General features: G+C 41.0%; 16 protein-coding genes and 15 long non-coding RNA genes across 68 annotated transcripts; 11 read left to right on the top strand and 20 right to left on the bottom strand.

The window, feature by feature from the left end:
* Positions 1 to 17,808: 17,808 nt before the first annotated feature.
* LOC101472075 (actin-binding LIM protein 1) lies at positions 17,809 to 38,501 on the bottom strand. Of its 10 annotated transcripts, none has more exons than XM_004562488.4 (21): positions 38,107 to 38,501; positions 31,081 to 31,224; positions 29,220 to 29,403; positions 29,018 to 29,127; positions 27,279 to 27,405; positions 27,016 to 27,109; positions 26,458 to 26,545; positions 26,230 to 26,288; positions 26,013 to 26,069; positions 25,445 to 25,522; positions 24,575 to 24,757; positions 23,261 to 23,290; positions 22,986 to 23,115; positions 22,773 to 22,862; positions 22,024 to 22,074; positions 21,638 to 21,696; positions 21,208 to 21,253; positions 21,049 to 21,113; positions 20,780 to 20,854; positions 19,781 to 19,861; positions 17,809 to 19,632 (listed from the first exon to the last, which is right to left on the bottom strand). In XM_004562488.4, the coding sequence occupies exons 1-21, from the start codon at positions 38,420 to 38,422 to the stop codon at positions 19,519 to 19,521; spliced, it is 2,181 nt and encodes a 726-aa protein (XP_004562545.2). In that variant the 5' UTR covers positions 38,423 to 38,501; the 3' UTR covers positions 17,809 to 19,518. The 10 variants fall into 10 exon arrangements, 9 of the variants coding, with proteins under 9 accessions (XP_004562545.2, XP_004562551.2, XP_004562547.2 ...); XM_004562494.4 differs by lacking the exon at positions 38,107 to 38,501 and adding an exon at positions 36,762 to 36,853; XM_004562490.4 differs by lacking the exon at positions 22,773 to 22,862.
* A 734-nt stretch (positions 38,502 to 39,235) lies between these two features.
* On the bottom strand, positions 39,236 to 47,663 carry LOC112429934 (lysosomal dipeptide transporter MFSD1). Its single transcript, XM_024801521.2, has 13 exons — positions 47,501 to 47,663; positions 46,946 to 47,046; positions 46,741 to 46,850; positions 46,602 to 46,657; positions 46,356 to 46,499; positions 46,100 to 46,258; positions 45,903 to 46,018; positions 44,618 to 44,718; positions 41,930 to 42,041; positions 41,704 to 41,841; positions 41,468 to 41,607; positions 41,264 to 41,375; positions 39,236 to 41,175 (listed from the first exon to the last, which is right to left on the bottom strand). Exons 1-13 carry the CDS (start codon positions 47,520 to 47,522, stop codon positions 41,038 to 41,040), a joined length of 1,449 nt encoding a protein of 482 aa, XP_024657289.2. The 5' UTR covers positions 47,523 to 47,663; the 3' UTR covers positions 39,236 to 41,037.
* Positions 47,664 to 65,028: 17,365 nt separating this feature from the next.
* Positions 65,029 to 67,251, top strand: LOC143419822 (uncharacterized). Of its 2 annotated transcripts, none has more exons than XR_013099842.1 (5): positions 65,029 to 65,239; positions 65,378 to 65,511; positions 65,726 to 65,828; positions 65,984 to 66,075; positions 67,151 to 67,251. It is a non-coding gene; the product is annotated as an uncharacterized LOC143419822 (long non-coding RNA). The 2 variants fall into 2 exon arrangements; XR_013099841.1 differs by having other exon boundaries at positions 65,695 to 65,847.
* LOC143419821 (uncharacterized) lies at positions 67,074 to 70,562 on the bottom strand. Of its 2 annotated transcripts, XM_076887387.1 has the most exons (3): positions 70,459 to 70,562; positions 69,198 to 69,242; positions 67,074 to 69,105 (listed from the first exon to the last, which is right to left on the bottom strand). In XM_076887387.1, the coding sequence occupies exons 2-3, from the start codon at positions 69,235 to 69,237 to the stop codon at positions 68,381 to 68,383; spliced, it is 765 nt and encodes a 254-aa protein (XP_076743502.1). In that variant the 5' UTR covers positions 69,238 to 69,242; positions 70,459 to 70,562; the 3' UTR covers positions 67,074 to 68,380. The 2 variants fall into 2 exon arrangements, with proteins under 2 accessions (XP_076743502.1, XP_076743503.1); XM_076887388.1 differs by lacking the exon at positions 70,459 to 70,562 and having other exon boundaries at positions 69,198 to 69,332.
* Positions 70,563 to 72,618: 2,056 nt separating this feature from the next.
* LOC112434270 (uncharacterized) lies at positions 72,619 to 73,598 on the bottom strand. The gene is made up of 3 exons (XR_003023972.2): positions 73,409 to 73,598; positions 73,195 to 73,325; positions 72,619 to 72,700 (listed from the first exon to the last, which is right to left on the bottom strand). It is a non-coding gene; the product is annotated as an uncharacterized LOC112434270 (long non-coding RNA).
* A 736-nt stretch (positions 73,599 to 74,334) lies between these two features.
* Positions 74,335 to 76,248, top strand: LOC143419820 (uncharacterized). 2 transcript variants are annotated; one of them, XR_013099839.1, is made up of 4 exons: positions 74,335 to 74,439; positions 74,615 to 74,748; positions 74,902 to 74,993; positions 76,161 to 76,248. It is a non-coding gene; the product is annotated as an uncharacterized LOC143419820 (long non-coding RNA). The 2 variants fall into 2 exon arrangements; XR_013099840.1 differs by having other exon boundaries at positions 74,615 to 74,767.
* Positions 76,084 to 79,621, bottom strand: LOC112433696 (uncharacterized). Of its 2 annotated transcripts, XM_076887385.1 has the most exons (3): positions 79,505 to 79,621; positions 78,247 to 78,291; positions 76,084 to 78,154 (listed from the first exon to the last, which is right to left on the bottom strand). In XM_076887385.1, the coding sequence occupies exons 2-3, from the start codon at positions 78,284 to 78,286 to the stop codon at positions 77,391 to 77,393; spliced, it is 804 nt and encodes a 267-aa protein (XP_076743500.1). In that variant the 5' UTR covers positions 78,287 to 78,291; positions 79,505 to 79,621; the 3' UTR covers positions 76,084 to 77,390. The 2 variants fall into 2 exon arrangements, with proteins under 2 accessions (XP_076743500.1, XP_076743501.1); XM_076887386.1 differs by lacking the exon at positions 79,505 to 79,621 and having other exon boundaries at positions 78,247 to 78,310.
* A 2,027-nt stretch (positions 79,622 to 81,648) lies between these two features.
* On the bottom strand, positions 81,649 to 82,635 carry LOC143419960 (uncharacterized). The gene is made up of 3 exons (XR_013099983.1): positions 82,439 to 82,635; positions 82,225 to 82,355; positions 81,649 to 81,730 (listed from the first exon to the last, which is right to left on the bottom strand). It is a non-coding gene; the product is annotated as an uncharacterized LOC143419960 (long non-coding RNA).
* Positions 82,636 to 83,371: 736 nt separating this feature from the next.
* LOC112433695 (uncharacterized) lies at positions 83,372 to 85,638 on the top strand. 2 transcript variants are annotated; one of them, XR_013099837.1, is made up of 4 exons: positions 83,372 to 83,465; positions 83,680 to 83,782; positions 83,936 to 84,027; positions 85,195 to 85,638. It is a non-coding gene; the product is annotated as an uncharacterized LOC112433695 (long non-coding RNA). The 2 variants fall into 2 exon arrangements; XR_013099838.1 differs by having other exon boundaries at positions 83,680 to 83,801.
* A 150-nt stretch (positions 85,639 to 85,788) lies between these two features.
* On the bottom strand, positions 85,789 to 88,605 carry LOC112433690 (uncharacterized). 2 transcript variants are annotated; one of them, XM_076887383.1, is made up of 3 exons: positions 88,501 to 88,605; positions 87,242 to 87,286; positions 85,789 to 87,149 (listed from the first exon to the last, which is right to left on the bottom strand). In XM_076887383.1, the coding sequence occupies exons 2-3, from the start codon at positions 87,279 to 87,281 to the stop codon at positions 86,425 to 86,427; spliced, it is 765 nt and encodes a 254-aa protein (XP_076743498.1). In that variant the 5' UTR covers positions 87,282 to 87,286; positions 88,501 to 88,605; the 3' UTR covers positions 85,789 to 86,424. The 2 variants fall into 2 exon arrangements, with proteins under 2 accessions (XP_076743498.1, XP_076743499.1); XM_076887384.1 differs by lacking the exon at positions 88,501 to 88,605 and having other exon boundaries at positions 87,242 to 87,376.
* A 2,046-nt stretch (positions 88,606 to 90,651) lies between these two features.
* LOC143419959 (uncharacterized) lies at positions 90,652 to 91,649 on the bottom strand. The gene is made up of 3 exons (XR_013099982.1): positions 91,442 to 91,649; positions 91,228 to 91,358; positions 90,652 to 90,733 (listed from the first exon to the last, which is right to left on the bottom strand). It is a non-coding gene; the product is annotated as an uncharacterized LOC143419959 (long non-coding RNA).
* A 710-nt stretch (positions 91,650 to 92,359) lies between these two features.
* On the top strand, positions 92,360 to 94,285 carry LOC143419819 (uncharacterized). 2 transcript variants are annotated; one of them, XR_013099835.1, is made up of 4 exons: positions 92,360 to 92,468; positions 92,683 to 92,785; positions 92,939 to 93,030; positions 94,198 to 94,285. It is a non-coding gene; the product is annotated as an uncharacterized LOC143419819 (long non-coding RNA). The 2 variants fall into 2 exon arrangements; XR_013099836.1 differs by having other exon boundaries at positions 92,683 to 92,804.
* LOC143419818 (uncharacterized) lies at positions 94,121 to 97,600 on the bottom strand. Of its 2 annotated transcripts, XM_076887380.1 has the most exons (3): positions 97,509 to 97,600; positions 96,251 to 96,295; positions 94,121 to 96,158 (listed from the first exon to the last, which is right to left on the bottom strand). In XM_076887380.1, exons 2-3 carry the CDS (start codon positions 96,288 to 96,290, stop codon positions 95,428 to 95,430), a joined length of 771 nt encoding a protein of 256 aa, XP_076743495.1. In that variant the 5' UTR covers positions 96,291 to 96,295; positions 97,509 to 97,600; the 3' UTR covers positions 94,121 to 95,427. The 2 variants fall into 2 exon arrangements, with proteins under 2 accessions (XP_076743495.1, XP_076743496.1); XM_076887381.1 differs by lacking the exon at positions 97,509 to 97,600 and having other exon boundaries at positions 96,251 to 96,314.
* Positions 97,601 to 100,741: 3,141 nt separating this feature from the next.
* On the top strand, positions 100,742 to 102,662 carry LOC143419817 (uncharacterized). 2 transcript variants are annotated; one of them, XR_013099833.1, is made up of 4 exons: positions 100,742 to 100,844; positions 101,059 to 101,161; positions 101,316 to 101,407; positions 102,575 to 102,662. It is a non-coding gene; the product is annotated as an uncharacterized LOC143419817 (long non-coding RNA). The 2 variants fall into 2 exon arrangements; XR_013099834.1 differs by having other exon boundaries at positions 101,059 to 101,180.
* Positions 102,498 to 106,031, bottom strand: LOC143419816 (uncharacterized). 2 transcript variants are annotated; one of them, XM_076887378.1, is made up of 3 exons: positions 105,920 to 106,031; positions 104,661 to 104,705; positions 102,498 to 104,568 (listed from the first exon to the last, which is right to left on the bottom strand). In XM_076887378.1, exons 2-3 carry the CDS (start codon positions 104,698 to 104,700, stop codon positions 103,805 to 103,807), a joined length of 804 nt encoding a protein of 267 aa, XP_076743493.1. In that variant the 5' UTR covers positions 104,701 to 104,705; positions 105,920 to 106,031; the 3' UTR covers positions 102,498 to 103,804. The 2 variants fall into 2 exon arrangements, with proteins under 2 accessions (XP_076743493.1, XP_076743494.1); XM_076887379.1 differs by lacking the exon at positions 105,920 to 106,031 and having other exon boundaries at positions 104,661 to 104,784.
* Positions 106,032 to 109,137: 3,106 nt separating this feature from the next.
* Positions 109,138 to 111,060, top strand: LOC143419815 (uncharacterized). 2 transcript variants are annotated; one of them, XR_013099831.1, is made up of 4 exons: positions 109,138 to 109,242; positions 109,426 to 109,559; positions 109,714 to 109,805; positions 110,973 to 111,060. It is a non-coding gene; the product is annotated as an uncharacterized LOC143419815 (long non-coding RNA). The 2 variants fall into 2 exon arrangements; XR_013099832.1 differs by having other exon boundaries at positions 109,426 to 109,578.
* Positions 110,896 to 114,382, bottom strand: LOC112433691 (uncharacterized). 2 transcript variants are annotated; one of them, XM_076887376.1, is made up of 3 exons: positions 114,282 to 114,382; positions 113,023 to 113,067; positions 110,896 to 112,930 (listed from the first exon to the last, which is right to left on the bottom strand). In XM_076887376.1, exons 2-3 carry the CDS (start codon positions 113,060 to 113,062, stop codon positions 112,203 to 112,205), a joined length of 768 nt encoding a protein of 255 aa, XP_076743491.1. In that variant the 5' UTR covers positions 113,063 to 113,067; positions 114,282 to 114,382; the 3' UTR covers positions 110,896 to 112,202. The 2 variants fall into 2 exon arrangements, with proteins under 2 accessions (XP_076743491.1, XP_076743492.1); XM_076887377.1 differs by lacking the exon at positions 114,282 to 114,382 and having other exon boundaries at positions 113,023 to 113,157.
* Positions 114,383 to 116,465: 2,083 nt separating this feature from the next.
* On the bottom strand, positions 116,466 to 118,036 carry LOC112431364 (uncharacterized). 2 transcript variants are annotated; one of them, XR_013099981.1, is made up of 4 exons: positions 117,847 to 118,036; positions 117,256 to 117,377; positions 117,042 to 117,172; positions 116,466 to 116,547 (listed from the first exon to the last, which is right to left on the bottom strand). It is a non-coding gene; the product is annotated as an uncharacterized LOC112431364 (long non-coding RNA). The 2 variants fall into 2 exon arrangements; XR_003022480.2 differs by lacking the exon at positions 117,847 to 118,036 and having other exon boundaries at positions 117,256 to 117,398.
* A 145-nt stretch (positions 118,037 to 118,181) lies between these two features.
* Positions 118,182 to 121,302, top strand: LOC143419814 (uncharacterized). Of its 3 annotated transcripts, none has more exons than XR_013099830.1 (4): positions 118,182 to 118,286; positions 118,501 to 118,603; positions 118,759 to 118,850; positions 120,018 to 121,302. It is a non-coding gene; the product is annotated as an uncharacterized LOC143419814 (long non-coding RNA). The 3 variants fall into 3 exon arrangements; XR_013099828.1 differs by having other exon boundaries at positions 118,470 to 118,603; XR_013099829.1 differs by having other exon boundaries at positions 118,470 to 118,622.
* A 66-nt stretch (positions 121,303 to 121,368) lies between these two features.
* On the bottom strand, positions 121,369 to 122,363 carry LOC143419995 (uncharacterized). The gene is made up of 3 exons (XM_076887859.1): positions 122,071 to 122,363; positions 121,468 to 121,978; positions 121,369 to 121,375 (listed from the first exon to the last, which is right to left on the bottom strand). Exons 1-3 carry the CDS (start codon positions 122,108 to 122,110, stop codon positions 121,369 to 121,371), a joined length of 558 nt encoding a protein of 185 aa, XP_076743974.1. The 5' UTR covers positions 122,111 to 122,363.
* Positions 122,364 to 125,504: 3,141 nt separating this feature from the next.
* LOC112433694 (uncharacterized) lies at positions 125,505 to 127,071 on the bottom strand. Of its 2 annotated transcripts, XR_013099980.1 has the most exons (4): positions 126,882 to 127,071; positions 126,295 to 126,416; positions 126,081 to 126,211; positions 125,505 to 125,586 (listed from the first exon to the last, which is right to left on the bottom strand). It is a non-coding gene; the product is annotated as an uncharacterized LOC112433694 (long non-coding RNA). The 2 variants fall into 2 exon arrangements; XR_003023644.2 differs by lacking the exon at positions 126,882 to 127,071 and having other exon boundaries at positions 126,295 to 126,484.
* Positions 127,072 to 127,216: 145 nt separating this feature from the next.
* On the top strand, positions 127,217 to 129,140 carry LOC143419813 (uncharacterized). Of its 2 annotated transcripts, none has more exons than XR_013099826.1 (4): positions 127,217 to 127,321; positions 127,505 to 127,638; positions 127,794 to 127,885; positions 129,053 to 129,140. It is a non-coding gene; the product is annotated as an uncharacterized LOC143419813 (long non-coding RNA). The 2 variants fall into 2 exon arrangements; XR_013099827.1 differs by having other exon boundaries at positions 127,505 to 127,657.
* On the bottom strand, positions 128,976 to 132,456 carry LOC112433697 (uncharacterized). 3 transcript variants are annotated; one of them, XM_076887373.1, is made up of 3 exons: positions 132,365 to 132,456; positions 131,106 to 131,150; positions 128,976 to 131,013 (listed from the first exon to the last, which is right to left on the bottom strand). In XM_076887373.1, exons 2-3 carry the CDS (start codon positions 131,143 to 131,145, stop codon positions 130,283 to 130,285), a joined length of 771 nt encoding a protein of 256 aa, XP_076743488.1. In that variant the 5' UTR covers positions 131,146 to 131,150; positions 132,365 to 132,456; the 3' UTR covers positions 128,976 to 130,282. The 3 variants fall into 3 exon arrangements, with proteins under 3 accessions (XP_076743488.1, XP_076743489.1, XP_076743490.1); XM_076887374.1 differs by lacking the exon at positions 132,365 to 132,456 and adding an exon at positions 131,251 to 131,331; XM_076887375.1 differs by lacking the exon at positions 132,365 to 132,456 and having other exon boundaries at positions 131,106 to 131,229.
* A 3,096-nt stretch (positions 132,457 to 135,552) lies between these two features.
* LOC143419811 (uncharacterized) lies at positions 135,553 to 137,842 on the top strand. 3 transcript variants are annotated; one of them, XR_013099824.1, is made up of 5 exons: positions 135,553 to 135,655; positions 135,870 to 135,972; positions 136,127 to 136,218; positions 137,386 to 137,619; positions 137,771 to 137,842. It is a non-coding gene; the product is annotated as an uncharacterized LOC143419811 (long non-coding RNA). The 3 variants fall into 3 exon arrangements; XR_013099822.1 differs by having other exon boundaries at positions 137,695 to 137,829; XR_013099823.1 differs by having other exon boundaries at positions 135,870 to 135,991; positions 137,695 to 137,829.
* A 137-nt stretch (positions 137,843 to 137,979) lies between these two features.
* Positions 137,980 to 140,811, bottom strand: LOC143419810 (uncharacterized). 2 transcript variants are annotated; one of them, XM_076887371.1, is made up of 3 exons: positions 140,707 to 140,811; positions 139,448 to 139,492; positions 137,980 to 139,355 (listed from the first exon to the last, which is right to left on the bottom strand). In XM_076887371.1, the coding sequence occupies exons 2-3, from the start codon at positions 139,485 to 139,487 to the stop codon at positions 138,616 to 138,618; spliced, it is 780 nt and encodes a 259-aa protein (XP_076743486.1). In that variant the 5' UTR covers positions 139,488 to 139,492; positions 140,707 to 140,811; the 3' UTR covers positions 137,980 to 138,615. The 2 variants fall into 2 exon arrangements, with proteins under 2 accessions (XP_076743486.1, XP_076743487.1); XM_076887372.1 differs by lacking the exon at positions 140,707 to 140,811 and having other exon boundaries at positions 139,448 to 139,946.
* A 4,148-nt stretch (positions 140,812 to 144,959) lies between these two features.
* On the bottom strand, positions 144,960 to 150,890 carry telo2 (TEL2, telomere maintenance 2, homolog (S. cerevisiae)). The gene is made up of 20 exons (XM_004562486.3): positions 150,179 to 150,890; positions 149,823 to 150,100; positions 149,652 to 149,720; positions 149,083 to 149,230; positions 148,875 to 148,977; positions 148,731 to 148,799; positions 148,472 to 148,613; positions 147,989 to 148,125; positions 147,790 to 147,875; positions 147,482 to 147,583; positions 147,275 to 147,363; positions 147,089 to 147,180; positions 146,867 to 146,983; positions 146,710 to 146,781; positions 146,446 to 146,616; positions 146,275 to 146,366; positions 146,095 to 146,194; positions 145,954 to 146,018; positions 145,739 to 145,854; positions 144,960 to 145,388 (listed from the first exon to the last, which is right to left on the bottom strand). Exons 1-20 carry the CDS (start codon positions 150,517 to 150,519, stop codon positions 145,267 to 145,269), a joined length of 2,511 nt encoding a protein of 836 aa, XP_004562543.2. The 5' UTR covers positions 150,520 to 150,890; the 3' UTR covers positions 144,960 to 145,266.
* A 996-nt stretch (positions 150,891 to 151,886) lies between these two features.
* On the bottom strand, positions 151,887 to 179,761 carry LOC101470842 (RAB11 family interacting protein 3 (class II)). Of its 4 annotated transcripts, none has more exons than XM_004562483.4 (14): positions 176,856 to 179,761; positions 170,791 to 170,884; positions 168,112 to 168,188; positions 164,671 to 164,843; positions 161,071 to 161,271; positions 159,080 to 159,217; positions 158,229 to 158,264; positions 157,993 to 158,086; positions 157,573 to 157,817; positions 157,091 to 157,172; positions 156,231 to 156,368; positions 155,916 to 156,071; positions 155,656 to 155,796; positions 151,887 to 155,580 (listed from the first exon to the last, which is right to left on the bottom strand). In XM_004562483.4, the coding sequence occupies exons 1-14, from the start codon at positions 178,449 to 178,451 to the stop codon at positions 155,467 to 155,469; spliced, it is 3,285 nt and encodes a 1,094-aa protein (XP_004562540.2). In that variant the 5' UTR covers positions 178,452 to 179,761; the 3' UTR covers positions 151,887 to 155,466. The 4 variants fall into 4 exon arrangements, with proteins under 4 accessions (XP_004562540.2, XP_004562542.1, XP_004562541.2 ...); XM_004562485.4 differs by having other exon boundaries at positions 178,859 to 179,754; XM_004562484.4 differs by lacking the exon at positions 159,080 to 159,217.
* An 885-nt stretch (positions 179,762 to 180,646) lies between these two features.
* On the bottom strand, positions 180,647 to 185,244 carry decr2 (2,4-dienoyl CoA reductase 2, peroxisomal). 2 transcript variants are annotated; one of them, XM_004562482.4, is made up of 10 exons: positions 185,040 to 185,244; positions 184,427 to 184,536; positions 184,273 to 184,341; positions 183,308 to 183,359; positions 183,088 to 183,223; positions 182,574 to 182,698; positions 182,290 to 182,383; positions 181,966 to 182,070; positions 181,066 to 181,327; positions 180,647 to 180,952 (listed from the first exon to the last, which is right to left on the bottom strand). In XM_004562482.4, exons 2-9 carry the CDS (start codon positions 184,525 to 184,527, stop codon positions 181,107 to 181,109), a joined length of 903 nt encoding a protein of 300 aa, XP_004562539.1. In that variant the 5' UTR covers positions 184,528 to 184,536; positions 185,040 to 185,244; the 3' UTR covers positions 180,647 to 180,952; positions 181,066 to 181,106. The 2 variants fall into 2 exon arrangements, with proteins under 2 accessions (XP_004562539.1, XP_004562538.1); XM_004562481.4 differs by having other exon boundaries at positions 181,139 to 181,327; positions 185,040 to 185,240.
* Positions 185,245 to 186,103: 859 nt separating this feature from the next.
* Positions 186,104 to 191,616, bottom strand: LOC101470050 (retinol dehydrogenase 13). Of its 3 annotated transcripts, none has more exons than XM_004562480.3 (7): positions 191,423 to 191,616; positions 189,849 to 189,967; positions 189,573 to 189,728; positions 189,395 to 189,499; positions 189,080 to 189,292; positions 188,850 to 188,951; positions 186,104 to 187,098 (listed from the first exon to the last, which is right to left on the bottom strand). In XM_004562480.3, the coding sequence occupies exons 1-7, from the start codon at positions 191,485 to 191,487 to the stop codon at positions 186,761 to 186,763; spliced, it is 1,098 nt and encodes a 365-aa protein (XP_004562537.3). In that variant the 5' UTR covers positions 191,488 to 191,616; the 3' UTR covers positions 186,104 to 186,760. The 3 variants fall into 3 exon arrangements, with proteins under 3 accessions (XP_004562537.3, XP_076743484.1, XP_076743483.1); XM_076887369.1 differs by having other exon boundaries at positions 189,849 to 190,065; positions 191,423 to 191,588; XM_076887368.1 differs by lacking the exon at positions 191,423 to 191,616 and adding an exon at positions 190,066 to 191,368.
* Positions 191,617 to 196,292: 4,676 nt separating this feature from the next.
* sbk1 (SH3 domain binding kinase 1) lies at positions 196,293 to 210,131 on the top strand. The gene is made up of 4 exons (XM_004562479.4): positions 196,293 to 197,013; positions 203,577 to 203,818; positions 204,524 to 204,726; positions 205,154 to 210,131. Exons 1-4 carry the CDS (start codon positions 196,976 to 196,978, stop codon positions 205,976 to 205,978), a joined length of 1,308 nt encoding a protein of 435 aa, XP_004562536.1. The 5' UTR covers positions 196,293 to 196,975; the 3' UTR covers positions 205,979 to 210,131.
* Positions 210,132 to 225,894: 15,763 nt separating this feature from the next.
* LOC143419808 (uncharacterized) lies at positions 225,895 to 227,842 on the top strand. Its single transcript, XR_013099821.1, has 3 exons — positions 225,895 to 226,041; positions 226,406 to 226,496; positions 227,091 to 227,842. It is a non-coding gene; the product is annotated as an uncharacterized LOC143419808 (long non-coding RNA).
* Positions 227,843 to 248,406: the final 20,564 nt, after the last annotated feature.

Raw genomic sequence — 248,406 nt, 5'->3', positions numbered from 1 at the left:
TTTTTTTATTATATACATTTTTTTAATAAGTGTGGCTTATATAGTGTAGTGGGCTGCACAGCAAGCGGTAATAATGCAACTTTCAGGCTGATGCTAATGCTACTTTATGGTGTTTTAAAACGTACATCATCATCAAGGAAAAAAAATCTAAAATCTACAGCACAAATGCAAGTTAAAGTCTGGCAGGTGTTCTTATTTTAAACATAGACGGCAATCTTAAGACTCCAGAGCACCATCTGTTGGTCTTGAATTTCAAATGGCCTGACTGGGATTTTTAGAAACGTATATATTAAAGGATATGTAGAGAGTGTGGAAAATGATGGACCTGGGTTGCGATCTGCTTGTGTTCCTCCTGGCTGCCATTTATTTAAGATGACTTAGTGCATTCTGAACAGGAGGACAGGCATGGGTTTGTTATTTGCACACAAAAGAAAGAATAGTAACTGTGCAGATATTTCTGCAGAGAAGAGAAAACCAAAGCACGAATGTCTGTCATCACCGTCAGGTTCTTTGAAGTGCACTTGAAAGCGAAGTGCAGCATGTTTTTCAGATTCCAGGCTGATGCTCCAGATTGGGAAAAACTGTGAACTCAGGGCACAAAATATGTGAGTTATTGCATCATGCTGTGTTTTGAGGCACGATTTTATGTTTTTTGTTGTTGTTTGTAACTTGGAGAAAGAAAGAAATTAGTGTTAGTTAATACAAACCAGTGCTTGTAAGAAGTGTTTGATTTCGATTATGCAGCTTGAGGTGGTGGGATTGTAACGCCAAGTGAGCACATATAGTGGGGTAATATAACAGCTAAGTCTGGGAGAAATTTAAAGCAAAAATATGTGTAATTATTCATTTAGGTCATTACAGTAAATGACTGAAATACATTTTTTAAATATGTTCTCCATTTTAAACTGAAACATGCTTCTGAGTAACTAGAAAACAAAAACAATATGCATCCCATGAGTCATAAAACCATGACATCATTTTATTTTGAAAATGAATCCAGTATTTAGTGAAGAATTTGAAATCCTGGGACTGTTATCCAGAAAGAGTAGTGTTACTGATCCACAAAGGTTGACATGAACATTGCTGACTACTTGACCATTTCATGTGTGTATGTAGCACCAAGTCATAACAACAGTTACTGCATTGCACTTTATATAAGGTAAAGACCCTACAATAATCCAGGAAAAAAAATCAGAAACCCCCAACAACCAGATGGCAATCTACAAGCAAGCACTTTGGTGACAGTGGGAAGGAAAAACTCCCTTTTAACAAGAAGAAACCACCGAAACAGGCTTAGGGAGGGGGGGAAGCTATCTCTCGCAAGTGGTTGGCGGTCAGTCTCTAAACACTAAATTTATAAGAAGGCAAGCAAAACAACCCACCAATAATGTTACTTTTTATCTTGTGTAGCAAGTACGTGACCCTCACGCACCCAAATTCTGAAGGATGCCCCCCATCTGATTATTTTAGTGATCTGGACACACTTTGCTTGTGTGTCCCATTTTTTTGCCTGCTTTTGATGTTCCTAACCCTCTAAAGGTACTCAAAGCTACTACTGCAATTAAAGGAAACTTTCTTTAATTATTTCCTCACTTCTTTATTTTCTGTCATATGAACAAAAGTACTGGGCTACCTACCGGTACACATTACACCTACAGAAACTGCTTTGTTGTGATGGTAATGCCAGAGAAGGTTTGGACCTCTGCAGTTACTGAGTCAGCAGTGTTGATGACTTTTACAGATTATGTGGCTCAGCATTCAGCGACCCAGCTGTGTCATTTTATGTGTCTTGCCACTTGGTCATTAAGTGACAAGCCTGACTTAATGACTAACTTGCTGAGGTTCCATTTTGATATAATACCACTTACAGCTGATCACTGAATATATAGGAGGGAAGACTTTTTACAAACTGGCTTTCTGTAACAGTTGCATCCTGTGCAAGGTTCAAATTCAGTGAACTCATTCTTTCACAAATGTTTGAAAACACAGCAGCGGACAAAAACACTGTTTCTGACAGTTTTTTCAACTCTTGGCACTGTATGATGTCACTTGGAGCGCATATTAATATGGTCATCTCAGGCATACAGATCTATTTGTGAGGACATCAGACAATCAGAAAAGAGTTATCTTAAAGGAGAGGGAAAAGAAAATTATTTTAAGGCGTGAATCATGAATAGCTACTCTAGAGGACTCCAAGAATAAAAATATAGAGTTGGAAAGAAGCATAATGGGTTCCTGGTCTTGGGTGAGGAGCCAGTCAAAGAGTGATTCAAAAACCCGTATGAGTGAAAAATCTAGGGAACAATTCACTTTCTCTGGGATAGGGTTACTGAAGCACCGCCCTGGAGCCAGGCCTTGGAAGGGTTCCCAAGGGGGATTGCCTAGTGGCCAGGCCTTAGGTTTTTGGGCACAGCCGGGCACTATTACCGTTAAGTTATTACCATTAGGTCATAGTACCTGGTACCAGGTACTAAAATAGTACCTGTTCGTGTTCCAAAGCGATCTGAGCTGGTACTAAAATGTGACGTCACGCCACCAATTAGCTGGTCAGTGGCATTAGTGAGTCATGAGAGCGTCTCCTTCACGAAAATCAAAACTGCCATTTTTAAAACCTGGCAATAAGCGAAAAAAAACAACACAGTGGTCCCCGAGTCTGACAAAAACCCAGAGAATGAGCAGGAGGTATATCGTCGCCTCAGCGCCCACCTTTGTTGTAGATAGCGTTCGTGTTGCATACTAATTAGGTCAAGGGACGCACAGTTGCATTACTATATTAGGTGGTACTTAATTGTAATGGAAAACCAGTTAATCTGATTTGATTTAATCTGAAGTAAGGTTTTATCAAGATCTTAAGGAGTTGCTAAAAAGTTGTTTGTTTAGCTTAATATAAAGAGATACAAATGCATTCTTTAGATCGACACAACTGAGATTTAAATGCCATTTCCAATGCTTTAAGGATTATTTATATCAAGCTGTAATACTATATATGGCTGTTTATAAATTGGGGCCCTTCTATACATGTTGAAGCTTTCATCTGCTTCAGAAAAGAAAGCAGTGTTAGCAGATACTTCATTTTTAACTACTGCACAGTGGAAACATTAGATTAGTATAAATGTGTGTCTCTGGAAGGTGACTGTCAAGCTATTCCTCTTTTATTCACAGTGTTTAAACAGCTAGTATTAAACGACCTAACACTAGCTTCTTGCTTGAAATGGAAAAAATATCTTCAATTTCAGGTAACATTTCAGAAACAACACTTTGCAAAAAAAATGCAAAAATCATTTTCTACATGCAGTTAAATTCCATGTCGTTGTGAAGTACAAATGATAATAGAGTGTCATTCAAAAGATTTTATGTTTAACAAAGACTTCACAATGTGCACTGTGAAGCAATGTCACGAGTTTGCATGTGCTCACTGTGCTTTCTTTAGTTCTCTCTGGTGCACTTCATCGTTCTCCCCACAGCTATTCTACAGGCCAAATTCAAAGCTCTGCAGGTTTTTGTTAGTTTGTAATCTTCAGCATCAAAAACACAGGCCCATGATGATTGATCAGAGTTTGTCATATCTCATCCGCGCACGATAAACTTCACCCAAAGGCACAACAGTTCTATAAATAACCACAGCAGCACAGGAAGTTGTGTGTGAAGTTGCAAAGAGACCCTGAAATATTTATTTATCTAATCAATCACAGCCATTTTACACAAATGAATTAAAACAGGCAGAATTTCAGTACTAATTTGAATAAGTCTAAAGAATAAAGTGAACCACATCTCAGTGCCAAACTCTCCATGTGTGCTAGTTCCAAAAGGTTCATTGGTCATGATTGTGTATTTCAGCCACTAAATAATATGGGTTAATAAGAAATACAAATTGCAGTGGAGTAGGGAAGCATTAAAAGAAGGTGGCACAGAAGCAAGGGTCTTACCTTTGCTTTGAGGGGGAAAAGTGTGACATATAAGTAGAAATAACTGAAACATACGGGTACATGGCTGCCCAGGCAACCCTGGTGTAGATGTTCTTGCTGGTGGAGTCAAGGGACAGCATGGAGAAAGGCAGTCTGTGCTTATAACAGAACTCTGCTGGGGTCTTCCCCAGCCTGAAGACCTTCAGGAAGGTCCACCTTGGAGGCGACCAGCACACATGATGTTGCTTTCCATGTAATGTTGCTAAATAAAAAAATAGAAAAAATTCAAACACTGAAAAGCTGAGTTGAGGGAGAGTAAATTTATATAAAAGGGTGTTCTAATGTAATTCAGATAACACATAACTATGGGGTTGTCAACTAATTACAGCCAGTGGGTCCGAATACAAGAAAATGAAATCACAGTTTATGTTTCAGAATCAGAATCAGAATACTTTATTGATCCCTGGGGGAAATTATTTTTTGTTACAGTGCTCCATTATAAACCAACATTAAGACAAGACAGACAATACACTAACTAAGAATAGTACAATATATACATATATATACATACATACATACATACATACATAAGTCACTCATAAATAAATAGCTGAAAAAGAAACATGTGTAGCTGTAGCAGCAAACAGTGTGTTAAGTGGATGCGTTGTACAGGGAGATGGCCACAGGCAGGAAAGATTTCCTGTGTCGTTCAGTGGTGCTTTTCGGTAATCTGAGTCTCTCACTGAACGAGCTCCTGTGACTGACCAGCATGTCATGGAGTGGGTGGGAGGTGTTATCCAACATTGTCTTTATCTTGGACAGCATCCGCCTCTCCGACACCACCTTGAGGGAGTCCAGCTCCATCCCCACAACACTGCTGGCCTTATGGATTAGTTTATTGAGTCTGTTGGCATCTGCGACCCTCAGCCTGCTCCCCCAGCATGCAACAGCATAGAACATGTTTACATGTTGCTTAGTAACTGCAGAGTAATTGTGACTGAATCTTTCTTTAGTCAAACAAATATTAAAAAACTGATAATGATGCTGGAAGGATGTCTGTCTCAAGTCTATTTAATATGTTGGACCGTCTAACCTCTGCAATCTTCAGCTCTCCAAACTTATCTTTCTGTAATTACATATACGAACGGTAAAGACTTTGGAGAGGCTGCAAAGTGAGCTGTGCTGGATTATCAGATAGGGTAACTGTGGGTAAACAGCAGCAAAACACACAGTAAAAGTAGAACTGATCTCAAAATTAAAAATGAATAGAAATTGACACTTTATCCTTCAAATGGTCCTGTAACTGACCTTGTATATGCTGGCACAATAGTTGAATAAATGGGGGTCACTGATGTCGTACATGAGACAAGCAACATCACAGGAGGCGTCTGACTTCTTCAAGAACTCTGTCTCCACGTCTACCTCATTAAACTGCAGAGACGAGAGTGCTGCTCAGGTCATAGTCAGGGTCAGATAGAGAGTCATTGCTTTCCTTCACTTCAGTTTTCTTGCATATTATCAGCATTGGTTTTTGTTTTAATCACCAAAACATCATAACATGCAAAAGACTCGGCTGTAAAAACACTAGAAATGATATGTCCTGACATTCCTTTCTTTAATTATTTGTTGCTCCTCTGTCAAAGTTTTCATCAATAAAATATGAACTTGTCTGCTATATCTTTTTTAAATGAATCTAATTAGCTAAATCTGACATTAAGAACTAAATATAATGTCTTTTAACAAGCCTATTTAATCTGATGAGCATAAGCATTTGACAAGGAAGTTATTGCTGAATGTAAATGTTGAGTAAAATGAAGTTGTTGTCAGTCTCCGTACAGGTAAACACTGCATTTGTGTTAGTGAAGTGTAAGAGATTCAGAAATTCAGACATCACCATACTTTGTCAAGTTTGGTTATTAATTATATCATAAACCTTAAAATCTGTGTGGGAAATACTGGTTCTTTATTGTATGACTCCAGAATTTGAATTCTAGACTAATTCGTTTTGTAAATCTGAGTTGCAAACAATGATTTTGAGCTTAATTGACTGAAACTGATGTTTGAATTTGAACTATAAACTTTTAGAAGATTTCATTATTCCTGCTTTAATGGTTAAAATAATGGTTAAATGGATTTCAAGGAAAACAAAACCCTAACAAGATTTTAAATAATCAGGCCCCATCTTATCTTAATGACCTTATAGTACCATATCACCTCATTAGAGCACTTCACTCTCGCACTGCAGGCTTACTTGTTGTGCCCAGAGTATTTAAAAGTAGAATGGAAGGCAGAGCCTTCAGTTTTCAGGCCCTTCTTCTATCGAACAAGCTTCCAGTTTGGATTTGGGAGACAGACACTATCTCTACTTTTAAGATTAGGCTTAAAACTTTCCTTTTTGCTAAAGCATATAGTTAGGGCTGGATCAAGTGACCCTGAATCCTCCTGTTAAAAGGGAGTTTTTCCTTCCCACTGTCGCCAAAGTGCTTGCTCATAGGGGGTCATATGATTGTTGGGTTTTTTCTCTGTATGTATTATTGTAGGGTCTACCTTACAATATAAAGCACCTTGAGGCGACTGTTGTTGTGATTTGGTGCTATAAAAATTAAATTGAATTGAGTTGAATTGAAAATAGTCGAGTGGTGAAAGAGAAGCAGATCTGAAGGCTGACCGTGTGGAAGACTGGCGCAGACGAGGCAAGTCTAGCGGTCGGCTGGAACACCAGCAGCGCAGGCGAGGCAGGTCTGGCGGATAACTGCGTGTCCAGTGGCAGTGACGGAGACAAAACAGGTCCTGAGGCTGGCCATGTGGAAGACCGTGGTAGTGCAGGTGAAGGCAAAGCAGGTCTGGTGGATGGCTGCAGCACCAGCAGCGCGGACAGGCAGGCCTGGCAGACAACTGCGTCCAGCAACGAAGGAAAAGCCGTTCTGGAGGCCGGCTGCACGTCCAACAGCGGCAGCCCAGGCGAAGTTCCTCAGGCAGCTTGGCAGGACCAGCTGGCATGAGGACCTCTAATGGAGCAGGCGGCTTGGAAGGCTCTCCTGAGCCTCCAAGTGGCGGCATGGGAGCCGTCGACGGCTGGACACAGAACTTCAGTGGTTCATAAGCATTACTTGCAAACCTGATTTTTTTTGTGTCTTGGAGCTTCCAGTTTATCTCCTCATTTATTGATTGCATTTCTTGCAGCTGTACATTTCTTGTAACTGAGCATCGTTTTTCTTATTTTCCGTCACCATCAGGAAAGCTAAGGCTGCCTATAGGAGGAGGATTGAAGATCACTTTGCTGACAACGACCCCAGAAAAATGTGGCAGGGGATCAATCACATTACCAACTACAGAAGCAATAACCAGGCGACGTCTAGGACTGATGCCTCGCTGGCTGAGGATCTAAACCGTTTCTTCGCCCACTTTGAGACGACCAGGCCCTCAGCTGTCACACCACTTCCACCCGCCCCCAGCACTGGCACACTAACACTCAGGGAGCATCAAGTGAGGTGTGTTCTAAGGTCAGTGAATCCCAGAAAGGCGGCAGGTCCTGATGGAATACATGAAAAGGTTCTCAGAGCATGTGCTGACGAACTGACCAGAGTCTTCACTAAAATCTTCAACCTTTCCTTGTCATCAAACACCGTCCCACCCTGCCTCAAAACCTCCACCATCATCCCCATCGCCAAGAAGTCAGCTGTGGTCAGCCCAAATGACTACAGGACTGTTGCACTTACGCCTGTAGTGATGAAGTGCTTTGAGAGACTGGTCTGTCAGCACATCAGGGCCGGTCTGCCTCCCACTCTGGACCCCCACCAATTTGCCTACAGGACAAATCGATCCACCGAGGACGCTATCACCATAGCGCTCCACACTGCGCTGAGTCACCTGGAGCACCGAGGAAGCTATGTGAGAATGCTCTTTCTGGACTTCAGCTCAGCATTCAATCATATCATCCCGGAGATCCTGGTCCAGAAACTGTCTCACCTGGGACTCTCCACCCCCATCTGCCTCTGGATCAAGGACTTCCTGACAAATAGACCACAGTCTGTCAGACTCGGCCCCCACCTGTCCAGCACCATCACACTCAGCACCGGGTCTCCACAAGGATGTGTTTTGAGTCCCCTCCTGTTTACGCTCTACACATCCGACTGCTCCCCTACCCATCTCTCAAACACCACCATAAAGTTCGCGGATGACACCACAGTGGTTGGACTCATCTCAAGGGGGGATGAGTCGGACTACAGAGGATGAGGTCAACAGACTGACTGAGTGGTGTTCAGTTAACAACCTCCAACTGAACACCACGAAAACTAAAGAACTTATCTTGGACTTCAGGAAGGGCAGAGCAGACCCAGCCCCACTTTACATTCACGGGAGCTGTGTGAAGAGGGTACACTCCATGAGGTTTCTGGGCGTGCAGATCCCTTATGACCTCTCCTGGACTGCAAATACCACGGCGGTGGTAAAAAAGGCCCAGCAACGTCTCCACTTTCTGAGAGTGCTCAGGAGGAACAACCTGGAGGAGAGGCTGCTGGTGACATTTTACAGAGCCACCATAGAGAGCATCCTAACGTACGGCATAACAACATGGTATGCAGGGTGCTCAGCTGCGGACAGGAAAGTACTGCAGAGGGTCATCAACACAGCCCAGAAGATCACTGGCTGCTCTCTGCCCAGCCTGGAGGTCATTGTAAACTCTCGGTACCTCAGCAGAGCTGGCAATATCATCAAGGACCACTCTCACCCCAGCAATCAACTGTTTGAACTATTACCGTCAGGCCGACGGTACACGTCACATAAAACCAGGACAAACAGATTCAGGGATAGCTTCTTTCCCAGAGCTATCACCGTAGTAAATAAGCACAAAAACAATTGAACCTGCTTAGCTATACCATACGTCACTGCCATTGTATTATGCTGCTATTCATACTGTCATTATATTAATGCTGCTATCCTGTATATATCTTACTTACTATTGTTTGAATACTTGCGATTGTTTTATTGTACTTTTTATATTTTACATTTATATTTATTATTGAATCTTGCACCAAGTGAGTGGCACTCCAATTTCGTTGTACTCTGTACAATGACAATAAAGGCTATTCTATTCTATTCTATTCTATTCTGTAGTCAAGTTTATAATAACTGCCATGCTTGACTAAAGATCATTCCCTAACTGTCATGTCCTGTTTGTTTGTGTTTATTTTAGGCTTCCATCTCTCTGCATGTGTCCTCTAGTTGAATTCTCTTCTCCTCTGTTTGTTTAATCCATTTCTTCACAACTTGTTCAGATTGATAAAACATGATCTGGGTTATTTGGCTGATCACCCCAGCTAGGAGAGCTGGCGCAAACTTTCTTTCTTTTGTGCTGTTTTCTCTGAGACATGTTGTAGACTTGTGAGTCTATGCTGAACATCTGGGTGATAAACTGAATAAACACTGTTGCCTTGAAACTTCTTGCCTATTTATGGCTATAGACAAAAGTCCATGCTCAGGCATGAATGAAAGAGTCCCATCATCTCCGTTAACTCCGGCAGACTAGCTTCACCAGAGAGATATAGCAGCATAGAAGTTTAAGATGCCTTTCTAATAGGAAACAAGTAAGAAGTATTTTTTTAAATTAGCAAAGCACTAAATATTTGAAGTCTTCATGACCCAAGTGATAACCCCGAATTCGGAAGCCCCGCTGACGGGACTCTGACTTACTAACGGGCTCTAAAAAGGCATAAAGAGTGATGTAAATAGCCTAATAACAAGTCTAACATTACATATGCAAACTGACATTTAAGAATACCACTGACAAAAGAATAATAAAGAATAAGAATTGTTGCAATTTCATTCAATCTTAAGTATTTTTTTAAAGAATATGTTCAATTGTTCATTCATTTAATTAGTTTTAATCATTATGCATCCAAATATGTATAAAATCAGTTCTCTTGGCAGAAAAAGGCAAAGATGAAAATGACGGTGGTCTAGAGAGCAATGGGAGAGAAGAATAAAATGCAGTTGGCACTGAAAGTGACTGAAAAGCCACAAGAAAAACAAAAAGCAACTGAAATCACACACCTGCAAGCTGAATTCTGGAGGCAAATACTGAAAAATGCAAATATTGAAACAGAAAATGAGAGGAGAGATTTAATGGAATTCCAGAGAGTATTGGAAGAGGTTGTGGTGGACCACTAGAGGGCTTCTCACACTGTGGCGCGATGTGTTCAGTTGATGTGAAGAGAGGAATAAAGCAGGAGTGAGAACTAAGAGCTCCGTGTCGTCTGTGTTTACCTCCATAAGGTGATATATAGAAGACAAAGACAGAAACTGAAATTACAAAGATGGAAGCTGGAAAAACAAAGATGGGAAATTAAATTGCTAAAACTTATCTTAAAAATGTAAAAGATGGACGCTCAGATTCCAAAGACTAAAAGTGAAAATGACAGCGACAGCGGCAGAGGAAACATTCATTTTTAAATGTAGGGTATTTTTGACTTAGCGATAAAAATGTGACATTTAATTATTATTATTATTATTATTATAAATGTTAAGTTAAACTCTTAGCATTCGTTAAACTTATGTAACTTACGTAGATGCAGGGTCCCGCTCCTTTTTAAACATAAAAGTTGTATATTAGTTTTCACACAGCTGAATATTAAATGCTGTACAAACATCAACCAGAAAACGTACAGGATGCTTGCTGAGTAACCATGTTGTGTTAGATGGTAGTAAACAAAATTTACTCCAATGGCCTCTTATATATTTTAGGTAACAAGGAGCAGACGGAGGAGTTTATTAAACTCCGCCGAGACAACGAAAACCTTTTCACTGGAGCCCAAAACTCAGCCACTGTGGCGTGGAGGTACAGCAACAGTGTGCAGTTTGTAATCTGTTATGCAGAAGAGTGCCGTGGCACGCCACATAACAAAGACTCACGAAAATGGAAGGAGATAACAGCCGCCATTGCAACTTATATCTGCAAAGATATGATCCCTTTTTACACTGTTGAGAAACGGGTTTCGTGCATTAGTAAAAATACTCGACTCCAAGTACACAATGCCCATCCGAAAACACACGAGTTGCCTCGTTTATATTACGAGTGTTGGGCCAAAGTAGAGGAGGAAGTCCACAACTTTGCATACTACGCTGCAACAATGGATATGTGGACAAGGCACACAATGCACCCCTATATGAGCAGGACGGTGCATTTCATTCGAGACTGGACACTCTTCAGCTGATGTTTACAGACAGGCTATTTTCCTGATGACCACACAGGAGAAATGATAGCCAGAGGCCTTGGGGAAGCTCTCGAGTCATGGGGACTGCGTGAGGATCATCTAGTGTGTGTCACAACGGATCATTACAAGTGAATGAGTACTTCAGATTTTTTATTTTCTAATTTAAATGTAAAAAAGTAATAGTGGTGATTATATAAACTATTTGCTGAACATACAAAAAATGTACTATAGTGTATTTGTGTGAAACTGTGCTGTTGCTGTTTTTGTAAACTGCCAATTTTGATTTCCTCTGCCTTTAGAATTGCATGTGTCCGACGTCAGGTGAATGTGGGAAGGCCACTGCTGCTACACTGCCCTGGTTTGCCCCTTATGGATGAGGAGTTAGGACGGCTTTCTACCAGGCCTCCAGTCCTAATTGCCTCCATCCAGGAGGACACTCAAATGCCCAGTTCGGCAGTTCCAAGAGCAGGTTCAAGAAGAGCAGGAAGATGAGGGTGAGGGCCAGCTGGAGCAAAGAAGCCAAAAGAGAAAGGAGGACAGGGGAGATGAATTGTTAGATTTGATTAGGGGGGGATATCAGATTGCAGAGGGAAATGGAGGAAAGAAGAGCAGGGGAAGCAAGAGAGAGAATGGACAGGTTTTCATTAGTGCAATTTTTTTGGATACTAAAAGTCTGATGCAGATGATTCCAGAGATGAGGTCTGTGAAAGACCTCAACCAAGAGAACTCTATAGGTTGAGTGAAACTAATAAACAACCTATTCTAGCTAGTATCGCTTCAGAAAGGTTTGCAGAAACAAGAGCAGTATAATACACCAAGCTGGGAGTACTTGCTCAACCTCGAGCACAACAAGGGAACAAGAACGTATTCACAAATTCAATTTGACAACTGAAAGTCAGCAGGGAACTGAACGGTTCCCCACCAGTGAAACAGCCAAGGTTCCTACAACCAGTGTTTCTGTAAACTGCTTTGAACCTGAACAGTCTCACACCCTAAATGGATCTGAAGAGAGTGAACAAAATGTTGTCCAAGGAGGTCTTCAAAGAAACGAAGAAGAAACTATTGCTACCAGAGTTAACACAAATCTTTCAGCTCTTCATTCCTTTTTGTTATAGCTCCAGTTGTGTATGTGTGTCATGGTTCTGGGTCACTTTGACCCAGCATTTTGAGTTTTGTGCCTTTTTGTATTATGCTCTAAGTTATATAATTTTATAAAAGTAGTTTAGGATTCTGTTAGTTCTGTTTTCACTTATCGGTTTCTCTGTTTAGTTCTTATCGGTTTAGGTTCCTCCCATGTTTGTTTCCCTCACTATGTTGTCTATGTCGTGTCTGCAGTGTGTCATTTCCCTTGTGTTTAAGTCTCCCTCGTCCTTTTTGTGTCTTAGTCATGTATTGTCTTCTTCCACTTCCCTCGTTACCCTTCTGTGTATTTAAGTCCTGTCTCCTTTTGTTCATTGTCTGTTTTCCGTGTCTTATGTTTCATGAGTTCATGTATTTTAAGTCCAGGTTTCTCGTTCACAATCAAATTCATGTTCGGGGTGTTTTCATATTTAATCTTAGTTTACCCCAGTTTAGGTTTTTGTTTAGTTCAGCCATTGCCCTTTTTTTGTATTTTTTCTACCAGCCCTTATTAAACAGCTCGCTTTCTGCTAAAACCAATTTCTGTTCCACGAGTCTACTTTTGAATCCACACCTCACCTCCACAGAGTCTGCATCCGCGGACCGTGACTCTGTGGGCCAAGGAGTAGTTTTTGTCACCAGACACATCCTTAATATCGGTCTTGCACCATTTACCTCATTTATTTCACCCACAAGTGAAGCAACTGAGGTTCCTACAACCAGTGTTTCTGCAAACAGATTTAAAAATGAACAGTCACCGACCTCAGTGGTTCAGCAAATTAAATGTGCAACCTGATCTGCATGTGTCACAGATGAGGTCAGTGGAATACCTCAACCAAGGCATTGGCATTAGCTGAGTGAAACACATTTGTTAGAGATAATTGACAGTCAAATGAACAGCCTTGAAACAACTGAGCTTTAATTAATCTGCACTCCATTATAATAGACACAACTGGGAGTGACAAAATGACAACACTTACCTGAGAGGATGGAATTGGTCTGCCATAAATCCACAGCGTTTCAATATAATTTCCAACCATAAATTCACATTTTTTCAAACGTAAATCGACAGCGTATCAATATATTTTCCCAGTCTATCATAAATCGATACATTTACAACTATAAATTCACGATATTTCAATAAAATTTTAGAGTGAACTAATCCAAAATTTTGAACTACAGCCCCACAGTATTTCAATATAATTTCCTCTAACATTATAAATCCATTGCATTTCAATGTAATTTAAAAATATATAACCACGACTTTCTAACTATAAATCTACAGCATGTTAATGTCTTGGTCAGCTATAAATCGACAGTATTGCAAAAACTTTCCCTATTAAATTATTAATAAAATGCCTTTAAAGCAGAAAAATCAAGGTAGAGAAGAAATGGTAAAAAAGTACAGGAAAGAGCTAAGATTGTGATTAACCTCCTAAGACCTGAACTCTTTCATTGCATGCACTTTTAATTTCTCTTTTCTATTTGGGCTGATTGGGACCTGATAAATGTAAAAACAAAGAATTACCTGAAATTTTTTTAACCTGATTTTTGGTTCTGAGAAAAATGAGATCCACATAAGAGGATATTAGTTTTAAATTTCGATAGAACAGTGGCAGTATAATGTCCTCGTAAGTGGATATCAGGCCCTTGTAGAGTAAAATTTAGTATTGTGGCCTAGACAACCCAAAATGTGATGTCCACATATGCCAGGTCCCCGGAGATTAACGACAAGTTTGCACCTTAAAGGATGTCACCCAATAACTCTCGAAAAAGCTGTTGATTTCAAATCAGTGCATTTTGCAGAATGTAAAATGCAATATCAAATCAAAGCCATGCTGAATTTAAGGTGAATTTAAAAAAGAAAAATGTTTACAGCAATATACAAGCTAAATTTATTGTGGGGAAAAACAAATTAGAAAGTCCCACTAGATGGAAAGGCTAGGGTTAGAGGCTTGGAAGAGGATGACAGAGTAAGAGAAAGAATAGGAGAAAGAACTGTGGCATCAGTGAAAAGTGTGACGGCTACCCTGGCAAAAAAAAAAGTAAAAATTGAAAATTATTTTAAATTAAAAAAACATACAAAGAATAAAATTGCAGGTTTCTATTTTGCTGCCAAAAGGTTAATGGAAAGTCCAAAGTCAACAGACAAAGGGCAATATTTCCTAATATATTTATTTCCTAAAAACATAATTTCCCAAAGGGTTTGAATGAACACCATCACAGAAAAAGTGGCCAAGATTCCTATGCTTCACGTATGGATGCTGTACAATACTACCACAAAAAGGTAGCCATCACACAAAGCATCGAGCCTTGTCCATCTTCTGTGGATGACCACATCTCCACTGGCATTGCTGGGCAATGGCAGAGAAACAAATTTTCATGAGAGGAAACTGCCGGTGGAGATCTTGCAAGTACAGAAAGGGGTATTCAACAGCAAGTAACCAAAAACTGGATCATGCTCAAGATCAGGGAAGATAAATTTGTAAATAGTCCTTCGCAGCTCAAAATTCAGCCAAATAAGTCTTGACGGATAAAATATGTCCGTAATAAAATATTCAGAGAATGACATTGCTTATTAAAATCACCAAATTTCTGTTCTTAAATATGCTGTAGTATGTAATAGTCTGAAAGGGTTCATGGAGAAACAATTTTTTTTAATTTAATGTTTAAGCCTATTGCTTAATACAAGTTTAAAAAAAAGTTTTAATCAAATGTTTCAATTATTGTTACACTAGGGTAAGTAAACTACAATACTGTGGAGTACCAAGTTGAAATATCACTTACGTCCCATCGTCTTAAGAGTGTCATTTGTATATATTCAAGTATTTTCTCACTCTTAATAATTACTTCACTTTTGATCATTTCCAGTTGTTATTTTTTTTTCCAGTTGTTATTTTTTTTCTGATCAAAGTTTCTTGCAAAATCTCAACTTTAGCTAAGTGTTTATTTATGTCTATGGATTAGCTAACGGACACGGCTTTTCCTGGCAGCTGACTTAGCTAGCTAGCTAAGGATGTTAATTACTAATTAGCTTGCAAACACACATTTAACTTAACCAAAATAAAATGCAATGGTGCCTCAGGTCCAATTTATTCCAGACCTAGATTAAAACAAGTAATCAAATTCAAGAAAAGATGGGTAGAACTGATTACGAAAAAGAAGGAGCCAAGTGCTGAGAACTGAAGAAACATACTATGTTCTACATGCTTAATGATGTGATGCAGGATGTTTGCCATGTTGAAATTCTAATCTCTGAGATGTCTTTTTATAAAATATCTCAAGGATTAAATATTTTACACTGACAGAAATGGAGGTTTCACTGGTCCACTTACAGCACACAACATAAAATTAGTTTTATATCCCTGCTGTATACCTTAAGCACAATTGTGAAAAAAACACGACAGCATCACATTACCTGGGTTACAGCATCTTGAGCATGTAACAAAACCCCTTTTCACAGTGTTGTATGAATGCTGGTCTTTGCAGATAAAGTATGTGGTGGATTATGTTATTTTCTTAGCTAATTTCTAATTGAAAGATAGCTTTATTAAGCTAGTTGGGCCCAGCATTGGTTGCTTTTTTTAATGGAACAGATTAAGAGTTAGCTTTAACGTCTTCGGTTAATGAAAAAGATTTTATGGTGTGATGTTGTGTCGCCAGCTTTTTGTTTCTGGTAGCACGCTTACACCATCATCTGGAGTTGCCGGCTTCAGCCATGTTCTCTTATTTACACTCCATTCTGAGCAACGCTATCAACAACAGTTAAGCTAATTTTAAAAAAGTGCTACTTCCTGTTAGTAGAGAGACAGTAAAAATAATGATCGCACCACAACAGGATTCAGGAACATTACAGAGCCCTCGTGATCTTATTATTCCTATTGTACTTTATTTTCATACGAAGGCAATTCCCATGCGACACATTCATTTCCCTTGATTAAATCCTTGATCCTTGTTAAAAAAATAAGTCTAGAAGTTTGATTTAAACTCAGATGGCTGTTTCCTGATTTTCTCTGCCTCCATCTTTGTTTTACCAAATTCATCCCAAATACAAATGATCAAATCTGCTAACCCCACCAGAGGAAAAAGCAATGTTTGATTTCTATTTAAATTTCATATAAAACGTTTTAAGGAAAGCCTAGTTTGGTTAGAAAAGCTGGCACCTATCACACTTTGTGTATTGTGCATTTTATATAGAATTTAATTAGATGAGTACTCAGTGTAGCTTGAATTGTAAAAATGTTTAAGGACCCTTTATATAAATAAAGTGTCTAATAGTAAAGTGCAAATAAAGCATGGCTTCTTGGTCAGATCTCCTTTGAAAAAGAGATACACAACCCCAGGTGTGCATGTGTGCACAGGTGTTCCAGTTAAGGAATTTTTATAGAAACATAAAGGATTTTGAAGGATCACTTTAAAAGGCTGCAAACCAATTTCAGGTTGCATCGGCAGTCGACTCTGTCCATAAAAAGCAAACAAACAAAAAAAAAACAACGACATGCTTTTAGTGCAGCTGCTTTTCAAAGTTGCAGGAAGATGGTAGTAAGAAAATGTTCCCATTTGGCCAAAAACAGCATTTTCAGTGCTCTTTGTGCTTACAGTTACACATTGAGGGCATTTTCACCAAATGTTCTTCTTTAGATTTTAAATCGCTCTTTTGGCTTTGTGGATGTTTCCTAATAAAAAAAAGACAGTTGCATTAAATGGTTAATCATCTGTATTCTTTGCATTTAAAATAGGCGTTTACAGTTTTCTTTTCAGTATTAGACCTGCTAGTTTTGCCCAAGTATAAAGTTCTCAAGAACAGTATGTGCAACTGTATAATTAGTCAAAGGAGCTTGCAAAGAAAAGCGTCTGGACTTCTTTGCAAGCTCCTTTGACTACGATGACCTGGATGACTGAGAACCTTCACAAACTGTATAATTACTTCCTGCAGATAATCAATCTGTCTCTTAGACCCCATTCCTACAAGACTGCTTAAAAACGTCTTACCATTAATTAATGCTTCTGTCTTGAATATGTGTATGCTGTCTTTATTAACGACCTCTGTACCACAGGCTTTTATTATGGCAGTAATTAAACTTTTATGTCAATTTTATGTCAAAAATTCTTAAGTAGTTGTAAAACAGTTAACCAATTATCTGCAGAGGAATGGTATATTTGAAGAGTTCAGTTAGGTTTCAGAACTCGTCACAGTACAGAAACAGAACTAGTGAGGGTTAGTAATATTACTTATGGCCTCTGACAGTGGACTCAGCGTTGTCAATGTGTCAAATGTGTATTCCTGTTTTATTTTGCTGTTTTTGGTTTTGTTGTCTCGTTAGTCAGATTCTGTTCAGCTGTGTTCCCTGATGTTTCCCATCTCCCCAATTAGTGTTTAAAAATTGTCTTCCTTTGGTTTTTGTAACATCGTCCATGCCGTATGTTTTCCCTAAAGAACATAAATAGAATTACATTGAAATTCAACTGAGTGGCACTCTGTTCTTTGTTTGCTTACTTGCTGTGGAAAAAAGCAAGCAGACTGTTCAGATTTAGTTTGAAAACTGAACTTATATTCATCGCAGGCTACTTGCTCATGGTGCATCAGTGACTTTATTTTGAGCTTGATTGTAACAGTTAACAAGTAGCCACAACAAAATCAATGGGATTTACATAAAGGATCCATTCAGGTCTGAGGAATTCCTGCAGCATGCCAGTACTTCTGTTATATCACTGGGTATGAAACAGAGTTAAATTCTATAGACATAATAGGAAAACATATCATCATCATATTCAGTTTCTTTCACCAGCAAACTTATGTTTTACTTATATACTCACCAGCAACTTTGTTAGGTACATTTGTTCTTCTGCTCGGTAACACAATCGTTTAACCAGCCAATCACAGCGCATCAACTCAGTGCATTTAGGCATGGTGTAGATCAGCGGTCCCCAACCCCCAGGCCGTGGACCGATAGTGGTCCATGAGTTGTTTGGTACGGGGCCATGAGACTTGAGGCTCGGGTGTGAAATTTATGGTTTTCGGGGTTTTTATCTTTATTTTTTTATCGTTAACTCTGTTTCCCTGGGTCTTTTCTCGTGTGTTATGAATAAATCTTCTTCTTTTTTGGTACTGGTACTGGTTTTATTTTGTTGTATTTATCCGCGACCACTTAAAGGCCGGTCCGTGAAAATATTGTCCAACATACGGTCTGGTTGGGGACCGCTGGTGAACATGACCTGCTGAAGTTCAAACTGAGCGACACTAACAAAGTGCCTGCTGAGTGTAGCATAAAATGTCTCAGAGCTGATCACTCAATATCTGGAAGGGAAGGCTTTTCACAAAATTACTTTCTGCAACAGTGGCATCCAATTACAGTACCACACTTAAATTCAGTGATCCTAGAGGCATGGTCCAATACTATTGTCCATATAGTGTTGCATACAGTTACTATGGTGGAGGCTCATGTTAAACAAGGCCATGGTTTCAAATGATCCAAGCGATAATATCTATGCGTCTGAAGTTCAGGCTTTAAACCGCTAAACACTGACAGTTTATTCTACCCTTGGCTCTGTATGATGTATTAATATTGTCATCTCAGGCACAGATCTGTTGTGAGGACATCTACGAACCAGAAGAAAGTTGTCATAAAGGAGAGGGAAAGGAAAATTATTTAAAACTGTGAATCATGAACAGCTGCTCTAGCAGATTCCAAGAATAAAAATATAGAGTTGTTTAATATAAGCAGGGAATCTAGAGGATACACGGCTGCCCGTGGAAACACAAATAAATAAGGTTAAGTTTTGAATATTATAATATTAATTATGCTATTATTCCTTACTCTAACCTATGAACAACTAAAAAAAAGTGATAAAGGTACAGTGTCCCAGGATAATTGTGAACTGTCCGGTTTTTAGGGAAACATTTCATATTTCTGTGCCAAATAAATTTAGTACAGAAAGTAAGGACATTTGTTTGGTTGATGCTTTGAACAATGCTTCTTGGCAACAAATCTTATGCGGCTGAAAAGCCGGTTTATTCTCCCTTAAATGGTGCTACATTTGTAAGAAAATGTATTTGTAGGTTGAGCAGTCTGTGGGTTGCGCCCATGAAAAAAATTGCCAAATCTTCTCTACCAGTTATTTTGCTATTGAATCTACAAATGCAATTGTTACAAAAAAATTAAAAAGACAAAAGAAGAAAAATCAACCAACCACAAATGTCCTTACTTTTTGTGCTATTTTTTTACATTGGAATAAACATACAGGTTCAAAGGAACTCGTGCATCGCATATTCACAGCATGTATTAGAAAAGATCGGCTTTCTTCTTCATGTCATTACGTTTCCAAAGTGGAAGTCTGTCAAATTCTTGAATATCCATTCCAAAGATCTGGAGGAATGATTCTGGGGACAGGTGACGCTGCAAAAAGAAAGCAGGATGAACTAAATGTTTCTGTGCATAAAGCCGCAGAGTAATTCTGTCTGATTATTTCTTAATATAAAGCTCAAACATTACATTTAAGTGAAACTTATAACTATTTTTTTAAAGAAAACCATTTAAGCCACACCTCAAGTCTTGTTCTGTCAACATCCCTGGGAAGCTTCACTCGTCCTCTGTTACTAACTGTGAGCATTTCATATGGATAGATCTTGACAAACAAATAAAAACCATTTGAGAACATTTCATTAATTAAATCTACACAACCTCATCAGGTCTTAAAATTTGGTAAATACAACTTAAGATGAAGAAAAATACATAACAAGTTACAGTTTCATTGTTTAACACAAACTAAGCCAAAGTTCAGAAGCAGTGTGTGAAAAATAACAAGTCCACCCTTACTGCTTCCATAGAAATTTAGTGGGTAAGTATTCGCTTGTTAATTGATCATCAACAAATGTGAGAACTTGTTGCATAAAAGCAGATGTTTTGGCAGCTTGCTGGTCTGAAGCATTCAAGTGTGTTAAATGTTTAAGTTCATGGCTGTACAATTAGAAAACATCTCAGGTTTGCAAAGTTGCATCTGAACAAATCACAAGACACCTGGAACAATGTATTGGGCAGATGAAACCAAAGTGGAGATGTCTGGCAATAATGCACTGGGCCATGTTTGGAGCATTTGTTATGGAGCACTTTATATAAAATCGAATGTGAGGCCATCTGTCCAACAACTAAAGCTTGGGCAAAACTGGGTCCATGCAGCAGGACAGTGATCCCAAGCAAAACCCAAATCACAACAGAAAAAGTCATACTTTATCATTACTTTAAGTTATGTTGCTAAACATGGTGTAATGTGTCATGTTGCTGTTCAGCTGAGGTTGTATTTACATATTTTCAGGACCTGCTATGGAACCAGACGCTATATCCTTCAGCCGTAAAAGGCCGATGTGGTATTGTCTTCACACCACCATGTGGGTGCTGTGGTGACCCAAGTTTGTGATTGCAATAACCCGAGAACAAACCAACTTACTTTTTTGGAATCACACCATAGGTGCATCTACTAAAACTCTCATGTGATATAAGTGTGTTAAAAGACAAATTATATAATAAAATAAAATATAATACTTGCATTTGGTTCCAACAAATTAGGCATAGACACTCCTCTCTCCATTTGTGTTAATGGGTACTGATGGTCATAGATGAGCTACAAAATGAAGCAAACACATGCAATTGGAAAATATCATGACCTGATTGAAGACTTGCTGATTATTTCCAGATAAATGCGAGTAAAGCTGAATATATGCATGATTAAAAAGCGGGTTATGTAGAAATATGAGTTAATAAAGATATATTCACACAATGAGTTAGGCCAGTTCTTCAAAAAAATATGCCACAAACCAAACAGGGAACCAGGACTGACTCGAATACCAACTCCATTCGGTTACTGTCACATACCCTGAAGTCTGAAAGAGAGAGAGTAAATCCCAACAAAGTGTAATTAATTTCATTTTAATGGTAGTTAAAATAGTAATTAACCACATCTGTCTACATGGATACCTCTGCATCTGTCGTCATGGTAGTGGGAGAAATCAGCTGGCCATGGCTTAGAAAACACATGAAAACAAAATTTTCACAATATTAATATAATAACCTTTTCTAAAGTGTTTATTTAGCGCCTACATATATCAAATAGAAAAGCATTAAAAATAAATAAACTGTATTTATATATATATATATATATATATATATATATATATATATATATATATATATATATATATATATATACATATGTATATGTGTGTGTGTGTGTGTGTGTGTACAAGATTAAATGTTTGTTTGTAGATGTGTCTCATTTAATTTGACTTTAAAACAAAGCTTAATCAAAGTGTGTATCTAATTAATTCAGCAATTAGACGAATGTCATGTACCAGGCTTATGCAAGCTTTCCAAAGTGAGATTTAAGCATTAGTAACGCGTGTCCTACCGGGCTGAGGCTGTTCCGACCGGGCAAAGAGGATGCTGGGGATGTCAAGGAATTTGGATCTGTGTGAAAGCAGACAGATAAGCTCATCACGAGACGATTTACACTTAGACTGGGATCTTTGCCCGAAATAGACCTACTGAGAAAAATTTACCTTCTCCGGTTCTTAGCGCAGCCATTTACTACTAACTATACTGCAAAACTGACTTTAAAATATCTTGTAGTGACTTGAGGTAAAGTTTTATCAAGATCTTAAGGTCTTGATAAAAAGTCGCTTCTTTAGCTTAACTTACAAAGATACAAATGCATACTTTTAAACAACACAACTGAAACTTAAATGTAATTTTGAGTGATTCAAGCATAACTTATACCAGGTTTAAATACTGTACCTTGCTGTTTATAAATCGGGGCCCTCCTGTACACGTTGAAGCTTTCGTCTGCTGTCAGAAAAGAATGCAGTATTAGCAGATGCTTCATTTTTTTCACTACTGCACAGTGGAAACATTAGATTAGTATGAATGTATGTCTCTGGAAGGTGGCTGTCAAACTATTCCACTTTTATTCTCAGTGTTTTAAACAGTTAGTATTAACACTAGCGTCTTGCTTGAAATTGAAAACATCAACCCTCAAAATCAGGAAGCATTTCAAGCAATGAAAAATGCAAAAATGGTTTCCTTAAGGCAGTTAGTTTGTAATCTACCACAACAAAAACACAGACCAGTGATGACTGATCAAAGCTCGGCAGATCTCGTTCGCACACGATAAACTTCACTCAAAGGCACAACGCTGCTATAAATAACCACAGCTGCACAGGAAGTTGTGTGTGAAGTTGTAAAGAGACTGAAATATTTATTTATCGAATCAATCAAAGCCATTTTAAAATAATTAAACCAGGCAGAATTTAAGTTCTGAATTTTGACCACTAGGTGGCACAGTGTTTCAAAGAATAAAGTGAACCATGCGTGCTAGTTCCAAATAGTTTGTTGGTATTATTTTTGTGTTTCAGACTTCATCCAAATGAAATCCAGTGCTGCGTTCACCATTAAATAATTTGGGTTAATAAGGAATACAAAATGCAATTTAACACACTAATAGAGGAGAAGACTTAAAGAGGGTGGCACAGAAGCAGGGGTCTTACCTTTGCTTTGAGAGGGAAAGGTGTGATATAAAAGAGAAGGAGGGGAAGTGCCAGTGTTGCCACAGAATAAAGAGGAAGAAAGCGGGAACCCTTTGGATTTCGGGAAGTGCAGACAGAAGGAGTTGTGGTGGTAAAACAGAGAACAGCTGAACATGGGATGCATTTCATATCTTTAAACAAGAGTGTTGGTATGCTTCTTTTGTGTTATCTCACCTGGTCGGTGGAAGTGTTGTGGTGATCTGGACGAAGTTGGAGTGTAGCTATGGCGATGATACATTGTATGAAGTCCGAAAGGCCCTTGGCTTTTAGATTTGGGTACACGTGTTCTTATTTCAAAACTCTCCTGAGAAGAGGAAAACAAAGCCAGCTGAAACTCCACGTGAAAATAAATCGATTTAAAGGGAAGACTGGCTCACACTGTATGATACCAGATTTCATGGTATTTCTGTGCGTCTGTTGTAAGTAAAGTTAATAAAAGTGTGTTTTACCTCTGTGGGTTCAGTTTTGATTTCTGGTGACTAAATCAGACAAAGAAAAGAAGCAAAATCAGCACATTCACTGAATCGCGTAGTTAATTCGAAGGTAACACAGCATATGGGTGATTCCATCCCAAATTAGAAAGTTTATATGTTTTCTCCATGTGTTTTATCTTCATTTGTCAGTCTTAGAGGCAATGCTTGACAATGAAAATCTAAAAAACTATAAAAAAAATCAAATCCTGAATCCCTTTTAAAACGACTCAGGATCTGTAATTTGGGACAGATACATCTCAAAATATCTGAGTATTGGTTTATTAAAATACGAATTTTTTCATTTTTAGACTAAGAATTTCATGTTAACAAGTAATTTGTGTTTTATTTTTGCATGACTATGAAATCTGAATGTTTAGAAATACTCACTAATTGTCTTTTGCAATGTCAAGGTTGTTTATTTTAACTAGTGCACACTCTCAAATATGGGACTTGACAGGGCTTCTTCAATTGTTTTCATATTTTAATTAGTCCGTATGAAGACATTTTTCGATGTATATGTCCCAACTACAGATTCTGGTTCATTGTGATGGCAAGTGAGACCAGTGAAAATTTGAGGCTTGTATCTTTAATAGCTTTCGAGAGATTCATGTTCAAACATTGACTCAGATTTCAATGTGAGATAAACACATGAAAGTGGATTGATGGACCATTTTAATGTAAAAATTTAAACTTGAAGCACTCTTGCTTCAAAGCACACTCTAAGGGACAATTCACAAAAATATACAAGCTTTTTCTTCTGGTCTGTGGCGCTATTTTTCCATCTCGACTGTTCTGATGTTAGCTGCCAAGTTTTGGCTTCTTTTGAATACAACTGAACTAAATGGCAAGAACCAAAAAACATGTTGGAAAACCTCAGCATCGGTGCTTCCACTGATCTAATTTTAAGCAGTTTAATGTAGGAACTCTGACTCCACCTACCAAACTAAAGGAAGCATGCAGTTACCTCACATTACAGCTAAGCTCAGAGAGACGTCATTACTGCTGCCACTGTCATGAGCATCCACCTCCCTGCACAGCATGCTTCCTTCAAGACAGTGAAACAGACTAAATAGATAAATAGCTCCACATTCCACAATAATGACATGCATATTTCATTTTAGGGTGATCTGTCCCTCTAAAGAATTGTTTTTACAATAGATGTTTTTATTTTCTTGGCCAAATACAACTAAACACAAGAATGAGGAAAAACAAGTAGTTGGTTAGACTCCTAAATAAAATAAACACACAAACATGTCACTCGACACAAGTTGGAGCGTTGGATGTAATTACCTCTGCAGGACTTTTTTGGACTCTTTGGCTGTGTTGTGTGTTTCCTTTCTCATCCAAAGTGGAGGGGTGGTCATTCACAGACTTATAAGATATCATATCAGGATACTCAATATCATATATAGCCTTGACTCTGGGAATTGCTGCTAAGTCTCTGTAATCAATGATCTCATTATCTACTTTGGCCTGGGAGCAGGACAGGGAGGAAAGGAGAGAAGAGGATGCACAAGGAGCAGACACAACAGATTAGGTCTTATGAAAGGTCAAAGGTGTCTTATTACATCATTTCAGGGAGGAATTAAACTTTAATCCCGCGATTTAGGCACATGAGGTGAGCGGATTCCATTAGTCTAGAATAAAATCCAATGTTTTTGTTTTAACATGCAAAATGATTTCCAGGCTTTTGTGCACAGCAGAGGTAGTTTTCTTATATTCTGAAGTGTTTTGGTGGGAGTAAAGTTTATTTCATTTCTGTGGGTGATAAAAAGCTGGGTGGAGGAAACGAATTACACCGAAAGCACCAGTTTTTGTGATCAAAGTCGGTCTGAATGCATTCGAACCCTGATTTTCTCAGTAAATTTATGGATGCATTGACATTCTTTATCATTCAGCCACAACTAAAATCACATTTTGCCTAACAAGCACCAAGAAACTAGTTCCAATCAGTCAAGGTACCACTTGTTGAATTATGTTACTGATTTTAATGTTCTATTTCCCTAAGTGTTCCTCCACATTTCACATCAATATGAATTTTTTTGCAAGGGGGAAACTCCGTCCGTGCGACTCCCCTGTATAAATAAAGGATAGGTCAAACACAGATCAACCCACGGTGAATCACACACCATAGACGCAAATGCTGGCCTGTGAACTTACACAGATGGTTCGACCTGGGCTGCCAGGAGTGCATGAGCCCGGCCTGGAACAGGAGCTTTCAGATGATGATCTAGTTTGCTGAGAATGGGAGAGAAAAAAATCAAGCAACAGAAAGAGCTACCTTGGAAACGGTACTCTTTTTTTGCTGTTGATTGTGGCCTTTCACATGGCTTTACATCCATGCACACACAAGCGTTATTTTCAGGAATGCAATCCATGGCACACTCAGTGTACAATAGAGGCACTTAACTAAGTAATGTGATTATTTAAGAGATTTCCAGCCAATTTCAATGTGGTTGATGGCAAAAAAAAGTGTGAAGGCGAGCATGCAACACTGCCAACAAAGTTCATTCAGAAGCAGTAGCTTATTAAAGGTCCTGCTAATCATTGTGCAATGTAAACAAATCTAATGTAGACTGTGAATCAGATGAAACAAGCTCTGATTTGACCAGCCAGGTGAGCAAAGTGTCTGTCATATTGAATTGTGAAACAAGCACGTGTGGTTAATCTCGAAGCACGAGATCGCAGCCTGCTCACTGCAAACCGCAGACCTGCTCGCAGTATTAACCTTCAGTTCATGTTGAGGGAAAAAGAAATCAAGACAGGGCGTTTTAGGTCTCCCGACCTGGGGAGGAATACATCTCGTAAAGAAATCACCTTTTACAGCTGCAGTAAGTCTTTGCTCTGTGAGTTTGTAAAATCACTTATATTTGTTTTAGAAAATGATAGTAAGAATCCTCAAACTGCCTCTAACATGTTTAACAATGAGTAAAAAAAACCCTTACCCTGTAGCTGTCCTCCATTCTGCTGGTTTCTCTGCAATCTGGGTGCCAAATTACTGATCCTGTGAAAGAAGAGACAATTGATTTTTGCAACTTTTACCAAAATGAGAAGACTTTTACCGTTTTTAACCAACAGGACCGTTCTTATGCATTCATCAATGACCAAAAATGCTTCTTGGTCTCGAATAGACAGGCCGTTTATTTAAAGAGAGGCTACGATCTCAAACTGACCTTGCACATACATTTCTTCTCCTTCTGTGAACATCCTGTCGCATTGGCTGCATCTTGCACAGCTGGGGTGATAATGTCTGTCCCCAGCCTAAGTCAGATAATGAGGAAGACAAAAGTGGCTCACAGACTGCGTATGTGCAGGAGCTGCATGAAATGAACAGCTGCAGAAATCACATTGCAGTTCACCAGGTTACGTCTGCCCAGCAGTGTAGTTGGACCGCTGACTAAATGAGGTGTTAACAGCCTAGAGTGTGGTCGTTAGAGTGGGAGGACACTTGTTAGGAGTGGGAAATGATAATAGCCATTAAATAGACAGATAACATTCAAAACAGGTGATTAGACCTTTTTAGGAACAGAAGAAGTGGCGGCACACGCGACGCTCCAGGGAAAGAAGTTGCATGAACACTCAGCAAAATTAAAGACAGGCAGCTACGGACTACAAAGAGGAATTTAACAGATTTAAATCTCTGAAGGGCTTCTGAGACTAATGTTTGTAATAAAATGTACTGCAACAGAAAAAGAAACAAAGACTCTTCGCTGAAAGCCGACCTCTCTTACCTCTAAGAGTTTTCCAGTTATAAACTTCTGACATGCTTCACATTTTACCCCAAACTGAATCTGGTAGTCTCTCTCACAGTAGGGAACTCCATCCCTGAAAGATGCACATGACATACTCTTACCCAGCAGTACATGTGGAACTTTTATATCATCATTTTAGCAGCATTCATCATATCATACTCAATTTAGAAATAAAAGATTAAGGAAGCGGAAGACAAAGCATATTGAATGAGTGAGTACATGAATGAGACATTTATATTTACTTGCTGATATATTCTCCGCTCAACGCTTTCCTGCAGGTTTTACACTTGAAGCAGCCTAGGTGCCACTGGCCTCCGAGGGCTAATAGAGCCTGTCCATTCTTGATGTCTCTCCCACAGCCAGTGCAGTCTGAAAACACAACATATATGTTTATACTCAGTGGTCACTTAGAAGGCAGCTGCTCAACTTATTAGACATGCTCAGCTGCTCATTAATGAAAATATCTAATCAGCCAATCACATGACATTTAGCCATGTAGACCTTGGTGAAGACACCCTGCTGAGGTTCAAACCAAGCATCACAGTGAGGAAAGGGTATTTCAGAAACTGTTGATCTGCTAGGATTTTACCACACAACCATCTCTGGGGTTTACAGAGAATGATCTGAATAAGAGAAAACATCCAGAGAGCAGCAGTTCTCTGGATGAAAAATGGCCTTGTTGATGCCAGAGGTCAAAGGGGAATGGCTGGACTGCTTGGCGCTTATAGGAAGGCAACTGTACCTAAAATAATAACTCATTCATTTATATTTGGTATGCTAAAAATAAATACAATGACAATGATGAAAAGTAAGAACAATACCAAAAAAACCAATGTTGGGTCAAAATCCAGAAACTATAAATGTGTGTTAAGATGAGCTTTAAAGAAATGTATTCCATAAACTAGGGGAGGCAACAGAGAATGCCCTGTCCCCTCTGAGCTTCCATTTTTGGGCACCTTAGTGCTGAGTAATGTTTAAACACCACAGGTTACATGAGTGTTGTTGCTGACCATGGCCATCCCTTCAAGACCTGACTCTACCCATCTTCTGACGGCTGCTTCCAGCAGGAAACACATCAGAGCTCTTATCATTTCCCCTGGTTTCTTGAACATGGACAGTAAGTTCACTGTAGTAAAATGACCACAGTCGCTGGCTCTCAATCCAATAGAGCACCTTTGGGATGGAACTGGAAATTCAGATCATGGCTGTGCAGTCTATAAATCTGCAGCAACTGTGTGATGCTCTCATGTCAATATGGACCAACATCTCTGAGGAAAGTTTCCAGCAGCTTGATGAATCTCTGCCATGAGAAAAGCACCTTTCCGCACACTCCTGCGGAGAGATCCTCTTAGTCCAGAGGCTTTGTGAGTCCAAATCCCCGATTTATCCCCCATTTATCTATAATCAGTACACAGATGAGGTCAAGCAGAGGTAAAGAGTTACGTTTTACTGTATCTCTTGCTTCATACTGGCAGGTTCACAATAGGATGACTGGATTCATGAAGGAAAGTCAACTTAAAGGGTTGTAAAGAAATCCACAACAGCTGCAGGCGGGTATTAGACTGGATTTAGTGACACTGTGTAGCCGTCATAGTGATAAGAAAGGTGACATTACCCAGACACAGAAAAGGCTTACAATTGATGATTGATTTCTTTCCCCCTCTTACATGCAGATTTCATGAATGATCCCAAATACTTTTGTTATCCAATTCGTTCTACACAAGCACAGGAGAGTCTGATGTGCTACCTGCAAAAAAGTGAAGACTTAAACTTCCTGTTTGCTAACAGATGTTGACCTTGAATGACTCTTGAAGACAGGATAGACTAAATACACAAGCAGCTGGCAGAAGACCCACAGCTGGCCAGTGTTCAATGTATAATCCACTGTCTTATTAAAACTACAAGGGATCAAAACCTTTGATATATTTTTTAAATATTTTGATATGAACACTGCTTAGAGAGTATGCAGGAATGCTCTTACTGCTGGAATAGCTGGTGGCGTTTGGAGACGGCGACACAGGTTCCATACAGCGCTGGCAGAGGCAGTCTCTTCCAATGAAGGTGACACAATTCCCAGCAGGAAAAGGCTGTCTGAGAATCAAAGTAAGAGACACACTTATACCACAGATTTGTAAGACATGTATGTAGAACTAAAACCTCCCAAACATATTTTTTAAGATTACTTGCAAATGGCGCAAACAAAGCAGGCTGGGTGGTAGGTCTTCCCCAACACCGTAACCACCTCTCCCTCCACAAATTCTCCACAGCTGTTGCAAGCTGTGCCATGACGTCGCTGGAAGTCCAGCGGGCAGAGGTAGTCCCCATTCCTCATGAAGAAGCCACTCTGAGCTAAATCACAGCCACACACTGCACAGAGACACATTCAGAGAAAGATCTGATCAATATTACAATGTTTTATATCAAGACTGTTACAAGTTAGTGATGTAAAAGCTAGTGATAACACCAAAGAGGATTATTACCAGCTCTATTTAGAGACTTTGCCTGACCCATTTATCTTTAAGTCATTGCAGACATCTTTTTCATCAAAACCCATCAAACCTTTGACCCCAAAGTGGCCACTTTAAGTTGGTCTAAAAAGTAATATTTCTTACTTTTCCCTTTGTCTTTGTGCATTTGTTTACTCTGTTGCCCTTTAGTTTAGTTTTCAGACCATAGCTAACGTAAAGTGTCACCTTCACTCTTGATGTTGTCACAGTAGGAAGTTAATAAAGCATCGGCTATTTCTGCTCCCTGACCCTCTGATTTTTAAGGCTTCCTGAAACATTTCTGTGGTTTTGTGCATTACACACAATGTAAACATTGTGCGTGTGTACTGATCAGCTTCGTGCCAGTTTACAGGCGATATATAGAGTTGTCTGTCTGCTTGTTATTAGTTATTTGATACTGCAGCATCCAACCTGTCCTGCTGCGCCTGCCACAACAGAATGCACACAATGCCAAGGACAGATTTGTGCTGCTCTATTCCTGTCCGCCTGCTACTCTCTAACAATGTAAACAAGTTCCAAATTATGCTATTTTGAATTCAACCATCTTTGAACATGTCCCTGCTTCCATGTTCAAAGCAGGAGATTTTTTTTAATCAATAGAAACTTTGTGCAAATTTCTTTAAATTTGCACAAAAATAATGACAGTCCTCCACAAAATATCAACAGCCCTAATTCACTGCATTTTAACAAGGATATTATATTTTACTGGCACCAAGTTGGCGAAAGCTTAACACTGTCCTTGGCCACATAAACAGCTGAAAAATAAATCACACATCTTATACAATCAAACGCTAAACACAACACATCTGATATGACACAAGATTTACTTTAACATAAATATTAACATTCATGTGAAACTACTGGGATAGCTGCTGACCAGAGTTACTACCTCTTTGGCTCACTGCAATATTTTTTCCTGACATTTGAATTTTTGTATGAGATATGTTTACGAAATGAGGTAGTGGTATGATTTTGCAAGCAACAGACTCAAAAAAGACTGACTGAAGAACAATAACAGTAACAGTGTGTGGTTACTTTACTTTAAAATGTCCTGTATTTTAACAGCAATGTGTTGCAGTGTAACACTGATAGACACATTTCTGACAGTCAGACATTGATTCATTCGCCCTGCTCTCTCCGTACTGCAAGCTTCTCTTCTCTGAAAGTCTCTTTGTTTCCCCTGCGCTGTAAACATCGTCACAATGACATGAAAGGACAACAACACTAGAAGCTTGTCAGAGCTTATTAGTGGGGACAATTGCTTGCAGAGGAAGCACTGCATGTTTTCCACGAAGCAGAGTAACACCACTGATTGGCCATTTGACAACCCAGGTGGTTCTCACAATAGACTGCTGAATTACTGGCCTGTTGTCCTCAGGAAAATTGCATCACTGTCTGGTTAGACAAAGCCAGACTGAAATGGAAATGACAATCAGGAACATTGTTATAAACAGATTCCTCTTTCAGCCTAAAACTCGAGTGCTGCGTTACCAGGACAGTAATACCAGTGCAGTGGTGTCCTTCCATCAACACTCACCTTTGCATGTAAAGCAGTTTATGTGGAAGTAGCTGCTCTGAACACGCAGCACCTCTCCTCTGCATGACTCCCCACACCTGAAGCAGCAGATGACCTTCTTCCCTGCTGGAGGGCAGGGGTGGCAGCTATCCTGGGTGTGTAGTACTACATGAACACAAGATATAAATAAATTAGTTAAGTATTGATCAGTCGATTAACTGCTATAGTTTTGCTGCTTTACACTGCTCTTTTTTGTCTATTGTATGCAACAGAGTTGTGCATTGCAGAGTCTTCCATAATTATTTGCAAACTAATATTCGCAACATCATGTTGGTAGAGGAAACTTCCACAGACACAAAAGTCTGTGAACATGTTTAGCAACATAGCATGTTCACATTTGCTAATAAGTGCTTAAGACGAGATGAGGACTGGCCATTTTTTTTGCAGGTGTTTTAAAAAGTAATTGGACGAACTAAAATTTTGACCTGTTGATCCAGAATTCATCCTGTGGGAACCATGAATGTCCTCAGATAATTTAAGGCAACTTGCCCAGTACTTGTTAGGACGGTGTACACCAGTGGTTCTCAGAACACTAGTTTAAATGCTCCCATTTATGATCATGTCTTTTTTTTTTTATCAACCATTAGCAACATAACAAAACTGAGTTCAATTTTAGGGAAATAAAGAGTATCATTAAAGGACTTACTTATTTTCTCACAGGTTTCACTCTATTTTCCCACTCTATTTGTCTAGAACCAGTTGGTTAAACCTAATTCCCTGGAGCCATGCAAACCAGTGAGGTTAAAACACAAAATGTGTCGCTGTGCCCCTCATATGTACACAAATGTACACGCCCACAGTGCCATTACATGACAATCAACATTACTTCATTTTCTAATACAAGTCACTGTAAAGCAATCATCTCTGTCATCATCGTTTTTCATCCATAGGAGGAATTTATCCTGCTCTGCCTGAACAGCTCATAACGTTAATCCTGTCAGCCAGTCAGTTCAGCTTTTACATAACTGAGATAAACATACAACCCAAATCTGAAAGGTTCGGACTCTGTGTAGTATGTAAAACCTGTATTTTATTCACATTAGAACAAAGAAAAATATCAGATGTTTGAACTAAAATATTGCACTATTTCATGAAAGGTATAATATGCATTTTGAATACAATGGTAGCAACATTTTAAAAAGTTGGTACTAAAAAGAAAAGGCTGTAAGAACATTTCTCGACAAAGTATTTAACATGACTGGGTTAAAAGAGCTTCTTAGAGTGGCAGAGCTAATATTCCTCACATAAAATTGTGCACATTTTAAATATTTCATCATATACGTTACACAGCATCATCAAAGACTTTCAAAAATTTGGAGAAATCTCTGTGCGCACGGGACAAAGCTGGAAAGTATTTGTTTGCTCATGATCTTCAGACACTCAGGCAGCACTGCACTAAAAACAGTCATGATTTTGTTGTGGAAATCACTGCATGGGCTCAGGAACACTTCCAGAAATCACTGTCTGTAAACACAGTCCACTGTGCCATCCACAAATGTAGGCTAAAGGGTGTATTATCCAAAAGCCATTTATGAATATGATCCAAAAAGTCTTTTTTAGGGACGGCTTTGCATATTTCAGCAAGACAAAGTTAAACATCTATTACAACAACATGGCTTCATACCACCCTACGTGCAGTCTAGGACTGCGTGGTCTGGACTGCATTTGGCACCACATGAAACAAAAAATACAATAAAGAAGACCCGGCACTGTTGAGCATCTAGAATCCTGTATCGGACAAGAATGGGGCAACGTTACTCCCCCACCCCCTGCCACAACTTTTGTTGTAGATATTTTGCTGCCATCAAATTCAACATGAGCTAATATTTTTCTTAAATCAGTACATTTTTTCAGTTTAAACATTTAATATGTTTCTAGGTCCTATTGTGGATAAAATATGGATTTAAGAGACTTGCAGAATCATTGCATTCTCTTTTTATTTACAAGAGAATATTTACTTTTTACACAGCATCCCAGCTTTTTCAGAACTGGGTACATGTGCACTATGTTTTGGCTTAATTACACATCCACAGACTTTGAATACAGGCTGGCCAGGTGGATATTACCCCACAAAAGTCAGACAACATCACAAAACTTTTTTTCCACCATGGAAACATAAAAATTTTAATGTTACAACACTTTTAGTAGGTATAATGTACAAGAGCAGTGGCCCTTGTGCAAAGTTTTGTCTTATATCTTACTAAAACTCTTAAGATAATTTCTCTTTCTGTATCTTTCTGAATGGCAGCACCAGCGTGCCTGTACAATCTAATCACAGCCTCTTGAAACGTCCTTAATGTGATTATCTAAGGAGAGGGAGGAAAGAATGTGTTGTGTCGAGAGCAGTCTGTCATCCAGTAATCGGACACTCTGCATACAAAGAGATAGACACATGAATTTCATTTTTCATATACTGCTGGCAACCAAAAAGTCAACAGTGCTCCATAATACACACACATACACACTCTTATTAAATTCACTAACTGGAAATCTGTCTCAGATACTATTAGTCACACTAATTTCAATGAGCTGGGTCTAAACTTATTTGATTCAAACAGAAAGATTTGTGCAGACTTGAAGGTGAAATGTTTTTTGCACGGGCTTGTGAATGTTACTGAAGTGAGTCAAGCACCGCTGGTATGTGGCTCCGATCTGCCCCGCACCAGGAGAGATTTCTTACTATGGCAACAAGCGACATTTAGGGACCATATCTCAAAGGCTCATTGTACAGACACTATGGTTAAATGTACATTATTTAGCACAACAGTTATGAAAAAGCCTATCAATCAAAAATCTATCCCAATGTTATGGAACAAAACTGAACATAAAAATCTGGAGTGTTAGAGCAGATGGGATGATCCTAGTTGGAATGTAGCCCATCAATTAGGGCATAGGACAGTAACAACTATTGAAACAGGTCTTTGTCCTAGAGCGCCTCAGACATTTGTTAATGACAGAGATGTTCTGCCAGCACGAATTCATGCAATTCACTTGTCTTGAAGTCAGAAATACTTTAAGTTTTGTTCTTGCTGGAAACTAGATGATGGATATATTCAGGTCTAGCTGTACTATTCTGCACTGTGTGGTGTCATCCTGCACTGAAGTATATGCACCCTTTGTGTGCTTTTAATTGTCTTTTTTTAAATGGTAAAACTAAAAAATGATTGAAGCCCTCAGATGGAAAGCTTTTTAATGCCCTCCCACACTTTCTTGATCTCTTCCAGAATCTGAAGCTGATATGTGATATGTGTCAAGTATTAGCAAACGGTAGATTTAGAAAGACAGCAAATGGAGAGAAACCCGAGCCGAACAGCTAATCGCACACAGCCCAGCTATGAAAATCTGTATCTGTGTGTGTGTGTGTGTGTGTGAGAGAGGAGTATGGGAGCATCTATTTTTGGTATGCTTAGTTTTTATGTACGTAGGGGGAAGTAAAATGGCATCAGAAGATTTAAACTTCAGTGGTTCTTAGAACTCTATTGTCAAACAAATACATTTCCAAATCAGCTTCGGGACTTCATCCGAGTAACCTTAATGCCTGACTTTGAATTTGTTTTTTAATAACATATAATTTGCACAATAATAAATAATGTGCAAAGGTCTCATTGCCTATCATTTCATCACCGCTCATCACTTTACAAGGAGTCAAACTTTCTTATCATATTTTAAGGTGGTCTTGAATGAGATAGCTCTCCAGGCTTTTTGAAGCTCTTTCAAAGTTTTCCTTTGGACATTGGTTCATTTGTCATTTAAAACTGACCTATGAAACATTGAAAATTCTTTAGCCGAATCTGTGAAAAATGCCAAAGGTAACACAGTTTGACAGGCATAAAGTAGTATTTTTGTATCAGTAAGGTGTCTTGATGCTCAATCATCCAGGTAAGAAATTCCCCAAAAGTTGATCCTTGAATAATGATCAAGGAAATGACCTCCCAGCCCACTGTTCCTTCAGTGGTGCTAGTTTCAGTCATTAATGTACTGTTTATAAGATTGAGGAAACTTGCAGTCAGCTGAGACTGAAGAAGTCACTTGGATGAGTTACGAAACGTTTCTCCCACTGAAAACACAACGTCCACATGGACAGAATTAACTTTTGGCGATATCAGGAAGGTGGTTCCCAAAGAGCTGTTAGCTGGAAATTTGGCATATCAATGTGACCTTAAAAAACATGAGGAAACTGGATAAGTGGAGGACAAAAGAAGATGTTGCAGGCCTAAAACATTATCTAAAAAGTATCTGACAACAGCTCTGATGAAGTGATGAGTCCAAATTAGAGAATTCTGATAATAAAACAGTGTACAACAGCGAGTGTCTCCAGACAGCTGTAAAACCAGTGGTGGTGGAGATCTTATGAAAATTAATGGAATTATGAATACTGATAAGTAACATCAGATTTTGATCTACCTTCTAATACCATTTGGAAAGCCTCTGAGTGGCAACTGCCTCATTTTTAAGCGTGGAAACGATCCCAAACACACTGCCAACAGTAAAAGCATACAGTACTCGGATAGAAAAACACACGGTGGCCTCCCCAGAGCCCAGACCTCAACATTATTGAAGCAGTGTGGGATCATCTTTAAAGAGCAGTAAAATAGGAAAGCCTACAAAGAGCCAAAAAAGAGCTTTGAAAGTCCTTCAAGAAGCCTGGAGAAACTTTCCTGAAGACTACTTAGATAAATTACGAGAAAACTTGCTTAACAGAGTTCAGGCTGTGTTAAATAATAAAGGTGATTATACCAGGCAATGACTTTCAAGTTCATTAGAATTGTACAAAATCTGTTTTTGCCTTAGCTCAGAGATCTACTTAAGTGACACGTTACTAAACCTAAATAAAACTGTGATGCAGGGAATATTTACATTTCTAATCTGGATTTTTAAGGCTGTTTTTTCATATTCACAGATATTGTAATGTACTACAAATCAAAGTCTTGCAGTGTATTGTGATGCCATCATTATCTTGGGCAGACAGATTTAAAAGCACCCTACCTGCGCTCTACAGAGGCTGTATTAAAGCACTCAGGCTGTGATTCCAACACTACAAAGATGTAAAATCAGTGTAACCCTTCAAATTACTTCAGGTTCAGTAGGAGCAAAGTAGCAATGGGAATTTCTAGAGTAGAGAGCACCATGTGTGAGAATATTATACAAATAACCGCTCATTTAGTTGAATGTCTTTAAATTATTTATAGATGTTTCTTGTTGCTGCTGTGGAAGACAGAATACCCTCACTGTGATAAGAGTCACCTCCACATTTTAGTCACATCTGAGTGCTCCTTGTTGCTGCACAGTGGGCTAATCGCTGCTTAATTCAGAGGTATTTCTGAAATCACATGCTGTTCTTTCCCAACTATGTTCTACTTTTATTGTAACAGTTGTACTTGCACTTTTCACCGTACACTTTTACACATGCACAGTGTCAATCTAGCATAGATGTAGGTGTTCAGTGATAAATTTATCTGAAATGAAAACGTCACATTTCTCATTTTTACTACCAGAACCAAAAGTGTCATCCGGATCCAACTTTGACTCAACACAAATAACATCTCATAAATATAAAAAGACAACCAAAAATATACACAAGGAGACATTTTTCCTTTCTTTGTTACCTATACACAAACACAAACACACGTGAAAATGTCTACCTTTCTGTTTCATGGTTTCTGTTCTTCTGCGCTGAAGTTCACGGCGTGAGTGAGGAGAGGCACTAACTGGACTGCTGGTCCAAGAGAAAGGGGTGGTTCCACAACACAAAGGCCAGGGGTGTGTGTTTGTGTGTGTGTGGTGTGTGTGTGTCAATGACAGAGGACAGCAGGACTGCCATTAAATTCTCTTGTGCTTCTAATCTATGACCTCATCCATTCCGAGGGGGAGAGTATGTGAATGTGAGCTCACTGCAACGATGTAATTGTTTCTCTGAAATATAACGCTGCTGCACTTGTGTGTTATTCTGAAGTATTAGTGTTGGGGTTTTCTTTTAGAGGGAAAAACATACAAACTTTTCTATGTCGGCATTACATAAATGATGATCATATATCAGGATTACTTGATTGTTTTCGAAAAACAATCACACTGGTGCAGCAGCTGGGACTGTCAGATCATTCTGGGACTGAACGTTCCTGGGGGATCTCTGCATGCCTGTTTGGCTAATAGTTTATTTTAAATTGGCTCTTGTGTTCAGAAAAGTGCATTTTTGGCACCAAACTCTTATTTTGCTTTTGCGCTTCGCTGCAAAAGCCATGCCTCATTGTCCATTTGCACTGTGAAGCAATGTCCAAATAATTTTGCAGCATTTGTCTGAAACCGAGCAGAGAGCATCGTCCTGTGTACTTCAAAAGTTATCCTGCTTCTTCTGTCAGCAGATACATCATCAATAAACACTGATCACCTCGTTCCACTGCCCAGATTTTGTTTCCAGAACTGTTCAAAGTCTGTTTGATGTTTTCTGGCAAAGGCTTCAGATGTTTAACCTTTTCTAAAACCAACTAATAATTCTGTCATTATACACTTTAGCTGTCTTCTGTGATGTTTCAGGACTTTCTTGTGTTGCTCAATAAACTTCAGCTTCAAGATGTGCACAGCAAGGGTTGTGCAGACTTATGATGACTGAAACTGTGATGCATGCAGTCATCATGAGTGCATGTAGACCTCAACCCTATGGACAATTTGTGAACTACGCTTAAAAGCCGTGTCTGTGCCAAGAAACCAATTGATTTAACTCTACCTATTCTATCAGTCAAATATTCAGCCAGAATTGTGTCAGAAGTTTGTTGATGGATACCAAAAGCATCTGATCCAAGGTACAACTTGCTAAGGAACATTTAACTAAATATTAGTTAGGGGTTTATGTCTGTATCTATAATTTTGACCCAGTATGGATTAGAGAAAACGTTATACCACTTTATAAACTTGAGGGAAATATCAAGCAGCAGCTCATTTTTCAAAAGATACGACCAATAGCTAACACCTAATGAAGTAACGAGTCATTACCTGACAGCTCTGCAGGTATACCTGCCAGCTTTTCACACAGAATGTAGTCGTTAGGGTTGAGGAACGGTAGCTGCTCCATTATGGACTGCTTTGGAATCAAGTAGAGAACCTCTGCGAGTTGACCGTCTTCAATTATTGACATGCGCCTGACGGAGTTCTTCCTCTTCACCCGGTCCAGAACTATCATGTCGTTGCTGTGGCTGGAGCCGCAGATCTTGCCCAGGTTGCTGAGGTTGAGAAGGCTTGACACGCTCATGTTGTCGAGACTTTCAGCCAAACAGTTCAGGCTGAAGACCGACTGCTGGTTAGAAACCATAAAGCAAACTTGAAGAGGTCAAGCCCTTGTGTGGAATGTCAGGTGTTAAATCGACTTTGTGAGTCAGCGTTAGTGTGTGTTGTCCATCAGGCAGTCGCAGACTAACTCCCACCGCACACCCCTTAAGAAGCTTAGGTGAGGTGTATTTTTAGGGTTGATCCTCACAGTAATAGAGGATCTCAGCTCTTGGAAGTCTCTTTCAAGTAACCTCCGTTACTAAAACCTCAGTTTTAGTAACACTGACTTCACACAAGAATGTCAGCATTCGAATCTTACTTTTCTACTCAATTGGGGCAGTTTTTTAAGAAGATTATGAGCTGTATGCCCGTATTTGAAGCTTTGAAAAAAAGGGCCATCCATATCTGTACAAGTCAGTCTGTTTGATGGTTGGACGGATTATGGCTGAACTAAAGGACAGCTGGACACAGACACACATGTACATGTAAATGATATTCACTAACCTTATAACACCGTTTAACCCACCTTACTCATGCTGTCTCAGCTTTGCTATAATCTAACCAGCAGATGAATGAAGCACAACACAAGTGACTGAACAGTAAATGTGACACAGCAGATCCAGAACAGTACGATTGTTACATCATCTGCAGGATTGTTTTTCTTATCAAAAGAGAAGAAAATGCAGCTTATTTTATTTATTGTTATTATAACTGATTTAACCTGGTTACAGCTGCACAGAGGAATGAATTGAAAATCTTCAAATGTTGTCAGATTCACCAACTTTACTTCTTCCTCCTGTCATACTCCTTGATACTGTAAGTTATGACTCAAGAATCAAAAGGCATTTTGCACAAGTATTTGCATTTAGATTTTATTTAGTAGCATTGTTTTGTCTTTTAGAAATGGAAAAAACTTGTACAAGACCGAGTATCACTGGACCAATACAAATGGAAAACGGAATTAAATACACCAATGTCACTAACAATATAAAAAGTAGTAGCATGTCCAGAATTAGGCGGCATGGGGAAAATCAGTGAACGCCTTAAAGACTCTGTGGTATTCACTGAAGAGGGTGTGCTGCTATTTATCTGCAGCTATTTTAACCAAGGCCACATTCTTACAGGTGTTGACAGTTTGATGGGTGTGATATGAAGTACTGTTATTCTGCCTACCTCCCCCAAAATTCCCACAATCACTTATAAAAAAAAAAAAAAAAAAGGGCCCATTGCATATTTGGGGATTGACAATAAAATTCAAAAGGTTAAAATACGGGAAACATCCAACTGAGGTGAAAATCCTGCAAAGAGAAAAGTGGACTCTTCACAATCCCATGATCTTGATACAAACTGTACATGTGTGAGGAGCGCCACCTAATGGCTGTTGTGTGTTTAACATGCACTCATAAAAGAGACTACAACCGAACGCTCCACCTGCAGGTCAAGTTGACGTGCTGAAATCGCAACTTTGCAAGAACATCTTTAACATGTTTGTGTGAAGAAAAACATTTTGTGAACACTACTTACATGATCACCATTTATGTTGCATATTTCAATAAACGCAAGTTCTGATGACTCTTTTCTAAATCTGTTTTCATGAAACCAAATGTGTGAGAGAAATAACTCTTTCTAGCAGTTATAAGCACCACCGTGTGTAGCAGCTAGGTGCTGATCGTGTCTGTCATGTGCTGTGTTTGTGGTCACTGTGAGGGAAAACAAATTAAGTTTCAAGTTGCACAGATAAAATACTAAACTGAAATGATAGAAGTTTGGAAAGCAGCAGAATTACAAGAATCTCACTGTTGTTACAAATAAAATTTAGTAACTGCAGGAATTTCCACACAATTATTTATAGCAGTAAAGTCATAGTCACAACAAGACTGACAAAATGTGTTTCAGTGTTTGTAATCAATTTTTAACACAAAGTTAAAACTCGAACAGAAATCTGTAACTTACAAAAGTATTCAGACTGTTTGCTTTTGTGTTACCATCATCAGATACATCCCTTTTTCTTTAATAATCCTGGAAATGTTTCTAGAACCTGAGTGAAATCCACCAGAGGGAATTTAAAACATGGTTTATAACTGTAGATTTTTTAAAGAAATTTTTTATTTTTAAAACAACTTCTGAAGCAATCAGGAACAATTTGACTTTTAAAAAAAAAGTGATATAAAGGACCTGATTTGGCAGGACTCGTCGTATGCTTTTCTTGCAAGAAGGATCTCGGTCAAAGAGGCGACCAAGGACCTGAGACTCTTTTAACGGTAGTTTGGTTATCTGTGAGATGAGAGAAGCCCAGGATATCCATCTCAACAGCACCTTACTAATCGCCTTCACGGCTGTGCAGCCACATGGAAGTTACTCTAACTAAAAGGCATAACAGATTCATTGAGCTTCCAAACAGCAAACTTTCTCAAAGGAAAGGAAAAGATAATCTAGCCAACACCAGACATGACTCATAACCTGCTCAAAACTTCACTGTAATCCCTACAGTGCAGCATGATGGTTGTATGATAGGGATACTCGTCAGAGCTGCTGAAAACTTAATGAATGGCATGAAAAAGGAAAAGGAAAGGTCTTGAATACCTTCTGAGTTGACTGCATCACTCAAAAACAGCAAGAATAATGCTCAAATAACAAAAAACTGTGCAAATGAAAACCTTAAGAGTTAATAGAACGAGATTGAACAGCATCACCATCTTGCTCATTTGGCTCTTCCTCTGCCTGGGTGAGCGGCTCTCGGTCCGGGTCTCTCTGCTCCTGCCCTGACTTCTTGGTTGTCTTGTTCAGGGTCCCACCCTGTAGGGACAAAAAAATAATAATTAACTTCCTGCTGAGTGTGTGTATAGAGTATAAACTCATGAGATAACTTCTACAGATGTCTGACCTGTCTGTGATCAACAACATTAAGCAGCACTGAGGTCACAATGCAGCTGATGGTGTTGGCCAACATGAAGATCATCATCCTCTGCCAACGCCACAGCGGGATCTTAGTTTCACTGCAACACAAATAGAGAAACTGCAAAGCTAAACAAGACTGGAAGGACAATTAGTGCACGGCAATGAGATTCTAATGTCAGGTTCTCCCCACCTGGACTTGGTGCCTAGTATTTGTCCAACAACGAGATTGGAGATCCCGATCCCAATCATCTGTACGGAGGTGGCCAGGCCCATGGCAGTTCCCAGGGTCGCCTGAGGTACGACAAGGGGAATAGACGGCCACATGCTGGCCTGGAATGCCACAAAGGCAGCAACAAGTTTAACATACTAGGAAATACATTAATTCATAGTAATAATTTACCATTTTACTGATGTCTATTTACTCACAGCCGCAAAGGAGTAGGTGACTCCCAGCCATATGGTTGAAACCAGAGGAGGGACAAAAGTGAAAGCCAGGAGTCCAAACACGGGCAGCGTGAGGACAGCGCACGCCACTGCGAAGACTCCCCGCAGACCCACATAATCCTGAAACACATGGCAGCGAGACTGTTTCATGATAAACCAACTCAACTCAATGCAGGAATACAATTTGGTGTAGACTAAAGATACATACGATGAGAATGCCCACGCTGGCTGAGAGGACCAGTGAGCTGTCATAGACTGCTCCTGCAATATAAGCCGCCTCCTTCTGGCTGTAGTAGCTGTACTTATCCTGGATGAACTTGCTGGCAAATGAAAAGAATAAATGGCAGATGTGAATGCTTATGACACCAGTATCACTTTGGTGCTGGTCTATTCAAAGGAATGCTGGGTTATAATTCACTGGTTGCTCTGAAAGTGGTGTGTAAAGGTGTTTTTTTTTTTGTATCTTTGTCGCATTTAAATGTTTCAGATCAAACAAATGTAAATATTACATTACAATCCAAACCTACATGGCCCTGTGTGAAAAAGTAATTGCCCCTAAATCTAATAAGTGGCGGGGCCACCGTTAGCAGTAACAAATTCACTTAAGCGTTTGCGTTAACTGGCAATGAGTCTTCACAGCGCTGTGGAGGAATTTTGGCCCATTCATCTTTGCAGAAATGTTGTAATTCAGCCACATCTGAGGGCTTTCAAGCATGAACTGCCTTTTTAAGGTTATGCCACAGCATCTCAATCAGACTCAGGTCAGGACTTTGACTAGGCCACTCCAGAGTCTTCATTTTGTTTTGTTTTTTTCCAACCATTCAGAGGTGGATTTGCTGGTGTGGTTTGGGTCACCCAGGTGCCCTTCAACTTGAGGTCATGAACAGATGGCCTGACATTCTCCGTCAGGATGTTTTGATAGACGTGCCACACAGTTCCATTTACCACAGCGTGTCTTCCAGGTTCAGAGGCAGCAAAACAGCCCCAGACCATCACACTACCACCTAGGGCTGGGCCATATTATACCGTTCACGGTAATACCGGTATAATGTTAGGCAACGATAGGAAAATGAAATATCGCGATAGAATGGGAGTAAAACGCGCACGCGCAGTGCCTTTGTTTTCATACGCACATGGTCGATTGTTGAGTGAAACAGATGAACCAGAATTGGTTTGTAAAAATGGTGCAACTTCCGTGATGTGGAACTGGTTTGGTGTTTGTCCGTCAGATACACAACAAAGCACATTTTTTTTGCAGAACATGCAAGCGGCCGTCATTATTGTCGTATTTGTCGGACTAAGATGCTCTTAAATCTGGGAGTAATCTGGGTCCTAAACTCTGTATGCTTCAGGTCAAACAACACTGCAGCATCACTGAGAGTTAAAAACTGTCTAAATTCTTTCATCTTTAATAAAACGATCAGCATTGCTGCTTTACCAGGTGTAACTATAAAGTTTAACTTCCAGACATCCATGAAAACAAAAGTTATTACATTTAACGGAGTTAGAAGTTAGCAGGAAGCTAGCGGAAGTTAGCTCGCTAGTTTCGCTAGTTACCTAAGCGTGATATAGCATGTTCTGACTGAGAGATTTCTGAAAAAATTCAAATGTACAGCTCTGCTATCACTTCAAACATAAATGAAGACAGGAAACTTAACAGCAGTGACGTTTGTAGGGTTACTGAAGTTGGGCTAGCTGGTATATAATGATGTGCTACGTGATCGCTAGTGACACAGCTATGTTAGCATAACATAAACAGTGAAGCTGGAGGACGAACACTAACACTTTTCCACTTATAAAAGTTAACGTGAAGGTTCTTCATGGTTAGAGACAAATGCAATCGCATGGCAGGATGCTGTAAACGGACCAAACTTCAGTCAGGAGAACAACTGAGATAATCCATCCACAATACGAGGTTAGTCATTACTGCAACAACATGGGAATAGAGCAGCTGCCAGAGAATTCAACATTAATGAATCAATGGTACAGAAGTGGAGGAAGCAAGAAGAATGAGTTTAATAAAGTTTGATTTATCTGACTGCTTTGTTTCGCTTAATGTGCGCTATAATCCCGTGCACCTTATGGTCCGAAAAATGCGTACTGCACACTGCAGTTTAATGTTGCAAAGCACCTCTTTTTAACTTCAGTGGATATTATACATGGTTATGCTCAGGATATGTCAGCCCATTTCTACTGGAAATGCCTTTTGGTTAAACTTTCAGCAAGGAATTTGCATTTGCACTGTTACATTTTTATAAAGCTTTAATGTACATAAAAACCAGCTTCTTGTTTAAGTGAAAATAAATGGAAGGTTGTCTTTTTGCGCTAGTAATGTTGTGGAGTTGTATTTTGTCTCGCATCAATTATATCGTCAGTTATATCGTTATCGCAAATTTTCAAATATATATCGTGATAAATATTTTTGGCCATATCGCCCTGCTCTACTACCACCACCATATTTTAATGTTCCTTTTCTAAAATGCTGTGTTACTTTTATAAAAACGTCTGGAAGTAATCAGGCCTGGGTGTGGCTAGAGAAACTAAACTCAGCTTTCCAAAGATTTGACACACCACAGTTAATTCATCTTATCTAATAAAAACGTTGGCGTGGTCTAGTCAAAGACCTGACCTGAATTCGATTGAGATGCTGTGGCATGATCTTAAAAAGCTGGTTCATGCTGAAAAACTCTCCAGAGTGGCTGAATTACAACAATTCTGCAAATGGGCCAAAATTCTTCCACAGCGTTGTGAAGACGCATTGCCAGTTATCGCAAATGCTTGAAAACAACCAAGCAAAAAAACAAAAACAAAAACAGGAAATCAGGCAGGAGGAAAACATTTTTTTCACATCACTGTATTTCATCAGTATGCACACACTTTATGTCAAGAACTCTACCTTGCATCAGCAATGAAGGGGAAGATGCCGTTGTAGAAGAACATGATGGTGAGAACCAGCAGCCAGTATGTTACTGACAGGAGCTTCACATCCTGAATCCTCTACAAAACACACAACAATAAATGATGCTCCACACACAGATCACTAGTGTGTCCATAATACTGAAAAAACAAGGTTTAAATCATCAATGTTACGTATGCATAGGGATGGGTACCGGTATCCGGTGCCATGATGTCACCGGTTCTGACATAAACGGTAGTAACCAGACCGAAAAGCAGCGCAGATTTCGGTGCTTCATTTCGGTGCTTGTTTTTCCTGAGCTGTGATACACTTTAGATTCTAGCCAATCATTTTACGTTTCCGAGGCTAGTAGGTGGGCCCAGGTACGTACGTTCTTTTAGAGCAGAGCTACAGATTAAAAATGCCCAAGGCGAAGCGGTCAAAAGTCTGGCTGTACTTCACAGCAAAAGATGCAAACTCAGCAGCCTGCAACAAGTGCTTTAAGGTCATACTGTGCAAAAGAGGTAACACCTCAAATCCGATGAAACACCTGGCGACGCATAGCGGTGTTTTTAAAAGCCGAGAAATGCGCCGTATTTGATCGCTTCCTGCGAGACCTCACACCGAGCACATCTACTGCGGGTGTGGTGCCTGTTATCGACCCGGAGTTAGCAACATCCCCCAAAAACCCGAAGAGGAGAGTCCTGGCCCCTAGCCCTGCCAGTGTAGCAGAAATGATGACGGATGATGATGGCAGCAGCAGCAGCCGTTCTTCTCTGCGTGAGTAGCTTAATGTTGTTTATGCGTAATTTACGTTGAGTAGGCTAACCACGTTATTACATTAATGCATGTAAGGTGAACTAGCAAACAAAGTCGTAGTTACATGCGGCTGTCTTCTTGTTTGATGGCAGATAATCCCTTCACCCTGGCCAAAAAGGCTAAAATGACCAAAGAAAAAGTGGAAAACAGTTAAACATGAGAGGTTTTTGGACAAAGTTTGTGTTTTTTCCATTATTTAAGCACTGCTTCCAGCCAAGAGTGATACCATATATGCCCTATAGCTGCAGAAAAGGCTAACATTGTTATCTTTTTACAAAATAACAGCTGAACATGAGAGGTTTTTGGACCAATTTTGTGTTCTTTATTCTTTAAGCACTGGTTTGAGTACCGTTTAAGCACCGGCACTGTTTCAAAAGTACCGGTTTGGTACTGGTATCGGATGAAACCTAAACGATACCCATCCCTATGTATGCATGTTGTTATTATTAAAGGATATTGATCGTACCACTTTGCGAGACTCTTCTTGGATGGCTCCATCGAGACCCAGCTGTCTCATTCCAATCTTGTCCAAGGTGCTGACAATGACAGCGGAAGTGAAGCCCAGCACACACAACAGTGCGCCTAAGAAACAATAACATGAGAAACCCAGGTCACATGGCACCACACCATAATCCTTGAGATTTCTTCGCATTCGTCACCTACCACCCCAGAGTGTCCACTGCATGCCATATTTTTCTTCAAACTTCTGCGTGAGGAAGAAGTTCAACACCGAGCCCAGCCGCGAGAAGGCCAGGGTCAGGCCGAAAGCCAAAGCCAACTCCTTCCCTTTGAACCAGAAGGCTGTGATGCGATTCTGAACAACTAATGAAGAAGGAGAAAGGTAACTGAGTGGTTAAGAAATGCTCCTCAAAGGCGATGCTGCAGAGAATATTTGTTCATATCCATGAAGAGAACTTACTAGTCAGAGATCCATTGCCTGATCCAAACAGCAGACGGCCGGTGAGCATTAGCGGCAGCAAGTAGGGAGATCCCTTGAAGTGGGAGCCGAGAGCAAACAGCGATGAGCCCAAAACACAGAGAAAAGAGAAGAGAAACACACCGACTGCAAAGAGGAGCAAAAGAAATGGTTGTACCATCATTTTACTGTCAGTAGATTAAAAATAACTGCAGACCATGCAGAGAGAAAACATAAAACAAAACTTACAGCGATTTCCTAATTTGTCAATCAGGAATCCAGCCAGGATCACCACTACTGCATTCCTGTTGATAACAGAGAGAAGCTTCTCATTGATAAGCCACTTTTCTGCATTTTCACAGTGAAATCAATGCATTAACGTGCTTACGTCCAAGCATAGATGGCATAGAGAAGATTGTACTGCTGAGGGGTCATCCCCAGTCCCTCCACACAGTCCACTGTCCCATTGATCACCGTCGCATTGGGACACGTCAGGTTCTGTCAAACATTAAAAACAGCATCAGTCTTTCCCTCCTGATAATCAAGTCGTGCAATATTGATGCGATCTGTAAGCAGCGCTGCCTCTTGCTCACCCCTTGGAACTGATCCTGTAACACACTGGGAATGTCGAAGCAAAAGTAGGACCCAAAGGTCAGCAGACAGTTAAAGAAGAGCACCACAAAGCGATAGTATGCTGCAAGACAGTGAAGCACAATAAAGAAAGGGCAACATCAGGTGATTTAAAAGTGCAGCAGCCAATATAACAAATATTTTATTATGTCTGAGGATATTTTTGGTTTTTAACAAAGTGCTACTGTGCGACCTGACACTGTTTTTTGTTTTTAAAGGAGGAAAAAATATATGTAATTATTCTTGTTCTGTTCAGTTAAGCTTATGAATTACGAAGAACAGAGTGGAGAATTATGTGTGCTAATTACGCACAGAGCGAACTGAGTTTCGTGTTCAGCCAACTTCTCCTACAGTCACGAGCTCTTTTTGTGACACTGGAAGCATAAAATGCTGACTTGGTCACTAAGAGGCTTTTTTTAGGGAAGCGTCTGCAGGGTTACAAGCAGAGGTCTTGGTCAGCTCAGTAAAATATGCTGGCTTGCTGTGTTTTTAATAAATAACTTTGTAGTGACACATACCTTTCTCCGCCGGCTGCGCCATCGTGTTAGCTGTAAAACAAAGCGTCAAAAACCATATCCTTCACTGTTGTTTACATGAACATAGTTAGCGACTGCTACGCTTCTTCAGCAGCTGACGTCGAGAAACCGCAGATCTTAAAACCACATGGATGGAGCTGCTGCCGTAAATATGAACACGTAATGACGTACGGCACGTTTACGAAGCAGCGGAGACCGGAAGTACCCCGCTTTTTTTCTTTCTGGAAGCTTTATTGACAAGTAAACGTTTACATCCAAAAACATTTTCAGCAAAATTACTATAATAATTACAAAAAATAGTTTATTCAATCTATTTAGCTTTTTTTTTTTTAAGGAATAACACTATTTTTAACCGTTTGTTGCAAAGATTTTAGCCAAGATTGTGGCTATGCGACAGCTCTCCTGGACAAGCACTTCATAAATTACAATCAGGCTTCTGTGCTGTTTATTGGACTGATGACAGTTTGATGCTGGGTGATGCAGGAGAATGTTCTGCTTTGCTGATCTTGGGCCTGACCTCTTCTCTTGATACTGTTGACCATCACATTATGCTCAATAAGAGAGGTCGGCAAATATCCGTAGTATCAATACCAATGCTGGTATTGGTAGCGAATATATACCAGTTCAGTATCTAGTGTTCGATAAATAGTTTTTTTTTTTAATAAATAATTTCATAATTTCATCATTAAATAATAATCATTTTAATTTATCTATATAGTGCAAAATCACAACAGTCAACTCAGGGTGCTTTATATAGTAATGAAAAGAAAAGAAGAAAAGAAATTAAAACAATACCTCAAATATGCACTATGAAACATGCACTTTTGTGTTGACTTACATGGCTATTGTTTGTAAGTACATTTAAACAATAGAGGTTGACCCAAAGTGCTTTAAAGACGGGAACAATTAGATTCCAGGTCTCAAAATAAATAAATAAACAAAAACCTAGAAAGTATCCATATCGGTCCTGTATTTACTTGGTATCAAATAAGTTCGTAAATTTAAAGTATGTTGCTATAGAGTAGTTCTCTTCACACGTGTCTGAGCTATCCTTTTTTGTAGCTGCTTTGAAGTTCAGGTCCACTTCTCTTACCTGTCGTGTGAATTTTGGGGGCTTTTACCTTTTTTCTGCACTTTCAAAGAAAATTTCCTATCACTGGGGTGCAGATAATATTCAGTTACATATATCTATTAAGCCCCAAGATGTTTCTAAGTTACAGACCTTTCATAGGCGGTGAGAATTTATTAAAAGTTGGACTGCATGCAATTTTCTTACCAAAACATCTAAGTACTCAAATATGACCATGTTAAAAATTCAGTTACACTGGCTTACCGATAATTTCAGTCCAATTTAAGATTCAGGTTTTGAATTTTAGAGCTCTGTGTGGATAACCATTACTGCACACCAGAGAACTTTTACATCCATTAATCCCCAGCTGAGTTCATGTGCAGCATACAAAACCGAGACAGAGTTTTTACAGCAGTGAGCCCCTAGACCACAGGTGTCAAACTCCAGGCCTCGAGGGCCGGTGTCCTGCACACAGCAAATCCAGCATGTTCAAATTAACACTGTCAGATTTGATTTCAACACTATGAAAGTGTCTATATGGGTGCTGTGAAGATACAGAAATTCTTTTATTGCTGCCATATAATCTGCATCATCGTAATTGCATTAATAACATTCTTTACAGCATTATTTCATCTAATAATATTTCTCACAGTATTGATACTGCATTACAGTTGTTTATTGAAGATGTCCATTTGAGGATCCTTCCATTATGTTAACTTTTATTACAAGTACGGTTAGAAGTATTTTATACACATTGCATATCTGTGCTTATTTTGAGTTGATGTTCGGTTCATTAAGGGTCTTAAGCTTCACTGGCGTGACTGTCCAGGTGATACATGCTGAGGGAAACTAGAACATAGAAGGATAACTGCAATGCATGCTTACAGTGCATATAATACATATAATCTAGGAATAGGCCTGAGCAGAGGCCCAAATGTTTCCAGCTTCTTGTTGCAAACCTGTTGCATCTTATTCTACTTGGTAACAGATGACTGGAGGCGATAACCAGCCCTCAGTCACTCTGAGGGCTTAAGATTATTACCTTGTATGGAAGGTGTTATCAAAATGAGAAGTTCTATGTCTGTTTATAGCTATTAGAAGACATATGTTGATGTTTTCTCCGGGCTGTTAATAAACTCAACGTTTGATTGCACTTTCCTGGGGCCTCCGTGGTTTGTGACACTGCTCTACATTGATCGATTTCGCGACAGTCCACACCAGAGAGTGTTAATTTAACTCTTTTTGGAGAGTTGGAACGTTGACTCTGATTTAGTGTTAAACACCAAATCTGTCTGGAGTTGATAATTTAACACTTACTAATGCTAACTAGGTGTTAAGAGTTTATATATTAACTCTCAAAGAGTATTTTAGTTTAACTACATAAGAGTTATCTTCTAATTAATTCTAAAAAGCGTGAATTTTCTTGTTTTGAACTTTTAGAAATTTCTTTTGGAAATAAACATTTACTAAAAAGACGCAATGGTTTTTGAAAAACATTTATTCTGAACTGTGCACCACAATTTCAAAACATTTTCTGAAAGATGTAACAGTGTACATGTTCTTGTCATGAACTGGCTGTGTGGCAGGCAGGAAATAGGACCCAAACGCAAACTCACGGGAAAACAGGACTGAACTCAAAATACAGCTTTATTGCTGACAAAAGATGACAAAAGATAACAGCGATACAAAATAACATGAAACTAAACTGGAAAGTACTAAGGAACTGACTTACGAGGAAACACACGGAGGGGCACACAGTCATGAGGGAGAACGCGACACCGAACTGAGGGAGACGCAGACATAAATACACAGAGGGTTAACGAGGGAAGTGGGAACACATGGGGAACACAGCTGACACAGATAACGAGACAGGGCAGGAGTGAACACAACATGACGCATACTGACGAGAGACTGTCAAAGTAAAACAGGAAGTACACGGAGGTTCAGACAGGAGGAGAGAGAGCACGGGGAGAGCACAGACATAACGGGCTGGGGAAAACATGGAATAAAACACAAGGAGAGACGAGGGCTCACAGATACACAGAGGGGCACACAGGGGGTAAGAGTCACAAGGGGAAAACACATAAGGAACAACGTAACAGGGCAACCGAGGAAGCATGGCCTAAATAAGGAACAAAATACAAAAATACATGAAAACTAAGAATACTGGGCCAACATGGCCCAGGATCATGACAGTTCTCACTTTCATTAGAATTTTGTTTATCAAAAAGTCTGACATAGGTGAGCTGGTAAATGCAAATAACAACATTCTCATCACTTATTTCTTCAATACAATATGCATGTCCTTCATTCATCACTTTGTGGAACTTTAACGCACTTCTGCTCTCCCCCATATTCCATCTTCACAAGCATATCCTATGTGGATAGGATATGCTTGCGACGAGGTAAAAGCCCCTCTCGTCGCTTACGAAACAGGGCTCCGGTTCGCGGTGGGGGCAGATGGGGATCAGGCGGACTTCCGGCTATAGCGGGTCTCGTCACAGCGTCGGACAAAGGCACCTAATTGGTTGTAACCCTCCATCGATCGCGTAAGTTACGATGGCAAACCTTGGGGTCTGGAGGGACGCTGGAGAGGCGCTTAGCCCCGGGTTACGCATAAACCGGCCTAAGTGAGGACCGCGGGCGCTCCGTGCTCCGTGGGTACTCTGTGACCCCTTAGTGATCATGATGGGGTATTTCGCCACCCCACCCCACATTCGTAAGTTACGATGGCAAATACTGGGGTCTCGAGGGACCCCGAATCACCAGAGCAAACATCTCTCAACTTCAAATCATCATCATCATCGTCTCCTTCCTCCTTCTCCTTGGTCCTTCTACCCTGCGCTTGCAAACCCTCAGCTTTACAGAGGGTAGTCTTCACGTAAACTGGCCCTCTCCTCAGTTCTCCTGGGCCTCGCTGTTGGACGCTTGGCTTTACAGAGGCCAGAGTTCGCGTAAACCGCCCTCCTTGAGGGCCTCAGACTCTCCCTGCCGCCTTCCTACCTCCTTCTGCTCCATTCTCCTGCTCCTCGCAGGCAAGCGCTTAGCCGGGTGGGCCCCAAATAACGCGTAAACAGGGCTAACTCGGGACCTCGGGCACTCTGTGTTCCGTGGGTACTGTGTGACCCCTTAGGAATCGCGATGGGGTATTTCGCAACCCCAATGCACATTCGTAAGTTACGATGGCAAACACTGGGGTCTGGAGGGACCCCGAAACGTCGGAGGAAACAACTCTCAACTTCACATCATCATCATCATCTTCTCCTTCTCGGTAGTGTTCGCGTAAACCGGCCTAAGCGAGGACCTCGGACTCCCCCTGCATCCTTGTCCTCCTACCTCCTTCTGCTCTGTTCTCCTGCTCCTCGAAGGTGAGTGCTTAGCAGGATGGGCCCCGGGTTACCCGTAAACCGGCCTAAGCGGGGACCTCAAACTCTCCCTGCCTCCTAGTCCTCCTACCTCCTTCTGTTCCGTTCTCCTGCTCCTCGCAGGCTAGCGCTTAGCTGCTGGGCCCCGGGTTACGCGTAAACTGGCCTTCGCGAGGAATGGGGGTGCTTTCTACTACGTGGATACACTGTGACCCCTTAGTAATCGCGATGGGGTATTTCGCAACCCCAATGCACATTCGTAAGTTAGGATGGGAAACACTGGGGTATGGAGGGACCCCGCACCGCCGGAGGAAACAACTCTCAACTTCACATCATCATCATCATCATCGTCTCCTTTTTGGCAGTGTTTGCGTAAACGGGCCTCAGTGAGGACCTCGGACTCTCCCTGCCTCAGCGTCCTCCTTCTTCGTTCTGCTCCGTTCTCCTGCTCCTCGCAGGCGAGCGCTTAGCCAGAGGGGCCAAAGGTTACGCGATAAAAGGCCTCCGTGAGGACCGGGGGTGCTCTCTACTTCACGATTACTTGGGTTACGCGTAAATGGGCCTAAGTGAGGACCTCGGGCTCTCCATTGCTTCTCGTCTTCCTTGCTCCTTCTCCATCGTTCTCCTGCGCCTCGCTAGTGAAAGAGCAGCTACTTAGCCTGCCTATTACGCGAACACCGCCCTCCAGTTGGACCTCAGGCTCTCCGTGCCTCCTCGTCCTCCTTGCTCCCTCTACATCCTTGTCACGCTCCTCGCTAGAGTACGCTTAGGTTTGCAGAGGGTGGGTTTCGCGAACACCCCCTTCGGTGAAGACCTTGGGATCTCCGTTGCTCCCCATCTTCCTTGCCCCTCTACATTTTTCTCAAGTGTCTCGCTAGTGAAAGAGCAGCTGCTTGGCGTGCCTATTACGCAAACACCGCCCTCCGTTTGGACTTCAGAAACTCCTTGCCTCCTCCTCATCCTTGCTCCCTCTACATCGTTCTCATGCTCCTCACTAGTGTACACTTAGGTCTCCGGAGGGCCGGTTTCGCGAACACCCCCGTCGGTGAGGACCTCGGGCTTTCCGTGCCTCCGTGTCCTCCTTGCTCTCTCTCCATCATTCTCAAGTGCCTCGCTAGTGAAAGCGCAGCTGTTTGGCCTGCCTAGTACGCGAACACCGGGAGGGAGGGCGGGTTTTGCGAACACCACCGTCTGTGAGGAACCCAGTACCCCCCCCCCCCCCCCCCCCCCCCCACAAACACACACACACACAGGAGGCAGTGAGGAGTAGAAGGAGGTCGTTGCTACGCCTGCGTCGCGAAACCAGGGCTCATTGTGTGTGCGCCCGGAGCAGCTACGGGGGAAACACATGGGACAACCAACCAGTTTGGGGCCATGGTTTATTCAACGTGTATTTTCAGTGTGGTTTAACTTGCTAATCTGATCTGAAATACTTTCCTTGAATGTGCCTTAATTTCACCTCTTTTTTCTTTCTTCTTTTCTTAGTGTTACGGATTGAAATATTGGGGATGGATACAAGAGGAAAAACCACAATAACAACACTGGTCCGGCCGGGTTGAGTCAAACGATGATTTTAATGATCACACGCGTGGGAGATGGACACCGTGCGCAGACAGCATCAGATCTCAAAATGGTGGAGCATTGATCAAACTCTTATAGCCTCTAGTGGCCCCCACCTAATGATAAAAGCCTAAACATTCACATTCTTTCTCTCACACAGCGCCTAAGCTATGACCTTGGCTCCCTGTTTATCTGTTCCTGCTGAGATGGGGCAGAAAACCTCTCCAGTATGTTCTGTTCTCTTCTAATCAGACAAATAAGGCGATGACTTTCTGCGAACAGTATTTCTTTTAACTCAGCAGTATAATGCATCATTAAACAATATCATTCATTCACAATAAATCAGCAGTCTAATGTAATGCAAATCAGTTTAACAAATGCAATAGTTATCACCTTCTTCTAATTCAGGAGAATAATGCAAACTAAAACTACATAATAATTCACAATCTTTAATTAGGGGTCTAACATGGCATAAAATAATATTATAATCCAAATCAAATCACTTTTATTGTCACATCACATGTGCAGGTACACTGGTACAGTACACGTGAGTGAAATTCTTGTGTGCTTCACAAGCAGCAGAGTTGTGCAAAATACAATAACGTAAAACAAGCAAAATATAAGAATGGCTAAATCTGAAACTAATAAATATATGTACAATATATATATATATGCATACAGTATATGCATTTCTGGATGTGTATACTAACATTAGCTTACTGAAAATGTTGGCGACCAAAGGCCGGATCCAGGGATGTGTGCTGCTTGTGCTCGTTATGTGGGCAAACTGCTCGCTGTCAACATCGATACAAAGGTAAAGTGCAATCCCAGGGTTGTGTGCTGCTTGTGGTACTCGCTTTATGTGGACAAACTGCTTGCTGTCAACATCAATACAAAGATAACAAAAGAAAAGCCTAGTGTAACGTAGTGTTTTATGGGTTTTTTTTTCTGGAATGATTCAAATGTTACCATCATTTCCCCAACCCCGCAGGCTCTGCGACCCGTGAAGAACTGAGACTCCTTCTGGTCGGTAAAACAGGATCGGGAAAGAGTGCGTCCGGAAACACCATCCTGGGGGATGCGAACGCTTTCAAAGAAGACGTTTCGCCCGAGTCTGTCACCGACGCCTGTCTCAGAAAAGAGGCAGAGGGCGAAGACGGAAGAAATATCGCTGTGATCGACACTCCGGGGCTGTCTTCTGGATGAAATAGATGAAATGGTGGATTTCAGTGGAGGAAACCACTACACCGACGAGATGTATAAGGCGGCCCAGAAGAAACTCGAAGGAGAAAAGCTGAAGGGGAGAAAGGAGGAAGAACAAAGAAAAAGGGAAGAAGAGGAGAGGATCGAATTGAAGGAGCGGTGTAGATTTACTTGTACTTACTTACTTACCTATGCTGTAGCTGTTCTATGAAGTCGCTATAAAACAACAAAAAAAATAGAAAAAGATGGACTCTGCACCCCTAAGTCGCGACGAGGAGGACCGTTCCTCGGACGGCTCAACTGACAGTTCCTCGGAAGAGGGGGAGATACTGTCCGACTCGAAGTGTGATGCGGCGGTGGGCGAGCGGCAAGACGCCGAGCTTGACGGTTGGGCGTCTTCTTTACTCGTCGATACAGTGAAAACTGCGGTTTATCACCTACTCGACCTAGTGATCAACGAGTACCGCACCGAAGCGTGCAACGGGTGCAAGACCAATCACCCCAGCCAGAGACAACACGAGTGTCTGCGAGTCTTGGACGATGACTTTTACGCTGAACATTATTACAGCATCAGGAAAAGACTCCTCACGCCTCGTTTCATTCCTTCCATTCATCGTCTCCTGATCGCCCGCAACATGGAAGCGGGCGACGTCAAGGTCGGCACCGTGGCGGAGACGCTGTTGCATGAGCTGAAATCGGCGAGGAAAATCTTCGACGCCATCACCGAGGCCTACGACAAACTGGTGGGAGAGGATGTGGTGAAAATCGGCCAGCTGCGGCTGGCCACAGAGTGTTACAAAGGAGATTGCTGAGATTCGTTTGTCACGAAAGGCTGATTCTTTCAATGCACGCATCCTACGGTGACATTTTTATCATGTATTCACAGCCACCGGAGGAGCTGTACAGCACCGAGCGCCTGAAACACGGACAGTTTGTTGATATTGTAATCAAAAATACAGCCCCGGGGGGGCGCATGTCACTAAATGGTATGGCCCTGGATAGGTCATCATTTCCCTCTGTGGCTGCCACTCCCGTTTCAATTTTTCTCCTAGTTTCGGGCAGGCTCTATGACGTTCATCCACAGGAGGCGCTGTACAGCACCGAGCGCCTGAAACACAGACCGTTTGTTGATATTTTTTCATGTAAACCTTTTTTTTTCATGTAAACCTGTTCTTGACATATCTACTGAGATTCGTTTGTCTTGAAAGGCTGATTCAACCCCGTTGTTGACTTTTATTTTGCCTTCCAGATTGCCTCAGTTGTATCGCGAGTGTAATTTCAAATAAAATAAAATAAAACTCAGAAGCGTCTGTGTGTTGTATTCTTCTTCTTATTATCATTATTATCATTATTGTGATTATGCTTCATTTTCATGTACTGGGGTATCAATGACCCCCACGCTGCCGCAGCAGCTTCTGTGCGTGGCCCCCAAGTGCTACATTTTCTTTCCCGAGCCCCTGACGAAACCCATTAGAATCGCTCTGGGGCACTCGACGACCCCAAATAATCGTTCTGGGTTTTTTTTTTCATTTTCATTCACCTGTCTCTACTGAGGGTGGGGTACTCTGGGACCCCCGGGGTCTGGGGCTGCCCCGAAGGGGAGCACAAGGGTTAACAGCGGCCTCCCATGGATGAACGTGATAGAGCCTGCCTGAAACTAGGAGAAAAATTGAAATGGGAGTGGCATTCAGGGAGGGAAACGTGGGTGTACAGGGCGCGGGAGCCAACCCTGATGCGCGGCCTGTGAAATGCGACCCAGGGGTACTCCTCTGGGACCCCCGGGGTCCGGAGCTGCCCCAAAGGGGAGCAAAAGGGTTAACTCTGCTTCCACATACGTTCACCTACAGACACTGTTCAAAGTTTAAAACAAAGCCAAGACATTGAACTTTTCAGGTTGTATTTATCGTTTCAATACCTTTTAAAGTTTTTCCATCAGTTCCAGTTTAAGTTTCATGCTTCCTTTCACCCGTTTCACAGTTTATAATGGATGTCTCTATGGGACGGAATGTTGGCGGTTTAATTGAGAAGATCAGCTGCCACAGTGGCAGAAACCAAAAGATTCAGCTTAAAAACGTATCTCTCAGCTGCTGCCGTGTCCACAGTTTTCGCTCTACAGCCATCATTTTACCCTCAAAGCATTCCAATCGTGGGTCACTTCCTAACGATGTGTCTCTCAAAGCTAAGAGATGTACACTTTTTGAGCTTCATAGATGAAAGTAAAGGAAGTACTATCTAACTGACCCATTGTGATCCATTGTCTTTTGAGTGAGGAGTTTGTCTCAAGAGCAGAAAAGACTGAAAGTTTTTACTCTTGTGACCACATTTTTGAGACCAGAAACATTAAAATACACTGTTGTGTAGAACAAGTCTTTTGGACCCTCGTGGTTTAAAAACTATTTTGATAGGAGTCAAGATCTTGGATTTAGAAGCAGTTTTTTAAGCAGGCGCACCAAGACAAATTTGACAGGAATTTGCTACAGAGTAACACTATTTTAGTATTTACTGCAGTCCAACTCAAAGCTCTTTGGCAGTTATTTTCAGATAGTGAATTTAAATGTATGGGAATGATAGAGCATTCTGATTGGCACATTAATTTCAGGCTTATTTTTCATTGATGGATTTGTCTTCAGCAGACAGGGCAGTTGGAGGCAGTCGATGACTTTTACAATTATCTTTTCATTGAAAACTAATTTATCTGCTCATTTGATGGCCCTCTCTCAAAAGCTCCTGTCAGTAAGATACTGTTTTTCCTCGGTGCACCTGCTCGCTGCTGAAGTCAAAGTAAACTTTATTGTCATCTCCGCTACATAAAGTCCAGTATATAGAGAGACGAGACGGCGAGGCTCCAGTTACAGCAGTGCAAGTAAACAAACAATAAATATAAGAAGAGTAAGAAAATAAATACAGACTTTAGAACTCGAGGCAAAGGGATCACTAACAATTTAAAATTTATAATTTACAGTTTGATGATTTAATGTCTTACACACAACCCGTGGGAAGGGGAGGGGGGCCCTGCTGCTTCCAAATAGAGCACATTTCATTCATAATGTTGTAAATCCAAGCCCATTATGTATTCATGATTTGAATCCTGGGTTCAAAGCCATCAGGTCTTCAGTTTAGAAAAAAGAGAAAAGAAGAGGAGGAGAAATGAGCAAAAGATACAGGTAAGCAGATGTGTCATTGGATAATGGCAGGTCATCCTGTAACAATCAGAATCAGAATACTTCATTAATCCCTAAGGAAATAATGTGGATTACAGTTGCTCCAAAAAGAAATGGTAAAAATGGTAACAGTAACAGACTAAACTCCAAACGATACATTATGTTACAGATTGTAATATTAATTAGTGATTGTCAATTGTTGATTTGTCCTGTTCTCATTGTATGACGAATTATGATGGCTGTTTGGTAGCTGTTTGCATACTATGCATACTCTCTCTCTCTCTCTTCATATGTGTGTGTTTCTCTTGTGAAATTCAGTATGGTTCCGACAAAAGTTTTATGTTAATGTACAATCCTGTGTGTGTGTGTGTGTGTGTGTGTGTGTGTGTGGGGGGGGGGGGGGGGGGGGCAGAAGGAGTCTTCGCCCAGGTCAGCTGCTTAAAAGGAGTAAGCGTGCAGCTCGGCGACCTAAGGAACGGACCTCTTGGTGTGCTGTGAGTGTATTGTGGACAAAAGACTAAGGTTTCCAGGTAGGAGCACCATTTTGTTTTCTTTTAGGACCGTTGGTTCCTACGCACCCTACCATCGATCCAGGCCTGCACCGAGGGGACTTGGGAAACTGGGTGGTGTGTGAGAGTGTGTGTGTGAGGCCCATTACAGTAAAGAACTGTGTAACTGTTATTATTGTTATATTTTATCATTGCAAGAGACTTCTTACTTTATTGATTTATTGGGTGTTCACCAGTTCATTAAGTAAACCTGCTTGGTTTAAACAGAAGATCTTGTGTCTGGTACTGTTTCTTATCTATAGTTCAGAGTAAGATAAAGGTGTTACGTGTGTAACTCAGGGGAGCTTGCACTCTGGGCAACTGGGTAAGTTCAAGGTAACTAGAACTCAGGGCGTATCCGGCTATAGTGGAGTACTGAGTCAGGGGTGCTACATTTATCAAGTTACCCAAATATTTCAGCAATTACAGAATTACAGCTAAAAGAATATTAACGTATCAGCATTCGCATTTTCTTCAAGAAACGCATTCTCTTTATAGTTAACCTTAGTGTGTAAAGATGACTCCCAATTTACATGAACAAATTGGAATCTATTAGATATGATTTAAACATTGTAACACAGTATTTGTAAAAGCTACCACATGCTCTAATCTCTGTAATAAAATTTCATGGTCGACAGTATTCAACACTGCACTGAGGTCTAGCAGGACAAGCACAGAGATGAGTCCACTGTCAGAGGCTATAAGAAGATCATCTGTAACCTTCACTAAAGCTGTTTCTGTGCTTCAAATAAGCCATTCACCTGCAGATGATGTTAGCTGTTTTACAACTAGTCTTTCGAGAACTGTTGGAATGAGAAAAAAAAAAAGGTTGGAGATTGGCCTGTAATTAGCTAAGGCCGCTGGGTCAAAAGATGTTTTTTTAAGTTTAATGGTTTAAACTACTGCCACCTGTGGTACATAGCTGATTATTAGAGATAGGTCGATCATATTTAAGATTGAAGCATGAATTAATGGCAGGACTTCTTCGAGCAGTCTTGTAGGCAGAGGTGGGTCGAGTATCCAAAAACTGTACTCAAGTAAGAGTAGCATTACTTTAAAATATTATTACTCAAGTAAAAGTGAAAAGTAGTGGTCAAAAAAGTTACTCAAGTAAGAGTAAAAATACAAATTTTAGTATTTTCAAAAGGACTATATGTGAAAACATCAACAAAATAAGGCACAACAATTCTAATTTCCAGATTTCAGTTTTTCACAACATAAAGCTTTTTTCACCAATATCTACAGTAAATAATATAAATATCTAAACAGCAGCAGCCTCAGAGAAAACATTAGAACGAGGCATCTTCAAATATGTACATACAAGGCAGCTCAGTTTACCACAAATTGTATGGGTGTGCATTTATTTCTGCATATTTAGCAAAAATGTGCCATTTCTTCACTCAGTAAGGTGATGGTTAAGCTTCAGCAGCAGTTTGCTGTCAAGGTTCTTTCTGTGAAGCTGTAACCGTTTAGCAGTGAACAGGAGTCCTGCATGACTAAGAAGTCCTTCATAAGCTCCAGATGCAGGAAGAGCTGTACTGACTTTGATCGACAGCTTCTTGATGTGAGGAACGCCATGCAATAGATCCACACCTCCAGTGAATGGACAAGAAAGGTACCTCTCCAGCTCCCCTGCTTCTGGCTTTCCTGACCCCATGGATCCATCATCTTCGTCGAATAGGCCGCTGTTTGTGCTGGCCTCATCCAGCTCTGAGTCTAGGTGATGTCTGATGAAGTGGAGACCTGTGGAAAGATGTATGGTTTTCAAAAGAATTAGGTCTGGTCATTATAGTGCTGTATACACTGCCAAGCTGCAGATGTTTGTTTGGAGCTAGCCTCCAAAAGCTGAGCATATACTGTGCGATTTTTGGCCCATTTTCAGCCGATTTTTCAGTTGCGCAACCGTTTTGGGGATCGGCCCAAGTTTTGCCTTAATAGTGTGTGCATCGTGTAGTATACATGGGGTAACGAAAAGCAGTTAACACCTCACGACCAGCTCCCAATCATCAATCGTATGGTCGCAAGACAATCAAACCTGTTTGAAATCCTGTCGCGCCTCAACGCAGCCTCTCACACAAACACAGAAATGAAAGAGAAAAGGTGGAGCAGCACGGCAGTGCAGCGTGTGATCGGGACACAGGAGATGGAGGCACAACTTGTAGGACTTTGGCAAGCTCATCCGAATACGTAAGCGTAGAGCTGCCACCCAGGCAAAAGAAAAATAGAGCTATATTACTTTATAACGTGAAAAGTTTATTGTCATAACGATATACTTTTCATGTTCGTGCAATATACCTTTCACGTTTGAACAATATAATATCACATTCGTACAATATAATATTTATATTGTACGAACGTGATAATTATGTATATTGTAATTAGAGCAGGGCGATATGGCCAAAAATATTTATCACGATATATATTTGAAATTTGCGATAATGATATAACTGACAATATAATTGATGCGAGACAAAATACAACTCCACAACATTACTAGCGCAAAAAGACAACCTTCCATTTATTTTCACTTAAACAAGAAGCTGGTTTTTATGTACATTAAAGCTTTATAAAAATGTAACAGTGCAAATGCAAATTCCTTGCTGAAAGTTTAACCAAAAGTCATTTCCAGTAGAAATGGGCTGACATATCCTGAGCATAACCATGTATAATATCCACTGAAGTTAAAAAGAGGTGCTTTGCAACATTAAACTGCAGTGTGCAGTACGTATTTTTCGGACCATAAGGTGCAAGGGATTATAAGGCACATTAAGCGAAACAAAGCAGTCAGATAAATCAAACTTTATTAAACTCATTCTTCTTGCTTCCTCCACTTCTGTACCATTGATTCATTAATGTTGAATTCTCTGGCAGCTGCTCTATTCCCATGTTGTTGCAGTATATTAATGACTAACCTCGTATTGTGGATGGATTATCTCAGTTGTACTCCTGACTGAAGTTTGGTCCGTTTACAGCATCCTGCCATGCGATTGCATTTGTCTCTAACTATCAGGAACCTTAACGTTAACTTTTATAAGTGGAAAAGTGTTAGTGTTCCTCCTCCAGCTTCACTGTTTATGTTATGCTAACATAGCTGTGTCACTAGCGATCACGTAGCACATCATTATATACCAGCTAGCCCAACTTCAGTAACCCTACAAACGTCACTGCTGTTTAGTTTCCTGTCTTCATTTATGTTGGAAGTGATAGCAGAGTTTGAATTTTTTCAGAAATCTCTCAGTCAGAACATGCTATATCATGCTTACGTAACTAGCGAAACTAGCGAGCTAACTTCCGCTAGCTTCCTGCTAACTTCTAACTCCGTTAAATGTAATAAATTTTGTTTTCATGGATGCCTGGAAGTTAAACTTCATAGTTACACCTGGTAAAGCAGCAATGCTGATCGTTTTATTAAAGATGAAAGAATTTAGACAGTTTTTAACTCTCAGTGGTGCTGCAGTGTTGTTTGACCTGAAAATTACAGAGTTTTGGACCCAGATTACTCCCAGATTTAAGAGCATCTTAGTCCGACAAATACGACAATAATGACGGCCGCTTGCATGTTCTGCAAAAAAATGTGCTTTGTCGTGTATCTGACGGACAAACACCAAACCAGTTCCACATCACGGAAGTTGCACCATTTTTACAAACCAATTCTGGTTCATCTGTTTCACTCAACAATCGGCCATGTGCGTATGAAAACAAAGGCACTGCGCATGCGCGTTTTACTCATATTCTATCGCGATATTTCATTTTCCTATCGTTGCCTAACATTATACCGGTATTACCGTGAACGGTATAATGTGGCCCAGCCCTAATTGTAATAACGTGATATTATATTGTTCAAACATGAAAGGTATATTGTACTAACATGGTAGTATATTGTTAGAACAATAATAATATACTTTTCATGTTATAACGTGATATAGCTCTATTTTTCTTTTGCCTGGGTGGCAGCTCTACGCTTCCGTATCCGAGGCTTTTCAATGTGGCCTCACAAAATTATCACGACTACAACAACCACAAAAAGAGTTGGATGGACATTGCTGCTCAATCACAGCTGCCTGGTCAATGTTTTTCATTCACTCGCAGCTCGAACTCGACACAGATGCTGTAACATAAGACTGACATCCAGCTAACCACAGCTAAAAAGATATTTAGAGAAAACTTACCGTTTCCTCAGGTTACACGAGTTTGTTTGTTTTGGCTCTCACTAAAGACACCGACACTGAAGACATAGCTGTTCTTTTGTACTGCTTTTAAGAGAAACATTCTTTGTATGTGAGGAAAATGCTGTTCATCCTCTTCAGCTCTAGCGTAGACTCTGCCATGTTTTCGTGTTTCTTCTTTCCGTGTGTCCGCTACTTTGAAACGCTTGGGCTGCTCTGACCGCCACAGTTTCAAACTGGTCATGTGACTGCATGGCCACATCTTACTGGTAAAAAAGTTACCGGAAACTCCACTGCCGGCATGTTATCTAATGTGTTAAACGAATTATTTTTTAAAAAGTAACGAGTCGAATTTTGCAAATGTAGCGGAGTAAAAGTACCGTTTCTTCTTCATAAATGTACTCAAGTAAAAGTAAAAAGTATCGTGCAAAAAAGGTACTTTAAAAGTACGTTTTTTTCAAAAACTTACTCAAGTAAATGTAACGGAGTAAATGTAACTCGTTACTAGCCACCTCTGCTTGCAGGAATGGGGTCTAAAAGACACGTTGATGGTTTGGAGGAAGCAATTACTGAAGTTAACTCAGAAAGATCAATTGGAGAAAAAATACCTTAAAGAAATAATGTTATTTGTATAACACCTTTCAAGATCAAAATCAAAGTCCTTCACAGAAAAGCTAAAACAAAAAACAAAAACAAGAATTAACCAAAAGCAAGTTTAAAAAGATGAGTTTTTAGCCTTTTTTTTTTTTTTTTAAAGAGACCACTGAGTCCACAGATCTCAAGCTCAAAGGGAGAGAGTTCCAGAGTCTGACAAAAGATGGTTTTCAGGAAATATTATTAAGTTTTCAGTTTCTATGCCATATGTCAGAAAAAGATCTAGAGTTCGACATGGTCGTGAAAATCACCCACGACAATCATTTTATCTGAGCTGAGCACTAAATCAGATAAAAAGTCTGAGAAATATGGCACAAACTCTTAAGTAGGTCCCAGGTGGATGATAGATAACAAAAAATAAAAAAAGGTTTTTGTGTGTTTCAGCTGGGGTGGAAAAGGCTAAGCATCAGGCTTTCGAATGAATTAAGACTCTGTCTGGGTCTTTGGTTGATTAACAAGGTGGACTTAAGATTGCAGATTTTATGTGTAAATTTAACAGGGGGAAAGAAGCTGCAGAGAGGCAGGTAAGTCTGCAACACTTATTCCTAGTCCCAACTCTGGATAGGCACGTTTACGCAACAGTATAATATACACTCAACAAAAATGTAAACGCAACACCTTTGTTACTGCTCCCATTCCCCATGGGATGGACGTAGAGACCTAAAATTCATTCCAGATACACAATATAACCATCCCTCCCAAACAGTGGTCACAAATCAGTCCAAATGTGTGGTAGTGGGCACATCTGCTATATTGAGATAATCCATCCCACCTCACAGGTGTGCCACATCAGGATGCTGATCTGACATCATGAGTAGTGCACAGGTGTACCTCAGACTGCCCACAACAAAAGGCCACCCTGGAATGTGCAGTTTTGTCTCACAGCAAAATGCCACAGATGCCACAAGCAATGAGGGAGCGTGCAATTGGCATGCTGACAGCAGGAATGTCAACCAGATCTGTCGCCCGTGCATTGAATGTTCATTTCTCAACCATAAGCCGTCTCCACAGGCGTTTCAGAGAATATGGCAGCACATCCAACCGGCCTCACAACCGCAGACCTCGTGTATCCTCAACTCCACACTTGCTCTCGCAAAGAGACGACTCACCGATTCATCGCTCAGAACCTTTCTCTATGAAGCAGCTGCAATAGTAAACAGCCGCCCGTTGACGACAGACAAGCTCAATGATCCAAACAGTTTGAAACCAATAACTCCAAATCATCTCCTAACTATGAAAACCACAACAGCTTTGCCTCCTCCAGGACAGTTTGTTAAAGAGGATCTGTACGCTTGGAAGCAATGGCGTCAGGTACAATACCTAACGGAGCAATTTTGGAGAATATCTTCACAACATCAGGGTTCGGCAGAGATGGCATGCTGCTAAAAGGAATATGCAAGTAGGTGACATAGTGATGGACAAGGAAGAAATACTGCCACGATCCCAATGGAGACTTGGTAGGGTTGTGGACACCATAACAGACGAAGATGGACTTGTGAGAAAGGTCAAAGTAACCTTTGCAGACAGAAACCTTAGTAAAAGGGGTGAACGTTTGCATAAGATGTCTACAGTGGAACGCCCAGTTCATAAGTTGGTTCTACTGTTAGAAAGTTGTCAAAAGCAAGATGCACTAAGCAGTTAAAATGCAATGAGAATTAGTTGTTGCATATACAAAGGTATTATCATTGTTAAGTTACCTGTTTAGAAATTATTTGTGTTTTATTTTGTTTGTAACAGCAAATAATTTGGTGGGAGTGTAAAGGCGGATATGTAAAGCTAGCGCATATTGACGTAATATAAAATTTGTACTTTTATTGTGGTAACTTCCTGTGTGACCGGAAGTGAATGATGTAACGGTAAACAACTTGATGTGCAAAAGAGATGGAAGAAAACGGAAAACTAATGCTAACGGAGAAAAGGGAGAGAAGAATATAGTTAAATTGTACAAAAACGAATGGTTCTAGCTACAGTCGACAGGGGAACAAGGTTTGTAATGTATGTGATTTAATTTGAGCAATCTGAAATGCATAATATGTTTTATATAGTTTAATAGAAAACGGTTAGACCAGCGTAATGAGCGGTTAAGATGCTGTTACATGAATAATATGGTAATTGTTTTATTTGTTTGTCTAGCTCTTACGTTGGTTCGTTGTCTGATACACGGCAAGGAATAATAAAGGTCATTCAACAACCATCAGTTCTGGCCTTCTCAGTTCGACTGGATGCTACACTGGGTTTTCAGCATTAATAAAGAAACCTGCAACAAGGTGAGTAATGTTTGAGGTCCAAAAGAAATCAACACAGAGAAATTTTTACAGTGCTTTTCTACTCTACCTGAACATTCAAAGCGCTCTATACAGGTTGCCTCATTCACACCTGTTCATAGAAGCCCTTTTTCTGTGCTTTCTACCTAACATTCACACACATTCATACTCTGATGAATGCATCAGAGAGTGACTTGGGGTTAATGTCTTGCCCAAGGACAGTTAGCATGCAGTCTGGAGCAGCCAGGGATCGACCCAAAAACCATCTGATTAGTAGATGACCTGCTCCACCTCCTGAGCCACAGCCACCCCTTTCAGAGGTAAAGAATGATTTAGAAAGTAAGTACAGTAATTTTTTGAGGTGATTTGATTAAAAAAAAAATCATTTTTGCTTCTAATTACATAATTAAGGTGTAATTACATCTTCCAACAAATTGATACATAAACGTATCATTTATCTACTAAAAATACATAGGAGCTGGCGTCATGTTGTGGAAGCTGCCATCTTGCCCCACCATCATACACTGGCTGAGATGGGCATCGCTGCGCCGCCTTTTCATGTTTTATGTAAGTGGATTTATACATTACTTTGAATTTAAAGATGTCAAATAGCTCTTTCACACTACATATGACTATTTCACATTTGTACATGTATATTTTGGTGATCTCTTTCTCAGTATGTTTTTCTTCTTATGGAAATAAGCTAATTTTAAACCAGTTAATGTTAGGCTCCAGTGTCCTCCACCATTTGACCTTAGAACTGAAGAAGCTTCTCGGATGAGAGGTGAAACGTCTTCAAGCAACTTAAAGAAGTCCAGACGCTTTTCTTTGCAAGCTCCTTTGACTACGATGACCTGGAAGACTGAGAACCTTCACAGACATATCATTCAGATTGTCTACATTGGAAAGAACTACTCCCTCTTCCGCCTTTTATAGTCATGTGTGAAATACGGCTGTATAAATGTGTGGCAGCCTGTGGCGTGCGCACTCACAACAATGGCTGAGCGTAACTGGAGTCATGTGCGCACGTATTTTACATCCACAAACAGCCCAGACGTGGTTTGCGATACATGTGGCAAGAAAGTGAGGTGTTGTGGCAACACCACTAACCTTGTCAAACACCTCAAAGTAAATCATATCACAGAATATGACGAGCTTATGTTGAGGCAAACTGAAGAGGAGGAGAAGGACGGGTGCTGCTAGGGTGAGACAGACGTCTCTCAGGGAGTCCTTTAGTGCTGCAGGCAGGCAAGGTGTTCACATAGTGCACAACTTCAGGTTTTTGATTTCTATATGATGAATTCTGCATTATTAAGTGATAAGAACAAGTAATCTGATGTCCTGTAATGATTATGACGCTATAATTTGAGATACAATAAAAGAGTAAAGTTTTTGTACAAAGTATCGGAGCAGTATCGTCGATACCACCCTGAATTTTACTTGGTATGGGATCGGAAAGGAAATCAGTGGTATCACACATCACTAGTGATCAAATGTCAGGCCAAGCTGGAACTGATTCCTGTCTTCTGTAACTTCTACAACACTGTCCAATAGAGACACATGAATGAACTGCAGCGTCATTAAAAACACTGATGATCTTTATTTAAAAATGTAATACATTTACATCTGAATAAACTTTTAGGCATTACGCTGACGGAGGGATGGATGGACCATGAATGCTTTCTCATCCTTCTTGTCATGCACCATGGAAGTGTCTGAGGGGCTTTTCCACTTGGAATGGGGATACTGTGTCCACACTTCAGAGGTGGAGTTTCCAGCATCTCACCTGGGCCTCATCTGCAAACAATCAGCAGGAGGGCTTCTTAAACCAGCGCTGCCTGCTACTCCTCGCCAGTTTGTTCTGCCATCTCCAGTGGTAACTAGGCTTCCCCTCTGCTCCAGTTCTGGCGTGCTCCTTCCCTGTGTTTAACCTTGTTTTCCCTGTGTTTAGGTCTCCTCTGCCAACATACTCATCCTACCCTCAAACTCCCTTACCCGTCCAGCAACTTCTTCTCCCTCTGTTGCAGAATTCCCGTTGGATTGTTCCCATCAGGAGCCAGGTGTTCAGTCTCTCGATAGCTTTTCCTCTGGTTCCTGCTGTCTGCTGACACTCCTAGCTCGAGCCACGTTCTCCATTCCCTCTCTAAAGTCTCATAAATAGTTTAACCATGTGCATTGAATCTGCATTTGGGTCTAAGCTTTCTATGCAGGGAAGAAATCATCACAGTGACATCTATTTAATTTTCAATTCAATTTTATTTAAAGAGCGCCAAATGACAGCAACAGTCACCTGAAGGCGCTTTATATTGTAAGATATACTTACAAAGAAAACCCCAACAATCATATGACCCCCTATGAGCAAGCACTTTGGCGACAGTGGGAAGGAAAAACTCCCTTTTAACAGGAAGAAACCTCCAGCAGAACCAGGCTCAGGGAGGGGCGGCCATCTGCTGCGACCGGTTGGGGAGGGGCAAGGAAAATAGTATAAAGACATGGAACAGAGACAGAGGTTAATAACAAGTACCATTCAGTGCAGAGAGGTCTATTAAACATAGTGGGTGAAGAAGAAACACCCAGTGCATCATGGGAATCCCCCGGCAGCCTAATGCTGGGCATACACTGTGCGATTTTTGGCCCATTTTGAGCCGATTTTTCAGTCGTGCGATCGTTTTGGGGATCGTCCCGAGTTTGGCCTTGATCAAACTTCTCACCCCTGCGAGTCAATCCTACAGTTTGATCAGGAGCCGAATAACGCGACTGAAAAATCGCAGCACAGTGTATGCCCAGCTTATTGCAGCATAGAGGATTCAGGATCACCTGAGTAGGCCATCAGATTACTGAAAGGATACTGAAAAAACCCGTCGAAGTAGTCTTAGTCTTCATTGCTGCTGGTCGACTCAATTGAACACCTCTGAAGTTTGCACACAGGCAAGTATTCCTCTTCTTGCTCAAAATCCTCTCGGGAACGCTTCCTCGAGCCTCCAGTTTCATGTTCAAGCTCTTCGTGCGCATCTTCAAATACTTCAGAGTCATCATCGCTCCATCTCATTCTTTTGTTTGCTCCTAAATCTTCTTCATCCCTCTCTCTAGACCTCTTCCTGGAAACACCTGGCTGAGGGTCCTCTTCTGGGATGTACTGGCGAACATCCATGCGGCCTTCAAATGCCTCCTCATTTTCAATGCCACCAACATTGAAAATGATCACAACCACAGCATCCCCGTGCTGTTCATCGTTGTCACCATTGGCATTATTGTCCCTCACATGAATATTTTGAACATCGTCGTCATCGTTGCCGTCGCCGCCGTCATCGTCGTCGTCGTCGTCGTCGTCATCGTTGTCGCCGTCATCGTCATCGCCGTCATCGTCGTCGTCGTCATCGTCGTCATCGTCGTCGTCGTCATCGTCGTCGTCGTCATCGTCGTCATCGTCATCGTCTTCGTCCCCGTAAAGGTAATTGTCATATTGTGCCAGTACTGAAGCTATTAGCTCATGTAGAAAGCAACAATATTCACGGAGAGCGAGATACAGATCGTTCAGGAAGCCATTAGCAGGTTCCTGATCTCCATTTGCCAACATTCGTGGGTTAACCTGTTGGCCTGCAAGATCATTAAATCTTTTAATTAACATCCATAACTATCTGCTGAAAATCTGTTTTTCATCAATTTCAAGACTGAGTACATGTGCTTACCGTTTTGGTTATTTTGTGGTCCGTCTCCACTTGCACTCATTTTGACTACAAGGAACACAAAACAACAATGATCACTAAACCTCAACCCAGAATGTTCAGAGAATTTGCTTTTTTTGTGATGACTTTAGGCTGCGTCCAAACGTACACGGCTATGTTTGAAAACGGACAATTTTCCTTTTTCGTTTAAAAAAAAATAAAAATCCAGTCCACATGTGCAGTTTTGAAAAAATATCTCCTTCCACATCTAAACACTAAAAACAAAGTGAAACGCTGTCAAGAACACGCCAAATCTTAACCGTGTAGAAATGTTGGCCAATCAGAAGTCTAGAAGCCTGGGTGGGAAAACCTCATAAAACCTTACGTACTTCTGAGAAGTTTTTGTCTTTTTCTGGAAAAGCAGCTAATTTTGTGTTACTTTCACGTGCCTTCATCGTTTCAAATGTTAATAACTAAAGACAGACTCACAACTTTGGAATGGACTAAATGCATACAGCATACATAAATGTCATTTTTTTAAATTACATTTCTTCCAAACCGACGTCAGGATTTGGGTTGGGAGAGCGTCTGTGTTGAATGTAGAATCCACGTCTGATGTAAGCGTGTAAAAACTGCAGATACTAAGATTAACAGACACAGTATGTTGTCTACATCTGCCATTGTAGAAATTGATCTCACGTAAACAATAACGTGGCCACAGCGTGACTTCAACAGCGGCGCACACTTTTGACATTGCCTGAGTAAATGTCCGTTTTCCTCGTCCACACCTGAACACAAAAATGTGCTTTTTAAAAATCTCACCTTTCAGTGACTCAATCTGCTGTTTAGGTGTGGACGAAAGGCCCAAATGCAGAGACAAAGCTGCGCTTTCAAAAATAGCCGTGTACATGTGCACGTAGGCTCAGTTTCTCAGAAATTCTAATAGTTTGTTTGAGAACAAAACTTACGTCTTCTCTATTTTCCTAAATGAACAAAATAATCTGAGAAATAATCGTGTTAAAAAGAGCTTCTGTCACTCTAAGATATGATTAAGAACATTTTCTAATTTATGTATCATTTGTCAAATATTACATCAGCTGACAAATAGTTAAGTCTTCATTTGTTTTCCTGAATAATAGATCCACATCATCCTCTCTATGATGGAAAATATAGTCTAGTCTTGCACAATGTAAAGTACATAAATACTGTCCTGGCAAGCAGGGAAATCAGGCTTTATATATTTAAGTAAATGATCTTGAGTTTATAAACTGAAATTTGAGCTTACTTTAGTTCTTGGTAGATTACACAGCAGTTAATCCTCAGGGAAACGTCCAAATGTCACTAAATAGTGGTCTGCTTTCATTCGGTTGCAGTGTCTCTTCAGTTTTGTGTTCATATGCTGATGTTTTCATTCAAACATGCTTAAATGCTGTGATGTCACTTTAGCAGCAAAGACTGCGGAATGTGCAGAGATTCTTTTGACATCAAGTTGTTTGCTCAGATTTTGATATCTTTTAAATGGAGACAAAACAAAACGCTATGGCAACAAAACAACAAGCTGTTTCCAGTGCTTAATATTTAACATGTCTTTGTTATAAATTTTATTTGTACAAATCTGTGATGTTGATGTGCACAACGTGGGATTTAGACCTCGGAGGGTTAATCAACAAATCACGAAAAATTAGGTTTAAATTTCTGTTCATGACGGTGCAGATTTCTGACATTTTGTGTACTTGAAGCATTTAACAATTTGATTGTTTTCTAATAAAAACTGTGTGAAACTCAAGTTAGAACTGTGTTTGTAAATGAACCATCCCATGTTGTGTAGCTTTCTGGATTTTATACTTATTGGGCTACATATTAATTTACTATACAGGCTATACAGTAGATAAAATCTAACCTCACATGTTTTATGTAACTAAAGTGTTTAATCATGTGGGCTACAGACAGTAATCAAGTTATGGACTGTATTGATATGAAAAACATGCATACTTAGTGCATTTGAATCATTTTAACCATATGTAACCACCTGCATGTCATGGTCCTGGGACTTCTACCTGGTTTTTTGTGTGTCTTGTATTGTTGTTGTTTGATGTCAGCTTTAGGGTCCCTCGGTTGTTCTGTTAAGATGTTGCTTATTTGATTTCCCCTCGTGACTTTACCCCCTGTGTGCCCCCTCTGTGTATCTGCCAGCCCCCATGCCTCGTTTCTCCTCCTTGTGTTTTATTCCATGTTTTCCCAGCCCGCTATGTCTGTGTTCTCTTCCAATCTGGTCTGCGTCTCTGTGTGCTTCCTGTTTTACTTTGATAGTCTCCCGTCAGTGTTGTGTTACTCCTGCCGTGTCTCGTTATGATTATCAGTGTCGCCTGTGTTCCCCGTGTGCTCCCACTTCCCTCGTTAACCCTCTGTGTATTTGTGTCCACGTCTCCTACATTACCTACATAATAGAGCTATAATAAATGTTTGTTTGGGGTTTTTTTAAGTACAGAAATCAGCTGCTAAAATAATTGTTTTGACTTTTTGGGAATGCTTTACGGTCTGTTCTGTAGGAACGCTGAATTAATATATTGACTGTCTGGCCCCTTCTGGCTATTTAATAGTTGCTGAAGGAGATTTTGTTCATCCCCAGCTAATCTCATCCATATTTATATAAAATCTAGCATACTCCACACCACACAAAGTCAGAAGCCAGTTAAAATCTGTATGTGGTACCTGAGGCGGTGCTGCACTGACCAGTTGTTTCTGGCTATTTGCTGGTTCAGCCTGCCTATCACTGCAACTCTTGGCTCTTATTGGTCAGGCTGGTGTGTGTGTGTGTGTGTGTGTGTGTGTGTGTGTGTGTGTGTGTGTGTGTGTGTGTGTGTGTGTGTGTGCGTATTGTAAAGACTTGATTCCCACAGTCCAAGTCAGGGTTTTAAAATGCGTTGCTGTCTCCATCCAGCATCAAAGCTGCATTGAAATTTCCTTCAATGAAATTTTGGCTCAAAGAAAAACAGTGTTGTTACTGTCAATCTCCAGTTAAAATAAAAGTGTAATTAAACCAAACGAAAGTAATGTACTAATGCTGGTCAAGACATTACCTGTAGCTGAGTGACATTTCCTCCAATTTCTGTTGGTGTCTGCAGTTTCCACTGGGGCTTAGTGTCTACTGCTACCCGACTGCACCACCATCCTCCACATTGCTATGCGTCCATTGGTGGTGCCAGCTGCTAGGATTTCTGAGTGTTGCAGAATTTTTAAAAAAGCAACGAGTTGTTTTTTTTTAACCTATGCATTTGCAAACATTCAGGAATATGGTGATGGGAAAGAAAAAGCTTCTTTTCATTTACAATTCTGTGCAAACTTTTGCCTTTGCCTGCACAGTATGAAACACAGTTGATCATCTCTCCCCTCTCATATCCCAGAGTCTCATCAAGAGACAAAACATAGTTATGTAGCACGTAGCATGTAGAGAAGTTTCTTGATGGAGCCCTCCACACTGAGAAGGACACTCGTCTTACAATACTCATCCACACTATGGACTTTACCTATATGCATAAGACATGGGATTAAAGATGAAATAAGTGGAATATCTGACAGCTCAAACCACAAAGTGTTCATATTTATTAAAGATCAGACTGGATTCTGGATCAATAGCATTATAGCTTGTTGTATTTTCCCCTTTCTGGAGACTCCCACAGGATTACTGCTTCACAGAGGCAAAATACACTTTTGATATAATTTTCAACAAGTCTGCTGGATTAATCAGACTTTCTAAAACCATGAATACTTTTCTCATACTGTTCTTCGTAACTGTTCAAAAATAAAGCAAAGTATCATCAATGCAATTTACAGAACAAACAAATAAAATAAACAGCCTTTATACATTGAGGGCTGTGACTGCAGAAGACTGCTGGCCTCAGACAAAATTATACAAGGCAATGAAAAAACAAATTGTGTCTTAAAGAAAGTATGGTCAAATGCATTGAAAATAACAAATGATTTAATTTTCCAAACTCCAACAGGAATCACAAACTCCTACCATCTGCAGTGCAGATAAAGAATCCAAGTCCCTCCTGTGGCCCCATCTTCAGAGGTGCCCCCTTCCAGCTAAACTTGTCCAGCGCACGCTCATCTCCTCTCACAGATGCTCGAGCTAGCATTGCCACATCACTATAATAAAATACAAAAAATAGTATTTGATTAAAAAAATGTCATACTCTTCCACTTGATATGGGACTTCGAAGGCTGCTTACTCTCCAGGTGTGGACGGTCTGAAGATGCAGCAAGTTAAAGGTTTCTTGTATTCATGTTTTACAAGGTGGTTTCCATGAAGTCTCCCTCTCGCATCCACCTTCCATACTGCCAAAGCTCCAGACTGTCAATAACAATAATAACAGTAATAGTTAACAGTTAATTTGCCTAGCACTTTCAAAACAGTTACAAAGTGTGTTAAAGAACACAATAAAATCTTAGTTAAAAACACAAAAGAAAAGTTCAAAGAGTTAAAACACGAAACGGTTTGTTTTCTTTTTGCATTGAGCCAGGCTGCACAGACAGCTAAGAGTGTCTGATGTGCAGAATGCAGGCAGTGACTTGGTTCATAAAAAGTGACCAAATCTGTAACATGTAAGGCTTGTACCCATGTATCGTATACCCAAAAGGTTGTGAGGAGGAGAATGATGATTTATTTCTTTGAATTTGTTATAAGTCTGGCAGCTGAGATTTAAATGAGCTGGAGGTGAAAGATGGACTTCTGGCTGAGATCCCAGTAGAAGGAATTACAATTATTCAAACACAATGAGATAAAAGGATTTAATGGGTGTGATAAATGTGGTTGCACTCACCTGTTCACGGCACCTGATGTTAATGAGCAGAAAGGTAGGGTGAGCATGAGGCGAAACCTTCTGTTGACTGCAGCTTGAGCGCAGCTTGAATCATTTTGATGCATCTTTTGGTTTATGTATACTTCTGCACTAAGTTATGCAATAGGCCAATGTTGAAATTTGGCATAGTAAATGGTGCAGTTTTTTGTGCAGTCTGTGCATTTGTTTAATGGTTTGAGGCCGTGTGCCGATTTGTACAGTGGACAGTTGTATGTGGAATAAAAGTAGCAAATAGTACAGAGGTGTATCTCATGTGTTTACTGTTGCACGTCATCTGTGTCCTCATGTTTAGCCTGCCGCGGCCGTTGGTTGGAGGAGCCGCAATAGTTTGGAAAGGAAGGAAGCAGTAAGGTCAGTTTCCATTCTGGGTTTTCAGCATTAATAAAGAAACCTGCAACAAGGTGAGTAATGTTTGAGGTCCAAAAGAAATCAACACAGAGAAATTTTTACAGTGCTTTTCTACTCTACCTGAACATTCAAAGCGCTCTATACAGGTTGCCTCATTCACACCTGTGCCCTTTTTCTGTGCTTTCTACCTAACATTCACACACATTCATACTCTGATGAATGCATCAGAGAGTGACTTGGGGTTAATGTCTTGCCCAAGGACAGTTAGCATGCAGTCTGGAGCAGCCAGGGATCGACCCAAAAACCATCTGATTAGTAGATGACCTGCTCCACCTCCTGAGCCACAGCCACCCCTTTCAGAGGTAAAGAATGATTTAGAAAGTAAGTACAGTAATTTTTTGAGGTGATTTGATTAAAAAAAATCATTTTTGCTTCTAATTACATAATTAAGGTGTAATTACATCTTCCAACAAATTGATACATAAACGTATCATTTATCTACTAAAAATACATAGGAGCTGGCGTCATGTTGTGGAAGCTGCCATCTTGCCCCACCATCATACACTGGCTGAGATGGGCATCGCTGCGCCGCCTTTTCATGTTTTATGTAAGTGGATTTATACATTACTTTGAATTTAAAGATGTCAAATAGCTCTTTCACACTACATATGACTATTTCACATTTGTACATGTATATTTTGGTGATCTCTTTCTCAGTATGTTTTTCTTCTTATGGAAATAAGCTAATTTTAAACCAGTTAATGTTAGGCTCCAGTGTCCTAAGAAATCACACCTTTCCCCTGATAAACAAATTGATTGGATTCTCTCATTGTGTGGGAATTGATTATCAATTACAACTTCAATGAGCCACTTCAAAGAAAGTTTCACCCGCGTGGGCAGCAACAGAAAGTCCAGATGTGGAAACAGAAGGTTTCCACATTAAAATATCGATATTTGAATCATTTTGGGGTAAATTGTAGTTTTTCATTAACAGGAACACAGTGGAAAGAAACTATCATTCAGATTGTCTACATTGGAAAGAACTACTCCCTCTTCCGCCTTTTATAGTCATGTGTGAAATACGGCTGTATAAATGTGTGGCAGCCTGTGGCGTGCGCACTCACAACAATGGCTGAGCGTAACTGGAGTCATGTGCGCACGTATTTTACATCCACAAACAGCCCAGACGTGGTTTGCGATACATGTGGCAAGAAAGTGAGGTGTTGTGGCAACACCACTAACCTTGTCAAACACCTCAAAGTAAATCATATCACAGAATATGACGAGCTTATGTTGAGGCAAACTGAAGAGGAGGAGAAGGACGGGTGCTGCTAGGGTGAGACAGACGTCTCTCAGGGAGTCCTTTAGTGCTGCAGGCAGGCAAGGTGTTCACATAGTGCACAACTTCAGGTTTTTGATTTCTATATGATGAATTCTGCATTATTAAGTGATAAGAACAAGTAATCTGATGTCCTGTAATGATTATGACGCTATAATTTGAGATACAATAAAAGAGTAAAGTTTTTGTACAAAGTATCGGAGCAGTATCGTCGATACCACCCTGAATTTTACTTGGTATGGGATCGGAAAGGAAATCAGTGGTATCACACATCACTAGTGATCAAATGTCAGGCCAAGCTGGAACTGATTCCTGTCTTCTGTAACTTCTACAACACTGTCCAATAGAGACACATGAATGAACTGCAGCGTCATTAAAAACACTGATGATCTTTATTTAAAAATGTAATACATTTACATCTGAATAAACTTTTAGGCATTACGCTGACGGAGGGATGGATGGACCATGAATGCTTTCTCATCCTTCTTGTCATGCACCATGGAAGTGTCTGAGGGGCTTTTCCACTTGGAATGGGGATACTGTGTCCACACTTCAGAGGTGGAGTTTCCAGCATCTCACCTGGGCCTCATCTGCAAACAATCAGCAGGAGGGCTTCTTAAACCAGCGCTGCCTGCTACTCCTCGCCAGTTTGTTCTGCCATCTCCAGTGGTAACTAGGCTTCCCCTCTGCTCCAGTTCTGGCGTGCTCCTTCCCTGTGTTTAACCTTGTTTTCCCTGTGTTTAGGTCTCCTCTGCCAACGTACTCATCCTACCCTCAAACTCCCTTACCCGTCCAGCAACTTCTTCTCCCTCTGTTGCAGAATTCCCGTTGGATTGTTCCCATCAGGAGCCAGGTGTTCAGTCTCTCGATAGCTTTTCCTCTGGTTCCTGCTGTCTGCTGACACTCCTAGCTCGAGCCACGTTCTCCATTCCCTCTCTAAAGTCTCATAAATAGTTTAACCATGTGCATTGAATCTGCATTTGGGTCTAAGCTTTCTATGCAGGGAAGAAATCATCACAGTGACATCTATTTAATTTTCAATTCAATTTTATTTAAAGAGCGCCAAATGACAGCAACAGTCACCTGAAGGCGCTTTATATTGTAAGATATACTTACAAAGAAAACCCCAACAATCATATGACCCCCTATGAGCAAGCACTTTGGCGACAGTGGGAAGGAAAAACTCCCTTTTAACAGGAAGAAACCTCCAGCAGAACCAGGCTCAGGGAGGGGCGGCCATCTGCTGCGACCGGTTGGGGAGGGGCAAGGAAAATAGTATAAAGACATGGAACAGAGACAGAGGTTAATAACAAGTACCATTCAGTGCAGAGAGGTCTATTAAACATAGTGGGTGAAGAAGAAACACCCAGTGCATCATGGGAATCCCCCGGCAGCCTAATGCTGGGCATACACTGTGCGATTTTTGGCCCATTTTGAGCCGATTTTTCAGTCGTGCGATCGTTTTGGGGATCGTCCCGAGTTTGGCCTTGATCAAACTTCTCACCCCTGCGAGTCAATCCTACAGTTTGATCAGGAGCCGAATAACGCGACTGAAAAATCGCAGCACAGTGTATGCCCAGCTTATTGCAGCATAGAGGATTCAGGATCACCTGAGTAGGCCATCAGATTACTGAAAGGATACTGAAAAAACCCGTCGAAGTAGTCTTAGTCTTCATTGCTGCTGGTCGACTCAATTGAACACCTCTGAAGTTTGCACACAGGCAAGTATTCCTCTTCTTGCTCAAAATCCTCTCGGGAACGCTTCCTCGAGCCTCCAGTTTCGTGTTCAAGCTCTTCGTGCGCATCTTCAAATACTTCAGAGTCATCATCGCTCCATCTCATTCTTTTGTTTGCTCCTAAATCTTCTTCATCCCTCTCTCTAGACCTCTTCCTGGAAACACCTGGCTGAGGGTCCTCTTCTGGGATGTACTGGCGAACATCCATGCGGCCTTCAAATGCCTCCTCATTTTCAATGCCACCAACATTGAAAATGATCACAACCACAGCATCCCCGTGCTGTTCATCGTTGTCACCATTGGCATTATTGTCCCTCACATGAATATTTTGAACATCGTCGTCGTCGTCATCGTCATCGTTGCCGTCGCCGTCGCCGTCGCCGCCGTCGTCGTCGTCGTCGTCGTCATCGTTGTCGCCGTCATCGTCATCGCCGTCATCGTCGTCGTCGTCGTCGTCATCGTCGTTGTCGTCGTCGTCGTCATCGTCGTCGTCGTCATCGTCGTCGTCGTCATCGTCGTCATCGTCATCGTCTTCGTCCCCGTAAAGGTAATTGTCATATTGTGCCAGTACTGAAGCTATTAGCTCATCTAGATAGCAACAATATTCATGGAGAGCGCGATACAGTCTGTTCAGGAAGCCATTAGCAGGTTCCTGATCTCCATTTGCCAACATTCGTGGGTTAACCTGTTGGCCTGCAAGATCATTAAATCTTTTAATTAACATCCATAACTATCTGCTGAAAATCTGTTTTTCATCAATTTCAAGACTGAGTACATGTGCTTACCGTTTTGGTTATTTTGTGGTCCGTCTCCACTTGCACTCATTTTGACTACAAGGAACACAAAACAACAATGATCACTAAACCTCAACCCAGAATGTTCAGAGAATTTGCTTTTTTTGTGATGACTTTAGGCTGCGTCCAAACGTACACGGCTATGTTTGAAAACGGACAATTTTCCTTTTTCGTTTAAAAAAAAATAATCCAGTCCACATGTGCAGTTTTGAAAAAATATCTCCTTCCACATCTAAACACTAAAAACAAAGTGAAACGCTGTCAAGAACACGCCAAATCTTAACCGTGTAGAAATGTTGGCCAATCAGAAGTCTAGAAGCCTGGGTGGGAAAACCTCATAAAACCTTACGTACTTCTGAGAAGTTTTTGTCTTTTTCTGGAAAAGCAGCTAATTTTGTGTTACTTTCACGTGCCTTCATCGTTTCAAATGTTAATAACTAAAGACAGACTCACAACTTTGGAATGGACTAAATGCATACAGCATACATAAATGTCATTTTTTTAAATTACATTTCTTCCAAACCGACGTCAGGATTTGGGTTGGGAGAGCGTCTGTGTTGAATGTAGAATCCACGTCTGATGTAAGCGTGTAAAAACTGCAGATACTAAGATTAACAGACACAGTATGTTGTCTACATCTGCCATTGTAGAAATTGATCTCACGTAAACAATAACGTGGCCACAGCGTGACTTCAACAGCGGCGCACACTTTTGACATTGCCTGAGTAAATGTCCGTTTTCCTCGTCCACACCTGAACACAAAAACGTCCTTTTTAAAAATCTCACCTTTCAGTGACTCAATCTGCTGTTTAGGTGTGGACGAAAGGCCCAAATGCAGAGACAAAGCTGCGCTTTCAAAAATAGCCGTGTACATGTGCACGTAGGCTCAGTTTCTCAGAAATTCTAATAGTTTGTTTGAGAACAAAACTTACGTCTTCTCTATTTTCCTAAATGAACAAAATAATCTGAGAAATAATCGTGTTAAAAAGAGCTTCTGTCACTCTAAGATATGATTAAGAACATTTTCTAATTTATGTATCATTTGTCAAATATTACATCAGCTGACAAATAGTTAAGTCTTCATTTGTTTTCCTGAATAATAGATCCACATCATCCTCTCTATGATGGAAAATATAGTCTAGTCTTGCACAATGTAAAGTACATAAATACTGTCCTGGCAAGCAGGGAAATCAGGCTTTATATATTTAAGTAAATGATCTTGAGTTTATAAACTGAAATTTGAGCTTACTTTAGTTCTTGGTAGATTACACAGCAGTTAATCCTCAGGGAAACGTCCAAATGTCACTAAATAGTGGTCTGCTTTCATTCGGTTGCAGTGTCTCTTCAGTTTTGTGTTCATATGCTGATGTTTTCATTCAAACATGCTTAAATGCTGTGATGTCACTTTAGCAGCAAAGACTGCGGAATGTGCAGAGATTCTTTTGACATCAAGTTGTTTGCTCAGATTTTGATATCTTTTAAATGGAGACAAAACAAAACGCTATGGCAACAAAACAACAAGCTGTTTCCAGTGCTTAATATTTAACATGTCTTTGTTATAAATTTTATTTGTACAAATCTGTGATGTTGATGTGCACAACGTGGGATTTAGACCTCGGAGGGTTAATCAACAAATCACGAAAAATTAGGTTTAAATTTCTGTTCATGACGGTGCAGATTTCTGACATTTTGTGTACTTGAAGCATTTAACAATTTGATTGTTTTCTAATAAAAACTGTGTGAAACTCAAGTTAGAACTGTGTTTGTAAATGAACCATCCCATGTTGTGTAGCTTTCTGGATTTTATACTTATTGGGCTACATATTAATTTACTATACAGGCTATACAGTAGATAAAATCTAACCTCACATGTTTTATGTAACTAAAGTGTTTAATCATGTGGGCTACAGACAGTAATCAAGTTATGGACTATATTGATATGAAAAACATGCATACTTAGTGCATTTGAATCATTTTAACCATATGTAACCACCTGCATGTCATGGTCCTGGGACTTCTACCTGGTTTTTTGTGTGTCTTGTATTGTTGTTGTTTGATGTCAGCTTTAGGGTCCCTCGGTTGTTCTGTTAAGATGTTGCTTATTTGATTTCCCCTCGTGACTTTACCCCCTGTGTGCCCCCTCTGTGTATCTGCCAGCCCCCATGCCTCGTTTCTCCTCCTTGTGTTTTATTCCATGTTTTCCCAGCCCGCTATGTCTGTGTTCTCTTCCAATCTGGTCTGCGTCTCTGTGTGCTTCCTGTTTTACTTTGATAGTCTCCCGTCAGTGTTGTGTTACTCCTGCCGTGTCTCGTTATGATTATCAGTGTCGCCTGTGTTCCCCGTGTGCTCCCACTTCCCTCGTTAACCCTCTGTGTATTTGTGTCCACGTCTCCTACATTACCTACATAATAGAGCTATAATAAATGTTTGTTTGGGGTTTTTTTAAGTACAGAAATCAGCTGCTAAAATAATTGTTTTGACTTTTTGGGAATGCTTTACGGTCTGTTCTGTAGGAACGCTGAATTAATATATTGACTGTCTGGCCCCTTCTGGCTATTTAATAGTTGCTGAAGGAGATTTTGTTCATCCCCAGCTAATCTCATCCATATTTATATAAAATCTAGCATACTCCACACCACACAAAGTCAGAAGCCAGTTAAAATCTGTATGTGGTACCTGAGGCGGTGCTGCACTGACCAGTTGTTTCTGGCTATTTGCTGGTTCAGCCTGCCTATCACTGCAACTCTTGGCTCTTATTGGTCAGGCTGGTGTGTGTGTGTGTGTGTGTGTGTGTGTGTGTGTGTGTGTGTGTGTGTGCATTGTAAAGACTTGATTCCCACAGTCCAAGTCAGGGTTTTAAAATGCGTTGCTGTCTCCATCCAGCATCAAAGCTGCATTGAAATTTCCTTCAATGAAATTTTGGCTCAAAGAAAAACAGTGTTGTTACTGTCAATCTCCAGTTAAAATAAAAGTGTAATTAAACCAAACGAAAGTAATGTACTAATGCTGGTCAAGACATTACCTGTAGCTGAGTGACATTTCCTCCAATTTCTGTTGGTGTCTGCAGTTTCCACTGGGGCTTAGTGTCACCTCTACTGCTACCCGACTGCACCACCATCCTCCACATTGCTATGCGTCCATTGGTGGTGCCAGCTGCTAGGATTTCTGAGTGTTGCAGAATTTTTAAAAAAGCAACGAGTTTTTTTTTTTTTAACCTATGCATTTGGAAACATTCAGGAATATGGTGATGGGAAAGAAAAAGCTTCTTTTCATTTACAATTCTGTGCAAACTTTTGCCTTTGCCTGCACAGTATGAAACACAGTTGATCATCTCTCCCCTCTCATATCCCAGAGTCTCATCAAGAGACAAAACATAGTTATGTAGCACGTAGCATGTAGAGAAGTTTCTTGATGGAGCCCTCCACACTGAGAAGGACACTCGTCTTACAATACTCATCCACACTATGGACTTTACCTATATGCATAAGACATGGGATTAAAGATGAAATAAGTGGAATATCTGACAGCTCAAACCACAAAGTGTTCATATTTATTAAAGATCAGACTGGATTCTGGATCAATAGCATTATAGCTTGTTGTATTTTCCCCTTTCTGGAGACTCCCACAGCATTACTGCTTCACAGAGGCAAAATACACTTTTGATATAATTTTCAACAAGTCTGCTGGATTAATCAGACTTTCTAAAACCATGAATACTTTTCTCATACTGTTCTTCGTAACTGTTCAAAAATAAAGCAAAGTATCATCAATGCAATTTACAGAACAAACAAATAAAATAAACAGCCTTTATACATTGAGGGCTGTGACTGCAGAAGACTGCTGGCCTCAGACAAAATTATACAAGGCAATGAAAAAACAAATTGTGTCTTAAAGAAAGTATGGTCAAATGCATTGAAAATAACAAATGATTTAATTTTCCAAACTCCAACAGGAATCACAAACTCCTACCATCTGCAGTGCAGATAAAGAATCCAAGTCCCTCCTGTGGCCCCATCTTCAGAGGTGCCCCCTTCCAGCTAAACTTGTCCAGCGCACGCTCATCTCCTCTCACAGATGCTCGAGCTAGCATTGCCACATCACTATAATAAAATACAAAAAATAGTATTTGATTAAAAAAATGTCATACTCTTCCACTTGATATGGGACTTCGAAGGCTGCTTACTCTCCAGGTGTGGACGGTCTGAAGATGCAGCAAGTTAAAGGTTTCTTGTATTCATGTTTTACAAGGTGGTTTCCATGAAGTCTCCCTCTCGCATCCACCTTCCATACTGCCAAAGCTCCAGACTGTCAATAACAATAATAACAGTAATAGTTAACAGTTAATTTGCCTAGCACTTTCAAAACAGTTACAAAGTGTGTTAAAGAACACAATAAAATCTTAGTTAAAAACACAAAAGAAAAGTTCAAAGAGTTAAAACACGAAACGGTTTGTTTTCTTTTTGCATTGAGCCAGGCTGCACGGACAGCTAAGAGTGTCTGATGTGCAGAATGCAGGCAGTGACTTGGTTCATAAAAAGTGACCAAATCTGAAACAAGGCTTGTACCCATGTATCGTATACCCAAAAGGTTGTGAGGAGGAGAATGATGATTTATTTCTTTGAATTTGTTATAAGTCTGGCAGCTGAGATTTAAATGAGCTGGAGGTGAAAGATGGACTTCTGGCTGAGATCCCAGTAGAAGGAATTACAATTATTCAAACACAATGAGATAAAAGGATTTAATGGGTGTGATAAATGTGGTTGCACTCACCTGTTCACGGCACCTGATGTTAATGAGCAGAAAGGTAGGGTGAGCATGAGGCGAAACCTTCTGTTGACTGCAGCTTGAGCGCAGCTTGAATCATTTTGATGCATCTTTTGGTTTATGTATACTTCTGCACTAAGTTATGCAATAGGCCAATGTTGAAATTTGGCATAGTAAATGGTGCAGTTATTTGTGCAGTCTGTGCATTTGTTTAATGGTTTGAGCCCGTGTGCCGATTTGTACAGTGGACAGTTGTATGTGGAATAAAAGTAGCAAATAGTACAGAGGTGTATCTCATGTGTTTACTGTTGCACGTCATCTGTGTCCTCATGTTTAGCCTGCTGCGGCCGTTGGTTGGAGGAGCCGCAATAGTTTGGAAAGGAAGGAAGCAGTAAGGTCAGTTTCCATTCTGGGTTTTCAGCATTAATAAAGAAACCTGCAACAAGGTGAGTAATGTTTGAGGTCCAAAAGAAATCAACACAGAGAAATTTTTACAGTGCTTTTCTACTCTACCTGAACATTCAAAGCGCTCTATACAGGTTGCCTCATTCACACCTGTTCATAGAAGCCCTTTTTCTGTGCTTTCTACCTAACATTCACACACATTCATACTCTGATGAATGCATCAGAGAGTGACTTGGGGTTAATGTCTTGCCCAAGGACAGTTAGCATGCAGTCTGGAGCAGCCAGGGATCGATCCAAAAACCATCTGATTAGTAGATGACCTGCTCCACCTCCTGAGCCACAGCCACCCCTTTCAGAGGTAAAGAATGATTTAGAAAGTAAGTACAGTAATTTTTTGAGGTGATTTGATTTAAAAAAATCATTTTTGCTTCTAATTACATAATTAAGGTGTAATTACATCTTCCAACAAATTGATACATAAACGTATCATTTATCTACTAAAAATACATAGGAGCTGGCGTCATGTTGTGGAAGCTGCCATCTTGCCCCACCATCATACACTGGCTGAGATGGGCATCGCTGCGCCGCCTTTTCATGTTTTATGTAAGTGGATTTATACATTACTTTGAATTTAAAGATGTCAAATAGCTCTTTCACACTACATATGACTATTTCACATTTGTACATGTATATTTTGGTGATCTCTTTCTCAGTATGTTTTTCTTCTTATGGAAATAAGCTAATTTTAAACCAGTTAATGTTAGGCTCCAGTGTCCTAAGAAATCACACCTTTCCCCTGATAAACAAATTGATTGGATTCTCTCATTGTGTGGGAATTGATTATCAATTACAACTTCAATGAGCCACTGCAAAGAAAGTTTCACCCGCGTGGGCAGCAACAGAAAGTCCAGATGTGGAAACAGAAGGTTTCCACATTAAAATATCGATATTTGAATCATTTTGGGGTAAATTGTAGTTTTTCATTAACAGGAACACAGTGGAAAGAAACTATCATTCAGATTGTCTACATTGGAAAGAACTACTCCCTCTTCCGCCTTTTATAGTCATGTGTGAAATACGGCTGTATAAATGTGTGGCAGCCTGTGGCGTGCGCACTCACAACAATGGCTGAGCGTAACTGGAGTCATGTGCGCACGTATTTTACATCCACAAACAGCCCAGACGTGGTTTGCGATACATGTGGCAAGAAAGTGAGGTGTTGTGGCAACACCACTAACCTTGTCAAACACCTCAAAGTAAATCATATCACAGAATATGACGAGCTTATGTTGAGGCAAACTGAAGAGGAGGAGAAGGACGGGTGCTGCTAGGGTGAGACAGACGTCTCTCAGGGAGTCCTTTAGTGCTGCAGGCAGGCAAGGTGTTCACATAGTGCACAACTTCAGGTTTTTGATTTCTATATGATGAATTCTGCATTATTAAGTGATAAGAACAAGTAATCTGATGTCCTGTAATGATTATGACGCTATAATTTGAGATACAATAAAAGAGTAAAGTTTTTGTACAAAGTATCGGAGCAGTATCGTCGATACCACCCTGAATTTTACTTGGTATGGGATCGGAAAGGAAATCAGTGGTATCACACATCACTAGTGATCAAATGTCAGGCCAAGCTGGAACTGATTCCTGTCTTCTGTAACTTCTACAACACTGTCCAATAGAGACACATGAATGAAATGCAGCGTCATTAAAAACACTGATGATCTTTATTTAAAAATGTAATACATTTACATCTGAATAAACTTTTAGGCATTACGCTGACGGAGGGATGGATGGACCATGAATGCTTTCTCATCCTTCTTGTCATGCACCATGGAAGTGTCTGAGGGGCTTTTCCACTTGGAATGGGGATACTGTGTCCACACTTCAGAGGTGGAGTTTCCAGCATCTCACCTGGGCCTCATCTGCAAACAATCAGCAGGAGGGCTTCTTAAACCAGCGCTGCCTGCTACTCCTCGCCAGTTTGTTCTGCCATCTCCAGTGGTAACTAGGCTTCCCCTCTGCTCCAGTTCTGGCGTGCTCCTTCCCTGTGTTTAACCTTGTTTTCCCTGTGTTTAGGTCTCCTCTGCCAACGTACTCATCCTACCCTCAAACTCCCTTACCCGTCCAGCAACTTCTTCTCCCTCTGTTGCAGAATTCCCGTTGGATTGTTCCCATCAGGAGCCAGGTGTTCAGTCTCTCGATAGCTTTTCCTCTGGTTCCTGCTGTCTGCTGACACTCCTAGCTCGAGCCACGTTCTCCATTCCCTCTCTAAAGTCTCATAAATAGTTTAACCATGTGCATTGAATCTGCATTTGGGTCTAAGCTTTCTATGCAGGGAAGAAATCATCACAGTGACATCTATTTAATTTTCAATTCAATTTTATTTAAAGAGCGCCAAATGACAGCAACAGTCACCTGAAGGCGCTTTATATTGTAAGATATACTTACAAAGAAAACCCCAACAATCATATGACCCCCTATGAGCAAGCACTTTGGCGACAGTGGGAAGGAAAAACTCCCTTTTAACAGGAAGAAACCTCCAGCAGAACCAGGCTCAGGGAGGGGCGGCCATCTGCTGCGACCGGTTGGGGAGGGGCAAGGAAAATAGTATAAAGACATGGAACAGAGACAGAGGTTAATAACAAGTACCATTCAGTGCAGAGAGGTCTATTAAACATAGTGGGTGAAGAAGAAACACCCAGTGCATCATGGGAATCCCCCGGCAGCCTAATGCTGGGCATACACTGTGCGATTTTTGGCCCATTTTGAGCCGATTTTTCAGTCGTGCGATCGTTTTGGGGATCGTCCCGAGTTTGGCCTTGATCAAACTTCTCACCCCTGCGAGTCAATCCTACAGTTTGATCAGGAGCCGAATAACGCGACTGAAAAATCGCAGCACAGTGTATGCCCAGCTTATTGCAGCATAGAGGATTCAGGATCACCTGAGTAGGCCATCAGATTACTGAAAGGATACTGAAAAAACCCGTCGAAGTAGTCTTAGTCTTCATTGCTGCTGGTCGACTCAATTGAACACCTCTGAAGTTTGCACACAGGCAAGTATTGCTCTTCTTGCTCAAAATCCTCTCGGGAACGCTTCCTCGAGCCTCCAGTTTCGTGTTCAAGCTCTTCGTGCGCATCTTCAAATACTTCAGAGTCATCATCGCTCCATCTCATTCTTTTGTTTGCTCCTAAATCTTCTTCATCCCTCTCTCTAGACCTCTTCCTGGAAACACCTGGCTGAGGGTCCTCTTCTGGGATGTACTGGCGAACATCCATGCGGCCTTCAAATGCCTCCTCATTTTCAATGCCACCAACATCGTCGTCGTCATCGTTGCCGTCGCCGTCGCCGCCGTCATCGGCGTCATCGTTGTCGTCGTCGTCGTTGTCGTTGTCGTTGTCATCGTCGTCATCGTCATCGTTGCCGTCGCCGTCGCCGCCGTCATTGGCGTCATCGTTGTCGTCATCGTCGTTGTCGTTGTTGTCATCGTCGTCGTCGTCATCGTCGTTGTCGTTGTCGTCGTCGTCGTCATTGTCGTCGTCGTCGTCATCGTCGTCATCGTCGTCGTCCCCGTAAAGGTAATTGTCATATTGTGCCAGTACTGAAGCTATTAGCTCATCTAGATAGCAACAATAATCATGGAGAGCGAGATACAGACGGTTCAGGAAGCCATTAGCAGGTTCCTGATCTCCATTTGCCAACATTCGTGGGTTAACCTGTTGGCCTGCAAGATCATTAAATCTTTTAATTAACATCCATAACTATCTGCTGAAAATCTGTTTTTCATCAATTTCAAGACTGAGTACATGTGCTTACCGTTTTGGTTATTTTGTGGTCCGTCTCCACTTGCACTCATTTTGACTACAAGGAACACAAAACAACAATGATCACTAAACCTCAACCCAGAATGTTCAGAGAATTTGCTTTTTTTGTGATGACTTTAGGCTGCGTCCAAACGTACACGGCTATGTTTGAAAACGGACAATTTTCCTTTTTCGTTTAAAAAAATAAAAATCCAGTCCACATGTGCAGTTTTGAAAAAATATCTCCTTCCACATCTAAACACTAAAAACAAAGTGAAACGCTGTCAAGAACACGCCAAATCTTAACCGTGTAGAAATGTTGGCCAATCAGAAGTCTAGAAGCCTGGGTGGGAAAACCTCATAAAACCTTACGTACTTCTGAGAAGTTTTTGTCTTTTTCTGGAAAAGCAGCTAATTTTGTGTTACTTTCACCTGCCTTCATCGTTTCAAATGTTAATAACTAAAGACAGACTCACAACTTTGGAATGGACTAAATGCATACAGCATACATAAATGTCATTTTTTTAAATTACATTTCTTCCAAACCGACGTCAGGATTTGGGTTGGGAGAGCGTCTGTGTTGAATGTAGAATCCACGTCTGATGTAAGCGTGTAAAAACTGCAGATACTAAGATTAACAGACACAGTATGTTGTCTACATCTGCCATTGTAGAAATTGATCTCATGTAAACAATAACGTGGCCACAGCGTGACTTCAACAGCGGCGCACACTTTTGACATTGCCTGAGTAAATGTCCGTTTTCCTCGTCCACACCTAAACACAAAAACGTGCTTTTTAAAAATCTCACCTTTCAGTGACTCAATCTGCTGTTTAGGTGTGGACGAAAGGCCCAAATGCAGAGACAAAGCTGCGCTTTCAAAAATAGCCGTGTACATGTGCACGTAGGCTCAGTTTCTCAGAAATTCTAATAGTTTGTTTGAGAACAAAACTTACGTCTTCTCTATTTTCCTAAATGAACAAAATAATCTGAGAAATAATCGTGTTAAAAAGAGCTTCTGTCACTCTAAGATATGATTAAGAACATTTTCTAATTTATGTATCATTTGTCAAATATTACATCAGCTGACAAATAGTTAAGTCTTCATTTGTTTTCCTGAATAATAGATCCACATCATCCTCTCTATGATGGAAAATATAGTCTAGTCTTGCACAATGTAAAGTACATAAATACTGTCCTGGCAAGCAGGGAAATCAGGCTTTATATATTTAAGTAAATGATCTTGAGTTTATAAACTGAAATTTGAGCTTACTTTAGTTCTTGGTAGATTACACAGCAGTTAATCCTCAGGGAAACGTCCAAATGTCACTAAATAGTGGTCTGCTTTCATTCGGTTGCAGTGTCTCTTCAGTTTTGTGTTCATATGCTGATGTTTTCATTCAAACATGCTTAAATGCTGTGATGTCACTTTAGCAGCAAAGACTGCGGAATGTGCAGAGATTCTTTTGACATCAAGTTGTTTGCTCAGATTTTGATATCTTTTAAATGGAGACAAAACAAAACGCTATGGCAACAAAACAACAAGCTGTTTCCAGTGCTTAATATTTAACATGTCTTTGTTATAAATTTTATTTGTACAAATCTGTGATGTTGATGTGCACAACGTGGGATTTAGACCTCGGAGGGTTAATCAACAAATCACGAAAAATTAGGTTTAAATTTCTGTTCATGACGGTGCAGATTTCTGACATTTTGTGTACTTGAAGCATTTAACAATTTGATTGTTTTCTAATAAAAACTGTGTGAAACTCAAGTTAGAACTGTGTTTGTAAATGAACCATCCCATGTTGTGTAGCTTTCTGGATTTTATACTTATTGGGCTACATATTAATTTACTATACAGGCTATACAGTAGATAAAATCTAAACTCACATGTTTTATGTAACTAAAGTGTTTAATCATGTGGGCTACAGACAGTAATCAAGTTATGGACTGTATTGATATGAAAAACATGCATACTTAGTGCATTTGAATCATTTTAACCATATGTAACCACCTGCATGTCATGGTCCTGGGACTTCTACCTGGTTTTTTGTGTGTCTTGTATTGTTGTTGTTTGATGTCAGCTTTAGGGTCCCTCGGTTGTTCTGTTAAGATGTTGCTTATTTGATTTCCCCTCGTGACTTTACCCCCTGTGTGCCCCCTCTGTGTACCTGCCAGCCCCCATGCCTCGTTTCTCCTCCTTGTGTTTTATTCCATGTTTTCCCAGCCCGCTATGTCTGTGTTCTCTTCCAATCTGGTCTGCGTCTCTGTGTGCTTCCTGTTTTACTTTGATAGTCTCCCGTCAGTGTTGTGTTACTCCTGCCGTGTCTCGTTATGATTATCAGTGTCGCCTGTGTTCCCCGTGTGCTCCCACTTCCCTCGTTAACCCTCTGTGTATTTGTGTCCACGTCTCCTACATTACCTACATAATAGAGCTATAATAAATGTTTGTTTGGGGTTTTTTTAAGTACAGAAATCAGCTGCTAAAATAATTGTTTTGACTTTTTGGGAATGCTTTACGGTCTGTTCTGTAGGAACGCTGAATTAATATATTGACTGTCTGGCCCCTTCTGGCTATTTAATAGTTGCTGAAGGAGATTTTGTTCATCCCCAGCTAATCTCATCCATATTTATATAAAATCTAGCATACTCCACACCACACAAAGTCAGAAGCCAGTTAAAATCTGTATGTGGTACCTGAGGCGGTGCTGCACTGACCAGTTGTTTCTGGCTATTTGCTGGTTCAGCCTGCCTATCACTGCAACTCTTGGCTCTTATTGGTCAGGCTGGTGTGTGTGTGTGTGTGTGTGTGTGTGTGTGTGTGTGTGTGTGTGTGTGTGTGTGCGTATTGTAAAGACTTGATTCCCACAGTCCAAGTCAGGGTTTTAAAATGCGTTGCTGTCTCCATCCAGCATCAAAGCTGCATTGAAATTTCCTTCAATGAAATTTTGGCTCAAAGAAAAACAGTGTTGTTACTGTCAATCTCCAGTTAAAATAAAAGTGTAATTAAACCAAACGAAAGTAATGTACTAATGCTGGTCAAGACATTACCTGTAGCTGAGTGACATTTCCTCCAATTTCTGTTGGTGTCTGCAGTTTCCACTGGGGCTTAGTGTCACCTCTACTGCTACCCGACTGCACCACCATCCTCCACATTGCTATGCGTCCATTGGTGGTGCCAGCTGCTAGGATTTCTGAGTGTTGCAGAATTTTTAAAAAAGCAACGAGTTTTTTTTTTTTAACCTATGCATTTGCAAACATTCAGGAATATGGTGATGGGAAAGAAAAAGCTTCTTTTCATTTACAATTCTGTGCAAACTTTTGCCTTTGCCTGCACAGTATGAAACACAGTTGATCATCTCTCCCCTCTCATATCCCAGAGTCTCATCAAGAGACAAAACATAGTTATGTAGCACGTAGCATGTAGAGAAGTTTCTTGATGGAGCCCTCCACACTGAGAAGGACACTCGTCTTACAATACTCATCCACACTATGGACTTTACCTATATGCATAAGACATGGGATTAAAGATGAAATAAGTGGAATATCTGACAGCTCAAACCACAAAGTGTTCATATTTATTAAAGATCAGACTGGATTCTGGATCAATAGCATTATAGCTTGTTGTATTTTCCCCTTTCTGGAGACTCCCACAGGATTACTGCTTCACAGAGGCAAAATACACTTTTGATATAATTTTCAACAAGTCTGCTGGATTAATCAGACTTTCTAAAACCATGAATACTTTTCTCATACTGTTCTTCGTAACTGTTCAAAAATAAAGCAAAGTATCATCAATGCAATTTACAGAACAAACAAATAAAATAAACAGCCTTTATACATTGAGGGCTGTGACTGCAGAAGACTGCTGGCCTCAGACAAAATTATACAAGGCAATGAAAAAACAAATTGTGTCTTAAAGAAAGTATGGTCAAATGCATTGAAAATAACAAATGATTTAATTTTCCAAACTCCAACAGGAATCACAAACTCCTACCATCTGCAGTGCAGATAAAGAATCCAAGTCCCTCCTGTGGCCCCATCTTCAGAGGTGCCCCCTTCCAGCTAAACTTGTCCAGCGCACGCTCATCTCCTCTCACAGATGCTCGAGCTAGCATTGCCACATCACTATAATAAAATACAAAAAATAGTATTTGATTAAAAAAATGTCATACTCTTCCACTTGATATGGGACTTCGAAGGCTGCTTACTCTCCAGGTGTGGACGGTCTGAAGATGCAGCAAGTTAAAGGTTTCTTGTATTCATGTTTTACAAGGTGGTTTCCATGAAGTCTCCCTCTCGCATCCACCTTCCATACTGCCAAAGCTCCAGACTGTCAATAACAATAATAACAGTAATAGTTAACAGTTAATTTGCCTAGCACTTTCAAAACAGTTACAAAGTGTGTTAAAGAACACAATAAAATCTTAGTTAAAAACACAAAAGAAAAGTTCAAAGAGTTAAAACACGAAACGGTTTGTTTTCTTTTTGCATTGAGCCAGGCTGCACGGACAGCTAAGAGTGTCTGATGTGCAGAATGCAGGCAGTGACTTGGTTCATAAAAAGTGACCAAATCTGTAACAAGGCTTGTACCCATGTATCGTATACCCAAAAGGTTGTGAGGAGGAGAATGATGATTTATTTCTTTGAATTTGTTATAAGTCTGGCAGCTGAGATTTAAATGAGCTGGAGGTGAAAGATGGACTTCTGGCTGAGATCCCAGTAGAAGGAATTACAATTATTCAAACACAATGAGATAAAAGGATTTAATGGGTGTGATAAATGTGGTTGCACTCACCTGTTCACGGCACCTGATGTTAATGAGCAGAAAGGTAGGGTGAGCATGAGGCGAAACCTTCCGTTGACTGCAGCTTGAGCGCAGCTTGAATCATTTTGATGCATCTTTTGGTTTATGTATACTTCTGCACTAAGTTATGCAATAGGCCAATGTTGAAATTTGGCATAGTAAATGGTGCAGTTATTTGTGCAGTCTGTGCATTTGTTTAATGGTTTGAGCCCGTGTGCCGATTTGTACAGTGGACAGTTGTATGTGGAATAAAAGTAGCAAATAGTACAGAGGTGTATCTCATGTGTTTACTGTTGCACGTCATCTGTGTCCTCATGTTTAGCCTGCCGCGGCCGTTGGTTGGAGGAGCCGCAATAGTTTGGAAAGGAAGGAAGCAGTAAGGTCAGTTTCCATTCTGGGTTTTCAGCATTAATAAAGAAACCTGCAACAAGGTGAGTAATGTTTGAGGTCCAAAAGAAATCAACACAGAGAAATTTTTACAGTGCTTTTCTACTCTACCTGAACATTCAAAGCGCTCTATACAGGTTGCCTCATTCACACCTGTTCATAGAAGCCCTTTTTCTGTGCTTTCTACCTAACATTCACACACATTCATACTCTGATGAATGCATCAGAGAGTGACTTGGGGTTAATGTCTTGCCCAAGGACAGTTAGCATGCAGTCTGGAGCAGCCAGGGATCGATCCAAAAACCATCTGATTAGTAGATGACCTGCTCCACCTCCTGAGCCACAGCCACCCCTTTCAGAGGTAAAGAATGATTTAGAAAGTAAGTACAGTAATTTTTTGAGGTGATTTGATTAAAAAAAATCATTTTTGCTTCTAATTACATAATTAAGGTGTAATTACATCTTCCAACAAATTGATACATAAACGTATCATTTATCTACTAAAAATACATAGGAGCTGGCGTCATGTTGTGGAAGCTGCCATCTTGCCCCACCATCATACACTGGCTGAGATGGGCATCGCTGCGCCGCCTTTTCATGTTTTATGTAAGTGGATTTATACATTACTTTGAATTTAAAGATGTCAAATAGCTCTTTCACACTACATATGACTATTTCACATTTGTACATGTATATTTTGGTGATCTCTTTCTCAGTATGTTTTTCTTCTTATGGAAATAAGCTAATTTTAAACCAGTTAATGTTAGGCTCCAGTGTCCTAAGAAATCACACCTTTCCCCTGATAAACAAATTGATTGGATTCTCTCATTGTGTGGGAATTGATTATCAATTACAACTTCAATGAGCCACTTCAAAGAAAGTTTCACCCGCGTGGGCAGCAACAGAAAGTCCAGATGTGGAAACAGAAGGTTTCCACATTAAAATATCGATATTTGAATCATTTTGGGGTAAATTGTAGTTTTTCATTAACAGGAACACAGTGGAAAGAAACTATCATTCAGATTGTCTACATTGGAAAGAACTACTCCCTCTTCCGCCTTTTATAGTCATGTGTGAAATACGGCTGTATAAATGTGTGGCAGCCTGTGGCGTGCGCACTCACAACAATGGCTGAGCGTAACTGGAGTCATGTGCGCACGTATTTTACATCCACAAACAGCCCAGACGTGGTTTGCGATACATGTGGCAAGAAAGTGAGGTGTTGTGGCAACACCACTAACCTTGTCAAACACCTCAAAGTAAATCATATCACAGAATATGACGAGCTTATGTTGAGGCAAACTGAAGAGGAGGAGAAGGACGGGTGCTGCTAGGGTGAGACAGACGTCTCTCAGGGAGTCCTTTAGTGCTGCAGGCAGGCAAGGTGTTCACATAGTGCACAACTTCAGGTTTTTGATTTCTATATGATGAATTCTGCATTATTAAGTGATAAGAACAAGTAATCTGATGTCCTGTAATGATTATGACGCTATAATTTGAGATACAATAAAAGAGTAAAGTTTTTGTACAAAGTATCGGAGCAGTATCGTCGATACCACCCTGAATTTTACTTGGTATGGGATCGGAAAGGAAATCAGTGGTATCACACATCACTAGTGATCAAATGTCAGGCCAAGCTGGAACTGATTCCTGTCTTCTGTAACTTCTACAACACTGTCCAATAGAGACACATGAATGAACTGCAGCGTCATTAAAAACACTGATGATCTTTATTTAAAAATGTAATACATTTACATCTGAATAAACTTTTAGGCATTACGCTGACGGAGGGATGGATGGACCATGAATGCTTTCTCATCCTTCTTGTCATGCACCATGGAAGTGTCTGAGGGGCTTTTCCACTTGGAATGGGGATACTGTGTCCACACTTCAGAGGTGGAGTTTCCAGCATCTCACCTGGGCCTCATCTGCAAACAATCAGCAGGAGGGCTTCTTAAACCAGCGCTGCCTGCTACTCCTCGCCAGTTTGTTCTGCCATCTCCAGTGGTAACTAGGCTTCCCCTCTGCTCCAGTTCTGGCGTGCTCCTTCCCTGTGTTTAACCTTGTTTTCCCTGTGTTTAGGTCTCCTCTGCCAACATACTCATCCTACCCTCAAACTCCCTTACCCGTCCAGCAACTTCTTCTCCCTCTGTTGCAGAATTCCCGTTGGATTGTTCCCATCAGGAGCCAGGTGTTCAGTCTCTCGATAGCTTTTCCTCTGGTTCCTGCTGTCTGCTGACACTCCTAGCTCGAGCCACGTTCTCCATTCCCTCTCTAAAGTCTCATAAATAGTTTAACCATGTGCATTGAATCTGCATTTGGGTCTAAGCTTTCTATGCAGGGAAGAAATCATCACAGTGACATCTATTTAATTTTCAATTCAATTTTATTTAAAGAGCGCCAAATGACAGCAACAGTCACCTGAAGGCGCTTTATATTGTAAGATATACTTACAAAGAAAACCCCAACAATCATATGACCCCCTATGAGCAAGCACTTTGGCGACAGTGGGAAGGAAAAACTCCCTTTTAACAGGAAGAAACCTCCAGCAGAACCAGGCTCAGGGAGGGGCGGCCATCTGCTGCGACCGGTTGGGGAGGGGCAAGGAAAATAGTATAAAGACATGGAACAGAGACAGAGGTTAATAACAAGTACCATTCAGTGCAGAGAGGTCTATTAAACATAGTGGGTGAAGAAGAAACACCCAGTGCATCATGGGAATCCCCCGGCAGCCTAATGCTGGGCATACACTGTGCGATTTTTGGCCCATTTTGAGCCGATTTTTCAGTCGTGCGATCGTTTTGGGGATCGTCCCGAGTTTGGCCTTGATCAAACTTCTCACCCCTGCGAGTCAATCCTACAGTTTGATCAGGAGCCGAATAACGCGACTGAAAAATCGCAGCACAGTGTATGCCCAGCTTATTGCAGCATAGAGGATTCAGGATCACCTGAGTAGGCCATCAGATTACTGAAAGGATACTGAAAAAACCCGTCGAAGTAGTCTTAGTCTTCATTGCTGCTGGTCGACTCAATTGAACACCTCTGAAGTTTGCACACAGGCAAGTATTCCTCTTCTTGCTCAAAATCCTCTCGGGAACGCTTCCTCGAGCCTCCAGTTTCATGTTCAAGCTCTTCGTGCGCATCTTCAAATACTTCAGAGTCATCATCGCTCCATCTCATTCTTTTGTTTGCTCCTAAATCTTCTTCATCCCTCTCTCTAGACCTCTTCCTGGAAACACCTGGCTGAGGGTCCTCTTCTGGGATGTACTGGCGAACATCCATGCGGCCTTCAAATGCCTCCTCATTTTCAATGCCACCAACATTGAAAATGATCAATACCACAGCATCCCCGTGCTGTTCATCGTTGTCACCATTGGCATTATTGTCCCTCACATGAATATTTTGAACATCGTCGTCATCGTCATCGTTGCCGTCGCCGTCGCCGCCGTCATTGTCGTCATCGTTGTCGTCATCGTCGTTGTCGTTGTCGTTGTCGTCGTCGTCGTCATCGTCGTCGTCGTCATCGTCGTCATCGTCGTCGTCGTCATCGTCGTCATCGTCATCGTCATCGTCTTCGTCCCCGTAAAGGTAATTGTCATATTGTGCCAGTACTGAAGCTATTAGCTCATCTAGATAGCAACAATAATCATGGAGAGCGCGATACAGACGGTTCAGGAAGCCATTAGCAGGTTCCTGATCTCCATTTGCCAACATTCGTGGGTTAACCTGTTGGCCTGCAAGATCATTAAATCTTTTAATTAACATCCATAACTATCTGCTGAAAATCTGTTTTTCATCAATTTCAAGACTGAGTACATGTGCTTACCGTTTTGGTTATTTTGTGGTCCGTCTCCACTTGCACTCATTTTGACTACAAGGAACACAAAACAACAATGATCACTAAACCTCAACCCAGAATGTTCAGAGAATTTGCTTTTTTTGTGATGACTTTAGGCTGCGTCCAAACGTACACGGCTATGTTTGAAAACGGACAATTTTCCTTTTTCGTTTAAAAAAAAATAATCCAGTCCACATGTGCAGTTTTGAAAAAATATCTCCTTCCACATCTAAACACTAAAAACAAAGTGAAACGCTGTCAAGAACACGCCAAATCTTAACCGTGTAGAAATGTTGGCCAATCAGAAGTCTAGAAGCCTGGGTGGGAAAACCTCATAAAACCTTACGTACTTCTGAGAAGTTTTTGTCTTTTTCTGGAAAAGCAGCTAATTTTGTGTTACTTTCACGTGCCTTCATCGTTTCAAATGTTAATAACTAAAGACAGACTCACAACTTTGGAATGGACTAAATGCATACAGCATACATAAATGTCATTTTTTTAAATTACATTTCTTCCAAACCGACGTCAGGATTTGGGTTGGGAGAGCGTCTGTGTTGAATGTAGAATCCACGTCTGATGTAAGCGTGTAAAAACTGCAGATACTAAGATTAACAGACACAGTATGTTGTCTACATCTGCCATTGTAGAAATTGATCTCACGTAAACAATAACGTGGCCACAGCGTGACTTAAACAGCGGCGCACACTTTTGACATTGCCTGAGTAAATGTCCGTTTTCCTCGTCCACACCTGAACACAAAAACGTCCTTTTTAAAAATCTCACCTTTCAGTGACTCAATCTGCTGTTTAGGTGTGGACGAAAGGCCCAAATGCAGAGACAAAGCTGCGCTTTCAAAAATAGCCGTGTACATGTGCACGTAGGCTCAGTTTCTCAGAAATTCTAATAGTTTGTTTGAGAACAAAACTTACGTCTTCTCTATTTTCCTAAATGAACAAAATAATCTGAGAAATAATCGTGTTAAAAAGAGCTTCTGTCACTCTAAGATATGATTAAGAACATTTTCTAATTTATGTATCATTTGTCAAATATTACATCAGCTGACAAATAGTTAAGTCTTCATTTGTTTTCCTGAATAATAGATCCACATCATCCTCTCTATGATGGAAAATATAGTCTAGTCTTGCACAATGTACAGTACATAAATACTGTCCTGGCAAGCAGGGAAATCAGGCTTTATATATTTAAGTAAATGATCTTGAGTTTATAAACTGAAATTTGAGCTTACTTTAGTTCTTGGTAGATTACACAGCAGTTAATCCTCAGGGAAACGTCCAAATGTCACTAAATAGTGGTCTGCTTTCATTCGGTTGCAGTGTCTCTTCCGTTTTGTGTTCATATGCTGATGTTTTCATTCAAACATGCTTAAATGCTGTGATGTCACTTTAGCAGCAAAGACTGCGGAATGTGCAGAGATTCTTTTGACATCAAGTTGTTTGCTCAGATTTTGATATCTTTTAAATGGAGACAAAACAAAACGCTATGGCAACAAAACAACAAGCTGTTTCCAGTGCTTAATATTTAACATGTCTTTGTTATAAATTTTATTTGTACAAATCTGTGATGTTGATGTGCACAACGTGGGATTTAGACCTCGGAGGGTTAATCAACAAATCACGAAAAATTAGGTTTAAATTTCTGTTCATGACGGTGCAGATTTCTAACATTTTGTGTACTTGAAGCATTTAACAATTTGATTGTTTTCTAATAAAAACTGTGTGAAACTCAAGTTAGAACTGTGTTTGTAAATGAACCGTCCCATGTTGTGTAGCTTTCTGGATTTTATACTTATTGGGCTACATATCAATTTACTATACAGGCTATACAGTAGATAAAATCTAAACTCACATGTTTTATGTAACTAAAGTGTTTAATCATGTGGGCTACAGACAGTAATCAAGTTATGGACTATATTGATATGAAAAACATGCATACTTAGTGCATTTGAATCATTTTAACCATATGTAACCACCTGCATGTCATGGTCCTGGGACTTCTACCTGGTTTTTTGTGTGTCTTGTATTGTTGTTGTTTGATGTCAGCTTTAGGGTCCCTCGGTTGTTCTGTTAAGATGTTGCTTATTTGATTTCCCCTCGTGACTTTACCCCCTGTGTGCCCCCTCTGTGTATCTGCCAGCCCCCATGCCTCGTTTCTCCTCCTTGTGTTTTATTCCATGTTTTCCCAGCCCGCTATGTCTGTGTTCTCTTCCAATCTGGTCTGCGTCTCTGTGTGCTTCCTGTTTTACTTTGATAGTCTCCCGTCAGTGTTGTGTTACTCCTGCCGTGTCTCGTTATGATTATCAGTGTCGCCTGTGTTCCCCGTGTGCTCCCACTTCCCTCGTTAACCCTCTGTGTATTTGTGTCCACGTCTCCTACATTACCTACATAATAGAGCTATAATAAATGTTTGTTTGGGGTTTTTTTAAGTACAGAAATCAGCTGCTAAAATAATTGTTTTGACTTTTTGGGAATGCTTTACGGTCTGTTCTGTAGGAACGCTGAATTAATATATTGACTGTCTGGCCCCTTCTGGCTATTTAATAGTTGCTGAAGGAGATTTTGTTCATCCCCAGCTAATCTCATCCATATTTATATAAAATCTAGCATACTCCACACCACACAAAGTCAGAAGCCAGTTAAAATCTGTATGTGGTACCTGAGGCGGTGCTGCACTGACCAGTTGTTTCTGGCTATTTGCTGGTTCAGCCTGCCTATCACTGCAACTCTTGGCTCTTATTGGTCAGGCTGGTGTGTGTGTGTGTGTGTGTGTGTGTGTGTGTGTGTGTGTGTGTGTGTGTGTGTGTGTGTGTGTGTGTGTGTGTGTGTGTGTGTGTGTGTGTGCATTGTAAAGACTTGATTCCCACAGTCCAAGTCAGGGTTTTAAAATGCGTTGCTGTCTCCATCCAGCATCAAAGCTGCATTGAAATTTCCTTCAATGAAATTTTGGCTCAAAGAAAAACAGTGTTGTTACTGTCAATCTCCAGTTAAAATAAAAGTGTAATTAAACCAAACGAAAGTAATGTACTAATGCTGGTCAAGACATTACCTGTAGCTGAGTGACATTTCCTCCAATTTCTGTTGGTGTCTGCAGTTTCCACTGGGGCTTAGTGTCTACTGCTACCCGACTGCACCACCATCCTCCACATTGCTATGCGTCCATTGGTGGTGCCAGCTGCTAGGATTTCTGAGTGTTGCAGAATTTTTAAAAAAGCAACGAGTTTTGTTTTTTTTAACCTATGCATTTGGAAACATTCAGGAATATGGTGATGGGAAAGAAAAAGGTGGTTTCCATGAAGTCTCCCTCTCGCATCCACCTTCCATACTGCCAAAGCTCCAGACTGTCAATAACAATAATAACAGTAATAGTTAACAGTTAATTTGCCTAGCACTTTCAAAACAGTTACAAAGTGTGTTAAAGAACACAATAAAATCTTAGTTAAAAACTCAAAAGAAAAGTTCAAAGAGTTAAAACATGAAACGGTTTGTTTTCTTTTTGCATTGAGCCAGGCTGCACGGACAGCTAAGAGTGTCTGATGTGCAGAATGCAGGCAGTGACTTGGTTCATAAAAAGTGACCAAATCTGTAACAAGGCTTGTACCCATGTATCGTATACCCAAAAGGTTGTGAGGAGGAGAATGATGATTTATTTCTTTGAATTTGTTATAAGTCTGGCAGCTGAGATTTAAATGAGCTGGAGGTGAAAGATGGACTTCTGGCTGAGATCCCAGTAGAAGGAATTACAATTATTCAAACACAATGAGATAAAAGGATTTAATGGGTGTGATAAATGTGGTTGCACTCACCTGTTCACGGCACCTGATGTTAATGAGCAGAAAGGTAGGGTGAGCATGAGGCGAAACCTTCTGTTGACTGCAGCTTGAGCGCAGCTTGAATCATTTTGATGCATCTTTTGGTTTATGTATACTTCTGCACTAAGTTATGCAATAGGCCAATGTTGAAATTTGGCATAGTAAATGGTGCAGTTATTTGTGCAGTCTGTGCATTTGTTTAATGGTTTGAGGCCGTGTGCCGATTTGTACAGTGGACAGTTGTATGTGGAATAAAAGTAGCAAATAGTACAGAGGTGTATCTCATGGGGCGATCGTGGCTCAAGAGTTGGGAGTTCGCCTTGTAATCGGAAGGTTGCCGGTTCGAGCCCCGGCTTGGACAGTCTCGGTCGTTGTGTCCTTGGGCAAGACACTTCACCCGTTGCCGCCTGGTGGTGGTCAGAGGGCCCGGTGGTGCCAGTGTCCGGCAGCCTCGCCTCTGTCAGTGCGCCCCAGGGTGGCTGTGGCTACATTGTAGCTTGCCATCACCAGTGTGTGAATGTGTGTGTGAATGGGTGGATGACAGGTTGTGTAAAGCGCTTTGGGGTCCTTAGGGACTAGAAAAGCGCTATACAAATACAGGCCATTTACCATTTACTGTTGCACGTCATCTGTGTCCTCATGTTTAGCCTGCCGCGGCCGTTGGTTGGAGGAGCCGCAATAGTTTGGAAAGGAAGGAAGCAGTAAGGTCAGTTTCCATTCTGGGTTTTCAGCATTAATAAAGAAACCTGCAACAAGGTGAGTAATGTTTGAGGTCCAAAAGAAATCAACACAGAGAAATTTTTACAGTGCTTTTCTACTCTACCTGAACATTCAAAGCGCTCTATACAGGTTGCCTCATTCACACCTGTTCATAGAAGCCCTTTTTCTGTGCTTTCTACCTAACATTCACACACATTCATACTCTGATGAATGCATCAGAGAGTGACTTGGGGTTAATGTCTTGCCCAAGGACAGTTAGCATGCAGTCTGGAGCAGCCAGGGATCGATCCAAAAACCATCTGATTAGTAGATGACCTGCTCCACCTCCTGAGCCACAGCCACCCCTTTCAGAGGTAAAGAATGATTTAGAAAGTAAGTACAGTAATTTTTTGAGGTGATTTGATTAAAAAAAAATCATTTTTGCTTCTAATTACATAATTAAGGTGTAATTACATCTTCCAACAAATTGATACATAAACGTATCATTTATCTACTAAAAATACATAGGAGCTGGCGTCATGTTGTGGAAGCTGCCATCTTGCCCCACCATCATACACTGGCTGAGATGGGCATCGCTGCGCCGCCTTTTCATGTTTTATGTAAGTGGATTTATACATTACTTTGAATTTAAAGATGTCAAATAGCTCTTTCACACTACATATGACTATTTCACATTTGTACATGTATATTTTGGTGATCTCTTTCTCAGTATGTTTTTCTTCTTATGGAAATAAGCTAATTTTAAACCAGTTAATGTTAGGCTCCAGTGTCCTAAGAAATCACACCTTTCCCCTGATAAACAAATTGATTGGATTCTCTCATTGTGTGGGAATTGATTATCAATTACAACTTCAATGAGCCACTTCAAAGAAAGTTTCACCCGCGTGGGCAGCAACAGAAAGTCCAGATGTGGAAACAGAAGGTTTCCACATTAAAATATCGATATTTGAATCATTTTGGGGTAAATTGTAGTTTTTCATTAACAGGAACACAGTGGAAAGAAACTATCATTCAGATTGTCTACATTGGAAAGAACTACTCCCTCTTCCGCCTTTTATAGTCATGTGTGAAATACGGCTGTATAAATGTGTGGCAGCCTGTGGCGTGCGCACTCACAACAATGGCTGAGCGTAACTGGAGTCATGTGCGCACGTATTTTACATCCACAAACAGCCCAGACGTGGTTTGCGATACATGTGGCAAGAAAGTGAGGTGTTGTGGCAACACCACTAACCTTGTCAAACACCTCAAAGTAAATCATATCACAGAATATGACGAGCTTATGTTGAGGCAAACTGAAGAGGAGGAGAAGGACGGGTGCTGCTAGGGTGAGACAGACGTCTCTCAGGGAGTCCTTTAGTGCTGCAGGCAGGCAAGGTGTTCACATAGTGCACAACTTCAGGTTTTTGATTTCTATATGATGAATTCTGCATTATTAAGTGATAAGAACAAGTAATCTGATGTCCTGTAATGATTATGACGCTATAATTTGAGATACAATAAAAGAGTAAAGTTTTTGTACAAAGTATCGGAGCAGTATCGTCGATACCACCCTGAATTTTACGTGGTATGGGATCGGAAAGGAAATCAGTGGTATCACACATCACTAGTGATCAAATGTCAGGCCAAGCTGGAACTGATTCCTGTCTTCTGTAACTTCTACAACACTGTCCAATAGAGACACATGAATGAACTGCAGCGTCATTAAAAACACTGATGATCTTTATTTAAAAATGTAATACATTTACATCTGAATAAACTTTTAGGCATTACGCTGACGGAGGGATGGATGGACCATGAATGCTTTCTCATCCTTCTTGTCATGCACCATGGAAGTGTCTGAGGGGCTTTTCCACTTGGAATGGGGATACTGTGTCCACACTTCAGAGGTGGAGTTTCCAGCATCTCACCTGGGCCTCATCTGCAAACAATCAGCAGGAGGGCTTCTTAAACCAGCGCTGCCTGCTACTCCTCGCCAGTTTGTTCTGCCATCTCCAGTGGTAACTAGGCTTCCCCTCTGCTCCAGTTCTGGCGTGCTCCTTCCCTGTGTTTAACCTTGTTTTCCCTGTGTTTAGGTCTCCTCTGCCAACGTACTCATCCTACCCTCAAACTCCCTTACCCGTCCAGCAACTTCTTCTCCCTCTGTTGCAGAATTCCCGTTGGATTGTTCCCATCAGGAGCCAGGTGTTCAGTCTCTCGATAGCTTTTCCTCTGGTTCCTGCTGTCTGCTGACACTCCTAGCTCGAGCCACGTTCTCCATTCCCTCTCTAAAGTCTCATAAATAGTTTAACCATGTGCATTGAATCTGCATTTGGGTCTAAGCTTTCTATGCAGGGAAGAAATCATCACAGTGACATCTATTTAATTTTCAATTCAATTTTATTTAAAGAGCGCCAAATGACAGCAACAGTCACCTGAAGGCGCTTTATATTGTAAGATATACTTACAAAGAAAACCCCAACAATCATATGACCCCCTATGAGCAAGCACTTTGGCGACAGTGGGAAGGAAAAACTCCCTTTTAACAGGAAGAAACCTCCAGCAGAACCAGGCTCAGGGAGGGGCGGCCATCTGCTGCGACCGGTTGGGGAGGGGCAAGGAAAATAGTATAAAGACATGGAACAGAGACAGAGGTTAATAACAAGTACCATTCAGTGCAGAGAGGTCTATTAAACATAGTGGGTGAAGAAGAAACACCCAGTGCATCATGGGAATCCCCCGGCAGCCTAATGCTGGGCATACACTGTGCGATTTTTGGCCCATTTTGAGCCGATTTTTCAGTCGTGCGATCGTTTTGGGGATCGTCCCGAGTTTGGCCTTGATCAAACTTCTCACCCCTGCGAGTCAATCCTACAGTTTGATCAGGAGCCGAATAACGCGACTGAAAAATCGCAGCACAGTGTATGCCCAGCTTATTGCAGCATAGAGGATTCAGGATCACCTGAGTAGGCCATCAGATTACTGAAAGGATACTGAAAAAACCCGTCGAAGTAGTCTTAGTCTTCATTGCTGCTGGTCGACTCAATTGAACACCTCTGAAGTTTGCACACAGGCAAGTATTCCTCTTCTTGCTCAAAATCCTCTCGGGAACGCTTCCTCGAGCCTCCAGTTTCGTGTTCAAGCTCTTCGTGCGCATCTTCAAATACTTCAGAGTCATCATCGCTCCATCTCATTCTTTTGTTTGCTCCTAAATCTTCTTCATCCCTCTCTCTAGACCTCTTCCTGGAAACACCTGGCTGAGGGTCCTCTTCTGGGATGTACTGGCGAACATCCATGCGGCCTTCAAATGCCTCCTCATTTTCAATGCCACCAACATTGAAAATGATCACAACCACATCATTGTGATCCCCGTGCTGTTCATCGTTGTCACCATTGGCATTATTGTCCCTCACATGAATATTTTGAACATCGTCGTCATCGTCATCGTCATCGTTGCCGTCGCCGTCGCCGCCGTCATTGTCGTCATCGTTGTCGTCATCGTCGTTGTCGTTGTCGTTGTCGTCGTCATCGTCGTTGTCGTCGTCGTCGTCGTCGTCGTCGTCGTCGTCGTCGTCATCGTCGTCATCATCGTCGTCGTCATCGTCGTCATCGTCATCGTCTTCGTCCCCGTAAAGGTAATTGTCATATTGTGCCAGTACTGAAGCTATTAGCTCATCTAGATAGCAACAATATTCATGGAGAGCGCGATACAGTCTGTTCAGGAAGCCATTAGCAGGTTCCTGATCTCCATTTGCCAACATTCGTGGGTTAACCTGTTGGCCTGCAAGATCATTAAATCTTTTAATTAACATCCATAACTATCTGCTGAAAATCTGTTTTTCATCAATTTCAAGACTGAGTACATGTGCTTACCGTTTTGGTTATTTTGTGGTCCGTCTCCACTTGCACTCATTTTGACTACAAGGAACACAAAACAACAATGATCACTAAACCTCAACCCAGAATGTTCAGAGAATTTGCTTTTTTTGTGATGACTTTAGGCTGCGTCCAAACGTACACGGCTATGTTTGAAAACGGACAATTTTCCTTTTTCGTTTAAAAAAATAAAAATCCAGTCCACATGTGCAGTTTTGAAAAAATATCTCCTTCCACATCTAAACACTAAAAACAAAGTGAAACGCTGTCAAGAACACGCCAAATCTTAACCGTGTAGAAATGTTGGCCAATCAGAAGTCTAGAAGCCTGGGTGGGAAAACCTCATAAAACCTTACGTACTTCTGAGAAGTTTTTGTCTTTTTCTGGAAAAGCAGCTAATTTTGTGTTACTTTCACGTGCCTTCATCGTTTCAAATGTTAATAACTAAAGACAGACTCACAACTTTGGAATGGACTAAATGCATACAGCATACATAAATGTCATTTTTTTAAATTACATTTCTTCCAAACCGACGTCAGGATTTGGGTTGGGAGAGTGTCTGTGTTGAATGTAGAATCCACGTCTGATGTAAGTGTGTAAAAACTGCAGATACTAAGATTAACAGACACAGTATGTTGTCTACATCTGCCATTGTAGAAATTGATCTCATGTAAACAATAACGTGGCCACAGCGTGACTTCAACAGCGGCGCACACTTTTGACATTGCCTGAGTAAATGTCCGTTTTCCTCGTCCACACCTAAACACAAAAACGTCCTTTTTAAAAATCTCACCTTTCAGTGACTCAATCTGCTGTTTAGGTGTGGACGAAAGGCCCAAATGCAGAGACAAAGCTGCGCTTTCAAAAATAGCCGTGTACATGTGCACGTAGGCTCAGTTTCTCAGAAATTCTAATAGTTTGTTTGAGAACAAAACTTACGTCTTCTCTATTTTCCTAAATGAACAAAATAATCTGAGAAATAATCGTGTTAAAAAGAGCTTCTGTCACTCTAAGATATGATTAAGAACATTTTCTAATTTATGTATCATTTGTCAAATATTACATCAGCTGACAAATAGTTAAGTCTTCATTTGTTTTCCTGAATAATAGATCCACATCATCCTCTCTATGATGGAAAATATAGTCTAGTCTTGCACAATGTAAAGTACATAAATACTGTCCTGGCAAGCAGGGAAATCAGGCTTTATATATTTAAGTAAATGATCTTGAGTTTATAAACTGAAATTTGAGCTTACTTTAGTTCTTGGTAGATTACACAGCAGTTAATCCTCAGGGAAACGTCCAAATGTCACTAAATAGTGGTCTGCTTTCATTCGGTTGCAGTGTCTCTTCCGTTTTGTGTTCATATGCTGATGTTTTCATTCAAACATGTTTAAATGCTGTGATGTCACTTTAGCAGCAAAGACTGCGGAATGTGCAGAGATTCTTTTGACATCAAGTTGTTTGCTCAGATTTTGATATCTTTTAAATGGAGACAAAACAAAACGCTATGGCAACAAAACAACAAGCTGTTTCCAGTGCTTAATATTTAACATGTCTTTGTTATAAATTTTATTTGTACAAATCTGTGATGTTGATGTGCACAACGTGGGATTTAGACCTCGGAGGGTTAATCAACAAATCACGAAAAATTAGGTTTAAATTTCTGTTCATGACGGTGCAGATTTCTGACATTTTGTGTACTTGAAGCATTTAACAATTTGATTGTTTTCTAATAAAAACTGTGTGAAACTCAAGTTAGAACTGTGTTTGTAAATGAACCGCCCCATGTTGTGTAGCTTTCTGGATTTTATACTTATTGGGCTACATATCAATTTACTATACAGGCTATACAGTAGATAAAATCTAAACTCACATGTTTTATGTAACTAAAGTGTTTAATCATGTGGGCTACAGACAGTAATCAAGTTATGGACTATATTGATATGAAAAACATGCATACTTAGTGCATTTGAATCATTTTAACCATATGTAACCACCTGCATGTCATGGTCCTGGGACTTCTACCTGGTTTTTTGTGTGTCTTGTATTGTTGTTGTTTGATGTCAGCTTTAGGGTCCCTCGGTTGTTCTGTTAAGATGTTGCTTATTTGATTTCCCCTCGTGACTTTACCCCCTGTGTGCCCCCTCTGTGTATCTGCCAGCCCCCATGCCTCGTTTCTCCTCCTTGTGTTTTATTCCATGTTTTCCCAGCCCGCTATGTCTGTGTTCTCTTCCAATCTGGTCTGCGTCTCTGTGTGCTTCCTGTTTTACTTTGATAGTCTCCCGTCAGTGTTGTGTTACTCCTGCCGTGTCTCGTTATGATTATCAGTGTCGCCTGTGTTCCCCGTGTGCTCCCACTTCCCTCGTTAACCCTCTGTGTATTTGTGTCCACGTCTCCTACATTACCTACATAATAGAGCTATAATAAATGTTTGTTTGGGGTTTTTTTAAGTACAGAAATCAGCTGCTAAAATAATTGTTTTGACTTTTTGGGAATGCTTTACGGTCTGTTCTGTAGGAACGCTGAATTAATATATTGACTGTCTGGCCCCTTCTGGCTATTTAATAGTTGCTGAAGGAGATTTTGTTCATCCCCAGCTAATCTCATCCATATTTATATAAAATCTAGCATACTCCACACCACACAAAGTCAGAAGCCAGTTAAAATCTGTATGTGGTACCTGAGGCGGTGCTGCACTGACCAGTTGTTTCTGGCTATTTGCTGGTTCAGCCTGCCTATCACTGCAACTCTTGGCTCTTATTGGTCAGGCTGGTGTGTGTGTGTGTGTGTGTGTGTGTGTGTGTGTGTGTGTGTGTGTGTGTGTGTGTGTGTGTGTGTGTGTGTGTGTGTGTGCATTGTAAAGACTTGATTCCCACAGTCCAAGTCAGGGTTTTAAAATGCGTTGCTGTCTCCATCCAGCATCAAAGCTGCATTGAAATTTCCTTCAATGAAATTTTGGCTCAAAGAAAAACAGTGTTGTTACTGTCAATCTCCAGTTAAAATAAAAGTGTAATTAAACCAAACGAAAGTAATGTACTAATGCTGGTCAAGACATTACCTGTAGCTGAGTGACATTTCCTCCAATTTCTGTTGGTGTCTGCAGTTTCCACTGGGGCTTAGTGTCTACTGCTACCCGACTGCACCACCATCCTCCACATTGCTATGCGTCCATTGGTGGTGCCAGCTGCTAGGATTTCTGAGTGTTGCAGAATTTTTAAAAAAGCAACGAGTTTTTTATTTTTAACCTATGCATTTGGAAACATTCAGGAATATGGTGATGGGAAAGAAAAAGGTGGTTTCCATGAAGTCTCCCTCTCGCATCCACCTTCCATACTGCCAAAGCTCCAGACTGTCAATAACAATAATAACAGTAATAGTTAACAGTTAATTTGCCTAGCACTTTCAAAACAGTTACAAAGTGTGTTAAAGAACACAATAAAATCTTAGTTAAAAACTCAAAAGAAAAGTTCAAAGAGTTAAAACATGAAACGGTTTGTTTTCTTTTTGCATTGAGCCAGGCTGCACAGACAGCTAAGAGTGTCTGATGTGCAGAATGCAGGCAGTGACTTGGTTCATAAAAAGTGACCAAATCTGTAACAAGGCTTGTACCCATGTATCGTATACCCAAAAGGTTGTGAGGAGGAGAATGATGATTTATTTCTTTGAATTTGTTATAAGTCTGGCAGCTGAGATTTAAATGAGCTGGAGGTGAAAGATGGATTTCTGGCTGAGATCCCAGTAGAAGGAATTACAATTATTCAAACACAATGAGATAAAAGGATTTAATGGGTGTGATAAATGTGGTTGCACTCACCTGTTCACGGCACCTGATGTTAATGAGCAGAAAGGTAGGGTGAGCATGAGGCGAAACCTTCTGTTGACTGCAGCTTGAGCGCAGCTTGAATCATTTTGATGCATCTTTTGGTTTATGTATACTTCTGCACTAAGTTATGCAATAGGCCAATGTTGAAATTTGGCATAGTAAATGGTGCAGTTATTTGTGCAGTCTGTGCATTTGTTTAATGGTTTGAGGCCGTGTGCCGATTTGTACAGTGGACAGTTGTATGTGGAATAAAAGTAGCAAATAGTACAGAGGTGTATCTCATGGGGCGATCGTGGCTCAAGAGTTGGGAGTTCGCCTTGTAATCGGAAGGTTGCCGGTTCGAGCCCCGGCTTGGACAGTCTCGGTCGTTGTGTCCTTGGGCAAGACACTTCACCCGTTGCCGCCTGGTGGTGGTCAGAGGGCCCGGTGGTGCCAGTGTCCGGCAGCCTCGCCTCTGTCAGTGCGCCCCAGGGTGGCTGTGGCTACATTGTAGCTTGCCATCACCAGTGTGTGAATGTGTGTGTGAATGGGTGGATGACAGGTTGTGTAAAGCGCTTTGGGGTCCTTAGGGACTAGAAAAGCGCTATACAAATACAGGCCATTTACCATTTACTGTTGCACGTCATCTGTGTCCTCATGTTTAGCCTGCCGCGGCCGTTGGTTGGAGGAGCCGCAATAGTTTGGAAAGGAAGGAAGCAGTAAGGTCAGTTTCCATTCTGGGTTTTCAGCATTAATAAAGAAACCTGCAACAAGGTGAGTAATGTTTGAGGTCCAAAAGAAATCAACACAGAGAAATTTTTACAGTGCTTTTCTACTCTACCTGAACATTCAAAGCGCTCTATACAGGTTGCCTCATTCACACCTGTTCATAGAAGCCCTTTTTCTGTGCTTTCTACCTAACATTCACACACATTCATACTCTGATGAATGCATCAGAGAGTGACTTGGGGTTAATGTCTTGCCCAAGGACAGTTAGCATGCAGTCTGGAGCAGCCAGGGATCGACCCAAAAACCATCTGATTAGTAGATGACCTGCTCCACCTCCTGAGCCACAGCCACCCCTTTCAGAGGTAAAGAATGATTTAGAAAGTAAGTACAGTAATTTTTTGAGGTGATTTGATTAAAAAAAAATCATTTTTGCTTCTAATTACATAATTAAGGTGTAATTACATCTTCCAACAAATTGATACATAAACGTATCATTTATCTACTAAAAATACATAGGAGCTGGCGTCATGTTGTGGAAGCTGCCATCTTGCCCCACCATCATACACTGGCTGAGATGGGCATCGCTGCGCCGCCTTTTCATGTTTTATGTAAGTGGATTTATACATTACTTTGAATTTAAAGATGTCAAATAGCTCTTTCACACTACATATGACTATTTCACATTTGTACATGTATATTTTGGTGATCTCTTTCTCAGTATGTTTTTCTTCTTATGGAAATAAGCTAATTTTAAACCAGTTAATGTTAGGCTCCAGTGTCCTAAGAAATCACACCTTTCCCCTGATAAACAAATTGATTGGATTCTCTCATTGTGTGGGAATTGATTATCAATTACAACTTCAATGAGCCACTTCAAAGAAAGTTTCACCCGCGTGGGCAGCAACAGAAAGTCCAGATGTGGAAACAGAAGGTTTCCACATTAAAATATCGATATTTGAATCATTTTGGGGTAAATTGTAGTTTTTCATTAACAGGAACACAGTGGAAAGAAACTATCATTCAGATTGTCTACATTGGAAAGAACTACTCCCTCTTCCGCCTTTTATAGTCATGTGTGAAATACGGCTGTATAAATGTGTGGCAGCCTGTGGCGTGCGCACTCACAACAATGGCTGAGCGTAACTGGAGTCATGTGCGCACGTATTTTACATCCACAAACAGCCCAGACGTGGTTTGCGATACATGTGGCAAGAAAGTGAGGTGTTGTGGCAACACCACTAACCTTGTCAAACACCTCAAAGTAAATCATATCACAGAATATGACGAGCTTATGTTGAGGCAAACTGAAGAGGAGGAGAAGGACGGGTGCTGCTAGGGTGAGACAGACGTCTCTCAGGGAGTCCTTTAGTGCTGCAGGCAGGCAAGGTGTTCACATAGTGCACAACTTCAGGTTTTTGATTTCTATATGATGAATTCTGCATTATTAAGTGATAAGAACAAGTAATCTGATGTCCTGTAATGATTATGACGCTATAATTTGAGATACAATAAAAGAGTAAAGTTTTTGTACAAAGTATCGGAGCAGTATCGTCGATACCACCCTGAATTTTACTTGGTATGGGATCGGAAAGGAAATCAGTGGTATCACACATCACTAGTGATCAAATGTCAGGCCAAGCTGGAACTGATTCCTGTCTTCTGTAACTTCTACAACACTGTCCAATAGAGACACATGAATGAACTGCAGCGTCATTAAAAACACTGATGATCTTTATTTAAAAATGTAATACATTTACATCTGAATAAACTTTTAGGCATTACGCTGACGGAGGGATGGATGGACCATGAATGCTTTCTCATCCTTCTTGTCATGCACCATGGAAGTGTCTGAGGGGCTTTTCCACTTGGAATGGGGATACTGTGTCCACACTTCAGAGGTGGAGTTTCCAGCATCTCACCTGGGCCTCATCTGCAAACAATCAGCAGGAGGGCTTCTTAAACCAGCGCTGCCTGCTACTCCTCGCCAGTTTGTTCTGCCATCTCCAGTGGTAACTAGGCTTCCCCTCTGCTCCAGTTCTGGCGTGCTCCTTCCCTGTGTTTAACCTTGTTTTCCCTGTGTTTAGGTCTCCTCTGCCAACATACTCATCCTACCCTCAAACTCCCTTACCCGTCCAGCAACTTCTTCTCCCTCTGTTGCAGAATTCCCGTTGGATTGTTCCCATCAGGAGCCAGGTGTTCAGTCTCTCGATAGCTTTTCCTCTGGTTCCTGCTGTCTGCTGACACTCCTAGCTCGAGCCACGTTCTCCATTCCCTCTCTAAAGTCTCATAAATAGTTTAACCATGTGCATTGAATCTGCATTTGGGTCTAAGCTTTCTATGCAGGGAAGAAATCATCACAGTGACATCTATTTAATTTTCAATTCAATTTTATTTAAAGAGCGCCAAATGACAGCAACAGTCACCTGAAGGCGCTTTATATTGTAAGATATACTTACAAAGAAAACCCCAACAATCATATGACCCCCTATGAGCAAGCACTTTGGCGACAGTGGGAAGGAAAAACTCCCTTTTAACAGGAAGAAACCTCCAGCAGAACCAGGCTCAGGGAGGGGCGGCCATCTGCTGCGACCGGTTGGGGAGGGGCAAGGAAAATAGTATAAAGACATGGAACAGAGACAGAGGTTAATAACAAGTACCATTCAGTGCAGAGAGGTCTATTAAACATAGTGGGTGAAGAAGAAACACCCAGTGCATCATGGGAATCCCCCGGCAGCCTAATGCTGGGCATACACTGTGCGATTTTTGGCCCATTTTGAGCCGATTTTTCAGTCGTGCGATCGTTTTGGGGATCGTCCCGAGTTTGGCCTTGATCAAACTTCTCACCCCTGCGAGTCAATCCTACAGTTTGATCAGGAGCCGAATAACGCGACTGAAAAATCGCAGCACAGTGTATGCCCAGCTTATTGCAGCATAGAGGATTCAGGATCACCTGAGTAGGCCATCAGATTACTGAAAGGATACTGAAAAAACCCGTCGAACTAGTCTTAGTCTTCATTGCTGCTGGTCGACTCAATTGAACACCTCTGAAGTTTGCACACAGGCAAGTATTCCTCTTCTTGCTCAAAATCCTCTCGGGAACGCTTCCTCGAGCCTCCAGTTTCGTGTTCAAGCTCTTCGTGCGCATCTTCAAATACTTCAGAGTCATCATCGCTCCATCTCATTCTTTTGTTTGCTCCTAAATCTTCTTCATCCCTCTCTCTAGACCTCTTCCTGGAAACACCTGGCTGAGGGTCCTCTTCTGGGATGTACTGGCGAACATCCATGCGGCCTTCAAATGCCTCCTCATTTTCAATGCCACCAACATCGTCGTCGTCATCGTTGCCGTCGCCGTCGCCGCCGTCATCGGCGTCATCGTTGTCGTCATCGTCGTTGTCGTCGTCGTTGTCGTTGTCATCGTCGTCATCGTCATCGTTGCCGTCGCCGTCGCCGCCGTCATTGGCGTCATCGTTGTCGTCATCGTCGTTGTCGTTGTTGTCATCGTCGTCGTCGTCATCGTCGTTGTCGTTGTCGTCGTCGTCGTCGTCGTCATCGTCGTCGTCGTCGTCATCGTCGTCGTCCCCGTAAAGGTAATTGTCATATTGTGCCAGTACTGAAGCTATTAGCTCATCTAGATAGCAACAATAATCATGGAGAGCGAGATACAGACGGTTCAGGAAGCCATTAGCAGGTTCCTGATCTCCATTTGCCAACATTCGTGGGTTAACCTGTTGGCCTGCAAGATCATTAAATCTTTTAATTAACATCCATAACTATCTGCTGAAAATCTGTTTTTCATCAATTTCAAGACTGAGTACATGTGCTTACCGTTTTGGTTATTTTGTGGTCCGTCTCCACTTGCACTCATTTTGACTACAAGGAACACAAAACAACAATGATCACTAAACCTCAACCCAGAATGTTCAGAGAATTTGCTTTTTTTGTGATGACTTTAGGCTGCGTCCAAACGTACACGGCTATGTTTGAAAACGGACAATTTTCCTTTTTCGTTTAAAAAAATAAAAATCCAGTCCACATGTGCAGTTTTGAAAAAATATCTCCTTCCACATCTAAACACTAAAAACAAAGTGAAACGCTGTCAAGAACACGCCAAATCTTAACCGTGTAGAAATGTTGGCCAATCAGAAGTCTAGAAGCCTGGGTGGGAAAACCTCATAAAACCTTACGTACTTCTGAGAAGTTTTTGTCTTTTTCTGGAAAAGCAGCTAATTTTGTGTTACTTTCACGTGCCTTCATCGTTTCAAATGTTAATAACTAAAGACAGACTCACAACTTTGGAATGGACTAAATGCATACAGCATACATAAATGTCATTTTTTAAAATTACATTTATTCCAAACCGACGTCAGGATCTGGGTTGGGAGAGCGTCTGTGTTGAATGTAGAATCCACGTCTGATGTAAGCGTGTAAAAACTGCAGATACTAAGATTAACAGACACAGTATGTTGTCTACATCTGCCATTGTAGAAATTGATCTCACGTAAACAATAACGTGGCCACAGCGTGACTTCAACAGCGGCGCACACTTTTGACATTGCCTGAGTAAATGTCCGTTTTCCTCGTCCACACCTAAACACAAAAACGTGCTTTTTAAAAATCTCACCTTTCAGTGACTCAATCTGCTGTTTAGGTGTGGACGAAAGGCCCAAATGCAGAGACAAAGCTGCGCTTTCAAAAATAGCCGTGTACATGTGCACGTAGGCTCAGTTTCTCAGAAATTCTAATAGTTTGTTTGAGAACAAAACTTACGTCTTCTCTATTTTCCTAAATGAACAAAATAATCTGAGAAATAATCGTGTTAAAAAGAGCTTCTGTCACTCTAAGATATGATTAAGAACATTTTCTAATTTATGTATCATTTGTCAAATATTACATCAGCTGACAAATAGTTAAGTCTTCATTTGTTTTCCTGAATAATAGATCCACATCATCCTCTCTATGATGGAAAATATAGTCTAGTCTTGCACAATGTAAAGTACATAAATACTGTCCTGGCAAGCAGGGAAATCAGGCTTTATATATTTAAGTAAATGATCTTGAGTTTATAAACTGAAATTTGAGCTTACGTTAGTTCTTGGTAGATTACACAGCAGTTAATCCTCAGGGAAACGTCCAAATGTCACTAAATAGTGGTCTGCTTTCATTCGGTTGCAGTGTCTCTTCCGTTTTGTGTTCATATGCTGATGTTTTCATTCAAACATGCTTAAATGCTGTGATGTCACTTTAGCAGCAAAGACTGCGGAATGTGCAGAGATTCTTTTGACATCAAGTTGTTTGCTCAGATTTTGATATCTTTTAAATGGAGACAAAACAAAACGCTATGGCAACAAAACAACAAGCTGTTTCCAGTGCTTAATATTTAACATGTCTTTGTTATAAATTTTATTTGTACAAATCTGTGATGTTGATGTGCACAACGTGGGATTTAGACCTCGGAGGGTTAATCAACAAATCACGAAAAATTAGGTTTAAATTTCTGTTCATGACGGTGCAGATTTCTGACATTTTGTGTACTTGAAGCATTTAACAATTTGATTGTTTTCTAATAAAAACTGTGTGAAACTCAAGTTAGAACTGTGTTTGTAAATGAACCGCCCCATGTTGTGTAGCTTTCTGGATTTTATACTTATTGGGCTACATATTAATTTACTATACAGGCTATACAGTAGATAAAATCTAAACTCACATGTTTTATGTAACTAAAGTGTTTAATCATGTGGGCTACAGACAGTAATCAAGTTATGGACTATATTGATATGAAAAACATGCATACTTAGTGCATTTGAATCATTTTAACCATATGTAACCACCTGCATGTCATGGTCCTGGGACTTCTACCTGGTTTTTTGTGTGTCTTGTATTGTTGTTGTTTGATGTCAGCTTTAGGGTCCCTCGGTTGTTCTGTTAAGATGTTGCTTATTTGATTTCCCCTCGTGACTTTACCCCCTGTGTGCCCCCTCTGTGTATCTGCCAGCCCCCATGCCTCGTTTCTCCTCCTTGTGTTTTATTCCATGTTTTCCCAGCCCGCTATGTCTGTGTTCTCTTCCAATCTGGTCTGCGTCTCTGTGTGCTTCCTGTTTTACTTTGATAGTCTCCCGTCAGTGTTGTGTTACTCCTGCCGTGTCTCGTTATGATTATCAGTGTCGCCTGTGTTCCCCGTGTGCTCCCACTTCCCTCGTTAACCCTCTGTGTATTTGTGTCCACGTCTCCTACATTACCTACATAATAGAGCTATAATAAATGTTTGTTTGGGGGTTTTTTTAAGTACAGAAATCAGCTGCTAAAATAATTGTTTTGACTTTTTGGGAATGCTTTACGGTCTGTTCTGTAGGAACGCTGAATTAATATATTGACTGTCTGGCCCCTTCTGGCTATTTAATAGTTGCTGAAGGAGATTTTGTTCATCCCCAGCTAATCTCATCCATATTTATATAAAATCTAGCATACTCCACACCACACAAAGTCAGAAGCCAGTTAAAATCTGTATGTGGTACCTGAGGCGGTGCTGCACTGACCAGTTGTTTCTGGCTATTTGCTGGTTCAGCCTGCCTATCACTGCAACTCTTGGCTCTTATTGGTCAGGCTGGTGTGTGTGTGTGTGTGTGTGTGTGTGTGTGTGTGTGTGTGTGTGTGTGTGTGTGTGTGTGTGTGTGTGTGTGTGTGTGTGTGTGTGCGTATTGTAAAGACTTGATTCCCACAGTCCAAGTCAGGGTTTTAAAATGCGTTGCTGTCTCCATCCAGCATCAAAGCTGCATTGAAATTTCCTTCAATGAAATTTTGGCTCAAAGAAAAACAGTGTTGTTACTGTCAATCTCCAGTTAAAATAAAAGTGTAATTAAACCAAACGAAAGTAATGTACTAATGCTGGTCAAGACATTACCTGTAGCTGAGTGACATTTCCTCCAATTTCTGTTGGTGTCTGCAGTTTCCACTGGGGCTTAGTGTCACCTCTACTGCTACCCGACTGCACCACCATCCTCCACATTGCTATGCGTCCATTGGTGGTGCCAGCTGCTAGGATTTCTGAGTGTTGCAGAATTTTTAAAAAAGCAACGAGTTTTTTTTTTTTAACCTATGCATTTGCAAACATTCAGGAATATGGTGATGGGAAAGAAAAAGCTTCTTTTCATTTACAATTCTGTGCAAACTTTTGCCTTTGCCTGCACAGTATGAAACACAGTTGATCATCTCTCCCCTCTCATATCCCAGAGTCTCATCAAGAGACAAAACATAGTTATGTAGCACGTAGCATGTAGAGAAGTTTCTTGATGGAGCCCTCCACACTGAGAAGGACACTCGTCTTACAATACTCATCCACACTATGGACTTTACCTATATGCATAAGACATGGGATTAAAGATGAAATAAGTGGAATATCTGACAGCTCAAACCACAAAGTGTTCATATTTATTAAAGATCAGACTGGATTCTGGATCAATAGCATTATAGCTTGTTGTATTTTCCCCTTTCTGGAGACTCCCACAGGATTACTGCTTCACAGAGGCAAAATACACTTTTGATATAATTTTCAACAAGTCTGCTGGATTAATCAGACTTTCTAAAACCATGAATACTTTTCTCATACTGTTCTTCGTAACTGTTCAAAAATAAAGCAAAGTATCATCAATGCAATTTACAGAACAAACAAATAAAATAAACAGCCTTTATACATTGAGGGCTGTGACTGCAGAAGACTGCTGGCCTCAGACAAAATTATACAAGGCAATGAAAAAACAAATTGTGTCTTAAAGAAAGTATGGTCAAATGCATTGAAAATAACAAATGATTTAATTTTCCAAACTCCAACAGGAATCACAAACTCCTACCATCTGCAGTGCAGATAAAGAATCCAAGTCCCTCCTGTGGCCCCATCTTCAGAGGTGCCCCCTTCCAGCTAAACTTGTCCAGCGCACGCTCATCTCCTCTCACAGATGCTCGAGCTAGCATTGCCACATCACTATAATAAAATACAAAAAATAGTATTTGATTAAAAAAATGTCATACTCTTCCACTTGATATGGGACTTCGAAGGCTGCTTACTCTCCAGGTGTGGACGGTCTGAAGATGCAGCAAGTTAAAGGTTTCTTGTATTCATGTTTTACAAGGTGGTTTCCATGAAGTCTCCCTCTCGCATCCACCTTCCATACTGCCAAAGCTCCAGACTGTCAATAACAATAATAACAGTAATAGTTAACAGTTAATTTGCCTAGCACTTTCAAAACAGTTACAAAGTGTGTTAAAGAACACAATAAAATCTTAGTTAAAAACACAAAAGAAAAGTTCAAAGAGTTAAAACACGAAACGGTTTGTTTTCTTTTTGCATTGAGCCAGGCTGCACGGACAGCTAAGAGTGTCTGATGTGCAGAATGCAGGCAGTGACTTGGTTCATAAAAAGTGACCAAATCTGTAACATGTAAGGCTTGTACCCATGTATCGTATACCCAAAAGGTTGTGAGGAGGAGAATGATGATTTATTTCTTTGAATTTGTTATAAGTCTGGCAGCTGAGATTTAAATGAGCTGGAGGTGAAAGATGGACTTCTGGCTGAGATCCCAGTAGAAGGAATTACAATTATTCAAACACAATGAGATAAAAGGATTTAATGGGTGTGATAAATGTGGTTGCACTCACCTGTTCACGGCACCTGATGTTAATGAGCAGAAAGGTAGGGTGAGCATGAGGCGAAACCTTCTGTTGACTGCAGCTTGAGCGCAGCTTGAATCATTTTGATGCATCTTTTGGTTTATGTATACTTCTGCACTAAGTTATGCAATAGGCCAATGTTGAAATTTGGCATAGTAAATGGTGCAGTTATTTGTGCAGTCTGTGCATTTGTTTAATGGTTTGAGGCCGTGTGCCGATTTGTACAGTGGACAGTTGTATGTGGAATAAAAGTAGCAAATAGTACAGAGGTGTATCTCATGTGTTTACTGTTGCACGTCATCTGTGTCCTCATGTTTAGCCTGCCGCGGCCGTTGGTTGGAGGAGCCGCAATAGTTTGGAAAGGAAGGAAGCAGTAAGGTCAGTTTCCATTCTGGGTTTTCAGCATTAATAAAGAAACCTGCAACAAGGTGAGTAATGTTTGAGGTCCAAAAGAAATCAACACAGAGAAATTTTTACAGTGCTCTTCTACTCTACCTGAACATTCAAAGCGCTCTATACAGGTTGCCTCATTCACACCTGTTCATAGAAGCCCTTTTTCTGTGCTTTCTACCTAACATTCACACACATTCATACTCTGATGAATGCATCAGAGAGTGACTTGGGGTTAATGTCTTGCCCAAGGACAGTTAGCATGCAGTCTGGAGCAGCCAGGGATCGACCCAAAAACCATCTGATTAGTAGATGACCTGCTCCACCTCCTGAGCCACAGCCACCCCTTTCAGAGGTAAAGAATGATTTAGAAAGTAAGTACAGTAATTTTTTGAGGTGATTTGATTTTAAAAAAAATCATTTTTGCTTCTAATTACATAATTAAGGTGTAATTACATCTTCCAACAAATTGATACATAAACGTATCATTTATCTACTAAAAATACATAGGAGCTGGCGTCATGTTGTGGAAGCTGCCATCTTGCCCCACCATCATACACTGGCTGAGATGGGCATCGCTGCGCCGCCTTTTCATGTTTTATGTAAGTGGATTTATACATTACTTTGAATTTAAAGATGTCAAATAGCTCTTTCACACTACATATGACTATTTCACATTTGTACATGTATATTTTGGTGATCTCTTTCTCAGTATGTTTTTCTTCTTATGGAAATAAGCTAATTTTAAACCAGTTAATGTTAGGCTCCAGTGTCCTAAGAAATCACACCTTTCCCCTGATAAACAAATTGATTGGATTCTCTCATTGTGTGGGAATTGATTATCAATTACAACTTCAATGAGCCACTTCAAAGAAAGTTTCACCCGCGTGGGCAGCAACAGAAAGTCCAGATGTGGAAACAGAAGGTTTCCACATTAAAATATCGATATTTGAATCATTTTGGGGTAAATTGTAGTTTTTCATTAACAGGAACACAGTGGAAAGAAACTATCATTCAGATTGTCTACATTGGAAAGAACTACTCCCTCTTCCGCCTTTTATAGTCATGTGTGAAATACGGCTGTATAAATGTGTGGCAGCCTGTGGCGTGCGCACTCACAACAATGGCTGAGCGTAACTGGAGTCATGTGCGCACGTATTTTACATCCACAAACAGCCCAGACGTGGTTTGCGATACATGTGGCAAGAAAGTGAGGTGTTGTGGCAACACCACTAACCTTGTCAAACACCTCAAAGTAAATCATATCACAGAATATGACGAGCTTATGTTGAGGCAAACTGAAGAGGAGGAGAAGGACGGGTGCTGCTAGGGTGAGACAGACGTCTCTCAGGGAGTCCTTTAGTGCTGCAGGCAGGCAAGGTGTTCACATAGTGCACAACTTCAGGTTTTTGATTTCTATATGATGAATTCTGCATTATTAAGTGATAAGAACAAGTAATCTGATGTCCTGTAATGATTATGACGCTATAATTTGAGATACAATAAAAGAGTAAAGTTTTTGTACAAAGTATCGGAGCAGTATCGTCGATACCACCCTGAATTTTACTTGGTATGGGATCGGAAAGGAAATCAGTGGTATCACACATCACTAGTGATCAAATGTCAGGCCAAGCTGGAACTGATTCCTGTCTTCTGTAACTTCTACAACACTGTCCAATAGAGACACATGAATGAACTGCAGCGTCATTAAAAACACTGATGATCTTTATTTAAAAATGTAATACATTTACATCTGAATAAACTTTTAGGCATTACGCTGACGGAGGGATGGATGGACCATGAATGCTTTCTCATCCTTCTTGTCATGCACCATGGAAGTGTCTGAGGGGCTTTTCCACTTGGAATGGGGATACTGTGTCCACACTTCAGAGGTGGAGTTTCCAGCATCTCACCTGGGCCTCATCTGCAAACAATCAGCAGGAGGGCTTCTTAAACCAGCGCTGCCTGCTACTCCTCGCCAGTTTGTTCTGCCATCTCCAGTGGTAACTAGGCTTCCCCTCTGCTCCAGTTCTGGCGTGCTCCTTCCCTGTGTTTAACCTTGTTTTCCCTGTGTTTAGGTCTCCTCTGCCAACGTACTCATCCTACCCTCAAACTCCCTTACCCGTCCAGCAACTTCTTCTCCCTCTGTTGCAGAATTCCCGTTGGATTGTTCCCATCAGGAGCCAGGTGTTCAGTCTCTCGATAGCTTTTCCTCTGGTTCCTGCTGTCTGCTGACACTCCTAGCTCGAGCCACGTTCTCCATTCCCTCTCTAAAGTCTCATAAATAGTTTAACCATGTGCATTGAATCTGCATTTGGGTCTAAGCTTTCTATGCAGGGAAGAAATCATCACAGTGACATCTATTTAATTTTCAATTCAATTTTATTTAAAGAGCGCCAAATGACAGCAACAGTCACCTGAAGGCGCTTTATATTGTAAGATATACTTACAAAGAAAACCCCAACAATCATATGACCCCCTATGAGCAAGCACTTTGGCGACAGTGGGAAGGAAAAACTCCCTTTTAACAGGAAGAAACCTCCAGCAGAACCAGGCTCAGGGAGGGGCGGCCATCTGCTGCGACCGGTTGGGGAGGGGCAAGGAAAATAGTATAAAGACATGGAACAGAGACAGAGGTTAATAACAAGTACCATTCAGTGCAGAGAGGTCTATTAAACATAGTGGGTGAAGAAGAAACACCCAGTGCATCATGGGAATCCCCCGGCAGCCTAATGCTGGGCATACACTGTGCGATTTTTGGCCCATTTTGAGCCGATTTTTCAGTCGTGCGATCGTTTTGGGGATCGTCCCGAGTTTGGCCTTGATCAAACTTCTCACCCCTGCGAGTCAATCCTACAGTTTGATCAGGAGCCGAATAACGCGACTGAAAAATCGCAGCACAGTGTATGCCCAGCTTATTGCAGCATAGAGGATTCAGGATCACCTGAGTAGGCCATCAGATTACTGAAAGGATACTGAAAAAACCCGTCGAAGTAGTCTTAGTCTTCATTGCTGCTGGTCGACTCAATTGAACACCTCTGAAGTTTGCACACAGGCAAGTATTGCTCTTCTTCCTCAAAATCCTCTCGGGAACGCTTCCTCGAGCCTCCAGTTTCATGTTCAAGCTCTTCGTGCGCATCTTCAAATACTTCAGAGTCATCATCGCTCCATCTCATTCTTTTGTTTGCTCCTAAATCTTCTTCATCCCTCTCTCTAGACCTCTTCCTGGAAACACCTGGCTGAGGGTCCTCTTCTGGGATGTACTGGCGAACATCCATGCGGCCTTCAAATGCCTCCTCATTTTCAATGCCACCAACATCGTCATCGTCATCGTTGCCGTCGCCGTCGCCGCCGTCATCGGCGTCATCGTTGTCGTCATCGTCGTTGTCGTCGTCGTTGTCGTTGTCATCGTCGTCATCGTCATCGTTGCCGTCGCCGTCGCCGCCGTCATTGGCGTCATCGTTGTCGTCATCGTCGTTGTCGTTGTTGTCATCGTCGTCGTCGTCGTTGTCGTTGTCGTTGTCGTCGTCGTCGTCGTCATCGTCGTCGTCATCGTCATCGTCATCGTCTTCGTCCCCGTAAAGGTAATTGTCATATTGTGCCAGTACTGAAGCTATTAGCTCATCTAGATAGCAACAATAATCATGGAGAGCGCGATACAGACGGTTCAGGAAGCCATTAGCAGGTTCCTGATCTCCATTTGCCAACATTCGTGGGTTAACCTGTTGGCCTGCAAGATCATTAAATCTTTTAATTAACATCCATAACTATCTGCTGAAAATCTGTTTTTCATCAATTTCAAGACTGAGTACATGTGCTTACCGTTTTGGTTATTTTGTGGTCCGTCTCCACTTGCACTCATTTTGACTACAAGGAACACAAAACAACAATGATCACTAAACCTCAACCCAGAATGTTCAGAGAATTTGCTTTTTTTGTGATGACTTTAGGCTGCGTCCAAACGTACACGGCTATGTTTGAAAACAGACGTTTTTCCTTTTTCGTTTAAAAAAATAAAAATCCAGTCCACATGTGCAGTTTTGAAAAAATATCTCCTTCCACATCTAAACACTAAAAACAAAGTGAAACGCTGTCAAGAACACGCCAAATCTTAACCGTGTAGAAATGTTGGCCAATCAGAAGTCTAGAAGCCTGGGTGGGAAAACCTCATAAAACCTTACGTACTTCTGAGAAGTTTTTGTCTTTTTCTGGAAAAGCAGCTAATTTTGTGTTACTTTTACGTGCCTTCATCGTTTCAAATGTTAATAACTAAAGACAGACTCACAACTTTGGAATGGACTAAATGCATACAGCATACATAAATGTCATTTTTTAAAATTACATTTCTTCCAAACCGACGTCAGGATTTGGGTTGGGAGAGCGTCTGTGTTGAATGTAGAATCCACGTCTGATGTAAGCGTGTAAAAACTGCAGATACTAAGATTAACAGACACAGTATGTTGTCTACATCTGCCATTGTAGAAATTGATCTCACGTAAACAATAACGTGGCCACAGCGTGACTTCAACAGCGGCGCACACTTTTGACATTGCCTGAGTAAATGTCCATTTTCCTCGTCCACACCTGAACACAAAAACGTCCTTTTTAAAAATCTCACCTTTCAGTGACTCAATCTGCTGTTTAGGTGTGGACGAAAGGCCCAAATGCAGAGACAAAGCTGCGCTTTCAAAAATAGCCGTGTACATGTGCACGTAGGCTCAGTTTCTCAGAAATTCTAATAGTTTGTTTGAGAACAAAACTTACGTCTTCTCTATTTTCCTAAATGAACAAAATAATCTGAGAAATAATCGTGTTAAAAAGAGCTTCTGTCACTCTAAGATATGATTAAGAACATTTTCTAATTTATGTATCATTTGTCAAATATTACATCAGCTGACAAATAGTTAAGTCTTCATTTGTTTTCCTGAATAATAGATCCACATCATCCTCTCTATGATGGAAAATATAGTCTAGTCTTGCACAATGTAAAGTACATAAATACTGTCCTGGCAAGCAGGGAAATCAGGCTTTATATATTTAAGTAAATGATCTTGAGTTTATAAACTGAAATTTGAGCTTACTTTAGTTCTTGGTAGATTACACAGCAGTTAATCCTCAGGGAAACGTCCAAATGTCACTAAATAGTGGTCTGCTTTCATTCGGTTGCAGTGTCTCTTCAGTTTTGTGTTCATATGCTGATGTTTTCATTCAAACATGCTTAAATGCTGTGATGTCACTTTAGCAGCAAAGACTGCGGAATGTGCAGAGATTCTTTTGACATCAAGTTGTTTGCTCAGATTTTGATATCTTTTAAATGGAGACAAAACAAAACGCTATGGCAACAAAACAACAAGCTGTTTCCAGTGCTTAATATTTAACATGTCTTTGTTATAAATTTTATTTGTACAAATCTGTGATGTTGATGTGCACAACGTGGGATTTAGACCTCGGAGGGTTAATCAACAAATCACGAAAAATTAGGTTTAAATTTCTGTTCATGACGGTGCAGATTTCTGACATTTTGTGTACTTGAAGCATTTAACAATTTGATTGTTTTCTAATAAAAACTGTGTGAAACTCAAGTTAGAACTGTGTTTGTAAATGAACCGCCCCATGTTGTGTAGCTTTCTGGATTTTATACTTATTGGGCTACATATTAATTTACTATACAGGCTATACAGTAGATAAAATCTAAACTCACATGTTTTATGTAACTAAAGTGTTTAATCATGTGGGCTACAGACAGTAATCAAGTTATGGACTATATTGATATGAAAAACATGCATACTTAGTGCATTTGAATCATTTTAACCATATGTAACCACCTGCATGTCATGGTCCTGGGACTTCTACCTGGTTTTTTGTGTGTCTTGTATTGTTGTTGTTTGATGTCAGCTTTAGGGTCCCTCGGTTGTTCTGTTAAGATGTTGCTTATTTGATTTCCCCTCGTGACTTTACCCCCTGTGTGCCCCCTCTGTGTACCTGCCAGCCCCCATGCCTCGTTTCTCCTCCTTGTGTTTTATTCCATGTTTTCCCAGCCCGCTATGTCTGTGTTCTCTTCCAATCTGGTCTGCGTCTCTGTGTGCTTCCTGTTTTACTTTGATAGTCTCCCGTCAGTGTTGTGTTACTCCTGCCGTGTCTCGTTATGATTATCAGTGTCGCCTGTGTTCCCCGTGTGCTCCCACTTCCCTCGTTAACCCTCTGTGTATTTGTGTCCACGTCTCCTACATTACCTACATAATAGAGCTATAATAAATGTTTGTTTGGGGTTTTTTTAAGTACAGAAATCAGCTGCTAAAATAATTGTTTTGACTTTTTGGGAATGCTTTACGGTCTGTTCTGTAGGAACGCTGAATTAATATATTGACTGTCTGGCCCCTTCTGGCTATTTAATAGTTGCTGAAGGAGATTTTGTTCATCCCCAGCTAATTTCATCCATATTTATATAAAATCTAGCATACTCCACACCACACAAAGTCAGAAGCCAGTTAAAATCTGTATGTGGTACCTGAGGCGGTGCTGCACTGACCAGTTGTTTCTGGCTATTTGCTGGTTCAGCCTGCCTATCACTGCAACTCTTGGCTCTTATTGGTCAGGCTGGTGTGTGTGTGTGTGTGTGTGTGTGTGTGTGTGTGTGTGTGTGTGTGTGTGTGTGTGTGTGTGTGTGTGTGTGTGTGTGCGTATTGTAAAGACTTGATTCCCACAGTCCAAGTCAGGGTTTTAAAATGCGTTGCTGTCTCCATCCAGCATCAAAGCTGCATTGAAATTTCCTTCAATGAAATTTTGGCTCAAAGAAAAACAGTGTTGTTACTGTCAATCTCCAGTTAAAATAAAAGTGTAATTAAACCAAACGAAAGTAATGCACTAATGCTGGTCAAGACATTACCTGTAGCTGAGTGACATTTCCTCCAATTTCTGTTGGTGTCTGCAGTTTCCACTGGGGCTTAGTGTCACCTCTACTGCTACCCGACTGCACCACCATCCTCCACATTGCTATGCGTCCATTGGTGGTGCCAGCTGCTAGGATTTCTGAGTGTTGCAGAATTTTTAAGAAAGCAACGAGTTTTTTTTTTTTAACCTATGCATTTGCAAACATTCAGGAATATGGTGATGGGAAAGAAAAAGCTTCTTTTCATTTACAATTCTGTGCAAACTTTTGCCTTTGCCTGCACAGTATGAAACACAGTTGATCATCTCTCCCCTCTCATATCCCAGAGTCTCATCAAGAGACAAAACATAGTTATGTAGCACGTAGCATGTAGAGAAGTTTCTTGATGGAGCCCTCCACACTGAGAAGGACACTCGTCTTACAATACTCATCCACACTATGGACTTTACCTATATGCATAAGACATGGGATTAAAGATGAAATAAGTGGAATATCTGACAGCTCAAACCACAAAGTGTTCATATTTATTAAAGATCAGACTGGATTCTGGATCAATAGCATTATAGCTTGTTGTATTTTCCCCTTTCTGGAGACTCCCACAGGATTACTGCTTCACAGAGGCAAAATACACTTTTGATATAATTTTCAACAAGTCTGCTGGATTAATCAGACTTTCTAAAACCATGAATACTTTTCTCATACTGTTCTTCGTAACTGTTCAAAAATAAAGCAAAGTATCATCAATGCAATTTACAGAACAAACAAATAAAATAAACAGCCTTTATACATTGAGGGCTGTGACTGCAGAAGACTGCTGGCCTCAGACAAAATTATACAAGGCAATGAAAAAACAAATTGTGTCTTAAAGAAAGTATGGTCAAATGCATTGAAAATAACAAATGATTTAATTTTCCAAACTCCAACAGGAATCACAAACTCCTACCATCTGCAGTGCAGATAAAGAATCCAAGTCCCTCCTGTGGCCCCATCTTCAGAGGTGCCCCCTTCCAGCTAAACTTGTCCAGCGCACGCTCATCTCCTCTCACAGATGCTCGAGCTAGCATTGCCACATCACTATAATAAAATACAAAAAATAGTATTTGATTAAAAAAATGTCATACTCTTCCACTTGATATGGGACTTCGAAGGCTGCTTACTCTCCAGGTGTGGACGGTCTGAAGATGCAGCAAGTTAAAGGTTTCTTGTATTCATGTTTTACAAGGTGGTTTCCATGAAGTCTCCCTCTCGCATCCACCTTCCATACTGCCAAAGCTCCAGACTGTCAATAACAATAATAACAGTAATAGTTAACAGTTAATTTGCCTAGCACTTTCAAAACAGTTACAAAGTGTGTTAAAGAACACAATAAAATCTTAGTTAAAAACTCAAAAGAAAAGTTCAAAGAGTTAAAACACGAAACGGTTTGTTTTCTTTTTGCATTGAGCCAGGCTGCACGGACAGCTAAGAGTGTCTGATGTGCAGAATGCAGGCAGTGACTTGGTTCATAAAAAGTGACCAAATCTGAAACAAGGCTTGTACCCATGTATCGTATACCCAAAAGGTTGTGAGGAGGAGAATGATGATTTATTTCTTTGAATTTGTTATAAGTCTGGCAGCTGAGATTTAAATGAGCTGGAGGTGAAAGATGGACTTCTGGCTGAGATCCCAGTAGAAGGAATTACAATTATTCAAACACAATGAGATAAAAGGATTTAATGGGTGTGATAAATGTGGTTGCACTCACCTGTTCACGGCACCTGATGTTAATGAGCAGAAAGGTAGGGTGAGCATGAGGCGAAACCTTCTGTTGACTGCAGCTTGAGCGCAGCTTGAATCATTTTGATGCATCTTTTGGTTTATGTATACTTCTGCACTAAGTTATGCAATAGGCCAATGTTGAAATTTGGCATAGTAAATGGTGCAGTTATTTGTGCAGTCTGTGCATTTGTTTAATGGTTTGAGGCCGTGTGCCGATTTGTACAGTGGACAGTTGTATGTGGAATAAAAGTAGCAAATAGTACAGAGGTGTATCTCATGTGTTTACTGTTGCACGTCATCTGTGTCCTCATGTTTAGCCTGCCGCGGCCGTTGGTTGGAGGAGCCGCAATAGTTTGGAAAGGAAGGAAGCAGTAAGGTCAGTTTCCATTCTGGGTTTTCAGCATTAATAAAGAAACCTGCAACAAGGTGAGTAATGTTTGAGGTCCAAAAGAAATCAACACAGAGAAATTTTTACAGTGCTCTTCTACTCTACCTGAACATTCAAAGCGCTCTATACAGGTTGCCTCATTCACACCTGTTCATAGAAGCCCTTTTTCTGTGCTTTCTACCTAACATTCACACACATTCATACTCTGATGAATGCATCAGAGAGTGACTTGGGGTTAATGTCTTGCCCAAGGACAGTTAGCATGCAGTCTGGAGCAGCCAGGGATCGACCCAAAAACCATCTGATTAGTAGATGACCTGCTCCACCTCCTGAGCCACAGCCACCCCTTTCAGAGGTAAAGAATGATTTAGAAAGTAAGTACAGTAATTTTTTGAGGTGATTTGATTTTAAAAAAAATCATTTTTGCTTCTAATTACATAATTAAGGTGTAATTACATCTTCCAACAAATTGATACATAAACGTATCATTTATCTACTAAAAATACATAGGAGCTGGCGTCATGTTGTGGAAGCTGCCATCTTGCCCCACCATCATACACTGGCTGAGATGGGCATCGCTGCGCCGCCTTTTCATGTTTTATGTAAGTGGATTTATACATTACTTTGAATTTAAAGATGTCAAATAGCTCTTTCACACTACATATGACTATTTCACATTTGTACATGTATATTTTGGTGATCTCTTTCTCAGTATGTTTTTCTTCTTATGGAAATAAGCTAATTTTAAACCAGTTAATGTTAGGCTCCAGTGTCCTAAGAAATCACACCTTTCCCCTGATAAACAAATTGATTGGATTCTCTCATTGTGTGGGAATTGATTATCAATTACAACTTCAATGAGCCACTTCAAAGAAAGTTTCACCCGCGTGGGCAGCAACAGAAAGTCCAGATGTGGAAACAGAAGGTTTCCACATTAAAATATCGATATTTGAATCATTTTGGGGTAAATTGTAGTTTTTCATTAACAGGAACACAGTGGAAAGAAACTATCATTCAGATTGTCTACATTGGAAAGAACTACTCCCTCTTCCGCCTTTTATAGTCATGTGTGAAATACGGCTGTATAAATGTGTGGCAGCCTGTGGCGTGCGCACTCACAACAATGGCTGAGCGTAACTGGAGTCATGTGCGCACGTATTTTACATCCACAAACAGCCCAGACGTGGTTTGCGATACATGTGGCAAGAAAGTGAGGTGTTGTGGCAACACCACTAACCTTGTCAAACACCTCAAAGTAAATCATATCACAGAATATGACGAGCTTATGTTGAGGCAAACTGAAGAGGAGGAGAAGGACGGGTGCTGCTAGGGTGAGACAGACGTCTCTCAGGGAGTCCTTTAGTGCTGCAGGCAGGCAAGGTGTTCACATAGTGCACAACTTCAGGTTTTTGATTTCTATATGATGAATTCTGCATTATTAAGTGATAAGAACAAGTAATCTGATGTCCTGTAATGATTATGACGCTATAATTTGAGATACAATAAAAGAGTAAAGTTTTTGTACAAAGTATCGGAGCAGTATCGTCGATACCACCCTGAATTTTACTTGGTATGGGATCGGAAAGGAAATCAGTGGTATCACACATCACTAGTGATCAAATGTCAGGCCAAGCTGGAACTGATTCCTGTCTTCTGTAACTTCTACAACACTGTCCAATAGAGACACATGAATGAACTGCAGCGTCATTAAAAACACTGATGATCTTTATTTAAAAATGTAATACATTTACATCTGAATAAACTTTTAGGCATTACGCTGACGGAGGGATGGATGGACCATGAATGCTTTCTCATCCTTCTTGTCATGCACCATGGAAGTGTCTGAGGGGCTTTTCCACTTGGAATGGGGATACTGTGTCCACACTTCAGAGGTGGAGTTTCCAGCATCTCACCTGGGCCTCATCTGCAAACAATCAGCAGGAGGGCTTCTTAAACCAGCGCTGCCTGCTACTCCTCGCCAGTTTGTTCTGCCATCTCCAGTGGTAACTAGGCTTCCCCTCTGCTCCAGTTCTGGCGTGCTCCTTCCCTGTGTTTAACCTTGTTTTCCCTGTGTTTAGGTCTCCTCTGCCAACGTACTCATCCTACCCTCAAACTCCCTTACCCGTCCAGCAACTTCTTCTCCCTCTGTTGCAGAATTCCCGTTGGATTGTTCCCATCAGGAGCCAGGTGTTCAGTCTCTCGATAGCTTTTCCTCTGGTTCCTGCTGTCTGCTGACACTCCTAGCTCGAGCCACGTTCTCCATTCCCTCTCTAAAGTCTCATAAATAGTTTAACCATGTGCATTGAATCTGCATTTGGGTCTAAGCTTTCTATGCAGGGAAGAAATCATCACAGTGACATCTATTTAATTTTCAATTCAATTTTATTTAAAGAGCGCCAAATGACAGCAACAGTCACCTGAAGGCGCTTTATATTGTAAGATATACTTACAAAGAAAACCCCAACAATCATATGACCCCCTATGAGCAAGCACTTTGGCGACAGTGGGAAGGAAAAACTCCCTTTTAACAGGAAGAAACCTCCAGCAGAACCAGGCTCAGGGAGGGGCGGCCATCTGCTGCGACCGGTTGGGGAGGGGCAAGGAAAATAGTATAAAGACATGGAACAGAGACAGAGGTTAATAACAAGTACCATTCAGTGCAGAGAGGTCTATTAAACATAGTGGGTGAAGAAGAAACACCCAGTGCATCATGGGAATCCCCCGGCAGCCTAATGCTGGGCATACACTGTGCGATTTTTGGCCCATTTTGAGCCGATTTTTCAGTCGTGCGATCGTTTTGGGGATCGTCCCGAGTTTGGCCTTGATCAAACTTCTCACCCCTGCGAGTCAATCCTACAGTTTGATCAGGAGCCGAATAACGCGACTGAAAAATCGCAGCACAGTGTATGCCCAGCTTATTGCAGCATAGAGGATTCAGGATCACCTGAGTAGGCCATCAGATTACTGAAAGGATACTGAAAAAACCCGTCGAAGTAGTCTTAGTCTTCATTGCTGCTGGTCGACTCAATTGAACACCTCTGAAGTTTGCACACAGGCAAGTATTCCTCTTCTTGCTCAAAATCCTCTCGGGAACGCTTCCTCGAGCCTCCAGTTTCATGTTCAAGCTCTTCGTGCGCATCTTCAAATACTTCAGAGTCATCATCGCTCCATCTCATTCTTTTGTTTGCTCCTAAATCTTCTTCATCCCTCTCTCTAGACCTCTTCCTGGAAACACCTGGCTGAGGGTCCTCTTCTGGGATGTACTGGCGAACATCCATGCGGCCTTCAAATGCCTCCTCATTTTCAATGCCACCAACATTGAAAATGATCAATACCACAGCATCCCCGTGCTGTTCATCGTTGTCACCATTGGCATTATTGTCCCTCACATGAATATTTTGAACATCGTCGTCATCGTCATCGTCATCGTTGCCGTCGCCGTCGCCGCCGTCATTGTCGTCATCGTTGTCGTCATCGTCGTTGTCGTTGTCGTCGTCGTCGTCATCGTCGTTGTCGTCGTCGTCGTCGTCATCGTCGTCATCGTCGTCATCGTCATCGTCGTCATCGTCATCGTCCCCGTAAAGGTAATTGTCATATTGTGCCAGTACTGAAGCTATTAGCTCATCTAGATAGCAACAATATTCATGGAGAGCGCGATACAGTCTGTTCAGGAAGCCATTAGCAGGTTCCTGATCTCCATTTGCCAACATTCGTGGGTTAACCTGTTGGCCTGCAAGATCATTAAATCTTTTAATTAACATCCATAACTATCTGCTGAAAATCTGTTTTTCATCAATTTCAAGACTGAGTACATGTGCTTACCGTTTTGGTTATTTTGTGGTCCGTCTCCACTTGCACTCATTTTGACTACAAGGAACACAAAACAACAATGATCACTAAACCTCAACCCAGAATGTTCAGAGAATTTGCTTTTTTTGTGATGACTTTAGGCTGCGTCCAAACGTACACGGCTATGTTTGAAAACGGACAATTTTCCTTTTTCGTTTAAAAAAATAAAAATCCAGTCCACATGTGCAGTTTTGAAAAAATATCTCCTTCCACATCTAAACACTAAAAACAAAGTGAAACGCTGTCAAGAACACGCCAAATCTTAACCGTGTAGAAATGTTGGCCAATCAGAAGTCTAGAAGCCTGGGTGGGAAAACCTCATAAAACCTTACGTACTTCTGAGAAGTTTTTGTCTTTTTCTGGAAAAGCAGCTAATTTTGTGTTACTTTCACGTGCCTTCATCGTTTCAAATGTTAATAACTAAAGACAGACTCACAACTTTGGAATGGACTAAATGCATACAGCATACATAAATGTCATTTTTTTAAATTACATTTCTTCCAAACCGACGTCAGGATTTGGGTTGGGAGAGCGTCTGTGTTGAATGTAGAATCCACGTCTGATGTAAGCGTGTAAAAACTGCAGATACTAAGATTAACAGACACAGTATGTTGTCTACATCTGCCATTGTAGAAATTGATCTCACGTAAACAATAACGTGGCCACAGCGTGACTTCAACAGCGGCGCACACTTTTGACATTGCCTGAGTAAATGTCCGTTTTCCTCGTCCACACCTAAACACAAAAACGTCCTTTTTAAAAATCTCACCTTTCAGTGACTCAATCTGCTGTTTAGGTGTGGACGAAAGGCCCAAATGCAGAGACAAAGCTGCGCTTTCAAAAATAGCCGTGTACATGTGCACGTAGGCTCAGTTTCTCAGAAATTCTAATAGTTTGTTTGAGAACAAAACTTACGTCTTCTCTATTTTCCTAAATGAACAAAATAATCTGAGAAATAATCGTGTTAAAAAGAGCTTCTGTCACTCTAAGATATGATTAAGAACATTTTCTAATTTATGTATCATTTGTCAAATATTACATCAGCTGACAAATAGTTAAGTCTTCATTTGTTTTCCTGAATAATAGATCCACATCATCCTCTCTATGATGGAAAATATAGTCTAGTCTTGCACAATGTACAGTACATAAATACTGTCCTGGCAAGCAGGGAAATCAGGCTTTATATATTTAAGTAAATGATCTTGAGTTTATAAACTGAAATTTGAGCTTACTTTAGTTCTTGGTAGATTACACAGCAGTTAATCCTCAGGGAAACGTCCAAATGTCACTAAATAGTGGTCTGCTTTCATTCGGTTGCAGTGTCTCTTCCGTTTTGTGTTCATATGCTGATGTTTTCATTCAAACATGCTTAAATGCTGTGATGTCACTTTAGCAGCAAAGACTGCGGAATGTGCAGAGATTCTTTTGACATCAAGTTGTTTGCTCAGATTTTGATATCTTTTAAATGGAGACAAAACAAAACGCTATGGCAACAAAGCAACAAGCTGTTTCCAGTGCTTAATATTTAACATGTCTTTGTTATAAATTTTATTTGTACAAATCTGTGATGTTGATGTGCACAACGTGGGATTTAGACCTCGGAGGGTTAATCAACAAATCACGAAAAATTAGGTTTAAATTTCTGTTCATGACGGTGCAGATTTCTAACATTTTGTGTACTTGAAGCATTTAACAATTTGATTGTTTTCTAATAAAAACTGTGTGAAACTCAAGTTAGAACTGTGTTTGTAAATGAACCGTCCCATGTTGTGTAGCTTTCTGGATTTTATACTTATTGGGCTACATATCAATTTACTATACAGGCTATACAGTAGATAAAATCTAAACTCACATGTTTTATGTAACTAAAGTGTTTAATCATGTGGGCTACAGACAGTAATCAAGTTATGGACTATATTGATATGAAAAACATGCATACTTAGTGCATTTGAATCATTTTAACCATATGTAACCACCTGCATGTCATGGTCCTGGGACTTCTACCTGGTTTTTTGTGTGTCTTGTATTGTTGTTGTTTGATGTCAGCTTTAGGGTCCCTCGGTTGTTCTGTTAAGATGTTGCTTATTTGATTTCCCCTCGTGACTTTACCCCCTGTGTGCCCCCTCTGTGTATCTGCCAGCCCCCATGCCTCGTTTCTCCTCCTTGTGTTTTATTCCATGTTTTCCCAGCCCGCTATGTCTGTGTTCTCTTCCAATCTGGTCTGCGTCTCTGTGTGCTTCCTGTTTTACTTTGATAGTCTCCCGTCAGTGTTGTGTTACTCCTGCCGTGTCTCGTTATGATTATCAGTGTCGCCTGTGTTCCCCGTGTGCTCCCACTTCCCTCGTTAACCCTCTGTGTATTTGTGTCCACGTCTCCTACATTACCTACATAATAGAGCTATAATAAATGTTTGTTTGGGGTTTTTTTAAGTACAGAAATCAGCTGCTAAAATAATTGTTTTGACTTTTTGGGAATGCTTTACGGTCTGTTCTGTAGGAACGCTGAATTAATATATTGACTGTCTGGCCCCTTCTGGCTATTTAATAGTTGCTGAAGGAGATTTTGTTCATCCCCAGCTAATCTCATCCATATTTATATAAAATCTAGCATACTCCACACCACACAAAGTCAGAAGCCAGTTAAAATCTGTATGTGGTACCTGAGGCGGTGCTGCACTGACCAGTTGTTTCTGGCTATTTGCTGGTTCAGCCTGCCTATCACTGCAACTCTTGGCTCTTATTGGTCAGGCTGGTGTGTGTGTGTGTGTGTGTGTGTGTGTGTGTGTGTGTGTGTGTGTGCGTATTGTAAAGACTTGATTCCCACAGTCCAAGTCAGGGTTTTAAAATGCGTTGCTGTCTCCATCCAGCATCAAAGCTGCATTGAAATTTCCTTCAATGAAATTTTGGCTCAAAGAAAAACAGTGTTGTTACTGTCAATCTCCAGTTAAAATAAAAGTGTAATTAAACCAAACGAAAGTAATGTACTAATGCTGGTCAAGACATTACCTGTAGCTGAGTGACATTTCCTCCAATTTCTGTTGGTGTCTGCAGTTTCCACTGGGGCTTAGTGTCTACTGCTACCCGACTGCACCACCATCCTCCACATTGCTATGCGTCCATTGGTGGTGCCAGCTGCTAGGATTTCTGAGTGTTGCAGAATTTTTAAAAAAGCAACGAGTTTTTTATTTTTAACCTATGCATTTGGAAACATTCAGGAATATGGTGATGGGAAAGAAAAAGGTGGTTTCCATGAAGTCTCCCTCTCGCATCCACCTTCCATACTGCCAAAGCTCCAGACTGTCAATAACAATAATAACAGTAATAGTTAACAGTTAATTTGCCTAGCACTTTCAAAACAGTTACAAAGTGTGTTAAAGAACACAATAAAATCTTAGTTAAAAACTCAAAAGAAAAGTTCAAAGAGTTAAAACATGAAACGGTTTGTTTTCTTTTTGCATTGAGCCAGGCTGCACGGACAGCTAAGAGTGTCTGATGTGCAGAATGCAGGCAGTGACTTGGTTCATAAAAAGTGACCAAATCTGTAACAAGGCTTGTACCCATGTATCGTATACCCAAAAGGTTGTGAGGAGGAGAATGATGATTTATTTCTTTGAATTTGTTATAAGTCTGGCAGCTGAGATTTAAATGAGCTGGAGGTGAAAGATGGACTTCTGGCTGAGATCCCAGTAGAAGGAATTACAATTATTCAAACACAATGAGATAAAAGGATTTAATGGGTGTGATAAATGTGGTTGCACTCACCTGTTCACGGCACCTGATGTTAATGAGCAGAAAGGTAGGGTGAGCATGAGGCGAAACCTTCTGTTGACTGCAGCTTGAGCGCAGCTTGAATCATTTTGATGCATCTTTTGGTTTATGTATACTTCTGCACTAAGTTATGCAATAGGCCAATGTTGAAATTTGGCATAGTAAATGGTGCAGTTATTTGTGCAGTCTGTGCATTTGTTTAATGGTTTGAGGCCGTGTGCCGATTTGTACAGTGGACAGTTGTATGTGGAATAAAAGTAGCAAATAGTACAGAGGTGTATCTCATGGGGCGATCGTGGCTCAAGAGTTGGGAGTTCGCCTTGTAATCGGAAGGTTGCCGGTTCGAGCCCCGGCTTGGACAGTCTCGGTCGTTGTGTCCTTGGGCAAGACACTTCACCCGTTGCCGCCTGGTGGTGGTCAGAGGGCCCGGTGGTGCCAGTGTCCGGCAGCCTCGCCTCTGTCAGTGCGCCCCAGGGTGGCTGTGGCTACATTGTAGCTTGCCATCACCAGTGTGTGAATGTGTGTGTGAATGGGTGGATGACAGGTTGTGTAAAGCGCTTTGGGGTCCTTAGGGACTAGAAAAGCGCTATACAAATACAGGCCATTTACCATTTACTGTTGCACGTCATCTGTGTCCTCATGTTTAGCCTGCCGCGGCCGTTGGTTGGAGGAGCCGCAATAGTTTGGAAAGGAAGGAAGCAGTAAGGTCAGTTTCCATTCTGGGTTTTCAGCATTAATAAAGAAACCTGCAACAAGGTGAGTAATGTTTGAGGTCCAAAAGAAATCAACACAGAGAAATTTTTACAGTGCTTTTCTACTCTACCTGAACATTCAAAGCGCTCTATACAGGTTGCCTCATTCACACCTGTTCATAGAAGCCCTTTTTCTGTGCTTTCTACCTAACATTCACACACATTCATACTCTGATGAATGCATCAGAGAGTGACTTGGGGTTAATGTCTTGCCCAAGGACAGTTAGCATGCAGTCTGGAGCAGCCAGGGATCGATCCAAAAACCATCTGATTAGTAGATGACCTGCTCCACCTCCTGAGCCACAGCCACCCCTTTCAGAGGTAAAGAATGATTTAGAAAGTAAGTACAGTAATTTTTTGAGGTGATTTGATTAAAAAAAAATCATTTTTGCTTCTAATTACATAATTAAGGTGTAATTACATCTTCCAACAAATTGATACATAAACGTATCATTTATCTACTAAAAATACATAGGAGCTGGCGTCATGTTGTGGAAGCTGCCATCTTGCCCCACCATCATACACTGGCTGAGATGGGCATCGCTGCGCCGCCTTTTCATGTTTTATGTAAGTGGATTTATACATTACTTTGAATTTAAAGATGTCAAATAGCTCTTTCACACTACATATGACTATTTCACATTTGTACATGTATATTTTGGTGATCTCTTTCTCAGTATGTTTTTCTTCTTATGGAAATAAGCTAATTTTAAACCAGTTAATGTTAGGCTCCAGTGTCCTAAGAAATCACACCTTTCCCCTGATAAACAAATTGATTGGATTCTCTCATTGTGTGGGAATTGATTATCAATTACAACTTCAATGAGCCACTTCAAAGAAAGTTTCACCCGCGTGGGCAGCAACAGAAAGTCCAGATGTGGAAACAGAAGGTTTCCACATTAAAATATCGATATTTGAATCATTTTGGGGTAAATTGTAGTTTTTCATTAACAGGAACACAGTGGAAAGAAACTATCATTCAGATTGTCTACATTGGAAAGAACTACTCCCTCTTCCGCCTTTTATAGTCATGTGTGAAATACGGCTGTATAAATGTGTGGCAGCCTGTGGCGTGCGCACTCACAACAATGGCTGAGCGTAACTGGAGTCATGTGTGCACGTATTTTACATCCACAAACAGCCCAGACGTGGTTTGCGATACATGTGGCAAGAAAGTGAGGTGTTGTGGCAACACCACTAACCTTGTCAAACACCTCAAAGTAAATCATATCACAGAATATGACGAGCTTATGTTGAGGCAAACTGAAGAGGAGGAGAAGGACGGGTGCTGCTAGGGTGAGACAGACGTCTCTCAGGGAGTCCTTTAGTGCTGCAGGCAGGCAAGGTGTTCACATAGTGCACAACTTCAGGTTTTTGATTTCTATATAATGAATTCTGCATTATTAAGTGATAAGAACAAGTAATCTGATGTCCTGTAATGATTATGACGCTATAATTTGAGATACAATAAAAGAGTAAAGTTTTTGTACAAAGTATCGGAGCAGTATCGTCGATACCACCCTGAATTTTACTTGGTATGGGATCGGAAAGGAAATCAGTGGTATCACACATCACTAGTGATCAAATGTCAGGCCAAGCTGGAACTGATTCCTGTCTTCTGTAACTTCTACAACACTGTCCAATAGAGACACATGAATGAACTGCAGCGTCATTAAAAACACTGATGATCTTTATTTAAAAATGTAATACATTTACATCTGAATAAACTTTTAGGCATTACGCTGACGGAGGGATGGATGGACCATGAATGCTTTCTCATCCTTCTTGTCATGCACCATGGAAGTGTCTGAGGGGCTTTTCCACTTGGAATGGGGATACTGTGTCCACACTTCAGAGGTGGAGTTTCCAGCATCTCACCTGGGCCTCATCTGCAAACAATCAGCAGGAGGGCTTCTTAAACCAGCGCTGCCTGCTACTCCTCGCCAGTTTGTTCTGCCATCTCCAGTGGTAACTAGGCTTCCCCCCTGCTCCAGTTCTGGCGTGCTCCTTCCCTGTGTTTAACCTTGTTTTCCCTGTGTTTAGGTCTCCTCTGCCAACGTACTCATCCTACCCTCAAACTCCCTTACCCGTCCAGCAACTTCTTCTCCCTCTGTTGCAGAATTCCCGTTGGATTGTTCCCATCAGGAGCCAGGTGTTCAGTCTCTCGATAGCTTTTCCTCTGGTTCCTGCTGTCTGCTGACACTCCTAGCTCGAGCCACGTTCTCCATTCCCTCTCTAAAGTCTCATAAATAGTTTAACCATGTGCATTGAATCTGCATTTGGGTCTAAGCTTTCTATGCAGGGAAGAAATCATCACAGTGACATCTATTTAATTTTCAATTCAATTTTATTTAAAGAGCGCCAAATGACAGCAACAGTCACCTGAAGGCGCTTTATATTGTAAGATATACTTACAAAGAAAACCCCAACAATCATATGACCCCCTATGAGCAAGCACTTTGGCGACAGTGGGAAGGAAAAACTCCCTTTTAACAGGAAGAAACCTCCAGCAGAACCAGGCTCAGGGAGGGGCGGCCATCTGCTGCGACCGGTTGGGGAGGGGCAAGGAAAATAGTATAAAGACATGGAACAGAGACAGAGGTTAATAACAAGTACCATTCAGTGCAGAGAGGTCTATTAAACATAGTGGGTGAAGAAGAAACACCCAGTGCATCATGGGAATCCCCCGGCAGCCTAATGCTGGGCATACACTGTGCGATTTTTGGCCCATTTTGAGCCGATTTTTCAGTCGTGCGATCGTTTTGGGGATCGTCCCGAGTTTGGCCTTGATCAAACTTCTCACCCCTGCGAGTCAATCCTACAGTTTGATCAGGAGCCGAATAACGCGACTGAAAAATCGCAGCACAGTGTATGCCCAGCTTATTGCAGCATAGAGGATTCAGGATCACCTGAGTAGGCCATCAGATTACTGAAAGGATACTGAAAAAACCCGTCGAAGTAGTCTTAGTCTTCATTGCTGCTGGTCGACTCAATTGAACACCTCTGAAGTTTGCACACAGGCAAGTATTCCTCTTCTTGCTCAAAATCCTCTCGGGAACGCTTCCTCGAGCCTCCAGTTTCGTGTTCAAGCTCTTCGTGCGCATCTTCAAATACTTCAGAGTCATCATCGCTCCATCTCATTCTTTTGTTTGCTCCTAAATCTTCTTCATCCCTCTCTCTAGACCTCTTCCTGGAAACACCTGGCTGAGGGTCCTCTTCTGGGATGTACTGGCGAACATCCATGCGGCCTTCAAATGCCTCCTCATTTTCAATGCCACCAACATCGTCGTCGTCATCGTTGCCGTCGCCGTCGCCGCCGTCATCGGCGTCATCGTTGTCGTCATCGTCGTTGTCGTCGTCGTTGTCGTTGTCGTTGTCATCGTCGTCATCGTCATCGTTGCCGTCGCCGTCGCCGCCGTCATTCGCGTCATCGTTGTCGTCATCGTCGTTGTCGTTGTTGTCATCGTCGTCGTCGTCATCGTCGTTGTCGTTGTCGTCGTCGTCGTCGTCGTCATCGTCGTCGTCGTCGTCGTCGTCATCGTCGTCGTCCCCGTAAAGGTAATTGTCATATTGTGCCAGTACTGAAGCTATTAGCTCATCTAGATAGCAACAATATTCATGGAGAGCGCGATACAGACGGTTCAGGAAGCCATTAGCAGGTTCCTGATCTCCATTTGCCAACATTCGTGGGTTAACCTGTTGGCCTGCAAGATCATTAAATCTTTTAATTAACATCCATAACTATCTGCTGAAAATCTGTTTTTCATCAATTTCAAGACTGAGTACATGTGCTTACCGTTTTGGTTATTTTGTGGTCCGTCTCCACTTGCACTCATTTTGACTACAAGGAACACAAAACAACAATGATCACTAAACCTCAACCCAGAATGTTCAGAGAATTTGCTTTTTTTGTGATGACTTTAGGCTGCGTCCAAACGTACACGGCTATGTTTGAAAACGGACAATTTTCCTTTTTCGTTTAAAAAAAAAAAAATCCAGTCCACATGTGCAGTTTTGAAAAAATATCTCCTTCCACATCTAAACACTAAAAACAAAGTGAAACGCTGTCAAGAACACGCCAAATCTTAACCGTGTAGAAATGTTGGCCAATCAGAAGTCTAGAAGCCTGGGTGGGAAAACCTCATAAAACCTTACGTACTTCTGAGAAGTTTTTGTCTTTTTCTGGAAAAGCAGCTAATTTTGTGTTACTTTCACGTGCCTTCATCGTTTCAAATGTTAATAACTAAAGACAGACTCACAACTTTGGAATGGACTAAATGCATACAGCATACATAAATGTCATTTTTTAAAATTACATTTATTCCAAACCGACGTCAGGATTTGGGTTGGGAGAGCGTCTGTGTTGAATGTAGAATCCACGTCTGATGTAAGCGTGTAAAAACTGCAGATACTAAGATTAACAGACACAGTATGTTGTCTACATCTGCCATTGTAGAAATTGATCTCACGTAAACAATAACGTGGCCACAGCGTGACTTCAACAGCGGCGCACACTTTTGACATTGCCTGAGTAAATGTCCGTTTTCCTCGTCCACACCTAAACACAAAAACGTGCTTTTTAAAAATCTCACCTTTCAGTGACTCAATCTGCTGTTTAGGTGTGGACGAAAGGCCCAAATGCAGAGACAAAGCTGCGCTTTCAAAAATAGCCGTGTACATGTGCACGTAGGCTCAGTTTCTCAGAAATTCTAATAGTTTGTTTGAGAACAAAACTTACGTCTTCTCTATTTTCCTAAATGAACAAAATAATCTGAGAAATAATCGTGTTAAAAAGAGCTTCTGTCACTCTAAGATATGATTAAGAACATTTTCTAATTTATGTATCATTTGTCAAATATTACATCAGCTGACAAATAGTTAAGTCTTCATTTGTTTTCCTGAATAATAGATCCACATCATCCTCTCTATGATGGAAAATATAGTCTAGTCTTGCACAATGTAAAGTACATAAATACTGTCCTGGCAAGCAGGGAAATCAGGCTTTATATATTTAAGTAAATGATCTTGAGTTTATAAACTGAAATTTGAGCTTACTTTAGTTCTTGGTAGATTACACAGCAGTTAATCCTCAGGGAAACGTCCAAATGTCACTAAATAGTGGTCTGCTTTCATTCGGTTGCAGTGTCTCTTCAGTTTTGTGTTCATATGCTGATGTTTTCATTCAAACATGCTTAAATGCTGTGATGTCACTTTAGCAGCAAAGACTGCGGAATGTGCAGAGATTCTTTTGACATCAAGTTGTTTGCTCAGATTTTGATATCTTTTAAATGGAGACAAAACAAAACGCTATGGCAACAAAACAACAAGCTGTTTCCAGTGCTTAATATTTAACATGTCTTTGTTATAAATTTTATTTGTACAAATCTGTGATGTTGATGTGCACAACGTGGGATTTAGACCTCGGAGGGTTAATCAACAAATCACGAAAAATTAGGTTTAAATTTCTGTTCATGACGGTGCAGATTTCTGACATTTTGTGTACTTGAAGCATTTAACAATTTGATTGTTTTCTAATAAAAACTGTGTGAAACTCAAGTTAGAACTGTGTTTGTAAATGAACCGCCCCATGTTGTGTAGCTTTCTGGATTTTATACTTATTGGGCTACATATTAATTTACTATACAGGCTATACAGTAGATAAAATCTAAACTCACATGTTTTATGTAACTAAAGTGTTTAATCATGTGGGCTACAGACAGTAATCAAGTTATGGACTATATTGATATGAAAAACATGCATACTTAGTGCATTTGAATCATTTTAACCATATGTAACCACCTGCATGTCATGGTCCTGGGACTTCTACCTGGTTTTTTGTGTGTCTTGTATTGTTGTTGTTTGATGTCAGCTTTAGGGTCCCTCGGTTGTTCTGTTAAGATGTTGCTTATTTGATTTCCCCTCGTGACTTTACCCCCTGTGTGCCCCCTCTGTGTATCTGCCAGCCCCCATGCCTCGTTTCTCCTCCTTGTGTTTTATTCCATGTTTTCCCAGCCCGCTATGTCTGTGTTCTCTTCCAATCTGGTCTGCGTCTCTGTGTGCTTCCTGTTTTACTTTGATAGTCTCCCGTCAGTGTTGTGTTACTCCTGCCGTGTCTCGTTATGATTATCAGTGTCGCCTGTGTTCCCCGTGTGCTCCCACTTCCCTCGTTAACCCTCTGTGTATTTGTGTCCACGTCTCCTACATTACCTACATAATAGAGCTATAATAAATGTTTGTTTGGGGTTTTTTTAAGTACAGAAATCAGCTGCTAAAATAATTGTTTTGACTTTTTGGGAATGCTTTACGGTCTGTTCTGTAGGAACGCTGAATTAATATATTGACTGCCTGGCCCCTTCTGGCTATTTAATAGTTGCTGAAGGAGATTTTGTTCATCCCCAGCTAATCTCATCCATATTTATATAAAATCTAGCATACTCCACACCACACAAAGTCAGAAGCCAGTTAAAATCTGTATGTGGTACCTGAGGAGGTGCTGCACTGACCAGTTGTTTCTGGCTATTTGCTGGTTCAGCCTGCCTATCACTGCAACTCTTGGCTCTTATTGGTCAGGCTGATGGCACGCTCACTCAGCACAATATGAAATAGAAGAGGACAACAATAGAAACATTAGTGCTGTTAGTCTGCTCCATTATAGCTACAGCGGTATGAAAACTGCCTTTTCATTGTCACTCACTCACTAGTTTTCACCTTCCCAGTTTATCACCCTCTATTTTCAGCATACCCCCTATGTAGCACTATATGGTGTGTGTGTGTGTGTGTGTGTGTGTGTGTGTGTGTGTGTGTGTGTGTGTGTGTGTGTTTGTGTGTGCGCGCGTGTGTGCGTGCGTGCGTGCGTGCGTGCGTGTGTGTGTGTGTGTGTGTGTGTGTGTGTACAGAGAGGCAGCCAGGTTCATAATGGATATGAGGAAGTGTTTTCTTTCTTCTTCTTTTTTTTAAAGTAGCCACATTCAGGTAAAAGTGTGAAATCAAATGATCCATCAATAAAGGATAATGTTGGATCAGTGTTTCAATATTTATGTCCTTTATTAGATGTACATGTGGTTTGGTTATTTGCCTTTTGGTTAAAAGGAAACTGAGAGAGGACTTTTTTTATTAGTGATCTTAATAGTATTTTTTAATCTAATTGAATACAATCTATTTGTGTATGATAGTCAGTCAAAAGAGGGAGAGAGGAAAGAGGAGAACATGAGGAGAAAGTACAAGGTCAGGAAGAACCAGGTAAGAAAACAGACAGGGAGTACTAACAGGCACAACACAAACTGTTAAACTGGCAAAGAAAAAACCAACTAATTTTACTCGTACAATCTGGAAGTTGTGTTCTGCTGTACAGAATCTGCAAAACAAAGTGGGTTGTCAGCCCTGGCCTGGCACTGCATTACCATGTTGAACTTCAGTCAGAGGAAGTCACAGTTGCCAAAAACTTTTAGAAGCTCAAGAGTGAGGCTGGTGCCATTCCAGATATGTTAACATTGTACAATCTTCTGGATAATCAGATCTTCCCCACACTGAAAACTGTTATTCAGGTTGCCCTAACAAACCCAGTTAGCAGCTGTAGCTGTGAAAGGTCTTTTAGTGTCTTGAGTCAGCTCCATACCTGGCTGAGAAGGACCATGGGTCAAAGCAGACTCCAGCACCTGGCTGTGATGTCAGTTGAGAAAGAGATGCTTGAGAGACTTGACCACCAAAATGTGATCGACAGATTTACCAACCTCAAGGTGAGGCGACATAGGATAAAAGAAAAGAACAAATCTGCAGAGCCATAGTAGTATCTGCAGTAAACATCTTTTCATACATTGTACCAAAGGCCAAGGTGTCTCCATTTTTGTAATTTTTTAAATAATATTTTGTACAGTTTGGAGTGTTTTTTATGCATCTGTATTATATTATACATACACTTTAAAAGTGAATCTCTGTCCAAAAAATGCACTCAGTTTACTTTTTACTCACTATGAGCATCATTCATTATTCTCCCGCAGTAATTAAGGTTAGGATATGTTTTTTTGTTTGTTTTTTTAATTTCCAATCCATTCTTCTTTAGCAGCATTTAAATAACCTTTATCACATTTGATGGTTTTCTTACATCTTTTCAAAAAATGTGGGATTAAATTGTTAAAATGTACAAAACAGTGATGTCATGTTTTGTGACGAGGACCCAGGCACAGAGAGACTTGATGAATTTAAGAATCTTATGATTTAATAAAGAAATTTGCAGACTTGCACAGAGATGGTAAAATTATGACTGATAATGGAGATGAATACAACAGACGACGAGGACAGGGAGGAACAGGGGTTTAAATGCACCAAGGAGACAGTCAGAGGGAACTCGGGACATCTGGAGACATTTAAGGATGCAGGGACCGACAGAGACAGGGAAGAAGTCTCATCGTGACGAGTACAGTTTACCTTGCCTGGATGGGCAGCTCTCTGGGTGCTCAGCACCCCCAAAGCTCTGATCTCAACTTAACAGAGCTGCTTTTTAGTTGCTGAAGACAAAACTGAGAGAGTAACCCACAAATAAGCAGCAGCTGTTTGGCAATGGAATCGGGGAAAGGATTTTCATCCAAGTATTAAAAACAGTCCTTATATCTTAAATCGTTAGTTTGTCTGGTTACTTATATAAAAGCCAGCTAATGTCATATTCATTTGAATTAAAGCTGAAAGTCTGCACTTCAGTCATATAGTTTGAATTGAATCTACTGAGTAGTGGCGTGCACAGGTAAACCCACAAAATAACAAATGCCTCTATTCAAAAACTTAAAGACCAAACTACATATTGTTAGTTTTTGTCAAAACCTAGGCATATTTAATTTTTATTTCCTTGTTTAGCACTAGTATATTTATACATGGCAAAACACTGAAATCCCAATCATTTCCCATCGTCATCAGATTTAATTATTTGAACAAAACAAAACAAAACCCTACACTTTCTCTCAATAAAAATAAATTTAGAATCTTTTTAATGTACAAAACTGTCAGTGTAACCTTTAGATAGAACAAGGAATACAGTTGTCTGAATTATAAAACATTTTAACTTTTTAACAATGAAAATAATTAATGTAATTAACCATATGAATTCAAACAGACTAATAAAAAAGACGTTGTAGTTTCATTTTATCAGACAATGCAGTGGTGGACTTTCCTCTGACCATGACAACAGGAAGTACTAATAGTATTTCCATTATTTGTCAGAGTGATATTCATGTGAATGTTCACAGGATGTCCTCTGCAAACAAACAACCAAAGTACAGAGAGTACCCATACAGGAAAGAAGCAGAGAAAGGATATCCTCATAGCAAAATATTTTAATACATTTTAAACATTTTATTTAAGGAAAACTTCATCTTCCATCTAATATTTCATTTGGTTTGTAAATCGGACACTGAATACACAAACCAGCGTATGTGCCATTAGTGCATGTGTGAGAAGATGTTTTCTGGTTGGCACTATGCTGCAGGATATTTTTTTAAAAAAGCAGCACCTGCAGTAAGTAGGATTCATGCCTGAGCTAAAGGAACATCTACATTAAAGACGCATTTCTCTTCATGTGTGGGTTTTCACACACCCAGAATGTCATTGTGCATTGCTGACGTTGTGTCACGTCTCCACAGTCGACGCTTGTGGATCCTGTAGCTGCTTCTTCAAGCTCTTATCCAGCAGCACCAGGCTCTGCACCGCCAGACTCCTGCAATCTGCATCCGGGTCTCCTTCAGCAACATCTGTGGACAGTAACATTATTATTATTAGTAGTAGTATTGACAATTTGCAACCTGTAAAACGGAAGTTGTGACCCCTCTGACCTGTATCACTCAGCTCTGAGTTTTATTCCCATTGGGATAAAAAAAAAATGAAAAAAAGAAAAGCCAATCAAATCACGGACACCCCTGTATTACAGGACATCCTGGTTCCTCATCAGCTTCCCAGAAATGTCCAGTCCAGCTGTGAATGACTGTGCACTATCTTTTTGTGTGTTTGTAAAGACAGATTGCTGACAGTTATCAGGTGCAGGTGTGGCATCGGGCTTTTTCTTTTCTGTCATTAAAATGTCACACCACATTTTTTTTAATACCTGCCAGCCAAGACCTGGTCTCAAACAGCTGATCACTGATGTCCACCAGCAGGTTCTGACTGGGCATGCTCAGAAACACAGAGCAAACAGCGAAGAGGACGCCTCGTCTCACCATCCTTTAACACACAGAATTCAGGTTAGATGACAGCAAAGGTCCACAGATATTATTCTGTGTTACACTACAGAGACAAACAGAGATAATGAATCACACATACTGGTCAGCATGGTACCGCACTGCCCACACAAAGTCCAGCAAAGCGCAGCCCATCTGTGCGGCTATCTGAAGCAAAATAACAGAGGCATTGTAAAACAAATACAGCATCTATAATAGGCCAGAGAAGGAGAAATTCATGTACCGGTGCATTGACTGCTAGATGCATAAAGAGGCCCAAAGTGTGGATCAGCCTGCCCAGTACCAGGTGGTCACTGCCCAACAGGTCAAAGGTCACCTGAGGCCTAGCAGGAAGGTATCATGTATTAAACAAATGTTCTCTTACAGCTGAGTTCATGGATTTAAAAACAAGGATCATGCTTACTTGTCATAGTTTTTAAGCAGAGGGAAAAAGAAGTGCCCGGCAACAGGGGCGTAGCGGTTTGGTGTTGCCTTAGTAACAGGTTGGTTGACTTTCTGTGGCAAAAACACACAAAATTACTTTTCAGAGTGAGCTTGCACTCAAATTCCAAATCACAAGAGAGACTGGAAGTACCTTAGTGAGGCGTTTTGTCTTGCTTTGGATTCGCTTTTCTACCACCTGTTGCCAGTGAACAGGGTTGTCACCGAGGTATGGAGTCGACTCAGCTGTTGTAGCAGAGCTTATGGATGCAGCTTTCTTTTCAGTGACTGGTTTAGAGAGCTCCTGAGCTGCTAAGGCAAGAACCTGTGATATCAAATAATGGAGGCCATAATTACATGATATGTAGCAATGATCAAAGACCATCACGCAGATAACCACTATGACCTCTCGTTTTACCTCCAAGATATCAAGTCTCTGGCGCAGACTGTAGTTCAAGGAGTAAAACTCTGTGGTTAAATAGTGAGCCACCTACCAAAGGACACAGAAATACAGTTTGGTTATGAGTGAAAGTTTGTGGAGCGGTGTGTAGTTTGTTAAGAGAAGGCAAACATACAGGAATACAGTCAGTGACAGTGAGAGCCACCATCGTCGCCTGCCTGAGGTACAGGAAGCCGTTAATGTTGTATTTGTCGTCCATATGAAGGAGGACTTTGGACATCTGGACACTGATCTGAAAACAAGAATGAAAACACCTACATTATAACATCAATTCATTTTACCCCTATCTTCCAGAGGAAATATTCAAATCTTAGAGCCTCTCTTATTCCTGTCGTACCTCTCTGGCTGCAAAACTGTTCTTCCGCACCAAACTCTCAGCAGCTTTCAAAGCAAGCTCCACGCGCACTGGGTCCTCAGAGGATATTAAAACTAGATAAGTTTGAAACATGAGGACATGCTGGAGTGAGAATACGACACAGGTGATCACATAAGGCAAACAGGGATGAGATGGGTGAAGTCATACTTTCCAGGCAGTCTCGTAGGTAGCGAGGCGGGGACGCCTTACTGATCTCCTGATCTCCAGACATATCGTACGGAGTGAGCTCATCGTCACTGGAGTGATAAAAGGTTAATCGTGCACTTTTATATATGCTCTAAACATGTAAAAGTTGGGTTTTTAAAAAAAAAAAAATCTTTAAAGGATGTCATTCTTACTGAATGCTTGACATACCTATCGAGATCAGAGTCTGGATCCGTTTTTAATGCCTGAGCTCCTGATGTAGTTTGCGATGCATTCTGAGCTGACTCAGCTGTCTCTTGAGGACCGTCAGCTCTGGAGATGACAGATGACACAATATTTTTGTATTTGTATTTAATACATATTGCATACATTTAAGATGAATCAGATCATTTTTAAAATTTTAGGTAAAACATTTCAGGATCCTTAAAAAATAATATTCTCATCACTTAGCAAGTCAGCTGATTGGCAGTTTCATCTTTTTACATCTTTAAGCAGAAGTGACAGGGAGTACGACCTACCTATTTACGGGCTCAGCCTCTGGTTCGTCACAGGCGCCGGGAGCCAACAGAGACAGCAGCTCACGAGTCTCTTCGTCCTGGTCGTACTAGAACACGACACAGCATCACCTCACACACGAGCCTCACAGTCCAGTACAAACAATGACAGGCTGCCTCGTGGTGGCTTGTTATATTTGCTCCTGCTATAAATGAACCGTACCTCAAATTTAAGCTTGGTTCCATTGATATCCATGCGGGAGCTCAGGTACTCTCCAATCACCATCCCCATATGCCTGATCCGCACCACGTTGCTGTCAAGGTGGGTCTGCATGCCGCCAAGCATACACTGAAGTAACTCTGAGAGAGACGGATTCAACCGGTCAGTGTAACTGACTTCAGTTTAATCAAGTATTTTATTACTTCAGTAGCTGTTTTGTAGTATCTGATTAGTATCAGTAGTAATTTTACTGCTGAAAACTCTGACTGATTTTTATTTAATGTGCACAAATATGAAGATGTAAAAATATATAACTAATAAATCATCTAGTAAGGGTCATGCAGAAGCTCCAGAATAGTTAATAATGGAGTTTGAAGTGATCTTATGCTCCGTGAGGTCTTTCTTAATTAAAAAACAAACAAAAACAGACCAACAGTCAGGGTTTATTTCATCCTCAGGGGCACAAAGCAGAAGGCTTTGTTATACCTGAGCGCAGCTCCTGTATCTCAGAGTCTTTCAGCAGGCTCACACTCAGCAGGAGGGCTTTGCTGACGTATAACTGCTGCTCCAGAGGCGTGTGTTTCACTGCGCTGGAGTTAGCCCAGGCCTGGGACACAGACCGTAAAACCTGAAAACACCAAAATCATTAACTAACACATTAGCACAGCTGAGTGAGGGTGTGAAGTGGTTATTTATATTCTAATATGTTTATAATATTAGGCTGCTTAACTTCACGTCCACCCACCTGGATAAGAAGAGGTCTGCGATCCCTGTCTGCTGCGAGGTAACCAAGAATAATTCTCAGAACACGAGTCTAGGAAAAGAGCCGCAGATTAAAGCACGATATTCATAACACATATAACTGTCAGGGAGGAAGTTACTGTAGTACCTCATACTTATATTGCAGTAACAGAAGTTTATGAGTGATGACAAACTGAGCCTTTTTATTTGTCAGCACTAGGTTTCCGATGATCCTGCCCAGTGCGTCCGGCCTGAAGAAACAAAAACACAACAAACGTGCGCCATTAAACACAGATCTGACAGCTGGATAAAATAAAAAGACTTTCCCAGATTCTCTGAATCTGCAACAGTCTCACCCACTAACAGCCTGCACCAGCCCAGTGAGCACGCTCTCCATCCATCGCTGGGGAACGTTTTCCAGCAGCTTCCAGCAAACCCTCTGCCACACCATGTCTGAGCGCGTGCACGCGGACAGACGAGGAGCCATCACAGCCAAGACCGAACCTGCAGCAGGACAAAAGTGAAGAAAAAAAAATGAGAATGGTCTGAATTTATACAAGTTCTGATGGCAAAAGAGAGCAAAGCTAGTAGTAGCAAAGTGCATTTAATAAAGTAGCTGGGGAGTATAAGTAATAACAGGATGTTCTGACAGCAAAAGACATGCAGGAGGTTGTGGCACAATGGGAGGACACACTGCAGAGGTTTGCAAAGTGTGGGGAGCAGAGCCACTGGAAAACTAGGTGAAAAATAAACTGATATTTTTATTTTAGGAAAAATAAGTTTTCTAATGCGCTGATCTTTATTTAATTTAGCGTGAGTATGAATTTTTTTCAGGTTCTGAAGGCTGGCTTTCAACCTGAAAAAGCTTAAGGACTCCTGCAGTACAGAGACAAACAACTATAACCAAATACATCCTTAAACTCACCGCCGTGCCCCTGGATACACACTTTTCCAAGTGTTTGAGCCACAAAAGTCAAATTACAGTCCGTTCCAGCTACAAATTACAAACACACAGAATGAGAGATTACGATGTCTCCTGGCACACACTGTAGTATTCCTAATAATGTGTGATCATTGCTTTACAGATGCCTTTCACCTCTGAGTGCCTGGCAGGTGTGCTCCAGGGCAGTGAGCATTTCTGTGGCCAGCAGTGGGTAGTACTGCTGAGGACGGAAAAGAGCTCTGTTGTTTAGCTGTAGCTTGTTCGCGGTAATGTCTGGCAACGCGCTAATACGCCCCAGCAGCGTCTCTCTGAGCTGCTGCGAGTCAGAGGGCGCTGCCTCCAGACAGTAGGACCAGAGCAGCTCAGCCAGGCGACCACGCTGAAGGAACTTCTCAGTGATGCTGACCACGTGGTCCAGATTTGAGGTGGGTCTGCAGGGGCGAGACACAGGCATTAAGGTTATTAAAGAAGATGATGATGATAAGCACGTCACACCCAGCACCACCCACCTCAGCTCTCCTATTGCATCCATCAGCACCAGGAGCGCCTGCTCTGGAGGTCCTGCGAGGAAGAGGCCGTCCCACAGCTCTGCGCGCTGGGCTGCTGTCAGCTGGTGTAACCAGTCAGCCTGAATGTTGCTGACCAGCAGCTGCAGAGCGGAAGAGTAGTGAGCTCTCCTGAACTCTGCACGCTCAGCTGAGGTGGCTGTGCTGTCCGGTCCTTCATCCAAGTAGGAGTGGAGTGTCCGAAGAGCCGTAATGATGTCTGAGCTGTCCGTGGATGACTTGAGTGTGCGGAAACACCGGGTCACCGTTAGTCGCACGTCAGTATTTGTAGTTAGCGACTCCATTTTTTTATAACGGTATTATAACGACAAGCAGCAGTGTTTCTACCAAGGTCTAGCCTCCAACTTACTAAGAAAAGTAGAGAAATAAAAACTTGTGCTACAAAGTATGAAGTCTAGTAGAGTCCCATATGTTGAATGGGTTAGCTTCAGCTGTTAGCCTGTCAAGCTGATGTGCAGCCGCACATTTTTATAACGACACGAGCTTTCATGAGCACGATTTACACTCACAGTAAAATGAGGACTTTATTTTCAGGGGAAATTATCCGTCCCCACGGACAGCTGTGGATTCAGCGAGAGAATCATGCCGCCGTAGCTGTTTGCGATTCCGAGAGTGCAGCACCAAAATACGCTCGTGGTGAGCAGGATAGAATTGGTTCCGGGTATAATCGGTCCGATGTGGCGTTCAAGAAACCTACGATTTATTTAATCTATTTTGGTAACGTTGCAGATTGTCTAATCAGTGGATAACCTCCCTCATATCGATTAACAACACACTTGTATACGCATAACTTATTGTAAATATAACAAGAAATAAAATAATGACTTCGTGCCTTAATGCCAACATCAAAAGGCGAAGATATAAAAGTACATTTCAACATTACTGACGTTTCAGCAGCTGGTAACTGGAGTATCTGATCAGAGATAAATAGTGTAGCAAACTGACGAATCTTCACGTACTTTATTTAGGTAAAAGTCTTTATGCTACATAAGTAATAGTACACAAGTATTGAAAACTGCAAAAGATTTGTGGTCAGCAAACGAGTTTTAAATTGTATCTGTAGTTAAACCAAGCATCTGGACTTTCAGTTGATCATTACGGTTCATCACATCTTCAGAAATGGTCTCAAGAAGCCTGGAGAACCATTTCTGAAGACTACTTAAAGAAACGACAAATTAAGCTAAGAGTGACCTTTCGCTGTGCAGAAGAGTAAAGGTGGTCATGTCAAATACAGACTCATTAGAACTGGACAATTTTATGTTTGTACAGGTCTCTTTGGTGGTGTCTTGGTCGCTACTCGGGGGAATAAGGAGACAGCCGCTCCAATTTTGGTGTGTTCTGGGAAATGCCGACAGAAATGGTGTTGGGGTGTCAGCACAGGACATTGGCACCTCATACCACCTACATGGAGTTTAACTGATTTATGCTGTACTGTGGTGATCAAGTACTCCTCTAATATTTCTGAGCAGTGTAAAATACAATAAAACAGACACACTGAGTTTGGGCAGTTTGTAAACACTGAGCATGAGAGATTTGTGTTGTTTTGAGCATAACCAGCAGATGGTGCTGAATGGCCGGTTGGAGGCGTCTGTGGTTTGTTGATCAGACAAGGAATCGAGTCCGCGAACAAAATGAGCCAATACCACACAGATCATTTTATTCCTTTATTTTCTAATCTTACTTTCACCTTTACCTTTAAATTTTCTCTGTTTACAATGACTGAATTATAGCTCCCCAAGAACAATTAGGATTAGATCATTTTGGGGATCTCAGAAAAAAAAAAATACAGCTGTAACCAATACTGTTATAATTTATACATTTATCTTCGAAAATAGTTTTACAGTTTATTTTTTTCCTCTACAATATTCTCTTTTAATCTTCCCATGTCACATAATGGTAAGCCATGCACTACTCCAGTAGTGACGTTTGTGCCTTGAGCAAACTTTCTTTGGACACTGGAAGTGAGCGTGAGATGAAAGAAACAAAAACAAAAGAAATCCACAAAAAAAAAGGAGAAAAAAAAAGACAATTCATATTTACAGTTTAGATTTCATCATTATAATTTAACAAACTGACAGTCACGTGGTCAGTGCTTTCCCCAGGGCTCATGATCAGGTTAGTTTAGAGGAGTTTGAGACAGAGGCACAGTGTTTAGACTAGCAGGCCAGTTTCTTCTTCTTTCCTTTCCAAGCCGAAAGCGTGTTTTTATTTTTTACTAGAACAGGAGAAGTGTTAATAAAAGTGAATCCTAATGGATAACTTGATCCGTCAATGTTTAAATATGTCTTTGGTCATTTTTAAAAGGCAGGAGTAAAATGAAGAGAGATCTGGTTAAAGTGCAATCACCTTCAGCTCTGCTGAAAGAAAAGATTTTGTCAGCTCTGTGGCTTCACCGACTAATCAAACTGTCGCCAGTCATCAAACCGTCTGTCAGAAAGACAAAACACCAATCGAGTGTCATGTATCCCACTGTGCGCAGGTGTCGTCCTGTTTCTACATTATAGCATAATAATGGTTCAGTATTATAAAGAATCTGTCGTGGAAACCCCCCCCCCCAAAGAACCCCCAGAACCACAGAAAAGAAAAAAAAAAGAAAAAAAAAAGGAAAAAAAAAGGGCAGGAAGCTGAACATAGAGCCTGGATACGAGGTTTTGTGTGTCACATCGAGGTCTCAACCTACAGCTCTGCCGTCCGATGTTTCAGCGTATGATTCTTCAGTGAGAACAAGTCAAACAAGTAAAATATACATTAAGAAATCTGTGTTTCCATGCAGTACCTGACTCCATCTGGGAAGACGACATTAGAAAACTGCAGACTCAGCCGTATCTAAATCACAACACCCAAGAGGTCAGAGCAGCATCAGCACAATGGAAGAGAGCCCAGACCTCAACAGATCACCGCACTGAGCAGGTCACATTCAAGCTTTGTTTTGTGTTTGCTGACTGCCCCAAACATTATATAACTTTGCTTTAAACTCTCAGAATTCGGTAAATTCGCCCATAGATTCATTCACTGTGAATTAATCACCTCCCCTCATGAATTCAAAAATGTACAAATATATTTTCAGCAGAACAGATCACAGATCAGAGTGTAAGTCGAATAAATATCTGCATGTGATTTAAAATGAGAGAAAAGAGAAACCCAAACGATACTGTACACGCTACATGCTAGAGAAGAGTACAGGCAGCCGTCTCTCAGCATAAGACGAAAAGAAACGCTCTTATTTTTTTTTTCTCCTGACTATAAAAATACCTAGAATCTAGAATGAGTGTAGAAAAAACTTTACATGTACAAGTCATTTACATCCAAGGCCATTTTTCATGGAGTGGCAGGTGAAGAAGAGGAGCGGTGAGATAGACTTCAGAGGTGAACGTATGAAAAACAGGAATTCATTTTAGCGTGTGTGTGCGCGGAACGCCATGCTGTTTGGACAAAAATACCCCCCTCCCCCCAGTCTTCATGATACGAGTCCAACAAGATGCCTGGCATGTAAATCCAACTTAAACATCCACTTTCAGGTCAGAGGGGGAAAAAAATGTCCATGTGTTTGAAGATGGCTGCAGAGTACCGATGAGCACAGAATCAGTCCTTGTTCCTTCTTGCCGTCCTCAATTACAGCAATAAGGAGAAACGTTTTAAGCAGAGGAAATGGAGAGCAGCTTTTCTTTATCCTGTCCCTTCAACCCACCCATCAATGTCCACTTCATGGGCCAGCATTATTGCTACCAAGGTCTGCCACTTCTCCTCAATGTTATATGCAGATTAGGTCTGGCTGACAGTCAGCAGAAAGCTCATCTGAGCTCTCAATGACAAACTAATCTGAAGTCATGGCTGCAGGATTTTTTTCCTAAATAACTCAATTTGATGTAATTATATTAGAGCAATGTAACACCCTCCCCCAATACAGCATGAGTGGGATTCCTTCAGGAACAAATCCCACACTTGACAATCTTCATTTATGATTTCATCCCTTTACAATAAACATTTTTTTCTATTCCATCAACAAAAACAATATTTAAATCAAAATGTAGTGCAAAAGACAAAGTCTGGATTCTTCTCAGTTGTCATTTGTAAGCGTTTCAGTCACAACGACATTTCCACTGACAACAAATCGCTCGTGAAGGAAAAACAAAAACTGATAAGCTTCCCTGTCGCTTTCACTCAGCAAGAGAACGCAGAGGTCAGGTGGGCTGGACTTCACTGAAGCCAAACTACAGTTTCCACCATCACTCGCCAGCTTCCCTTCAAGTTCAGTTCAAGTGTCTGGAGAGTTAAAGTCAGTATACCCAGCCTATACTTTGTGCAATAAATGGGAGATATCTAAATGTTTGTGCCAGTGAGTGATGGGAAGCGTAGTGTTTCCAGCCCACCTGAAGACCTGCAGGACCCTGTTTCATTGTAAAAATAAATGATATAAAGCACACAGATCACTTGAAGGTTTCAAGAATGTTTTCCACTCCTAGTGTTGCCAAGCTTCTTCCAAAACCAGAGCAAAAAAGGGGAATGTTGAACACATCAAAAACACCCCCCCCCCCCCCCCCCCCTTGAGGCATTCCTTGTCTGCGACCCAGCAGAAGCTCCCTGGAAAAGACGGCTGAGCTCTGTTAAAGGAGAGAAGCGCGCGGTGCTACGAAGCACTGCAAACTTTTAAAATGTTAAGGACAGATTCTACTCGGCTCCTGAGCGGCGCTTCATACGGCTTTTGTTTAAAAACACGATTCAGCGCGGCTCAGATGATCTGAGCCATCATGCTGCCACCATCCCAGCAAGCCTTCGCTGACTGAACTGAGGCATGTGTAGCATAACTAATGAAGACTGATCACCTTTTACTTAAGGCCTTTAGGTACAACTGATCAGGTTTTAGCTCTAGCATCGTTTGGAAAAGGGGTTTCTACTTTGTAGGATATTTCCCTCTCACACACATTTACACATTCATTCACTCAAACGGGGAATCTTGGGTCCCTCTAGCCACCAACATGGACGTCATCAGAACCCAAGTGTTATCAGGAAGGCCGACACAGACGCTCACAAAAAGCACAGACTCGATGGGTACTTAACCAAAAATAAACTAGCTTATTTGTCAACGACAGCCATGAACTGTTTGTTAAATCCTCTCTGATGGGGGGAGTTGGGCGTTACTGTTTATTTTCTCCTTCCAGAATATTTTTATATCCTCTATTAGAAATATCTCCAATTTTCTTAATTGCAGTCCGTAGAGTCCCTCTGGCTGTTTATTTGACCTCGAGGATGGAGGGGTTGGACTCCATGATGGCCACGATGATTTTGTCAATATAGTCCTGGAGCCTGTAGTTGATCTCCTCCTGCTTGTGAATGGCCTCCATCAGCTGGAAACAGAGAGAAGCAGAAGTGAGGGAAAAGCCGACAGCGAATGCGGTTCACGACTTCTTTCCTCAACCTACCTCTGTGCGAGACACAGAGTTGATCTCTGCAGCCAGGGAGTCAGAGAAGGATGCAGACATCAAATTCTTTGCTCCTTGGATGCTCAGGTTGATAATCTGGCCGTTTAATTCGTCATTCTGCTCCTTAAGAGTACGGTTGTCCTGCAGAGATTAAGTCAGACATATCACACTGTGAATCCATGCAGCTGCTAAATTATTCCCCTCTCCATCTCAAAACCGCAAAGACAACAAAAACAGCAGAATGAGGATTCTTTTGGTACCTGTTTGAGTCGTTTTATTTCCTGCTCCAGCTCGGCTTCACGGGTGCGGGTCTGGTACTCCTGCAGCCCTGCTCCAGGTGAACGTCCTCTCTTTGCCTCAGCCTCCAATTTGTACAGCTGTAGGTGCTCAAGCTGTTTTCGCAGATCTTCAATCAGCTGTGGCACAAACAGATCAAGGATGTGAGGAAAAATCATGTTAATGACAAAAAACGAGATGATGTAAAATTTTAATATGATGGGATCTAGCTGTATTCTGTTTTTTATATTTTTGTGCTACGCATTTCAAACGGAGAAAAGAAACAAAACATGTCTGACCTCCTGCGTGGACTCCTTCTCCTTCTGGTTCTGGTGGCGCTCATGGCTCAGCTTGTCGGCCATCTTCCTGCGAGACTCTGTCTCCTCCATCAGCCTGTCGGCCATGGCTTCAGCCTCATCTTGCAGCTTCCGCTTCTCCTGGAGAAGGAAATAAAAAAAAAAATAAAGACGTGGGGAAGTGTTAGCAAGAAGAGACAAAAACAATTATAAAATGATTCCTTGCAAGTGTCACAGAAATGGCTTCTGCATAAAAGAGGTTAATGGTTCGTTCCAGCAGTTAAAATGTTTTTGCTTGTAAATTTCTGTGGAACATATTGTGAAGGTGTGTTTTATCTGGTGTATGAGATGATTTCGTCTTGGCACAAAGAACAATTTTTATGTTGCACCGCTATTATCACGAGGTTTGGGTGTGATGGCTGTGAGGCCTGTGTTTGATAATCACACAAAGGATTTTAGTGAGCCATCTGCAGAAGTCTGCTTTGTGTACTAGCTGTACAAGGTATTTGTTGTAAGTGTAATATTGTGCAAATTTGTAATGTATGGTGTTCTAATTATTTAATTTAGAATGCACAAGACTATAAGGTTATTCGTCTAGGACCTCTGAAGTGACAGGCGGCCACAAGGTAATTTTTGTTAAAGCACATGTGTTACTTTTAAGTGACTGAAATGCCTACAGCCTTTGTGTTTTATGTTTATAGTTTTCACGGCGTTCAATAAATAGAAGCAAAGCGCCCGTCTTGAGGAAGCCGTGCCTGTGTTGTCATTTCGGAGCTACAGTCCCTACAAGTGAATGCAAGGGAGATATTATGATAGGACCACAAAAGAGAAAAGACAAAGCAACGTGACAATGATGTCATCACCTCCTCTAGTCTCTCGATGTTTGCTCGAAGACAAGGAACGCAGGACCTCAGCTCACTGTTCTCCTCGTCCAGCTGCTGAAGCCTGAGGAACAAGCACAGATCTGTCAAAAGTACACACCAAAACCAAAAACTCCACAACAGCTCAGTTGATTAATATTTAACAATCTGACTGCACAAGGGGAAGAGAAAAAAAAAAAATAGCATCAGTGGAAGATTATTGCCATATGGTGGCAGTGCAGAGCCATGAGTCCTCCAATAAAAAAAAAACAACAACCTCTTCTCACAATGAGCAAGGCTGTTATAAAACACCATTAAATATAAACGACGCAAAAACCCATCTGTTGCAGGCACAAGGGATCAAAGTGCATTTATAATTATAATTACAAGCAGTAAATTAAATACAGTAAAAATCTATATTTTGATATTTCGTGGAGCCACAAAGGTGTAAAAACACCCATTTCCCCCCCTCGCAGTCTCCTCACCTCGCCTGCATGTTTTCGATCTCCAACCCTCTCTCTCTCTCCAGCTTGCTGAGGGCCTCCTTGTGACGCCGGGTTTCCTGCTGCAGTTCCTCGTCAGCTTGGAGCTCCTGCTCCTTAAGCTGCTCCTCAAAGGCATTGGCCCGATGCACCAGCTGAAGGTTCTCCTGGCGCAAGCGTGCGTGCTGCTCCCCTGAAGCCTCGGACTCCTTCTCCAGCTCTGCCACTCGGCGCTCAAGGAGGAGCACCTGGACAGTATACACATTTCACAGTTATTAAAAATTAAAAAAAAACACTTGTTTTGACTTATTAACAATTATACCGATCGATCTGGCTGCCAATAAATGTTTTCCTCCTTTCTTTCACAACAACTGTAACAGGTGAAAACTGTTGCAGCTCACTCGGCGTAACCACAACTGTCACCTTGTCTGTGATGTCGTTGTCAGCCAGCTCCAGGATGTCCCGCGTCAAGTCGCTCATGGTGTCCAGAGTCATTGAGCTGTTCTGGAGGAGGTGTCTGCATGTAAAGAGCAAAAACATCACTCCATCTTATCCACTCATATTTGATAAACAACTGCTTCCAAAAACAACCATTAATTACAATAATACTAGAAAAGGGAGCTGATATCTACAGAATACAGAGCTAAAGTTTGGCTTACCTCGCCACTTTCTTGCTGGATAGCCGCTTGCCAGCGCTGGATGGGGAGACAGAACAACAGGAAAAATGGTCAGGAAGAGAAAACGATGAAAAGGAAAGAGACACCGCAGCTTGGTATCCCTATCCAACCCCTCATCCCTCTGTCTACTAGCAGATCTACTAGCAAAACAAAACATGTTGATGAATAATAACTAAAGCTACAAGGGATTCACACACCACAGCACTCTGAACACCAACAAACCAGCATGTATCAATCGTACCCAACAGGTGCTGATGTAGGATCAAACAGATTAACACACACCATGTGAGTATTATAGAAACCTTTAAAATAAAATAGCAATTTCAGCACTTGGCAAAAATGAATTACATACTTGTGAATTTACAGTTTGTAAATAATCCAAGTTTGGGAATTACTGGGTGTCTGTAATATGGATCCGAGTAAGTCGGAATAAAAGCAGGATCCTTCACTTGACTAGCAGAAGGATTCAGTCAAAGTCAAATGAAGCATGAAGTCAATGATGTGAGGAACGAAAAGAAACTCAGACACCACTCAGCTGTGATTATTTCATACTGCTAATGTCTCAAATGAATGAAACGTGAAAATCAGACTATGATGCTTATTTTCAAATGAGCATTCTTTAAGACTCACAAATCATTTGTTAAGATGGCAACGATGGGGAAAAAGAAAATCAGCAATGTTATTCTATTAATATATACTACATGCTAACGCTGCTATCCATCATGCCAATGTCATGCAATCATCATGACAACATGCGTGACACTGCATCTAATCGGCACTGCACACACAGTCACACAGCTTATACCCAGAGGAGGTTGTGAATGACGTGTTACCTAGTCATCTCTAGGAAACTGAGGCGAGTGGAGAGGTCCTCGAGACGACTTATTTGTTTGTGACACTGGCTACAGAAAAAGTCCAGCGCCTCCTCCCTGAGGAAGCTCTGAAAGCAGCCAGGGGGAGAAGTGGGTGCACTGGAAAGAGGAAACAAGGAGGAAGAAAAGGAAAGGGAGGATGTGGTGAGTGCTGGACAAGTAAGGGGGTGAACACAGGTGGGAAGGGACACCACTGGTGTATCAGAGAAATCCACAGAAGAGTTTGAAAAGAGTGACAAGTGAAGGCTGCAGTGCTGAGAGGAGACGTGAGACAGACGGCAGTGTGGCTGTGACTCGTGCTCTGGATAGTGTAAGGAAACAAAACATCTCTTAGATAAAGACTGTGCTTATCTTTATTGAGTGATTAGACCCATTTCCATTAATTTGCCTGCCTGAATTTTATTTCCTTGCTGCTCTCTGCACATCACGTCTACCAGCTGCTGTTTATTCAGGGAGAGTCAGACCTGAATTACCTAATAAACTGGCACCCGTTTCGGTTCCTGGAGGCAGAGAGGCTGCGTTACACGACAGACTGAGAGTCACTCGATGGCCATATGCAGCATCATACTGAGCAATTTTATCCTGACAGCGTGTTAAACGATGCCCACAGCGATGTGTGTTTGTGCAGAACAGGACTAACCCGACAGAGTGTGCACATGTACTCAGTACGGTAATATGTAGATAAATGTGGGGGCGTGTGTGTGTGTAGGCAGCAGTGATACATGCGCCAACAATGAGCATGATTTGCTCAAAACACGGTGACGCATTCACACTGAGTGGGTGAAGCTTGTGGGATGCGGTTATTTTCTGTGTATGAGATTCGAGTCTATCCACTAAACAGATTTTTACTCAACTTGTATGGGAAAAGATGCACTTTCTGTTTAAAAATATTACATAAGTATATAAGCTCTAAAGAAATATTAACAAAAATCTAAGAATTATAATACATCTATAGTGATGTAGCCTTCCTCTAATGTTAACAAAGGCTTTACTAAAACAGCAGGAACTGAGGGAGGCTGTACTTGACGTCTTTAATAGTGATAACTGAAATGGTATTATTAGTGCCAATCCAGTTACCCCATCTTATTTCTGCATTGTCAGTAGGCTACAACAACTAGGCAGTTAGCTGTTAAGAGCTTCCTGGCAAGTCAAGTCACTGAAATATCACCCAAGCGGATATTACACATTATCCGGCTTAGAGTCTCTGATGAGAAAAAGAGGAGGGGGGAAGGGAACAAATGAGCGGGAAAAGGCTAAAACAGGAGCTTTATTCAACATAAAGGTGCAGAGCGTGAATACGTTTGTGTCTCGTGCCGTTTCTGTTTTTAAATGGGCACTTTACACAGCTGGAGCCTCTTAAAGACGTCTAAACTCAGTGCAACAAAAACATCCATCTTTGTCTGACCTGCACTAACAGATGCCACCTTTAAGACACACTGACTGAAAACACATTTAGTCCAAGGATACCAAGAAGCATCCAAAAGAGAAATAAATCCACATTTTCAGTTTTGTTACAACAAGCAGAGTTAAACCAGAATGAACTTTGTGTTCAGGCCATCTTATCTTTCCCTTGGCAAGAAAAGAAGGCAGACAGTGGTGGCAAGGATGTCTCCAGATATGTCTTATCAATGCTTGACCTCAGTGTCTTTGTTAAAAGAGAAACATTTTCTCTGAAGAATGTAAAGATACGCATCAGGGCCTGGACAGCACATCTGAGAATGTGACAGTCTCACACCTCTTATCAGGAAGGGCTGATAAAAATAAAGCCATGATTTCACAGCCTAAATTCTCATAGATTCATGTCGTTTAGAAATAACCTTTGTGCAGGTTACACTTATTAATGGCTTCTCAGATCTACAGACTTTGGGTTAAAATTTGAAATAACTTGCACTACAAATAACTTAAATTTCGGGAAGCCTGAGTTGAGTTGTGTAGGGAAGACAAGCTCATACCTGGGGGAGCGCAATGCTGAGCCATTGACTTGCTCAGGCGTCTGTGTGAGATGGGAGTCACCCTCTCCCTCGGGCCCTTCTGTGGTGCTCTCCAGCAGCAACTCTGAAGTGTTACTTTCCCCAAAGTCCTCAAAGTGCTCCTCCTCTCCACCAATGACCGTCACCAGGGAGTGGTTATGGAGCTCTGAGTTCAGGGAAAACCTGAAACACACAGTGGAAGAGTTGCTGAGCGTGCCCACAGGCGTAAACAACAACACTGTTAATGTCAAGTCCGAGTTAAAAAAGAAAAGAGGAAAAAAAAAAAAAAAAAAGTGCCAGGTTAAGACAGAAGTAACATCTGTCTGAGCATAAATAGCCACACTTCCATAAACTTAACAAACCTTAATCTCTAAAGCTCAGAATCTTGGATCTAACCAGATCAAAACAAGCACAATTAATCTTTCCCCGAGAAGAGCAACAGTCTGGACAAGTTCGATCGCTCGTCTTCAAAGGTAATCTGTTAATTCACATTAATCCCGAGGCCTGCTTTTGGCTGAAACAACATGTCTTGTACTCTGTTAATGCAAAACCTCAAGGGCAACACCTGAGACATGTGACTGGAGTCTTTGTGGTGTTTAATGTGGGTCAAGCTTACTGAAAAACCTGAGACTTTCACCCACATGACTGCTCTGGCTGTTGTGTGCAGCAAAACATAATTCAGGTGGAGGGCTGGTCTTAAGGACTTTATAGTAAATTTGAGTTACAAAACAAGATTTACTTTCATGTACCAGGAAAAGTTCAGAGAAGAGCTTTCCTGTAGTCCAGCAGGATGTTGGAGGTCTTAAATGTGCACAAACACACTCTTACAGGAAGAGGATGCCTAAATCAGCAGAAATCTCTGCTTTTTCAGCGCATTGTGACATGATTTGTTTTGCTTATTGTCTAATTCAAAGCCAACACTCCTAAGCACTCTTAAGTAGTAATAATTCAGTTTTAGCGAAAAAACACCAAAACAAAAACGCATCGAGCTGAACGGATTAAATTGAACAAAACCAATGTTATTGTTACTCACCCTTTATTCAGGCTCTTGCTACTTGGCCCCATATTGAGGTCCCTCGCACAGAGAGACGGTGACGAGAGAGAACGCATTTTTAAGCGCCCTCCGCTGCCCTGGCGTGAAAGCCTCGGAGCAACTGGAGTTAAAACCCCTGACAACCAGAGTGGAATCCTGAATTTTCACAGTTTACCTCAATCTAAAAACAAAAACCACCACTCTCCAGTGTGGAGAAAACAAATCCTGCGGAGCTGCAAGTTGCCAGCGCTACATGACGGATGCTGCTGCCGCAAAGACTTAAGGCCGTGTACTGGTAAAGGCTGACTGTGAGTGGCTTAATCAGATTTGAAGCTAAGCAATGACCAACAGACAGCCCTGCTGATTGTCCAAGGGCCAAATGTGTGTGGGGGACACAGGGGTAGGACAGAGAAGGGAGGAGGTGGCTAATCCTGTTAGATTCTTAATCCCCACTTCAGTGCATATACTCCTATCCTAAAATCTCTTTTGAATGCAGACTCGAGCTAGGGTTCGCTCAGCTAACCATGCTACATGGCAAAACCTCAGCTGACGTAGCGTCCACTTAGTTTCATTTCATCAGTAATGCTCACAGTAAGCCAAAGATTGTATTTGACAAGGAAGCTGTATTAAAAAAAAAAAAAAAACAAAAAAAAAAAACTTATATAGACAGTGTTGGACAGTAATAACATTTTAAATAGGACCTAATCTCCTTTCACAGGATTGATGATATCACTGGTATTACGGAAGGGTCCTTTTTTTTGGCAATTAATGCATTTCCAGTTTTTAGTAAGCAGGTGAGTAAATATAAACACTTTAAAATGTAACTTTGAGTCAGACTTAGAGGTGTGGGTGATGACTTGAGTAAATGGAGAGGCAGAATCAGATTAGCCTTGCAAAAAAAAAAAAAATAAAAAAAAAATGGGGGGAAACAACACAAAAAAAGAGCCAACTCAACACTTCCTGGAATTCAAGGTTCACACATGGAATGGGAAGTGCAAACACATCCATGTCAGGCAGTCCACTCCGATCCGTCACCAAGCCGGACAGACAGGTCACACAGTCAGCAGATGAAGCCACATAGCTGTGCACTTCCTCTCTCGTGTTTACCCTAAAAACTGTATCAACAAGAACGCTTGCATGCTGACATAAATCTCATCTGCCACAGCAACCGGCACTGTTATTTATGTGGGCCGTCATTTGAAGTGTCCGACTGTTTGAGACGACAAAAAAAAAATCTTACAGTCTTTAATTCGATTAAACGAGGACTACTGACGAAAATATTAATGTGAGAATCAGACACCAACCCTCACCTCCCGCTAGTCTGTAGATCTGGAATGCAGACTTTACTAATTTTGTCAACTGTGAGTGGGCTGCACTGGTGCTGAGATAACTGAACGCTTTACAGAGCACAACCTCAAATTTAACAGTAAAACCAATTAAAAGAAAGTCCAGAGCAAAACAATTAAACCCACATTCACCATGAATGGATTTTTAAAAAAAACAAAACAAAACAAAACAAAAAAAAAACTATTTTTGAAAACACACAATGACCAATTTTAGCAAAGAGAACTTTTAAAACAACTCACCTGCTGTTATTAGAAACAGCTTTACTAAATAACCAAAGAAGATGAGTAGATCTCAGCCTCTTTTCAGGTCAGTAAAAAGACTCCTTCACTCCGACCACCGTAGGTAAAGAATAGTAGAAGGGCTTTCTGTGTTCAAGGTTTCTTGTGCTTACACTGTGCAGATTCCAAGTTATCTCTGAATAAGCTTTCCGGTTCAGTCATACTAAAAACACTAACAGTGAATGTTCTCACTGATTATGAACCTTCGCCCCAAATACTCTATAGCATGTATGATTTCACTAAGAAAAATAAAAGTAAGAAAGAAAAAAGCTAAAGAACATTACTGATGTTCTGCCGGCGAAGTTTTGAGGCAATACTGAAGCTTAGAACAACAATTTGGCCAAAACAACAAAAGTCTTTATTACACAGAGTTACTAACTAACCTTTTGTCTCCTGTATGGATGAAACCATTTTTGAAATTTACCAGCACATAATTTAAGTGATAGCAGGTAAATCAACCACTGACATCTATACTTAGATATGAAATACAGGTGTCTCCATTAAGGACAACACAGTAACGCATGGATGACCTCAGGGGAACTGAAGGCATTAAGTTAGTCTATTGCCTCTCTTTAATCTGCCTGTCTGCTGACCCACATAGAACCCAAGTGATCCAGTGTCACACACGAAAGACCCATAAACCACATGATCTGTGTAAAAGGGCAGTGCAGGGCAGCTCCAGGGCTAACCCTCAGCTAGAGATTTAACACACATTTTTGGGGGCGATTTCTGTACCTAGGAGCCATTACAAACATGATTTCTGCATCTCATGACAAGTGGAATAAAGGGATGATGTATGACTCAAGACACTGAAGTTTACAATCCAATTTTCTCAGCCTTGAACAAACACACAAGTTCTTTTTTTTTTTTTTCCAGGAAATAAAGGCATAGCAGCCAACACTGACATGAAATTTATATACCAACCTGTTGCTGCCATCTTCAGGGTCGTGTAGCGTGGCCTCGATGCCGCTGTCCGTCTCCACATCCTCGTGCATCTCAGGAGGTACAAGGGCCCCCGTGTCCTCATCAGTGAAGGTCTCGCACTCACTGTAAGTGCTCTCGGAGCCCAGGTATGCACTGTCTGTCACCTCATTTTGCTGCAGTCACAAAAACAGAATAAGGTTGCATTACAGGAAAGCACTCAGGCGGTAAACTTCCACATCCATCACAATTTTAATAATTTACTGGAGTACTAGCTGGGCATATTTATGGGTGGAATTTAATATGCGCAAATATTATTTTAGTTGGCCGAATGTAAGTATTAACATCGAGCAAACACTGCCCCAATACAAAGTACTCACAGTGCTCTACACATTTCTTATGATTATGAATTTGAATGAGACTAACCACCATGGTGCTTTGGTTGTTTTGGGGAAGATAAATAAGATTGTCAGTTGTTGTTTATTTGACACACACACAAACTACAGCTGTCAACAAGGCAGTCATTTCAAAGATGAGCTAATCTTGAATATTCCTGTCTAGCCAGCAGGTACTGATGCCAATTAAAGCAGCGAGCAAATAAATCTCAGCACATAAACAGACTTCAGAGACTGCTTCTGATGGCAGTTCCAAGCAAAACCTGCTGCATCAACACCTCTAAGCAACATGTTCAAACAAAATGCTTTGCAAACAACAAATACCAACTGCTTAAAACTGATACACGCCAGAAAATAGACATCTGAAGTCATCAGCAACCAGAGACTCATCAGGTGTCAGAGCTGTGAAGCGATAATAAGGCAAAGGTGAGTCATGTTGGAAAATTTAACATACCAGTCTACATGGAGTATCAGAAGATGAGGGACCCTGAGGGGTATCCACCATGCCAAAAACCATTTTTCCTGCCCAGGCTCACTCACGGAAAAGCTGGCCTGCCATAAGAGCCCACTTATAACTCCTACTATTCCTTCCTCACCTTCACTCTCAGAGAGAGTGCAGAGAGCGTCAGGGAAGGGAAAAAAATAATAATACTGTTGCACACTGGGTGGTCAGAGGGGTGGAGACAGTGACAAAGTCCAAAGAGCAACAGAAGTCAGCAGCTGATTGAGCATTACAGCTAACAGCTCTGAGTGAAAATGCCACACAATCAGCTAACAGTTAAGATTAACAATTTAATCATTCCCGGCTCGCCCCTCAGAACTTCACTTAGTCCCACAGTGTTAACGTTTAAATGATCACGCCACGTTCTGCATGTCTAAGACTGTACAGCGAACGAGGTCTCCACGTTACAACCACCTAAATTAAACAGTCTGTGTGCAAACACTGAGGGGGCAGTGTTTAACAAAGTTTCAGCTCAACAACACCTGTCATTGTCCCTGTAAAGCAATTAAAGCTGAGGTGGAAATGTGAACATCAGCAAGGGCAGAAGTTATTTAATAAAGGAAAAATGTGGTGGACTGGGTGTTGCATTTCTCTCTCATGCCAGGCTCGAGCTGAACAGCCTCACCTTGCTTGTTTTGAAAGCAAACAGGGACAGAACAGCACGGCCATTGACAGAGAGCGAGAGCAAGGGGAACTTTTTCCTGCCGGAAACTCGAGGAAAAAAAAAAGAAGGCCACGGACACAGGTGTGGCGTCGCCTTCAAACATTCACAGAATAAACCCCCGGACTCTGCTTATGGGTTCCAAAAACTTGCAGCCAAAGCGGCTGGGATATTTTAAGTAGAAAAAATATTATAGATAATTGCATCAAGGATAAAAACAAGGAACCAAAGTCTAAAGAGAATAAAACAAAAACAGTTAACACTGCGTGGACTGCTACAGCTAGGGTATATTCACCTCGGTGATGATAATTTACAGTTACTTTCAAATAGCCGCATCTATTGGTAGTAATTAGTAGTAATTAGGTAGTAAGTAATTCAAATGGCTATTTTTTGGAAAATAATAAAAAGAAATCACCCATAAACATCCAAGGAATCAACAGATATGACAAGACAAAAACACTGAGAAATAATACAATTCATAACAGGCTTTGTCCCTGTTAAAAAAGTACTTTGAAGCTTGATAAGATTTCTGTTGGAAATCTATGTCATAACTAATGTAGCAACCAGAAACTCCTCTTATCCTTACACTGCAACCTTTTACTCAAGTTGTTCTGGTATACGTCGACCCGACGTGTAGTTGCATTTCTCAGGATGTGCACATCAGGTTTAGAGAAGGTTGTGGTGTGGGATTAAAATGCGGTTCTGGTTATGGCTTAAGTCACAGTGTAGACCTGATGCAGAAGTATGATTCCCATGCAAGTATGTCATCTACCCAGTTTATGTGCACTCATTTCCTTAAAGAATATAACAAGTTGCTTTCTTAACTACAACTAAAAGCTTTCCAACAAGTGTGAATCCATCTACTCACAGATGGCCAGACAATAAAACACTGCTCCCACCAGCAGTATCTCTTATCTTTTTCCCCCCTCTCTTTGCAAACATGTAGAGCCCTCTCGCTTCCTTCCCTTTGACTGGCTGGCATGTCTTGTCATCTATAGAGAAGTCTCACATCTACGAAAAGCAAGACCTCATCTGAAAATAAACCTTAAGCAACTCAGGTGAAAACCAAGCTTTCACATGTAAAGCCCTTACTGTGCAGAGCAACTTGTCAACCTAGTGGATTCATTTAATGCATTTAAATTTAGTTTGCAACAAGGCCATGACTGTAATTTTAAGCCTCAGCTGTCAATCAAGTGAAGCTCTATAACAGTTATTGTGCTCAAATTAGATTAGCCAAAATAAAAAGTACACAAAGATCAATTCTGTTTTTATTATTTATATCCTAGTATTTGTGAAGAATGCTTAAATATTTATTCAATCAGTCTCTCACATACGTGACTGCACTTCTACACAACATCAAGAGAGGGCGCCGATACCATGCATTGTAAAGCCACTAAAACAACAGTCGTCCTCCAGCACAGCTCGAGGCACACATAATAGCAGAAACCTTTCAATTCTGCAGAGGCCAGCAAAAATGATTGTTAAATATACAAGTTTCATACACCAGAGAAGACAGGAATTCTAGATATGCTGCCCACAACAGTAAAGAAAAAAAAAAGAAGAAAAAAAAAGTCCAGAGACATGAAAACAAGCTCACATTCCAGCTAATTCAATATTTGTCAAAGAATACTCAAAAGCCTCGCCTGCCAGATGCTATTTAGTGTCAGCCAAACCAGGGTGTTCAACCCGTGGAGCATTCATAGAGCAGTAATGATAGCTCTGCAAGCCACTCGGTGAATTACAGTGGGAAGAGTGAGAGTACACAGGGAGTTCAGCCTGCAAGCTTCACACTGTGCTGCTGCATGCACCACCAGGAACTGACAGCACAACAGCTGGACCGCATGCACAACTTGAGAGCGACTAAGCCTCCCTGTATGGCTCCTCACCTCATCGTACTCCTCTTGACAGCCGACAGCTCCATCCCCTGGACTGTAGTTTACACTGTATAGCTGTGGCTCCGGGCCTGCAGATGTGACAGGAGGAAGACAGGTTTAATGTGTACAGAACAAACAAAGCCAAACAGAAAAGAAGGCTCAACAAACACGAGACTGGTCTGCACAGTACAATGTCCATGAGAAAGCAGAGAGCCAGGATGCAGGATTATGTCTCTGCAGGTGAATGAAACAACTGAAGGAAAATACAATTAAAGAAAAAAAAAAAAAAAAAAAAAAAAAAAAAAAAAGACACCTGCAAGTGTGCAGGTAAATTATCACCAATGGATTCAGGTGTTTATGTAAATGTTGTGCACAATTTGGGATTAAAATTGAAGAGCCTGTCAGCTTTTGTTTCCCCTTACATGCACAGCACAATAACAAAACTGCATTTATTTAATCTATTCGTGCCTTACTTTGGTTCTATTAAAATGTCAGTCTTCGGTTTACATTAACATTTCTCTATTTTTTTTTTTTATAAATAAACCATGAAACCTGCTTCTCCCTACAGTGGTAAAAAGAACAAACCTCCATTTAATTAAATTATTAGCCTCAATTTGCAAATGAGTAAAGGTGTCACCGTTAACAAAGATTCATTTTAAATGTTGACTTTTAGAGGGGGGAGAAAAACAGACTTAAGCATTTTAATCAGCACATTTCAGAGTCTACACCTGAGCTGCCCTACTTGTATATTTACAGTCAGCAATCTAAGAGTGATTTGACAGCAAACATTATGTAACTTTTACAGACGTTTGAGGGGCTACAGAATGTCAAGCGACTGGTACAATAAAACTGTAAAAAGGGCAACAAGCAACCATATCCACTTTATATTTGTCAATAAAACCCTCCACTGAAAGCACCAACAGTGCAACCTGAGACGGACCAACGACAGTCCCATCAGCCATTGCGGCTCCGTATCTAGTAAACAGAGGAATGAATAGCACCCTGCTGGGAGAACAGAACACAAACAGTGTCCTGGCAGTAGACCCAAGGGTTTTTATGCAACCCTTTGCTCTTGGAGACTCAGACATTGTGGGCTATTGAAGCGAAAGGAGTGCACAAAGAATGGGCCTGAGAAGCAGGCTGCCCACCTGTAGTCTCTTGGCATCATGTAAAAATTTCAGAGCACAAATATTTCTAGGCAATGTTTTGTTGTTCCAGACATGCCACAGCCACTATGGGATACAAGGCATTTCCATAGCCTGCAGACTTCCCTTTATTAAAAAGGTACAATTTTCCGTGAGGAGTGATCCAAAAATGGAAACAAAAGAAGAAAGTTGAGTGAAGCTTATGATGAACGTATACGCCAGGCTGGGACCCGAGGGAGCAGATTTTGGCCTCCGTTTACAACAAGAGGAGGTCACTGCTGGGGTAATGAATACGACATGGATGCAGTGGCTCTAAATAGGAATAGTTTAGCTGAAAAGTGACAAGCACACTGTGATTTTGTTAGCAGTGTGTGAGCAACTTGGGAAGTTAGATCTTCACACACCAATGAGAAACTTTCTCCTAGGAGGAAAAAACTGATTCATTAACCACAGAGCTAGACGCACCTAAAGTAATGGAGAGGCAGTAAGGGAAACACAGGACAATACTAGTGGCCAGTTTCAACAATATCATCCTTGTTCCTTGAATACGGTATGTGCACTAATCAAACAAAAACACCAAAACAAACCAGAACGACTCTGCTCAAATGACAGGAGCACAAAAACTGCCTATTAAACCAGTTACTTGAGACTGCTTGAGCAGTGAAATAAGAGCATCTAGTAAGAAAATGTACACAAAAGCAGAGTTTACGTTGAGATATTTATCCTTGGATGCAAATATAGGCAGTATCTGTCCTTTCTTTGTGTTTTCATCACTGTACTCTGCATCAACAGTAGTGACTAGTGGGAGAAAAATATAGTGGGGAAAACTGAGAGGACAGGGCAGAGAGAGAAGACTGTAAATAATTAAGATGAACAGGACGCTCTGCCCAAACCTCATCTCTCCCTCTGCCAATCCCGCTCTGAAACCTCACCAGTCAGCCCATGTGTCTGTGCATCTAACACTTTCCAGTGCATGACTTATTAATGGTTTGAGAAACTGGATATATGCAACCTAGAAAGCCTTGGGAATGAGTTCTTCAAATCAATAGTCCGGGCAGATTGAGGCATCAGTTTCACTGCTGCAATGACATCACCACACACCCAGCACTCTCTCTTTGAACTAATGTCCACTTTTGAGCAAATGTGAACGTTAATTCAATATTTGGATAAGATTTGATTTTGATGTTATAACAAACCCACAAAAAGGATTAGGAGTTGTGTCTGATCTGAATGAGAAACTCAGGATGCAACATGCCATCTCTAATGATGTGTGCTCAGGTATGAAGCAGGGTTTTTTTTAATGCTTGAATAATTCATAGATTATTGTTAAGTGGCTTCACACATACACACAAAATAAAGGTCAGACTGGACTGAAATGGACAAGTCTGGCTCTTTGGAAACAAAATGTAAAGAAATTGGGGCAAGGGGTAGCTCAAGAGATTTTTTGTACAAGTGTCTGAAACAAGCAGACGTAGTGGGTCCACAAAAAGAGGGTACTAAGGAACAAGTTTACAAGGAAAACAAAAGGAGATGCACGATGACTCACCTCCATTGCTAATGGCAGAGATTCCACGGTGGAAATCTTCAAAGCTGATGACACCGAGCCCACTTGGATCCAAAAACTTTGTCAGATCCTTCACCTAAAGAGGGACACAAACAAGAAAGATTTCACTACACTGACATCATAAAAGCTCCCTTTCATAAACCTACCATATGTTCAGCATGGATGCTTCAGGGAGATGTAATGACTGACATAAGGGGAAGTTTTCCACAAAGAACGACAAACTACTTAGCTGCAATGTTTGCATACTGACTTCAGTGGGGGGGAGGAGAAGCACACTGCATTCAAAATTGCTTTGGGCTTCATAAAACTGTTAAGAAGTCATACTCAGGATCATTCAACTCATTTGACAGTTTAACTGCACAATTACACAAGCTCCATTTTTGATTACAGGAGCAGAAAGTCACCAATAAAACACTTTAGAGCTTGAGAAGAAAAATCAACTTTTGCAGATGTAAAGAGTTTCACTTTATTGAATTCTGGACAAGTTTATAAGGATGTTAGCTTTATAGCTTTTTTTTTTTTTTAATAAATCTTTTTAATTTACCAAGAGGGCTTGTTTGGATAGGTTATCTGGCTTCCAGAGATTTAACTTGGGAACTAGCTATCAGCAAAAGTACCTCACCCTCTGAGCATAAAATGTCACACATGGGGGAAAAAAAGACTAACACATGATTGCAGCATACTTTCAAGCATGTAACAGAATTAGAGCAGCTGGGTGGGAGCACCAGCGACGTGAGGTTTCTGTGGTTTGGGATCACTTCTTCTCTGAGAACGTCAGCACAGTGTGAACATGTTAACGGGATTGCTGTTCTGTGCGTGGCGTCTCTGGAACACTTTTTATATCAGTTACACATAAAAATAACTTGATCTTCTTAGCAATACTGAGCTCCTACTCAAGAGGCTGAGAAGGTTGAAACTACTCAAACTGACTCTGTCAAGCCTGTGGCTTATGATCTGGGTTTGATTAATTAAATCCAGCTGTACTGGGTGAGAGAAGGGGAGTGAGTGGTATCGCTAAATAAGATTTCATGCAGCAATGTTGAGTTCAAGCATCCAGCTCATCCAGCAAGCTTGTCTGCAATGGTGAACCCTTTTTCTTACAGCAGATTTGATACGCTCACCATTTTCTAGGTTTAAAAAGAGCACAGATGAAGACAGTTTTTTGTATTGAACCCTAGCAACTAGGAATCATTAGGTTTTCCCCCCTTACATTTTTTTTTTTTAAATAAAGTTTTGGGGGTTTTTTGGTTTTGTTTAATCATCCGTGCCTCTTTGGTTCTCATGCACTAAAACGTTATTGGACAATAACAACAAAAAAAACAGAAGGATAGATTACCAACTAAATGCTCTGTTCAAACAAGACAAACATGCAAAGGGTACTACAGCTCGCTTCTAAAATAAACAAAAACTACATCCAGCAAAAAAATACTGGGTATAGCTAGCATAACACATGTGTGCTACAACTATGCAGTCACATGAAAGCAGGGCCAATCCTCACTAAATACAGCAAAGTATTTTTTGTCAGAAATGTTGATCAATAGTAGGACCCCAAGGGCCGAAGCATAAGTGCGAAAAACTGCCGTTCCTTAAATGACCAAAAGTCAATCCACACAGACTCTCTTCACTGCACCCTGCACAGTTAATGAATACAGCTTGCTAACCACGACTGCTAGAGATAGCTGATAGCTTAGCAACCTTTCATCCATATATAGTAACGTCTATGCGCTACAACAGCTAAAATGCTAACATTGACACTTCAAAATGTAGAATCCAAAACCTCAGGCACAGTGGCTTTGTGCATTTAAAAAAAACAAAACAACATGGACAAAGTACCTACAATGCATGAGATTAACTTTCCCATCTCTACAGCATAAATAACCAGCCTGCTGCTTTTAGGTTCCATAGGTTATTACTCCTTTCATAAGGGTGAACTTGTTTAATAACTTCATCCATTTACATTGTATCCATTTACACATTTTACAGTAGTGACTGCTTTAACTGACAGAAAGGCTGTAGGTTGTAATGCCCGCTGGTTGTTCTAACAGACCATGCAAAAATACTCCTTTGATGGTAGAAATTCTAGCATTTTATTTGCATGCTATCGGGCTTAAATTAGAAGTTATCTGAATCACCTGATAAATTGACACTCTACACACTCTCGAACACTTCTAACTAAACAAAACCAAGACGGTGACAGGTGTAGTGTAAAAACTGGGGCTTCAAAACACAACCACAAAACAGCAAGTGATTTCATGTATGCAAGTCCACGGAAGAAGAAAAACAAAGTGTGCTTTAGGTCAGCGTAAGGTGTTTTACTGAAGCTTTTTCCACATCCCAACATCACAGAACATCACAGCTCAGAGGAAACGCTTTTATTCCACACAGCTCTTCACAAACACCTCTTTCTGGGCAAGGCGAGAAAACTGAGGTGTGAGCGGGGAGTTAACGAGCATCAGTGGTTTCAGTGACGTTTTTGTGCACGTCTGATATAAAAAGCAAAGAACAGCTTTTGGGTATCGTTTCTGTGGCATTAGAAAAAAAAAAAATGCACCACTGAGCCGAGTAGGATACGCTACTGTAAAAACCTCCAGTGCCAAAGCTCCCAGATCAGTTTTAAGCTACTATCCTGTGGAAAGTGTCCATGGCCTACATTTCAGCTGTACAGCAGTGCCAGGCCCCTCAGGTCTTGTTAGTGGAGCCTGCTGGCTATTCCTAGGTCTAACCTAAAAACTGAAAGGTGAATGTGATTTCATTTTTGCATCAACCTATTAACCGGGCAAAGAAATCAGATTATCCTCTTTTAAGACTCACATAACTTTTATCATTGTCCTTGTTTTGACTGTTGCTGTTCTCTATATGACCTGTTTTTCTATTTTAAGCCTGATACAATAACATATTAAACAATAACATAGTTTATTTACATGGAACAAGTATTTCATACAACTTGATAAATCTATTTAATACAAAATCTCTGAAAAGTAATTTCTTTAAACACTTATTTTCCAGAAAGATTTTATATTAAATAGATTTAAGCACTTTTCATGTTTATTTGTGTCTGTGTTAATCCTTTCTTCCATTTCTAAAAGGTAACTTACATTTTTAGCTTTTACAGTGTCTTTTTTTAGACAGATGTACAGCCCTGAGACCTAGAGGAAAGACTGAGATAAAAAGTCAGATGCAGCTCAACGGTTCCACTGCTCAGCGGAGCAAAGCACTGTGGTTTTTCGCTTTCCTCCATTTGTGTCTAATCAGTGCCGGGGCACGCCTGACCGCCTCCACACAGACCACTTTTGTGCATAACCCCGATGAGAAGAATACCCTTTGGTGAGAGTGTTTCCTAAAGGGCATTTCGCAATAGTCAGTTGCCAAACGAAACTTTGATAGCCATAATCATAAGTTTGGCAGGTTCGGATGAAAATAAATAAGTAGTCTTTGTAAATAAAACACAGATGAAAACAAAAGGGAACTAAAGAGAGGGGATGTTTCAGGGCTTGGGGCATTCCACTGAGGATTAGAGGGGTGGTGCATAACAGCAGTGGGAGGGAGGCTGACCAAAGTAGGTTTGGTGATGTCGACTCAGAAGAGAGTCCCAAACTCAATGAAGTTCAGTGTGGCTTTTGTGTAGAATCAGGGTCAAAACCAGAGAGTGAGTGGGAGTTAGAAAGTCTTTTCAATAGCGCCATACTAAGACCTGCCAGACAGGACATTTATTTTTAATTTTTTTAAATAGTCAAAAAGGTTTCATAGAGTGGATTCACTACTGCAGAGAGACATTTGGTGCTCAGTGTTTCCCTGCCATGTTATTCGCAATACACTACATTTGTGTGCGGTTATAGTCGGTATCACATCCTGGAATAATTCTAGAGGAAACATTTGCATGCTTAGCATACGAACGCCATCTGAACATTCATGCAAATGTCTTATGAATACCTTCCTGGTGTTTATCAGGTGTTGGGGGTATTTGCAAAGAGAAACCCAAGTTACAGTCCTAGCTGCCAGCTAAACTATGACATAACAAACATGACACGATGAGCTTATCATAAATTCTCAATGGGCATTTTTTTATGGATCTGTATTACTTTTTGCCTTGTGGTTTTTGAACCAACATATTTAAACACTTGTGTTACCACCAAGGCCCAGGTCATAATTTCCCCATTTGGACTCGGTCAGGCATAGAGCTTATTCAAACTGCTTTTATCTCCAGATAGCTGAAATACAATGACATATCAGGGAAAGGCTTAGTCAAATATCAAAAGCACATTTATATGTGGTTCGCACTGATATGGGAGGAGAAAAACACTTTCAACACTCAGCAAAGAAACAATTATAAAGTGAATATGTTTGCCCTGTTGAAGCAGAGCTGACTTTTCTACAGATCCTTGTGTGAGCTACTGAATGATGAACTCACCTAAAGGTAACATGCTTAAAACATTCCACAAATTCTATAGATAAGTCTGTCTGCTGACTGCTCGACAACTGCAAATGAAAAAAAATAAGGTTAGAAATAACAAGCGCGCCTAAACGTTTGTCTCCTTGGTCTCAGGAAAGGACAGAAATCTGAGAGGAGCCTCCTCTGAGGGCACATTTAGCTCATGGAGCTCTTGCAAACCAGATATTGGATAGCTAACACAATGAAAAACAAACAAACAAACAAACAAGTAAGCCACCTGCACAATCTGGATAGCACCTTTTGGCAGGAAATAACAGTCAAACAGACCACACCTCTGGGAAAAAAAAATAACTCTCAGTGTCATAGATGTGTCAACTTTAGCACTCTCTCAATCAGCAGGTGCAACTTATTTTAATTACACCAAACATGAGACGTTGTGCTCCTGTGTCACTCGAAACAAGGTCATCGGCAGCTGGTGAACTGCACGCAAAGCACGAAGTCCCTCCGACTCAGGAAAATACATTTAATTCTTAATCCTTCACAATTCCCTGCCTGGAGAGCTGCAGATGCCTATGGCTAGACACGGGACAGAGCAGCAGCAATAGAGGTGCTTTGAACTGAGAAAGAAGAGATTAAAAAGCATTAGTGAGCACGCATTACGTTTTGTGTGTGTGTGTGTGAGTGAGTGTGTGTGTACCAAAGGTTCACAGTGTTAAAAACAAGCTGGTTAAAGTAGCGGAAATTAACTTATTGCCCAAATTTTTTGACCTACATCTTTTGAGCTGGCTAGTTTCATGCTGATATATACATATCAAAAACTGCTAAAGAAGATCATGTTAAAATTCTAATATTAATGTATACTCACTTAGGTACCCCTGACAGACAGGCCTATTTTTGTGGAAATAAAACTGAATACCTGATGTAAAGGGGAAGATAACATCAAACCAGTGAGGCTAATGGGTACAGAGACACACAGCAGCTATACCACAAGGGGTAATCCCCTAGCCACAGAGTGTACAAATGAAGAAGTGAGCATTCTGTCATTTGACATATGGAGTTTCAGGCCTGACATAACTCATTACAGACAGCATGTTTAACAGATTTATCAGAGAGAAAAACAAGTCCTGGCCTTTCAACACTCACTGAAGATAGATGACAAACTAATCCAGGCATGGTTTTCATAATAAGTTGCACTTTCAGTATTGTCTGTTACACTAAGCATTGGAAACTGCAGAGAAACATACCAGCACCTCAGCAGGGGTTAAGTTACCACTCCATTACGTGACACTGTAACATCACCTGAGCCAACTTTCATGTCTGTATGAAGGTTTTAAACATTCACCCAAAAACCTATCAGATAAATGACCACATTTTGACAGTTGACTTGTTTTATCTGAAATAAATCTGGATCATACACATTCTAAAACACAGACATGAGACGTAGATGGATTTTAGTTTATTTAATTACCAGTGTTTTACAGGAAGCACTCCAAGTTCCTGCTAAAAATCAATACTAAAGATTTTACACATATGGAGCAGTTTATTGTGTTACACTGAATCTTACCCAACATACGGTACAAAGAAGCTGCCTGCTCAAAAATGGCAAGACTAAAAAAAAAAAAATTAAAAAAAAAAACCAAAAAACCAAGCTTCTCACCTGATCGGCCCCATAGGCAGTGGCGAACTCCATGAACTCCTCAATGCGGACGAAGCCATCACCATCTTGGTCTAAAGCATCGAACACAGCTTTCAGAGGGGAGACTTCTTCCTCCCCTGCACTCACAGCTGAGACCATCGGCAGTGAGTCATCTACCACCATGTTGGAGAGGGAGACCGTCTCCACGGCCTGCTCACTAGTCCACTCAGGCTCAGAAGAAGTTGTATTTAAATCCTGAACTGAAAAATCAAAAGAGGCCACTTCATCACAGCCTGAACCCTGGAGCTGTGTAGAGTCGGCCGGCCTCTCCTCAGCTGCTGGACTGTTTTCATTCCGCACTCCCTCCTGGGGTTTCAAGTCCCAAGATTCGTCATCGTGGACCTCTTCAACAGTCAAGCACGGATCCAAAGCCATTGCCTCATTTCCCTGATTTTTGACTTCAGAACAGATGTTGTCTTCCATCAAATCCTTAGGCGTGTTTTCCACAGAGGAACTCTGACTGCTGAGATCACCCTGGATGAGGGCATCTTCAACCAGAGGCAGTGTCAGTGATGAAGGTTCGTTTAATAAACCCAGAGCAAGCAGGTCGTTCTCACCTTGTTGCTCCAAAGTAAGATTCCTAATAACAGCAGCTTCTTCATGTACCACTTCTGACTCCTCTGATGATACATCTAATGGAGTTCCTGTGTAGATAACAGAGGCAGCACTGGCAGGCCACAGGCTTAGGCTGCTGTCAAAATCTGGAACGTCTAAATCCAACAAAGGCACAGAGCCTTCAAAACACTCCAGCGGTGTGCTGTGTGTGTTATGAAGGAGGCAGTTCTCAGGTAAACCTTGTAGGGTAGCGCTACTGGTTACAGGTAGATCGGTCACTTGATCAGGGAATAAACCTTTGTCTCCAATTTCAGGTGACAAAGTCTCCCTGCTCTGTAAGGGAGGGAGGTCGACCTGCTCCTTACATGGCACCTTTACCAGCTCCTCACTGACACCCTGTGGGTTTAACTCGCCTGAAGACTCTGAGTTGGGAGCAGGATGTTCATTGGAGAGATCTACTAGCAAAAATGGATCCCCTGTATCGGTCTTCACTGGAGATGATGGCACGCTGAGGGTTATTAGCGCAACCCGACTACTGAGGACTTCTAAGTCCTCCAGAGGGGAATCCCGTTTAAGAGTCAGCTCCTTTTGAGCAGAGTTTTTTCCAATCACATCAGCGAAGTTGGGAGAAAATAGCCAGGACAATGTGCAGTCACTAATTTCATCAAGTCCCTCTGTTTTTTCTGTGCAAGACAAATCCTTAATGTGAGTACTGTGGAGAAAAGTTTGGGAGATAGTGGTGTGATCTCCCTCAAACTGCAAATCTCCAAAAGAAAGATTTGAGACATTCAGGTGGTTGTCCACTAAATCCTTTTCCTTCTGAGTCTGTTGGGATATGTTGTTCTGGTCGCCATTCCTGAAGTCCAAACCCGTCTGTTCACTCTTGTTTTGACAGGGCACACCTGCATTGTCTGAATCCAGTGTCTCAAATCCAAGAGGAAATGGCTGCTCTGGCTCCCACTGCGTGTGCCCCAAAGGGCCAGACACAACTGTCGGCTCCATTTATGCTGGCTGTTCACCTTTGGAAACCTATGAAAGCTGCTGATTTGTATCTATTTATTTTTATCTCACTACTGTCAAGATCCAATCCTTCAATTTTAATGCCATGCTTCTATATGGCACAGCACATCTCTAGTGAAATTGTGAGTCAAGTGTGGAGAGCCCCCACAAGCGCTCTCCACCGCTATCATTTAAAAGATGCTATCAGATATTGTGATTTTACGAAGTACAAACTACAATAGTTTTAAGAAGATATGCAGGTTTAGAAAAAACGCCTAAGACTCTATTTCTGACTTTTAATTCAGTGGTTGCCCCCCACATCTCGAGAACAGCATTACCTAAATCTAGAAATCATACTGATTTCCTGGCCATACTGAATATGGTGCTGATGGAAATGCGTCTGGACTCTCTATATCCCTTTCTGCCATGACAGGTCCGCTCCTGGTAGTTGTCAGATGTTCCAGCTTCAGCATGCTTCACTTGCGGCCTGAAAGTTGCTCAATAACGTCTCGAAACTGAACCGACAAGCACACGACTTTACAGCATCTCTGACAGCGAGGTGATATGAAACACTAGAGTTACGAATTAACGCGTTAGGTCAAGAGTGTTTGTCAACATTAGCCTTATTAGCCGATTATCTAATCTTATCAATCGCCTCGGAGGGAAGCGACGTAAGCAGCGTTACTCGAAGCTGAATTAACACCAAGCTGTAAAACGTTAACGCCAAATCTGTTGTTGCAAAGCGGCTTCCCACATGTGTCACCGACCGTCTTTCCTTCGAATGAATTTAAGCCAGCAACTACCGTTAACTCCTCCTTCGAGCATCCCACTTCTCCCGTGCCATTGGTCGGGGAAGCTGCTAACAGGCTTGCTAACGAAATTAGCCTATTAGCTGGCTAACACACCAAAAAAACCCTCAAGCTTAACTTTCGTCCTCTCTTGATAAAACAATACCAAAATGCTAGCTTCGGGGTTCAAAGGGTAATTACGTGAAGTATCGTCCTCTTCGCAGTAAAATATCACTGCCTAATTTTGATGCCGTTTTCCAGCGGCGGTCCACCTGTGTCCCTCAGAAGCCAGGCCAGACGAGTGACGAGACGAAACCGTTTTCTTTCCCTCATCAAATCCCTCCGCTGTCCTCAAAAGCACACCTGCGCTAGCGTCCCCCGCTGATGACCACAGTGAAACCAACAGGGTGTCAAATGAGGCCAAGAAACTCCATCGTTTTGGCAGTCAGACCATCGATGTTGATTACAGACGCCGAAAGCTCTCGCATCAGCATCAGCAGTGTCCCATCCTCCTCCTCCAGCCGCATACACACCACTGACGTTTCACGCACGCGTACTAAACACCCCGCAGTATCACTGGCATCATGAGCAGCCACCAACTGGGATTTATTTATCTGTCTTCTCGTTGCTTGGAAAGCCCACAGACAATTTTCAAAACACTGGTCCGCACTCATGTTTATTTACACAGAGGTCAAAGTTAAGGTTCAGCAGAGGAGCTTCCACATTATACAGAGATCAGAGTGCCGTGATCAGCGAGAGTCAGCAGGCTGCACGGTTGTCTGGGTAAAACAAATATTCCTCATATAACATATTAACCCATATAATTATGTTTATAAATTACAAACGATTGTGGAGAATTGTTTATTGGATGTAAAGTAATGTTTTGGCGCCCCCATCTGACTCTCAGCGGTACTGTGAATCCCTGTCGAACTGGTTGTTAAATTTGTGTATGAAATATACATTCACGCACACACACTAATAACGTCCCAGAGCTGGTATGGTGCATTTGTCAGGCCTTGATGAAGACTTTAAGTCACTACACATTGGTCAGTTTTACTTGCAGAATTGCTCCAGCAATAATAATAACATTAATAATAATAATAATAAATAAAAAATCTTACTAAACAGAGTGCTTCAGAAACTTTCCCCACCTACTGACCTTGTGTTCACTCTTGCGTTGGGCACCTGTTGGATAAGCCTTTAGAGCCATGTAAGACTTTAAAAAATAAAAATCATTGTATGAGCATAGTTTTTCCCCCCCCCCCCCCCCCCCCCTTGAATCAGCCACGAAGACCCAAACTTAAACAGTTGTAACTTAAAATTAAAAGTTTGCTCCATGCTGCAGGCACAATCTGACAGAGTGAAACAGTTACCTGATTTTTGACCACAAATACAAACAGCACCCTTAGATATTAGGTAAATATTTTATTTAACATGATTTCATTAAATGCACACTTACAGCAGTGGAATGGAGAGAAACAAAGTTGGTTATTTGTAATAAAGTATTTCTTTAATTTCTAAGACTGTAAACTACTATAGTACAGCAAATATAGTACATTAGTGTTCAACTCCATGAGTCTCAATACTGACTTAAGGCACCAGTAGATTACATGAACTACAAATACTGTACACGTGGCATTTTAGTACTACAGATGGCTGCAATATTTCTTTGTTTCAGCAATTACTTGTCTCTTTTGTGTTCAGCTGACCAATAACCTGAAAGACAATAACATACACATCAATTATTACAGGTTTCACTGCATTCCTGCAACATAAAACAGCACAATCACATTCCTAGTTGTACTCTCTCTTCACCTCCTCCCACACACCTGGGGAGGGAGGCGTCAGGAGGAGGAAAGGAGAGCCCCGTTCAGAGTCTAGCAGATTTAGAGGAAGCTATACCCAACAGCATGGAGACATCGTTGGCTGAGGTCAGCCAGGCCCCACCATCCGCCACCAGGATGGCTCCAGTCGTGTAAGACGACGCCCGGCTGGCCAGGAAGAGAGCGCAGTGGGCCATTTCTGTCTTGTTGCCAGCTCGCTGCAAAGGAATGGACTGGAAAGCACCAGCAGCTTCCACTCTAAGACCACCTGAAAGTTTTAAGAAGAAACGAGCATCCTCAGATGATGTAAGCTACACGTATACACCATGATTACAGTATTTTTGACCCAACAGCCCTTAGGTGACTTCAAGAGCTCATGCTTTTAAATAATTTTGTAAAGATTGATATCATCATCATCATGAGGTAGTGATTTCTTTAAAGAATTCTAAGATAAAATGTGGTATAAAAATGTGCCTGAACATGCTTTACCTAATTGGCAATTTCTGACACTTCCTAGAATTCCTTTAACTGGATACAGCAAACATAGCATCACACCATAATAAACATCATACTCCCTTAACCAAAAATTAAATTTATCATGCTGATGCACGTGATTCACAGAGTGTTTCTAGCCAAATGACATTCTTCAGGGCTTTTAATCTGAAGTACCCATGAGAATCAATGCTGTAGATTTAACACTGCAGAGGCAGCTCATCCCAAACAGTGGCTTTGTACAAAAACTTTCTATATTGGAAAATTGACAAAATCAGGAATAAATGCTCGTTTCCAGCAGAAGCCTGCACAGTGGCAACAGTATCAATGCTTTGCCTGAAGTTGTTTTAGACTTTATAAGATCAAATACAGATCCCTTAAACTGACGGATCATTATTTAAGCTCAGTGTTTACCCAGCCTGCGGTAGCCCTCTGTCCCAGAGATGGGACCTGGAGCCACAGCATTGACTCTCACTCCACTGGGCCCCCACTCCACAGCCAGGTGCTTGGTCATGGCATCTGGGTACAAGAAAGACAGCATGGAGATATTAGATTTGCATTTTAATATCACTACACAACACACACACACACACACACACACACACACACACACACACACACACACACACACACACACACACACACACACACACACACACACACACACACACACACACACACACACACACACACACACACACACACACACAAAAAACAAAAAAAACAAAAACACCTCACCATTTGCTGCTTTGGCAGAGCCAGCGTGCACCTGCAGGGCCTGTCCTCTGTATCCAAGCGTTGCAGAGATGTTGACTATGCTGCCACCATGATCCTGAGTGAATCGTAATGCAATAAGTAATTTAATGTGCACTGCCCTCTTCTGGTGACTAGCATGTATTGCAGGAAAACAATCTTATTGAAGACTTTGATGTTGTGGCAGATAAAGCATTAACAACTGTACTTGTGGCTCTTTCAGCACAGCTCAGAAACACTGCATCACACAAACAGAACGAGTGCCGTACCTTGAACCACTTCTCATAAACCACCTTGCTGGTGTTGAATGTACCCAACGTGTCTATATCCAGAACGGTCTTGAAGGCATTGAAGGAGAGTGCGGTAGCAGGGCAGAGGAAGTTCCCAGCAGCATCTGTGATTGAAACCAGCACAGTAATTATGACAACTCCAAGGCAAAGAACTCTGCAGTGCCTAATTGCTGACATAAAGATCAGTTTGCACAGATGACCTGTATCTAACACTTAATCATGCTACAGTGATGCAACAGGGTAAAAATACAAGATAAAAAGATGAAGTATCAGGAAGGTTGATGATTAAACCAAAACCTTTCACACTTGACCTTTGAACAGAGTACATTTGCACTTATTTTGGCTTTAAAAATCATTTGGACCTTCAGTGGTTGGATTGCAAAGGTCAGGAATTGTTTGTGGCGGGGTGCCCCGCCTTTTTTTTTTGTTTGTTTTTTTCCATAAGATGCATGAGATATATAAAGCTGGTCTTTGTGCACGAGGCATCACATACTGTTAACAAGGATGTCCACACGGCCAAACTCTTTCAGGATCTCATCCACAGCAGCCATGATGCTGTCGGGCTGCCTCACGTCGATACACAGTGGAAGACAGCGCCGCCCTGACACAGCTGACAGCTTTTTAGCAGCCTAGGGATAAATATTCATTAACACTGGCATCTTCGTGTTATATAATGATCTTCTATGATTGCGGAAAGAGTGGGAAGAGTGAACCTCATTGAGCTTGTCTAAGTTCCTGCTGGCAATCACTGTGTCACAGCCATGCCTGGAAGACAGAGAAAATGTATAACACTGCAGAGAGAACACATGCTGCATTGTGCTGATCAGAACCGGAAAAGATCATCAACCCATAAATAAAGAAGGTAGATATGAGGCAGGCAGGATGGAAAGTAAGGTAACAAAGGGTAGAACAGCACAAGGTTAGGCAAATGTAGCTTCATCATGGAGTGAGCCTCACTTGAGCCCTCTCTCATTTCTGTGTATTTTGCTATGAAAATGCACCTGATTTTCAGTCTAATTCTTGTGTAATCAGGAATACCTTGGCGTTTTCACCCAGTTGCCCTTCCTTATACCGGTAAATGGTTTCTTGAAAGTCACCCTTTCACTGAGACCACTGAACCTTCAACTGAGGCTAAAGTAAACAGTAGAAGAATGAAATGAAGGGTCATCTCTCTGGTCCTTTGTCAGTTCTTTGCTGGATTTTTAGATACCGTTCATCTGCTGTAGACAGGGTTTTTGTCTACCACTTCATCCTTAAAGATGCAATTTAAAGTTGCTTCTTTGCAAAGTTTTATGTTATGTATAAACAACTTTCATTGCTTTAGTCTGAATCATTAAAGTAAAAAAAACAAAAAACAAACAAACATCACCACCTTTGGTTAGTGTTAAGTGGCTTAAACACTTAAAAACATCCTTCAGAAAATGGTCTGGTGCGAGGAGTGAACTGAAAATGAGTGAGACAGGAGCCAATGTCCAAAGAAAACCTTTCAAAGACCTTCAGAAAGCCCAGAGAACTGTGATTAAACTAAGTAAAATATAACAAATTGAGGGTTTGCGCGAGACCTCGGCACATTACCATGCACAGATCAATAATTAAAATGTTGTTAGAGTTCAATGTGATATTTTACTGACTGCAACAGGATTGGCTGTTACGGAGATGAGCAGGCAGATCTTCTCACCTCATGAAGATTTCAGCTATGCGCAGACCGATTCCAGATCCTCCACCTGTGATAAAAGCAACCTGGTCTCTGTAAAATACAGTACACCCCATGAAACGGTCAGGAAAGAGACTAAATCACACGTGCTGATGGAAACGCATATTTTCATGCTTACTTCAGTAAATCCGGACTGTAGATGTAAGTGTATGAAGTCAGACAGTCATCCGTGTCAACATCTTCAGGCAGCAGCTCTGCCTTTGTTTTCGACTCTGCCATGTTGATTGTCTGTAAGAAAAATAGCGAAAAGAAATGCAAAATAAAAACAAATAATACAATTTTTTTTTTTAATTGGGACTGTCATGTATTCAAACAAGTTTTATCCAGTATGACGCTCTTATTTTGAAATCTTTGCAGAGTGCAGAGACTTTAATGCAAGTTAGCAGCATATTTAAACACACGTTTGCGTAATTCCTGGCAAGGTGAGAGGTCATACTACAAGAAAACTGCATTACCAAAGCGGAACAGTGAAAATTGTGAAGCAGGCTCTCATTTATAGTCACTAATAAACGTTTTTAATAAAATACTGTCATTTAAAAAAATAAAAACGGCAAGCCGAGGAGTTGCAAAATAACATGCCTCACTCAAAGCAGTGGTCTACCTCTGCTCCAGAGTACTGTGAGCTGTTCGTCTCTTTAAAATAGAGTTTACTATTACTATTGTTGTTGTTTTTGCCAACACCTTTAATTAACAGTATGGCTCCGTGTACTTGCAGCACTTCGTCGTGTTACCTGAAGAAGACGACGAGCTGGTTAGTAGCGCTGACAGTCCAATGCCTCTGTGCTGAACACGAAACACTAACACACGACCAGGCCCACCCGTATCTGCATTTATAGTTCACTCATTAGCACCTTTTTTTCTGGTAGGAACGATTTGTACCTTGGACGTTTACTTTTCGTATTTAGTGGTGCATTGTGGGCAATGAAGTCCGACAAGGGTGCATTCAAGACAACGAATACATCCCGGTCGAAACACGTTAAAAACGGCAGATATATATATATATATATATATATATATATATATATATATATATATATATACAAATAAAGCAAAGTTAAAATTCAAAAGGTGCTGTGAGTCCTAAACTTTAGAGGTCAAAGCTGGTTTGATTCAGACGGCACCATCCTCTGGAGGCAGTCTCCTCCCCAGCAAAGGAAAACCCTGTTATTATTCTGCTGCTCGTCTACAATCGCCATCAGCTTCTAGGATGGCACCAGCGAGGGTCTCCATCTGTAAACCAACCCCGAATTAAACGATTGAGGGTTTACGGTTTCACGGCTGATGCTGATCAGTGTGCATTAGTGCAGTGTCCTCCTCCCTCACCCCCTATTGATCTTTACTTTGGAAAACACTGTTGGAGAGGACCCCGTGCAATGGATCCTCTAAATACTTAAGGGATGGATGTTTTTCTTTGCACTCAGGCTGCATGTCTGAGAGGATCAGACCTGCACTGTGAGTTCTTTGGTAACTTGATTTGTTTCTGTGAGGACGATGAAGCAGAACTCATAAGAGTGTGCAATAACATAAGCGATCCTGCATTTAACTTTAGTGTCATACTTTGTATTTTTAGATATTTTCTAATACTTCCAATAATAAATTGGAACAATTTAAGGTTAGTGTGTAAATTCGTCAGTTACGTTTGTAAAGTTGTTTTAATATATAGTTTCAGTGCACAAAAAAAATGCTTTCTAAGCCAAATTAATTTGAAGGAAAAATAATTAACACCGCTGTACAGCTGAAGAAATTATTGCCAAATCTGCATGTATGAATAAAAAAAAAAACACAAATTCTTAAATAGGGTTTCATGTGGTTTTCAGCACATGTATTTTAATTTTAAGCAGGCAGGTGGCGCTTTATTTCAACTTTTCATGACGGAATTCACAAAAAAAGTTTCAAAGCTCCAGTCCTCCAGTAAGACTGCATAACAATGCTTTCTTCTCCAATTACAGACATGATTCAACCAAAGGAGATTTGATTTTGTGCTCTGTGAAAGAAAGCATACCATACACAGCCTCTGCTGGTGTGTATTTTAATGTGCAAGGTTTCAACTCCACAGAAAGCAGGACGTTGGTGTGATTTTGACATAAAAAACAAAACAACATTATGTTTGTTTTATGGTAGGTTTTTAGGAGTATGTTGAAAACCCTCTTTCACTTTTTTGCTCATAATGACATGGTAGCACTTTATTTTAAAACTTCTTGCATTTTATCACTAGAACAAGCAGAGAAAAGTCAGAAATACAAACTGGATGTAACTTTGAATCCGTAAGTGTGTTTCAATGTTACAGATTCTCTTTAAAAGAGAGAACATCCTGAGGCAGGAACATAAATGAACATACAAAAGACTGCTATTATAGAGACACTCAGACTCAAAGTCTGAGACAGAGAATTGTTCCTGTGTCTGGCACAGCTCAAGTGATAAAGGTCCATTATTTCCTGCTGGCTCAGAGGACCTATAGGCCTACAGTGCTGACAGCTGCTCCTACATTCTGCCCGAGTGTCTGCGCTGAGTTTGTCTGCGCTGAGTTTGTCTGTGCAGCTTTGTTCTGGCCTTCCGCTGATGGGTTTGACACGCTGGGCTGTCCTTCGTGCTCCAGACCCACCAGCCTGCTGCTGACTTCCCACAGCCTACAAGCTGCCTCATCGTCCAGGGCCTGGGGCGCTGGTTCCTTTTCGGTCATAACATCATAGTACCGCCCCGTCACCCCCTCCAGCTCCTCAGACACGGCCAGGTAGACGCTTGGCTGGGCCCCGTGCTCTGGGCTTTTCACCAACAATGAGAAAAAGGGACCTGGGAGCAAAGGTTCATTTTAATTCAACACCAAAAACTTTGCTTTCCACAGTAGAAAATGTTTATGTAGCCAAGGGGATTCAAACCAGATGTAAAAAAGCAGGAGGTGGATCTGACTGAGTAACATTAGCTTTAAACACACCCCGCTTTATCCTCCTACAACATCATCCTCTATTAGATGCAACTGGGAACTTGCAGGCCCTTTTTCTTAGGTTTTAAGGTGTTTTTATTTTTATTTATTTATTTTTGAAGTATTAGTATTATAGCCTAACCCTTATCCACAGATAAGGGCTTTAATTATTAAGTCTAAACCCTGGAATTTGCATTCCCTTAGCAGTAAAGTACATTCACAGCTTTAAAAAATATAGAAGGAAGTTGTCGTTGAAATCCTCATCTCCTGTGTTGGAGTTGCCAGGGTAACACTATACACTTAGAAAGAATATAGGTTAGAGGCAGGGAGGGGGCTGCATCAGTGTTTTATATACAGTGTAAGTGAACAACATTGCCACACTGCTGGTATTTGATTTAAGAGGCTTTAATAGAACTGGGATGTCATTTCTTTGCTGATTAATATTTTAGATTATTTTACAGTACTGTGAAAAAGTCTTTAGCAAGCCTTCACTTCTTTATATTTTGCTGGAAAATGTGAAATATGTGCAGCGACTTATTGAAACACCTGCAAACATAATTTTCTTGGATGTTGGCTGCTTTTGTTCTGTTCTCTGTCAAGATGATCCCACACTAGCTCAATAACGTCGAGGTCTGGGCTCTGCTGAGGCCAATCCATGACCGATTGTGTTCCCCTGTGTGTTTTTCTATCCAGCTATGCTTTTACTGCATTGGCAGTGTGTTCAGGATCATTGTTGTGCTGAAAAACAAAGCCATTACCACTCAGATGTTTTCCAGATGGTATTGCGTGGTGGATTGAAATCTGATGGCACTTTTCTGTGTTCAAAGAAGGCTTTTAGAAATCCTGGGGAAGTATTTCTCAAGACCACCATAATAAAAGAGCAAGTCTGGCTCATTGAAAGCAAAATATAAAGAAATGGGAAGTGGCTCAAGACTTTTGCACAGCACTGTAAGTCGAGAACCAGAGAAATAAATGTGCAGCACCTGCATTTTAGTTTTAAACAGTATAAAGGATGAACGTAGCTACTGTGACATCCAAAAGTCCCATTTTGGGTAACAGCTTATGATGAATATGTCGTTAGTCAATAAGCGAGTGGAAAATACCACAGATAATCCTACTTTTTGAAACATGGCATGACCAACGTTTACAAAATAGATTTAAGTTTGTATTCAGTATAACTAAACCCATGAATTTAGCAGGAAAGCATTTACATAGGTGAAGACAGAAAGCAGATTTCCCTCAGATGTCTTTTTGCAACTACATCTATCGCCATCTGGTGGTGTTCAGACAGATTGCATCAGCTTTCTGCATCAGCTTTATTTTTCCAACCCAGAAGCTACAACCATGTTTTACACTGTCTGTAATTGTGCTATTAAAAACTACATGACTTTGAGCGGTAACATGAGTTACAGTTAAAATTCATTTGTCACAGTGTTGAGCTATGCAACTAAAATTAAATAGAACTTATTTTAGATGTGTGTTACGTTATTTTAAATTCCCCCCCCAATTAATAAGAAAAAAAGAACAGTTCCTCTCCCGATGTGTTAGCGTCTACACAGACTGGGCTAAGTGTGGTGAGCTTTTATTGATTTGGGATCCAGTAAGGAAACGGGATACTCACTGAGCAGAGAGCTCGAGAACTGTGATTGGTGAAGGCCAGTGTGCCTCCCGAGCTCCGTGGCAACAACTCCCGGGTGCACCGCATTCACTGTGACTCCTGTGCCTGTTGCACACAGCATTGTTTAAAAATACATACCGCACATATACGTGTCCACTGGCCAATTACAAACAAGAACACAGGCCGTACTCTCTCCCACACATGCCCACATATACAGCAGCCAGTAGACTTGCCTTGTAATCGCTTGGCGAGCTCTCTGGTGAACAGAACATTGGCAAGCTTGCTCTGACAGTACGCCTGCTTGGTATCAAACTTCTTTTTCTCCCAGTTCAAGTCCTCAAAGTCAAGCTTTCCAACAATGTGGGCGAGAGAGGCCAGGTTGATCACTCTGCTGGGGGCGGACTCTTTCAACTTATCCAGCAGAAGATTCGTCAGTAAGAAGTGGCCTGGTGGGAGACAAACTCAGAATCAGCTCGTGACGGACGAAGGGAAATTTCACTGGAATGCATAGTCAGTCTAGCTTGTGATTTTTAGAGGTTAGTGTGTACCTAAGTGATTCACTCCAAACTGCATGTCAAAGCCGTCCTCTGTCTTCCACTGTGGACACCTCATGACCCCAGCATTGTTTATCAGTATGTCCACATGCGGCTCCTCTACAGTAGAAACAGTGTTACAGAAGCAGGCTTTACTCCCGTACCTTAAACTGAACTGTTCTGGGTTCATCACCTTGTTTGATCCTCTCTGCAAACTCTCGGATTGACTTCATGGAGGCCAGGTCGAGGCGACGTGCATAAATGTGAGGATTCAGGGTTTTCCCCCGAATTTCCTTTGCAGCTGCTTCACACTTCTCCATATCGCGACATCCCATAATAATCCGACCACCTGATGATGTTGAGAATTTTTTTTTTTTTTTTTTTTTTTTTTAAAGGCAAGGTGTGTCAGTGAGAGAGAAGTAGTTGCACCTTTTTGCACCAAATCAGAGGGGAATCAGGTTCTCCATACCTCTTCTAGCCAGTTCTCGGGCAGTCTCTTTTCCAATGCCTGTGTTAGCTCCTGTTATAACCACAGTCTTTTCATTAATGGTAGCCTTACTAGGACACCGGCCTCCAGTCATACGGTCTCTATGAAAATAATTAAACAAAGGTTTATTGGTATCTTATTCAAACACTGGAGACTGCCACTCACCCTCCTGAAGGATGTCTCAGTTCTTTAAATGTACCTCGAGAAGGAGCAAAAAGAAGCCGTGAGCATGACACACAGATCACTGAGTGTCAAAACTTTCTGCAAACTCATCTGGCAGCATCAGCAAAACAGTGAGCAGATGATTCAGGTGCATCTCACATTATGCTGGGACTGCTTTAGAATGACAGCTCTGAAGCAACATCTAAGTTTGTTAAAGGCCCTGACTCCTTTCTCGCCTGCTCTGCTTGCATCTCAGGTGGGAGGTTAGGTCAAGTCAATTTTATTGATACGCCACGTTTAAAAACAACAAGACTTGACCTAAAGTGGGTTTTTCTTCAGTTCAGGCGAATAAATCAACATCGTAAGCCTAAAACACAAGGAGAGGAGGCGAGGGCATGCAGAAAGTAAGATATGAGAAGAGCGGCAAGATTTATTTCACTCGAGCAAACAACCAGAGGTCGTCACACCTGTGAACATTACATAACCACCCTCGGATCTCAGTTCACAGCTTAATTGGCCTGCAGCAGCTAATCTACATAGCTGCTTTTATAACTCAGCATTACTGTTGTTTTTCTATCCAGCCATCGATTTTCTTAACCACTGGGCAAGTCAGGGTCGTGGGAGGGCAGGGTACCCAGGGAGAACATGCCACCACACAGGATTATTGCCTGTAAAGTGCTTCGTACTTATTTAACAGGACGTTCATCACAGTGAGAAGGTCCTGGGTTCAAATGGGGAGTTTGCAAGCTCTCCGGCTTCCTCCCACAGTCCAAACACATGCATGGGTTAGGTTAATGAAATGAAATCAGAGAGGCTTTACAGTGTGTCAGTCTGAGAAGGGAGCCTGCATTAACAGTGTCTGAAATGTTCATTCTGCCGGTTTTATTTGTGTTTCATCACATTACCAGAAAAAAACCTGATCCGGTATCGACTTGATATTGTATTGCCCGCTCTAAGTTCAGCATATAGCCCGATGAATTGTGTTGGATAAATAAATTGCTTATAATAAGCTTCCTTTATAGGTTAAAAGTATTGCACAGCACTACCCAAAATGTTCTTGTTTTTGTTCTGACTAAGTAAGGCAGAAAATCAAAAATCACCCTGCCTTCACGCTCTTTAATGTGCGAACAGAATTTCATTAACACCTTTTGAATCTGTAAAATCTGCTCTATTCAGCTATACCATTTAGCCAAGAAGGCTGTACCTTGTGGGGTTGTGTAAGAGTGAAGTGTTTCCCTTTCAGTTACTCCAAAAACTACTAAATAACGTGACAATACCCAGTATGACGACTCTCTGTCACTGAATTGAATGCACTTGAGAAATGACACATTTCCAGTGTAAATTAAGCACCCAGAAACATCGCAGTGTACTCATGATGATGATTAGTTACTCACTTCAGTAAAACAGCGCATCCAAACACTGTTCCAAAGACAGACACGGGTAAAATATATCTGCTCATAACTTCGGAATTAAAAAAAACAATCAAAAACGAACTAACGTATCCACGCCTGATTTAGAAACACTACTGAGTAGGAAGACAAGGTTACACGCGCGTAAATTTTGCGTCATCGCCCTGTGACGGGCCCATTGCAATGTGGGAAATGTAGTTTCTGAGACAAGGAAACAGCTTGAAACTTGGACAGTCTGGTTTGTGTCACTTTGATTATGACATTAAAATTTTCTTAATGTCTGTGAACGCATCAATAGTCAACATTGATCGCTTTTATTTCGCTTAAAAATAAAATAGTACTTTCTAATGACAAAATAAAAGACTGGGGAAATGGCATAAAGTGGGAATATAAGGAATAAGAGTCAGTAGACAGCAAGAATCCACCAGCCTAAGTTTCAATTCAGTAGGGTACTTTTCTCCAGTATTTATTTAAAGGTCAAGTTTCCACACGTTTTGGTTTTCCACAGTTCAAAATAATCCCCTTTTAACCTACACGAAGCCAAAAAGTAGTTTGTCTTCTGTCTTCAGCTACTCACTTTGGTTTCTCTTATTTTAAGGCCACACTCCCTTTAAGCCAGCTTTCTTCTGATTGGCTGCTCCTCACAAACAGCTGTACTTCTTTGACATCACACAGGACCAAAAGTAGAAAAAAAAGATCTGAAATTACATGTTTGCAGGAGTCTAAAACCTGTGCTTTTGCCTAAGAAGACATATGCTGATGTCATTGTTTAAAACGTCCATTTTTTATATATGAGCATCTAACGTTTTAATAGGGTATGACATTAAATAAGAAAATCTTCTTCTTTAAAATACTTTTTTACCACTCAAAGCAAATGTTGCAACAGTTCCCAGATATTTAGTTGATGGAAAGGGTTGTTAAGGTCGCTAACTAGTCTTCATATTAATGTGGAAACAGAAGGGTTTGTCCCATCTCTGAGGGAACTTTCTGCTTTTGTACTTTTCCTTCTTCTTGGCTGATCCAATTACCCAATATGGGTCACGGGGGGCTGGAGCCTATTCTAGCTGTTGGGTGAGAGAGTACATCCTGGACAGAGAGAGGCAAAAAAAAAACCCATTTGCGGCCACACCTATGATCAGTTTAGAATCACCAGTTAACCTAACCAACTGTCTTTGGACTGTGGGTGGAAGAAGGCTTTTCTGGTTCTTGAGGCCTTGTGTAAATTCCTCTTAGGACACTGCGGTTCGAAGTGAAGCTAGGATACAAAGTAATGCAGTAAACACTACATGAAGATGAATTTGAGAACATGGAAAAAAAAAAACAAGGCCATCATCTTTCAAGAGGCGGAAAACTTTAGGTGACACACAAAAAAGTGAAAACTGGGACGTGAGTTTTGTGCCTGGAAAAAAAAAGGAGTGAGGAGGGGAGGAGAGGAGTAGCAGCCCTAGTTGTTCACAGCTTGGAGGTGTGTGTGTTTGTGTCCTCAGTGTATTTGACCCTTCATGCTCTCTGCTGTCGGCGCACAGTTCTTGACCTTCACGATGATTTATGACAGCTCCGTTCCCACGATAACCCCGAGGAAAGTCTTCGCCTCGCTGCCTGTTGGCCTAATGGTGCAGCGCACTGTGAGACACCTGAATGCCTCCGAGAGCTGCTGAAGATGCAGCTATTCAATACCCAGCACTTCCCCAACAAGGATTAAAACAACATGGGTCAGATTTTTTCACTTTCAGGAAACTAAAGATCACATTCCCCTGTGCTGCCCCTTTTTATACGAGTCATTCTTCTTTTTCCTAAAACCTTAGCTGCCATAACAGCTTATTTTTCACTGTCAATATGTAATCTGAGTCTAACTTGCCTCTCTTTGTTATTTCGATGCTGGGTGAAAAGGGAAAATAAGGAAAAGTATAAGGAGCACAGTTTGCTGGTCTGATATAAATTAGCAGTCCAATCACTTCCACGTATAAAAACAAGAGGATGTATAAAACCAAACACCTAGACGTGCAGACTGCTTCTACAAACATTTGTGAAAGAATGGATCGCTTTAAGAAAACAACTAAAGAGACAGAAACTATTATGAAAACTGGTTTATTTTATATCTCCTAGTTTGAAATGAAGCAATAAAAACATGTATAAAACATCACAAACTGTAACATTATACAAATGCTTACGTCCTGTCCTGCTGATGGAATGGAGACATCTTCCAGTGACAGTCTTTATCCGTGTGTGTTTGAGGAGGCTCCTAAACCCACCGACACAGAAGTGCATGTTCACAACTCCCTCTGTGCAGGCGGAGTCAGGACCCTCCTCACCCTGGGTGAAGAGGAGTGGTGCTGTGGCCAGTCAGGTATGACTCTGTCCACTCTCAGCTGCCCTGCAAAGCAATAACACAAGAAAGACTTAATTTTAACACAAAACAGCATTTCCATAGTAGGTAGCTGCAGCATGTTGTTAAAATGCTATTTTAAACTCAACATATATACACAATAACTATAAATAAACTTAGACCTACAGTACTGTAGGGCGATGATTTATACCAGCTATTGGAAGCATTTAGTCTTCAAGACAGTTTGTAGCCAATATGAGGTGATAACTTAACACAGCACCACTCTCCAGTTTGTCACTTGGTCATCCATCCTTCTCATCGGGTTGGGGTAAGGCTGTCTTCTGGGTGGAGCATCTCTCTGTGTTAGCGCCGTCTGGAATGCTGGGAGAGGACAAGCGTAAAGCACCTGAAGACAAAAAGACAAAGAGAAAAGGATGAATTCACAGATCACTGATTTGTTCAATTTACTTTTCTTCTGTTATGTGTTTTCACCTTACCTGTGATCCCTTAGCCACAGGCTATATCTTATGTAAAAGCAAGAGACTACAGTCAGTTCACGACATCATTTTTAAACCATTTCTACTTATTTGTGTTGACATTAAGTACGGACTTACCTTTGTCCTGCATGGTGAGCTAGAGCGTGAGAAAAAATATGTAAGTCATTTAAACAGTTACCTGTGATATTAACAAAAATAGAAGTAACAACACCTAAAACACTACCTTACAGTCACACAGGCAATGTCACATATTAAGAAAAAAACAATACATTTCACATGTGTTAGTTAATATTCTTTAAAAGTCAGATATTCTTAGTTAGCTGTGTTACAAACATCACAAGACACAAAGGCTTAACTTAAACATTACAAAGTTAATTAAAAAGTAAAGGATATTTACAAGAAGCTGTCTTCAAAGCAAGAAAGTGTCTTACAAACACTGCAAGACGCAAAGGCCAACTTAAACTTTTAAAGTTTAAGAACAAGTTCTAACATCACCTAGTCAGGGTCACTGTCATCAAGTGAAAGGTTAAAAGGCCTGTCCCAGAGGCGTCTGAGACCAAAAGAACCTGATGATGTTGAAGGGCCACAGAACGTGTCATCACTTACCTTGCACCTCTTTGCACTTACCTCTTCAGTGCAGATGTCTTCTCTGCTTCTCTTTGCTGAGGAGGTGAGAACTGAGGTTGAAGGAGAAGCTTCGTGAGAAGAGGTGGAGGATGAGAGAAGGATATACTCACCATACTCACCTTTACTGACACGCTGGGTATCAGTGTCCTGTTCTTCATCAGAAGAGGGGGAGGATGAGAGAAGGATACACTCAAGTGGAAGTGATTGGGAATGACAGTAACTCAGCCACGGTGTGCTGAGGGACATAATGCCCAGAGGTCAACAACTTTCTGCAGTCTTTGGCTACAGACCTCCAAACTTCATGTGGCCTTCAGATTAGATTAAGAACAGCACATAGAGAGCTTCATGGAATATGTTTCCATGGCCAAGCAGCTGCATGAAAACCTTACATCACCAATGCAAAGTGTTGGTTGAAGTGTGGCAAAGTACATGACCACTGGACTCTGGAGCGGTGACGATGTGTTCTATGGAGTGATGAATAACACTTTCCTGTCTGCCAATCCGATGGATGAGTCTAGGTTTGGCAGTTGCCAATAGAATGGCAGTTTTCTGACTGCACTGTGTCATGTGTAAAGTTTGGTGTCGGGTTGTTTTTTAGAGGTTGGGCTCAGCCCCTTCATTCCAGCGAAAGGAACTCTTAATGCCTCCGCATATCAAGAACTTTTGGACAATTTCAAGCTCCCAACTTTGCGGGAACAGTTTGCCGATGGCCCCTTCATGTTCCAACATGACTACGCACCAGTGCCCAAAGCAAGGTCCACAAAGACATGGATGAGCTAATTTGGTTTGGAAGAACTTGACTTGAGAGTCTTGACCTAAACCTGAGAGAACACCTTTGGGGTGAATCGGAGTGGAGACTGTGAGGCAGGCCTTCGCATCCAAGATCAGTGCCTGACCTCACAAATGCATTTGTGGAAGAGTGGTCAAAAGTTCCAATAAACACACTCCTAAACCTTGTGGAAAGCCAAAGGTGGACCAACATCTTATTAAACCCCATGGATCAATAGTGGATGTCACTAAAAAATCATAAACGTGTGAAAGCATTGCATTCTCCAAACAAACCCAGCCATTACATCACGGCGTTTTCCTCAGTCCAATCTGTTGTGGTTGGCAAACAAGTGTGGCGGGAGGCCTGTTGATTAACATGTACAGTAAAGGGGGAGCTGCCGGGCAGTGAATTAATCGAAAGTCTTGCCTCGCTGTTACCTAATAAGGACAGTTGGCAAAGTCACCGTGTGAAGTACACGCAATTGGGGCCATAAGCTGTTGAATTACGCAAGAGCGGAGAAGCCTGCTCGTTCAAAGCATGAATCAAAAGTTAAAGAAGCCCCTGGAGGCATTTTAGGCTCGTTGGGTGGACGCGTCCGGCGCTAGGACCTAGGACACGTGAGCGTATTAGTTTGCCGGAGGGGTGGAGACGGCGAACAATGAAGAAACTGACTGGTAGGACCTGCACAGGAGAAACATCTGAGACACCCCCTCCCCTCCCCTACACCCACTGTCCAACTCTAGAGCGAAAGACAGTACGGACTGACCGGCCGTCAGTAACAGCGGGGCCGCTGGGCTGAGTTCAGAGAGGAGCGCAGGAAACACGCAAACGCGTCCGTGCGTGCAGAGCGGAGCTGCGCTGAGGTTCCTGCGTGGATGCGAATGAATGGGTTCGCCTCTGAGTGTGTATGTGTGTGTGGTGCTGAACTGGGTCATGCGGACCGCTGGAGGAGCGAAAGATAAACACGCACCCTCCTCATCCTTCTCCTCGTCCTCATCCTCCCGCTGCACGGCAGGTTCAGATGGTGGGCGCACAGAGGAGGGATCCCAGCATGTGTCCCCATCTCAGCACTGAGCATCAGATGCTGCTTTGATTCCACCCGCCTCCAAAGAAAGTCTCAAACTGAAGAGCATCTCCAGAAAACAGGGGGGCAGCAGGCTGCCCGCTGTGAAACTGCGAAGGCTTTAAGGTGTTTTTTGTTGTTGTTGTTTTTTAAGAACTCTGTGGCGTTTCTGAGTGATCGATAATAACGAGGAGAACCGGATCAAACGGATCGGCGCTGAGCAGAGCAGAGCGCAGAGGCTCTGCTCGCCGAGCGGATGCAGGACCATGGAGGAGAGAGACAGGTCGCCAGCAGGTGAGTGAGTAACACCTCACATGCACCCCGAGGTGCCTGAAACCGGGTCAGCCTGCATGATGCATGACACTGCAAATGAGAGAGGAAGGAAAGAAACAGCTGAAGTAGAAAATCTTTATTTTTCCTTTTAGTGTCCCAATTTTTATTTGCGATACTTTAAATGTAATAAAACGCTCTTGCAATTAAAATCTGGTGCTCCCCACTCTGAGCGACTTTCAACTTTGACCCACTCACAACATATCCGTGCATGAATAATACAGGAGCACATAAAAATATCCCGGTGTCAGCACTTATTATACAGCACAGCAGCTTTATCTTTTCCCCACCACCAGGCTATGAGTCATTCTAACTGGTATTAATGGTTGAGAAAAGACCCGATCTGTGTTTTCATCCACATTATTTGTGATACCTGCATATATCCCCCCCCCCCCCCCCCCCCCCTCCTTGTTTTTGTTATTCAGTCCGCACTGTGGATGTGAGGGCATCCTGGTCTTTAATGGCCCTTTCAGACTTTGTCCAGAGCAGACAGGTGATATCTCATCCCTAATGCTGTCTAATGCATTTAAATGAGAAGCTGACTTGAAAATCCCATAAAAAGCACAAGCTGGAGGCTGGTAATGGACTCTAACTGAAACACAACAGCAGCCAACGGTTGTATATAAAGGAGCTGCAGTGGCTGACATTTCTTTCTGCTTTGGCAGATTTATTAAATTTTTTCTGGTGAAGTAGGAGACGCACATTATTGACCTGAACGGTGTGAAAACAAAACACCCCAGAGATGATGTGATCTTAAAGTTGGGCTCTACGCTTTCAGCTGAAATTCTTAACTGTTTATGACAGAAAAAGCAGCGTGAAGTTACCCAAAATGTTCCAAACAAACCCTGCAGAACTTCTCCAGCTTCCACAGATAGCTACAGTAGGCTATAATGGGCAATAACCAGCTCCAGCTCCTACTAAACCCATCTCCGCCCATTGACACCCACGTGCACGTGACTAATACGCCGTCTTTAACAAAGTTTTGCCCGATTTAGATCTCTTTATCAAAAGATCCCATTTAAGCAGGCACGGTTTGCCTGTGCAGTGGCTGTCACGGTAAAACATGGCTGCCCAGAGGACACAAAGAATGCAAATGGTTTGTCAATTAAAATGCATAGAAGACACGAAGCTCTTTACTCCCCTTGCTCAGATGTCTGGCCCCTGCTGGGTATAAAAAATCCACAAACAAAACAATTACGTGCAGATTACATCCTAGAACATCTAATGACACCCAATTAGTGTACATATTGTGACACATGTGCTTGTGTTTTCTCTGTTGGCTTCTTTTCCTTCTTCGTCCTGTGCGAATAACACTGTATAGACTCTGTTATTTAAGGCCTTTTTTCAGTTTGCGTTAATATGGCGTTATTCTAGTAACTGGTCAGTCAATTCTTGAATTGTGTCTGTTCTTGTCTTCAGCTTCAGATTTAAACGAATAATCTGTCACCGATGTATTTAGAGAGAGATAAAGCAGAGTTAGTGAATGCAGCCTGAGCAATCAGCATTAGTAATTGTGCTTAGAGGCTATTGTGTTTGTGCAAGATAACAAAGCACCATATACTGTTAGCTTGCCTTGAAGTAGAGGTTGTTTTTTTTCAGGGTTGGGGGAGAAAAAAAAAAGCAACATGCTCCTTAACGGAGCTGTTACATCATTTATCTACACCCCCGTTTAAACCCCATTTTACCGAGCTCAAATTAAAGTCACATTCCCCCATCTTTGTGACATCACAGGGACACGAGCTGTGTGGTTACTGAGGAGGCAATGCTTCAGTTCTCTCACTGGATTTCCACACCATCTCTCTCTCATTCTCATCACTTTAGGTTACTGGATTGTGAGGCTGTAAGAGAGTGAGGGTAGCTTACAGCTTCTCCCATAGGCAGCTTATTGCACCGCTGACAGACATCACAGTGAGGGTGACGTTGATTTTTGATTGGCGTTTATAATCAGATGTTTACAAGTTCTTATACCTCAGACCTTAATCGTAAACTACAATAATGATAGCTGCTATTCTTAAGGTTGTTTTTTTTTCATATTTTTTGCCCTTTTATGTCACAGATAGGCCTTGGTTGTCGTCTTTGAACGACATGTCCTTTGCAGTGTCACCCCTCACAGCTAACCACCGCTCTCAGTCCTTGTTAGGGAAGGTTTAACCTTGGGTTATCCCATACAGAGTCTTTGGTCTTTCCAGCAGGAGGCAGCTTTTGTTCCAGGCTGTGTGACATACAGCAGAGGGAGGGAGGGATGATGGGGGAAAGAGGGCAGAAGCGAGGCAAGCCAGGAGCAGGTTACGGCAGGCTCGGTCCCAGCAGGGGTTCGTCCATATGGGCAGCTGTGCAGGGCTGAGAGCAGGTGATTTGTCAAAGTGAGCGTCTGCAGTCTGTGGATACTGGTTCACCTATCACAGCACAGCAGGACGGAGGCACTAAACCCACCAACTCACTGGGCATGAAGTTTTGTTTTGCTGACGAAGGAGATTCAGCTTCTTTTTTTAAAAAGTCTGGGCAAAGAACAGAGTGTCCTCCCTGCAAGTGGCTGTCAGGAGGAAGCCATTTAGTTTAGATTGAATGATCAGTGTTTTTATTCTGCCCACCTATAGCGAGACAAGAAGGAAGGAAATGCAGACAGACAGACCAACAGATACTGTACATGTTGTTCGCTGCGTGCAGTTGCTTTTTTTCCCAGACAGACAGCATTAGTCACGTCGCGTTTCACTCGCTGGTTTCACTTTGACCCACAGGCGAGGCACGTTGGGCATTTTGACAGTAAATTGGACACAAGAGTTCAGTCCTCACCCATAATGACTCTTCTGCCAAGAGCCAAGCAACTAGTCCATTAGTAACACAGAGAGGTAAAGCTGCAATCTATTTATTTCTTTCATTAGCCCCTTGTTTACATTTTCAGCAATAGACAAAAGAGATGAAGGAGAGGAGGGAGGAAGCAGGGACGGACTTAAAAGCACAAACTCTGTGTGTGTGTGTGCGTGTGTGTGTGTGTGTAAAGCTGCTGGATTTGTTTCCGCTTTCCATAATATATACGCTTTATGCACATTAACATATTAATTGGAGATTGATTAATACATTTTCATCTTAAAAAATATTATTATTATTATATATAATCTATTATGTTTATTTATATCGATTTATATCTGAATCGTACCTTCATAAAGTCTTCATGTCCTGATCAAAGTCAGGCCACAGTTCATTGCAGCTGTGCCGTTCACACTCATCACACCAGGAGATCCAGTAGCTCACTGAATACACAATAATTCTCCCTAATGAGCCCCATGTTAATGTGACAGATAGGATTTGTCTGCTTCCGAGCTCTGATTTCTTATGGTAATGAATTGTTGACATTATTACAGTTTATCTTTGGAGGACAAATCGCTCCGTTAAGAGTCTCCAGACATCTCTGTGAAGCTGCACTTGAAGAAGCAAACGCTGAAATGCTCAGATCAACACGAACAGAACGTTTGCCCTGTTGACCTGCTGGCGTACCCTGTGTGCACGGTGACACTAAACACAAACGCAGGCAGAGGATGGAGTTCAGTTTTTCAGGGATTTAACCTAATATGAAATTTGTCACTCCGTCTGAGTAGAGATGTCTGCTTTCCTGCTTGTGTGACGGTGCTCAAAGTGCCATAAAATATATTTGAAAAGCTCTCCAGCAGTGTTTATCAATGTCAGGAGCTGCGACTTGGATACTCCAAGAAAAAAAAAATTGCCTGCATCTACCTGTGTGTGACACCTTAGCTGAGCTGTAATGTTAGCTAGCTGCACTTCCTTTGGGATGACTGGTAAGATTTAAGACCTACTGAAGGTACTATATGAGAGCTAAAAGCTAAAATCAAAGGATCACCCCAGTAGGATTTATTCTCCGTACACTATTATTGCACACAGGAGAGACTTCAGTCTAATCTGATGCAGTGGGCCTACAGATGGACTAACAGTGCCAACCCTGGCTTTTAGGGCTACACCCTCTGAGCATTTGACAGTGGAAGAAAAAGCTAGGAGCATCTGTCACAGGGTTCAACTATGTTTGTCTCCAGCTAGAACAAAAGGTGAACAGCTCCCTTTTTAAGCTTGGATGAGGAAACACGAAATGTCAGTCCATCGCTGTGGTGATAATGAAGTAAAACAGTAAGAAGGGGAAACAGCTTGTTATAGTGCATTATCTCCCAAACAGAATAAGAATAAATCTGGAAAACAGATTGTTTCTTTCTTATACATAAAAAAAATCATTAGTTTTTTGCAGTTGTTTTTAGGCCTCTCACAAAACGGAAACACAAATATGAGAAGAAGCAGCCAATCTAGGGAGCTGTTTTATTTTGATTGAAATGAATAAGACTGGCTCCAAAAATCCCCAGATATGCAAATTAGTCTCGAGCCCAATCTTCATCTGTATGTGGAGCATGTGCGCGTTACCTTGTCTGTGGCCGCCTGAGAGGACGAGGAAGGAGCAGAGGGCGGCGGGGCAGATCAGTAGGTCGGGCACAAACGCTGAGTCGTGCTGAGGCTGACAGCTGCTCCCTCTCAGAGGTAGGAACACAAAGAGCCTTTAATAGAGTGTCACTGTGGGACTGATACACCTGCCTCCCCTCCCAGACACTCGCGTGCAAACACTCACACGGAAAAAAACACACAGCCTCATCCCCACACCTCACCTCCACCTTCACTGCACTGCCTTTTTCCTGTTGTTCACATTTACAACATCTCTGCAGGGTGCAGTTGGGGGGGCATCTTCCAACCATCCACCGTCGCATTTTTAGGTCTCTTAATTCACTACTGCAAAGGGAAATGCAGGGTGGGGGAAGATGTCTTTGTGGGAGCTGCTGAGTAACGCGATTATGGATCCATGCTGAAATGCTCCACATTCGGCCTGTGGAGCTGACTGGAAGGTGCCGGTAAACAAGCCCCGATCGAGGGCTGTGGGGGCCACGCGGGGTGGGCGGTCAGAGGAAATGTTCTGTGTTGTGTATCACCAAACCCGGACTGCACTCTGATCTGGAAGTCATCGCCTCGTGCGTCGACTCGCTGAAGGCTACATGCGGCGAGGACGCTCAGCACGAGATGGCTACAATATTCATAGCTTCTTATATAACCATCTCCACGGTTATGATAAAATCAAGAAACAAGTGTTATCTGCACAGTACATGGGGTACACAGGGCACTCGTTCTATTTGCAGTCTTGTTTTTTTTTTTCTTCTTCTTCTTTTTAGAAAGGGTGTTGAGCCAAGAACACAAAGCTGCAAATGGCTGTATCTTATTTTAGGCTTCACTGTCTAATAGCTATATTTATCACATTCTACCCACAAGAGCAGCACCAACCAAATGCCTCGAAAATATACCCCATGCCATATTTTCAGCTGAACATCTAGTACTGTGCAATAAGTCAGAGTCCTTTTTTTTTTGTTTCTCACCAAAGGTGTACCAAAATGTTAATGGAAACACAGAGTTGATGCTCTTTATTCTGAGCCTGGTTTTAAAGCAGCGGCGCTGAGAAACCAGGCTCCAGGGGAAAAAAGAACAAAGAGCAAGGCAGCTGGCTTTGAATGACGGATGAAAAAGGCCATCAGCAAAAATTGTTTGTGCTGATTTGGTTCCTACTAGTGTTTGTGTGCGTGTGTGTGTGTGCTCACTGTGCATGATTGGATGATTAAATTTGATTGTGTGTGTCGGGAGGAGGGGGCTGAACAGAGACTGAGACAATGGATGGGATCATTAGGGTGTTCTGCTTCATTTCACCAAAAGCTCAATTTTGTGTACTTTATTTGATAGCTTCGGTTTTCTTTCACTTTCCTTTGATTCGCTCAACCTTGTAACCAATACGCATGCATCCACTCATCCCTGATATTTAATTTGTTACCAGCGATGTGTGTCTGAACACTCAATTAAACCGCCTATATTTTTTTAAATTCTCGCAGGATCGCATTGACCTATTTCAAACTTAGCGCTTTTGAAAAGCGGCCAAAACTTTGCCGTTGCAGTCATTTATTCCTCACTTTGAGCAGTTTGACAGAAATGCTCAGGGCGACTGTGGCGCAAAAGTAAGATGTGTTGTCGAGGCGAAGCTAATTACTTATACGGACGACGATCAGTTCAGAGCCGTCTCAGATAGGCATGCATGTCGTACCAGCATGTTTACACCTTAAAGCTGTCAGCCCTCTCGATATGTTTCCTTTTCCTTCTACCTGTTGTTATTGATTTTCCCATTGCTGTCTGCCAGTAAGTGCTGTCTGAGTACAGCCACATTTGATAGCTGGACAGAGTGATCCAGAGAGACAGCAGGAAGTACGACACATTTACTGAAAGTTTTCCCCCTGTAGATGCCTTCCCTGCATTGATTGTATGGAAATTAAGGTCCATTAAGGCGTTCCTGATTTAACCATCCCCTGGGATGGGCGGTCTAGATGGGTAATGCATGGATGTGACACTCAAGAAGGATAAACACGTGCAGTATAGCACATGTATAAAGTGCTAGGCATCATCATAGTAATCTGATTCTAATCGGATTTCTCCTCTCCCATCAGTCTGCCCCACAGCGTCAAGGCGAGCCTGTCTCTTTCTCCGTCTGGACCGGGGCGGGTGGGCAGCGGCGGAGGCTCCCCTACGTCAAAAATGGGCTACTGCGGAGGGGTGCCCGTGGAGGATATGCAGGCCCTGGCCATCACTTCTCTATCAGCCGCAGACGTAGCCAAACAGTACGAGCACATCCGCGAGCTGGGGAAGGGCACCTACGGGAAGGTGGACCTGGTGGTGCACAGGACGCAGGGTGAGTTGGTGCAAAAGCTCTTCCAGCCGCCATTCCCGTCTCCAAACTAATCAAGCGTAAAAACTGAAATTTAGGATAGCAGATTGTTATAATCTCAGCATCTACGGTGTGCCAGCGGGCCTCACAGTTGAGCATAACCACTTAAGGCTGATCAGCACGCCGCAAAGTCTCGAGGCACTTTGCTGGGAATTAATTTTGGCAGAGTTAGAAGGGTTGGTTGAGGATTTCTCAGGTTTAGTTTTTAATCTTTTGTTGTAAGAAACCCAAGATTAGAGAGTTGGCTCAGTATAAGCGCAGTATAAGGGAGTGTTTAAAGCGGCGTGGAGCAGAATGACAATGTGTCGGAGATTTATCGAGCTGTGCGAGCATTAACGAGATCCTCCAGCTGTGATTGTGAACAGCTGGTTATGTGTGTGACGGAGGTGAGTTTCATTCACCGTGCACCGTTTGCGTAAATGATGAATGAACACAGCAGCTGTCACAAAGAAAGGGTTGAGTAGTCAGAAATCTTTCTAGTCGCCGAGAGTATCGGGAAATAGTTCCAAATTCACATTAAGTGCTTTTTGGGTAACACATGGACAGTGTTGGACAGCAAAATGTTGGCAGTACTTATGTGAGACACAGGTTTAGTACACCAGAGCTTAACTGTGTTTGTGTGCTCTCTGTGTTAATGTGTGATTTTGTTTTTTTCATTTATTTATTTAGGCACCAAAATGGCCCTGAAGTTTGTTACCAAGAACAAGACAAAGCTGAAAAGTTTCCTGCGGGAATACAGCCTAACAGGCTCACTTAGCTGCAGTCCTTTTATCATCAAAGTCCTGGACGTGCTTTTTGAAACGGAGGACAGCTACGTGTTTGGACAAGAGTATGCCCCCGCCGGGGACCTTTTCGACATCATACCCCCACAGGTAACGCCATCATTCATCCTTCCACCAATCACCGGCCTCACAGTCAGCCTGAGCTGCTCCAATCAGTCATGATGTTCAGTCACGGCAGTTTTAACAAGCTCTCTTGGGGTAGGAGCCTCGTCTTTGTCCCGGTTTCCTCTCTGTGCAAAGCGTTTCACTTTCCTTTAGTGCTATTCCGGCTGATGTGCAGGGAATGCTCGACTTCAAGGTTCTTCTGAAGACTCATTAAAAATGGCTGGACCGGGACTTAGAACTGAGGTTCTGCGTGTTTCAGTTTTTCTTTATATAACATCAATGTTTTATTGGTACTGTATTCTCACCATAAGGCTCTTTTCTCTGTGTCACCTCTCACCTCCTCCATGTAATGTACCCGTCAGATTGTATTAATCGACGTTGCCTGATTTTCTTTTCTGTATGTGTCTCTTAGGTGGGTCTTCCAGAAGAAATGGTCAAACGCTGCATGCAGCAGCTGGGGTTGGCCCTGGACTTTATGCACAGTAAAAACCTGGTGCACCGCGACGTCAAACCCGAGAACGTGCTCCTGTTTGACCGCGAGTGCCGCCGCATCAAGCTGGCTGACTTTGGTATGACCCGACGTGTGGGCTGCCGTGTGAAACGGGTGAGTGGCACCATCCCCTACACGGCTCCGGAGGTTTGCCGCGCTAACCGGTCAGAGGGTTTTTTGGTGACCACCAGCCTGGATGTGTGGGCGTTTGGCGTGCTGGTGTTCTGTATGCTGACGGGCAACTTCCCCTGGGAGGCAGCTATGCCCGCCGACGCCTTCTACGAGGAGTTCCGACGCTGGCAGAAAGCGGGGTGTCCCGTGGGAACTTACCCGTCTCAGTGGCGCCGCTTCACCGACGATGCTCTGCGCATGTTTCAGAGGCTGCTCGCCGCTGAGCCGGAAAAACGCTGCGGCGTCAAGGATGTCTTCTGTTTTGTCAAGTACGAGCTGGTCAGCGAGCTCAGGCGCAGAGCGTCTTGTCGAGCCAAGAGAAGTGAGAGGTCAAGCTCTGGAGTGTGCACCGGCAGCTGCACCTCTTCGACGTCCACTTCTTCGCGTTCCTCCCACAGACACCCTGAGCCTTCCACGCCTCCGGGAACATCCTGCCTGCGCCCGGCTCCCCTCAAAAGGAGCGTCCTCTCCGACCCGTTGTCTCCCAGAGAGGAGTCCGGACAGCACCAGTCTCCGGGAAGAGACAAGAACAAAAGCCAGATGGTGATGGCGACGGCCATAGAAATCTGTGTGTGATCACACTAGCGCTAGCACTGGAGACTAGAGGGCTTTTCACAGTAATAACAAGCTGTGAAGAGGTGTTAATAACTAGCACAGAGAGCCCAGTGAAAAAGGAGAATTTAGACATGAAAGAGAAGCTCAGGATCCAATCCCAAGCAGTGGAAATGGACATCATCAGTCAGTGATGCACACTGGGACAGCTTATCACTGACATTCAATACTATTCAGCTTTTGATTTGTGACCAAAGACTGCTTCCCAAGCTGAGAAGCCGTGTTTAAGAGTCTGTTGTCACTCCTCAAGGCAGCTCATTATTGCCACCCTAACATTTGTGCTCTCCTGCCCATACACTGTGGTGGTGCTTATGATATTATATTTAGATTTACTTCGTGTCTCTTTACTTTAGTGTTTATTTATGTCCAGGAGATTCCCCAAATTCTTCTGAACAGGCGACCTTTTCAGACGGAAGCTTGTTATCAGAAGGCAATCTACGCAATTACATTCAACTGCCATTTCTCGGACTTCCTGCAAACTTCCAGTGGATAAAACTCATAGATGTTTTCAAGATAAAGTTTTACAAAGATAAAAATGAAAAAAAAAAATGTAGCAGTCTGTATGAAGCATCTTTTCATGTAGGTGTCTAGACTGAGAGGCAGACTCTCAGCGAAAAGGCATCAGCTCAGGACACTTCAGTGGGTCACTTCCTGTTTTATTATTAACGTGAATCCTTTGAGTGGCTGGAAGACACATCTGCCACATCTTGAACTGCTCTCAGTGAGATTCATTTCCAATTAAACGCAACTGAATGCAGGGATTGTGCATTTTCTGAGTGAAAATGGAGGAGGAACACAGGAGGCGAGGAGGAGAAAAGGCTTTTTATTGTTTCTTTTCTACCAGCCGTGTGCGTTTTTGGACGTGTATGTGTGTTTCGGAGGAATACAACAACAGGAAAAAAAGCACAAGATTTTTTTGTAAATGAACTCTTGGAGAAAAGGTCGATATTGTACATAATTTGATAGGAGGGCACCGTAATATCAGGTAGTTCAATGATGTAGCTGTATTAATTTTCTACAACAGGAAAGGGTTTTACGGTTACTGCCGGGGTCAATGCATCATATGTAGCATCAAAACATGACAGAGTGTAGAGTCTATCATTAAAAAAATAGATGTGCTATGTAGAAATATCACTTTCTCTATCATCGTAGCAGCTGCTGGTCCCCTTTTTCGTTTTTCTTCTTTGACTGTTTTGGGTTTTAATTTGACTGGGTCTTAACCCTGGCCAGACACACAAATTAATTAATTCCTGCCATGTCCTTTCACCCCAGCCTAATCACGGGCAACACACATTCCCTGCATAAAAAAAAATCATTATGCTTCCTGTTTGTCAATTGCAGCAGCAGACTGTCTTAATTTGATCAGTTAAGGCTAACGAGAGCCCCTGTGCAGGTCGACACCTTGCAATTGTTACTCGGTATATGTCGCCGCAGCCCCTCTATTACTTAAACATTGTCTGGAAGGATGACCTAAGTCTCAGCCATTAACAATGAGCGAGCTGTTGATTGTTCCCGACCGGAGCAGAGCCCCGGCTTCAGCTTCCATCGAGATACTGCTTATTAGGAATGCATCTAACCGGAGCAGTGTGTTCTACGCTTCACTGCGTGCTAATTACCTTTTTTTTTTTCTCTCTGCTTGAACTGCTTCACTCTTATGTCAGTCAGGTGTGTGTGTCCACCTCAGCTTTGTGCGAATGTGTTCTCGTTTCATGTAAGGACTCCTCTTGTGACAGCTCATCACCTCTGTCCCTGTACTGTCGGTACCAGCGCTCCTCAGGTTTAATAGCTTCTGCCCGCTTCTCGAAGACTAATTGAGCTCCAGTGAACAAAAAAGAAAAGAGAAAAAAGTGCTCATCCACAGCTCCTCATGACAATGATTTAGCTCAGTGAGTCCCAACCTTGAGTTCATGAACCCTGGCTACTTCTGCGGTAGTCACAGGGTACATAGAAATATTAGGTGAAGAAGCTGAAGAGGACTGAGAAGTAAATGGCAACCAAACAGAATGTATAAATTATCACCAGATTATCATTGATATAGTAGCTCATCCGGCCCATGACCCATCACAAATCATGCACTAAATTAATCTGCTGGTTGTGTTTCACACACTATGAATTAAAATAATCTGAAAAGTCAAGGAGGCTCACGATTAATCGTATCCTGGACAAAATCTGGCCACTACTCTAGGAGGAGTCGCAATTCCTACTAAACTGGATAAGTGACTGTCAAACAACAATTGTTAATTTAGTCTTGAGCACAATTTGGGTTAAAACACATCAGTGTACAAGTTTAACTATAACCTGACCAATACTTTAAGAGGAGTAGTAATTTTGGTTAATTATGGAGGGCCTGGGGGATTACATAAGCTCAGTGGTTCTTGGGCCAGATAAGCTAAAAATAGAAAAGTAAATGATTAAAATAGATTGTTTAAATAGCTAATGGATGAATTATTAGTTAAGAGAACTAAAAAAAGACAAAAATATGTTGCCAAGTATATTGGATAACAATTTATCAGTTAGCTAATGAATACAGCAGCTAGCAAGATTACAACAAAAAAGTACCTTCTAAAAAAAATTACTAAAAACTGTGTATGATGGATGTGGTTATTGCTACATCACCTCCTGGTTGCTGAAGTCCTTTTTGAAGCCTCGAGTTGAGCTGCTGTCATCTTGGTTGCAAAGTAACAGATGCGACTTGTGATTGCCGGGTCGCTAGCTAATGAGTTTTTGATTTCACGCCAAACTTAATCTTCATTTTGAAACATAGTATGAGGAAGATTTACAAAACAGACTTAATTTTTTGTTCAGCATAAACCAAAGTAAATGATGGAGTCCCTTAACTCAGCAGGTAAATAGACTTCTACACGACTGGTAGCCTTTTTGAAGCCACGGCTAGCGCCACCTGCTGGTGTTCCGATAAAATGCAGGGTTTTAGAAGCTGTGCCAATTTTTTAAACTGTCAATGCTAAAATTGTTACTAGCAGTTATATTGTTAGATAACAGCACTGAGTATCAACTGGAATAGCATAATAAAAGTATAATTCACAGTTGAATCTGTTAGCTAAAAGTAGCAACAAAATTGTTACCTAAACATAATGGATAATTTGTGAAACTGGTAGATAATAGCATTTAAATCATTTTGCTAAAAGTAGTAAACAAGTAGCAAATGAATGTACTGAAATGTAGGATTAAAGTACGACGATAGTAGTAATGGATGGCCAAAATACCTAACTGACTAGCTGAGCGTACAGCAAGCTAAAGTTGTCCAGTTTCAGTTATTTCAGGTGAATACCTTTAAATATAAAAGCGGACTGATTTTGAAAGCTATGGATTTGAAGTGTTTTTCAGAGGCTATAGGATCACGTCATATGAAACAGGGTTGGGAACCACTGACTTAACTTATTGTACTGAATGACACATTTTCCTCCAGCAAATAATCAAAGCTGATGATGGTCCCTATCAGTTTCCTTGTCTCTTTCCATCTTTACTTGTGGTTCTGTAGAGTTGACCATATCAAGGCCTCTCAGAAGGATGTACTGTATACTGAGATGTTGGCTGCCTCAAAGAATTAATCAAAGGGTAATCCTAGAGTAGATGGTAGTGAAATGTGAATTAGCTCTGCCTTAGAACTTGTTGTTTACTCTATGTAGGATCTACATAAAAGAAAAAGACAGGGATTAGACTGACCTTCAGTGTGCATTAGGAAATGTAAAGTAGTAGTCTAACTTAATACAGCATAACACCGAGTAAGGTGTATTGCAAAGTTCAACATGGCATTACGGTGCGTAAACTGGGGCGAATTTCAGATGTGAGCAGCTGCTGCTTTGTTTTAAATCAGAGCCATTAGCATCATCAAACTGCTATCTATTGTTCTAATGTGTACTGTTGTTTCTCATGGACTGTTATGACAGGAATTGTCAAGTTTAATGATGAGGTGTCAAAATCTATCGAGTTTTATTTTAGCTCTAGAGAGAGTAGCCTTCGTCTTAGCCTGTTTTTTGTTTTTTTGTTGAAAAATCGTAGAAGCTCATGTAAATACTGTATGTACTGTGTCTTTAACAAAATTTAAAAAGGAATATACAAAATGTTAATATATGTTGAAATAAATTTATGCACCACATGCAATGGCTGCTGGATATTTCTGAGGGTAATTTAAAATACTGTGGGATTTTTTTTTCTGTCACTGCAGGCAAAGCTTATTCACCGCAGTTTTGTGTTGTCCCAAGACCATTAGATGAAGGTCAGCTACAATCATGTGATTTCCCAAGGCTCTGGCTTTCGTCTGGTTTGCCAGCGAGCCCCCAGACTACTTGAATATGCTGACTTCATTCTGAAAAAGCTCAATTAACACATCTGTAGATAGGAGCTATCTACGGCCCTCAAAGAGCAAGTGAGTTCAAGGACGGTTAGAATATGAAGATGGGAACCATTATCAGCCCACCAGCCGTCCATGCTGCATCTCAACTGTTGTCAGAGTGGAGGAGTTGGCTCAAGTTGTTATCAGGCTGACTTTAGACAGTGGGGTGGCATATCTGCCACAGAGCGAAGCTAATCACTTCAGACACTGCAAGAAAAAGGAAAGGTCAGCCTTGGCACACTGGGCCTGTGTAGTAGGGGGAAGGTTGTCCTTTGTGATGGCCTATTATCCACCTGTAAAAGGCTACAGCCGCCCTAGTGGTGGTGTGGTAATTGTGTTACCTGCAACAGTCAAACTGACTCAAAGTTGAAGAATGTAATGTACAAGACAGGACATTATCCCTCACAGCGACCTGCCGGGCTTTCTGAGGACATGCACTTTTTCATTATTAGCTGTCTCCACAACAATCTGAGAGGCTAAATACCAAAAGCATTTTTTTCTTTCCAGATTATTCCTTAACTGTAGCCTTTTTAAAGACTGCCAGCTAAACTAAATTGAATCCCAGGGCTGGAGATGGCTGGATGTTAAGCCTTCAGTAGATAGTTCACAAAGGAAAGCGATCTTCCCTGGATGCAGCTGTCTCTGTGAGATCAAGTGTTAAATCCTCTTTGGTTATGCTTCCTCAGCGTGAGGGGCCTGTGCGGCTGACTGACAAGGAGACCATTCACAGATTCGTGTCAGAATACTGGATCTCAACCACTAACTACCAGGTTTCACCTCCTCTATACACCGCTCAAGCAGACGTGGCAAGATTTCAAAGTGTTGGCAGCTTTATGTTATCACAGCGTGAAATGGTTCTCAGAAAAAAAGAGGCTGGCAGAACCTTGCAGTTTCATTCAATCAAAGCGCTGGACAGGTGCACTTGCAGCATGTATACCAGGTGCAGCTGAATGGCTTAACATAAAAAAAGAAAACACGGCACAAGTTAATCCTAAAAGTTGCATGTGGGTGGATGCAACTAGATTGCTGACCTGTCCAGGTTGTACCATCTATCGCTCAAAGTGAGCAGATTGATCCAAATATCGATTCTATCGATATTATTCTATTTCCCCCCCCAAAAAATTTATTTAACAAAATTCAGTGGCCTACATACTGAACTTAGAGAGTAGAAAAAGTGTACTATCAATATTTGGATTGATCCCATCACCTCTACTGCTGTACCCTACTGTAAACCTCATAGGTTAAAGCATTGGTATACCTATATTTACTTGGTATTGGATCATACCAAAATCTGGAGTATTGCACGGCACTACCTCTTGCCCCGTGACAGCTGAGATGGGACAGTGACTTATAGTGCTTGGTTTCAAAAAAGATAAACAATTGTGCAGACAGAGGCTTTAGGTACAAAGAATAATTACTCTCTGCTTCAGCTGTTAAATTTTTACATAAGCCACCATTTCCTTCAATTCAGCTGTTTGCAAACAAGTACAGGAGAAGCACTCTGCATATTAAATGCATAGTAAACAATGAGGGGAGGTATTCTGTTTTTTTAGTTTTCCATATTGAAGGCTGCAGAGTAGTATTGTTTTCTTCTCATTTTAACACCACGAGGAACACACTGTACAGAGCTGAACCTCCCGTATCTCCTCAGCATCCTGCCTCTGCACCTTACAGACGATTCACTTTGAAACTGTCAGCTGCACCGCTACCTATTCCTTTCGTCCCGTGATGCATTTTGCAAAACAGCCACGGGCATCGCACCGGAGAAGCAGCTGTAGATTTGAAAGTCGGAAAACTCTGATTGTGATAGTGATCTCAGCAGGGGTTGAGCGCGAAGGGATGATACCCACTCCCTCAGATCTACACTCAAACATGATGTGGAAATAGTGTCTGATCACAGCAGGATGAAAAAGGACAGCGGAGGAAAAGAATGTCAGAGTGCAGAGAAGACAGAGAGCTACAAGCAGGAAGAGATGTGTCAAGTGTGTGAGGAAAAAAAAAAAAGGAAATGTGTTTGTGTGCTAGAGGACAAAGTGGAGTTTCCGCCCAATAATATAAAGCGTAACCACCACTTTTATCTTAAATTTGTCAGATGTTTTTGGATATTTCCATTTGTGAGTATGGTTTGTGCTTTGATTGCAGTGTGCTACTAAATTTTGTTTGTGCCAGACATAAATTCTCAGTGTGTGGTCGTCTGCCACCATTGCTATAGCAACTGAGATGATCCCGTTTTAGAAGAGCTCTGAAATTGTCTCCTTGTTTTAGAAACCCGCAGCACATTTCTTCTTGTGGAGGTGCTGCGAACACTTAAGGCGCTTTTCATTGTGTATTTTTATCTCGGTTTATGATACTGAAAAATCTTGTTTATTTATGTTAGTGTATTGTCTCCCACTCAGATGGATCGTTAAGCTGGAGGGCTTCTGCTGGTGCTGCATTTTCCCATATACACAACTAGCTTCCTTGGTGCAGGCAAGCATCCAATGCTGTCTCGGTATATCCTATACAGTATGTCGTGAATCAAATATCTCACAAACTTCTAAGGAAGTATGAAACATAATGAATCTAGTGACCCTTTGACTTTCCATCTAGATTTTAATCCGACTCTACCTCCTGATCTTCCCTCAGTGGCACTATCAGACTTAATCTAATTGAAAGGTTGCCATAAAATTAATCATCCATGCTCACCCCGAAGCTAAAAACATTGCACACTCTATCATCAGTTATTAAGTCTGCACGGCACCCTCAGATCTCCAAACACAACACAATCCATCACATTCTAACAGTCAGATTGCAATTTGTGTTTGTTTAATAGCTTTTTAGATTCATCTTACATGCACTGTGGAAGTCTAATACAATGTAATTTAATTAAATCCTAAAATAAACACAGCTCAAAATCAAAGGGCAGAAAAGTTGCACAACAGCTGGTGTTTATGTGAGCCCAGGGACAAACCACGGTAAGATGTAAACATAATGATAAGAAGGCTGGTGTGTTCAATGAAATCATCACGTGAAGTGCTCACATCTGGGCCCAGATGGCCACAAATTGTCTGAATTCAAATATTGCCACTCATTAATGAGTCCTGTTTTTTTTTTTTAAACATTCCACTTTGTCGAAGAACCTCATAAGCTGCATATTTTCATTCATATTCATGCTGTCAACTCTCAGGGCAGAAATTCTCCCTGCATTTTGAAGCCTGAATGTGTACTGTCAGTTGCCACGAGACCTGAGTGTGCCACCCACCAACATCTGTCATCTTCCACGCTTCGATTCTTCCATCTCTTCACACCCAGCCCAGAGGATAAATACCACCACGCATGCTTACAACGGAGAAATTTACTGTTAGTTTTATGAATATCAGGCAATCACACTTATAAAACTTTAAGTTCAAAAATGCCTCCAGACTTTTGCCTCCCTCACCTCTACTTTGAGAAGCAGTAATCATAAGTTTTGTGACATTTTATTTCTATAATGCCTGTTATTATGAATAAACTGGAAAAAAGTGGTACGATTGTCATAATAATAAGACTATACAGGTTCTCAGTCATTCAGGTCATGGTAGTCTAAGGAGCTTGGAAAGAACTTCTTTAAGTTTTGTGAAGACGTTTCACCATCTCTCATCCGAGAAGCTTCTTCAGTTCAAAAACCGAATGGTGTCTCCCATAGTGGGGGTTGTCCCTTAAGAGGGTTGTGAGGTCCATGTATGCTTACTGTGAATGACCATCTTGAACAGAGGGGGTGGTCTTGCGTCAGGTGACCTCAATGGGTCACGTGATAGGGTGAGGCAAGGTCTCAATGGTTTTACCTGAAACCTCTGGTGATAATGACACATGCCTTTTTTCACACTTTGGGCCATGTGATGATGCACGGGATTAATAGTGAGTCAGTGACCTTCTTAAGGAATAACCCCCACTAGGATTTATATGCACGGGACTCTCCATCATTTGGTCTTAGAACCAAAGAAGCTTCTCGGATGAGAGGTGCAATGTCTTCCAGAAACTTAGAGAAGTCCAGTCGCTTTCTTTCTATGCTCCCTAGAATAATAATAAGACCTTAAATAATGCATGATTAATTCCAGGTTTCAGAATATTGCCTGAAAGTCACATAAATGTTAATAAATGACTTAATTGTGAATGGACCTCGGGGGTCCAGATGAATTCTACTGATGCACTTCAACTATAAGTTACACTAATTCATACAATTTGGTAATGAAAATCTAAAACACCCATTATTGCAGGGCGAGCTCAGTTTCATTATTTGGTTCAAAGTACCTTAGTGAGTTTCCAGCAATTATAGTGAGCAGCTTGACTGAAGAGGACACTGAGTGGATGGGTCGACCCAGACTTTGGGAATTCCCCTTCATGACTCTTTGAAACTAAAAGGAGGTTATGTCAGCTTGTGTAGCAAAATTTAAAACATGACCCTACTTGAAAATTAACATATGTGTTGAGGATATTTGGCACTCACAGTCACCACAGCACAGTTCTCACTTTTAAGTTGTGCTATATTCCTCTTAATTAAAAGCCTTTGCAGGCAATTAGGTGCTAATTCACCTCTTAGAAGCACCCTATTCATTGTAGCTGGATGATGGATGTAAACTGCATATCTAGGTGCTTGCTGCCATATTTTGCATACAGTGCAGGTATTGCCACTTTGTGAATGTAACTGTGCAAGGGAATAACCTATCACTACTTCCCTAAAGCATTTGTTACCCACTGTGTTTAACGAGCACATATCTTTGGCCCATTGGAATGTGATTGCATTGGTTTCAGTGAGTTGGATGGATATGCTGATGTGCCATACAGGTTCACTGTCACAGATGCTTCCTGTTAGCAATCATTAATTTGTGTTTCTTGGCTTCCATTCAATAATTATGTTGCAGTTTGTAGTGTGTTTCAATGTGGTTGAATAAATTGAGTTGCTTTGCAGTGTAGGCACATAGCCGGGCGATCATGGCTCAAGAGTTGGGAGTTTGCCTTGTAATCGGAAGGTTGCCGGTTCGAGCCCCGGCTTGGACAGTCTTGTGTCCAAGTCTTGTCCTTGGGCAAGACACTTCACCCGTTGCCTACTGGTGGTGGTCAGAGAGCCTGGTGGCGCCAGTGTCCGGCAGCCTCGCCTCTGTCAGTGCGCCCCAGGGTGGCTGTGGCTACAACGTAGCTTGCCATCACCAGTGTGTGAATGGGTGGATGACTGGATGTGTAAAGCACTTTGGGGTCCTTAGGGACTAGTAAAGCGCTATACAAATACAGGCCATTTACATAGCTCTCTTTCCATATGATTTCTTCTTGGTTAACATCACCTACCCTAAATCTACAGTACTTCTAAACAACAGATGATTATCTGCTTTGAGGGAGAACCACCTTCTACTGAATTTTGTTGTACATCTAATTTAATGTCTGGTTCTTCCTCCAGATTAATATAGGGACTGCTGTGATTAAGGTAATGCAGGTAAGGGCAGGTGTTGATTTAGGGAGTGCTTGATTTAATTTGATTTTATTTTTTGTGAAGCATGCTATTTCAAGATCATTTGATCATATCTATTTAATTGTGCACTGGCAACCTCAAGATTGAGTTTAAAATTTAATCAGTTGTGCAGTGCTAATTAGCAGCATAGCGTTTTAAGCTGCTCATATGTAAAAGTACTAATGTGCTTGGTTAGGACTTGTTTTAAAGAAATAATAGTTGTTTTTGAGGAAAAACCGCTGATTTTTCTGACCAAAGAGATTGATGAGAAGATTGATGCTACTCTTGCTAAATATAAGGTTACAGCTAACCTGTTAGCTTAGCTTATCCTATCTTAGCTTAGCTCGACAACCAAGCCGAGTAGCCTGACTGAAGTTAACGGTTCAGCTTCTTTGTTTTACATAGCTGTTTGCATCCATGGAGCTGAATCACTGCAATTTTTCTGGATTTAGTCACAGACTGAAACCCCCCAGTTACTTACGTGGTCAGTACACACAAACAAAACAGTGAAGAAGGCGCAGCAGCGCCTCTTCTTTCTCAGGAGACTGAAAAGATTCGGCATGAGCCCCCGCATCCTCAGGACCTTCTATCACTGTGCCATTGAGAGCATCCTCACTGGATGCATCACCACCTGGTATGGCAACAGCACCGCCTACAACTGCAAAGCTCTCCAGCGAGTAGTGCGGTGCTCTGAACGGATAATTGGAGGTGAGCTTCCCTCCCTCCAAGACATCTACAGGAAGCGGTGCCTGAGGAAAGCGGGGAGGATCATCAAGGACTCCAGTCACCCCAGCCATAAACTGTTCAGACTGCTTCCATCAGGAAGGAGGTTCTGCAGCATCCGGTCCCGTACCAGCAGACTGAGAGACAGCTTTTTCCATCAGGCCATCAGACTGCTGAACACGTCATAGACACCTCAGCTTCACTACTGGAACTTCAACATTATGCACTCCACACTGTATATAAATGCCACTTGTTTTGCACATATTCAACTCTGTATATTTTATATATTTTATTATTATTATTATTATTTTTTTTTTTTTTACTATTTAATTTGTAAAAATGTGTATACACACACACACACACACACACACACACACACACACACACACACTATTATATATTGTACATATATTTATTAGTTTCAGGTTGGCCATTCTTGTATTTTGCTCGTTTGTGTTGTTGTGTTTGCACATCTCTGTTGCTTGTGGGGCTCGCACACAAGAATTTCACTCGCATGTGCTGTGCCAGTGTGCCTGCACATGTGATGTGACAATAAAAGTGATTTGATTTGATTTGATTTTGATTTGGTTATCCTTAGAAGACCACTTATATGAAGAAAATAAAACTTCCAGTTCCTGTTAGCATTACTATACTCTCTACCACATATTTCTTTTGCAAGTATGAGAACACGCTCTATTGTTTCACATAATCATAATTTCCTATAGTATAGAGGTACTGTTAAGGTAGCTGACATATTATTAGTCTTGTCTCTTTTCTACTGCTTCCCTTTGTCTGCTGAGCCCAGTATTAATGTTAGCTTTTATTAATTTGATTCCACACAGCTACCTTTAGCCTCTGATATAGAGAATTTGATATTAATATCTACTTTCTCACTTTGTCTCTCCTTTTTTAGCAGTTTGCATGGCCAGCCTTTTTCTCTTATTATTGCCTATATGAACCCACATTAATATATTAGCATTACCTCATATAAGCTCTGATATTATGATGTGAGACTGATTTAAAGTTGCCCAGTGCACAAACAGTGTCACTGTTTACCAGTGCTTTGCTTCCCCGACTTTGTTTCATCCCCCCTAAAGCCAGTAAAATTACATATAGCTCTAGTGTGGCTTATATTTTTAGAAGGTCTGATTTAAATGATTTGTATTGCTGAGCCTGTGGCATTGTTACTTGATGCTTTGATCTGTCATGATAGACTGAATATATTTTCTATATCTGCTCTCATGTAAAATAAGACTTATTCCCTAAGTAAGTAACATTTATTTATAAAGTGCTATTTGCAGTGACTTTAAATTGATGTTGTCCGTACACTTTACACAGTTATAGCATTCCCATACTTCCTATGCATGGCGCTCAGTCCCTTCTCTAGGAAAAACATGACTTTTTTGTTCTCAATATTAAAAACCACAGGTTTTTAATACTGTTTTTTTAAAGGGATAATGTCTCCACGACCTTGCAGATGCAATCATTAATTGACTAACTGCTGTTTTTTCTGTTATCTGTTGGCAGTCTTACAGACTCAGTACATCATCCAAGAGTGTGGACCAGGATTTTGATGGATATCTCGGTGTCTTAACCAAATGTCAGAACATATTTATTAATGACTTCAGAATTTTAAACTGTAAAAGTATAATGTTAGAGAATTAAAAGAAGAGCTCATTTTCTCAAAGAGTTTGTTTTCATAGGTGGTGCTTGTAAGATAGAGAAGTTAAAAAAAGGGGGTCGGTGGCGTTATCGTATTTTTCTGTCTTTGCCAGCTTTTACTATTTTTCAAAAGGGTGGATTGAGAGTGTAGGTGGAAAACCCTCTATGTCCAGCTTTTGATACGTTCATTTTAATTACAATTATAAGTTTATTAGTTGTTGAATTAAACATTTTACTTTCAAAAATTTAACTTAAGCCTGACCATTGAATTTTAACAAACCTTCTGCTGCTAAACTCACTTGTGCACTTGTTTTTCAGAAACCTTCTAGCTCTCTATAGTGCGCCATAGGAAAGGGGTTACAAAATCACAATAGGTATAATTGGAAACAATACAAATGTTCAAAATCAAGATAAATAGAAACATGACATAATAACTGCAGCATACACTTTGCTAAGATAAATAAGTTATGAAACTTGTGAAAAATTTATGATATAAATGATATATCAAAATAAATATATAATATATAATATTTAGTTACATTATATATTTATATAATATTTATAAATATTTTATAATATTTAGGTGTTACTTGTGGTCCCTGTCCGTTTGCCCTCATGTTTTTTTGGTTTGTTTTTTTTTAATCTAAGTCTGTTTCTCCCCCCCCCTGTTTTACTTTGATAGTCCCTCGTCTTGTGTCCATTGTTTTCAGTTTTGCTTCCCGTGGTTCATTAGTTGGATTCTGTTCAGCTGTGTTTCCCGGGTGTCTCCATTCAGTTTCCCCCTGTTCTTTGTTAACATATAGTCTCATGTTGGGTGCTGTCTTGTGTGTTTCTTAGTTTCCACGTTCCTGGTTTTATCTGTGTCTCCAGAGTCCTGCATTTGGGTCCATTTAAATATAAGTATAAGTGATGTCACAGCGACATATTAAGCCTTTTTATCATCACCATTCTTGATCTTTAGAAACAAGATGTGACAAGAGAGGGGTGAACATCACTGTGAAACTGCATTCTTATTGGCTAAGGACACGTGGGTGGCAAGTTGTCAGCCAATGAGCATACCTTGGATCCTTGGATCCTCCTTTTTGACTCATATAATAATTATAATCGAAAATTCCTTAAGAAAGTGTTTGCAGAGGTGGTCACAGAACAAAAGAGCCAAGGAATGTTTTCCCATTGACTTCTATATAAACAGAAAAACCAGGGGTGGTGCACTGGTGGCCATTAAATAGAATGGAGGCTTAAGGCACTTAAATATTGGCTTCAGCTTTCAGACCTGGGAGCCACATTAGTGTCTTTTACTGTTTATGCACAGCACTGTGAGATACTTCATGACATTTGCCGTTTTGATTTCATACATCAGGCAAGCAGCAGCACAGAATTTCTAGTGGCAGCCATCTGATAGCAATCACTTTGAACCACTAGAACCAGCTGCTTCTCATACTCACAGCTAAGTTTGTGTTTTGGAATTGCATTCTTGCCATCTGTCAAAGGGTGACAATAGCGTGCCATCAAGGGACTATGTCCTTCATAAGCCACCCAATCAACATGCATTAGCAGAATGCAAGATTTTATGGGCTGTGCCAGTAATTGTGTTAACATTTCAATTTTACAGATTGGTCTTAGTTATTAAAATTTCTTGAATGCAAGAAATCTCTGCTGGTTGCCCAGTAGGAAGGTTTTATTTTGTTATTTTGGTCTTTAGGAACTATCAAGGCAAATTGCTACAGAAAGTTTATTTACTAAAGATCATAATATTCCTTCGAATATTACTGCTCTGAACTTTATTGACATTGAAATTACCTGGGATATTTGTTTACTAAATTGATTTAAACTCCTTTGGAGGGATTTTTCTTTTGTAATATTGAAGTTTTATTTATTTAAATTCCTCAGCCACTCAGTATTTTTGTTTATTAATCAACAAGGGAAAAGCAAAGTCCATGGTTCGTCTTGGGAGGTGATATGGAGATAGACATGCTGAAACAAAACACAATTATTAATCACAACCAACATATTTTTTTCCTCTTGCCTGTAAACAGCAGTGCTCCCTTTTGGATTGTGGCAGCAATCATGTACATGTCATTGCCAGCTTGTAAATTGCAAAGACCCCGGGGATGCTGTTCAAGCGCTTCTCATAATCAGTGTCGTTACTTTCAATTATCTGCTAATGAGTTTCTGTAATAAGTGGGGAAACAAGAGGTGCAGCTGTGACAGAGGAATTACAGCTACCGGCTCTGTAAAGATGATTCATGTTCACCGCAAACTCGCTGACAGAGGAAGGCAGCAAAATCAGCATTGCAAGGTGGACATGGGAGATGATTTCCTGCATTGTCTTGAATGCAACATTTTAATAGTTCCTTATTTGGGTAAGACGAGCAAAGATAATTTTCTTCTCTGAGATCACAAACAGAACAGTGCAATGCTCTCCTTTCTTTCAGGAAGCCGTAAGCTGCCCACCTAATAGCCGTGACATTTAACAACCAACCAACAATATCGTAGGAAACAGCTCCCATCAATGCTTTCGTTTACAGCCCTGCTCGGTGAGCACCCTCCAGTCAGCATGTGTGTGAAGGGTATTTAAGACACCTGCTGGGGCATAGATTTTATATTATTGACAAAACAGCCTGTCCCGTCACTAAGTCCCCTCACTCCACGCCGCGATTAAAGAACCAGCCTCGGTCCTTTCATCCATTGCAGTTCTTTGTTTTGTTACTTTTCTTTTCTTTTGTAATGTCGATAAATCAGTTTTATTTGGAGCCACAACGCCGTCTTTTGTAGCAACGACCGTTTACTTTGTGTCAAGTGAGGCCCTTCAGCAGTTTAGACTCACAGGCAGTAGATTACATAAGGAGTGGGTGAAACTGAGATACCCTCACTTTTAGCTGCAAATCTGGGAGAAACTAAATTATAACTAAATTATGCATTACTTAATTAAAAAACAAGCAAGAAACAAATTGTATTCTATTAGTATATTATTCTTTCAGCTGTTTTTCTTCTTCTTGAGTAACAAACATCTGCTTGTTTTAGTTTTTCTCGTGTTATGTTTTCTTCTTTTTAACCTGCAGGCAAAATGTGGTCTTATGAAAATGTATTTATTTCATATTATTGGATGGGAGTGGGTGGAAGATGACACCAAGAAGAGTTATGGACAAACACTTACAGCTTGCACTTGACTTCTGAGCACCTACGTGATTGACATCTGTAGATATGACATCTGTACATATTGACATATGTATTGAATGTGTATTTTAACTTATTTTTTTAACCTGAAGTGTCCAGTATGCAAAACAGGCTTTTCTACAAATAGCACACATTTTCTTTACCTTAGTCTTTGTGCTGTCTGAAGCTGCAGTGATCTCAGACCACACAGGAGGTTAGCGATTTCAATTTGTTTTGTTGGCCTCCTTCTTTTATAACTGTCAGCTACAGTATACCCTGTCACTAGAGGGTTGAGCCTATTCAGTAGTGGCTTGCTGTAGTAGGGTGGAGACAAAGCAATGCTTCCTGCCACCCCACACAACCACACAACCACACAACAAACATCAGTCACGTTATAAAAGTGCAACCAACCATTTTAAACTGTATTTACTTTGTGGGCTTTATAAGCAATTAAAAAGAATCAGTTTAGCAGTGCTTCCAGATGCTTTTATTTGGTTTATGTTTACATAAAAAAATGTTTATCCGATATGGATCCTCAAAGTGTCTGTCATGCATACATAAGCATGCTTTAAGAATGAGCCTCCAAATAAACGAGGTACTGGAAACAAAATATAACTGAAAACAAGACATTGGTTGGTCTGTCACAACAATGTAAGTTGTGGTTTCAGTCTGGAAAATCATTTGAAAATTGTCTTGCTCACCAATATAGTATTAACAAAGGGGCTGGCTCCAACGTGGAGGCCCATGTTAAAATGCTTTAAAGCAGGGGTGCTTTAAAGCATTTAAAAGCATCTTTATGGTACAATAGAAAAGTGGTGTAACACAGCTGACCACGGTATGATATCCTTTCTTACAACTTGTCTGCAAACACTCCAACTACTCTGCTTGTGGTAGTGAAGCTATGAAAACACAACACCGGATAGGGAGAGTGTTTGGCTTTAATGTGTTGGCTGCAGTGCTGAACATTATATCAGTGAGTAACCTTGTGATGTGGAGGGATCACCTCAGATGTTCTTTTCACTGAACTTTGCTTCGTTTTCAGCGTCGTTTTCTTGCCACATTCTTGCATTTGTTTCTGTCCATCGGGGACCCTCATGTTAACTTTTATTGAGGGAAAGAAAGTTAACCCTCATCCTCTTTCTTCACTGCGCTAATGTGTTTATATTATCTTAACTATAGCTCTGTAGGTAGCCACCAGCTAAAACCATAATAAGCCTGCTAGCCAAATTTCAATAACCACAAAAACATTGCTGTTGTTTAGTTTTCTGACATTTAGAAATCCCTCAGTCAGAACATGGTATAGCATCTTAACTTTCAAGCTAACTTCCTGCTAACTCTGTTCAGCCTTGTAAATCCTTGTTTTCATGGATGCTGAATGTTAAACTTTATTTGATCCGATACCGATACCAATACCAGCGCTGGTATTGATACTGTCAACTTCCACCTCTGGTGTTAGGGCCATTAATTTTGACTGACAGGAGTCCTTCCAGGCAGCTGTAGCATTTCAGTGTCTGCTAGCCCTCACCTTGGCTAACTGGACCTGAACCGGTCTTCTCTGGAACTGGACCTCTTCCCAGTAGTGCCTTTTGTAGCATTTATCAGTCATTATTAAGCCATAATTTGCATATGTCTTTCTCTGTGTACTGCTCTCATACAGTTCATGAATGTAGCTTCCTAGGGTTAGCTGGTGACTTAGCATGCGGTGACTTTTTGCTCCAAAAACAAAAAACTGAATGTTGGTAGACAAAACACTAAAGTTGAGGCTTCAAAATGCACATCCCAAAACCAATTGGTGACATCCTTTATACTGTCTCCACCACTGGAAGATTTTTGAAACTTTGTGCCTCGCTGCACTGACAGATAAAGTCAGTGCCTGAGCTTTTTCTCACCTGAGCACCCTTGGCATTGCCATCAGCCATGGAGGCACCTAAGAGGTTCTGGGAGTACAAAATTACTACACAACTACTACAAAGGTCTGTAAGTACAGTTGAGTTACTTTGCGACACACATACATAAAATCATTAGCTAGATTAGAAATGAGGATTTAAATTTAATAAATATATCAATATTAATAGTCATGTTTTGTATCAGGTAAGGGGAGTATTTTCTTTTAATTCTTCCAGTACTAGTACTCTATTTATTCAGTGCTCAGTGGTATAATGAAGTGTTTAAAATCACACAGCAACAGAAAACAATCCATAATACATGATATTATGATTTGCTCCACCACTGCATCCACTGGTTGCTGCACTGACTGAGCGAGGAGGCAGGCAGAGATATAGGCTGAAAATAGAAATGAACTGAAAATCTTAGACATATGTAACACGAGTCGAGACCCGAGTGAGTCATACTGCGCACCCCTGTGAATGAAATGAAGAAGTGAATCACGGTCACCGCTTATACTACCGACAGCGCCCGGCTCTGGATTTCTTATCACAAACTGTGAGCCCGTTCTCATTTCTGTAAAGCAGAGACAAAGTTTGATTGGGGTGCAAAACACACACCGCTGTTTTCCAAGAGGTGATTAAAACGTGTTCCACGCAGACTGAAGTGGTTGCTTTGCATCTGGTGTAAATACACACGCCTATGTTGCCAGGGTAATCTCGAATAATCAGCGTGGCTGGTAACAGGATATGACTGGATGCATGTTGTTTGTCATTAAAACGGCTGAGGAGAGAAACAGCTTTTATGAAGCAAACAGGAAGCCCACTGAGAGAGCCATCCACTCCTTGTCAAAGATAATACATCATGAAAAAAGATGAGATGCTTTGAAAACTAGCAGCTTTGAGGTCTTTTTTTCTTTCTTTTTTGGATTTGACTCCGGGAGTGCCAATCTGAGTGCTTTGAGTTTGCAAAAGAAAAGTGATTCACTCTTCTCAAAGCAGAGGAAGACAGAAACAACAGCTCTGTCTCATTAATTGCACTAACGCCCCAAAATACAAGGCAGCACAGATTGCCTCATTAATTATCCCATTGTATATAATGCAATTAGGGTAGTTCTACTCGCTCTTCAGTTTTAACACATCATTAAAGCGAGTCAGGGGTCTGCTAACGATGAGGTCACGGGGGAAAAGGGTCAAGATCACTGCAAACTCATTTCACAGAGACATTAAACAAAAAATAACTAAAAACTCAAAGGTACACTGAAAAAAAGGGACTGGCCATCTCTTGGATTTATGTAAGCATCTTGCATGCATTTAACACAATTGCCTCATGTTTTAAAGTTAAATGTAACTATATAGTGTAAAAACTACATGATATGCAGAAAGGGTGTATTAAATTGTTCATATCATGTTCAGGTGACGTAAGTCAATAAGATAGCAACGTTAAATCTCGTGAAACCACGCGTGATTTCATCTCGCGGGCTTTGGATCGTGGTTTAAAAAAGGCATCCATCTCAGTCAAGTCGAGCAGCCAACTCTACGTTTTTGGTATGTCTTGATTTTTTGAATTCATTTTTACCATAATTCAGCCAAATGTAGTTAAACGTCTAGAGTGTCGCCATGTAACATGCTAAAAAAGAGCCGTTAGCTTATTTGCTGTTTTATCTGTTGTCAAAGAATTGGCGCTTTTTCATTTGAATTTGTCTTTGGCACAAGAGCCGTAATATCACATTAAACCTAATTACGAGGCACTCATAACATAATTTGGTTTTCTGTGTGAATAGATTTGTCAACTGACTCTTCAGTTACATTGTGTATTTACTGCACCGTGGTGTTAGTGAGATTTTGGACATTGAACAGCTTTAGCTAATATCATCAGCGGGATTATGCTAGCTTACATCCCTACCCCTCCTGCCCTCACCTGCTGTCCTTTTGTTTTTGTTTTTTTTGCTGCACATTGAGAGATGACCTCTATTCTGCATTTCACCAGGAGTCAGCTGATGGATTGTGGGTTCAAGGTGTTATGGTAAGAAAGTATATTCTATTTTCGTTTCTGTAACTTAATTATAATAGGTTTTTTATAATTATTAGGTGCATGCATACTCACCCTATTAATACAACTGAGAAATCCAAAATCTGCCATAGGTTTAACTTATACCTGTATGTATTGCCAGAAAGGTGATTACTGGACTCGCATTAATGCACACTTGAACTGAAATGAGGTCGTAACTTGTGGGTTGTTGGGTTGCAAATCAGAAACAAACATCTTTGGATTTTTTTTAATCCCATAAGATCTGGAAACACAGTTTTTATTCAACAAAACATTACTGATTAACCAAGCACAGTGCCTGCTGTTATTTCAAAATAATTTTATGTCATTTCAGATAAATAATAATAATAATAATAATAATAATGGATACTTTATTGATCCCCATGGGGAAATTACTTGTTTTTCTCTGCATTTGACCCATTCACTCTGTGAAGCAGTGGGCAGCCCACTAAGCAGGCGCCCGGGGAGCAGTGTGTAGGGACGGTACCTTGCTCAGGGGTACCTCAGGGTAGCCGTTAAGTGGATTCGAACCGCCGACCTTCCGATCATGGGGCGACCACTTTACCTACTGAGCTATCCCTGCCCATAAAATGCAGCATTCCAGTGCATCCCAACCATGCCTTTACAGTCAAGGTTTCTGACGGAGCTGAGTTTTTCTCTGACAGTCTGCTGAAAGTGTTTGCAAAGTGATCGGGGGAACAGGGCACAAAGCTAAAGGATGTAGCTGCCATAATGACAGTAAGAACTTTAAAATTCTTTAACTACAAAGTGTATATGTATTGCATTAGGTCAGTAAAAGATTTTTATGCTACATCCATTGAAACAGTCAACTATTACCTGTGAGTAATGATTCCACTAAAAGGATGCCATAATTTTCGTCATGCATTTACTGGCCCACTGAGAAAAAATTCTTTTTTTAAAAATAAATGTTCTGGAAACTATATATCCATAAAGTTGATGTCAAACAGGAACTTTTGATATTGCTTTGTAGATGCTGGTGTTGCATGTTGACTGGTTTAAAAAGTCAAGAGTTTTTGTCTGGGATCATTTTCTTCTGTGCTACTGAAAAGTTCACAAATCTCTGTTTTCTTTGTTATAATAGTCAAGGATGACATTAATGCTCGGAGTCCCTCATCAAAGTGCTCCGCATCTGTGTGAAAGACAATTGCAACATCTTGGTGCAGGAGTTCATGGTGAGTGTTTTATGAGTAGATTGTGGCTTTGCAACATTTAAAAATGCATTTAGTTATCCACTTGATCCTCATTGGACTGGTTAGGACCAGTAGTCCTCTTTAATAATTTGAAGTTCACATGAGGCCTGGTAGTGAACTCGGCCGCCGGCCCTTGAGGCCCCATCCCCACCCCTGTATTAGGGGTCACATCAGTGTGAAAAAACTTTAAATTTGTCATTCTAATGAACAAAGGAAAATCCCACCAATATTTATATTAGCTTTTGTTTGAAAAAATGACCAACTGACCAACAGCTAACCAAATTGTGGGGCTGAAAGTCTAAATTCTAACATCTTCTGAGTGACATAACCTGGATTTCTGATGGGCCGGTGTCTTTCTAACAAAAACTAATGTAAAGCATTTGAAATTATTATGTTTTTCACCCTCTCTTAGAAACTCTGTTAGACCATGAATGGCAGCATGGCAGGCCACTCTTTGGCTATAGCTATTTACTATGTTGCTTGCATTGGTTTAAATTACTCTAACATTAGAACTGGTAGATTCAAAAGAGATGAGTTTAAAAAGGAATCTTAAAGAAATGTTTTGTGTTTAACCAGGACTTGACTGAGGCCACTGCACAGATTGAGAAAACCACAATGAACATCTGTCTCCAGAGGATGCGGCAGGCAATGACTTTTCTGATGTTGTTCTTCAAGATCTGGATAACGTGACCTTTGCAGTAGCCATGCTGTTTGGACCTTTTTTATTCCTTCAACATGAGTTACCCATCACAACTCTGCTACACTTTTGAGGTGATTCAATGGGTGGTAATGGAGTTGGATGCAACTCAGCTCTCAAGAAAAGCTCACAACTAAGACAAAACTGCTCCTGCAACGAAGCTCACTGTTATGCATGTGAGGTGACCAGCTCTAGGTGAGAGGACATTTAAATCTCACACTTGTTCTGCTGCATTTTTGAAGCTCAATTCCAGGAACGGATCGCAGGGTTCATTTTTATATACTCTGCAACTGCCATGAGGACGAGCCGTTTTTTGTTGTTGTTTGTTTTTCCTTTTGCTCTGTACAAGTTCTGTTTGTCTGTTTGGCAGCATTTTTAAATTTCTCTTTGTATTTTTTCTTTCTTTTACTAGTGAAGAGATGTAGCATGAACAGTTATGCAGTCTAAATATCCCATATGGGTCGTGTGAAATGGTATTTTCAGTTTCATTCAGTTGAAGTAAAGAACGTTGAATATTTCTAAGTGTGCTGTTTTGAACCAAGATGTCACAGTATGATCAGTGCTGTAATTTTTGACAGTCACTGTATCAATGTTATTTTTGCGTCTCTTGAATAAAGGTTTTGACCTGCAAGTGCTAATTTCTTTAGTTATTGGGGTAAAATGGGTAGTGTTAATAGGAAGGTGTTTGCCAATTCAGTAACCTAATTTAATGTTAATGGAAACTAACATTTCCTCAAATTGTTTAGTCATAATTGTTGTTTAACTGAATCTTGACGTTAGAGGCCTTAAATAGAATGTTTTGTATTGTTCTTTCCCAACATTTTTCAAAAGAAACAGTCCAATTTCTTTGCTGTGATTGATTCCAGAGAACACGGAAGAACTGACATTATTTAACTGTTGATTTATATAGATTCAGTAGAGGAGTAATGTCAGTTTAATTCTTTACCTACTGTCAATGCAGTGAAATTAGACATTTTGTTTTGAAAGGTTACTGGTGGATGCCAGCAACCATCTTGGAAGAGAACAATACAATCTGTTATAAGGCCTCCATTTGAAAATTGTGTATTTGATACTAGAATATAATAGCAAAATGTAATTTGAAGATAACATGTAGTATTTAAGTGACCAAGTAGTATTGGGTAAAAGTTATTGAATCGTGTTGGGATAACGTGAGAAAATTGTGAAGGATTAAAATATTCCAAGAGCTCAAATTACTTCATCAAAACATGTTTAAGTCACATTTTATCAACACAAATTGCACAAGTTTATTGAACATGAATAAATTGTGTTAATTTAACTCAATTGTTTAAGTTGCTGCCAAAGCAAAACATCTGTGTGCAACAAATGTCCACCATTGAATTAAGTAAATCCAACAACATATTTTTTTCAGTGTAAAGAGAGAAAGTGACTGCTGCACGCAGAGCGGCAGATTTATTGTGTTTGCTAGAAAAATGCCCCTCTCTCCTTGTCATATCTGTTATATTCACACCGAGGCTGAAAAGCAATTTTTCTTCCCCTTTTTTCGAACGTGTTGACAAAAGCCTCGGACGCTGTTGCTACAATTGATTTGGAAAGACATCAATAATTTGGGTAAGAGTGAAGCGAGTTCTTGGAAGGAGGAGGAATATCAGTCTTCAACACAAAGAAATCATACCTGGGAAAGTGAGAGGGTGTTCAGTTAATTACTTCGCTTCACGTACAGCGTCAGGAAAGAATAATAGAAAGAAAGCGAATGCCTAATTGAATGGCCAATTTAATATTTACATGTATGGTACTGTTTTAGAATAAGAAATCATTGTTACAGACTTGCAATTTAGTTTTTGTATTCAATAAGTAATATTTTAATGTTTCACATTTCACAGATCAAGTTCATGACTGTATATATATTATTTATAAACTACTACTGTCTGAGGAAAACTATTAATCTCCATAATCTCTATGGTCCTTTGTATTAGCCATGACGATGCACTGTATATATAACCACCACCATGGCTGTGACCGGACAGAAGAAGCACAAGAAGAAGAAGAAGAATTGACTTTTAATTTAAGGGTATTTTGATCACCTTACTGATCCAGATCTGAATGGTAAAGTAAGTCGTTTCTTATTAGCATCCAGCACATTTATTTCCATAATTAGTAATAAGGTGTTTGGTTTTATTGTTCTCTTGTTTGAGGTTTTGGATCCCTGCTTTCATTTTCTTGGTGTTTTCTGAACTTGTGCTTCATGTCAGGTCCCTGTGCCCGTTCTTTGTCCTGGACACCTTGTTTGGTGTTAGTATTCATGCTGGTATCGGTCTCAAGGCTTGTTTATTTTCACATCCAGTGCCGGTTTTACTTCCTCCTGATTGCCTTGATTGATTGCACATGTGTCTCATTTCTTCCAGCTGTGTCCCATCCCCAGTCAGCCTTCAGCTTGTGTGTCTTGTCGTTGTCACTTCCTCTCCTTATGCTGCTGTGTTCAGTCTTCCTGTGCCTTGGATTACTTTTGCTCCTTATGCTTGTGGACTTTTGATTTTCCCTTTAAACTTCTGATTTTTGGAGATGATTATATACGTGCCTATATTCTGCATCTTTGATGCTTTAAACTCTATAACCACGCAGCATCCAGTGACAGATGTGCACCTCTGGATACTGTGTGCACACATTCTTAAAATATTCGCCAATCTTTTCATGTGTAATCATGACCTTTCTGAAACAATTTAATTAATGCTATAACTGTTGCTCCCCCAGTGTTTCCAGTCAGACTCATTCATGTTGTGTTTAATTGCTGATTCTAAATTAGTTATAGGTTCTGTCTCTCAGTGGGTCTTTGCCACCATTAAGTTAGGGTGAGCTGCAGCTCTACAGCTTTGTTCTTGTGTTTTTTTCTCTCCGTGCTTTGTGCCTTCACTCTTCAAGGTTAGTAGTCAATTTATTGATCGAGTCACTTTTTTCCTATTTTGATCATATAATTTTTCAGCTGTGCAGAGGAGGGATAGTGGATATATTGGACAAAAGATATTAAAGATGGATCTGCCAAGCAAGAACAAAGAGGGTTCATGGATGTAGTGAAGGGGGAAATGCAGAGGGTCAGTGTGGGGGAAGAGGATGGTAGGGAGGTGGGTGATTTGTTTTGGTCACCCTCAAAGGGAACAGAGTATTCTGTAATAGAGCCTGAACTGATTCACACAAAAGAACAAAAACAAAGACATCACAAACATCAGTTTCTTTTTCCTTTTCTTGAACAGATGACAGTGAGGTTTAAGAGAAAGGGAGCCAGCTCCTCAGCATGGGTTTTTTTGTGGATAAGTGGCAGTCGGGAGTGGTAGCATTGTGCCATGAATGTCTTTACTAAAACAGTTTTTCTGAATCTCCAGGGCTGCTTTTTACTACCTCTGTGGCTTAAAGCAAAATACACCATTTTTTTTTCTGTTCACAGCTCTGAGTTTCATATGGACAATAGAAATAAAATAAAATCAGATTTGTGCCATTTATGTCTGCAGTAGGAATGTATATCCTGTCAAAACATTAAATAGTTATCAAGATCTATCTGGATCTATTTGCCCGTTTGCATGGACACGAAACGTCCCATTTTCAATCTAAGTCAGCAGGACCTTGAAATGCATATATTTCAGTTGGAAGAAATTCTGTGCATGTACAGAACTGGAAAGTATTTGCCCACTTCCCGATTTCAAGTTTGTCACACTTAAATGTTTCAGATCATCAAATTTTAACATCAGATTTTAACATACAAAGATAACCCGAGTAAATACAAAAGGCAGTTTTTATATGATGACTTGGTGCGACAAATATAAGACGTACAAGGTTTTGGGAGACTCTAAAGCAGCACCCGAGGAACAGATGAGCACAGTTCAAATGGTTTACTGAATCAGACACAAATGAAACTTTGAAGAAGGCAAGGGCATTCTCAGGAACTGGGACTTGCACTGCAGGTAAGTTGCTCTGGGAGAGAGAAGTAGGTTAGTCCAAGTGTGGAGTGAGGTGAGTAATTTATCAGAGAGACTGAGGAATGTGCTTACTTTCTCCTTCCGAGGGAAGCTCAGCGGCTCAAGCGACTGGTTTGGGGTCTGAGGCCAGTAAAAAGTGTGATGCAGGAGCCCCAGAGCAGTACAGAACCATGACGTTTCATTTATCAAAGGGAAAAAAGCTACCCAAACCCACCCGGACCTATGTGAAAAGTAATTGGCCCTTTGTTGAATAATTAATCAACTAGTATTTGCCACTTGTTTTTCTTTTTTGTTCAGCTTCAGTAGCCATACTCAGGCTTGATTACTACCACACCTGTAGTAGAACCTGACTGTGGAGCAGGCTGATGAGCTTGTGAGATGATGTAAAGAAACTGAAGAAAAGGTGAGAAACAAAGTCGTTGTCGTCTATCAGTCTGAAAGAGTTAAAAAGCCATTTCTAAGGCTTTGGGACTCCAATAAACCACAATGAGAGCCCTTATCCACAAATGGAACAGCGGTGAAGTTTCCCAGAAGTGGCTGGCCAACCAAAATTACTCCAAAAGCGCATCAATGCGCTTTTGGTCACAAAAGAATCACAATATCTAAAGAACTGCAGGGCTCATTTGCCTCAGTTAAGATCAGAGTTCATGATTCAACAATTAGAAAGAAACCGACCAAAAACGACCTCCATGGGAGAGTTCCAAGGTGAAACCCTCAAAAAACTAAATCACAAATCTTAATCTCACATTTGCCAAAAAAACATTTTGGTTATCCCCAAGACTTTTGGGAAAATATTCTGTGGACTCACAACACAAAAGCGGAACTTGTTGGAACGTTTGAGTCCAGCTGGTGTTAAACTAATACAGCATTTCATAAAAAGAACATCATACCAACAATCCACCATGGTGGAAGTAGTGTGATGGTCTGGGGTTGTTTTGCTCTTTCAGCAGCTGTAGATGATGGAACCATGAATTCTGCTCTCTACCAGAAAATCTTGGAAGAGAAGAAAGGAGAAGGTCCGGCCATCAGTTCTGACCTGAAGCTCAAGGGCACTCAGGCTATGCAGCAAGACAATTATCTGAAACTCACCAGCAAATCCACCTCTGAATGTCTCAAACACAAAATAAAGGTTTAGGAGTGGCCTAGTCAGAGTCCAGACTTAAATCCGATTGAGATGCTTTGACACGACCTTAAAGCAGACTGTTGGTCTTGCCTTGGTTTACAAGGCAGCAAAAAGAATGCCAGTTAAGAAAACTGAACTTTTAAACCCTGACCAATTACTTTTGGTTCCTAAACACAACTGAGCAGTTTTATTGCCTAAAGCTAACTAATTCATGAAGGAAAATGCAATGTAAGTGTAAAAGCAACATCAAGGACGACATCACACCTCCAGCAACCTTTTTGTTGAACAGTATGAAATAAAGGGAACGAAACGATCCGGGAAAATCTGTAGATAAAATTTCAGGAGTATTTCACAAACTTCTCTGAGACTGTATTGAAATGTAGTTGTTTTCAGCAACAGCAGAAAGATCTTCGCCGAGATGAAGAAAAAAAGAAGACAAAAACAAAACATATGCCAACCCATCAGCAGCGCGTAGCAAACGGTCAAAGTCAAGAAGCTGGTGAAAAGTTTGTACAGACGAAAGACGGGAATAAAAGGGAGAGAAATGATTCATCCGTTCATCAGAAATCAAGTTTAAAGAAAAGAAAAGGAAAATCCATTTGCCAATACTTGAAATGAAATATGTTAGTGTTGTTCAACTTGTTCTGGTATCCCCGTGTTGCCAAAAACTAATTGAAAGAGAAATATGTCATTGTTGCAGATGGTGATCTGTGTGCAGGTTTTTGTTTGGATTTATAAAATTGTTTAAAGGCAGTTTTAGTTCTGGATGGATCTGCACAAAGCCTTCATGAATGGATGCCATTAACACTTTCAAATTTCAACCTGAGACTTTTCTGTAATATATTTAAAATTACTACAATAAATATGTTTAAATGAAAAGTAAAAGCATTACTTTTTCCTGACTTTGATTTTTCCAACTCAGCTGTATAAGGAGAAACCTGATCAAAACTAATCAGATCAAACAAGACGGGGGAAGTGAAACTAAGTACAACACATCAGACAAGGAACGATCAAAATAAAACAGGAAATAACTAAAATATGAGATGCCTTACACAGATGGAGACTTTACAACTAGAACACAGGGGAGACGGGATAAGCTGAAAACTCAAGGAATTAAATATAACCTGGAAGGAACATGAAAAAATAACCTTAATCACATAATGAAAAAACACAATTAAAAGAATGTAGAAAATCTCAAACAACAAACTCAAAACATTGGGTCAAAACAACCATGACAACATGAGGCTGCAATTCCTTGCAGGAAGGTACAAGCTATCAGCTTACCATTCAGCCGTAAAGCTAAGATAACTGATGACATTGTTAATGACAGCTTGTCAGCCTTTGTTACATTGCAGTCAATTTCAGCATAATGCTCTGTGTTATATAATCCCCTGGTGTCATTTTCCTCCAGTGTTGAAGAACAATGAGAACCTCAGTCTTCACCTATTGATTACATAAGTTTCACTGGGCTGGATTCACATGAAAATTCATCTCTGCAGCTCCACCTACAGCAATCAGACCTGAGCTATCTGTAATCAGACCTTAACCTGGGAATACGTTTAAGCCTAACAGAATACAAGCACTTTTATTAAGTATCAAATAAGCCTTTATGCCCTGTGTATAGGAATCAGGTCCAGATATAATTACAATATGTTCTGGTTTAAGCTGGTTACGCAACTCAGTGCTTGATTAAATTTTGCCACATTGCATAAGCATTTCTTGAAAGCTGTTTTTGCAGACGTCGTACAATGGCTGGCACCAGAATAAGAGTTTAAAATTTAATCATTCTTAAAAGTACTTTGGCCTGTTTGACTGAACCGACTGAGTCTTGGCCCAAATCAGAACAGATGGAGGCACGCAGGAGGGGGGACAACTTGGAAGTTAAAAGCATGCGCCACTGTAAACATTTAGGATGTTTCTCATTTGAGAAATGGCTCGGGCAGACCTTGTTTTTCAAGCCAGTGTTCGGCATTATGAAACCCCAGGAAATGAAGTGTAGCTTTGGTGCGCACCCGCACACGCTCACAAGTCAATCAGCAGCTTTGAAGCTGAAATCTCCTTCCAGCAAACAAAAAGTAGCATACACGCGTCCTCTCTGCTGTCCTTATGAAACCCTCCTCCTGCTTTCTTTTGAAAAAACGAGTTTGATGAATGGAATCAGAGGCATTGTCTGCCGTGTTCATGTTTCTCTGTACAAATCTCTTCATTTCAATGTAGTGACAATGATCCAGAGAAAACACCGAGATACTGAGAGTGCAAGGTAGAAGATGTTCATCACAATAACAGCTTTTTATGCAACAGGAAATCTTCACCATGGCCTTCATTAAAGTTTTGTAGTGTATAACATAAAAATCCTGTCCATTCAGGATGCTCGGCCAACACAACCCCAGTGTATGAGATTAATGTTGCAGTTTTTCGGCCAAAGAAATCATGCTGGTGATTACAAATGAGCACTGTGCAGACCAGATGAATTTAATTAGCATGTTGCATTAGTCATTGCACTGAATTTTTTTTTTACCCACACATTAATTCACTGTACCTTCAGATCCGCTGTTTTTCTCGCCTTATATACACCGTCTCGGTTTTTCTGCATATGATAATGTTGTTCTTTTGATAAATATGAGCTTTCAAGAAAAGAAAGCTAAAGGAAGTTACCCAAGAACATATTAGCATACTTTACTTTTTCATGTGTTTTACTCTGTCTCCTTCTTTCCTTGGGGCGGGCACGAAGTTTTTTCTCTCATTTGGCAGTGTAAAAAAGCCACGAAATGCAGCAAGTATAAAAAATGACTCGTGCACATCCAAAACGTTTGTCACTTCACACTCCACCGATTAGCCCCGGACAGTTGGATCACTTCAGAAAATGCGGTAATTGTGTTTTCATGCTGTCCTGATGAGAGTCTGCGCTCTCGTGCTGCGCTTTGCCGCAATCAGTTAAAAGTAAGAAGAAGAGAAAAGTGCAGAGACACAGGAAGTAACACAAGAGCTTGCAAGGAGAAGCAGAAATAATAAATAAATAGTTTTGAATAAAATCTCACTGAATGGCGATGATTGAAGTCTGCTCTGCTTTTGAAAGAATTGAATACGTATTTACATTATGCAACATTTAAGAAATGAATACACTTTGTTATTTATGATTAAGATCAAATGTGTAATAACACAAATGCATTATGTTAAGAGTCGGCTCTTTGAAAAGGAAAACTCTTTGAGCTTTGTTGAAAACTGTCAATGAAATAACAAAGCCTAACTGACGTTTTATGTATTCATGTTCACGTGCGGACATTACACAGGAAGTTTTCAAAAGGAAGTTTTAATAGATTAAAGACAGAGACAAAAGCATTTTTGTGCTTGTATAAATGACAAATTAAAAAAATATACCTACATTTTTACATAAATATACAGCGTTCATAGGTATTTAAAGCGATATGGTGTGTGTACTTGTGTATAATTGTGTATATGCATATGTATGTGTACACACATAAAAATCTGGTTTGGATAAAGGTAGTAATGACTACTAATTTACCTCTTTTATTTATACTTGTTTTATTTAAGAACAATGGTGAAGCTTATGATGACAGTTTTAGTTTGTTCTTTAAGTGTAGGTATTTCTTTGGCTTTGTGTAATGAAACATTGAGTAAAGAGAATGAAAAGGCTACAAAGAGACAAGTGAAAACATTTCAAGTCAAAACAAACCAAAGAAAGGAGCAAAAATTCTTTAACACTGGAAAAAAGCAGAGGAATGTGTATTTCACTGGCCATTTTATTACGCACACCTGTTTGCTTGCTAAAGCAAAAATCTAACTAGCCAATCGCTTCGCAGCAACTTAATGCATTTAGCTATTAGACATGATCAAGATGACCTGTGAAAGTCAGACTGAACATCAGAATGAATGGCTTTGAGCTTGGCGTGGCAGTTAGAGCCAGATGGGCTGATCTGAGTAATGGAGATCTATGCAGATCTACTGAGATTTTCTCCGAGAACCATTTCAAGATTGCGTGTCAGTTTAGAGAATGGTATCAAATGGAGAAAATATCTGTGAGCAGCACTTCACTGTAGAAAAATCCCTAGTTGATGGTAAAAAAAGAGAAAATGGCCAGACTGCTCCAAGCTGACAGGAAGATACTCAAATAATGACTCATTACAACTAAGTTTTGCAGAAGAGCATCTCTTCAACTTGAATCAGATAAGCTAAAGAAGCAGACCACGTTTGTTGCCATTGCCATCAGCTAAGAAACAGGAAGCAGACATTACAATTCAATTGATTTCTGTTGCAACATTTGGATGGTAGGGTCAGAAACCACGAAATCCATCCTGCCTTGTATGAGCAGTCCATGCCGGCAACGGTGGCGTACTGGTGTGAGGGATTTAGTCTACCTGAGTACCACGACCACTCTTTTATGCCTACAGTGAACCTGTCTCCTGATGGCTGCTCACAGCAGGATAACACACCATGTCACAAAGCTCGAAGGCTCGCGAACTGATTTCTCGAACATGACAATGAGTTGCACTCAAACGGCCTGCACAACCACCAGATCTCAACCCAACTGAGCACTTCTTTAACTTTGTATCATAAAAAATTCATTAAAATGGACTATAAATAGACCTGGAACTGATTAGGTAGCAGGGCTGACAAAGGTGAGTAAACCTAAAATGACTGCAAACAAACACAGTAACAGAAAGAAAAAGGAAAGGAAAAAAGACACATACACACAAATCAAGAGATATGGGAAGGCTGTCGATATCTGAAGAAAAGCACAAGAATGTATTTTCTCGAATAAATGTTTTTATACTCACTGGGCTCATGCTGCTACTGAGGACACAAAAAGGCTTTCAGAGCTTGATGGCACATACTCGTTAGATAAACTTAAATGACTGTATTTAAGAATATCCCTGAAAACTAACAGTTAAGTCCATCTTATAGGGGCTTCTGGAGTTACTTTCTTATGCAGAACCAAGGTGCCGTTAACGTCAAATGTCTGCTGGTGCATACTTGCAGGTATTTTCATGTTTAAAAAAAAGAAGTAAAATATCACTCCCTAATGGTTGAATAATTGGTTGAGTTCATTTAGCTGTTTTCCAGACTCCACTCAGGCAGGATTTGAAGTTGAATAAAAAGGGGGTGCTTTGAATCTGAGTGGATCTCCCTCCAGCCACTTTCTAAACATCACTTCAATTTGAAACAGTTGCTTGGTGTAGTAAATTGGCATTTGCCTCGCCGTGGCACGCACAAACATTCATTCATCCATCTGTCCCCTCTCACATTCCCCCTCTTCATCTGTCTCCCTCAGTCACCTCCCTTTTTAGCCCCGCTCCCTCGTCTCCTTTCATTTCTCGCTCCTCTCCGTGCCTTTCTGCACGGTGCCCTGTTTCCCTTTTGCCACTTTCCCCCCCTGTGTTTCTCTCCTGAGAACTACACCACCTACTCCCAATAAGGCATCTGCGTCATTCTTCCCATGCAACTACGTCAGACCTGCTTAAGAATCCTGGGGGCAAACGGGGGTTTTTGTAATGCATGCTCATGCATACAGACGGGTATAGGTGGGGAAGGAAAAAAGGGGGGCTGGAAGGATCTTTAGAGAATGCAAGCAAGAAGGAAATTAGGGAGAATAAAGAAGAGGAAAAGATAAAAGTAACAGGGTGCAAGATACAAAGTTTTTTACTGGAGTTTCTTGTAAGAACATTTTTTAGGTGCATGTTTTTACTTCTAACTTGAAGGCAGACATACAAGTCTAACACAAAAGACCGAGACTTTTGCTCTTTCACATTGCAGTTGCGCGACAGCCCGCATGAAAAATTCCCCTTTAATATAATACTATGTGGCTCTCTCTCGGCTTAATCATCCAAATCCTCTTCATGAGCCTGTATGCTTTCATGAATAGGCTGCCAAACATTACACAAATCCTAGAAGTTGATGGCATTAGAAGGACATCAAATAGGCAGCCTTTTGAGTAATGGCAGATGGGAAGCTCAACCCTGACACTGAAAGCTGGTTGGTTATTATTGCTCTGGGATTACCTCTCATTAATTGCTTCTCTCTTATCTTCAAAAGAGAGTGGAAGCAGCGGAGAAAAAAAAGGGAGCCACAGCCTTCAAATGTTGAGATGATTGAACTTGTCGCGGTGCTCAGACCTAAAGCCACGCTCTCTTTTCATTTGATTTTGAACAGATTTTTGGAATGAAATGATTGCGAAACTGTAATAAACTACATCGCTTCATCACACTGACAGAAAGTTCGAACCAACACACTAATAAAACACCTCAACGCAACAAGAAAATATGGATCCAAACTCAGGACTCAGACCAGAAATAATTTAAGTTTTCTGGTTTATTTACAGAAAACTCTGAAACCTGTCATAGTGTTAACACAGTCGCAGAGCCTAGCCTGTTTCCCTCGAGGAGGATTTGTGTGTTTGGAGAGAGAACTCTGTTTTACTATTGAGTGTAAAGACTGAGTGGACTCTTCGGGACCATTGGTATGGATACATTACATAGAGACTGTGGATGCTTTACCTTTTTTGAAGGACACTGTAAATAGTTTTTTCACATCACTGTAAATAAATTCACAGAACTGCATTCTGAGTCTACATTTGCATCCGGCCTGAACAAGACTCACAGAATCCGGATACTGGAACAGGTGAGTAGCTTCCTTACAGGAAGTTTGCTGGGATTTCTGCCAAAGAGAAGAGGACAAGTTAGAGTAGGCCAAGGTGACAGTTAAAATTACTGTTTGAAGGAGTTTGGATCTTTTTTGTGTGAATCTACAGTCCTCCGTCTTGATCTTCACTGAGTTCCCAGGAGTTTTTTAACTGTTTTATCAATCCGACGAGTGCTGTCAAATGAATCGTTTTTATGCTAGCTAAGAGAAACTACGAGAAACTACCTTGTGAAATTAAAAGACATTGTAGAACTTATTAAAAGATTTGAGTGTATGCATATATGTCCTGTCTGGACAAATAAATAAAGGTCCTTTATTCTGAACAAACTGAATGATTTAAAGGTGAAATGTATTCTTTGAGTGCATCAACAGATATAAGAAAATAGAACAGTAAATCATGAAATAACACCCCAAAATATACTGCAAACAGTAAGGAAAACCAGTGGCATTCATCCCCTCAGGCCTGCAAGGTCATTCAACCTTCAACCACACCAACAAGCTTGCGGATTTAGCAAAAAGCTGTAACTCCTTGGTAAATACAATGCTGAACAGCTCATCCACACGAAGCATTAATCTGGAGATAGATAGAAGCATATTTCATAGTATTTCACCTCAGTTAACTGAATGCCTTGTTCCAAAAGTGTTAGCTGTGGCCCTCTTCCTTGGCCTGACTGATTCTTGTCCAGACATTTGTAGTTTTCATTCCCCTTCACCCACTGTTTACCAAATGCAGAGAAGATGCTCACAATATCTCACAATCCCACTAGTGGAAAGGAGAAATGTCTCCCTCCCCCCGCTTATTCCACCTGGCTACAATATTTGAGCCTGTATGTATACTTCTGATCCTGTCAGGCTTAGATAAACAAAGTAAATCCAAACCTTTGCACTCAATTCTTGTTTTTTAAAGTCATTAATGATGTGCACTCCAACCTGGAAAAAGAATAGTTCAAAGAAGTAATTAAAAGCCCAAAATGACCATGACATCTGTGCCCATGCTGACTGGACATAAACTTCTGTCCCACAACTGTAGGTCACTGGCTTATAAGCAACACTCCTCACCCCACGGAAAGGAGCACTGCAAAGTTGTAGGCCTGTATCTTATGCGATAGCAGTGCTATCATGCTGGCAAAATCTGTTTTAATGATGCTCGAAATCTGTTTCCTGGAAGTCTTTTACCGACAGTCAGAAACTTGAATGAAGTGTTTGGCTTCCTGTCTCTGCAAAAATGCCAAGATGGTGGGTCTCCCACAGTCTTGGCCCACAGAAGCTCTTACATCATCATCAGCATCACAGATGCCCCAGTCTGGATCTCTAAAGATGGATCACATCTAAACTGGCAGTTAATAAAAGAAGACCAAAAATACACTACCCCACGCACTTGCCAGGAAATCTAAAGAGGGAGTCGGAAATTCAGGTAGCTGTGGTTAAATAAAAAAGGACCCAGTGAGGTAAATGTGTCAGCAAATATGACTCTCTGAGCTTCAGATGCATTAAAAAACCTCCACTGAAACATTTAGTCTGTTATGTTTTACAATTTTCTGATTTATTTGTCTCCGTATATTATATATATATTATCTTTATCTTTTGTTTGTTTTTTCAAACCTTGTTTCTTTCTCCCTCAATCTGAGCTCTTTACGTCAAGCTCATTATTAAAAAGCTGCGGCTTCCAGAGGAAGCGCCATCTGCCATTGGCAGACATCTATCCTGGCATTGACTCTGATGAGCTTCTATAAATATTATCCTGACATATGTGAAGGAAACACAGATTAAATAGGATGACGCGACGGTGGTAAGTGTCATTCCAAATGCGCTAACACTGTTATTGACTGCACGTTTTTAAGTCTGTGTGCAAATACAGCTGGTGTGAATTTCCTTTGAATTCATGTGAAGGAATCCAGATAATGAGTGAGCATTGATGGACACTGTTTCCCTGCAAAATAGACATATTAAATGTGTAGTCCCCCCGGCACACTGCTCCTCTCTCAGGATCAGACCTCCATCAGCATCTTGCTGTTATTCTTCTGGACATTTGATTTCGCTGATGCACCATGCAGCCTCGCACGGACTGTGCGCATCTGTAGTTGCATGCTGGAGCACCAGGCTGAGGCCAGCTGCGTCATTCAGCGTCTCTTTCCTACTTCACCATCTCTGACCTATTTTCTTTAGCACACTTAGGCCACTGGGACAGGAAACAAACAACGTGTGAACAGGAGTGGATTAAGCCGAGTGAAGATCTGTGGTGAGATTAAGGTTCGGATAGAAAGGTTGACTATGCATTCATCATTATATGCAACACTTCTGTTGCAGTTCTAAAGATAATACAGGATACTTCCCCTTACTTAAAAAGAGCAGCTGTGCACTGCTTTTACTAGAAGTTAACACATTAACTAGAAAGCAAAACAAGCACCTTGACCTTGAAGCTTTCAGTCTTGTCAAAGCAAAATATAGCGTTGGAAAAACATTTTTAAAGCTCAAATCTTTCACCAGGCTTAGCGAGAGTGACTGTTCACTGCCTGTTAGCATCGGGGGCAGCAATTAGCTTATAATGGCTTAGTGCACCAGAATGAGGCAGAAGATTTTGCAAAGAAGAGGCGGCTTGGCAGGATTAGTTTCGCTGGATTGAGCACAAGGGAACAGGGGCTGTTTCTTAAACAAGAGCTGATTTTATCTAAAGATTATGCAATGGCATCACATTAGCAGTGATTCTAATTTTCTTGAGTCACAAGTCCAACAGAAAATAATACAAACCTCTGTTAAAACACTGGATATCCCATATAGTAAATTTCTATTGGAGATTATCTATCGGAATTTCAGGAGCAGGACCACGCCTCCAAACACGCTCCTTCCGGTTGTCATCTATATAGATTCCTCCAGTTCTGCAAACTGTTCATTCTCGTTTACGTGCCCCACCCTCCCTGCCTCCTTGTTCTCAATTCTTTAACTTCTTCATTTCTATTTAGTGCACAGGGATCTGCCAGGCCCGGGAGCCATCGCCAGTCCCCTTCGAGGCCTTCCCCAAACCGCAGCTCAATTCATGTCAAAGCATTCACCTTTACCTACTAAAATGCTGTCAAAACTAAAATGAGGACGTGGGCCCAGCTAGTGAAATGCATTGACAATGCAAAAAGATTAACATGATGATAAACTCTGAAGATACTTCTTGAGGTACTTCTAGGGCCCTTTACCTGCAGGTTGAACTACAACCCCACTTTGAAGTCCTTGTTTTGTTGTTTATTTGTATTTTGTAGTTGTGTAACTGAATCTCGAACAGTTTTAATGCTATAGCAGTGACAAAACCTGCCAAAGCACCAACAAACTTAAAAAATGAAAACAGCCTGAAGAACGAGGGGAGTCCAAGTCTGAATGGAGTCTTTTTTTGATGACATAACGCTGGTATCTGTTTTGTTTGCAGATGATGTCATCTTATTGGCCTGTAACACTGAAGTGACAACTGAGTCACAAAGCACAAACCAAACTTCACCTGCTAACGTCTACCTTTGAAACGGCTGAAAGACTTTAGTGCATACAGCTCCGACGATGTACCTCAGGTGGCCTTGGAACATTTGGGATCCCATAGGAGGAGCTGAAGGACACCGAGGAAACGGATGCCTGGGTGACTCTAATGCTCCGTTGCCATGGCAACCCAGTATTAGATAAATGGTGAAGAAATCAGTGGATGGGTAGGATTAGGCGTGGGACGTTTTAGCGTGCAGGATTTTTTTCCTTGAAGGGAATAAGTTTGGGACTACAGATTATATAATGCAACGCAAGAACATGGAAATAAAAGCCCAGCAAAATGCCAAGCATCGATGAATTAAAATCTCTTTTGGCTTTGGCATGCAAAAGTACATATTTGAATAGGCATATTACACCTGTCCTCTCTCAGGACGCCGGTACTCATCCACATAAGCACTTACTCAAACAAGCAGCTGTACGTGCAGAGAGACGAGCGGAGCTCCGTGTTCACCCGGGACCTTTGCCTTTTTAGCTAACCTTTAAATAAATAAACAGCATGCAGCAAGGAGTGTGAAAAGTTTGGGTGATGACAGGCTTGCTTAACAAAACACGAACGACATGAAGGGACAACTTTTATTCTGGACATTGAATTAGATGCACACAGTCATCATGTCAGCTTGTTCTGGGGCTTAAAATCAAGAAGATCAATGTACATATGTGTTAGATTAACATACAAAATGGTTAGCGTATAGGAATAAAACAGAAAAAAGGTTAAGAACAGGAAGTCAAATTTATGGTGGTGATCTTTAACAGAACATAACAAAGTCACATGGCCAGTTTGACAGTGGCATCGGGACTGTGCACGTCTCTATGCCATGCAGACCCCAATATAGCTTTAGGAGGAGGGGACTTTAGAGGTGGGTAGGAACCAAAGATGACAAAGAGAGAAGCTGCTCTCGTTTTCAGTGTTACTCCCTACGCCAACAGAAAGTTCCTAAAAAAGTTATGATGATCCCGAAGCATCCAGATGATGGATCTCCAGTAATGAAGCTAAGGATCTGTGCACTTCCTGATCGCAGTAAACACTGGATTTTTCTACCTGATCACACATGCAAACCAAACCAAAAGTGAATAACAATTATGGCTGTGTGATCAGTGTGACTAATACAAAAAACATCCAGGCTTGTGTGTACCTGTGTGGTTAACAACAACAACACGCACCAGTGAAATCATTAATAATTCACTTGGTAATCAATTTTGTTTTTGCCGGGTACAGTTTTCACTGAGAAAACTCTGTCCTTCTCAAACTCTAATGAGGACCTGGTGGAGTACTAAATAACCTTCCACATGATTAAATTTGTACAACTCATTAGGCGGCAGTGATTGAATATGCAGGCGTGTAAATGGTGAGGCTTATGAGCCCATGACCTTGCAGGCTGGGGAAGCACCGGAGCTTTATGCATGGGGAAAGCATCCTTAAACCTGCTGTGATCATTTTCAGCACAGCCAGCGGCAGCCAATCCCGGCTGTAACTGTGAATAATATTCCCAGGGTGGTGACCAATCAGGACTTCTGTCATCAGAGCAGTAGACCTAGACTTAACAATAGATTCATTTCTGGTGACAGCCTGGAGCCAGAGACTTGTTAAATGTACAGCCGTGTAACCTTCAGGTTTCCATTTAAAACAGGATACTTTTTATAAACGTGGGTGACTGAAGATTCTGTTGCACCTTTGCAGCCTGTTTGTTATGACTCATAGTTTTAAATGCAGTTTTAAAAAGAGACTGCACTCTTTTTCTAAGAATAAAGCGACACATAACTCCTTCATCAGTTAGTGTTGTCCTCTGCACAAATGACGGCAACATCAATTGTTTCATTATGTGTGTTACAGCTGAAAACTGTAAAAGCCTGTGTGTTTCAGGGGAAAAAATGCTAACAGCTAGTTACTGTAAATGTTACAGCATAACATGTTATTTCTCCTCTTGCAAAAGACTCATGGGAATACAGATTTCGATGTTCAAAGCATTAACGTAGAAGTGTTGTGATGCATATTTCAGTTATTTTATGTTAAACACTGGAAGGGTTAGGGCCAGTGCAAAGAGTCAGAGAACAGCAAGTTCAGGGAAGAAAAGAGAAAGAATTTAGTAATTTTTTTTTTTACACCGGTTAAAAAAACATTTTTAAATGAGTGTTCCCATCCATCCTCATCTTTTTTGACAGTTTTTACGGTTTTTCATCCTTTGGATCAGTTTCACTACTTCTAGCATGAGGCAATACCTGAACCCTACATATATTCCAACTCCTCCAGGATGACACATCAATATGTGAAATTGTCATAAGGTTCGCTGCGTTTCTGAAACAGTCTCAAGAGCATGGAGGAGATTCCGGTACACAGACAGTTACTGTAGGAGAGCTGGACAGGCCGTTGAAGGCTCTTAACCCATCAACAGGTCGGGTATCTGCTCCTTTGTGAAATTAGGAACAGGATGAGCACCCTCGAGCTACAAAATCACACCCAGATGAAAGATCCTTAGTTTGAAACCAAAGCTCATCCTCAGGGATTTGCAAGTTAGTGTTCTCCCGGTGTCCGTCCCAAGCCCGGATAAATGGGACGGCTGCATCAGGAAGTGCATCTGTTGTAAAATCTGTGCAAATCAAACATGTGGATCCAGTCATTGTAGCGAGCCCCTGCAAGATAAGGGAACCCTGCTGATTATCAGCAGGGAGCAGAAAGTATGGTGTTTGATATCCTTATATTTCACAGGATTCAGTACCAAATAAACAAATAAAAGCCTCCTCTTCACCTTTATAAAAGTTTTTTTCCTCATAACAAACAGGGATGTAAATAAAAAGGACTAGACAAGATATTTGGAGCATTCTAAATTACATTTTGGAATACATATTTAAGTCCTTTTGTGACTTTAGATCACTACACTTTGAATTTGGAGTCGCACTTCTCTCTAGATGACATCTGTTGATGCCATCGCATTTTTAAGTGAGGTGGCCTCGTCTGCCGAGATTTCCCCGATGAAAATAATGTGACTGTGGAGGGAAATAATATGACTAGGCATGGAGGAATCGCTAAATGGAAGGAACATTCAAGTGTGATTAATCCGGGTGCCAAGTCAACCAGCTCGCCTTCAGCTTAGCGTGAAAACACAAAAGGCTCCCGACAGAGAAGGTTGTCCTCTTTTGTTTTTTTGCAGAAATATTCATCATGTGTGAGGCAGTCAAAAAATAGCGTGCTCATGTTGCAAATGGGGAGATGAAAGAGGAAAGGGGAGGGGGAGGCACTTTGGGGAGAAGGAAGGTTTTGCAGGCTAATTGTGGTACCTTCTCATACATAGTGTGTCAGCAGGCACAGTGCTGTGTCGGTAGACTTTGTGCCAGCAGATACAGTCTCTGTGGGAAGCTGTGAGGAAATGAACTGTGTTCAGAATGGAAGCATGGGAGCATCTGTGCTCAGTGTTCCTTGCAGAAGTAACATGGAAGAAAGATCAGAAACTGCAACTAAGTTGTTTTTGCATCTTGAGGCTAAGGTGCAGAGTAATCACACAACTGTAAGAAATGTAGCCGTTATGCTGCAGTCAACTTTTGTGTCTTTTTAACGAGACGCGGCAACACGCAATTATTCACAAGCATCTGATGCACTTCCACAGGAAGCTTTTAAAAATTTAAAATAACTAAAGTGGTCTGAAGTGGCTACAGCGTCACCTGCCATTGTTTGTGGCTTGTGACGTCTGAAGTGTGATGTATTATCTTACATAATTTCCCCCCTATTCCCATTCTGGAAAACCATTAAAATTTAATGAACCCACGGAAATGGTCGGTCTCTAGACTATAAATTCCATTTTTAATTATTATCATGCATTCAAGCAGAAAGTTTCTCATGGCTGCAGTCAGCTGAGCGACTGAAGATGTCAAACCCTTTCCTGGATCAGGAGACAGCTATAGGTGAAGATGTGAAAATGTGGATAAAGGCAGAAGAAGTGCTACTATGTGTTTGAAAACGCAGAAATTTATGCTCTTTATTTATGTATAATTCAAATGTCTAAACCAGCAATGAAAATAGAAGAAGTGTATTTTGGAGTGAATTTACAGTGCAAAAAAAATAAACAAAAGTATTAAATAATAAATCATTTTAAGACATAAAAATACTGTGTTTAGATTTCGTTTGGGTTTTTTCTTCCTTTTTGGTCATTTCTTGTCTTTAAATAAAAAGTCTTAGTAAAAAACGTGCAGTCTTTGTGCATGGCAGAAAAAAAAGATGTCATACATTTTTGCTAAAAGGATTCACAGTTCTCCTGTTGGGGCTTCATAGCATGCTCAGCTTCATATAACTGAAAGTGACATGCTCATTTCAGTTTACTCTCCCAAAGAGCATTTCCATCTTTGCTCTGATTTTCTTACATGAAACTTTGTCTGTACAAAATCACAGTGACTCACTGCATGGGATCATGCAAACACTGCAGTTTTCTCTTACAAAACTGTGACTAGACACGTTTATTACATGGCTTGATTCTCCTGACCTAGTTATCAGCACAACAGCTGCGAATAGACATTGATTCCAGTCCTATATTTTCATGTATTTTGTCCCAGGAGACGTGCACGGTGCTCACTCTTTCCCACCTTTTTTAAATTATGAATAGAAATGAGGCAGAGAGGGGACTGAGGTCTCAGGAAACGTGAGTCATACATGGCACATCCCCAGCCCTATGACCTTTAGGTTAATAATGACCACTGCTTTTATGAATCCTGGCATTAATGAAAAGCTCCATTATTTATGACGTTCTATATATTAATGTGAATAATTTTAGTAAGCTAGAAGATAGGACATTGATAGTTGATATGTAAAACACTATTTAAGGAAACTGTGCTGAAAGCAAGAAAATTAAATCTTTAATGATCCATTAAAGAAATCTGGATTATATGAAATGTTAAAGTTATCATAGTTAGTTCAGCTGGTGACTCTGCTGGATTTTAGCAAAAAATTTAGGTGTTACTCTATGCTACTTTTTTTTGGCCCACTTTCTTCCAATTTGAGGATATATTTGTCTGGATGAAAAGTGGGCCAGAACCTTCCCATGAGCCTCCACATGTAGACAGGAATTAGATTTATTACCCAGAGTGCCCCACAGGGGAACACTGTCCCATGACCTGTCTACACAGAATCGATGAAACATAGAAAAGAGCAAAAGAGATGAAGTTACAGCTATTTTGGAGAGAGAGACAGCGAGAGCATCTTGAAAAGAAATTAAAATTCAGAAAAAGAAAAAAGGAGCACATAGTGCAGAAGCAAGATGATCGGTGAGTTCTTTTATACAGATAAGACATGAAGGGCAGAGAAGCTCTACTTGTTTTTAGGAGGAAACATGTCAGTCGTTCTCAGCTTTTAAAACTTTTTAATTCAGAATATGAAAATGAAGCTCACATAACCCCAACAGATTTAAAGCAGCTACAATCAATCGTTCCGTGCAACAGCAACCATCCTCACTGACAGCCGTCCATCTGTCTGCGTTTCTGATCAACAAAACTTATTAACTGATTCATTTCTACAGCATATCTTGTTCGCTTCTGAATCAGTGAATTCACTGCAGTTTCTCTTCCAAGTCCAGATGGTTGTGGTGATATGATTCTCAACTAAAATGCTTGTTGAGTGAATAAAAACACTATTTAATCAGTTATTTTAGTTTTTCCGACAAATGGCTCTAATGCAACATTGTAGGTTTGCATGGTGACCCAAATTGCCACTGTGACTGCACCATTTACGGTCACAGCTGACAGCTGTTTTCAGCAAAAATCTCTTGAACTCCTGCTGTACATTTTCTACTCTCACCAAACAGCAGACAGACACAGTTAAGCCCCTTATTTGACATGCACTCCTTTTTGGCTTCATGTTGGTGTGAGCGCCCTGCATGGTCACTGTTCTCTGAACAATAGTGAGAACAGTCTTTCTAGGTCAGACTATGCAACAGCTTAGTCTGGTATATCGACCCTGCAGATATAAGGGTC

This window comes from Maylandia zebra, linkage group LG8, assembly GCF_041146795.1.
Source record: "Maylandia zebra isolate NMK-2024a linkage group LG8, Mzebra_GT3a, whole genome shotgun sequence".
In the NCBI taxonomy this organism is placed as follows: Eukaryota; Metazoa; Chordata; class Actinopteri; order Cichliformes; family Cichlidae; genus Maylandia; species Maylandia zebra.
This window is presented reverse-complemented; position numbering and strand designations above follow the sequence as displayed.

Coding starts and splice junctions, on each gene's coding strand:
- LOC143419810 (XM_076887371.1), bottom strand. CDS start 139,487: ATGAGTGCAAGTGGAGACGGACCACAAAATAACCAAAACG. Junction 139,356..139,447: donor ACCACAAAATAACCAAAACG/GTAAGCACATGT, acceptor ATGATCTTGCAG/GCCAACAGGTTAACCCACGA.
- LOC112429934 (XM_024801521.2), bottom strand. CDS start 47,522: ATGGCGCAGCCGGCGGAGAAAG. Junction 46,259..46,355: donor AGGCAATGGATCTCTGACTA/GTAAGTTCTCTT, acceptor CTTCTTCATTAG/TTGTTCAGAATCGCATCACA. Junction 44,719..45,902: donor AAGAAGAGTCTCGCAAAGTG/GTACGATCAATA, acceptor TGTGTTTTGTAG/AGGATTCAGGATGTGAAGCT.
- LOC143419995 (XM_076887859.1), bottom strand. CDS start 122,110: ATGAGTGCAAGTGGAGACGGACCACAAAATAACCAAAACG. Junction 121,979..122,070: donor ACCACAAAATAACCAAAACG/GTAAGCACATGT, acceptor ATGATCTTGCAG/GCCAACAGGTTAACCCACGA.
- LOC112433696 (XM_076887385.1), bottom strand. CDS start 78,286: ATGAGTGCAAGTGGAGACGGACCACAAAATAACCAAAACG. Junction 78,155..78,246: donor ACCACAAAATAACCAAAACG/GTAAGCACATGT, acceptor ATGATCTTGCAG/GCCAACAGGTTAACCCACGA.
- LOC112433691 (XM_076887376.1), bottom strand. CDS start 113,062: ATGAGTGCAAGTGGAGACGGACCACAAAATAACCAAAACG. Junction 112,931..113,022: donor ACCACAAAATAACCAAAACG/GTAAGCACATGT, acceptor ATGATCTTGCAG/GCCAACAGGTTAACCCACGA.
- LOC143419816 (XM_076887378.1), bottom strand. CDS start 104,700: ATGAGTGCAAGTGGAGACGGACCACAAAATAACCAAAACG. Junction 104,569..104,660: donor ACCACAAAATAACCAAAACG/GTAAGCACATGT, acceptor ATGATCTTGCAG/GCCAACAGGTTAACCCACGA.
- LOC101472075 (XM_004562488.4), bottom strand. CDS start 38,422: ATGGTTTCTAACCAGCAGTCGGTCTTCAGCCTGAACTGTTTGGCTGAA. Junction 23,291..24,574: donor TCCAAAAAAGTCCTGCAGAG/GTAATTACATCC, acceptor TGTCTGATTTAG/TCACCAGAAATCAAAACTGA. Junction 21,114..21,207: donor CCATGACGACAGATGCAGAG/GTATCCATGTAG, acceptor TCTCTCTTTCAG/ACTTCAGGGTATGTGACAGT.
- LOC143419818 (XM_076887380.1), bottom strand. CDS start 96,290: ATGAGTGCAAGTGGAGACGGACCACAAAATAACCAAAACG. Junction 96,159..96,250: donor ACCACAAAATAACCAAAACG/GTAAGCACATGT, acceptor ATGATCTTGCAG/GCCAACAGGTTAACCCACGA.
- LOC101470050 (XM_076887368.1), bottom strand. CDS start 190,139: ATGAGTTTGCAGAAAGTTTTGACACTCAGTGATCTGTGTGTCATGCTC. Junction 189,968..190,065: donor TCTTTTTGCTCCTTCTCGAG/GTACATTTAAAG, acceptor TTATTTTCATAG/AGACCGTATGACTGGAGGCC. Junction 189,293..189,394: donor GTTTGGAGTGAATCACTTAG/GTACACACTAAC, acceptor GTCTCCCACCAG/GCCACTTCTTACTGACGAAT.
- sbk1 (XM_004562479.4), top strand. CDS start 196,976: ATGCAGGACCATGGAGGAGAGAGACAGGTCGCCAGCAG. Junction 203,819..204,523: donor GGTGGTGCACAGGACGCAGG/GTGAGTTGGTGC, acceptor TTATTTATTTAG/GCACCAAAATGGCCCTGAAG. Junction 204,727..205,153: donor TCGACATCATACCCCCACAG/GTAACGCCATCA, acceptor TGTGTCTCTTAG/GTGGGTCTTCCAGAAGAAAT.
- telo2 (XM_004562486.3), bottom strand. CDS start 150,519: ATGGAGTCGCTAACTACAAATACTGACGTGCGACTAACGGTGACCCGG. Junction 148,978..149,082: donor CTGGTGCAGGCTGTTAGTGG/GTGAGACTGTTG, acceptor TTGTTTCTTCAG/GCCGGACGCACTGGGCAGGA. Junction 146,617..146,709: donor AGAGACTTGATATCTTGGAG/GTAAAACGAGAG, acceptor TTGATATCACAG/GTTCTTGCCTTAGCAGCTCA.
- LOC112433690 (XM_076887383.1), bottom strand. CDS start 87,281: ATGAGTGCAAGTGGAGACGGACCACAAAATAACCAAAACG. Junction 87,150..87,241: donor ACCACAAAATAACCAAAACG/GTAAGCACATGT, acceptor ATGATCTTGCAG/GCCAACAGGTTAACCCACGA.
- LOC143419821 (XM_076887387.1), bottom strand. CDS start 69,237: ATGAGTGCAAGTGGAGACGGACCACAAAATAACCAAAACG. Junction 69,106..69,197: donor ACCACAAAATAACCAAAACG/GTAAGCACATGT, acceptor ATGATCTTGCAG/GCCAACAGGTTAACCCACGA.
- LOC112433697 (XM_076887373.1), bottom strand. CDS start 131,145: ATGAGTGCAAGTGGAGACGGACCACAAAATAACCAAAACG. Junction 131,014..131,105: donor ACCACAAAATAACCAAAACG/GTAAGCACATGT, acceptor ATGATCTTGCAG/GCCAACAGGTTAACCCACGA.
- LOC101470842 (XM_004562483.4), bottom strand. CDS start 178,451: ATGGAGCCGACAGTTGTGTCTGGCCCTTTGGGGCACACGCAGTGGGAG. Junction 158,087..158,228: donor TCCAGCAAGAAAGTGGCGAG/GTAAGCCAAACT, acceptor CTTTACATGCAG/ACACCTCCTCCAGAACAGCT. Junction 156,369..157,090: donor ACATCGAGAGACTAGAGGAG/GTGATGACATCA, acceptor TTCCTTCTCCAG/GAGAAGCGGAAGCTGCAAGA.
- decr2 (XM_004562481.4), bottom strand. CDS start 184,527: ATGGCAGAGTCGAAAACAAAGGCAGAGCTGCTGCCTGAAGATGTTGAC. Junction 183,360..184,272: donor ATAGCTGAAATCTTCATGAG/GTGAGAAGATCT, acceptor TCTGTCTTCCAG/GCATGGCTGTGACACAGTGA. Junction 180,953..181,138: donor CGATGTCTCCATGCTGTTGG/GTATAGCTTCCT, acceptor ATTGTCTTTCAG/GTTATTGGTCAGCTGAACAC.